This window comes from Triturus cristatus, chromosome 2_2 (assembly GCF_964204655.1).
Source record: "Triturus cristatus chromosome 2_2, aTriCri1.1, whole genome shotgun sequence".
NCBI lineage: Eukaryota > Metazoa > Chordata > Amphibia > Caudata > Salamandridae > Triturus > Triturus cristatus.
The window spans coordinates 458,970,493-459,258,850 of record NC_140582.1 but is presented as its reverse complement, the minus strand read 5'-3'; the positions used below and the strand labels follow the sequence as shown (position 1 = coordinate 459,258,850).

Here is a 288,358-nt window from a genome sequence, read left to right as displayed (position 1 = left end):
CTTCAGGGACCATTTTCATTTGGGGAACACGCCTGGTAGGTGTAGCAGTGTGCGACCAATCTGGTTTAACTTTATATTCAGGCTCCCTTGAGCCGGTGGAGTCGACGGACTCATGGTTACGCACCTGCGCGCTACGAGAGGTACTAGACCTGATAACGATTTTAGCAGCTTACACAGCAACCCCACACATTTTCCTACTCCCTGCTGACGAGAGGCAACTACCTCGAAACACGTGTCCAGGGATGGCACACGCCACGCATACTTGCATTCACACTCGAGCATAGGTGTATCCGCCGACGCTGACCTTCAGGGACCATTTTCATTGGGGGAACACGCCTGGTAGGTGTAGCAGTGTGCGACCAATCTGGTTTAACTTTATATTCAGGCTCCCTTGAGCCGGTGGAGTCGACGGACTCATGGTTACGCACCTGCGCGCTACGAGAGGTACTAGACCTGATAACGATTTTAGCAGCTTACACAGCAACCCCACACATTTTCCTACTCCCTGCTGACGAGAGGCAACTACCTTGAAACACGTGTCCAGGGATGGCACACGCCACGCATACTTGCATTCACACTCAAGCATAGGTGTATCCGCCGACGCTGACCTTCAGGGACCATTTTCATTGGGGGAACACGCCTGGTAGGTGTAGCAGTGTGCGACCAATCTGGTTTAACTTTATATTCAGGCTCCCTTGAGCCGGTGGAGTCGACGGACTCATGGTTACGCACCTGCGCGCTACGAGAGGTACTAGACCTCATAACGATTTTAGCAGCTTACACAGCAACCCCACACATTTTCCTACTCCCTGCTGACGAGAGGCAACTACCTCGAAACACGTGTCCAGGGATGGCACACGCCACGCATACTTGCATTCACACTCGAGCATAGGTGTATCCGCCGACGCTGACCTTCAGGGACCATTTTCATTGGGGGAACACGCCTGGTAGGTGTAGCAGTGTGCGACCAATCTGGTTTAACTTTATATTCAGGCTCCCTTGAGCCGGTGGAGTCGACGGACTCATGGTTACGCACCTGCGCGCTACGAGAGGTACTAGACCTGATAACGATTTTAGCAGCTTACACAGCAACCCCACACATTTTCCTACTCCCTGCTGACGAGAGGCAACTACCTCGAAACACGTGTCCAGGGATGGCACACGCCACGCATACTTGCATTCACACTCGAGCATAGGTGTATCCGCCGACGCTGACCTTCAGGGACCATTTTCATTGGGGGAACACGCCTGGTAGGTGTAGCAGTGTGCGACCAATCTGGTTTAACTTTATATTCAGGCTCCCTTTAGCCGGTGGAGTCGTCAGACTCATGGTTACGCACCTGCGCGCTACGAGAGGTACTAGACCTGATAACGATTTTAGCAGCTTACACAGCAACCCCACACATTTTCCTACTCCCTGCTGACGAGAGGCAACTACCTCGAAACACGTGTCCAGGGATGGCACACGCCACGCATACTTGCATTCACACTCGAGCATAGGTGTATCCGCCGACGCTGACCTTCAGGGACCATTTTCATTGGGGGAACACGCCTGGTAGGTGTAGCAGTGTGCGACCAATCTGGTTTAACTTTATATTCAGGCTCCCTTGAGCCGGTGGAGTCGACGGACTCATGGTTACGCACCTGCGCGCTACGAGAGGTACTAGACCTGATAACGATTTTAGCAGCTTACACAGCAACCCCACACATTTTCCTACTCCCTGCTGACGAGAGGCAACTACCTCGAAACACGTGTCCAGGGATGGCACACGCCACGCATACTTGCATTCACACTCGAGCATAGGTGTATCCGCCGACGCTGACCTTCAGGGACCATTTTCATTGGGGGAACACGCCTGGTAGGTGTAGCAGTGTGCGACCAATCTGGTTTAACTTTATATTCAGGCTCCCTTGAGCCGGTGGAGTCGACGGACTCATGGTTACGCACCTGCGCGCTACGAGAGGTACTAGACCTGATAACGATTTTAGCAGCTTACACAGCAACCCCACACATTTTCCTACTCCCTGCTGACGAGAGGCAACTACCTCGAAACACGTGTCCAGGGATGGCACACGCCACGCATACTTGCATTCACACTCGAGCATAGGTGTATCCGCCGACGCTGACCTTCAGGGACCATTTTCATTGGGGGAACACGCCTGGTAGGTGTAGCAGTGTGCGACCAATCTGGTTTAATGTTGGGGTTGTGTGTTGGGGGGGCCTAACCGCTACAGCAGTGGCCAGGGAGGGCCCAGGATTGAAGCGTGGTGACCCAGGGTGCTCGGCTAGTAAGTATGCTGAGCGCTCCCGGGGTGGTGGGAGTCATAAGGCATGGCTGTGGCATGTTAACAAGGGAGTAGCATGTGGGGGTGTGAGCCTAACTGGTAATGCATGGACAGGGGGAGGCATACATTTAAAGGCATGACAAACCAGGGCGCACAGCCGGTGAGTAGGCCGAGTACCTCGAGGGGGGTTATAATACAGGGCCTGGGGATAACAAATGAAAGACGCAAGGGGCACTAGGATAGTGAGTATTTCCGGTGCCCCATTGAACTGGTGTAAAGGAGAAAGGATGGGGACCGCGAAGTAAGTCGCAAGGCCCGGCAAGGAGGTGAGGAAAAAGGGGCATGGTCCAGGTGGTAATTCTGTTTTGCTTTCCCTAGTGAATTGGCGTAGAGGAGACCTTATTTGCGTGCAATAGTGATCAGGATGCCACCAAAATGGGCACGGTGCGGCAAGGAGGCCCCAGCGACACTATCGGCACTGTGGGAGGTCGCCAAGAAAGGCGGCATTGGTTGGGCCTTACGGACTCTAACTCAAGGGGCTGGAGGGAGCCCACAGCAGGAGGCCTCATTGCCCAAACACACAAGGCTGACGCCAGAGCGTTACAAGAGTGCGCATCAGAAGACGCGCGAACGGGGCGCGGAAGCAAGCACCACAGGTGAGGCGGTGGCGGCGGGCCAGCCCCTGTTGAACACAGTCAATAGTCAGGCTTCTGGCGCTGCAGCGCAGAAGGGTCAGACAAATGGGGAGCCCCTCCTAGTTGGGGGGCACCCATAGAACACTGCGCCCCCTATAATAGCACCACCAATAGTAACAAGTACACCTCAAGCCGCGTCAGCGCAGGGGGGGGGGGGCTGCGGCAACGCTACCTATCACGCAGGCTCCAACACCGCTAGTAGCGCTTCAAGGCAGCGGGTAGCACAGGTATGGGTCCAGGCGGACGGGAGGTGGCACAATCGCCTGTGGTAGTCACCGCTACATCACAAGGACCAATCAACAATAAGGGGGTATCAGGGTTGGGGACACCCCCTACAATGCCACCAGTGCCCCCGGCGGCGGTGGTACCGGTGCAGAACCCTCTGTCACAGACCCTCTTGCTTTATGGGTCTACTTCGCCTGCAGTAGCCCCATTGGCAGGTATTACATGGCATGTACCAGCAGAAACCAGAGAGAAGATTTTCAGGGGGGAATTCGTCGATGTATTCAACCTCATCAATGCGGGAGTGGTCCCAGGGAAGAACAGGGCAGGCAAGCAGGGCGAATTCAAGCAGAAGAAAGTTTGAGTGGAATGGTCCATCAAGAATTGGGTTACTGGGTTTGCTATCTACGCGGCAATCATGGTAGAGAAGTTCCCAGCAGTGGCGGCCCAGCTGATAAGTTACATGTGGATGATTCACAGGACGGCATCAGAATTCCAGGGCATGGTATGGCTGCAGTACGACAACAAATTTAGACAAATGAAGGCAGTAAGGCCGAAGTGGCATGGGATCAGAGGGAGATCAACATATGGCATGCCGAATATTCTACTCAGCTGTGCCAGTTCACAAGCCCGTGCAGCCCGGTCACTCCTTTCGGGGGGATAAAGGGGCATGGGACAGGAAACAAGCTTGCTGGCCTATTAATAAAAACGAATGCAGTAGGGGATCTGCATGCAAGTTCAGGCATATATGTTCCTTCTGTGGAACCCAAGGGCACCCGGAGAACAAGTGCTTCAAGAAAGTGGGAAAATCTAAAGAGCAGCATACCCAGGCCCACGGACAGAACAGGGGCCGCAATGCCCAGTCATCATAAGAAAATGCCCACTCCCATACACCTGCATGTCTTGGCCCACCTCCTCAGTAGATATGAGCGGAGGCAAGAGGCTCATCTGCTATACCAAGGTTTCAAATTTGGCTTTCATATTCCATCTAGCGCCCCGCCTTCCACAGTTATCCCACGCAATCAGCTCTCAGTCTTGCGCAACCCGTAGGTGGCTAGGGAAAAAATCAAGAAGGAGGTACCGCTGGAGAAAGTGGTGGGTCCTTTTCAGCAGACACCAAGGCAAGACTTTGTGTGTTCGCCGGTGGGCCTGGTACCAAAAAGGAGCTGGGAAAATACTGACTGATTTATAACCTATCATGTCAATGACAGGCTGGATCCAGAGCTATGTGAAGTGCGTTACACCACATTTTACACAGCAATTCATAAACGACAGTCTAGATGAGGGCGCTCAAATAGCCAAATCTGACATAGAAGCCGCCTTTCGCCTCCTGCCGGTGCACCTGGAAGACACTAGGTTGCTAGGTTTTATGTTTGAGGGGAATTTCTTTATGGACCTATGTATGCCAATGGGTGTTCCATCGCATGTGCGGTGTTTGAAACATTCAGCCATTTTTTGGAATGGGCGGTTCAAGATCTATTGGCATCACGAGATATTGTGCATTACCTAGATGATTTCTTATTTCTGGGGGCGCCTGGCTCGCCAGCTTGTGGGAAGGCCCTGCTGGGCTTCCAACGGTTGGCAGAGGCATTGGGGGTACCCCTGGCGGAGGAAAAAACTGAAGGCCCAGCGACTTGCCTAACCTTCTTAGGCATTGAAATAGACACCATAGCCAGAGCCTGCAGACTCCCTCAGTTGAAAGTAAGAGTCTTCAAAGCCTCCATAGATGAATGTAGAGCGGCACGCAAGGTTACCTTGCACCAGCTGCAGGTTCTGGTGGGGCAACTGAATTTTGCGCGCCAGGTGATACCCATGGGCAGGGCCTTTTCTAGGAGCATTGCCAGGGCGATGTCCGGCTTAAGAGCAAAACATCACCGCACTAGGCTCTCCGCGGAGGTGAAAGATGACCTGGGTACGTGGAAGGAGTTTTTGGTGGAGTTTAATGGATCAGTGCTTTGGAAGCAACCAGCGCAGGCAAATGCAGAGTTAGAGCTTTACACGGACGCAGCTGGCAGTATAGGTTTTGGGGCAGTGCTAGGCTCAAGGTGGTGCATGAAACACTGGCCGACGGAGTGGGTCGAGACAGGGTTGACACGCAACATAACATTCCTGGAGCTATTTTCTATCATTGTGGCAATATATCTGTGGGGCACCTTACTAGAAAATAAGAGCATAGTGTTCTGGTCTGACAATGTCTGAAGTAATGACAGTGAACAATCAGAGGGCAAAATGTCCATGGGTACTTCGCTTACTTAAGGAACTGATTCGGGGGTGCCTCAAGCGCAATGTGTACTTTATTGGCAAACATGTGCCAGGGGTGGACAATGCAGTAGCTGATGCCCTTTCTTGTTCTAAGTTAACAGAATTCAGAGCTCGATGCCCGCAGGCGGACAATCAGATGGCAAATTTCCCAGAGGAACTATGGAAGCTTGGTCCCCCATTGCCCCCGACCTGATAGCGGCTTCTCTTGCTGAATGAGAATTCATGGCAGTTATACTTAGCAGTCATAAAAAGAGCAGGGAGAACAGAGAAATTTACACCACAGGGGGTGCTGCTATTTATAGTCCATCAGAAAGAGAATGGGAAATCAGTTTCCCTGGTTAGGAGACAGCTGTCAGCGATTGCCTTCTTTGCCCGGTTGGAAGGGATGGCAGACCCGACTAAGGATGCCAGGATCCGACCGGCGATGAAGGGTTGGGAACGCTTGGCCCCAGCGTTGAAAGACGGCAGGAGACCTATAGACGCCAGGAGACTCTCAAGTACTCTGGAGGTTTTACCTCAAGTTTGCTTAGCCCCTTATGAGGCGCAGCTGCTGAAATTAGCGTATTCCTTGGCATTCTTCAGGGCCTTCCGAATATCCGAACTTATAACGGCATCAAGGGTGGATAAGGAGGGAGGAATTAGCATGGTAGATGCTATAATATCAGAAAGCATGTTGCAAGTCAGGGTGAGGAGATCAAAGACAGACCCATTAGGGAAAGGAGTATGGGTCCAGATAAGGGCAGTTTATGGGGTTGTCTACTGTCCTGTGACCTTGATGCAGACCTTCATACAGATGCGGCCTGGGGGGGAGATGCTAGGCTGTTGGTGCATGCAGATGGAACTCCCCTGATCAGATTTCAGTTCACGCGGATATGCAAATGCTCCCTGACATTGCTGGGGGAAGAGACGACCCATTTCACGTCCCATTCATTTTGCATTGGGGCGGCCACAACAGCAGCCGCGTTGGGCCTCCCATCAGAAACCATCAAAGAAGTAGGCAGATATAAGTCATCATGTTTTGAGCGGTATGTGAGGCCGCAATTAGCGTAGACGGCTTGTGGGTCATGGCGGCGTGTGCGGTGTCCCTTGCCTAATTTTCTCTTTCTACCCTCTTTTAACTTCCATGCAGTGGTCAAGAGGCAGCGGACGCAGGTATGCTGGTGTGGCCATTCTTTTATATGCAGAGCAGGGCAGTTTTTGGGCAATTCCTGAGTGGAGAGATCGCAGAGAGAAAAGGGAATCGACCACCACTGGATAGGGATGGGAGGGCAGCGGTTGAAGGATCTCTCGTCCCACTTACAGGGTGCATTGGATAAGGGCATGCCCACCCCAGACGTGCTGGTGATTCATTCAGGGGGCACTGACATGATCCCGGCGGGCCTGAGGGGGGTTAAAGAGGCACTCTTCTCTATGCTCTCATGGGTGAGGAGGGCCCTGCCGGACACCACTATATTCTGGTCGGAAATGAGTCCACGTCAGGTGTGGGCTGATAATGCGCCAACACTTGCGGTGAACAGGTCGGTGAGGAAGTTGAATCAGGCAGTGGCAAAACTATTGGCAGGGTCACCCATACATCCCATCAGGCACAACCTGATACAGGTCTCAAAGGCAGACTTGTATTTGGCTGATGGAGTGCATCTGTCCAACACAGGGCGGGAATTGTTCATCCAGAACATTTTAGGGGCCATTGCTCTAGAACAAGATGGTTGAGCGTTGGTTCTGGGAGGGCGAGAGCATCAGTAAGCTCCTCGTCCTGTGGCGTGGTCCCAGGCTAGAGAAATGGCGGGGACTCCTTTTTGCGGGGACTGGCTGTTCCCGGAACAGGGCGGGCAGTCAATTGGGGCTCCGGGCTGGAGGGAGCGGGGGCTGACCTGCTGGTGGTCTTGGACTCTCAAGGCCCTACCAGAGATGCCGGCGCATGTAGTAAGCAATGTTTGAGAGGGTAGCTGGTGCGCAGGAACCCCCGTAGGGGGCAAGGCGTTAAGCAGTGCCCTTGGGGAAGTGTCTTTTGGATAGACGACTGGTAGTTCCCACAGATGGGAGCAGTACAAAATTGGTTGTGGCCTACTGGCACAACACGCATCAAAGTGTGGAGCTGGAAATCTGGAAATGTAAATATAATCTCAACCTGTGGCTCAAGTGTATACTTCACAAGCCTACTTCCTTTATAACAATGTGTGTTGGTTTTGGTTTTTCATAAAAGTTGGTCAAGTGTTGACAGTTAATCAACAACTAAAGATTGCAGTATCTGAAGATTTAATAAAGGCTACGCAGTGAAGACCAACTACTTGCCTGGTGTGTCCTTGGGGGGGGGGACAAAAGGAGAAGTGGGTGTGTCTGTTTGTCTACTCTGGCTGGGGGCGAATCGCACGTGGTATGCCCACTATGGGAAGCACCACCCACACCTAGGGGCGTGGTGCCATTAGTGGCATCTCGTTCAGGAGCCCAGTTACCTTCCGGTCAGGAAAGAGGGAGGGGACGTCACCGGAAGCGCGAAAGGACTGCTGAGCGCGTCCCTAAGGTGCGTATAAAGGTCAAGGTCTGTCGCCTTCCCCTTAATTTAAAGTGTGCCTATGTCTTGGGTTTTCTCCATCATTTTTGGCATGCAACCATCTGATTTATCTTTTAGCTTGTTACTTTACAATTTTTTGTAACAAAATCGAATTCCTAGGATTTCTCCCAGTTCCCCCTTCCTGGGGTTCTTATACTAATTTCTCCTCAGAGTCCTTTAGCTTGTGGTGAATGTTGTCCTTCGCCTGCTTCGGCTGTCGCTTTCATCTCATTGTTTCCTAATCTTCTGTCTTCTTGTTCTGTGTCTTTTTCCCGCTGTGCAAGGGCATTCTCTGTTGTCATTGTAAGGGACTTCTTCGTACCTTATCGTGCCATAGCTCTCCTTTCTGCAGCTCAGCTCGGAGGTGGCCGCCACAGCTTCTCTCTTCCGCTGGCTCCCACCTGCGTTTCTCCTTTATCCTGCTTAGGACGCAATAGAAGCTCCAAGCTATTTTGTTTCTGTAGCATGTCTCCTTTGTGACGTGCAAAGGATTTGGGGTTATTTTCTTGCTGCATGCTGGTTTCTAGCAAGCCGCATTTAGGAAGAATTAAACAACTGTGGTGTTCAATATAATGCCAAAATATGTCATTATGATTACTTATACCTTGTTAAGATTCCCTGTATTCTGTGGGTTTCCTTTTGTTTCATTAGTGTTTATTTTTCATATTATTCTGTACTGATTCACAATCCAAACTGGCCAAACCACTTTTCTGATTATATTACGTCCTGGTCTGTACTATAAAAGAAGGGAACATCTTGAATCCAATTGCCTCACATTTGTTCCTACGTGATTGCTCTCTCACTGCACTCGGTGGATTCTATGTGTCTTCTCCAGTTTCTGTTTGTTCTATTATTGCTCTTGCCTTGTTGCTTGGCCTGGACAGCTGGATGTTTTTTCTGGTCTCCACTTTTTTCCCTCTTATTGGAAATTATTTCTAGAGCAATAAACATTTCCAGTTACGACTTGGCACCTGGTATTGTTTCTGGAGGTAGCAAGCCATTCCTAAGCACAAAGAATATTCTCCAAAAATCCCATAAAAGACCTGTCCTTGACAGTCATTGCCATGGGTTGCGTGTTTTGGTCGTTGACAGGCTTGTTTGGGTCTCCAGGTTTTCCTTCCTCCATTTCTCCTTGTCCGTTTTGGTCGGGCACTTCTCATTGGTTTCTCTATGTTCTTCCTTTCTGCTACCCAGTACCACATTTATTCTGGTTTTCCAATAATATGTTTTTAGAGTTGTAAATGACTGAGTCTTGCTGAGAGCAGCACCTTGTAATTGATCTGTATAACTATCATTCTATTCACCTCTTCAAAAGACCTTCTTTATTTTTAGATGAATGTGATATAGTCTGGGAAGTACATGTTTCTCTCAGAGTCGTATTTAATTTCTTCTTTGTCGTGAGCTATTTTAATAACAATGTCCCGATCCCTACAGCTGCACAATCTAGCAATGATAAGCCGTGGGGCATAGAGGGGCTTCTGAGTTAATACTCTTTCAGTTCTTTCTATTAAGAAAAAATGATAAGATTGCCCATTTTTGCCAATGTCCATTGCCATTCCTCTATGAATGTCTCCAGCAGTCTTTCTGGCAACCACACTATTCGAAAATGGTTTCTATGTGCCCTATGTTTCACATCCTCAGCTCTCTCCTCCAGTGCCTGGGCCATCACACTTGTCAGTTGGATTGTAGTCTAGAATGTCTTGGTGGTGTACTCCAACCCAGAGATGTGGGTTTTGTTTTGCCTCTATTACCCGGAGCACAATATTGCAAAGGTCTTGCCTTAGTAATTCTACATCTACTCTAACTTCCCCATTGCTCACCTTTAGAGAAGTTGTGGTGTCTTTTATTTCTTGCACTATAACCACCCCATATGAAGTTGCAGGGATTCTGTTTCCTGGGTCTTGTTCTGCCAGCAGTGTCTCTCGATTCATTTAGCTGCTTCCTCCACAAGCATTTATTTTCACATATTTGTCAAATTTACTTCTGATAGGGATTGTTCCAAGCTTATGTCTTTCACCATTATGTATCTGATGTATTTTGAGCCCTTGCAGCATGGGTGATTGTGGACTTCTTATGTACCCTTGCTGCCATATTCAGTTTTCACTTCTCCCCTTCCTTATTTGAGGTTCTACCCAGTGCTGTTATTCTCTCCCATATGTCTTTGTATACACTTTGCATGCCTTCTGATCAGCTGTGCCCCCCTTTCCTATCTCTTGCTGTAGGTAGCATATGATGGGAGCATCTCGGGCGGGGGTCCCGTATGCTTCCTAACTTCTCCTTCCACAGTCCTTCTTCCACCTCTCACAGCGGAGAATCCATAGGGGTTGTCCAATTTGCCATACCACTCTCACCTGTCTCATGGGTCTTCTTCTTGATATGGAGTTGTTAGTCAATTTTGTTCCCTCTGTGATGCTTTCCTAGATGTTCTTCTTACTTGAGTGGGTACACCAACCATCTACCACAGGTTTTTTGAACTCCTGCCTTATTCTGTTTCCTGCCCAGCTGGCCCTCAAAATAGTCCTTTCGTTTCTGCACGCCCACTGTGGCCTGTTCGCTTTTTTCTGTGATGATAGGTCAGAACCATTCACTTTCTCCCCTCCTAGTTGGATGTGTCAGCTCCAGAGGCTCCAGGGCAGAGTAGCATTCTCCTCCACCATCCATTCTCAAGTATCCCACAGCTGATCTCCCCCCCCCCCTCCACATTCCCAGGTGCCAGGCAGTCCTTACTTGCTTTGGCCACCTCCACGGACCCCTTTAAATATGTCACTCGCCATGCTGCAGTCTGCCAGATTCATCAGTGTTGCTTGTCATTCTCTCATTTCAGACCTCCCCACCTGGGTCTTGGCCCTCCTCTCTGTTGTCTCCTTGGGAGTGGGGGAAAGGCGTGGCACAGAGTGCGTATCTCACTGCCTTTGGACCCCTGCATCAGGTTTTTCTCTTCGGCTTGCACTGGGTCCTGTGAGCTCCATACAAAGTCTCTGTCAGCTGTCATATTTTCCAGCCTCCATGCATCCTCAACACCATTCTTGACTCTCATTACCTTACGCTACACCTATCCTTCGGTGGGGGGCTTATTCCAGGTTAGGTCATTATTTCTTTGTCAGCTGTGCACTGCAGGAGATTGGATGGCTGCATATAGTGTGGATTATGCCAGATTAGCTGCGGGATTTGGTGCCAGCTCTATTACGCCAAGCATGTTGACTGATCAGCCACACCCCCTTGATGTCCTGAAGGTTAATCATGATACTTGGGTTTCCCAGATAATAAAGTGCACATAGAAGCAACTGAAGGGAATCTAATGGGCTCTGATCAGAAGAAGGTGTTAGAGAGGAAAGGAGACAAAAAACAAAATAGATGAACCGGAAAAAAGGTAACTGATCTGAAATCCCAAGAAGCTGGTGCCTCCTGCAAATGATCTGCTGTAAAGACCAGAAGACGTGGATGTCAGTTTATGCAAAAATTCTCTCAGGATTGTGAGAACGCCAGAAAAGACATAGCAACACAACATGTATTAGTAGCTGCAGCCGTTCAGAAAGATTGTGAGGGATATGTCCATGGTTCAGTGGCGGGAGGGGGTAGGTGCACACTATTTGGTGACCCTTTTCCAGGAGATAGTTTCCTGCATTTGAGGATACGCAGCTCTGCTTCGGGCGGGAGCATGGTAATTCCTACAGTATGCACGCCTGACAAGAACAATAAGAGATATTTGGCCGGGGTTTCCCACACTACCCCCTACTTCTGAGATTCTCACTGGAATCCTGGAGCCGGGTCATACTGCCCATATAGTATCTTGACTTTATAAAACACTTAAGGCTGATAAAGAGATGTTGATATTGCCAGTCCGACAAATGAGAGATGAGAAATTATCAACACCGTTGCTAAACTGTATGTGAAAACAAACATGTGCGTATGTACAGTTCATTTCTAGAAATGCCCTATTTCAGGATGCGCACTTCCTCCTCGTACCTACCTCACCCCTCTATGGTTGGCTAGAACTACCTAACCAGTTTGTTAGAATTTCCCAGATCTGGAGAGGGTTGTGCTGATTTTTAGGTCTCGCCTGAGCCAGTGCATGCGCTGCACTGGCGAGACATTTAGTAAGTGGGCTTTTAAAAGTCCGACCACACGCTTTTGCTGGCCTCAAGCTTGCGGTTACGCGCGCGAGCACACGCACAGCCGCCAATTGGCTTTCCTTGTGGCACCCTTACAGCGCGCCTCGCTCCGCCCCTCCCCCACCACAGAGCGCATCCCCGCGATCGCGATCACTTTCGCTTTAACGGCCGCGCGGCCGCTTTACTTTTACGGCTGCACAGCCAATGCTTGTTTATTTTTGGCACGTTTATATCTTCCGTTCAGTTTCTTGAGCATGTTACACTCTCTACATGATTGGTACTGGCCTTAGAAAACTGTTTGCACATTGTTATACGAGTACTTTTCTCTTATTTTCGGCACACTTAAACCTTCCGTTTACTTTCACGCTCACGCTTCACTTTCTACACAGTCGGCACTGGACTCAGATAATGAGACGCTTTTACTCTGACCACGACGATATCTCTCAGTTATTAGGTATTTACCGCATGGATACTTCAGCGCGTAAGGCAATTTATTTAAATTTACGATACAGAATGATTTCTTGCGTTTCTTTGCACGCCTTGGTTTAACGCCGTTCATGTCTTTTTCTTCCTCTCCACACCATTGAGTCACAGTGGACACAGACGTGATATATATATATATATATATATATATATATATATATATATATAGCTGGCTTTTCGAGTATTGGATTGATTAGAGATATTTGTTCTCTTTAGAAAACAACCCCTGACGAAGGGCATGGGCCCGAAATGCATTTGGGTACCTGTGAGCATGAATGTTTAATTGCCTCAGACAGGAACGCAATTGTTGAAACGTGTGAAAATAACATGTTACAGATGAAGTTACAAAAGAAGAAATAGTAATACAAACATTAATAAATTGATCTGAAATTATTGCATCGAACTGAAGTACTTTGAATTTATTTTATCAAGGAGTCCTGGGTGGGTTTGTTCCTTCCTCGAAGGAGAACGCTCTATAAACTGGAAAGTGACACACATCTTATCACTTCAGTCAGTAGAGACACAGCTCAGCTTGGGCAGGCCTCAGATATTAGACCCACCCCTGAGGCTGAAAGAGCAAAGTCATCCACAGGGCCACTCCAAGCTCACAAACTCCTGCCTTGGAGGCCAGTAGTGATAATGTCAGAAACAGCTTCGTTAATATCGATGACGAAATGACGTCACAAGCATCATGGCCCCAGGGTGAAATATCCTCTGTGGCCGAGTTAGGACAGGTTAATAATAACATTAAAGTGTGGCAAAACTCAAGCACAGCATTAACTTATTGAAAAAGCAATAATTCTGCCTCCAAACATCAGCTGAACATGTTCTGAAAACATACCTATTTTGGTTGTCATTTTTTGAAGACATACTCTGTTGCTCTCCAAGTATCAGCTACTTTATTAGTATTTCCACAGTATTACCTTTCAAATGCCAACTGGTCAGTTTCATCAAGTCATTGAATTTACAACTGCCCCACATGGACAGAATAGCCTGAAATGTGTGTGCATCACAATCACTCGCCAAGAAGGCTCATAGGCTACTGGAAGCAATAACATGTCAAGGAGGCCTACTGCATATCAGGGTGCCCATCAAAATCCCTAAATGACTACTATATGCCAATGGTACTTTCACACTAGAGCGGCCACACCGAATTAAATGGCAAGATTACGCCAGGGCTGACCACATTATGCCTCTCTGGTGAAGGTTGGCCACCAAATGCCTGGTAGTGGCCAGTAGACACATGTATACACATACATATATACAAACACATTCACAGGCTTACACACATTAGCAGTCACATATACACACTTGTGCGCACAGGCACACTGACACACACACAGCGCATCCTCATCCTCGTGATGCTCTGTCCTACTACTCCACTCCCAGCTACTTAGCCAATGACTTCCGTTTCCAAATGCCCTCCTCAGCGTTAGTGGAGGCCCACTATCCAGGGCTAGTGCAGGGAGGGGACCAGCCACACCCCCTACTCCATGGCAGGCCAATGTCTCATGTACGTCAGGGTGTCTGACAACAGAGGGCCTGTAATTCATGGTCACACATCATGGGATTTACAGAAAGCTGCACAGTGATTGGCCAAGGACTGCATGTCCTGCTCTGTCGTCACACTGACCTTTAAAGAGTGCAAAGCTGTCCAGGCTGACAAAGAGGCATCAGTGGCAGAGGATATGAGGGTTTACAGCAATCTTCTCTAGGGTTGAGAGCCGCAGTACCACCCACAGCCGCAGTACCACCCACAGATATTTGATAGAGAAGTTAGCGCTCTTGCCTTCCAAAAAGCCTAATTCACACATCTCTAATGTTGAGTTCATCTAACTGCACCTGAAATGGTTACTTTAATTCATTTATTTATTTGTTGTTTTTATAAACCATCAGCAACTACCCAGTGGGGTTCTTAGGGCACTGCTGCAAGCACCGTTGGCAATTACCTCTCATTTACAAGCAGTGGCTCTGTCTGCTGCCCCCTCTTGGAGTGTAAACAATATGGCACCTCAGAGCTCTATTCCCCCTGCGTAACATCTCATAGCCACTGATGAAGCTTGGTCTCATGCCGTCTTCTCGCATTGCAGGTCTCCGTGGCGGTGACCGCTGCCACTCATTTACAGAAAGTGGATCTGTCTAGTGCCACCTCTTGTCCCACACACAATACGGTACATCCCATTTTCTTTCCCTCTGTGCAACATGCTATAACTTCTGAGGGAGCTTGGCCACTGCATTTCCTTCCCGCGTTGCAGGTCTCTGTGGAGATCAAGTAGCAGTGATTCTGCACTGGTCACAGTATATAGTCAACCTGGTTTCAATGATCTGTGGATACTAAATGGCACATATTCTGCACTCTTCATAGTTGCTAAGAGAGGCCTTCAGGTCTCCTATTCCCACAAACTTATGCCTCTCATATTCCCAGAGCACATGACTAAACTCTCACAGATTGCACCCAAATCGTGAGAAAAAAGCTCTTAGCAGGGATTAAACTTATTTGCAGCCTGAGTGGAAAGAAACAGCAATTGCACAATGGATTAGCGTTAATATCCACAGCGCATGTGTTTTTTTCTTCAGCTATGGCTATGTGGTGGACAGATAAAAATGATGACCACAGATGTGTGGAATCAGAATTTATTCATGCGTTGACCATACACTGTTACTCTCTAAAACCTCCTTCAAATGAGCTCTAGGCCACCATTTTGGTGTATCCCCATTCCTATTATCTCTAGGAATGGACCAGCAATTCCCATTGTAGATATAAACATGGACTGAATTTCGACACATCTACAATGCACTAAGACCTGCACATTGTTTGCTATATCTGTACCTCTGAACTGGGAATGCCCAGTGACGCCCATTGTGGTATAAATCAAGCAAGCATTGGCATAGCCAATAGGTCTCGCGTTTGAGACCTTATAAGTGTTTAGTTATGCAGCACAATATCCTCGGTGCAACAACATCAACTGTTGCATGGCTAAACACTTATAAGGTCCCAAAGGAGAGAACTATTGGCTGTGCCAATGCTTGTTTACATATGGTGTGGAGTTGTAATCACATACAGATGTATTGGCACGCTGTAGTTAGTAGATTGTGTGAAATTACTGGTTTATCTATTGAAATGTCTATCAGACATTGGATTCTGAATGCTATACCTCAGCCCAAGAGCACAAGGATTAGATATACGTCTCTAAGTGTGAGTTTGGTAGTACAACTAGCTGAGTGTTGGCTACCACTATATCATCAGGTTAGAGCTGTATAGCTAAGTATAGGTTTACTATTCTTAACTCCACATCTAGGTACCTTGGAGATACCTGATACCTTCAAGGTACATTGACCATATAGTACTAGTAGATATTCTGGAGCCGAGGTTTCTACAGGATAAAATAACAAATTTGACAATGTGGTAGACAACCACAAAAACTAAGGCCACAACAGGCCTTGACTTTGGAGCCATTTTTTGACTATAGGAGTTAAGGCTACAATATTGAGCCTTTTTTATGTCCTATTTGTCATTTCTAGTAAAGCAAAGTCATTAACCAGGGACTCCCTGAAAGTCCAGAGTGATCACTAAATACATGCTCATGCCTTTATCCAAGGAAGAGTAAGTAGATGCTGAGGCATATCTAATTGCCACAAAATCCTGTGAAGTAACAAGAGCTTTTGCTATCCTAGATCTGTCTTCACCCTGACCTAATTTCTTCTTTTTCTTCTTGTGAGGATCATCTTATCTACCCTGATGTCTCTTGATACCATCTCTAATGTCCTTTGAAAACTCAGGTGGAGGCAGAAGAGGAGGTTACAGAAGATGCAAAGTAACCCCCTTTAACTGGAAGACCGGGTATATATGCATGTGAAAAAGCTCCTGCTGCCACCAGGGTAGAATCTTCTGAACCTGCAGAGAGGTGATCTTCTTTTATTGGTACGGGTGGCATCTCTTCGGTAGGCGGGTTCCTGCTCCTTTGAAGTGGTAACATTCAGGACTTGCTTCCAATTTCTCACTTTTCCATTAGACACTGGTGCAACTTCTCAAAAGCACCAAGACAGACTCCATCTGAGGCAGAAAAGCTTTCAATGTCACAAAGGACCTTGATGGTAAAGAGTACGTTGACTTTGAGTGAGAGCTCTTTGAATCCTCAACAGTGAGAACATAGAAGTGGAATGCATCAATGATTAACCTCTCTAGGTCCCGCAGCAGCGCTTGTGACATGAGGGAAGTTCTTGGGTCCCTGAGGGAGGGGGTCTGAACTGGGAATAGCCAGCGGAAATGAAAAGGGTGACTGGTCTCTCACCTTGCTGCAGCCGTGGAGCACAAGGACACTCATCTTATTTGCCCTTGATAAGCCCTCTGGTGCATTCTCTCCTTGTAAGGCAATAATGAGAGTCCCGAAGGCACTTAGTTCAGATGTTATACTGATCAGTCCAGACCTTCTTCCACCACAAGAGCATCTCTCAAAAACCATCATGATGACTAAAGTTCTGGGTTGCGGAGAGTTAACATCGAGGTCAAAAGCAATGAAAATATCAATTACTTGAAAGAGAAAGGTGCTCTCAGGTGAAGGGAAACACACCACTTAAAGTGGAGTTTATAGCTAAAACAAATAGCTTTGAAGAAGGCAGCTGAGTTCAGGAATCTTCAGTAAGCCGAAAAAAACCTGCCGATTGACCCTCTACTACATGAATGGGAAGGTGGACAGCTCTGGAATTCTTAAAAGGTACATTGTCAGATAGGGAGTGTGTCAGACACTATGCACCATCTATTGAAAGGCTACATTTTCGATCAGTTTGTAATTTAAAAGTTCAGTCAATTGTATTATTTGATTGAGTTACCTCTTTCGATCCACTCTGTACAATGAAAAAAAAAGTTGGAAATTATCACATATGGCCAGGTTCCCTTGTATTTATTGCTTTTGTCTTACGGGAAGTATATTTTAAAAGTGTTTCCGGAATCTCTCATGTGGGCAGAGATAGTCTATTGTTTATGGATATCAAATCAAATTCCACAACAAAGAAATGGTAGCTGTCCATAATGTGCGTCCTCGGGAGACTCAAAGGCAATCCTTCTAGGCTCTTCTTTTTAATGGCAATCCTATTCTTCTAGTTCCTTCCACAAACAAGGAATTAAAATGTTCGTCAAAAGCTGGGATTTATATGACACTGACAGAGATCATGCATGGAAGTCTCCTCTTGAAAACCTTCAAAGCAGGTCACTCAGTTGAGGCTACCTATGGACTAGTGGTCCTTAACCTACGGTCTGAAGACACCTGGGAGTCTGTGAAGCCTACTCAACGGGTCCACGACCCAGATTAATATAGTGCCTATAACTAAAGAAACAAAATGGAAAATTGAAAATATTAAACTGTTCTGTAAATGTGAGGGTATTTATTTGAAATTGAAGGTTAAATATTAAGTTAGTATCCTCACATTGATTTGTGGGAGCAGTGTAAGTGTCTCAAAAGTTTGAAAAGCACCAACCTTCCCATTAAATTTAAAGTACTATGTTTTTTAAATTGTTTGTGAAATAAATACAATATTTTATCGTTTTATGCTTGTTTCTGTATATTTTGTGTACTGTTTTGCGATTCAGATCATTGAAAATGTTTATGCTGGGGTCCCCTGCTTCCATTAATAACTCAGTGGGGGGTCCAATGATTTCAATAATAATTTAATTAGGGTCCCCGAGTTCCAGCAATGATTAGGTTGGGGTCCACAGAAGTCAAAATATTAAGAACCTCTGTGACAGACTATTGTTAAGGTCTAGACACTTTTTAGTTAGCAGAATGTTTTTTTAATCATTAGCGATACACTATGAAAATGGCAGAGAGGCAACATGAACCCCTACACAATATAAACAGATGCCACTAAATGATCTATGGAATTCTTTATAATCTGCTCAAACTGTTTCTTGAAGACATCTGTTGGCATATGCGTTTTTCTCAAGTGCCTCCTCCTCTAATTGCTGTTGATATGGTGGTAATGCATGCCTTCCATGTGTCTCTTTTGTTGTAGCTTCTGAAACTATTTTTGCAATAATATAAAACAGCTCAGAGTCCACGGATGAAATCCTGTAACTCCCTTGGATTGGCAAGCTTCCTCACCAAATGCTCCTTTGTTCAGGTAATTAAAGGTGCAGCTTTAACCATGTGGCTGGGGTGTTCATTGCATTGATAATGCTGATGATGGGGAAAGTTTTTTCTTGATTAGGCCAGTGTAGTATCCAGTTAGTAGGCTAAGTGGCAATCTTCTCATTGACTTCAACAACTTTCGTTATATGTTTCTATCGGTTATCCAGTACTTAGTCAACAGCTAAAACGACAGACAGGGACAGACCATTAATAGGTTCACATTAGGATTACTGTGAAAACACCCCAAATGAAGAACGAAGGATACGGTTACCAGCTGCAGCACCCTCACTGATAGGATACATGGACATGAGTGGTGACATAAAAAGTTCCATTGGAAGATAGATCTCACAGCGTTGTTTCTGGTGGAGTCGCGGGTATAGTTTAAAAGATGGTGACTCATACCTCCTCACATTTGGTACAATATCTGAGGCACATGTAGGACATGGAGAGCAGAATCTATGAGGAAAGAGAAAGAGTGCATCACTCTCATTAGAAGACAAGAAAGAGTGAAACCAAGTAAAACAGGTCTCACATATAAACTCTGGTAGGTTTCAGACATCTTGTTTCCTCTTATATCCAATTTGGTCCCTATAACCGAATTATAGGAATACTTCAACTTTGAGGACAGTAAAGAAAATTTGCCAAAAGCAAATTGTCACATGATGGCAGGTGTCACCTAAAATTCCAACATCTAATGGTTTGAACAATGATGAATATCATATTTCCAGTATGGCCAATGGAGATGACCCAGTCCTCCTACCAACCATATCTGTTGTATTGCAAAAATTGCTCATTAACGTGGATTAATATAACAATTTGAATAATCTTCAAATAATCTCCTAGAAACAAAAAATATGATGTTTTAAATGTAACAGGTTACATGGAATTTAAATGAATCTAAAATTGACCAGGAACAGCAATACAATTGTCTAGGCTTGCAGCTTGATCATAGAGTAAAGGGGGGAATTCACGTCAAAGCTTTGTCCTCTAGATGCCAGAGTGTCACATGAAGGCATAGCTGTTTTCACTTTTTACACTATCGAAGTGCTATCTCAGACGAACTGTCTTTTCAACCATAATTGATTCAGTTGTATCCTATGACATGACCGTATTTGCCAGTTATTCAAATACCAGCTTAGGTACACTTCATATGAATTGTGTGGAAAAATTATTAAGTCTTCGACAATCCACCTACCACCACAGAAAATAATTTGAATTAAAACTCACAGTCATATTTGTTACATTTATAAGAGTTTTAAAATAATTTTAGTTTGGGTCTGGTGGCTCAGTGGACTAATGCCTCCACTGCATGGGTAACAAGAAACATCTGTTATTCAGTGCCAAGATGCCTCTGGGTGAATGTGTGCATTACAAATAAACATGCTTTGTTAGGGCATGCACCAGATCTGCTCCTGACCCAATTAGAACACAGCAGTTTGGCTGCTGGTCAGACTGGCATCAATTTTTTTTTTTAACACCATGAAGCTCAAACAGACCTATTGAAACAGTCTGGGAGGCGCATGGGATCTGCTGTTGAAGTTGTGTTATGTTGAATGGAAAGGAGAACCACAAGGCTTAAGTCTGATTAATCAAAGTCGTTGCAGAACCTTGGGTCAAAATGTATGATATCTAGTTACATTGCGAGTTGTTGCCTAATCTAACATCTTCTCTTAACACAAATGCTAAACACGGCTTTCTCAGCTGACGCCTTTTACGCATTACCATTTTGAGAATTTGAAAGCTCATGGAGTGGGATTAACAAGCAAAATCTTTTTGCCACCTTTGTGCCCTTGGTGTAGAAATAGTTTACCAGTTAACTTGAATTTGTTATGCATTGCTAGATTTGCACAAAAATATCTGTCGTTAATATTTAATGAAGATTCTTGCAGGACCAAAAAGCTTGCTGCTGCACTATTTTTATTTATAAAAGTAAACAAATTATTAGACACATACCAAAGATCTGGAGGGTCGCAACAGAGAGACTTGGCAAAGTATGCTAATTGCTGAGAGAATGAGAAATTACAGTGAGTGATCCAGAAAAGAAGTCAATAAACCGTGCCATCTGTATTTAGAATTTAGGTTCACAACAATTTTAACAGTATGAGATTAATCTGTCTGAGAGCCTAGTTGCTGAGTTTTACGTTTGGGATATTTTTTTTTTTTTTTTTTTAAATCCTTTATTTCTTCAAGAGTCTGGACACAGCTATTCAGCCGACAACCCGGAGGTTCGGCAGCTTCGTTAGAGAAGGACAAAGAAGCGTCCACATTGCATTAAAGGAGCAGTGAAAAGATTCCATTTTTAAGTAAACACGAACAAACAACAAACCCCAGCAAGGCAAAAACACTGAATGCCCATGGTGAAAGCCCCCCAGGGGAGGCCGGACCCCAATCATCTAACAGTCACAGTACTGTGATAAGAGGAAGAAGGGGGACAGCAGAGGCCCAAGAAGTCAATTAATCATCACATCTTATATACTGAGCTGGAAAGAATGTCAAGAAGAAAGCTGTTCCTCGGGGGGATCCAAATCAGGGGCAAGACATATTCCCCCCCTGTATTGATTCCACCGCCCCCAGATGGCGTGCCACTTCCGAGGGCGGCCTCTAGCGCAATATACTGTCTTCTCCCTGAGCATACTCCAATCCATATTTTCTTTCCACGCTGTCAATGTGGGGGGCCCCGCGGAGCCCCACAATCGCGCGATATCTCTCTTAGCGACCATGTTACCCAGAGTCACCCATTGGGTCTGTGCCGCGTCGTGATCAGTGGGCCCCCAGACATTCAGGAGACAACACCGCGCTTCCGGCTGCATAGCAATGCCCGTCACCTCCCCCATCACTGCATGGACTCTCCTCCAGAATTCCGCGATGACACCACATTCCCAGATGATATGCAGGAAAGTACCCACCATACCACATCCCCTCCTACATAGGCCTTCCTCAGAGAACCCCATATGAACCAGCCTTGGCCCCGTCACATACACTCGATGCAGTATTTTGAGCTGCACCAGCCTCAGACGCGACGGGATCGCAACCTCCTTGGGAGAGGAAACAGCAGACTGCCAATCCTCGTCATCCAACTCGAGTCCATCCCTAGTCCACTGGTCCCGCAGCCCCAGAAGCGCATCCGCCCGGACGTTTATCAATTTCTTGTAGATGAGCGAGATCGTGCTCTCAGGCATATGGCCATCAAGGATCCGGTCCTCCAAAGGAGAAGACTCAGGCACCTTCTCACCCTCCACGAGGACTGACCGGAGGGCATGACGCACCTGAACATAGCGGAAAAACTCGGAAGTCCCCAACTCATACTCCTTCTGCAACTCTTCAAAGGACTTCACCCTCCCCTTAATCAGCACATCTCCGACCCTGGAGATGCCGATCAGGTCCCATTTATCAAAACCTTTTGTATGCCAAAGCCTACCCAATCTTTCAGATTCAAACAGCGGGGTAGCGAGGGTGAGCCTATCCTTCCAGCCCAGCGAGTCAGTTGCCATCTTCCACACACGCACCGCCACCCCAGTGGGCCCCGTGAGGGACGAGTCCAGGGACCGCGAGTACAACGCCCTGTGATAGTTACCACCACGCAGCAACCACCTATCCATGGCATAACCAGGGCTGAGGGGAGGGCCATAGAGACCATGATTAATCGCGCTCAGCTGGGTGGCCCAATAGTAGCGTCGGATGTCTGGAAGCGCAATACCCCCATCATACCATGGAAGCGTCAACTTAGCAATTGCTATTCGCGGCCGCCCGTCCCACAGCAACGTTCGTTGGAGGCTTTCGATCTCCCGAAAGTATTTGGCCGGTACCCAATCTAGAGTATTCTGCAATGCGTAGAGGAACCGGGGAAGAGACATCATTTTGAACAAGGCAGCGCGCCCAACGAGGGAGAGCGGCAGCCTCCGCCAGCCCTCTACATCCCGCCGCAGGCGCGCCAGGGGGGGGAGCAGGTTCCTCTCATACCGCAAAGCGGAGTCCGTGGAGATAAAGATCCCCAGATACACGAAGCCCTGCTGAGCGATCTGGATCGAACAAGTTCGCGGGATCGGTGGAACCTCGCCACTCAGAACATATAAATACGATTTACTCCAGTTGATGACGAGACCCGAATTCCTACCGAAAGATGTAAGAACGTCACAGACCACTATCAGTGATTTCTTGGGCGAGGCAAGATACAACAGGATGTCATCAGCATATAGCCAAATGCGGTCCTCGTGTTCGGGCGACCATCTAAGTCCCCGTATATCCGGGCTCCAGCGTATCCACGCCGCCAGTGGCTCAAGGGCGAGGGCGAACAACAATGGCGACAGGGGGCAACCTTGCCGAGTGCCCCTCCCAAGCTGAAACGGAGTCGACGCCCGGCCATTTACCACCACACTCGCAAGGGGTCCCTCATACAGCAACCTCACCCAGCTCACAAAGCCATGGCCAAAGCCGAACTTGGCCAGCACAGCCCACAAATATGCCCATTCCACCGTATCAAAGGCCATCGTGGCATCGAGAGACGCCACAACGGCTGGTTCACGCAGCGTGCCCGCCCTGGCGATTACGCCATGAAGGCGCCGAAGGTTTAACGCGGTGTTACGATGCGGAATAAAACCGGATTGATCCGGGTGGATCAGGTCTCCAAGTACCCTGATCAATCGGGCCGCAAGGACTTTAGCCAGAATCTTCGGCTCGGCGTTAAGAAGTGAGATAGGCCTATATGAGGCACACTTATCTCGGGGTTTACCATCTTTGTGTATAACAACAATTGCCGCCAGTCGCTGATCCAACGGGAGGGTCCCACTCCCCCGCGCCTCCACGAACATGGCGCACAGGTGAGGGGCAACCCTATCCGGAAACAGCTTATACAGGTCAATTGGCAAACCATTCGGGCCGGAGGCCTTGCCCGAGTTCAGCGCGCGGATAGCTCCCGCCACCTCATCGACCGTTATGTCTCCATCCAAATCGTCCCTATCTACGTCGGAAAGACAGGGCAAAGCGATATCACGCAAGAGGTCACGCGAGTCCTCGGGCGGCCTATCCGACACTGAGGCATAAACCATACGGAAAGAGTCCGTGAAGCACTGTACAATCCTCTCAGGTTCCACAATCACCTCTCCCCCCTCTCCCGTCAACTCCGGCACTACTCTATTAACCCGTTCTTTTTTGTCCAGCCAAGCTAGGAGTTTCCCGGCCTTGTCACCAACATCATACAAGCGGCCCTGCTGTTCCCTACTGAGGATCTTAGCAGCATTCGTCACCAGGTCCTTATACTCGGCTTGCTTCAAGCTCAGCTCATGCAGTGAGGCCTCTGTAACCTCCTCCTCTAGCGCTCCCTCCAAAGCCACGATCTCCTCCTCAACCTGCATAACCTCGCCATCTCTCCGCCGCTTGGCCGCCACTACAAGGGAGAGGGCCTCCCCTCGCAGCACGGTCTTAAATGCTTCCCACAGCGACACTGCCGAGTCTACGGATCCCTGATTATCCTTGAAAAAATTATCCACTGTCTTCACCAGTGCGCTGCGCATCTTGGGGTCTCGGAAGTACCAAGGGTTAATAGGAGCCACTCTTCCCCCTCCCTCACGGCCAACATCCAGCCTGACCCACACTGGCGAATGGTCCGATATACCACGCGCCATGTGCCTGGCCTCGGACAACATTGAGGCATGCGCAGCCAGAGTGAGCAGGTAATCAATCCTGGAGAGGCTACCATGCGCTCCGGAGTGGAAGGTGTATTGGCTCTGTGTGGGGTGCCGGAGCCTCCAGCAGTCTATCAGGCCAAGAGTGTCAAGAAAGTCTGGAAGCCACTTCTGAGCCCCCCCTGTGTCTCTGGGCGGGTATCTATCCAGCAGCCCAGAGCCTACAGCATTGAAGTCACCCCCCACCACAAGCATACCCCCCGGGAGATCCAGCAAGGCCCTACCCAGATCCGTAAACGTGGAGGCCTGCAGGGCCGGCGGGACATAAACCGAAACTAAAACCAAAGTTCTTCCTTCCCACCGCCCCGCCACCGCCACAAACCTCCCCCTATCGTCAACAATGGTGGAGTCCACCTCAAATGGTAGGGAGGCTCTGACTAGGATGCCCACACCCCTGGACCCAGAGGAAAATCCCGAATGTGCTATGAATTTATAACCCTTCCTATTAAGAGCATAGCACGTGTTACCTATAAGGTGCGTCTCCTGCAGTAGGGCGACATCCGGCAATGACCGTTTCAGGAATTGCAAAACAATCCCGCGCTTAATGCGATCCCCCAAACCATTAACATTCCAGCTAATAACACTTAAACCCCTACCCCCCATCCCCAAACGTAAGGAGGCCCACCCCACACCCGAAGAGCCACCATGGAACAGTCCTGAAAATAATCAATACGCCTTGCAGAAACAAACCCCCCAACAACAAACCCAAAATCCCAACTATCCCCCCCACCCTGCACCCCTGCTGCAGCTTACAAAGCCCCCCCAACTTGCAGTGTGCCTGTCGCCCTACCAAACCCAAAATCTACAAAAAGTACCCTAAGGGAGGAAAGAGCTCCCCTCGTCCTCCCACAACCCTCCGTATTTACTGCATTCTGTTCAAGTCATTAACTAGAGTCAAATCGAGTCAGTCCGGTTCCGAAGACATCAACCTTGTTCATCCCGGCCACTGTCCCCGTCTGCGGCAGTGTCCTCTCCCGTCCGTCGTCGGGGCAGAGCGTCCAGCCATTCATCGGCCATGACAGGCGACTCAAAAAAGAATGTTCGGTCTTCGTACACCACCCGTAGTCTGGCAGGGAAGAGCATGGCATATTTCAGTTCCCTCTCCCGAAGCCGCCTCTTCACCCCCAGGAAGCCCTGCCTCTGCCTCTGCACCTGCTGGGTGAAGTCAGGATAGAAATTCACCGAAGCGTTCTGGAAGGGGACCGGGCCCGTCACCCTCGATGCTTGCAGGATAGCGTCCCGATCTCGAAAATGAAAGAGCCGGGCGACAATCGGCCTCGGTGGGGCTCCCACCTTGGGCCTACCACCCGGCACTCTATGGGCCCTCTCAACTGCGAAAAACTTTCCAAGACCCTTAGGCTGCAGATGATTAAGCACCAAGTCCTCCACTAGCAGGTCTACAGAAGTCTCGTCCGAGGACTCCGGGACCCCGATAACGCGCACGTTGTTGCGCCTGGCCCGGCTCTCAAAGTCCTCCAGCCGACGGGCGGCGAGATCACTCTCGGTCCGCAACTTACGGACCTCGGTCTGTAGTTCCGAGACATCATCAGCGAGGCCCGTGGTCTTGAGGTCCAGGGTTTTAACTCGTTCGTTCGTTTTGCCCAAATCCGAGCGGATCAGATTAACGTCCACCAAGATGGCATCCACTTTGTGCGCCAGGGCATCAAACTGTCTCCCAATCGAAGTCTGCAGCCCTTCGAGCGCGCCCATGACATCCTGGAGCGAGAGCTCCGGGGCCAGGGGTGAGGCAGTCTTCTGTGCATCCGGCGACTGGGTCGGTCCACCCGGTGACCCCTTCTGCTGGGCGTAGCGGTCCATATTATTGGCCTGAGTATAGGCTCCCCGCCTGGTGGCCTTAGGCTTCAGCCGATCCACCTCTGCTTTGCCCGACATGGTTGGCTCAAGCAGGTCGGTTCAAACAGGACGACCCTCTTCCAGCGAAATAAGGCAGGAGTGCGCAGTCCTGCGATGGGCCGCCAGAGTAGCGTGCAGAGCGTCCAAATGATAATAAAGCAGCTGAGAGCACTCCCTGGGCAGGGCCAACAAAGGGCGAGAAAGTGAAAGTGAAAGGATGGGGACCTCCGTCCGGTAGTTCACACCTCGCCTGGCCGCTGTTGTTCAATTAGAGGTCGGGCATCCTGCCAACTCTAGCCCCTGGCATCCCTCGGAGATAGGCCTCAATCTTCCGCCATGCATAACTCCGGTTCCCGGTGGGCGATCCGACCGCGGGTAGCATCAATCGCCTCCCTGACCAGTCATCTGCACAATGCCATGCATGCAAACAGGATTAGAGACAGGATAGTCGACGGAGGGCACGAGGGTCTCGGGAGCTCAAAGCTCACGCGGCCATCTTGGTCAAGCGCTAGGCTCCTCCCCCACGTTTGGGATATTTAACACATTGATTTTATTAAGTTACTTGTTTATTTTTGAAGATGATTTTAATCAAACACAATAACATTTATGGCTGAATGACAACCCGACCAACCCCTCTCTTATGTCACTATATTGAAGTAAATATCACAGAGATAAAAGACTATTGGGCTGAGCTTTTAACTATTAAAATGTACAGTGGTGCTAGGAGAACATTTAAAATATAACTACATTTTGGGATTCCAGCAGTGTTGCATGGTCAAGATGCTTCAACAAGAATGTATACACCTGGTACTAAGAAGAGTTCAGAGTTCCCTCACATATGAAAATATCATAGAAGCAGAACAAATAAAGGTTGTCAGTAACTACCTTCATTCTGCCAGTAAAAGCAGGTCACACCGTTAGGAAAGTTTTGAGATGGCATACTCTAAATACAAAGTCTTAGCAACTTAAGTCAGTTCTGGACTGACTCTTCGGCACCCATCCTCACACTTTGATAACCTTCTTGGGCCCAACACAAAAATGCACTGCTGACAAGGAAGCAGACTTCCTTAACTCTTCTAAAAGAATGAAGGGACTTTTATTTACAAGCCTCTTGCACTGCTCATGCGTCACATTTAAGATTGGTAAAAGTGACCCAACGGTGGCGCAAGAGTCTTGTGAGTAAGCCCCTAAATGTCTTTTGATATAGAATGTAATGTATCCTATGCACATGGGAATTTGACACTCTGCCCATCTATACATTTGTTTGAACAACAACAAATAAAAAAGAACAATTTGGAAATATAATCTTCAGCTCTTAATTTCATGGTAAGCATTACCAGAAGAGAATGACCTACCTAATCTAATATGACATGTCAGAATACCTTTAACCATAAAGAAATACTGATTACCTCAAAAATAACCTTCCAAATTGGGTATTTTACCTAGATTCATAACCTTCAATCATTTCCTCACCTACACATTAAACTTCAGAAATATCTATTGTTTTACTCAAATAAACACATTGAAATGCTTTTTTCTAATACATTTTTTCAACCAAAAAGAAAAAGAATAAACGTTTCAAACGGTCAATTTGAAGTTGGGTCTTTCACTTAACATTTTTTAGCCAGCCAGCCTTAGAAGCCCCCAGAAGGCACCTATTAGGGAAAACATCTTCACTTAAGTTTTCTGCTCACAATAGAGATAAGGGAGGGGAGGACAAAAGAGTTTGTTACGAACGCATGAAGAGTGCCCTCGGTGAAACAAAAATGTTAGCAGTAAATAAGTTTGTCTTCTCCAGCAAACAATCCTAAACAGATTCATAGCCTTAGAAAAGATTGCAAAGAGATACCATCCGAAAGAGGAACGGGATATATGGGGAAAAATTATATAATAATAGATGAAAAACACTAAACTACAGAAACTTTAGGTGTGTGTCAAAATCTAAACAATGGTGGCTAAAAAATAAAGAGGATGGTGTAGTGTCCGGCGTACGCGAGGCGTTCTAGCCTTCCGCGCTACCGGGACGCGCTAGCGCTGACGCGTGACGTCAGACGCATTAGCCGGAGCCGCGTGTGTGCTAACTACAAGTCGGCTCCCGTGTCTTATTAAGCGCCTATGCGCTGCCATGCTAATTAGGCCTCTTAAGACTTCACACTGGCGACGAGGGTCTATTGAGCCCTGATGTGCTGTTTATGCCCCACAATATCCATTCTGGCCACCCAGGTGTCCTGAGCCTGTGTGTGCAGGCCCCCTCCTGGTGACCCGGCGGAGCCTGCTATGAGGCCTGGTGAGGATCACTGCAAGTGCCCTGGAGGCCCACCAAGCCATCGACGGCGACGCTGTGTGCGCCCTGGTGCCCCAATCCACAGCCGGTGAGGGGTATGTCTCGCCCAGGTGGTGCCGCACCTGCCCCACGAGGTGTCTGACGATGACCGCGCCCTCCTACGGTTCGGGCCTATGCCGGGTGTGCTCGCCCCCACCCAGAGCGCCTAAGGGGTCCCGCGGATGACGTCTGGAGGTAGGCGCGCCCACCGTTTGGTGGAGAAGCGAGAGGGGAGTCTACGCGCCACGGCCGTAGGGGGTGCATGCCTGGTGGCGTCGACGCAGAGGAGAGGAAGCCAGCTTCCACCGCGTGCTGCGCACGTGCCAAGATGGCGTCAATTCCCGCCATTGAGCCGTTTGCCGTTGACGGTGCCCCGTCATCCCTTGCCCCGCGCAGGAGGGATTGGACAGACCGTCTACAAATTTACTTCGAAGGGGCTGGCATCGCGAGGGAATGGCGCAGAGCGTTGCTGCTCCACCTAGGAGGCAAAGACATCCACCGCATCTACAAAACTCTTGTGGAAGCCACGCCGAAAACATACCACACACTGCTGAACGCGCTCAACGCCCACTTCGAGCCCATGGCGAACAGAGACTACGAACGGTTCATCTTCCGTCAGGCCAAACAAGAGGCGGACGAGTCCCTGGATGCGTTCCATGGCAGGCTGAAGGAGTTAGCCAGCACGTGTGGGTTCCGCGACGAACAGGAGGAGATCCGAGGGCAGATTATACAGGGTTGTTACTCGTCTAAGCTTCGTGTCACAGTCCTCCAGGAAGAAGGAAAGCCCCTGGCGGACATCCTCACCCTCGGACGGTCGAAGGAGCTATCGCAAGCGAGAGCCTCGCATATGGAGGTGGCCCTACATCGCCCTGTCAAGACGGAGCAAGTGCAGGTGGCGGAAGTGGTGAACGTAGTGCGGCCAAAAGGAAGGCAAGCCGGAGGGAAACGGCAGCCGGAGGCAAAGAAGAAAGACTGTGGGTACTGTGGCGGCCAACCCCACCGCATGCAAGACTGCCCGGCCAGAGGGAAAAAGTGCAGCGCCTGCGGGTGGATGAACCACTTTGCGGCGGTGTGCCGGTCCACCAGAGTCAAGAAAGAGGCGGCCCATGCGGTACGAGAAGAAGCAGACAGTGAGGACATGGACGATGACACCGAAGAGTACCCAGTCCATTATGTGTTTGCAATCCATCAACCACAGAAGAAGAAGCGCAGACTTCCGAAATGTCGCATCCTAGTACAACGTCAAGAGGTAAAGGCGACAATTGACACTGGGGCCTCCATTGAGCTGATGGCCGCCAATGTCTACCACCAACTGCGGGTCAAACCCCCGCTGAGAGAGGCGAAGATTCAGGTGTTCGCATACGGCCAGAAGACGCCCATTCCCCTCATCGGGTGCTTCAAAACAGAGCTACAACATGGTGAGAGGAGGATCAACACCACCGTCTATGTCACGGAAGAGGGCAGCGGGATGCTGCTGAGCGGGCAGTCGGCCGAAGAATTGAGACTGATCTCGTTCGCCATGGCAGTCCTGGAGGAAGAACTGGATACAATCATGGAAGAATTTGGAGAAGTCTTTAACGGCATCGGGTGCCTGAAAGGAAAGGAAGTATCCTTACACATCGACCCATCGGTCCAACCAGTGGCGTTGAGGCACCGGAGAATTGCTTTCCACCTGCGGCAGAAGGTCGAGGAGGAGCTGGAGGCCCTGGAGAGACAAGGCATCATCGAGAATGTCAGTGGGCCAACCCCGTGGGTATCCCCGATCGTCATCGCCAGGAAGCCGAAGCAGCCAGGACAAGTCCGCATCTGTGTGGACATGCGCCTCCCCAACACCACTGTCAAAAGAGAGCGACACCTGACCATTGATGACATCCTGGGGGAGCTGAACGGGGCCAGGTGGTTTTTGAAGATGGACCTACGGTCAGGCTACCACCAGTTACCACTTCATCCGGACTCGAGGTACATCACCACATTTTCCACCCATGTGGGCCTCAGACGGTATCGGCGCCTGAACTTCGGCATCTCGAGTGCCGCCGAGGTATTCCAAAATACCATCAGAGAAGTGCTCAGTGGGCTCCCCGGCGTGCTCAATGTGAGCGACGACCTGCTCCTATACGCGTCAACCATAGAGGAACACCACCAGCGGTTGAGAGGGGTCCTCAAGAGGATCCAGGAGTCAGGTTTGACCCTGCACCGGGAGAAGTGTCAGTTCCTGCAGAACAAGATCAGCTTCTTTGGGTACACCTTCTCGGACCAAGGGGTGGCCCCAGACCCGGACAAGGTGAAGGATGTCCAAGATGCCCCAGCTCCAACGAACATCTCGGAGGCCCGGAGTTTCCTGGGCATGGTCAACTTCTACGGCCGCTTCATTCCGGACCTCTCCAACCTCACCAAACCCCTCAGGGAGTTGACCAAATCGTCCACCACGTGGCAGTGGGGCCAGGAACAGGAACAGGCGTTCCAAGCAACGAAGGCGGCCCTGTCCGCGGACACTACCCTCTCATACTTCGACCCGGCGAAGCCCACCAACGTGGCGGTCGACGCGAGCCTGTTTGGGCTGGGAGCGGTCCTGACACAACTCCAGGACAACGAGGAGTGGGCACCCATCGCCTATGCCAGCCGGTCCCTGACCGAAACAGAGCAGCAGTACTCGCAAATCGAGCGAGAAGCCATCGACATCCACTGGGCATGCCGGCATTTTCACGTGTACGTGTATGGACATCATTTCACGGTAACAACCGATCACAAGCCACTCATTCCTCTGTTCCAAGGGTCGTCCTCAAAGCCGCCACCCCGGATTGAAAAGTGGATACTCCAACTACAAGGGTACGACTACCGAGTGGAGTACAAACCAGGGGCCACGAACCCGGCGGACTACCTGTCACGGCACCCGCGGAAAGCCACAACAGAAGAGAAGGAGGAGGCCGAGGATACAGAGGAGTACGTCCGGTATGTGACAGAGCGGTCACGACCCCTCCCAATGAGCCTGGCCGCAATCATAGAAGCCTCAGAAGGGGATGAATGCGTGAGAGCAGCGGCAGAGGCTGTCAGGTCGGGAGATTGGAGGGCAATCCAAGCCTCGCTCAACAGAAAGACGCCCCAAGCCAAGCTGACACTGGAGTCATTCCTGAAAGTGCAGAGTGAGCTGCCCGTTGACGCCCAAGGATGTCTTCTGCGGGGCCCGAGACTAGTAATGCCGGCCAGCCTCGCTCAACAGGCGGTGGACCTCGCCCACAGGGGACATCAAGGAATGGTAGAGACAAAGGGCAGGCTCCGAGCCAAAGTATGGTTCCCAGGCATGGATGCGATGGTTGAGCAGACGGTGAGAACCTGCACGTGGTGCCAAGCCGCAGGACAGCCGGAACGCCCTCACCCTGTGGCGACCGAAGATAACCCCCTGAGACCGTGGCAGTGTGTGAGTGCCGACTTCGGACACCTCCCCGATGGACGGTATGCATTGGTCATCATCGATGATTTCACCAAATACCCAGAGGTTGAAATTGTGGGGAGCCAGACAGCCACGGAAGTAATAGCGAAATTCGAGAAAACCATCGCCACTCATGGCATATTCGGGGTGGTCAAGACCGACAATGGACCGCCTTTCCAGGGGCAGGAGTTTGCTGAGTACCTCAAGAGCTGGGGGATCCATCACCTCAAAATAACACCAAGGTGGCCCCAAGCCAATGGAGAGGTGGAGAGGTTTATGAGGACACTCAACAAAACCATTTGCATCGCCATGGCTGATGGATCTCCACTGGAGAGAGCGATCTACAGTTTCCTGCGGGAATACCGGATGACCCCCCATGTCACAACCGAGGCAGCACCAGGAACAGCCACCATGGGAAGAATCGTAAGCGACACGATCCCACACCACCCTACTTGAGTTCCGGCACAAGCCTCAAATGAAAAGACCCTAGCCAATCGGATGCGCTCGAATGACCACGCCAGCCAGCGAAGGGGTGCTAAAGAGTCCACGATACAACGGCAGGACCGAGTGTATGTAAAGGACCGCTACCCAGGCAGCAAGTTCAGACTTCCTTTTGAACCACAACCATGGGTTGTCACCCGCCAGACAGGCACGATGGTGACCGCTCAAAGAGGAGCTGAAACGGTCACGCGAGATGTGTCGTTCTTCAAAAAGGTCCACCCAGGAACACCTTCACGTCCCGGGGCCGAGCCAGAGGGGCCGGACCCCGACCAGCCGAGCGGAGATCAGGAGGGGGAGGACGGTAGGAGTGAGGATGGTGGTTCCCAGTCCATCCCAGCCACCCCGGGGGGTAATCTGCCTGGCGGTTCCCCAGCCCGGGCGGAGCCTAACACCCCAAGGCGCAGAACCCCCGATGTGGCCCTTTCCAGAGGCGGTCCGTCCCGCTACAACCTGAGAAAGAACCCGGCACCGTCATCCCAGCTGGCGGACTATATGGTGTAACCTGTAAGGACTGGCAGACTGGTTACAGACTCATCGTTGATTTTTCTGGTCCTATGTTTTGCTTAATGTTTATAAAGGTTGGAAGGAGTGTAGTGTCCGGCGTGCGCGAGGCGTTCTAGCCTTCCGCGCTGCCGGGACGCGCTAGCGCTGACGCGTGACGTCAGACGCTAGCGAGGTTAGATAAAGGGGCGTGGCCTCGACGCATTAGTCGGAGCCGCGTGTGTGCTAACTACAAGTCGGCTCCCGTGTCTTATTAAGCGCCTATGCGCTGCCATGCTAATTAGGCCTCTTAAGACTTCACAGATGGTACATGATAGCAAAATATTCAAAGCACTAATGCAAACGTCTTTACCCGAGTGGAGACTAAAAAAATTAGTCAGTTTTGGTAACCTTAATTTAAAGCAGCCAGAAGCCATCAAAGAGGTCTCGTTCAACTCCTGTTTATAGCTATGGGTCAAAAATGTATATTCATGAAAGAGCTCAGTGTCTGTGATCTATAAATATGGGACCCTAACACCCTTCACCTTCAGACAACTGTGTCATTTGGGAACATGCACTGTTATCCAGGAATCTCAAAAAATCAAAACAGTATTTATGGTAACAGGGTCTATCCAAATGTAATACCGTTAGGAAAAACCCTAATTTATTTAACATTGAATTATTTTATGATAACTGAACTTTATCTTTTTGAAACTCATTTTGCTACTTAAGACAGAATTCAAACATAACTCTGACCTCAGGCATGACATTTCATTGAATAACACACACCATTAAACTGGGACATTTTCATTATATTTTTTGCCTGATATGAAAGACAATCAGATGTTTTAGTATAACAGAATTCTGTTTCTGAAATCTTCATTGACTAGCCCTTTCAAGAAAAAGAAAGCTGCACAGTACTGTAGCAGATGCTCGTGGTAGCCTAAATATACCTCAACGTAAATGTCCAAGCATGGAGTATGCTTAGCAGAAAATAATTTCCAGCGGGATTTCTAGAGTTGGCGTTACCAAACAGTTTAGTAAATAGGAAGAATATTCCTGAGCTTGAAACTAAAAAAGCATTGTGAGCGATATGTGATGTGTACCATATCTAAAGAAAATACTTCCTATACATCAAAAGGAACAAAATAGCTATTTCCTCATTAAATAGCTTAATTGCTGACTGAGCTACTCATCATGAGATAATAATTCATCAATAATTCATGGGCTTGCAGACCCCACCATCCAAACAACTATACGCTTAAAGAAGCATTCCTGGTCAAGCACTACTTCCATATAATGCTGGATTGCGGAGAAAACAAACATTGCTGTTATCATTTGGATAGGATGAAGCCTAGGTGAGGAAAGTGAAATCCAAAAGTAAGATAGTCATGGTCAAAGAAGAGTACTTTCCACCACATTTCAGGATGAATCTTTATCCCGCAAGACAGAAAACCTGAAAATCCCAAAGGCCTCAAACATTGTTGGTTCAAATGAGCAAAGAAACAATCCACTCTCATATAGCTTAATGTTTGTGATATATTAAAGGCTAAATAAAACAGCGAAATGCTAACTTTAATGTGGGAGAGAAACCTCTTCATACTTTTGATTTTACTCCAATGCTTTTGCAATACTTCTGCCCATTCATTTTTGTTGGCAAAAGATTGCCATATAAACACATGAAAGAGGTAAACAGTCCTGCAGAGAATGTACTACTCTTGGCTTCTTTGCTAAGAGTAGTATATGAACCCTCCTCTACACTAAAAATAATGTAATCCCCATTTATAGAGCACTCTGATACCCAACAGAAGTCCTGGTGCCAAACTGCAAGAAGAAAACAGTAAGCATCTGAGTTCAACTAACCAGTTTAAAGCTGTTAGGGTGTGTACAGTCAGGATTTTAGTGCCTTATGGAAGATCAATATCTTAGTTTCAGATCTTAAATGGATGTGTTCCATGTCTTAGCTCCCATAACCAAGGAAGCACACCCACTGACTTAGTTCGCTTAACTCAGGGCAAGGGGACCCTGGTTCTAATGACCGATTTTAACATATGAGTGGGACAATATTGTTAAAAATTATGCTGGCGATAGAATAGTTCCAGGTGGTGAAAAGCTCAAAGAACCAGGGCACATAGATCACTGACAGAATATATATATATATATATATATATATATATATATATATATATAAACAAGTTACATATATGTGGAGTTACATATATTAAAACTTTCCTTACCAATATTTTGTCCACACAATATTTTTTCACTGGTATTTTGTCTAAGCACCCAGGCACAGGGCCATGAAAAGATTCCTCTTTTCGACTGGTAACCAGTGTAGATCATTCAATGCATCAGTGGTAGAGACGATTCAACGTCTTTGTAGTTCAAGCTTAGCTGCAATATTCTGTATTCTTTGCAATCACCTAATCATCTTCGGTAAACCCCCAAGTAAACCAAATTGCAGTAATTGAGGTGTCTCAATATAGTCGCCTGAACCACCAAAGGATGTATTTTTGCTCGTAAATGTATTAGAATGAAAAATTTCCTAGCTTTCGTAATGGAAAGTTTCAATTCTGTTAAGGACACGGAGGCGACGATTATGCATTTCTTTCTTCTTTACTTTCACACAGCAGCCATGTTAATCAACAACAAAACAACATCTGGCTTCATTTGCTATGTTCCCAGGGAAACCATGAAGTTCCTAAGACAACAAGTTCATCTAATCAGGTGCCTCCAGCCTTTTTAACTGTTGTTGTCCCTTGTCGATCCTCCTCTTTCTTTGTGCGACAAAGCCAAATGGAAGATTCTCACTTCTGTTTGGAAGACTCAGTTCCTGTAGGTCAGAGAGCACCAATGAACACAAGGAAGTAACTCACTGGCAATCAGCACTATATAAGCATAACGATGCAACGTGCCACTACACAGACAAGGAAAACCATTTACTTACACCAAGACGTAGATCCAATAACCCGGACGGGTTATGATTCCTCAGTGGGCGGGCTTATCCTCGTATCAAACATAGAAATCCTAGGGTCTGCACAAATACCAGAAGTGCCAGTAAACAAAAATACAAAAAAGCAAAAAAGCACTACCTCCAAGTTGTGACCTAAACCGGTGCGGTAGTGGTGACCTATTTGGTAAGAATTGATAATCACAGTGTTTCTAAGGGCAGATCCCTTTCAGGACGTAATCCCTCACTCACCAATGGTGACATGCTTCATCATAGGGACTCTCCTCCCAAAGGAAAACCCTGGTTCCTTTGGGGGCTACAACCCCCTCACTGAGAGGGAGGAGCTCAGGGATGTTTTGTTTTTGGTTTTTGAGGATCAACTAAATCCACATATGATGAGCAAAAATGTATGAGTAAGGATGCAGCGCAAATAATAAAGAAATGGTGAATGTGTGAGAAGAAGTGATAATTAAAACTGGCTAGGAGGCATCAAAACCATACTTTAATCAAGAGATGCCTACTGTCAGGGTTAAAAAAGCAGTGCACCTGCGGTATGGATTTAAACCACTATGGGGTAGGTTTAGGTGGTCAACATGTTTCAGTCCTAGAAGACCCAAACTGGATCAGGCTTTCGTCAGGACCTTACAGAAAAGTTACTGCCAATAATGAAGTGAAAAAGAAACTGAAAAGGATATGGGGCCAGAGCACTTTCATTGGCCTCTATCAACAACTGCTGATACCTGTAATGGAAAGGAGATGACACACATCAGGTATACACAAATATGTATCAGCAATGTGAATACGCACTGAAAATTATCTGCATAACCAATAATTAGAAGAAGTCAACACCTTACCCGCCAAGGCTGGGTACAGGACCTCACCTCTACCTGGCAACCGCTCAGGAAGGCAGCACCGCTCTACAAAAAATGTATTTGAAATTTGTAGAGTGCGAATATGGATAGGTAAAAACTCAAAAGAACTTGATCGTCTAGTAGTAAAAGTAACTGCTTGCATCGATCATTAAAAATTAACTTTATGTGTAGAGCTGTTAATTTGTAATAAAAAGGAGGGGTTCACCCATAGAAATATCAGTGTTCAATATTCATCACAATGAATTTGGTACGGAGAAACAGAGATCATAAGACTGCTACTCAAGCAGCCCTTTACCCCAATCATAAGTGAAAGGAGCAAAAACACCATAATAACTATACTAATAATGGTTGACAAACACATAGTTCAATATTCACCTTGAAATATGGACTAGTACTAAACTCAGTGTTATATCATGATTGCAAAACAAAATGGAACAGTATTACTAGTGCCTAGAGGTTTAACACATTAAATCAAACAAAGTCCCCAAACCAACGCGATTTTTCTTAGGACCTAAAGCAGAAGGGCACCAACACACTCACCTATCCGTCGGTACTACTAGACCTGGAGAGCCTGCTGCCGGAGGTGAGTGCTGGCCGAAAAACACGCTCTTAAATACCCCTCTCAATCAATCCTTAATCGGCATCCGGTGGTGCTCAAGGTTCTTGGTTGCGCATGCTCAATGATGTTGACGTTAATGCGCATGTGCGGAGCGAGAATACTACATTCAGCGCATCCGTCTCATTGGCAAACACGCAATTCGCTAAACCGGAGGTACTGCGCATGTGCGCATATGAAATATGCGTTTAAAGTGAAAGACGCATGCTATCGCAAGCCCGGCAGGGTGGTGTTAGCAAAGTATCTCTACGGAGAAATCTCTACGGATAAAAGGGGGCTTGTCTCATAAAGGTGTCCACGTTGTTATGAATGGTCTTTAGAGGGGCAAAAGTACAACTAAAGACTGTTCCTATAAAAAATACGTGAAAATACAAATGGATGGTATCGTGTGACAAGGCGCTCCATCGCGCTAGCTCAATGATATAGATGTTGATACGTCTGCGTGAAGTGAGAGTATTACATTCAGCATATGCTTCACAAAGGCAAAACAGAAATGCTGTGCAAATGCGCATAAATAGTATACAGTTGAATTGAAAGGCGCATACTAATACAAGCCCAGCAGGGTAGTGTTCGCAAAATATCTCTGTGATCAAAAACGCCTTGTCTCATAACTAGAGGGCCCCACGTGGAAATGAATGGCCCTAAGAGGGACTGAAGTACAAAAACAGGCTGTAGCGAAATAACCTTCCATTAGAAGTCACAATGACTGCAGGGCAGCATCTGGACATGGTTCCGTACAGAATTAGAGTTCTATAAGGAGACCCAGGGAATATCATCGTTAAGACCAGACTGGTGAGTGTCTAGTTTATAAACCCAACGCTGTTCCTTCTTGAACAGAAAAGAAGAAATATCTGTCAAACGTGTGGGAATGAAAGGATGTTCTAACACAGTCCATTTTAGATCTTGAGGAGTGTGGCATGCCGTCACAAAGTGTTGAGTCAGTTTGGTAGAGACTTTCTTGCAACTGACAGTACTCTTATGTTCTAGAATGCGTGTCTTAACTCTCCGTGTCGTCATCCCAACATACAGGAGTGAACAGGGACAAGTGATGAGATAGATTAAATTACTGCTGTTACAGTTTGTATGATCAGTCAAAATCCACGGTCTCGATGTACCAATGTCAATCTCAGTAGTGTGTGCAGTATGTGCACATGCAGCACAGCTCCCGCAAGGGAAATGACCACGTACAGCTGGTAGATCCCACAGTGTATCTTGATGGTGCTTGGTGGTCTCACGTGGGCGAGTATGTATGAGTCTATCTCTGATGTTGGTGCTACGTTTAAAAGCAAAAAGGGGACGTGGGAGAGGTGTTGTTCCGATGTTTAATATCTTCCAGTTTGTCAAAATGCATTTCTTGATCTGATTGGAGAAACTGCAAAAAGTGTTGACACAGGTTAGCCTGTTCGTCGCCTCCTTGGGGCTGTTAAGTTCAAGCAACGCAGCCCTGTTGTTGTTCGCTGCACGTTTTAAAGATTGTTTCACCAATTTCTTGGGATAGTGTCTGGTAACAAGCTGATTCGATAATACTTTAGCGTGTTCATAGTATTTGTCCATCGTTGAACAGTTCCTCCTGATGCGTAAAAATTGCCCAACGGGCAAATTTTGACGCAATGCTTTAGGATGGAAACTGTCACATAACAAAAGTGAGTTTTTTGCATGGGTTTCTTATAAAGTTTGGTGCTGAGGCCTCCATCAGCCGGAAAGATCAAGACATCAAGGAAAGGCAAACCTACTTTGCTAAACCACTTGTGAACCTCAGGTAGGCATTACGGGTGTTCAACCAACCCTGGAAATCGTTGATGGAAGACATTGACCCTGTCCATATGACAAAGACGTCATCAATATAACGTCTCCAACAACGTATGTGATGTCTATATGGATTAAGAATGCCCAGAATATGTTCCTGTTCAAAGCTATGAACATAGAGGTTCGCCAGACTTGGGGCAAACACACTGCCCATAGAAGTCCCGGACACTTGTAAAAACAGCTGTTCCTCAAACCTGAAGAAATTCTCTTTCATAGCAATCCGAGCACAATTCATAATGAAAGATACTGGAGTGATAGAGTCAGGAACCTTCTCCAAGAGCAGAACCTCAATCTTGGATAGGGTCTCATCCTGAGGAATGCAAGTATACAGCGATTCCACGTCAAAAGAGACGAGGAAATCGCTATCCACATCGAATTCAACAGTTTCGATCAGATTCAAAACATCTTTGGTATCTTTCAGGTAGGTCGGCATATCCAAAACAAGAGGATGTAAAAAATGATCCACAAAAGTAGACAAGGGTTCAAGCAGAGACCCCAAACCGGAGATGATGGGGCGTCCCGGAGGGGGTCTCTGTACCTTGTGCACCTTGGGTAGTGCATAAAAATAAGGGATGACTGGGTGACTTTGAATGAGAAACCCAGCTTCTTGTCCCGTAATCCAACCATTAGATACCGCCACCTCCACCATGGTTTTGATCTCTAATTCCAGTCTTTTGGTGGGATCTTCCCATAGAGGTTTGTAAAACTTAGTATTACCCAACTGTCTGAGACATTCAGACCGATACGCAGAAGAGTCCATTACCACAGTAGCTCCGCCCTTATCGGCCGGCTTGATTGTAATAGTATCATCTGTGGCCAGGGACTGCATGGCGCACCGTTCTTTCTTGTTCAGATTCTGGTACTGTCTGACATCTTTGGTACAGAATTTAGAGACTTTACTTATCACAGCTTTTTCAAAAGTAAGAACCTGAGGTGGAACCTGGTTGGGGAGGGGATTGAACGTTGATTTGTTCCTCAAACCTGTGTTGGTTTCAATCCCATCAATATGTTCCAGAGGTTTGTCCCTGAAAAAGAAGTCAAGACGGATCTTATGGAAAAACTGCGCCAGTTCCTGTCTGATCTGAAAAGTATCACCATGAAAGGTTGGGACAAATCCCAAACCTTTGTTGAGAACATCCTTTCATTCCCACACATTTGACAGACATTTCTTCTTTTCTGTTCAAGAAGGAACAGCGTTGGGTTTATAAACTAGACACTCACCAGTCTGGTCTGAACGATGATATTCCCTGGGTCTCCTTATAGAACTCTAATTCTGTACGGAACCATGTCCAGATGCTACCCTGCAGTCATTGTGACTTCTAATGGAAGGTTATTTCGCTACAGCCTGTTTTTGTACTTCAGTCCCTCTTAGGGCCATTCATTTCCACGTGGGGCCCTCTAGTTATGAGACAAGGCGTTTTTGATCACAGAGATATTTTGCTAACACTACCCTGCTGGGCTTGTATTAGTATGCGCCTTTCAATTCAATTGTATACTATTTATGCGCATATGCACAGCAATTCTGTTTTGCCTTTGTGGAGCATACGCTGAATGTAATACTCTCACTTCGCGCAGGCTTATCAGCATCTATATCATTGAGCTAGCGCGATGGAGCGCCTTGACACACGATACCATCCATTCATATTTTCACGTATTTTTTATAGGAACAGTCTTTAGTTGTACATTTGCCCCTCTAAAGACCATTCATTACCACGTGGGCACCTTTATGAGACAAGCCCCCTTTTATCCGTAGAGATTTCTCCCTAGAGATACTTTGCTAACACCACCCTGCCGGGCTTGCGATAGCATGCGCCTTTCACTTTAAACGCATACTTCATATGCGCACATGCGCAGTACCTCCGGTTTAGCGAATTGCGTGTTTGCCAATGAGACGCATGCGCTGAATGTAGTATTCTCGCTCCGCGCATGCGCATTAACGTCAACATCATTGAGCATGTGCAACCAAGAACCTTGAGCACCACCGGATGCCGATTAAAGATTGATTGAGAGGGGTATTTAAGAGCGTGTTTTTCGGCCAGCACTCACCTCCGGCAGCAGGCTCTCCAGGTCTAGTAGTACCGACGGATAGGTGAGTGTGTTGGTGTCCTTCTGCTTTAGGTCCTAAGAAAAATCGCGTTGGTTTGGGGACTTTGTTTGATTTAATGTGTTAAACCGCTAGGCACTAGTAATACTGTTCCATTTTGTTTTGCAATCATGATATAACACTGAGTTTAGTACTAGTCCATATTTCAAGATGAATATTGAACTATGTGTTTGTCAACCATTATTAGTATAGTTATTATGGTGTTTTTGCTCCTTTCACTTATGATTGGGGTAAAGGGCTGCTTGAGTAGCAGTCTTATGATCTCTGTTTCTTCGTACCAAATTCATTGTGATGAATATTGAACACTGATATTTCTATGGGTGAACCCCTCCTTTTTATTACAAATTAACAGCTCTACACACAAAGTTAATTTTTAATGATCGATGCAAGCAGTTACTTTTACTACTAGACGATCAAGTTCTTTTGAGTTTTTACCTATCCATATTCGCACTCTACAAATTTCAAATACATTTTTTGTAGAGCGGTGCTGCCTTCCTGAGCGGTTGCCAGGTAGAGGTGAGGTCCTGTACCCAGCCTTGGCGGGTAAGGTGTTGACTTCTTCTAATTATTGGTTATGCAGATAATTTTCAGTGCGTATTCACATTGCTGATACATATTTGTGTATACCTGATGTGTGTCATCTCCTTTCCATTACAGGTATCAGCAGTTGTTGATAGAGGCCAATGACAGTGCTCTGGCCCCATATCCTTTTCAGTTTCTTTTTCACTTCATTATTGGCAGTAGCTTTTTTGTAAGGTCCTGACGAAAGCCTGATCCAGTTTGGGTCTTCTAGGGCTGAACCATGTTGACCACCTAAACCTACACCATAGCGGTTTAAATCCATACCGCAGGTGCACTGCTTTTTTAACCCTGACAGTAGGCATCTCTTGATTAAAGTATGGTTTTGATGCCTCCTAGCCTGTTTTAATTATCACTTCTTCTCACACATTCACCATTTCTTTATTATTTGCGCTGCATCCTTACTCATACATTTTTGCTCATCATATGTGGATTTAGTCGATCCTCAAAAACCAAAAACAAAACATCCCTGAGCTCCTCCCTCTCAGTGAGAGGGTTGTAGCCCCCAAAGGAACCAGGGTTTTCCTTTGGGAGGAGAGTCCCTATGATGAAGCATGTCACCATTGGTGAGTGAGGGATTACGTCCTGAAAGGGATCTGCCCTTAGAAACACTTTGATTATCAATTCTTACCAAATAGGTCGACCACTACCGCACCGGTTTAGGTCACAACTTGGAGGTAGTGCTTTTTTGCTTTTTTGTATTTTTGTTTACTGGCACTTCTGGTATTTGTGCAGACCCCAGGATTTCTATGTTTGATAATAGTTGTTTGGGGATATAATCCTTAGTGGTCTTTAAATTTATTCCCTTGGACTCTCTCCTTCGAACTGTCTTGTTTGTCAGTATATTGAGCAGCTGTGGCTGCGAGTCCGTTTATCTTTGACATTGACTTTACCGTTTTTTCTTGAGCTGTATTTGATATAGGGAGGTGGTTCTTCACATATTTGTCAGTTTATTACACCACATACTAACTCTTTACCATGGCTGAACGTCCAGGTTTAGCATTTGATGACACAGTAGCCCAATCCATCTTGACCACACCTAGTATTATAGATACCTTCTAAGGGGGCACTCTGACACAGGGGGATGACAGGACCAAACTACTGACACTTAAGAAATCTCACTCCCGATTATTAATTAACAAATTTAAGAAAGATTTAGCGCGGTTCTCAATGGAAAAAGAATATCCATACACCAGCAATGAGTACGTACCTCCCCAGTTCAATCGACAAGGTAGGAGGTATGGCTCCAACTATTCCTCTTCAGGTAGTGATGAGTGGTCAAGCGACTCAGATGTTCCAATCCAGGGTCCACTACCAAGAAAAGGCCCTGTTCGTTCTAATAGAGGACAATGGAGGAACCAGCGAGGAGGTCCACCACCTTTTCCGTTACAACCTCATTGGTGGACTCCGGGACCTTATGGCTTTCCTCCTGTACCTCCTCATGGCCCCATGTTTCCATTCCAACCACAACCCCAGTTGTATCCCAATCAGCCTTTTTTAGGCTTTGGCCGAAACAGGTCAAGAGGAAAACGTTGGAACCATGTACACTGGGAAGACAATCCACCCGCACACTCCACCAGGAGCATGACGGAAGCACAAGCAGGCCCGAGTTACGAAACGACGTAGTGATCAATCTCAGCAGCCGCATCCTTAATGAAGATGAACAGGCTCTCCTCAACAAAGGTTTGGGATTTGTCCCCACCTTTCATGGTGATACTTTTCAGATCAGACAGGAACTGGCGCAGTTTTTCCGTAAGATCCGTCTTGACTTCTTTTTCAGGGACAAACCTCTGGAACATATTGATGGGATTGAAACCAACACAGGTTTGAGGAACAAATCAACATTCAATCCCCTCCCCAACCAGGTTCCACCTCAGGTTCTTACTTTTGAAAAAGCTGTGATAAGTAAAGTCTCTAAATTCTGTACCAAAGATGTCAGACAGTACCAGAATCTGAACAAGAAAGAACGGTGCGCCATGCAGTCCCTGGCCACAGATGATACTATTACAATCAAGTCGGCTGATAAGGGCGGAGCTATTGTGGTAATGGACTCTTCTGCGTATCGGTCTGAATGTCTCAGACAGTTGGGTAATACTAAGTTTTACAAACCTCTACGGGAAGATCCCACCAAAAGACTGGAATTAGAGATCAAAACCATGGTGGAGGAGGCGGTATCTAATTGTTGGATTACAGGACAAGAAGCTGGGTTTCTCATACAAAGTCACCCAGTCATCCCTTATTTTATGCACTACCCAAGGTGCACAAGGCACAGAGACCCCCTCCGGGACGCCCCATCATCTCCGGTTTGGGGTCTCTGCTTGAACCCTTGTCTACTTTTGTGGATCATTTTTTACATCCTCTTGTTTTGGATATGCCGACCTACCTGAAAGATACCAAAGATGTTTTGAATCTGATCGAAACTGTTGAATTCGATGTGGATAGCGATTTCCTCGTCTCTTTTAATGTGGAATCGCTGTATACTTGCATTCCTCAGGATGAGACCCTATCCACGATTGAGGCTCTGCTCTTGGAGAAGGTTCCTGACTCTATCACTCCAGTATCTTTCATTATGAATTGTGCTTGGATTGCTATGAAAGAGAATTTCTTCAGGTTTGAGGAACAGCTGTTTTTACAAGTGTCCGGGACTTCTATGGGCAGTGTGTTCGCCCCAAGTCTGGCGAACCTCTATGTTCATAGCTTTGAACAGGAACATTTTCTGGGCATTCTTAATCCATATAGACATCACATACGTTGTTAAAGACGTTATATTGATGACGTCTTTGTCATATGGACAGGGTCAATGTCTTCCATCAACGATTTCCAGGGTTGGTTGAACACCCGTAATGCCTACCTGAGGTTCACATGTGAGTTTAGCAAGGTAGGTTTGCCTTTCCTTGATGTCTTGATCTTTCCGGCTAATGGAGGCCTCAGCACCGAACTTTATAAGAAACCCATGGCAAAAAACTCACTTTTGTTATTTGACAGTTTCCATCCTAAAGCTTTGCGTCAAAATTTGCCCTTTGGGCAATTTTTACGCATCAGGAGGAACTGTTCAACGATGGACAAATACTATGAACACGCTAAACTATTATCGAATCAGCTTGTTACCAGACACTATCCCAAGAAATTGGTGAAACAATCTTTAAAACGTGCAGCGAACAACAACAGGGCTGCGTTGCTTGAACTTAACAGCCCCAAGGAGGCGACGAACAGGCTAACCTGTGTCAACACTTTTTGCAGTTTCTCCAATCAGATCAAGAAATGCATTTTGACAAACTGGAAGATATTAAACATCGGAACAACACTTCTCCCACGTCCCCTTTTTGCTTTTAAACGTAGCACCAACATCAGAGATAGACTCATACATACTCGCCCACGTGAGACCACCAAGCACCATCAAGATACACTGTGGGATCTACCAGCTGTACGTGGTCATTTCCCTTGCGGGAGCTGTGCTGCATGTGCACATACTGCACACACTACTGAGATTGACATTGGTACATCGAGACCGTGGATTTTGACTGATCATACAAACTGTAACAGCAGTAATTTAATCTATCTCATCACTTGTCCCTGTTCACTCCGGTATGTTGGGATGACGACACGGAGAGTTAAGACACGCATTCTAGAACATAAGAGTACTGTCCGTTGCAAGAAAGTCTCTACCAAACTGACTCAACACTTTGTGACGGCATGCCACACTCCTCAAGATCTAAAATGGACTGTGTTAGAACATCCTTTCATTCCCACACATTTGACAGACATTTCTTCTTTTCTGTTCAAGAAGGAACAGCGTTGGGTTTATAAACTAGACACTCACCAGTCTGGTCTTAACAATGATATTCCCTGGGTCTCCTTATAGAACTCTAATTCTGTACGGAACCATGTCCAGATGCTACCCTGCAGTCATTGTGACTTCTAATGGAAGGTTATTTCGCTACAGCCTGTTTTTGTACTTCAGTCCCTCTTAGGGCCATTCATTTCCACGAGGGGCCCTCTAGTTATGAGACAAGGCGTTTTTGATCACAGAGATATTTTGCTAACACTACCCTGCTGGGCTTGTATTAGTATGCGCCTTTCAATTCAATTGTATACTTTTTATGTGCATATGCACAGCATTTCTGTTTTGCCTTTGTGGAACATACGCTGAATGTAATACTCTCACTTCGCACAGGCGTATCAACATCTATATCATTGAGCTAGCGCGATGGAGCACCTTGACACACGATACCATCCATTCGTATTTTCACTTATTTTTTATAGGAACAGTCTTTAGTTGTACTTTTGCCCCTCTAAAGACCATTCATTACCACGTGGGCACCTTTATGAGACAAGCCCCCTTTTATCCGTAGAGATTTCTCCGTAGAGATACTTTGCTAACACCACTCTGCCGGGCTTGCGATAGCTTGCGCCTTTCACTTTAAACGCATACTTCATATGCGCACATGCGCAGTACCTCCGGTTTAGCGAATTGCGTGTTTGCCAATGAGACGCATGCGCTGAATGTAGTATTCTCGCTCCGCGCATGCGCATGAACGTCAACATCATTGAGCATGCGCAACCAAGAACCTTGAGCACCACCGGATGCCGATTAAGGATTGATTGAGAGGGGTATTTAAGAGCGTGTTTTTCGGCCAGCACTCACCTCCGGCAGCAGGCTCTCCAGGTCTAGTAGTACCGACGGATAGGTGAGTGTGTTGGTGCCCTTCTGCTTTAGGTCCTAAGAAAAATGGCGTTGGTTTGGGGACTTTGTTTGATTTAATGTGTTAAACCGCTAGGCACTAGTAATACGGTTCCATTTTGTTTTGCAATCATGATATAACACTGAGTTTAGTACTAGTCCATATTTCAAGATGAATATTGAACTATGTGTTTGTCAACCATTATTAGTATAGTTATTATGGTGTTTTTGCTCCTTTCACCTATGATTGGGGTAAAGGGCTGCTTGAGTAGCAGTCTTATGATATCTGTTTCTTCGTACCAAATTGATTGTGATGAATATTGAACACTGATATTTCTATGGGTGAACCCCTCCTTTTTATTACAAATTAACAGCTCTACACACGAAGTTAATTTTTAATGATCGATGCAAGCAGTTACTTTTACTACTAGACGATCAAGTTCTTTAGAGTTTTTACCTATCCATATTCGCACTCTACAAATTTCAAATACATTTTTTGTAGAGCGGTGCTGCCTTCCTGAGCGGTTGCCAGGTAGAGTTGAGGTCCTGTACCCAGCCTTGGCGGGTAAGGTGTTGACTTCTTCTAATTATTGGTTATGCAGATCATTTTCAGTGCGTATTCACATTGCTGATACATATTTGTGTATACCTGATGTGTGTCATCTCCTTTCCATTACAGGTATCAGCAGTTGTTGTTAGAGGCCAATGACAGTGCTCTGGCCCCATATCCTTTTCAGTTTCTTTTTCACTTCATTATTGGCAGTAGCTTTTCTGTAAGGTCCTGACGAAAGTCTGATCCAGTTTGGGTCTTCTAGGGCTGAAACATGTTGACCACCTAAACCTACACCATAGCGGTTTAAATCCATACCGCAGGTGCACTGCTTTTTTAACCCTGACAGTAGGCATCTCTTGATTAAAGTATGGTTTTGATGCCTCCTAGCCAGTTTTAATTATCACTTCTTCTCACACATTCACCATTTCTTTATTATTTGCGCTGCATCCTTACTCATACACTTTTGCTCATCATATGTGTATTTAGTCGATCCTCAAAAACCAAAAACAAAATATCCCTGAGCTCCTCCCTCTCAGTGAGGGGGTTGTAGCCCCCAAAGGGACCACGGTTTTCCTTTGGGAGGAGAGTCCCTATGATGAAGCATGTCACCATTGGTGAGTGAGGGATTACGTCCTGAAAGGGATCTGCCCTTAGAAACACTTTGATTATCAATTCTTACCAAATATGTCGACCACTACCGCACCGGTTTAGGTCACAACTTGGAGGTAGTGCTTTTTTGCTTTTTTGTATTTTTGTTTACTGGCACTTCTGGTATTTGTGCAGACCCTAGGATTTCTATGTTTGATAATAGTTGTTTGGGGATATAATCCTTAGTGGTCTTTAAATTTATTCCCTTGGACTCTCTCCTTCGAACTGTCTTGTTTGTCTGGGCTTATCCTCGTCTCTGTGTCCTTGATAGACTTGAAACTTTACGGTACGAAAGCTAGGACATTTTTAATTCTATGTCAGGACACGGAGGTGAGTATTAGGCTAGTTCAAAGCTTGTACACCACCGTTAGAACCGCGATGGAGGAAACTGACTTGAAATAGAACCTCTTGAAGGTTGAATCTGATGACTAGTCTGCTGCATTCAAGATATCCTCCAAGCAAACTCCTAACGCAAAGGCTTTTGAGACCATTGCTCTCCAAGCAGACTGAGCACCAAATGTTTTAGTGTCAATGCCAGCCTTTTACATGATTATGGTCAGGTATGAGACTGCCGTAAAGGGCTTCCACAAAGCAATCAGCAGCTGCTTCTCCTCATGAGGCCGCAGCTCTGCTGTCATGGATTCAAAGACCTTAAAGCACCTCACCACGCACAACCTGGGCGCTTCCGGAAAAGCCGGGTAAGAAATCACCCGAGACTGACACTCAGTGCAATGAGTCACGTGGAAGGTGACCCCCATCTGGAGTGAAGGACCGTCCCATAACATCCATGGCTCTGACATCCGACACTCTCCTGCAAGACATTAGACACAAAAAAATGGCCAACTTGGCCGATAGATGCTTACGAGAGAGGTGCTTGTTGCTAGGCTATCCCGAAAACAAGTTAAAAACAATATTAGCGTTCCCTACGGATGGAGTACCTGGGTTCCTGCAGGAGGGATAACCAAAGCCCTTGGAGCAATATCCTGACCAAAGGGTGTTCTCCAACGGGAAGGCCCGCCGCTGCCACTTGGCCTGCTGAGATCACCAACCAGAAGTTATTGACTGAGCAATAAGCCATTCCCTCTGACGTGAGGAAGGCTTGGAAGTTGAGGGCGTGCGCAACGTCTGCTCCCAAGGGATCTAAACTACGTCGCAGAGACCAACCCATCCATCGAGACCAGGCTGCATGGTATCTCTTAATCGTGCCATCTGCCCAAGCTCGAGAGGGTAGGTCCTCTGTGCTTCTCGAAAGGCCTGAGACTGGCCATCGAGGCTGGTAATCCTCCATGCCATAAGCGGGAGATTGCCATTCGTCACCAGGCGATGAGGGTTGCCGGCTGTATCACTCAGTAGATGAGGCAATGGGTATAGGCAGATTCGAGAAGCCCAGGAAAGTTCCATCAGAACTGGAAACCACACTTGCGACTTCCATACCGGAGTGATCACCACCAAATCTGTCTTCTGTCGGCGCACCTCAGTCATCAGCCTCATGATCACGGCAAATGGGGTAAAGGCATAAACCTGCTCCATCGCCCAATCCTGGAGGAAGGCAGTGGTTACTACTGCCCCAAGATTCAGCCTCCAACTGTAGTACCAAGGAAGGTGATCGAGGCGTGACATGAACAAGTCAATCGTGAAGGGGCCCTATAGGGAGAGAAGGGACTGGAACATTGGAGGGAACATTCGCCAGAGACTCGAGTACCGAAGATGACAGGATTGTCAATCTGCTACCTGGTTGGCCGAACCCGGAAGATGTTCTGCCGTCACTGAAACCTGATGCTCCTTGCAGTACTCCCAGAAGTTCTTGGCTAGATCTGCAAGGGCCTTGGACTGCGAGCCCAGCTTGAGCAGGACCCAAGATTGCACCCGGTCCTTGGTCCAACACCAGACTGCAAAGTAGCCCGTTATCAACTCTAGGCAGTTGATATGGAGCGACTGTTCCGCGGTGGACCCTCTGCCACCGGTGGTGAAGTCTTTACAAAGGACCCCTTAGCCGGAACCACTGGCATCTGACTCGATTACAAGATCAGGTTAAGATGCAAAAATGACTCGCCCGTTCCACGCCACCATATGGGAGAGCCACCAGTTGAGCCCTTTCCTGGCATCGTCGGACAAGGGTACCTGCTGGCCGTCCGTCAGTCCGTGATGCAGGTGGGATGCCTTGAGACTTTTCAGAGCCTGAAAATGGAGGGCAACTGGGAAAATGTCTTGGGTAGAGGACGATAAGAGACCTACCACCATTGCAATGTTGCGCAGGGAGGTCTGTAGCTTTGCTAGCATCTGTTGTACCTCGTGCTGGATCTTAGCTATCTTCCGGAAGGGCAGACACAACGTGGCATCTACTGAATTGAGCACAAAATCTAGAAAGGTGATCGAACGGGAGGGCAAGAGACTGGACTTTGCTTGGTTGATAAAGAACACCAGCGACTGAAGCGGCTCCACTGCTGTCATAGCTGAGAGAGAGAGGGGGTCCGATGACACTGGTCCATGAACAACATGTCATCCAGGTACACAATCATCTGCATGCCCACTGCTCTTAGGCGTTCCACCACTGGCGCAGAACCTTGGTGAAACAGCAAGGGTGACGACAACAGGCTGAAAGGAAGAGAGGTGAATTTGAAAGTTTGGTTCTGCCATTGGAATTAGGGAAACATGTGATGCGGTGGGAAAATCGGGACCGTGAGGAAAGCGTCCTTGTGGCCCAGCTGGACCATCCAATCGCTAGGCCGAAGGAGGTCGCAGAGCAGATGGATCCCCTCAATGTTGATGTGTCAGTATACCAACCATTCACTAAACCCCTGGAGATTGATCGGGTGCAGACCCTCATCCGGCTTCTGCACCAAGAACAGGTTACTTAAAAATCCAGGGGAATGTGGAGTGAAAGGACCAATCGCCCCCTTGAACAATAGCTCCTGTACCTCCCGCTGGATGAGAGCGGCTTCTCGGCCAGAGAAGAGGAGTGGTCGATGAGGGGACAGTTGGAAGGGAGACCCATAGAACTCCACCTGAAACTCTTGCACCATCTGAAGCACCCAGCGTCAACTGTAACAGCCCACTAGTTGTCTATGAACTGCGCTAGCCGACCCCCTAAGCGATAGCATGAGACAATTAACTGCCAGTCAGCACCCCCGCCACAGCTGGCCCCAAAGAAAACACATGCATTAAAAATGCATTTACACTCAATTTGGCCTTATCCAGGGAATTGAATGTGGACACAAACTTGCTAAGCTCCTTGACCAATGAATCGCCAAAGAGCCTGCCCTGAGCCACATGACATGCCTCAGACATGGCTAATTCCCCCAACTTAGGATCCAATTTGATGAGCAATGACCTGTGCCTTTTCATTGAAATGGCACAGTTGGCATTGCAGAAAAATATAATTGCTCCAAAGAAGGCAGGGGCATTCTTCCCTAAGTTGGAAGTGAACCTCCTTGGTTTACGCAGCCTACCGGCCACATACTTGGCCACTTTGTCACATGGGACCCACGACGAGGAGCAGGGTGATCTAACTGGGCATTCCGTGGGACATCCGTAGCAGGGCGCGAGTCAGAGGGTATCTTTGGGGAAGGACACCAGGACCAGTTGTGGTCCAACTCCTGTCTGACCCCGCAGGGGAATCATTGAAAGGTGGGGGCGGAGGCATCAACCTCGACTCGTCCGCAGGCAGATAGTCAGCCAGGACCTCTAGCGGTGGGGTGGGGGTGATTGGCCCCAGAAACACCTTCTTAAGCCTGTCAAAGGCATCCAGCTCCACCCTTCAGTGTGTGAGCATTTATGCAGGTTCTCGTCGGGGGTACAGTGGTCTGCCCTGGAGGTTTAGGGGCCGACGGCCTAGGAAGGTCTTTCCTCGGTGCGAGGGGTTGTAGGCATTGTTGTGCCAAATCCATCAGTCTCTACTCCAGAGGGGCCATTGCATCTGAGACCGCCCTGACAATGGAGGCGTCCACCAAGTCACAGAAGTCATCTGTGACCAGGAAATACTGCACGTCCTCCTCTTCTTCATAATAGCCACCAAATTGCTCCATGAGGTAAGTATCACAGCACGCTAGCGGGCTGTATGAGTTAGGAATGGGAAAGGGTAGCCACCCACCAGGTAAGAGTGAGTAATATGACTGGGAAAGACCCAGAAGGAAACTGCACAACCACAGACCCTTTGGGGACTTCAGTACACAGGAAATTACAGCCCTTATGAGGGTAAAGACAATCTCAGGCTCTCAGCCGCAGGGGTGAAGAGGCACTAGAAGGCCCTGTACAGTCACAGCAGAGCTATGCTGCAGCGAGGACCAAGGCAGACCAGTCGCCCTCAGAGTAACAGGGACAGGAAGGAACTTAGGCAGCCTGAGCACATCTGTCAAAGTGCAGGTTTAATCACCCTGCCGACCTTAACCTGAAGCGTGTCACACCCCACGCTGACAGGCACCCACACACTCACAAAGACCATAAATGCAGTTGGAGGTGCTCAGCTCAAACTGTAACTGACACGGCCTCCACTCCACACCGAGTCAAGCATGTCTAGAAACTGACGCGGGAGGCATGCCATTTAGCGGCCAGTGGACCACTGAGCACTCTGGCCCCGGAATCCCTGACAGGGGAGATAATTAAAAGAGCGTCCGCGAAGGAATGACAGAGCATTCCTGCTGCCACAGAAGCGGAGTGGAGACTTCGCTTAACCACAACCTGCAACCAATAAACATTAGGCATCACAACAAGTAGAGAAGAAAAAGAAAAGGGGCCCAGCGCCACCCCACTCATATGAACATGGCTGCAGAAGCGAAAAAAGAGGAGGATCGAAGAGGGACAACACCAGTTACAGAGGCTGGAGGCACTGATTGGATGAAGTTGTTATCTCTGGAACTTCATGGTTTCCCATGAGAAATGAAATCCGATGTTGTGTTGTTGGTGGTTAACATGGCTGCTGCGTGAAAATAAAGAAGAAATACCTAATCCTCACCTCCGTGTCCTGGCATAGAATCTTACATAACAGTCTCAAGAAAAGGCAGCAGGCAGCTGACAGTTGGCCTACTTGGCTTGTCAAAGATAATTCTGCATCAAAATTAAATCCAAGATTATGGACTGAGTCAGAAGATACTGGAAATTCTCAGTATTCAATTGGCCATAAGATGTGGTAATCAAGAATAGATTTATATCTGGATACTATCAAAACCTCTGTATTGTCTGAATAGAAGATTGTAAGCAAGCCAGCTCGTCATCGTAATACGGCACTGTTGGAAATTATTGGCAGCTTCCATGGCAGTTGTTGAATTGCGATCCAATAAAATTAGTATTTGGGTGTCGTCTGCATAGTTCATGAATCTCAGTCCGAATTACCGTATCAAATGGGTCAGAGGTCTAATAAAGAGATTTTAAAGTATCGGACTGTGATTCGAAGCCTGTGGGATCCCTTGTGGCGGGCGCTTGCACTCACATCTGAAAATTACACTGCTTGCTTTATATGTGATAAATATTATGACAGCTAGTTTAACTCCTTGCCCCGGGTGCCAGCCTCATCCAGACCAAGCATTAGAAGATCTAGTGAGACAGCACTGAAAGCAGTCGACACATCTAGCAGAACCAGGGCAGATGACTGGCCCTGGTCTGTCAGCATTCGAAACAAAACCATGACCGAAGTGTGCATCACTGAAGTGTCCCATTCCTCAAAGCTTAGTGGGAATCTCTGTAGTATATCTTGGTAGGCCACACATCAGCTGCCTTGGAAAATGTGAAGTGGCTACACAACAGGTAGCAGAACTGTAATGGTTACCGTTAGACCACACTGACTTAATTCAAAGAACTTTGTTGTTCAGTGCTTCATGACTGCAAGCCAGGGCTGTGTGATTTGTATAAGCATAGCAGAAAGACCAAAGGCCTTGGGAATATTTGTGCAACCAACCGAAACACACTTTTCTTTGGTATGCTGTTTACCACTCCTTGGCTCTATGGTAGAACCAAGCAAAATAATCTGCCAGTATGTCTGAATCTAACAAACTAAGCTGAAACCAGTTCTGTAAAATTCAGCCTAACCTAGAGCAGAAGCACACAGAAAATTCAATGTCAGAATCAAAGTGATCTTAGGAGAGCTATAACAAAACTAAGGCTCCACTTCGACCAATATTGTTAACTGTGCATGGAGGCCTCCCTGGGATTATTTGTTATCCCAAAAAGCTGGTTATGCTGAAACAAGAATAGAATTTGAAAATGGCAATCACAAACAAAAGTGCTAGTTAATAAATGTTGCCTCTAAAATGTACACTAAAATTTTAGCTAACTAGATTAACGGTGGCACTTGCAACAAGTCATTTCGATCTTCAAGGCTTTTAACTAATAGTTTCTTCAAGGTGCAGATATATATCCTGCACGCTCCTACGGGTGTCTCCAAGCTCAAATGGAACAAATTTCACAATATTGGTAATTAGTGGTGCAACATGTCAAGTTCAGTTTTCATTTTAAACATGGTAGTCTCAAAGTATAGCTTCCTGCCGTTATCTTCCTGTCCTGTACTCCACAGTGTGCAGTGTATGGTGTTACACTTCAAGAAACAATTATAAATTCCAAATGGGCGTTGGGAAGATATCTGACTACAACAAAAATAAAAACAAAATTTGAATAAATATGATGGAATGTACACCATTAAAATCCTGTTCTTTTTAACACTACATATTGGTAATGAGGTATTTCATCAATACACAAATAGTCTAATCTACTTGTAGAAAATGCCCACAAGCCTTTGATTGATCTAAAATTACTTGTAGATTTGGACATAAATAGCATTAACTAGACAGAGTTAGCATTATTAAAATGTGGAGAGTTTCTGGGTTTTTTTCTTCTATGAGTAGATGATTATTTTTGCGCTGCAATTTTTTAAGATCAAGGTGTAATTTCCTCGTTTACAGGAAAACTCCACATACAAATTATAAGAAGGGGGGCTCTGTAAAAATAACCTTGAAGGTATAGGTCGTTCTTCAAATTCAAATCTGGAAAGCACTATGGGAAAAGCTTTTTAATTTATATATGTCTCAAGTTCCAGACTCTGATCGTACTCTCTCCTACAGTTTCTATCCCAAATAGACCTCCTTTCACAATTTTGGCAATTAAAGCTCAAAACACTTGATGGGTGTGTCTGAAATACATTACCCCCTTCCACTCTAATACAAACTTTGGGTGGAAATTGTCTAGGTGTAATACAAGTCTCGTATGTAAACCTAAGAGCAGCGTCCTCCGATTCTGTGGCTCTACATTTTTGCTATGCTCATTTTAAAATAGACCTTCAGTAGCAGTCAGGATAGCAGACTTTTCGGTGTTCGTGAAATGATCAGAGCATTCCTATAAACACTGGCTGGGTGATCTCTTCATTTAAATATAAACAGCTCAAGGAAATAGCTAAGCATATTATCACACCAAGAGGAATTACCCACAATTGTGATTCTTCCTAGTGCATCTCCAAAATGCACCGCTTTATTGAAGAACATGCTAGTAAATGTTGGTGAACTTGCATTAACCTTCTCAAGAGTAGCACGACTATAAAGAAACTGAGAAACATACTGCACACAGACTAGCCGACTCACCCCACCTCACTGCGCACGAATACCCAAGATCATGGTGCATGCAAACCAGCACCCCGTTTCATGCCAAAGGTTGCATGCTTGAGTGTCGTATCAGACTGCCAAATGTCTTAAGATATTGTCTTCCTGTTTTCCCATTGTATATCAATAAGCTTCAATAAAGACCAATTGGGGAAAGAAATCTTTTAAAGAGTAACCAAACACACTATTTTAAGTATGTGCATTCCAAACCAAGCAGGAAAGAAACCACTGAGCACAGGAACAAAAACGTGTGGCTAATGTAAATCAGTACAAAATAATTGTATATATAAGAACAGGGCTCCTGTCAGTCAGGCAAAACCAAAAACCAAAGGAAATGATGGACAGAGTGTTGAACATTGCAAGCACTCACCCCCAGTCAACTGATCTGGGTTTAATCCATCACCGTTCTTTAGCCCACTCTGCCACCCCAGTTCAGACATGGCCATATGCAAATAAGTCTGACCCTGTGCCTCATGGGAACAGTCCAGCCCGAACTGCCAAGCCATGTCTTCCCTGGACCGGAAACAAGCTTCCTAGGACCGGTTTCTGGCATTTCAGCCGTCAGGCAAAACCACCTTACCAGAATGAAAGTGAAGAGCGGGAGCAATGTGGGACTAATAGTTACTACTCTGAGATGGGTAGACAAGTACTTATCCAGCAATTTCATGGGCACTGTATTCTGGTAAAGATAATCGTGGTAACCTAAAAGGGAGAATGCCTTAGAAGTCAAGTATTGATACTACCTACATGGGCATCAGTACTCCAAGAGGTGATGAGAACTCTTACCAATCTGCTGTGTTTCAGCGGAGAGATTAACTACTGGGACCCATCTCTGATGCTAGCACAATAATAGGAACTATAATGGGCATTTACTAGAGAGGCAGAAAATGTGTGCATTTGATAGTGCCTGATCACACTGCAATAACATCTCAGGGTAATACATCCCAACTTGCAAATAAACCTCAACCCCCCGCCAACCCTATTGTGCACAATAGTGTATCCACCTTGACATATCAGTTCAAACCCTACTTTCCAGAAAGGTTCACTGTACCTGTTCTTATCTGCTTCTTCACTGGCACCCCTCAGGTATCCGACTTATCAGCATTCTGAATTCTATATCTTTCGCTTACACTTAGTATGCTGTCTTTATGCAACATTACTTTACAGAACGTAGTGGCACTTGGGCAGGAGTTGAGCATGATTCTAAGAAATAAGTATAGAACCCAGATTCCACAGCAAATGTAAAATAGTCCCTAATACGATAACTGAGGAAGGATGGTCATTCCATAAACAGGGACAAGGGACAACACCAACACGAGGGAGCGCGGGTTACATATTAGTTGATCCAGCCCAGGAGCAAAACTTTGTAAAAAATATTAACATTAAAATGCAGTATTTTCGGAGATAAAGTGAAATTTCATGAGGAATTGAGACATGGTGGGGATTCAAAACGAGTTAAGAGCGCCTGAACTGTCATTAATAGAACAAGTGCATCTGTTCCTGGATCCCAAAATGGAGGAACAGATGCTTTTGGGTTGGATAGGGCAAGGGCCTATATCGCGGAGTTGTGCAACAGGGGTAGGGCAGGTACTGCACTTGGTGCCATCACGATGAACTCTTCGCTTGGCATTCGTGAAGGAACCAGAAGACTGGGTATTATTTAAGGGTGGTTGACAAAGCTTATCCTCTGATTGAGTAGGTTCAACATTCTCTGAGGAACGAGTGATGGGTGTGTTATTTGTGGAAGAAGGCAAACTATCGCTCTCTAGGGTTGAGGAAGACGAAGATGAAGGATAGGGGCCACTATCTTCTTTAGAGAGCCTGTGGCTCTTTAGGGTTGAAGAAGACGAATGCGTAGGACTGGGGCAACTATCTTCTTTAGAGGGCCTTTTGCTCTCTAGGGTTGAGGAACATGAATGCGAAGGACTGTGGCCACTGTGTTCTTTAGAGGGCCTGTTGCTCTTTAGGGTTGAGGAACACGAATATGACGGCCTGGGACAACTATCTTCTTTCGAGGGCCTTTTGCTCTCTAGGGTTGAGGAACACGAATGCGAAGGATAGGGGCCACTATCTTCTTCAGAGGGCTTGTTCCCTAGAGAGGCAGTAGAGGAATGGCACTTGTCTGGAATAGGACCATGAGTGTCATTTTTTGGGGGCTTTTTTTGGGGGGGGTGTACGTTGGGGTCAGCAGTTTCTTCAGCAGAAGCACAGGTATCATCATTTTCTGGGAAGGGACATGGGCCAGGGCATTTCATGCGATAGGAGGTTTTATTCAAGAAGGAGCATGCTGGATCTCTGTCTTTCAGGTCGGAATCAGAAGCTCTTTCCTCTGGACAAGAACAGATGGTGACGTGGCAGGTACACCTTGGGGAGGCTGAAGATAGGTCAGAATTCTCCTGAGAGGAAGCAGATGAGATAGATTTTTCTTGGGCTTCACTGTTGGGTTGGTGCTTAGAATGTGGTATACAGTCGATAACCTCCTCTGACGGAGCTCTTTTGGGCCCATCCTTGATTGAAGCTTTTTCTTGGGCTTTACTGTTGGGTTGGTGCTTAGAATGTGGTATACAGTCGATAACCTCCTCTGACGGAGCTCTTTTGGGCCCATCCTTGATTGAAGCTTTTTCTTGGGCTTTACTGTTGGGTTGGTGCTTGGAATTGTTTGAAGAGTCGGTGTCTTTCTCTGCCGGAGCTCTCTCAGTCTCATCTCTGTTTGAACATTTTTCTTTAGCACTACCATCTTGTTGGTTATTCAAATTCGGTGTAGAGTGGTGGGTGTCTTTCTCGGGCAGAGCTCTCTCGGGCTCATCTCTGATTGAAGACGATACAGAGCGGTGCCGTCTAAACTTTCCTTTGGGGGTGGAGCTGCCAGGCTCTTCACCTGGGTTCTTCTTGCCCATGTTTGATTGGTTGAGGGAAGGTAGAGAAGAGAGCAAGTAGTGAATCAGAAGGTGCCCATTTAGTAAGGGGAGGGAAAACGAAAAAAAGAAGGGGATGGGCGGGAAGGAAAAACACGCTCGCCTAGCAAGACATCTTAGTAATTGGGAGCGAAAGGACGTTTTTAAACTGTCCCCTTAAGACCGAGGACGTAACGTCGCACGGGCGGCATTGTCTCCCATTGTGAGGATTCAGTGACCGTGATGCAGGCGAGGTTAATTATTTATCTCACAAACGCCCGCAATTTGGCCGCGCAAACAATCCACCGAAAAATAGTTACAAGCGACTGCTTCAGACGAAGCTCACTGCTAGATAATGAGGGAGAGGGTGTGGCGTAACGACCAGCTCTACGACTTAGAAACTTGGGGACAAGGGTCCAGTCTCAGCGTGGGCTGAACATCCTGTAGTTTTGGGCAAATCACTAAATCCCACCGTTCGTAAAAAAACAACACAAGGTCAAAATGAGTGTGCTCTGTAATGCAGCTGGTGCTCATGTAAAGCGGTCCAATACATTGGGGTCAAGTTCGCCCTGTATAAAACTGCATAAAATAAGATAAACACCTCGACTGGTAGTTCCGTTAATAATACAGAATAAATACAATGTAAACAACAAATATGCACCGTTTATCCACGCCACGGACTGCTATCACGGTTACTGTAATTAATGACTATCATAATACTCTGGATGCAAATTTCACTGAACAGGTACTGCAATCCTGAAGGTGTGGCTGCACTCTGGTGCGCGTGCTCGCCTTGCTTGGGTGCGGTCTGCTCTTGGGAAAGCCATGTACTGTGTTGGTGCACCTCTTTCTGTCTCCTCCTTCCTTCAATCTGTGTTACCAGCCGAACCCAGGGGGAGTATCAGAGTGCACCTAGGAAACAACATCCAAGTCAGGCACAACTGGGAACAGTACATCTCCTCACAACATATATATGGAAACACATTTTATTCTAGGACAGTGATGGCCATTCAGAAGGCCTTGTAATGTCTGTCTCTTGTGTCAGCCATATATTGTGATGTTACGCATTCCATTTTGGGGCTTTAGAGTGTGAAGATTCTTAGAAGGCATTTGGCAGTAAGGATTGGACGTTAGGGCTTTGGGGAGATCAAAGGGAGGTCTGTCCCTCGGGGGTATTGGGGGAAACAGGCGCAGTCTAGACGACTGTGCTGGTTTGGGTTACATCCGGTAAAGGATGTAGCCCAAGGTATTTATATTGCGCCACTTTGGGGCTGCCACCCACCATTTTTTGTGGCCAGGCTTCAGCTTTTTTGGCAGCCTTGCTAGAGTGGAGAGATGGGGAAGAGACAGGATTTGAGTTGGGGCTTGCTCCTCAAAAAAGTCCACAAAGTTTATGCCAGGCAGGCTAAAGAGTGTCAAATAGGGGGTGTAGCGATAGGGTAGACCAGGGTTTGGGGGAGAGCAGGGTCTGTGATCAGCCAGCAAGTGTTTCAAGGCGTTGCACACCGGGCCTACTTTCTTTGTTGCAGGTGTCCAGGTTTCAGTGAGTACCAGACGTGGGAGAGTACAGTGCTGCTCGCATGCCTCAGGAAGAAGAGAAGTGTAGTAAATAAATCAGGAACTCTTGATATATATATTCTGTAGTTTAATGGTAACCTCGAACAGCAATGGTAAGAAGGTGTGAGCACATCCGCTGCTACACCGCATCTGTCTAACCAACATTCTTAAGCATCATACAGAACAAAGAATACACTAACCACTCGATACTCTAAATTCTACCACAAACCCATTACTACACATCCCTCTTCTTTAATTGAAACATACCCATACCTCCCCCACCCCCATGAACACACAAAAAAAATGAATAAACAAGGGAGAGGTAGGAGATAGACAATGGATATACTTAAGTGTTTCAAACATAGTCTCCAAGTCTCTTTGGTTTAACAATGTTTCTACCAAAACTGCTGATTTTTCCTTTTTCAGGAGAAGTCTGTTTAACAGGACAATTGACAAAATTACTATCATTGCAATGATTTAAACTTTGATCTGAAACATTGCTGGTAGTAGGAAGGACATCTTGATCGCTCGTGGGGTCAATGATAATCCACCAATACTTGTCCGACCCAACACAAACATTAATATCTTGTTTTTTTTTTTACATGTAACGGGGTTTCTAACAATTGCTAATTTGCTCATGTGATAAATAGACCCATCTTCAAGCTGCATTGTGTTCTTATTCACTTTGACTACTTTTTTAGGCGAGCTAAACCTGTTTTTACCTTTTACAATTTTTCTACTGGTCTTAATTCGTACCATTTGTCCTTATGAACATTAACATCTTTAACTCCATATTTTTTCTTAAAGTACATTTTGTTCTTTCGCTGAGAGTTCAACAAACAATTCTTTATGTCTTTAACCTGCCATTCAACTTCATTTCCTTTGTTCATGCAACCAGGATTAACCTTTGAAAGGGGCACTCTACCCCTCACAATGCCAAAAGAACTATTGCCAATATAATCGTGAATGGTGACTCTGTAACTCCACACCATTTTCATTAATTCCACATCCAATTTTTTTTTGTTTTGCATGGCTGACTGCAAGGTTCCTTTAATAACTCTGTTTATTCTTTCTACAACAGCATTTCCCCAAGGATGATAAAGTGCTGCAAATTTGTGATTAATACCAGCGTGTTCCATGAAGTTATTCATTTCTTAGGACTTAAACTGAACACCATTATCAGTAAGTAAGGATTTGGGGAAACCCTTTCAAAGAAATATGTTCTCTAGAAATTTGATAACAAAACGGGTATTTAATTTCACTACCACCTCCAAGTCAAGCCATTTAGAAAACATATCCATTAAGACAATGATGTATTTCTGTGAACCATCATTCCATGACACGGGTCCCATTATATCTAAGGCAACCTCTTCCCATGGCAAATTAGGGCAAGTTAAAGAACCCAAAGGAGGATTTAAGGTTTTCTGTGATTTGTCTGCGGATTCACATTCTAAACACGATCTGACAAAACGTTCAGTTTCAATATCAATCTTAGGCCACCAATACAACGATTTAATATTGCGTTTCGTTCGTGCAATACCAGGATGTCCCTCATGGCAGAGTGAAATTATCTTATTTCTTAAATTAGATGGTGGAATAATTTTTTCTCCTCTCACCAAAAACATACCTTCGATTCCTAGTTCGTTTCTTACTTCACAAAATGCTTTTAGTTCACCAAGAAGTTCCATTTTGATACATCCTTCCCAACCATTCCCAATTTTGTTTTTGGCATTTTCTAAAACTAGATCATTCGACTGTGCATCCTTCCATTCTTTTTCTTGTAACCCCTTACAGTCTTCGCTGACAAAAAAACCCAGCCACGCACACATCATTCCATGGGCTAACATCAATTTCTCTTAAGGGCAAGGACATTCTGCTCAAAAAATCTGCGGTAATGTTAATTTTCCCAGGCACATATTGCACCTTGTAAATGAAATCTTGCAACCGCATGGATAATCTGGCAATTCTGGCAGATGCTCTTGATAAGCCCTCTGTGGTTAGCACTTTTGTCAACGGTTTATGGTCTGTTCTCACCACAAATTATCTTCCCCACACAAATTTTCTGAAGTGCTCGAGGGCCCACACTCAAGCCAATGTCTCTCTTTCTATAACCGAATACCTCTCTTCGGTCGGTGACAATGATCTGGAAGCGAATGCTAAAACATTTACACCCCCATTCTCATTACTTTGAGTGAGGACCCCCCCAAGCCTTTTCCACTAGCATCAGTGGTTATAAAGGTTGATGCAGAAGGATTGAATCCTTTCAAGGTGTGAGACTTATCAATGGTAGACTTGATGGCTAAAAATGAAGCTTGACACTGGCTTGACCAATCAATTCTACTCTTGTTTTTTAGCAAAGCACGCATTTCGTGAGTTTTTTCTGAGAACTTCTCGACAAAGTTGGAATAATATTCCGCTAAGCCTAAAAATGAACAGAGTTCATCTTTGTTTTGTGGTGGAGGAGCTTTAACAATAGCTTCAACAAGTTTTTCCTTTGGTTTGATACCATCACAACTAATGTTCATGTCCAATGTATTTTACATTTGTTTCTGCAAATTTGCATTTGTTAATTTCACCTTTTTTGTCAAGTACTTATAAAACTTTTCTCAAGATGTCATCATGGTGTTTCTTTGTCTTACCCATGATTAATATGTCATCTTGGAAAAATACCACATCTTGGATGTCACCAAGAAGTTGTGCCATGAGTCTTTGAAAGACAACTGCCGCCGATGCCAATCCCAAAGGCATACGGCGGAACTGGAAACATCCAAAAGGTGTACAAAAGGCAGTTAAGTGTTTACAATCAGAATCCAACACAATTTAATGATACGCTGAGGATAAATCTAATGTGGAAAACCACTTTGCATCTTTAGTCATTGACAACATTTCGTCTATGCGAGGCAACGGAAATTGGTCAATTATAATGTTGTTGTTTAACCCCCTCAAATCGATACATAAACAAACCTTGCCATTGGAACGTCTATCGACGACCAATGGAGAGATCCATTCAGATGATTCTACTGGTTCTATTATGTGTGCACTTAACAATTTATCTAATTCTAATTTTTCCTCATCCTTCACAATAAATGGGATATTCCGTGTCTTGTGAATTTTAGGGATTGTGTTTTGTTTCAACTTGATGGAATGAGAAAATCCCTTTAATTTACCAATCTTACTGTTGAATACATTTGGACATTCTTCTAATACCCATTCCTTTGTATCTTCAGCCTCACATGCTACCAATACCTATTCTGGACTATTAGGATCTAAAATTATATTCAGTTTACGATGATCTTTCCATCCAAGAATAGATGGTCCATCCTTAGCTACGTATAATTTACACAAGGCATGTCTACTCTTGAACCTGAAAACAAGTTGTCAAAATCCAATGATATCTATTTTTTCACCTGTGTAACTTTCAGGATAAATGTCGGATTTTTCTAGTTGACTCCCTATAGCAGTACTAAAATGATGCAACCATACATTTTCTGCAATGACAGTATAAGGCGAACCTGAATCAGCTGCCACTTGCAAAGATACACCTATAAAGGAAACCCAACTCAAAGGTTTACTGTCTCCCTCACCAGAGATTTTTAGAACTACTTTCTTCTTTGTGTCGCACTTAACGATATTATCATCATCACAATCTTCAGAAAAAGATTAATCAATTTCACTCTCTCTCACACAAGCAACTTTGTTCTTTTTCCTATAATCTTTGCATCTCCACGCTTTGGCAAAATGCCCAATCAATCCGCATTCCAAACATTTGGCGGTTCTATTAGGACACTTACTATGCTGAGCAGAGTGCAAACTACTGCCACACCGATAGCAAGCATAATTGGGCTGTTTGTGTTTTGTAAAACGTTCACCTTTTTTTATATCATACTTTTCATTTTTTTTGTAAACTCTGAGGAGGCTTACCTTGACTTTCTGAAATTTTGTTCACTGTATCACTACATTCCTTCTTATCAAAAGCTAAAGTGACTTTGGCACAACGTTCTGATAAGTCAGCTTTCTTAACAATAGCTATAATATCTTTCAAATTGGATTCACCCTCCACCCACAATCTATCTTGAATAGCCTTATTTTTTGCATACTTGACTATTTGGTCTCTTATACGGTCATCGTGAAGATTACCAAATCTACAGGTTATAGAAAGTTTTCTTAAGGCTGACACATAATCTTCGATGGATTAATGTTTTTCCTGCTTCCTATGAAAGGAGACGGACTATCGAGAGAAATTGGAGAAAGACCTAATCACAGCAAGTGGACCTCCTGGTCCATGCAAATCAGTTGATACGATATTCTCGAGCAACTCTAAACTTAGAAGGTGACAATCCTCCGCTCACCATTCAGGCGAGCCTGAGGGCCTCTTTCTTTCTTCTCACACCCAGAGCCAAGGGTGTTTCATGGTGCCCCTTTTCTCTAGTCCTGAGGAAGACCCCACCGTAAGGAATCTAACAGCCTACTCCCAATTGGGGTCGAAACGTCGACTGTGTTGTCGTTCTATGCCAACAATTACCAACAGTAATTTGTAACTGTGATTCTTTGTTATGGCAATGTTAAACAATTTTTACTCCTTGTGGCTTACACATGCCACTGTTTATTGCAATTAATTTCGTAATGATGATGATGTCACCATCTTTTTCTTTCACCCTTATGACCCTCACTTGATGCACTTTTCCTCCCCTTTTCCTTTCTCCCACTGCCGTGGGGCACTTGTGCAAAGTATTTGGAACTACATATTGATTGATCAGCATTTATCATTGTTCAATGTGATTAAATAACATTGAGCCAATTTCTTTCCCAAGCACCAGTGTGATTTTGTTTTAATTGTTCTTCATGAGTACATGTACTTCACTGGGACTGCCCATTATTGTACTGTCCTATGAAAGAAAGCATGACGCATAACACCAACACAGACTGTGGGTGAAAAGTGTTCATCTAAGTCTAGTAAGGCTGCTTTAAATACATCAATATCACCAGGTCTATCACGCTGTTGAAATTGCCCAAAATCACAAAGTCCATTAGGACCAAGACAGTACATCAAGATCCTCTTCTTTCTTTCAGGAAAGTAAGATCCACTACAGTCTTCAAGATTCGCAATGTAATTTAAAAAATATTCCTTACATTCGATCCTTTGAATTATAGGCTCTCCTGGAGAAGATAAAAATTCCCTTGGAGTGTTTAGATGGAACACAGAGTCACCTCGTGGAGGTGCTTCACCTCGAGGAGCTGCTTCTGTTGTGGACATTGTAGGAGTCATAGGCTGAGCAAGAAGATTCAGTAGTGCTGTTTCAAAATAGATATAAATACACTCTTTTGTAAATAGGAAATGTACTTACTAATTCTATGGCAGGACCGGAGGCTTCGGATTATGCTTTGTCTCTCTTCGCTTTATTACACATAAACTTGTACAGCAGCCAGAGAGATTTTGAAAAATTTCCCAAAAAGTCCATAATAATACAAAACTACAACTCCCCACAAAAAGGGAGGAACACAAATACATAGTCCTTCTTCCGTTTCCATCGCGTTAGGTACATAGTGTCCTGTTTATCCTGTCACTTCCTCTTTCCTCGCTGCTCCCGCAGCCAGATAAGTTGTTTTCCTTCCTTGTTCTATTTTTGGGGTTAATGTGAGCACTGTGTTTTCTTTTAAGACTGTACACGCTAATTGATACGTGCGTTCCATTGTGTTCCCGTTTTCAGAGTCCTAAGCCGGCTGCGGGAACGTTTTTCCGCTCCTATGCGGCCGGCACTCCCCCTGCTGTTGCGGCACCTTCTCGGGCCGCTACAGGGACTCGCTCGTCTCGTTGCTCTCGAGACGCGGCTCCTCAGATGAGGAGCCGTGCCGCGAGAGTAACGGATCGGAGCCTTGCCCCCTTTGCTGCCTCACCTTAGACGTCCATATTAACGGACTGTATTTACCGCAATTCTTGCTTGAATGCCCCGGCGGGGGTCCGTATAGCGGGATTACCCGCGTTGAACGCGCAAAGTCGTGCTGGTTGTTTCTTGTGCACATTGTGGGCCCTAATTGAACAGTACACGCGTTATACGTGTCCATAACCTATTTTCAGCAACTACTTTGCACTAATTTTAAATAGTAACGCGCAGGTAGGCAGTTAGCCCTGTCAGGGTTTCTGAGGGCAGTAGCGCGTTTTGGGTTGGTGCAAGCCCATTGTGACCCTCGGGGTCACCCAAAATCTACGCAGTCTTCGGCCTGCTCCCCCTATTTGGTAGTTCTCCTACCTTTAACCACCTCTCTGTGCGGTGCACCTATCAAGTGTGTATTCAATTGTTACTTACCTTTTATTGCATTATGGATTGCCAGTCAGGTTATTACGAGGAGGAAGTCCAGGAGTATATGCCCTGGGATGAGGAATTTTTTGACGCTATGGACTCTTCCATTTATCGGGTGGTCCATGGGGCTGTTGGTCCTATGGAGCAGCGCCTTTCTGACAGAATTGTGCAGGAATGCAATAGGTTGGCCGCGGCGCGCTCTGACCCTCCGGTGCCTTCCGGCAGGCAACCTGCAGAGGGTCCTCCGCCGTCCAAAAAACAGCATCCGGAGAGGGTGGACGTGGATGCTTTTGCGCGTCTAAAGACTGCGTTTTTTGCTAAAACATCGTTGGTCGTCCCAGAGACTCCATCAACGGACGCCCCTGAGGATACTCTGGATCCTCCTTCCCCCGGGTCAGGTCATGATGATACACAAGGGGACACGGACGAGGAGGCGGGATCTTCTCGTCCGTGGCGGCCGTCTTCTAATCCTTCTACTTCCGCGCTGCCAGAGGAGCACGCGGACATGCTTAATCCTGATGAGATTATGCCCCCCCGGTCTGCGGCCTGGGTTCCGGGAGACAAGGTAGTAAGATTTGTTTCGGGTCGTCTCCGCAAACACCTTGAGCAGGAGGCCAGGGGTTGTTTACGAGCAGAGTGTCCGAGGCCTTCCCTGCCCGACAAGATAGCTTCTACGCCGGAGTTGGATCCAAAAATGGCCACATTTCTGGCTAAGTATGTGAAGGACCCTATGAAGGGTATAGATAGATCCTGGAGGTCCTGTCAGGACAAGCTCCTCGACGCTATCGGACAGATGACGAAGATATTAGACATGGCGGAGGAGGCAAAGGTGTCAGGGTCCCCCATTTCCCCAGAAGTTCTCTCCAATTGGGCCCAGCGGGCTATTATCTTTATGAGCAACGCTAATTGCGCCCTTTCAACCGAGCGTCATCGCTCGTTGTTGATTAAGCTTGATCCAAAGCTGGGGGACCTAGCCTCCTCAGCAGCTGGAGCAGTGGCCCAGGGTGGCCTGTTCGGGGAGCCTTTCATTAAGGAATTAGGCAAATTTGTTTCCACATTCACTTAGCTGGACAAGTCTCAATCCAGCATCAAGAGAGTCTTTAATCAGAGGCAGGGGTCGCTCGTCCGGCCGATGTTTCCAGCAAAATTCCTCAAGGGGACAAGGCTGTGGTCGCGGACAATATAATTCGACTGCGAATTACACAAACTTCTACCCGACGCGTGGACAGCGTTTCAGAGGCCGTGGAGGATTCAAGTCCACTTCCGGCGGAGCCAACTCCAGTGGTAAGTGTTATACCAGCAGCGCAAGTTCGCATCGGCGGTCGACTAGCGACTTTTCAAAATGCATGGGCAGCTATAACCTCAGATGCATGGGTTCTTCAGACCATTCAGGGCTTCCATATAGAATTTTACGGAAACCCACGACAGGAGGCACGGCCTCGACTGCTGACATTTACTTTCTCAGACGCACAGTTGATCGACGAGGAGGTCTCCGAGTTGCTCCGCAAAGAAGCCATTCGCCGATCAACTTTGCACCCTCGGGGCTTTCTCAGCAATATTTTTCTGGTAGACAAAGCCGACGGGGGCAGCCGACCGGTTATCAGCCTCAAAGAATTCAACGGTTGGTTGATGTATCTTCATTTCAAAATGGAGTGGATCCATCTTCTTCACGACGTCCTGTTGCCAGCAGACTGGATGGTACACTTAGACTTGAAGGATGCTTACTTGGTGATTCCCATCCATCCCCCCCATTGACGGCTCCTTCAATTTTGTTGGAGAGATCTGGTATACGAATTCACCGCTCTTCCATTCGGTCTTTCCTCGGCCCCTTGGTGCTTCACCAAGGTGCTTCATCCCGCGGTGGAATTCCTCCAAGCTCAGGGCATTAGCATGATCGTATACTTGGCCGACCTTCTTCTTATGGCACAATGTCCTCGGATACTATCGCGACAGCTCAATCAGACTGTGTCTCTTTTACAGAGCCTAGGTTTTATCATCAACGAGGCCAAGTCGGTTCTCGCACCTTCACAATCAGTAAAATTTCTCGGGTTCGTAGTGGACTCCGTCCACGCGACCTTAAGCCTTCCCTCAAGGAAGACGGCAAAAATTCGCCACAAATTGCGGCAAACGATTTCCAAGCCTTACACCTCTTTGCGGCCCTTGGCACGTCTGGTGGGTCTCCTTTCGTCCTCGATTCAGGCGATCTTTCCGGGGCCCCTGCATTATCGAGCCCTCCAGCGGCTCAAGGAGTACCATTTGAGGAAGGGCCGGTCGTACGATCACTCGGTTCCCCTCTCAGCAGACGCAAAAGAAGAGATTGCATGGTGGCTGTCTCATATGGAGGTATGGAACGGACGCGCAATTTTCGGCTCGGTTCCAGACCTTGTCATAGAGTCTGATGCCAGCAGGTCATTGCGGGGATTTCTCCACCGGAGGGGTTTGGTCCTCGGACGAGCAAACTCTTCATATCAACTGCTTAGAACTTCTAGCAGGTTCATTTGCGGTATGATGTTGGACTAAGGACAGGATTCGATCCTACATCCTTTTGAAGATGGACAACATCTCCGCCGTGCGATATGTCAATCACTTGGGAGGCACCCGATCCCGGGCATTGGCGAATTTGGCGAAATACTTTTGGGGGTTTTGCCTGGACCACCATATCTCTGTCACGGCGGAATACCTTCCGGGCCACAGCAATCGGGTGGTGGACTGGCATTCGAGGCATCTTTATGACTCCAGCCTTTGGAAACTAGACCCTCAAATTTTTCAGTGGTTGAACACTCTTTGGGGCCCCTTCTCGGTGGACCTCTTTGCTTCTCGGCTGGACCATCAGGTTCCCCAGTTCTTCAGTTGGAGACCGGACCACTGGCCCTGACCATGGACAACTTCATTCAGGATTGGAGCGTGGAACGGGGCTATGCGTTTCCACCTTTTTCCATGATAACGAGGACGGCGGCGCAGATCCGCCGGCAGAAGGCGGAGGTAACCCTGGTGACACCGTTTTGGAGGTCTCAAGTTTGGTTTCCGGTTCTTCTGGAACTTTCCTGGGATTTTCCAATCCTACTCCTCCGGTGTCCTCACCTGCTTCTGAACCCGGATGGAGTTCCGCATCAGCTAGTCACACAGGGGACGCTCCACCTTATGGTGTGGCGACTTTCTGGCACCGGAGGGCGCTGCCGGGCCTTTCGGGACACGCTGAGACCCTCTTGTCAAAGGCTTGGGCAGACAGTACCACAAAACGTTACCGATCCGCCTCGTCGAGATGGGTTCATTGTTGTCTTCGAAGGAATCTGGATCCCGTGGTCACGGACGTCGTTCCCATCTTGAATTTCTTGGCAAGCTTGGCGTCAGATGGGTTGGCGTATCGTTTGATCAATGCGATCAGGTCAGCAATTTCGGTGGGTCATGCTCCGCTAGATGGATCTCCAGTGGGAGAGCATCCATTAGTCTGCAGACTTTTGCGGGGTATCCGGTTGTCACTGCCACCGGAACCTCGGTATTCCGTTTTATGGGATGTCAATCTTGTGTTGAATTTGTTTCTTTCTTGGCAACTCAATAAGTAACTTTCTTTGAAGCAGTTGTCTTCTAAGCTCGCTATGCTGCTGTGCTTGGTCTCCTGTAGGAGAGTTTCAGATGTCCGGGCTTTGGATATCTCGGCACGAACTTTTTCTCCAGAAGGGGTCGTTTTCACGATCGGCCGGCGCACTAAGTTTCATTCACGGTCAGTTTCCTATCCGGCTTTTAGAGATAACCAGAATGGTCAGCCAGACTGCGTTGTGGGTCCCATCCGTATGTGGCACAAGAAGGTCCTGGGAGGCCTGCTATGGTAGAGTGGACCATCTACCTCGGGGGAGCAATATGGGTCACAAAGACCCGCATCAGTGGAATGCCTGAGAGGGTATGGTACGGCCCCTCAGGAGATAGCACCAGGTAGCCCTGGGGTAAGGCAGCACTAGCCACGAGGTGTAGCGGTGACAGGAAGTGGCCCTGCAGGGCTCACATGGCATGACAAGATTCTGGATTATAGGGGGCGACATTCTTGAAGGGAGACATTGTGGACATAGAGGTACAGGACCTCTCTGTCCTGCCGAAGGGGCACCAGAGAACTGCGTAGGAGAGGTGTTCTTCATAACCCACCTCTAGTGCTGTTTTTCACGTTTCAATCAGGGAGTGAGGATGGTCAGCGGATGTACAAGGGGCACGACAGCGAACCACACTGGCAAGGTGGCAAGCTTCGGAGCCAACACCGACCTTACGACCAGGTAAGGGTACAACACGGTCATGGTGTCAATGGGATAGATGCAGGGTACATGTGGGAACAAGAAGCAAGACTGCATAAGGGTAGGTATGTTAAAGACACAGTGATAGGTACGGAAGACACGAATACAGAGGCTCCCAAAAAGATGTTGACAAAGAGGGTGGACAGAAGGATAAAGGGATGTCTGCAAACGTTGCAAAGGTTAGGGATATGGCTCTAAGCATAGGGAAGGAAGACAAACCAGGGTATAAGAGGAAGGCCGATGAGACAGAAGGGAATGAGAGTAAAGAGCTCAAGATAAGGAAACTACCATACATGGGAGTTACTAAGCCTCTGGGAGTCCAATTAATGATTTAATGATGTCTATTAAAGGAATAATTTGGAAAGGTGAGTATGTGGAGATGTTCAAACTCCTGCATAGAGAACTTAGGCCAAAAGAAGGCTCAAAAGAGGAGGAGTATGAACTGGCAAAATGCCTGAGGGTACCCATGATCATTGAGAATTGCACAGCAATGTTTACTGTGAGAAATACCCGGAGAGGAGTGTAGCTTTATTTAAGTATATGGATGGTATACGTACGGAAGAGATTTCCTTCGGAGTAATGCCTAGGCCCAATAAGCCAAGGAGTTTAGAGCATGTATGGCATTGGATCCTGACGCAAAATGGGGGGAGTTAAATATGGACTTATGGCAGCAAACAATGGGCTTAGCCAAATTTGGAAAGACCAAATATACAGCGAGTAGTTTGCCCATAGTATATCGGCGCTTTTAGTCCCATCCTACCCGGGGAGGGGAATTCCAATAAGAGCCAGGGATGCACAAAAGGTGCTTGTTGGGATTTCAACACATTGATATGCACGAGGGAGTATTGTAGATTCTGTCACGAATGCTCCAAGTGCTCAAGGAGGCATCCGCTTTTCAATTGCTATGGAAACACAGGGGGGATGTCAGGGGCTCAGCAAGGATGTCAACACCCACAATGACAACAGAGTTCAGGGGGAGCAGGAGCAGCTAACACAGGAGGTAACCACGGGGTGTGAATACAAGGACCTCAAGTGAAAAAGCTCTTAAGCCAGTTAAGTTAGGCTTGAATACTGGCTGAGGACGCACATGTTTAACAGGAAGATTTTACATGGGGTTTCAGGCTGGGGTACGCAGGCCTAAGTGTAAGTTGTTGGGCGGAAAATTTGAGGTCAGTTCATAAACACCTACAAGTGGTGCTGAACAAGTTACGCAAAAAGGTGCAGGAAGGAGGATGGTATGGACTTTTGACAGGTGGCCACTGCAGAAATGTATAGTTTCCCCGATAGGGGTGGTGCCCAAGAAAGAGGCAGGGCAGTTCGGGCTCAGGCAACATCTGTCATAGCCAGAAGACTAATCGGTCAATGACTTCATTGGAGAAAACCTAGCATTGATGTCTTATTCCTCTGTGGACGTGTCCGTGGCCATGGTGGAGCAGGCAGAGCCGGGAACCTATATCGCAAAGTGTTACATAAAGTCTGCATTTCGGGGTACTCTCGGTGCATCCGGATGATTTTCAGTTGCTGGGCATGGTATGTGGACAAAGCACTGCCTATGGAATACTCAATTTCATGCACGCTTTTTCAACACTTCAGCACTTTTCTACAGTGGCTCTTCATGCAGGCAAAGGATCACGAGAAGGTGACACACTATCTCGATTACTTTTTCTTTGTCATGGACTCCAGTTAAGCGGACTGCCAGCTTATGCTGGTAAGTTTCCAAGAGCTCATGGAGGACATGGGGGTTCAATTGGCCTGGGAGAAAACAGTGGGTCAGGTGACCACCATTTAATTTCTAGGAATTGTGTTTGATTCGGTAGCTATGATAGCACGCCTTCCAGCTGGGAAGAAGTTGAGGATGCAGGTATTGTTGGACATGATGTTGGCGAGAAAAGAAATTCACATTGTGAAAAGTACAGGTGCTTGTAGGGTTGTGAGAGCAGGCAGGATTTTTTGTCGGAGGTTTGGATTGGTGCTCTCGGAGTGTTCCTTATAACACCATCATGTGAGGCTATCCATGGAGATGAAGGCCGATCTGCAAATGTGGCACCATCTCCTGGACACCTTCAATGGTATTCCAATGACTGCACAACAGAATTATGACTAGGATGTTCAGATTCAATCAGAGCATCAGGTGGCATAGGATTTGGACTGTATTGGCAAGGACTCTGGTGTGTGGAGGAATGGCCAGACGGTTCAAAGAAAGAGGGATGCAGCATAGCCGTTCTTGAATTCTTTCCACTCATGGTAGCGGTCACACTGTGGGGAGCATGGTTGTAAACACAAGAAGGTGCTCTTTAGAATAGACAACATGGCTTTGGTTCAAGTGGTTAACAGACGATTAGCATGAGACACAGAGGTCCTCAAGTTGCAGAGGGTTTTCGTACTTGAATATTTGTGACATGACATTATTTCGAGCCAGGCATTTACCAGGTGTGGACAATGACATTGCGTATACTTTGCCTCATTCGCAGTGGGAAAGGTTCCATGGGCTGGACATGGGGGTGGACAGAGACAGAACTCAGATGCCACCGGACTTATGGACAGTAGGCAACAGAGGATGTGTCAGCTGGTAGTTGGGTCCCTAGTGGCATCCACGTGGAAGGCTTATAACCAGGGTTGGGGTGAGTTTCTGAGTTCAGAACTTCGTCGCTGCTCAGATGAATGGGTCAGACTTGAGGACGTGGTGCAGTTCATTTTGCGGCAGACCGAAGGGGGTCTTTCCAGAGTAACGATTTCAGGAAAGTTGGCAGGAATTGATTTAATGGGAACATTTTTGTAGGGTTACGCTCCACCAGTGGGGGAACTGGGTAGGAGAATGCTAGAGGGTTGGGCTAGGGAACAGGGAAAGGGGGTCAAAAGAGGAGGCCTCTTTCTTAGCAGGTTTATTTGCAGGGTGATTATTATTTAACCAAATGAATGTTTTTCCAAGGTTGAAATTGGTCTGTTTTCCACATTAATGACGTGTTTTTTTGGGGAGGGGGCATTCAGTGTCTCAAAACTGTTGTGAGGTCAGGTTGAACAAGGTTTGAAATGGGAGGACGTTAACTTTAGGCAGAATAGTATTGAGATCCATTTGCTTAAGTAAAAGACTGACCAATGGTCTAAGCGAACAACAGCAGGCGGATAGCTGCTGACAGGTACTTCGGGGTGCCTGCTTCTGAACCCGGATGGAGTTCCGCATCAGCTAGTCACACAGGGGACGCTCCACCTTATGGTGTGGCGACTTTCTGGCACCGGAGGGCGCTGCCGGGCCTTTCGGGACACGCTGAGACCCTCTTGTCAAAGGCTTGGGCAGACAGTACCACAAAACGTTACCGATCCGCCTCGTCGAGATGGGTTCATTGGTGTCTTCGAAGGAATCTGGATCCCGTGGTCACGGACGTCGTTCCCATCTTGAATTTCTTGGCAAGCTTGGCGTCAGATGGGTTGGCGTATCGTTTGATCAATGCGATCAGGTCAGCAATTTCGGTGGGTCATGCTCCGCTAGATGGATCTCCAGTGGGAGAGCATCCATTAGTCTGCAGACTTTTGCGGGGTATCCGGTTGTCACTGCCACCGGAACCTCGGTATTCCGTTTTATGGGATGTCAATCTTGTGTTGAATTTGTTTCTTTCTTGGCAACTCAATAAGTAACTTTCTTTGAAGCAGTTGTCTTCTAAGCTCGCTATGCTGCTGTGCTTGGTCTCCTGTAGGAGTGTTTCAGATGTCCGGGCTTTGGATATCTCGGCACAAACTTTTTCTCCAGAAGGGGTCGTTTTCACGATCGGCCGGCGCACTAAGTTTCATTCACGGTCAGTTTCCTATCCGGCTTTTAGAGATAACCAGAATGGTCAGCCAGACTGCGTTGTGGGTCCCATCCGTATGTGGCACAAGAAGGTCCTGGGAGGCCTGCTATGGTAGAGTGGACCATCTACCTCGGGGGAGCAATATGGGTCACAAAGACCCGCATCAGTGGAATGCCTGAGAGGGTATGGTACGGCCCCTCAGGAGATAGCACCAGGTAGCCCTGGGGTAAGGCAGCACTAGCCACGAGGTGTAGCGGTGACAGGAAGTGGCCCTGCAGGGCTCACATGGCATGACAAGATTCTGGATTATAGGGGGCGACATTCTTGAAGGGAGACATTGTGGACATAGAGGTACAGGACCTCTCTGTCCTGCCGAAGGGGCACCAGAGAACTGCGTAGGAGAGGTGTTCTTCATAACCCACCTCTAGTGCTGTTTTTCACGTTTCAATCAGGGAGTGAGGATGGTCAGCGGATGTACAAGGGGCACGACAGCGAACCACACTGGCAAGGTGGCAAGCTTCGGAGCCAACACCGACCTTACGACCAGGTAAGGGTACAACACGGTCATGGTGTCAATGGGATAGATGCAGGGTACATGTGGGAACAAGAAGCAAGACTGCATAAGGGTAGGTATGTTAAAGACACAGTGATAGGTACGGAAGACACGAATACAGAGGCTCCCAAAAAGATGGGTGTTGACAAAGAGGGTGGACAGAAGGATAAAGGGATGTCTGCAAACGTTGCAAAGGTTAGGGATATGGCTCTAAGCATAGGGAAGGAAGACAAACCAGGGTATAAGAGGAAGGCCGAGGAGACAGAAGGGAATGAGAGTAAAGAGCTCAAGATAAGGAAACTACCATACATGGGAGTTACTAAGCCTCTGGGAGTCCAATTAATGATTTAATGATGTCTATTAAAGGAATAATTTGGAAAGGTGAGTATGTGGAGATGTTCAAACTCCTGCATAGAGAACTTAGGCCAAAAGAAGGCTCAAAAGAGGAGGAGTATGAACTGGCAAAATGCCTGAGGGTACCCATGATCATTGAGAATTGCACAGCAATGTTTACTGTGAGAAATACCCGGAGAGGAGTGTAGCTTTATTTAAGTATATGGATGGTATACGTACGGAAGAGATTTCCTTCGGAGTAATGCCTAGGCCCAATAAGCCAAGGAGTTTAGAGCATGTATGGCATTGGATCCTGACGCAAAATGGGGGGAGTTAAATATGGACTTATGGCAGCAAACAATGGGCTTAGCCAAATTTGGAAAGACCAAATATACAGCGAGTAGTTTGCCCATAGTATATCGGCGCTTTTAGTCCCATCCTACCCGGGGAGGGGAATTCCAATAAGAGCCAGGGATGCACAAAAGGTGCTTGTTGGGATTTCAACACATTGATATGCACGAGGGAGTATTGTAGATTCTGTCACGAATGCTCCAAGTGCTCAAGGAGGCATCCGCTTTTCAATTGCTATGGAAACACAGGGGGGATGTCAGGGGCTCAGCAAGGATGTCAACACCCACAATGACAACAGAGTTCAGGGGGAGCAGGAGCAGCTAACACAGGAGGTAACCACGGGGTGTGAATACAAGGACCTCAAGTGAAAAAGCTCTTAAGCCAGTTAAGTTAGGCTTGAATACTGGCTGAGGACGCACATGTTTAACAGGAAGATTTTACATGGGGTTTCAGGCTGGGGTACGCAGGCCTAAGTGTAAGTTGTTGGGCGGAAAATTTGAGGTCAGTTCATAAACACCTACAAGTGGTGCTGAACAAGTTACGCAAAAAGGTGCAGGAAGGAGGATGGTATGGACTTTTGACAGGTGGCCACTGCAGAAATGTATAGTTTCCCCGATAGGGGTGGTGCCCAAGAAAGAGGCAGGGCAGTTCGGGCTCAGGCAACATCTGTCATAGCCAGAAGACTAATCGGTCAATGACTTCATTGGAGAAAACCTAGCGTTGATGTCTTATTCCTCTGTGGACGTGTCCGTGGCCATGGTGGAGCAGGCAGAGCCGGGAACCTATATCGCAAAGTGTTACATAAAGTCTGCATTTCGGGGTACTCTCGGTGCATCCGGATGATTTTCAGTTGCTGGGCATGGTATGTGGACAAAGCACTGCCTATGGAATACTCAATTTCATGCACGCTTTTTCAACACTTCAGCACTTTTCTACAGTGGCTCTTCATGCAGGCAAAGGATCACGAGAAGGTGACACACTATCTCGATGACTTTTTCTTTGTCATGGACTCCAGTTAAGCGGACTGCCAGCTTATGCTGGTAAGTTTCCAAGAGCTCATGGAGGACATGGGGGTTCAATTGGCCTGGGAGAAAACAGTGGGTCAGGTGACCACCATTTAATTTCTAGGAATTGTGTTTGATTCGGTAGCTATGATAGCACGCCTTCCAGCTGGGAAGAAGTTGAGGATGCAGGTATTGTTGGACATGATGTTGGCGAGAAAAGAAATTCACATTGTGAAAAGTACAGGTGCTTGTAGGGTTGTGAGAGCAGGCAGGATTTTTTGTCGGAGGTTTGGATTGGTGCTCTCGGAGTGTTCCTTATAACACCATCATGTGAGGCTATCCATGGAGATGAAGGCCGATCTGCAAATGTGGCACCATCTCCTGGACACCTTCAATGGTATTCCAATGACTGCACAACAGAATTATGACTAGGATGTTCAGATTCAATCAGAGCATCAGGTGGCATAGGATTTGGACTGTATTGGCAAGGACTCTGGTGTGTGGAGGAATGGCCAGACGGTTCAAAGAAAGAGGGATGCAGCATAGCCGTTCTTGAATTCTTTCCACTCATGGTAGCGGTCACACTGTGGGGAGCATGGTTGTAAACACAAGAAGGTGCTCTTTAGAATAGACAACATGGCTTTGGTTCAAGTGGTTAACAGACGATTAGCATGAGACACAGAGGTCCTCAAGTTGCAGAGGGTTTTCGTACTTGAATATTTGTGACATGACATTATTTCGAGCCAGGCATTTACCAGGTGTGGACAATGACATTGCGTATACTTTGCCTCATTCGCAGTGGGAAAGGTTCCATGGGCTGGACATGGGGGTGGACAGAGACAGAACTCAGATGCCACCGGACTTATGGACAGTAGGCAACAGAGGATGTGTCAGCTGGTAGTTGGGTCCCTAGTGGCATCCACGTGGAAGGCTTATAACCAGGGTTGGGGTGAGTTTCTGAGTTCAGAACTTCGTCGCTGCTCAGATGAATGGGTCAGACTTGAGGACGTGGTGCAGTTCATTTTGCGGCAGACCGAAGGGGGTCTTTCCAGAGTAACGATTTCAGGAAAGTTGGCAGGAATTGATTTAATGGGAACATTTTTGTAGGGTTACGCTCCACCAGTGGGGGAACTGGGTAGGAGAATGCTAGAGGGTTGGGCTAGGGAACAGGGAAAGGGGGTCAAAAGAGGAGGCCTCTTTCTTAGCAGGTTTATTTGCAGGGTGATTATTATTTAACCAAATGAATGTTTTTCCAAGGTTGAAATTGGTCTGTTTTCCACATTAATGACGTGTTTTTTTGGGGAGGGGGCATTCAGTGTCTCAAAACTGTTGTGAGGTCAGGTTGAACAAGGTTTGAAATGGGAGGACGTTAACTTTAGGCAGAATAGTATTGAGATCCATTTGCTTAAGTAAAAGACTGACCAATGGTCTAAGCGAACAACAGCAGGCGGATAGCTGCTGACAGGTACTTCGGGGTGCCTGCTTCGTTTTTAACGCTCGGTTCTTTTTTAACTCTTTTGGCACAGATTACAGTTCTTTTCTTTTATATATGAAATATTGCTACATAGATAAATTGATGAACCTTAAGCACTGATAGCTGAAACTCAATCACTGTTACCACGCTTAACGTCCACAGTCTGCTGCATGTTTTAATTTCTCTGAACTCTTACCTGAGGCCTTAACGCTGCTACACCTCCTGTTAATACACCTCCTGTTAATACCTCCCCCGTCCACCGCAGCAATGTGCTGTTTGTGTGGAGGGAGGTCGGGTGCTTAGTTTCCCCACTTCCGTAGAGCCATTTGACGGCAGACATCTTGGAAGGGAGAAGGTCTAGTCCTCTCCCTGAGCCCTCAGCCTCACTGTATTTAACAGGAGGATGGTGCTGACGCGCAGTGGACGTGCGCAGCCAGTGAGCCAAAGGCAAGCCCGTCTGCGCCCGTCCACGTCTGGAATGCGTCCAGCGCCAGAAATGCGGCTACTTTTTTACGAGAAATACGGTTTACAAGAGACTTTCTTCTGTCCCTCAATAACAACCCTCCCAACTGTAAGAACTCTCTTAATGCTGCAAACTGAAAGGGTCCAATTTGCTGTAGAAGCTGCAAAACAATCCTTAAGCCCACACAGGACACACAAACCAGCAACAGCCTCAACTCGACCCGCCTACGAGGTGGTCTTATTAATGCCAACATGCTCAAAACTTTTATGACCTAATCCTAAACGATAACTTAGATTGCCTCTTTGTGACAGAAACCTGGCTTAAAGCCTGGTGTAATCCAGATATCATCTGTGCCCTCCCCCCTGGCTACCGTATTCACCGATTAGATCGACCAGAGAAACGAGGAGGAGGCCTGGCGATTATTTACCGCAGCTCACAGAAATGCTCGGTATTGGAATTAACAGACCTCAAAGGGACAGAGGGTATCGGTTTCTGTTTCCAGCTAGAGGACTCATTCACCTTTGTGGTAGCCTTGCTCTACCGTCCACCAGGCCCCTCTAAAACCTTCCTGGATAGCATTGGAGATATTGTTAGTTCACATACTCTCAGATTCTCCAACTTCACCCTGCTAGGAGATTTTAACATCCACCTAGACGATCTAAACAAACCAGGTGCAATAAATGTCCGTAAAATCATGGATACACTTGGCCTGGAGCAGCAGGTACTCACTCCCACCCATAAAGCAGGCCACACGCTGGATAGTATCTGCTCCAATTTTAGGACCCTTACAGCCAAAGCCCCAGTTAGCCTAACCTGGTCCGATCATAAGCTGATACCCTTGGAAGTCAGATATCAGCACCTGAAAAGCTCTAAGGGATGCATCCCCACCACTCACAACACGAAGCCCAGATGGAGGGATATGGCAGCCCTTCCTGAGCTTAATTGAGAAGCTTTAGCTTGTAGACCTAAGTTGTCAGGGGATCCAGTTTTAGACAACTGAAGCTTTATGCAGTGGATGTCCTCTTTGAGGGACCGCTTTGTGTCCCCTACCTCACAAAACAACCAACCGCCTAAGAAACCCTCTGCTCCATGGTACACCCAAAATCTGAAAGAAATGCACAGTCACTGTAGGAACCTGGAACATAGATGGCGACACAAGTATGAACAGACTGAACTAACCAATTTCAAATTAGCCTTTAAAAACTACCACCATCTAATTAGAGCAGCCAAAAAATCTTATTTTACCGAAATGCTCAAAAGGGCAAACTCAAATCAAATAAGTATCTTTAAGATAGTCAACTCCTTCACTAATCCCCTATCCCTTAAACAAAAGAACCCCCCGACACAGTCACTCTGTGACCGCATAGCGGATCTCTGTGAACAGACAGTCTAGTCACTTCAACATAATTTCCCAGCACCCGCGGCCCCCTCAGTCAACAATAAGGTTGACTTAGGTAACAACAGATCTGCCCTTCAATCTTTTGAGCCTCTCAGCCTAGACCAAACTCGCCAGGTGACTCTTGCTGTCAAATCCGGTGCTCCTTTCGACCCTTGCCCCCCCTCAATTCTACATGCGATGATTGATACTGTCAACCCTGTCATAAACAAGATAATGTCATTATCCAAAGTTCCCAATGAATGGAAGCTTGCTGCAGTTAAACCGCTCCAAAAGAAATCACTAGCCGCCCCCCCACACTTAATAATCTCCAACCCATCTCTCTCCTCGCATGTCTAAGCAAGATCACCAAAAAACTTGTCAACTCTCAACTTATGACTTATCTGGAAGAAGCAAATATCTTACATCCCAATCGATCAGGCTTTAGGCCTCAGCACTCTACAGAATCAGCCCTCCTGTACACTGCTGAATCCCTTAAAGCCGCTCTTGATCAAGGAAAGAACACTGTACTGGTCCTATTGGACCAATCACCCGCTTTTGATATGGTATCACGTGTTATCCTTTTAGACCATCTTGAATCCTACGGCATTTCTCATCTTGCCATGGCCTGGCTAAAATCATTCTTTCAAAATCGTAGACAAGTCATTTCTCTGGGGCAAAATCAGTCAGCAGAAAACCCCCTGCTCTCTGGGGTTCAATAAGGGTCTATCCCCAGCCCAGTGCTCTTTAATACCTATATGACTCCATTGATTAGTCTGACATCGTCCTTGAACATCAAGACCATCTCATATGCGGACGATACGCAGCTAATCCTGGTTTTAGAGAAAAACACCACACTGGCTGAAGAAAATCTTTGTAACTGCCTGACAGCGGTTTTACACTGGATGGAAACCAATCATCTAAAATGCAACTCAGAAAAGACCGAAATTATGCCTTTGGGACAAGGGAACACTTTCTCCCCCAATCTATGGTGGCCCTCGCACATTGCCCCCCTCCCAATACAGTAAAGGTAGCCAGAAATCTGGGGGTCAAATTTGACTCAACACTATCCTTTCACCAGCAATCATTAGCAGTAGCTGGGACCTGCTTCCATATGATAAAATCACATAAAAAGTTATTTGACTTTCTCCCCAACACAGCGAGCCAAGCAGTTGCAGTGGCCCTAATTACGTCTAGACTGGACTACTGCAACAGCCTCTATGCGGGTGCCAAAAAGTCAGTTTTACACCACCTACAGATGGTACAAAACGTGGCAGCCCGCTAAAATGGCCCAGGAAGTCCTCTGCATCGGCTGTACTTGAAGCACCACATTGGCTACTAATCCATAAAAGAATCTTGTTTAAGATCCTTATAATCACCTTTAGAATCTTCCACTCCTCAGGCCCTCACTACCTTCGGCACAGGTATACGCGCTATGTTCCATCTCGCACTCTTAGATCATCCAATGCCAATTTACGAAAACTTCAAGTGTTCAGATGTGTCTCAAAAGGGGGAAAATCAATTGCAGTGATCGGCAGTAAAGCCTGGAACCAACTCCCCAATCACCTTCGCCTTATCCAATCAGAATCCTTGTTCAAGAAGGCCCTGAAGACTTGGATTTTTAAGGCACCTGACACACTATGTATAGCACTCATCGAATCCAATTTTCACCCTCAGTTACCCTGTCTACCAAGTGATCCACTTAGCGCCATGATGATCCCAAGAGTGGCAGCTACGCTCTATAAATGTCTGTTAACATAACATAACAGTGCTTTTGAAGTTTCAGGAGAAAAGGGTTTGCCCGGTGGCATGGGGCATGAAGCTCAGGTAGTACACAGAGAGAGTGGACGGGGTTGTTTTTAAACACCATCAAGGGGATCGGGTCACTTCTTTTCAACTTTTAGCAGTATTGAGGAAGGCAGTTACAAGGCTGGGGTTGGTGGCAAGCACATTTGGCATTGTTTGTTTTGTATTGGGGCAGTAACAAAGGCAGGTAAGAGAGGGTGGTCTAGGGAGCAGATAAAGGGCAAGTCAGGTGGTCATCAGATTGTTTCCAGAGGTATGTTAGGCATGGCGAAAGGGAGAGGGGTGACTGTTAGCAAGTTGATCTGTTTACACTGTTTTCTTAACCAGGTTTGGTTCCAGGTCCGTTGACTGCTGGTTTGTTGGTGAGGATTGTCAGACATTCCTTCATAAAGTGGGCAGATCGGGCTGCAGAGAGGAGTGCATGGGGTAGGAATTTGGGTTTTAACAACAGCTCATTAACCGTTGAGATAGAGAGAGTTGGTGCCTAAGCTCAACAGGATTGTCTAAGAATATTTGCCCAAGTATTTTGATGATTGGTTTAGGAGAGAACTACATGGTGGTGGAGAAAGCTTTGGCGCTACTACGATCCATGACTTGGGGGAGATAAGATTGTAATGGTCAGGGTGTTTCATAGTGTGGGCAGTTTATACCTAGGAATGTTGGAGAGACACGGCCAAGCCATCAGCCACAGATAAAGACAGAATGAAGGTGAATATGGAAATGCGTGGTTCTGTAGGGATGAAGTATTAGGCCGAACACAGCACATGGACTTGCATTATGAAGAGGTGGAGTTTTTCAGGGATGATGAAGTGCATCTTTCAGAGTACGGGATGTGATTGTACTTGTTGGAGTTAAAGGAGTTTCTGGTTAGGATCTTGAAGAGCAAGTTTGCAGGCCTTCAATATTGGTTATTTTGGTTAATGTAAGCTTAGCAGGCAGAAAGGGAGGGTCACAACAAGCCCACACCGGAATGCCTGGAGTTAAAATGTTACATGATAGCAATAGCAAGTTAAGCACGGGTTAATTAGTTCACTGCCAAGCAGAAGGGGAAGTTTAAAGTGAGTTAATTTGAGAAGTACAATAGGTTAGGATGTCAATGTTTAAAGGGTATGTATAAGGAGGGGCTGGATTAGGGGGAGGGGGGCAAGGAAGGTAGGTTGTTTATTGTATAGAGAGGTTTTAGTTCTGTAAGGCCTTAGGCCGAGTATGTGTATGTGATACACACCTGTTTCAATAAAGCGGCTTTTTCCACACATACAAGGAGTTAGTGGTCTGTAATGTGCCGCATTTAAACAAACACAGTTGCTTGCTGGAGTTGCTTTTTTACGATCGCTGTGACCAGCTGTGACCAGCCGTTACCTCCAAGTGAACTGACTGCAGAGGTTGTGCTCCTCTAGCATTACAATTTACAAGATCTATACTGCATAACAGGAGTTTAGGGATTGATGCAGTGTGGGATCACAACACAGATTTTGCAGCATGGTCTTTATATAGTGGCCATTTGAGAGAGGCAATGAACATGATGCACCCCTTAATTCACAGATCATCTTACAGTTTAGGTTCCATCAATTTTTAAGTGTTTTGAAACCACCACTCTGTATTCAACTTCAGCATGGGATACAGAAGGTATTCTTTACACATCTGTTGTATCACTACTGTTCAAATCAATCAGTCAATCAGGGGAATTGTAAGCGCACTATTCACCCGTGAGGGTCTCAAGGCGCTGGGGAGGGTGGGTCTGCAGCTCCGTTCAGTCGAAGCGCTAGGTCTTGAGTGCCTTCCTGAAGATGTTCTGGGAGGGGGTGCGTCTGAATCCGATCGGGGGCTCGTTCCAGGTCTTGGCCTCGATGTAGGAGAAGGCCCAACCGCCCGTTCTGGCTTTGCTGATTCGTGGGGTTTTGGCGAGAGCGAGGTCGGCGGAACTGAGGTTTCTCTTGGGTACGTGGAAGGAGAGTCTCTCGTTGAGGTATTGGGGTCCGGTGTTGTGGAGGCATTTGAAGGCGTGGGTGAGTATTTTGAAAGTAACTCTCTTCTCCACGAGGAGCCAGTGGAGGTTGCGCAGGTGTTGGGTGATGTGTTCGTGTTAGGGGATGTCGAGTCTGGCTGCGGTGTTTTGTATGGTCTGGAGTTTGTGGAGCAGCAACTTGTTGATCCCGGCGTAGAGGGCGTTTCCGTAGTCCAGTCTGCTGGTGATGAGTGCGTGGGTGACGGTTTTCCTTGATTCAGGGGGGGGATCCATTTGAAAGTCTTCCGGAGGATGCGGAGGGTGTTGAAGTAGCTGGAGGCAATGGCGTTGACCTGTCGGGTCATGGAGAGGGAGGAGTCGAGTATGATGCTGAGGTTCCCGGCGTGGTCCGTGAGGGTAGGAGGGCTGCCGGGGGCGGTGGGCCACCAGGTGTTGTCCCATGCGGAGGGGGAGGGTCCGAGGACGAGCATCTCTGTCTCCTCCGAGTTGAGCTTCAAGCAGCTGCTGCTCATCCAGAATGTGACGTCCTTCATTCCTTCCTGGAAGTTGAGTCTGGTGGTGACGGGGTACTTGGTGAGGGAGAGGATGAGCTGGGTGTCTGACGATGGCGGCGAGGAGAGCCATGTAGATGTTGAAGAGCGTGGGGTTGAGTGACGATCCATGGGGTACTCCGCAGTTGATTTGCGTGGGTTCGGAGAGGAAGGGTGGCAGTCTGATTCTTTGGGTTCTGCCGGTGAGGAAGGAGCAGATCCCGTTGAGGGCAGTTCCCTGTATGCCGGTGTCGTGGAGTCCTGTGTGCAGTGGGAGACTGTTGAATGCTGTGGAGAGGTCAAGCAGGATCAGGGCCGTGATGTGTCCTTGGTCGAGGAGGGTGCGGATATCGTCTATGGCGGCGAGTAGAGCGGTCTCGGGGCTGCAGGTTGCTGTGGAAGCCATATTGGGAGGGGTCGCGGATGGAGTTTCTTCGATGAGCTTTGTTAGCTGGGCATTGACCATCTTCTCTGTGACTTTGGCCGTGAAAGGAAGGAGGGAGATGGGTTGGTAGTTCTTGAGGTCCGTGGGGTCTGCTGTGGGCTTCTTGAGCAAAGATCTGACTTCTGTGCGTTTCCAGTCATTGGGGAAGGTGCCTATCTTGAAAGTGGTGTTGATGGTGCATCGTAATTCTGGAGCTATGGCAGTGATGGCTCTGTGGTAGATGTGCAGTGGGCAGGGGTCCGTGGGGGGCCCCCGAGTGAATGCCTTTTATGGTTGAGGTGGTGTCTTTGGTGGTGACTGGGGTCCAGGAGGAGATGGTAGGCTGGCTGGTGTGAGAGGGAGGTGGTTCCGGTGTGGGGTGTCCAGTAGTCGATGGCACTCAACTCTAAGATACTCCACTCTACGACACTTTATGGCACTTCACGACACTCAACTCTATGCAATAAACGTTTAGCCTTGCTGAACAGCAACAGCGCTGGTGAGGAGCATTGCTAAAACACATTGGCAAAGCCAATAGCTCCTGCATAGGCAATACCTATTGCCTTTGTCAATGCTTGTTTATTCCTGCTCTTACAACAAGATGAGTACCTCTCTGGGACGTTGTAATTTATGTGCCTCCATCACCCTCTCATCCTTGTTATTATCCCTTGGTTTGTTCCTCAGCAGCGCCTCTATTAATTTACCCACCCTGATTCTCCCCTGTGGAGGTACAGCCGAGGGGTATTTGCTGTATGTTGGGAGGCCGCACCCTACAGTCCGGTCCTCCAACCGCCTGGGAGTACAGAAGAGCGGGTTTTGACTGGTGGAGATCACAGGCATAGAGTTGCTTCGCCCAATGCGGAGTGGCCACCTAGGCCGCATTGTATGTGGCAACTCTATGCCTGTGAAATTCTATTTTGGGAAATAAACCTGTTTGGGCTAATTAATACTACATGCTGCCACACCGCTTTCCTATCTTGTTGTTGGGGCTAACATTTGTCAGTAACAGGCCTCTAATCTCCGCATTTCAGCAGGCTTGCCCCAGAAAAAGGCAGCTATAGGGCAAGTTCTCTACTCATTCTTATAGGAAGCGTGGTAGTGCTGTGTCAGGCCTTTACTCTTTCAGTGTAAAACTCTTACCTGGCAATAGCTCTCTGTGAAGGTCACTGCTGTACCAGGTTATTCTGAAGTGTTCATTTAAGGCCACAGTGCCCTTCTTAAGTCCTCTGAGCACAATTGCAGAGCTTTTTGTTGAGACCCTCTATAATGAGGTTGTGCTGCATCCCTACTTCCTGAGTGGCTTGCTCCCGGAAGCCATTGATTCCTCTGTTAAGAGGGCAGTGTGAAAAGCCTTGCAGCCCATAGGAAGAGAATTGCTGCTTCTTGCAGCTGCCCATCCTGAGCCCCTCCATAGGTGGGAAGATCCTCAGGCTCTCTCGAACCCTGCACTCCAGGGGGCTGACGTTCTGTCATTAGGCTCTAAGAAGGGGAGGGCGAAGTCCAGTCCAGCCACAATGGACTCCATGATGCCTTTGAGCGTCTGCGAGATGCCTTTCCCAAAAGTTCTCACCCACTGGGTACCGTACCGTGTACCAGAGTCCATTGGGGCTCTGAGCCCTTGATTGAAAATAACATTGGGGATGACACAGGATCAGAAGGTGGGCCCTCTTATGAGGAACTTGGCCCATTCTGAGAATGTTGATGAATAGCAAAATGTCAGAAAAGTACCTTAAGGCAGAAGTGGGGTCTCCACCTGTAAATCACAACTTTTTGGGTGAATAGGGCCCTCTGTATAGATTTTAGTTAGGTGAGAATGGATATTTGTGATATCTAGAACTTAAGTGATTCGTTTTGTTTTTGATTTTCAGACCCTATTATTCATTTTCATGAGACGTGCAATAATACAAATTAACCCTAAAATGGAACTGTGACGCTAAAATTCTGTAACTGAATTTAAGATTTTCAACACTGCCCTCGATGAAAAGCATGCTTTCTAACTTTGCACACTTTGACCTTCATTAAAAGTTTGACCTTCATTAAAAGCAAAAATTCTGGCTTCCTTTCTTTAATTGGGTTGAATATCTGACTGATGAAGTCCAATGATTAAGCCTGCATACCTCTTCTGCAATCTGTCCTCCTGTCTTTTCTTACCCCCCTCTCTTCAAGGTGGGGGAGAAGCGGAGTGATATGAAGGGAACTTTGTAGAGGACGTAGTTTCAATCGAACGAGGGAGGTAAAGGGTGGAAATTTCCATCCTCTCTTCTTTCTCTTGGCTTCCAGGACACAAGGGCATAGCACCCCGTTTAATGGTGCAAATGGAATGGTGGTTTCTTTAGAGGCAAATAAGGACAAAAAATGTTTAGCAAAAAAAAAAAAATTGCCGGAGTTTGGTGCACAGATACTGGGCATTGATTCTGGGCAAATCACTTAATCCCCCTTTGCCTACCAACAAAATGAATGTGTCCTTGTGTAACATAACTGGTGCTCATGTAAAGCACTCCAATACCTTCGGGTCGAGTTCGCGCAAAAAAAATCTGCAAAAAAATATATATATTTTAAGGAATGGGCAAATTGGACCCTGGCCCAGGGCCCCCTCCTTTCAGGGGGCCCCTTGATACAGCCAGCTCTGTTCTGCACAGAGTCTTGTCCTGATGGCCTTGAATAATTCTTAAACATATTGTTTTAAATACCGTAATGCGGGTGATGTGTGAGAGTCTATTACAAAAATTTAGCAGGGAAATGTTCTGGTCATGATTCATGCAACATACATAAAAAAGTTTCTTTTAGATCTAACCAAGACTTCACATATGAAAAATGGGAGGGTGCCACAGGAATTATTTGCTGTAACAGTAGTGAGCTGCTGCTGTGTTACAGTATTGAAAACACATATCACTATCCCTGAATATTAGATGTAAACATATTTAGAATTTAGACCAGTGCGCCTGTGCACTTTCAGTGACTTGGCCAAAGTGCACATGAACGAGCTGAAACTTGATCATAAATTCAAAGCTTGTCTAAAGAGGGTCCCCCAAAATAAGTTTGGCCCAGGGCCCCCAAACACCTGAAGATGTCCCTGATCCTCGGAGTGGAATTAAAATTACTGGCTGGTATCTCCACACAAAAGATTGGCCATTAAGATGTTTACCCCAAATGGTGAAGAACTGCTCGAACCCAGAGTTACTAGATGCTGTACTGGACAGCTTTTCACCATTTTGGCAACTAAAAAACCCTGATATTTTTCACCATCTCTGAGTAGATGGAAAGTGTCACTGGAAGTGATGATGGGGGTTGGGGGGACATGGAGTTCACGGCTAGATTGTGCTTGACCACGGGGAGCAAGTTCTGCTCACACTCACCCGTCCACAGGCACACCGTCGAACTCTGGGACCTGCTCGACTCATCCTCCCCGGATGTCGCTTTCCTGACGGAGACCTGGATGAACACCTCATCGGCACCAGACGTTGCCATAGCCATCCTGGATGGCTACAAGATCACCCACAGGGACCGCACCAACAGACCGAGAGGAGGAATCGCCATCGTCCACAGAAATACCCTCAGAATCTCGACCAACACCGAAGACACCCTCAGCACTGCCAAACACCTGCACTTCCAGATCCATATCGATCCCAACACCACCCTCAGAGGAATCCTCATGTACACACCCCCCGGACCCCGGCCACAGTTCAGTGACTCCATCACAGACGTCATCAGCTCGCCCGACTTGGCCTCCACAGACTACATCCTCCTCGGAGACCTAAACTTCCACCTCGAGAACGCCGACGACAGCAACTCCACCACACTGCTTTACAACCTCGCCAACCTCGGTCTCAAACAGCTTGTCAAGACACCCACCCACTCCGCCGGACTCACGCTCGACCCCATCTTCTCTGCCAGCAGCCACGTCACCTTCAGCCACATCACCGAACTCCATTGGACCGACCACTGCGGCATCCACTATTCCTTCGAAAAAAACACCGCACACAACTACCAGCAAAGTATCCCCCACCGCAGCTGGAACAAGGTCACCGAAGACCAGCTAATCACCACCCTCGCCCAAGACCCACCAACCGACCACACCGACACTGACACAGCCGTCCGCAACCTCAGGCAATGGATCGACGACTGCGCCAACACTCTCGCCCCGATCAAGAAACCCTCAAACAGACGCACCGACAGAAGGGCCATCTGGTTCAGCGCCGACCTCCAGGCATCCAAGCAGACCTGCCGAAGACTAGAGAAGAAATGGCGCCACGAGCAAACGCTGGACAACCAGGCAGCCCTCAAGAACGCCAGCCGCAGGCACCACCAACTCATTTGAACCGCCAAAAGGACCTCCTTCAAGGAATGCATCGACAACAACGCACACAACAGCAAACAGCTCTTCAACATTGTGAAGGAACTCGTCAACCCCAGCTCCAGCTCCAACGACATCCCGCCATCACAAGAACTCTGCGACTCTCTAACCACCTTCTTCGACTGCAAGATCATAGACATCCACGACAGCTTCAACCTCCAGACCCCCCTGACAGCCGCCGACACCTTAGACTCATCACCCCCCAGTCACACCGGCCTCTTGATCTCCTGGAACCACGTCAACGACGAAGACACCATCAAAACCATGAACACCATCCACTCCGGATCACCATCAGACCCCTGCCCTCACCACATCTTCAACAAAGCAAGCTCCATCATCGCATCCCAACTCCGAAAGATCTTCAACAGCTCATTTGAGACTGCCACCTTCCCGGACAAGCTGGAAACACGCAGATATCAACGCCCTACTCAAGAAACCCAAGGTAGACCCAAAGGACCTCAAGAACTTCCGGCCCATCTCCCTGCCCCTGTTCCTGGCGAACGTCAGTGAGAAGATCATGGACAGACAACTGACCCGCTTCCTCGAAGAGAACAACACCTTGGACTCGTCCGATACGGATTCCGCAGCAACCACAGCACCGAAACCCCCCTCATCGCCGCCACCGACGACATCAGGACCCTGCTGGACAATGGTGAAACTGTGGCCCTCATCCTCCTAGACCTCTCGGCCGCCTTCGACACCATCTGCCACCACTCCCTACGCACACACCTCTACAACGCAGGGATCCGCGACAAAGCCCTGGACTGGATCACCTCCTTCCTCACCGACAGAACCCAGAGATTCCGCCTCCCCATTCTGATACGAAGCCACCACGATCACCTGCGGCGTACCCAAAGGATCATCCCTCAGCCCGACCCTCTTCAACATCTACATGACACTGCTCGCCAACATCGTCCGATCGCACAACCTCAACATCATCTCATATGCCTATGACACCCAGCTGATCCTCTCCCTCACCAAAGACCCCGCCACCGCCAAAACCAACTTCCACGAAGGAATGAAGGCCGTCACCGAATGGATGAAGAGCAGTCGCCTGAAACTGAACTCAGACAAGACGGAGGTCCTCATCCTCAGCTCCACACCCTCCGCCTGGGACGACTCCTGGTGGCCCGCCTCGCTTGGAGCTGCGCCGACACCCACCAACCACGCACGCAACCTGGGGTTCATCCTGGACTCATCTCTGTCAATGACCCAGCAAGTCAATGCCGTCTCCTCCTCCTGCTTCCGCACCCTCCGCATGCTTCGCAAAATCTACAGATGGATCCCCATCGGAACCAGAAGGACGTTCACCCAGGCCCTCGTCACCAGCAGGCTGGATTACGGCAACGCCCTCTACGCGGGAACCACGGCTAAACTCCAGAAGAGACTTCAACGCATACAGAACGCCTCTGCACGCCTCATCCTCGACATCCCCCGCCACAGCCACATCACCGCCCACCTGAGGGATCTGCACTGGCTCTCCGTCAACAAGAGGATCACCTTCAAGCTCCTCACCCATGCTCACAAAGCACTCCACGACGCTGGACCAGCGTACCTCAACAACCGACTCACCTTCTACACTCCCAACCGCCAGCTGCGCTCCCCTGACCCCACCCTCGCCACATCCACCGAACGACCTCTGGCGGCAGATCCTTCTCTCACCTCCAAGACATGGAACACCCTCCTCATCCACCTGCAACAGACCCAGTACCTGCTGACCTTCAGGTGACTCCTCAAGACCTGGTTGTTCGAATAGTAGCAGCCCCCCCACACACAGCACCTTGAGACCCTCACGGGCGTGGTCTACAAATGATTGATTGATTGATTGATTGACCCTGGACTGCTGGAGGGCGCAGGAAGGTGCCAGGGCATACAGTATTACTCACAGGCCTGGTGTCTCTGGGTCCAGAATTATAGGGTCTGGAGTTCATGGGCCCGATAATTTTAAGCCAGTAACACACTTTTAATGCCAATTTGGGGGTTATTTCCCCCAGAAATATCACTCTGGGTTAAATTCCCCGCCATGAGGATGATGAGGTCATAAATTGCTATTTTGCGGGTTAAAAGGACAGCCACTGGAAATAGGTCTCCCTTTCTTAGTCTTCACTTAGCCTTCTCTGCACCTTTCATTAGCTTCCATGAATGAGATGCAATGGGTGTGAACAAAAACATTTTAATTTAAAGCATTTAACTTTCATTCCTTGGGATCATTGAAGGTTAAAGTCTTGCTTACTCTATGGGTTTTATGGAGAGGGGCGATTAACAGCTCAATCTGTGGAAGTCAATATTCTATTTGTGGCGGAGACAAAACCGCCTTGTTTATAACAAGCTATTATTAGCTGTTGCTTTATAATATCCAAGTTGTTTTCGCATCTTCAGCTGGGCAAATAAAAGAGAACGGGAGAGGTGAATGGGGCCCTCCGAATAAAGTTATGCACAAATTACACCTTCATTCCAAGCACTGGGCATCATCGCTTTAAAGTGAAAACAGAGACAAACGCAAAGGGCCACATTTGGTCATGTTTTATTTTTAGGTAGAATAGGGATCGTCACTGCAGTGATGAAGGAATGTGTGTCCTGGACTCAGGCGGCTCCACCCGTGTGAAGGGATGTGTGTTCTGGACTCAGGTGGTTCCTTCCGGGTGAAGGGGTGTGTGTTCTGGACTCCGGCGGCTCCTTCCGGGTTAAGGGATGTCTGTTCTGGACTCTGGCGGTTCCTCTCGTGTGTTTTTGGAGCTTTCGAGCTCTGTTGTTTTCCGTATAAGCCACAGGTTTTCGAATGTGAGCGAGCCAATCACCAATCGACCTGAAAGACAAAACATCCATCCACCGATTCAAAATGATTTATGGTAGTATATTGCAGCAACAACATAAAGTCACGGAAGTGATAACGCAAAGGCATGCATTCATGAGAGGGGAGATGTTTCACTGCCCTGAGAGTACCGCATGTTAAAGGTCACGGTGCACGGAGCTGAGGGATATCTCACAGTTTGCCTTAGTGCACTAGGCTTGCTAACTCTCTCATCTTACAGGGGCTTCTTTCAGTGGGCTATAATATATAAATGGCGTGAGCAAGACTATTTTAAGTAAATACAATGAATTTTATTTTAATTATTACCCCTTCACCTACAAAATTATTGCTTTACCCTTCTTTAGTTTTATAAAAGTTTGCAGATGAAGGAAAAAACACAGACCTGAGCCATTAATGTGAATTGCATCTTGCTGAAAAATGCTATATTTACAGCAGGAAAATATACTTGCCAGTTTAAAACATGCCAAGGTAATGACCCATACATGGTAAGCCTTTTTATTTTTGCTGTGTTTACATGCACCTCCCCAAATATACCTTGGCTCCACTAAGGGCATCACTGAACGCTGCGGCTAGACTGGTTACAGGTACCAAAAGAAATGCGCACATATCCCCAGTCCTAAAATCCCTTAAATGGTTGCCCTATGAAGCTCGAATTCAGCTAAAGATTGCTTGTCTGGCGCACAAAGCCCTCCATTTAAAAACTCCCAGTTACCTAGCGCAAAAGCTTGAATTATCCGGTGGTGGTAGACCCTCAAGAAGTTCTAACACTTTCCTCTTGAAACCACACATCTTTAACAAAAAGAGAACCTGCCACCGAGCGTCCTCCGGCGCAGCCCCGAAGATCTGGAACTCTCTTCCACCGGAATTACGCAGATTCTCCTCTAAACGGTGGCTTTCAAATTGGAAGCCAAAAGATTCCTAATGAACAAGTTCTTACCGTAAATGGGTTAGGATCGCTGCCCTAAGTCACTGATCCTACAACCGTTAGACCTTCATTGGATGCTACTCATCTCTACCTCATCGTTTGCCCCCTCTTCGCCCGCTATGTGCCGGTTATTGTATTACTCTCCTTTGACCCCTTTGTCCTGTAATTATTCATGTATGTTATTCTTGTTGATGTCGATATTGCATTTATTACCTTCCTTCCATCCTTTTGTAAAGCGCTCTGATATCCTTCGGGATCTTGTTCGCACTATATAATACTTTATGAATAAATAAATAAATACAATAAATAAATACACACATTCAAACTTCAATCATATTTTTTTTAAGATACCTAGACACAATTGCCACCCTTGTGTTGTGTTAAGATGGTAATAATGATGACATCTGGCTGCCTAAAATTTTTTGGAGGTCCTGTGGAAGTCAGTGGTTTTGTGGAAGCATCCCTGGTGGGTACTAATGTTCGGATCTTAGGAACTATAGTACTCAAAAATGAAAGCAAGGGGGCGTGGCCAGCCAAGATGGGCAAGTGGACTTAATCTTTGGAGGTTCTGCTACTGTTATGAGCAAAGTAATGGCAAAGCATCTGCTAACAGAGCACTTTGGACCATAGAGGCAACATAAACATGCAGAGACACAGAGGACAACCCACTGAGTAATGGTGGCCCCAGCAGTGAGGCGGATGAGCACGGATTCGGAGAATGAGGCCGGTGACACGATGGCGGCAGACTCGTGTAACAGCGGCACCCGTGACTGAATGGTGGAGAGAACTGGGGCCGATTTGACTTTACCCTGGCCCAAGTGGCAGCGGGGCAGAGTACTACACTAGAGGCGCAAAGGGGCTACTAAAGACTGAACAGAATAGGGCGCTGTAAGTGACGTCCCCGCACCTGGGCCTGCCGCAGCTCAGCCCCACATTACAGAGCCACCCCACTGAACTGAACAACCCTGAATAGCTACTGATGTGACCTGTGGGAGGGAGTGCACAGGTAGCTCAACGAGACCTCCACACCGAGGCAAGTAGCTTTGAGCACCAGGGGCTGCGGGACCGGCTTTGCTTATTTTTAGATGACAGTACTTCTGCACGCACAGGAATAAAGGTGCCCAACAAGCTGCCCCTGACACCCCCCCCCCCCATAGCTCTCTCACCATTACCCGCTGGTTCTGGCAGCTTTTTTAGGGCCTCAGCACCAGTGTTCTGGATAAGGCGGTCCACATCATCAGGGGGATGACCGACCGACTGCCTGATCCCGAATTGCAGATTGAATGAGGTCCTCCCAAGACTGGCAAAGTTTCCCTTCAGGCTTCCCCACAGCTAGTGCATGAATGTAAAGCCATTTTTATTTAAGGAAACAAGCGCCTAGGACAAGCCTCAGAGACCCCTCAATCTGAATTGAGCACCGCTATGCAATTCATATATCCTGCGACTGCACAGAGACTTTGGAAGGGGCCGTGGAGGAGCACAGATCCTGCTTAGAGTATTGACCAATTGACCAGACCCAGCTCTCATGGGGCTTTCAGGAGTGGTCAATGGCTACCAAAGAATACAGGTAGCACGAAACAGTGAGTGGAGCCTTGTTTTGGCCTCTTTGGAGCACGTCTCACCCATAAACACCGACTACCCCTGCAGCATGGAGCGATCATGCGGGTGGGGTCTTTAGGGACAGGAATGGGCACCCCCTTCAGGTCTGCCATTCACCTCTCTGAAAGACCTAAGCTAGACAGAGTGGGGCCTCACCTAAGAATAGTACTCAATACCGGACTCTGTAACTAACAGCATTGTCATTCTTTATGCCTGTGAAAAGGCAACAGCTCAACAGGGTGTCCAGCTATTTCACCCCAGCAGAATCTTGAGACAGTTTATCAAGAGCAGCTGCAGGAGACACTATGTCCCTCACGAAAGAAGAACTCTCTTCCTTGCAAGAGTTTAAAATGGGAAACAACCTTTACAACGCAGTCATTACATCGCACTACCTTTACATAGCAGTCATTACATCGCAACATCCTTTACATCGCATGTCATTACAGCGCAGCCATTACATTGCATGTCATTACAACGCATGTCACTACAACGCATGTCAATACAACGCAGGAATTACATCGCAAGTCATTACAATGCATACCATTACAACGCATAGTACCATTACACTATTCAACACTTACTCTACTGTTGCACTCACTGAAGTTACAATAGTAATTTTTACCCCTACACTATCCAACACTTACTCTACTGTTGCACTCACTGGAGTTAGAAAAGTAATTTTTACCCCTACACTATCCAATTCTTACCCTACTGTTACACTCACTGGAGTTAGAATAGTAATTATTACCCCTATACTATCCAACACTTACCTTAAATGCGATGTAATGGTATGCATTGTAATGGTATGCGTTGTAAAGGTATAATGCGATGTAATGGAATGCGTTGTAAAGGTAGTTTCTGAAAATGCAATGTATTGGCATGCGATATAAAAGAATGCGTTGTAAAGGATGTTGCAATGTAAATACTGCGTTGTAAAGCCATGCATTGTAAATGTATGCGTTGTAACGTCATACATTCGTTTAAAATGGAACTTCGGGGGGCGTGGCCAAGATGGCGGGGTGAGCGGACGCTTCCTCCCGTAGCTCCTCCGGCCCGGCCAAGCTAAAGCCCTTTTCTTATGCTTCTCTCCCCCCGCTGAGGCTCAGCGCGGGAGAGGAGCGTGGCGGAACATCAGGGGCATACACCGGTGCTGTTTTGGTTCGGATCGCCCCGGGGGAACCCCCCCAAAAGTTCGCCCGAGATCACAGGACGACGGCGGCGAGCCCGAGGGGCGGAGCGTATTGGAGAGCTGTCCGGACGCCTCGGTTGGGCCTGGTGCTGAAAGTTGCGGTCTGGAGGGGATCTGCCCGCCGCTCGACGGTGACTGAAGGAGCCTGGCGGGAAGGGGCCCGACGGTGTGGAAGGCTTGGGACGGGTGCCCCGGCACTCGGACTGGTGATGGCGACACCTTGCATTGCGGAAGCCCTGACCCCTAGCCGAGGTACGGCGGACTCTCTGATGGGGTCGGATCATCTGGCCCCCTGTGCGTGACAATCGGGGGCCGGTGGTGGCACTTATTTTACTGCGGGGTGCCTCGGAGGCCCCGGAGGTGTCGCCGGGCCTAGTCGTTTTGGCTTGCTCCGCCCGGCCGCCATTTTGTCCCCGAAGGAGCGGTGGTGGCGGCCTCCGCTGGAGTCCTGGCTGCTGGCTGCGGGCGACCTCCCGCTATTGCTGGGTGGACTACCGGAGGGATGAGCTGTTGGGACCCCTCCGCTGCGGCCCCCTTGGTTGTCTCACGCTAGCTCCTGCGGCTGACGGTGACCGGACTAGGCCGCCATTTTGTCACCTGTGACGCAGCGACCTCACTTGTGGGGGATACCCGGGCCGAGTGCTTGCCGGCGGCTGAGCATCCCTGGGGCGCCTGGATCGGTGCCCGACTGCGGCGCTGGCGATGTCTGGAAAAGGAGGCCCGAAGAAAGGGGACCGTACTCTGCCGGACATGCTTGGCAGGGCCCAACACCTGCGGGACAGGACACAACCCTCACCGGGGCCCTCCCGGGCTCCGGCAGATGTGACTGGAGGGGAGCCACCTGTCACGAGGGCCTTTATGGAGGAACTGTTTAGCTCCCTCAGGGAGGACTTCCAGACACTGAAGCGGGAGGTGGCCAGCGAGGTCCGAGAAGTGCGCAGAGAAGTGGAGGGCCTAGGTGAGCGTGTGGAAGCGGCGGAGACGGAGGGCCACCAGCGAGCGGAGGAGATAGTCCATCTCCAGCAGGACGTTCTTCGCCTCCGGGAACAGTGTGTGGAGCTCCAGGCCCACTCTGAGGACCTTGAGAACAGATCTCGGAGGAACAACATCCGAGTGCGTGGCGTGCCGACTGCGGATGAGGGGTCCGATCTGGGGGACTACTTGCGGGCCCTGTTCCGAGAGATCCTGGGGGAGGCCGCGGACTTTCCCATCAGCATCGACAGGGCGCATAGGGTTGGCCGTCAGCGCCAGCCATCGGCACCCCCACCGGACATTCTGGCCTTCCTGCCCGACTTTCCATTAAAGGAGCGTATCATGGCTGAAGCCCGCAGGAAACAGCCCCTGACCTTTCGGGATCGGCCGGTGGCGCTTTACCAGGACCTCTCCGCCATCACTCTGCAGAAACGCAGGTCCTTTAGGATTGCCACTGACTTTCTGCGCGAGCATGAGACGCCGTACTCTTGGGGTCACCCCTTCCGCTTGATTTTTCGGTGGAACGGAGTATTACACCAGCTACGCTCCTTGCAAGACATTTGTGGTGTCCTGGGGCTCACGGCAGCGGAGGAGGAGGGAGCTACGCCGTCGTGGAGGTCCTCGGAGGGACGGAATCGGCGGAGGTCAACGAGGCGGCGCTCAGCGACCGGCGCGGGGCGCCCGGACTCCCCTACCATTAGGGCGGACAGGGCTGACGCCCTGAGGGCGGCGGCCGGGGACTCGACCGGCTCCTCTAGCGTGGCCTTGACGGCCTAACACACACTCCGGGGGGAGATGTCTTTAGCTTCTTAACATGCTTGGCACGGGGCGGGGGGGTTGGGGGGAGCGGGGGGAGGTGAGTGGCTGGACGTCCACTTTGCTCTTTTCTACGGACTTGCCCGTTTTGGGGCTTGACTGAGACTATGGGGTGTTTGAGTTTGGGGATGGCTAGTTGCCGAGGTTGGGTTTTGGGTGGGGGAGGGGGTTATTTTGGGGTTGGGAAGGTCCCGTCCGATGTTGTCTACGCCCGCTTTGTTTTGGCTTGTCCCGCGCTGCGGCCCCGCGCGCCCCACCCGCTGATTCCCTATCCATTGCATGGCGCTCCCGATCCCTGCGAGGAATGCCGGGCCTAAAGGTAGTGACCCTTAATGTTCAGGGTCTGAATAACCCGGTGAAGCGCAGAGCGATCCTGTCGTTGCTGGAGGGGACGCAGGCGGACATCTGCCTTTTGCAGGAGACACACTTATTGCCCCGAGACTGCCATAGGATGCGCTCTGCTAAGTTCCCCACCCAGTTCTTTTCCTCGGCAGCGAACAAGACGGCGGGGGTGGCCATTCTCCTAGCGAGCTCCTTTCGGGGGGAGGTGTTGCATAAGTGTGCTGAACAGAAGGGGAGGCTCCTTGCGTATCGCATGCGCCTGGGAGGCATAGCATTTACGGTTGGCTCCGTTTATAGCCCAAACGAGCATCAAGAGCGCTTCCTAGATTCCGCGCTGGTGGATGTCACTGCTTCCCCAGACCGACACGTTATCTTGGGCGGAGACCTCAACATTGTCTTTGACTCTGGGATGGACAGATCGGCGCAACGCTTTCCGCAGACGGGGGAACTGTCCCAGGCTGGGAAGGCCCGGATTGCGGAAATGGACTTGCACGATCTCTGGCGCTCCCTGCACCCCACGGATAGGGACTACTCTTTCTTCTCGCACGCACACCGCACCTACTCACGGCTGGACTACCTCCTGGTGAGTGGACCGATGCGTGCCGCTGCCACGGCAGCGGACATCGGGGTCCTGACCCTGTCTGACCACTCTCCAGTCACCGGCGTTTTCCGGTGGCCGGCGGCCTCCCCCTCTCGGGGGGCGTGGCGCCTCCGGGACACACTTCTACACAAAAAATCGGTGGTACAGCGCGTCGGGGAGGTCATACAGGACTATCTCACTCACAACAGCAACACTGACACTTCGCAGGCGACACAGTGGGCGGCACTGAAGGCCGTCCTACGGGGGGAATTCATCTCTATCTCTGCAGCCGAGAATAAGGAGCGGCAACTGAAGAGGGATGAGTTGACAGCTCAAGTCCGGGAGCTTGAGCAGGTCCACCGCCGTACGGGAGCGCCGAGAGTATGGAGGCAGTTGAAGGCAGCGAGGAAGCTCCTCTCCGCTCTGGATCTTGATAGGGCGGAGTACGCCGCCTTACGCTTGAAACATGCCTACTACACTGGGGGGGACAGATGTGGCAAGCTCCTAGCACACCGGCTTCGGGTCACGCAACAGCGCAGCGTGGTGAAAGAACTGGTGGGTGCGGATGGGGGGGTTGTCTCCGGGGACGCGGAGGTAGCGGAGACTTTCCGCGGCTTCTACGAGGCGCTGTATGCTGAGGAGCCCTCCTCGCCACGGGATGCCGATAGCTATTTGGAGTCGGTGACCCTCCCGGTGCTGGACCCGGCTCAGGCTGACCACCTGGAGCGGGACATCCATGTGGAGGAAGTGGTTTCGGCTATCGCGCGGCTGAAACATGGCAAGGCCCCGGGCCCGGACGGGTACACGTCGCTATTCTACAAGACTTTTTGCACGACCGTGGCCCCTGTTCTTACGCGGCTGTTTAACTCTTTCTCCGAACCGGGAGCCATCCCTCCGGATCTCCTGAGGGCGACGGTCGCGGTAATCCCGAAGCCTGGGAAGGACCGGGCCCTCTGCGGCTCGTACCGGCCCATCTCGCTCCTAAATGTCGACCTCAAGTTGTACACGGGGATTCTCGCATCCAGGCTGGGTCCACACCTCCCCGACCTGGTGGAGGCGGACCAGGCTGGTTTTGTGCCCGGTAGACAGACGGTTGACAACACCAAGAGGGTGACGCATGTTCTGGAGAAGGCCTCAAGGATCTCGGGGGAGCGGATGTTGTTGTCCGTTGATGCGGAGAAGGCCTTCGACAGAGTTCACTGGCCGTATCTTGAGCGGGTCCTCAAAAAACTGGGAATCGGCGATAAGTTCCGCACCATGGTATTTAATTGCTATAAGCATCCTTCAGCGTCGGTGCGGGTAAACGGGTGTAGCTCTGGTGGCTTCGCCATCGAGCGCGGCACGCGGCAGGGCTGCCCTCTCTCGCCGCTCCTGTTTGCCCTCTACATGGAGCCGTTTGCTCAGAGGATCCGTAATAATCCGGATGCTGTCGGGGTCCGGATGGGCCAGTACGTCCACACCGTCAGTCTCTACGCGGATGACGTCCTGCTGACTTTGGACGACCCTAGGAGGTCGCTGCCTGCTTGCCTCCGAGAGTTGGACGCCTTTGCGGGGGTGGCCGGCTTCAAAATGAATATGAGCAAGTCGATGGCATTAGACGTATCCCTGGCTGCGGAAACCAGGAGGGATCTTCAACGGCTCTTCCCCATGCAGTGGTCCTCGTCCACGGTGCCGTATCTGGGGATTCTGCTGGCGCCTACATTATCGGAGATGGTTACGGCCAATTATGCCTCCCTCAGCAGGAAGATCAAGGACGAGCTTGGCCGATGGAACAAAGGCTTGCTGTCCTGGCTGGGGCGAATCGCGGCGGTCAAAATGACGGTGCTGCCCCAGATACTATATCTTTTCCGAGCCCTTCCGCTCCAACCCCCGGTGGGCTGGATCCGACAAATGCAGGTTGACATCTCCCACTTTGTCTGGCAGGGCCGCAGGCCACGCATGAAGAGGGTCCTCTCCACGCTTGCTCCGGAAGCGGGGGGTCTCGGCATTCCGGACCTCCGTAAGTACTTTCAGGCGGCACAGCTTCGCTATCTGGTGGAGTGGAGCAGGTGGGAGTCCGACAAACATTGGCTCTTCCAAGACCAGGCAGTGGCGGGCCGCACCTTACAAGAGGTTCCATTCTTGCGCCGCACGCATCGCCCCCCTAATCTTTACGCTTCCTTTGTTACGCGGGTCCCCCTGCGTGTGTGGGACGCGGTCTGCGAGACCCGGGGCCTCACCACCTTCCCTTCGCCGCTTACGCCCATTATGGGCAACCCGGACTTCTCCCCAGGGATGGAGCCGGGGGTTTTCTCCCACTGGGTACGGGCGGGCTGCAGGGCACTCTTCCAGATCTATGGCCCGGAAGGCGTGGTTCCTTTTCAGCAACTCCGCCAGGAGTTCGGCCTGACGGAGCTGGACAGATTGCGCTACATGCAAGTTCGGCATTGGGCCCTCCAGCCTCAGGTGCGTGCCACCGCTGCCCGTCCAATTACACCGTACGAGCGGTGGTTGGCTACTCGGACCTCCGACGCTAAACTGATCACTGATCTGTACAAACACCTACAACCCCCGCCGTTTCACTACTACAACCCGGGGAGGGAGCGCTGGCACAGGGAATTGGGTAGGACACTCAGCCACAGGGAATGGGACAAAATTGCGTATCGGGCTCGGCACTCTGCATATCACACGGGCCTTACGGAGACATTCACTAAGGTGTCCACATACTGGTACTACACCCCGGAGAGACTGTATGAAATGCATAAACACACTGACAAGGGGTGCTGGCGGAGCTGCGGGCAGGAAGGTACCCTTACACACATCCTATGGGATTGCCCAGTGCTGACCGCCTACTGGAAAGAAGTCTTGGACGAGGTGGATGAGCATTTTGGGATAGAGCTGCCGCGACTCCCGGCGTATGTCCTGCTGGGCCTCCCCAATGACCTAATGTACCCACTGAAGTCCCGCAGGGGTAGGCAGATTGCAATAGCGCTGGGGTCTGCGGTTCAGAACATTCTGATCCACTGGCGCACATCCACCGTCCCCTCCATCACCGGTTGGCTGCATAGGCTCTGGCATGTGCTGGGGATGGAGAAGCTGTCGCTTGCGGTTGCGGGGGAGATAGACCAATTTGAAGAGCTATGGCAACCCTTTCTAGCGCTGCTGTCCACTGAATTCCGGGAGCTCACCTGCCCGAGGTACCTTAGGCTTCTCAGGCTGAGGCCGCCGGTGACCCCGGCGGACTAGCTTACATGTGAGATGGGGACCCCCGGGGAGGGGGGGGGGAGCGGGGCTTCCTGGTTAGGGCTACTTTGATGCGGGACCATAGGACGGGGGGGAGGGGGGAGTGTTGTTGTTTTGTTACTGGGAGGAGGGGGGATGGGAGGGGGGGGATTGTGTTCTGTTAAGGTGTTGATGGGGGGGATGCTCTTGCTCAGCTTTGGGGTGTCGGATACGCGCGTGGGACTCCACAGCTTGTAATTCTAGCGTTCAGTTACTGTGTTCTTCCCTGAGCCACCGCGCCACCTATTGCCAACCCTCTGGAGATGCATCCCTTCTTCTTTGACTGTATTCCATGTATCCTGCCTCCTATCCCCCTCCCCCATGGTTTGTTTTGTCTCAATAAAAAACGTTTTAAACTTAAAATGGAACTTCGGGAGGAACTTAAAATAGACTTGGCCTCTTCTTTGGAAGATCTTCAGGCTGACTTGAACAGTAAACTCACCTCCCTCCAACATGACGTGGACTCCGTTGGTACCCGGGTGCTGGACCTGGAATCCAAGTCTCTCGACCTGGAACAACACACCGGCTGCATAGAGGACCTTACACAATCCCTCCACTCACAAATGCAGGCCTCTCTCTTGAAAAATGAGGACCTCGAAAATAGATCGAGATGCGATAATATAAGGATTCGAGATATAAATGAGAGGGTGGAGGATCCAGATTTGGAAACCTTTGTCATAGTCCTGTTCTCAGAGCTTCTCTGTGGTACCTCGAGGAAGGTTAAATTGAAGAACGTCCACCAAGTGGGCAACCTGACAACAGGAGAGAGGAAGCGGATGCGAGATATGCTGGCAAAACTCCACTCTATTAAGGTGAAAGAGGCTATTCTGCAGGCAGTCTGAAAAATGGAAAAGATTGCATTTCAGGAAGCCAACTGCTCACTCTATCAAGCCATCGCGCCGGCAACCCTAGCCCGATGCCAGCAGTTAAGACCAGTGACAGGCAAGCTGCGACGTAACCATGTCAAATATCTCTGGCTTTTAAACGTGCCTTTGAACTACACAACAAAGTCCTTCAAATCACGGACTTGGCGTAAGCCATGACGCTCTTGGAGATACCAAGTTCCGAAATGCAACAATCTGAGGATGGCCCGGGAAGATCGAGGAGCGGCACCAATGGATCTCAAGACAGGGGCTCTCCCAGAGACGTCAACTGCAAAAGAGAAAGCGGTGAACAACACTAATATTCAGGTCTATGCTTTTAGACACGATAATGCATGCTCTTCACTGAGGACTACCCGGTTTCTCACAGAGACAATGAGCGAAGGAGACTAATTTAGGGTGGATCTTCTCTCGGAGAGAGTATAGGGGGTGAATGGAGGAGTATTTCTAAGGCCTGCTTGAACCAAACTCAACTAGTACCACCCGGGCCAACTCTACATGTTGTGACATGCCTAACTAATAATGCTACTCTAATCCCCTGGTAGCGGTTTCCGACCGATACGCCTAGCAAGCTGCATTTTCCTGTACCTGATGTAAATATCTTGGGACCAGCATTCCCGGTAGTTTCAAGGATGGGGTTTCAATTGTTATACTTGTTGACACATGAATGGTATTTTTTTCAGGGGTAGACAAGAGAACTGGATGCAGCGCTGGGGGACAGGACCTGGAGACGAGAGAGGCAAGAGGGTCAAGGGGAAGACTCTAAAGAGAGGATGAGCTGCGGTAATTGAGTGGAATGAAGGCTTTGGACAGACAAACAGGGGGCATCAGCCACTATGGTGATCCCTACCATCTCCTGGAATATTAGGGGCCTAAACTCACCCAAACAAGCACCACAAATTGTGGAAATACCTGCTTGATCAACATTATGATGTGGTGGCCTTGCGGGAGACACAACTCAAACGCAATGAGGACCATAGATTGAGACACAACGCTTACCCCTTGATGTATAAGTCCTCAGCACCTACTAAACATAACAGGTTTAGCACTACTATTCCACAGCCTCTCTAAGATTTCAACCGAGCATAAGGAGGGTAGGATTGTCCTTGTGAATGGAAGCCTCAAGAGGAGAATGGTAACTTTTGCTACAGTCTATGCACCAAACTCTAACCAGGTTCCCTTTTTGCACTCACTCATGACCATTATAGGCAGATTTGCAGCAGGTGAGATTATCTTGATCGGGGAATTTAACCTCATGTGTCCCTCTGGTATGGACAGCACCCATTCCTACACATCGCCCACTGGTAGCTTCCCCAGAATGTGATAACCGGCTATACAGGATCTAGGGCTCATAGATGCCTGGAGAACACTTTATCCCAACACTAAGGATTATGCCTTCTTCTCACACACACAGTACACATTTTCAATTGGATTGTGTATTGCTCAGGCAGGCTCTGATCCAAGACTCGAAGACAATGACAATCCACCCAATCACGATATCTGGCCATGCTCCGATGGTGGTGTCACTAGAGTGGGTACCCCACCACCGAAATATCACTGCTGTTTCACTGGTAAGAGATCCTCTGCTTAGAGACGATCTGCGGAAAACCATTAGAGAATTCTTTCAAATAAACCGCCTCAAAGACACTACTCCTTCCAACAATTGGGACACATTCAAGGTAGTATTGAGGGGCAAATGTATAGGGCTTGTCTCCGCACTCAACCGAGAACGAAGGACTGACTGACACTTGAAGGGGAACTGCACGAGCTCCAACAGGCACACAAGGCCACTCCGACTCTATTTCTTCAGTAGAAAATTACGACACTAAGGGGGAACCTTAATGCTATCTATGCAGATATGCCTGAACTTGCACTCTTGCACATAAAACACACGTCTTATGAGCAAAGCAACCAGATGGGTTTACACTTGGTGAGATAGCTCAGGGTCAAACGGGAAAAGGAGTATATCAGGCATATCTTCAACGAGACACAGACACAGGAGAATTCAGATGTAGAAAGGGCCTGTATCTTTCTCGCATTCTATGAAAAATTATGCGCTGCTGACGAGAGCAATGCCAGTTCCCAACTCGACTACCTCAACACTGTGGACCTCCTGCAGGCAACCCCTGCTAAGAATGACAGGCTGGGAGTCCCAATCAGTGACAAAGAGGTTCAGAGAAAGACCCCCATCCTTGGGGTTCGTACAGAACTCTTGCATTGCTCAATCTAGATGCCAAACTTTATTAAAAAATATTGCCCTCTAGGCTAGAAGAGATGATGCTGGATTTCATCCACCGGAATCAAACGGGCTACATCAAGGACAGACAGACACATTATATAATTTAAAGTGGGCGATCCACCTGATTGAGAATGCTACTAAAAAGCAGATACCTACTGAGCTGCTAAGCCTGGATGCAGAGAAAGCGTTTGATCGGGTGGACTGGCCCTTCCTGTTCCACACGTTGAAGCGCTTCGGCTTCTGCAATTCATTTCTCACTATGATCCAAGTCAACTATGCACCTGCGCGGTAAAGAGTTGTATTTAATGTGGTGAGCTCAGAGTTTTTTCATCTGAGGAGGGGGACAAAGCAGGGGTGCCCCCTCTCTCCTCTCCTATTTGCCTTAAGTATTGAGCCACTGGCTACCAAAATCTGATCCACCCCCTCCATAAAAAACATTATGTTTGGGTCCGTGGAACACAAAACTTCCCTGATGTATTAATGATGCTTACCCCTCGGCTCTCCCTTCAGACTCTGCAGGAGTTGCGCTATTTTGAAAATATGGCAGTCTTTCATATCAGTCTGAGTCTTTTCTACTTAACCTGACACTGACTGAGGCAGACATGGAGACGTTGCTGGCCTCTACCCCCTTTCAATGGGCAAAAAAAGATATCACATACCTGGGTATTGAACTTACCACTTTTGAGATGTCATCAGTGATGTCATTGGCCATGAGTAATGTAATATGTGAGGTCATAAACAGTGCATTGTGGGGGCACTAGGTATAGTTAGCTCAGCTAACTATAACTGCTGAATTAATCTAGTATTGTTTGAGTGAAATGTCAGCCTAACTATAACGTCCCTGTAACCTTAGGTTTTTTTCAGTGGATTTCTAAGATTTAAAAAAGATTTATTTCCTAACTACAACGTCTCTGTAACCTTCGTTTTTTTCAGTTAATTTTAAAGTTTTTTTTAACTAGTCACTGTGTTTGCACTGTGGTGGAGAAAGGGGCTGGGCCTCTGACCAGTTCTCAGGAATCCCACTTTGTAGGACTTACAGGAGGTACCAAGAGGGCTTCTTGGCACCCAAAGTCCCTCAGGAGTAAAGTTGACTTCATGCCCGAACTAGTATACCACAAGCCGCATTTGCAGAGTGGTGGAGAAAGGGGGCATGGTCCGAAGACCTCTTAGCAATCCTGCTGTGTTAGACTTACTGGAGATAACAGGAGGGGTAGTTGGCCCCCAAGGACGTTCTTGGGGCCAATCAACCCTCCTGTTACCTCAAGTAAGTCTCACTCAGCAGGATAGCTCAGACCTGGTAGAATGCCACGGCCCTTTTCTCCACCACTCTGCAAAGGTGCCTCCTGTCGCACTACTAGTCAGGGAATGACGTCCCCTTGACTATTGAGGGCCAATTACTCCTCCTGTTACCTCCACAAAGTCCCACACAGTGGGTTTGCTAAGAGGTTTTCAGTGGCCACACACCATTTCTCCACTGTTAGATTTGGGGTTCTCTAGTTGGCAGAGGTACTTACCTTTGACCAAATAGGGACCCTTGCGTCTAGTCAGGGTAAGGGGCTACACTCCTAAAATAACCTCTGCTCACCCCCTTGGTAGCTTGGCACGAGCAGGCAGGCTTATCTCAGAGGCAGTGAATTTGTGAACACATACAGCAATACAGTGACAACACTACAGATGGACACCACACAGGTTGTATTATAAAAATAAGTATTTATATATATAGACTTATCACAAGACCAACAACAAAAAAATCCACAATACTGTACTCAAAAATAGACTTTAAAATGGTAGGAAATAGCTCAGTTCTCTTAAGGTTGTAAATGCAACACTTTACTCTCAAAATACCTTGGATGCGTAACGCAAAGCAAACAAAAGGGTTGCAGGGAAGGTGATGCGTCGGTTCCTTACACTCAGGGGAGTGGATGCGTCGGTTCCTTACTGCTGCGCAGGGGAGTTGATGCTCGCTTCCTTACTGTGTGGAGAGGTGATGCGTCGGTTTCTTACTGCTCTCCGGTACGATGCGACAAGATGGTGCCTCGATGCGATACTTTTCTCTGTTGCGATAAAATGGCATCTTGGTTACGATGCAACAACGTTGATGCGATACGTGCATGACCGACTGCCGTGCGGCGACTCAATGATCTTCTGAGCCGCGACAGGCCCTGCAACACGCTTCTCCGGTGATGCGATGGCACGGTTCTCCGGTGATGCAACGCGCTTCGGTGAAGCGATGGCGATAGCGACAGCAGCGGCACGCTTTCTTGGCGATGCGTCGGCAACTGCTGTAGCGGCATGCTTCTCGCCGTTGAGTCGCGCTTCCAGCTCCCAGCGACACGCAGTCTCTCAGAAGGTCCAGCACAACAGCAGGCACTTCAATTCCCAGCAGGGGAATTCAGGGGGAGCTGGTTGGTGAAGTCTTGTATCCCTGAGACTTCAGGCAGGAGGCAAGCTCAAGTTCAAGCCCTTGGTGATCTTCTGCAAGTTGATGAAAAGCACACTCAGTCCACTTCTCCTTTCTTTGGCAGTGAAGCAACCACTGCAGGCTAATGCCCAAACACACAGCACAGGGGTAGTCTCCTCTTTTAGCTTCTTGGTTCTTCTCCTCAGCAAAGGTTTGTCTTGATTCCCAGAAGTGATCTAAAGTTTTGGGGTCTGGGTCCCCCCTTTTTACACCAAAATCTTTTGTCTCTGAAGGCAGAGAGTGTCTGTACCTAGTCCAAACCAGTTCTGTGCAGTCCTGGAGCACTTTGTTTACAGGACTCCTTCTTACCTGTGACAGTGTGGGCCAGGGTCATCAGACGCACCACAGGAGGTCGAGCCAGCATTTTGGAAGGCAGGCACAGCCCTATTTAGGCCCAGGTGCTACTCCTCCCACCACTCCTCATGCAGATAGGTCTATTCAGCTCTGTGCTGACTCACCCTGTCTCCAGGAGCCCCCCAGCCCCTGTGACTCAGAAACCAGACATGGAATACACAACCTAGCAGAGGCAGGCTTGGATAGTTAGGCAAGAAAATATCTACTTTCTAAAAGTGGTATTTTCAAACACAGAATGTTAAAACCAACTTTACTAAAAGATGTATTTTATCATTCTGAGTTCAGGCATACTAAATTCGTTTTTCTACCATGTTCCCTGGGTCAGTTATGACTATAAGGTGTTATAATCAAACTGCCCATTCTGGCCTATGGGAACAGGTAGCCCTGCAATAGTGAAAAATGAAAATGGCTGTAATTCACTATTAGGACATGCCACACACATCAGGGCATGTCCTACCTTTTACCTACAATGCACCCTGCCCTTGGGCCTACCTTAGGGGTGTCTGATATGTTGAAAAGGGAAGGTTTGGGTTGCCAAGTCAATATGGCAGTACCAGACTGCACACATGCTCTGCAACGGCAGGCCCGAGATACACTTTACAAGCTGCTCCGGTGGGTGGCACAATCAGTGCTGCAAGCCCACCAGCAGCATTTGATTTACACACCCTGGGCACACGCAGTGCACTTGACTAGGGTCTGACAGGTAAACCAAATAAGCCAATCATGGAGTCACCAATCCATTACAACAATTTACAATAGAGAGCATATGCACTTTAGCACTGATAAGCAGTGGTAAAGTGCCCAGAGTCATAACACCACCAACAGGTCAGAAAAAATACAGGAGGAAGGCAAAAGGTTCAGGGATGACCCTGCAAAAAGGGCCAAGTCCAACATCCACCACTCTCCAAAAGTGCCTTTTGGCATTCTACCAGTTGGTGATTGAAGTCTCCTTGACTCTTGATGGTCCTTGGGGGCCAAATAGCCCTCCTATTACCTCCAGTGTCATCCATGCAGCTGGATTGCTAAGAGGTCATCAGAGACCATGCTCCCCTTTTCCATCACTCTGCAAAAGCATGTCCTGGTACACTACTGGTTGGGGTAAGAAGTCCACTTCAGTTCTGAGGCCCTCAAGGAGGAAGGGAACCTAATCCCCCCACCAGCAGTGCATAGAGAGGCACATTTGCAGGGTGGTGTCGAAAGAGGGCGTTGCCTTTGCCCACCTCTCAGCAATCCTGCTGTGTGGAGCTTGCCATTGGTAACAAAGTCTTGTTCGCCCATAAGGGCCCTCAGCTGGCAAGGGGATTTAAGTCTCCAACCAGCAGCGCGCTAAGAGGCATGTTTGTAAAGTTGTGGAGAAAGGGGAGCAGGACCCCCGGCGAGTTCGTGTTTTAAAAAATATTTTGGAGTGTGGCCCCCCCCCTTCCATGGACCATTTTGGCCCCAGGGTCCACATCCCCGGGGCCAGGCCTTTACTTTTTTTTTTTAATTTAAAGTAAGGAGGGCCAATGGCCCCCCTCCCCGGGCCACTTCCGGTCCCAGGGACGCAATCACCAGGTTCGTCCCCTATTGTTTTTTTTTAAAGGGAGGGAACCTCCTAAGCACCTGCCTAAGGATGACTTCAGCACCGGGAACCCTATCCCCAAGGGCCAGGCCTTTATTTATTTTTTTAAAAGGGAAGGAGAGTCGTGTGGACCCCCTCCCCAAGCTGATTTTGGCCCCGGGGACCTCGTCTCCCGAGGCCAGGCCTTTTCTATTTTATTTTATTTAAAGGAAGGAGGGCCGAATGGCCCCCCTCCTGGGCCCCGGGGAACCTATCCTCCGGGAGCAGGCCACTTTGCTGGGGACCGTGTGGGGGGAGCCTCAAGCCCCCTGCGGTCACTGCCAGCTCTCCACGTACTGGCATTGCTTTTAGGCAGAGGGAGCTGCTCACATGCAGCTCCCTTTGTCCAAAAGCAATTGCGCTCTGCTTCTAGTTAGTGAGAGCATTTTTTGCTCTTGCTTATTACAAGCGGAGCAGGTTTGCTATGGTATGGAGGGAGCTGTACTCCTGCCATGCCATAGCAAACTGCACTGTGCTGTGAGTGAGCACCCCGGGACATTGCTTGAGCCGGACCTGAGGGCTGGGGAGTCTCCAGGGCCATATACGGCTCCAGGAGGAAGACCGCACGCCCATCTCCTTTGTGAATTAAACCCAGGGGAGGTGGTGGTCACTGGGGTTGCTGGGGCCTTGCAGCCCCGTATACAATTTTAATGAATTAACCCGGGGAGGTGGAGGTCCCTGGGGCTGCATGGGGGGGAGTGCCCCCTTACACATTAATAGTTAATTTAGCCCTGGGAAAGTGTTTGTCCTCAAGGCCAGGGGTCCACAAGGGATTCCTGTTATTAATGTTTTTGAGTCCCTGGGAAGTGGGGGTCCCTGGGACTGCATGGGGGGCAATCGCCCTCCTACATTTCACTATTTTATTATAGCCCCAGGAAGTTGGTAGTCCCCAGGGCTGCGGTGGGGGGCCGCATGCCCTCACCCATATTTCTCAAAGATGTAGCCCCGGGGAGGCGGCTATAAGTTGTCTCCTGCTTTGTAAAATACATTTTTTGTTGATGCCCCGGGACCGGACTCACCTGGGGATGATTGTAAATAAAGCGCAGGACCTCACACTTCTGTTTTTTTTTTTTGCAGGAGTCGGGGACCCAACGCGACTGTTAGCGAAAAGATTAATATATAGTTATTTAATGATCAACGTATAATAGTTTTCAATTGAAATTTTTTACAACTTTATACCTGCACTGGGTGCGTGGAATCTGTCATTTTAGAGATAGATATATAAGGTTACGTTTCCATTCTTAATTACAAATGGGCATTCATAAGTAATACAATAATAATGCATCAAGCAGCAAAATGATATTTTTTGTTAATGTTAGTCTTAATAGTATTTTAAGGAACCGCGATACAACTGTGCACCTCTATGTTACGTATCTCCGGGTTTGCGCTGGGGTCGTGGTTCCTATGAGTCTGAAAAAAAAGTTCTAAATCAGTATATAGACGTTCTAAATTTCAATAAATCATGAAGAGGTTTATTAATAATGCTAAAAGAAGTTATGTTTTCAATAATTTGTCCAATAGATCATGATTTAGTATATTTCACGGAATCGCACTCCCAGCATAGTGGGTTTGCACTGGAGTCAAGCACCCCATGTGACTAGCAAAAAAAATTATTTGATTGGTGTAACACCTTTCAATCATAGGAACTTCAAACTTCCACCTGTTTCTAGAAATAGGAGGGTGTGGTTCTCATGCTGATTTCTACTTACTAGGAAGCAGGTTGATTTTTTTGGTGTGCTTATTTTGTTTGAGAAAAACTATGGCTGGGTCTTCCAGGCAACAGGAGGAGGAAGAATTGAGAATGTTTGAGGAAGGAGAGGAATAAGACCCACCCAGGAAGAAGAAAGAGAGTGTTGTGTGGCAGTTTTTCACCATGCCATAGGTGAAAAGAAGGTCAACGCCTGAAAAGTTACTTGTACCAATTGCAAAAAATTATTTCCTGTGGTAGTGAGAAAAAGTAAAGCTACGGCACCTCCAGCATGTACAAGCATCTCAGAACTATTCACCCGACTCACCTCGCATGGGCTGAGATGTAGAGACTTAGAGATTAAGAAGCTGTGGCTGGAGGAAGTGCTGTTGGAATATCTGCAGGAACTGTACTGTCCAGTAATCCTGTCACCATCCCTGAATTTGGGAAAATCGGAATATAAAATCCCAAATGCAGTACTTCTTTTGAGGTGGGCGAACAAGTCATTTTCAATCCTGATTCAAACCATCAATGCACATAAGTGCAAATATTTTTTTTGCATTATTTTTGAAGCACAGATGGTTTTTATTGTGATTTATCAAACTTTGTTTTCTTAAAAACCAAAATAAATCCAAACAATATGTTAGAAATGTAAAAATAAAACCTGTTAAAAGAAAATGATTCTCTTCAGAACCATCTATTCTTGTTAAAAGAAAGATTCATTATTTGTTAAATGTATCCTGCGTCCTTATTTCCCGGATTGTGGGCACGGAGTTTTGTGATATGCGCGTTGACCATAACGCCTTCTCAAATATATTGAACTACACTCACCGCCTTTTGGTAACTATCGGATGACCTTCGTTCTGGCTATTACCAGTAAAAAATGTATTGAAATCGATACTGTACTATGCCCTGATGAAGTTCCATTAAAAGGAACGAAACGCGTTGGCTGCTGTCCTGTGTGTTTCCGTATTTTAGAAGAAGAAGAAATTAAAAGCACTATTTGTGAATAAGCTTACGTCTGTTGGTTTGTGACTTTTTTCCTGGTGCTGCCTCCATTTTTCTTTAAAAGTTGGTCTTTGGGTTTCCAAGTGAGATCTTTCCGCAGCAGGTCTTGGAGACATTTGGCACAGGAACACCAAACTTATGGGACTTTGATACAGATGTGCATGACATTAGTCGGCTGTGGGATCTTTTGTTTCTCAAGAATTTGTTAAATGTATGTCTGTATGTGTGAGTCTGTCACTGAGGGGTCATTTATAAAGGTCCTGGTGGCACTTTTGCACCACCACAGTGTCATGTTTTGGTGCTTGGAGGTGTAAATGTGCGGCAGCATATTTACAAGGCTAGGTAAAGCCACTTTACACTGCTTTTCCACTCTTTGTAAATATGTGCCCCTTTGATACACAACACTGCTGGAAAGGAGTATTTCATGGTTGTTGCTGTGGGTGTCCCTACACAACATTCATGAAATCTGAACCATTCCCAGATTTACAAAAATAGTAAATTTGGGAATGTATCAGAATCTAACACCACCCCATTGGTAACGTAAGAAAGGCACAACAAGAAGAAATGTTTTTATTTCTCTTTGTTATTTCCTTTTTCTATGTGTGCTGTACTGTGCACTATGATTTTGTACAGGAAGGTGTCCCTTCCAGCACAAAATGAATATAGCATAGCAGGCTCTACTGGCCATTAAAGGCCATCATTACCATTAAAGGCTCGAACCAAAGATGAAGGTCTTTAACAAGGAAGTGGGCTTTTAATGACTGGTAGAGCCCTCTTCATAGGGCTCTAAGGTTATTAGAACATTCTTCGCGTAGTGGGCAGAATGTTAAAATTCCTAAAAACAAAGAACTCTTGGAGCCCAAGGAGGTTTGAATCCCCACGGAGTCCAAGAGGCCTTTGTTTACAGCAACACTTGTAAAAGGAAAAAAACATAGTTATGTTGCTGCTTCGGGCTTCTACCATCCAGTACATATGGCAACATGTTATAAAGCTCACTTTTCTTTACCTGTTTCATTAGAGAGTCAGAGCTCGCAATGCCAGACCTAAGCCACTCTTGTGAGTCTCAGCATCTTTCTAAAGACCTCAATGAGTGTGTCAGTGCCTTTTAGGGGAGACATGACAAGTATAAAATAGCCTTTAAGTACAAGTATATCTCTATTTCACAGCACATGGTCTCCAAATCTGTGTAGTAGAAGCTGCATTGAACAGAGGGCAGTCAGGTATGAAGCTGCGTGTTCAAGTACTTCTGTGAAACCAGCTTAACAGATCAGAGCTTTTGGTACTGAATGCTGACGTAGCTCTGACAATATTTGTCCAGGGGAATGATAGACGTATTGTTTTTAAGATAGGGTCATCAGCTGCAGCACATGTGTCAGACTACACATACAAGTAGAGGCATACCCAAGACATGGTAGCATCCAGATATTCAAACTTGACAGAGTACAATTATAGTGTAAAGCACACATCTCTCTATATTCAGCCTTCTTGCAGAGACTTATATGGACTTGGATAGAGGTTAATACATCTGGCAACATGTTTTAAAACTCATTTTTCTCTACCAGTTTCATTAGAGAGGCATAGCTCGCAATGCCATGCCTAAGCCAAAATGAATGACTGACTCCCATCATACCAGTCTTCTGAGTGTCAGCATCTTTCTAGAGACCTGAATTAGTGCTTCAGTGCCTTTTCGGGGACAAGATGAACCATGTAAAGAAGCCTTTAGGTAGTAGACTACATTTGTTTCACACTGCATGCTCTTCAAATGTGTGTAGTAGAAGCTGCATGCATCACTTGCTGTTCTTTATACAGGTCAACATCGCATAAAGCAGTGTGTTCAAATGCTTCCGTGACTCCTGCCTAGCTAAGAGATCTGTGGTTGTGGGACTAAAGTCTGAAGTAACGCCGACAAAATTTGTGCAGGGGTATGATCGACTGTATACTTTTTAAGTTATGGACATCAGCTGCACCACACGAATTAGACTACACATAGAAGTGCAGACATATCTGAGGCATGGCCGCAGTCAGACATTCAAATTTAAGACAGTATGCTTTCAATTTAAAGCACACCATTCACTACCTATAGCGTGCTTGCAGTGTACCTTTGCAGAGACTCATGTGGACTAGGATACAGGTTGAACTCGAGGAAGCAGAGAAAAAAACAAATTAAAAACTGCAGCACCCATGAAAAAAAGAGTGAAACCGTTTACATTTTTGCTTCTCGTGTCAGTGGAACCTACTTGAGTTCCAGGATAGCTTACAAAAGTCTATAGTACCTCAGTCTGTTTTTTAAACAAATCAGAAATTCCCCAGCCACTATTAAGTGAAGAGCTGGAAAGTCTGTTATGAATCTGGAAAGAATACCCTCGCTGAATAACTATTGTTCATATATTTTATTATTTTACTAATAAGTAATTTGTGGTTTAAAATAACATTTACATTCATTAAAATAATTCTAAAACTAATATACCAGTTCACAATAATCTGTAATCTAGTAGCAACATCCTGTATTCAAACTCTCTATGAAGAGTATTTTTATATGTAGTTCTAGTCGTACAGACTAAACTACAAACAATGACTCAACAGCCCCATTACACAATCTGCAGTTCCTGTCCTTAAATAGAATTTTTTACCAAGCTGCAAAACAAAATGATGTGATAGGCTCCAAAGTGATAGGAGCCTACATTGTAAGTAATTTAATAATGACAGACTGTTTTAGTTTTGCTCTGCTTCCGAGAGAACTTTTGTCCAGTGACGTTCACTGAAATATTTAACCATTGGATATTCCTACAAGGGCTTTGTACAATAAAGTAAGGTTTAACTCGTTAAGCTTTAATTTAAAGTGTTAGTTTGTATATTTTTCTATACTATCAAATTGAGTTTCTACTGAAGTCCACTTCAGAGGTTAAACAGTGATCTACTGCTTATAAAATACCACGATAATGCATGTCCAACTTGATGGAGATTCAACTCAAGGCTAATGAGGTAACCAGGCTGGTAGAATATGATAAGGGGAGACTCAGACTTTTACCAGTGTTAACTTCATTCAAAGCATTAGTGAAAAAAACAACTAAAGATAGCTTTGCTGCCAATAAAGGTCAAACAAGTTTCATAAATATCTTTATTCATCTACTTTATGGAAATGTAGGCTGTACATGCTCTGACAAAGTCCTCTTCTCAAACGAGCACCCTGCCCTCGAACTAATGCTCTCTCAGGCACTAACATCCCAGGATAAATTATGCTGTCCTTTCTCTCGCCCTTTCATTTATGCAACCCAGTATTAACGTACCTTCCCTATGTTGATTGGTGATATCTCACCATAGCAAGTGATGAAGCACAATTAAAAAAATCATAATACATAACCCATTTACTGATTAAAGACACAAAAAGCTGAAAATGCACTTTGCACAAGTTAGACACTGTGACACAAGAAAATAATGAGACAAGTGTAGTAGAAGCTGTTAGACCTGTCAGCCCTTTGGGTGGTCCCTCCTCATCATTATTTATTTTGTCCCACTTTTGCCTTAAACCCTGTTTGAATTTTTCCTTTTTGGGAACCACCAGACTTTTTCGTGTTGCTGCAGATTCAGGGAGCCATTTTAGCTACCCCTGAAACTTCTGTCTGAGGGCCTGGAGCACAAAATGGTGGCCACCTGTGACATCACCAGCATCCACTGGAACCTACCAGCACCTTCCAGAACATTCCAGAACCCTGTGACCGTTGGAGGCGGTTTAGAATGTTGGGAAGCTAAGACAGAGAGTTGGCAGTTGGAGCTGGCAGTTGGCACCTGACTGGTGAAGAGTGAGCAGCAGAAACCTGAAGGAGGAAGGAGTGAGGCAGCAGGGGTGGAAACTTGTGCCTGGAGTGGGGTCCATAAACCCACCCGTGATACTAGTCCCTACTGACTGAGCCCAGCCTGGAGCCCTGTGTGGGAAGAAGCAAGAAAAACCATCTTAAGGACCTGGACAGCAGGAACAGGCCTTAGAAGTCAAGAAAGCAAGATCCTGACCTGGATACTGGTTTCCCTGGAGCCGGACGTCGAGTAGCCTGGAGACCTGGAGCCTGAGGTGGAGAAGCGGCGCTGACTGGAGAAGCAGACGTCGTGCCCAGAGCCGCCAGAGATCGTGAGAGGGCGCCGACGGAGGACGTGAGGTGTACCAGAGGTCGAGGAGGAAGTTAACCAAGGTCGAGTGAGCGGTGTCGACGGGGGAGTGAAGTCCGCACTCCGGAGTCGCCGGAACCTGAGAGAATCGTGCCGGAGGTCGGGAGTGGAGGTCGCACTCCGGAGTCGCCGGAAACCTGAGGAGAGGAGCACCGGAGGTCGGGAGTGAGAATCGCACTCCGGAGTCGCCGGAAGTCGACATCGAGCCAAGGCCGGCCGACGTCATCGAAGCTGAGGTCGCCATCGGACCGGAGCCGCCCGAGGTCGACATCGAGTAAAGACTGCCCGACGCCATCGAATCGGAGGTCGAGATCGAGCCGAGGCCGCCGACATCGAACCGGAGCTGCCTACCGGCGTCGTCAGGAACTGACATTGTGCCGAGGCCGCCGACGTCGAACCGGATCCGCCTCACGGCGTCGACACGACTCCAGCGGCGTCGGAACATCAGAAAAAGGGCAGTAAGTGGAATAGAGGGCGCCAAAGGCCCTGTGGAATCCTAAGAGACTACTCTAGGGGTTAGAGAGGTGCTGGAACCAGCTGGACTGTGCCAGGGGTGAGCTGAGACTAATTTAGAGGGGTTGTGTAGAGTGAGAGAGCCAGGTCTCTGGTATTCCCCCCTTGATCTACCTCAGTTTAGGCCTCAGCCTTGTCCAAGCCAGGGAGTAGACACCCTCAAGCCTTCCACATCCCCACAAGCTGTGCCTGGGCCAAATCAGCCCTTAGGAATTCAAATGTGATCTGATTCTATGAGTGTCACTGTCAGCTTTTAATTATTTATTAGGGGCACTGTATTTATTGTATTTAACCTATTTATTGTTTCACTGTATTTATTGGTCCACAGTATTTATTGATGCACAATATTTATTGGTTTACAGTATTTATTGCCTCAGAATATTTAATTGCCTGTATGTATTGCACTTATATTTATGCCTTCCTTATTTATGATCACCACTATTTATTGAATCATTACGCCAGTATTTATTTGACCTGCACTATTTAAAAAGTTTGTATATTGTGATTGTTATTTATTTATCTAATCAGCAACTAAGAGAAAAAGAAGATAAAGAAAGATATTTTCATAATTTTTACGGTGTAGAGTCGTTTTTGGAACGGATGCACGCATGGTTATTGTATGGGTATGTCGTATGCTTAGCACGGAGCCTGATTCCTGACCACTCGAGCCAAGCTACCACAGTGTATGTCTGGGAGAACACCACCACCCTTCCCGTGTGGGAGTGTTTTTCTAACATAATTGGTGTTCAGTGGTGGGATTGAGCTGTGCCTACGTATACTCAACAATAACTGTGGGTAGTCCATAGGCCTACACCGGGAGTTTTCTCAAAGCGGCCTTCCTAATTGTGGGTTTTTGTTTTTTCCAAATTTACTCTGGTGGTGGGAGGAGGTATTATTAAAGGTACCCCCTTGCATTGTTACTGCAAATAACTGTCCTCTGACCTGAGTGGGCAAGATGGAGTTTGTACTAGAAAATTTAGAAACGTACACTGTGGCCCAACTCAGGGAGTTCTGTCAGCGGGAGGGGGTGTATTGTCCCCCAGGAGCAAAGAAGGGTGCACTCCAAACCAGCTTAAGGGCTTGGGGGGAGGCACGCCGAGAAAGCAAGGCTGAGGAGGAGGACAGGGATAGAGAGCCCGACAGTGAGGGAGCTGGTTTGTACCAACCTGAGGTGGGGAACCTGTCAGCGGGGCCCAGGACACTTTCCAGGAAGGGCAGCAGTGCCTCTAGTGGTGGCTTGTCTGAAGTGGAGTTAACAGACCGGAGGGAGAAAAGACAGCTCACATGGGACTTAGCAAGGCTGGAGAAGGAGAAGGAGGAACAGAGGATGGCTCATGAGATAAGGCTGAAAGAAATAGATCTTCAGATCCTGAGAATCGGGGCACACCCTGTACCTAACGGTGGCAGCGAAGAACGAGAGTACACCAGGGAACCCAAACCCTACCTGCCAAAGGACATAGTAGCTAGCTATGGGGTGGGTGATGATATTGCCAAGTGGCTAGCGGCCTATGAGGTCTCGTTAAGGGCCCATGGGGTTCCAGAGAAGTACTGGGGAGGGGGATTGTACAAGTACATGCCTCCAGCTGGTAGGGATGCTTTATTGGCCCTCGAAGAGGATGAGCAGACCCACTACCCCACCATGAAACTGGCGCTCATGAGAAAGTTTGGACTAACACCCGAAAAGTACAGACAGAAGTTCAGGGGTAGTCACAAACTGGGCACACAGAATTGGGTGGACTTCCTGGGCTATGCAAAGAAGGCACTAGAGGGTTGGATTCAGGGCAGTGAAGTGAGGAACTACGAGGGGTTGTTTGACCTAGTACTGAAGGAACACCTGCTCGAGAAATGTTTCCCTGAACTGCGGCAACACCTGGTGGATAGCAAGCTGACCAGTCCCCGGAAGCTTGCTGAGGAGGCGGACATTTGGGCTAGTACCCGGGTGTCCACAAGGGGGACTGGAGGGGATACTCAAAAGGCCGGACAGGGCGCCCCCCAGAAGAAAGAGGGAGGGGAAAAGAAAAAGGAGTTCTCCAAAGGCCCCCAAAATAACTTCCAAGGAAAGGGAACAGGATTCACCCCTAGGGCTAACCCACCCAGAAACCCTAATCCTGGCCAGAGTCAGCAGCCAAGGGTTGTCCATTGCTACGAGTGCGGTGGCGTTGGACACTATAAAGGAGATCCGAAGTGCCTGAAACGACCACCCCCTCCCATTGGAGGAAAGACCCCCGGAGTAGCTAGTGTAGTGCTCGGGGAGGAGATGCCCTTAACTAAGGGAAGGGAGTGGGCAGGTGTCACTTTAGTGTCCCTGGGAGAACGGGAGATGGTTCCCAAGATCCAGGTGCCCGCAAATACCGCAAAGTATGGGCAGTGGGTCACCATCAACGGCCAAAGAGGGGAGGCTCTGAGAGACACAGGAGCCAGTATGACTATGGTGCGTAGCCAACTGGTGTCTCCAGAGCAGGTAATTCCCGATGTACTCCACCCAGCCGCGATGGCTGACGGCAGAACAGGCCACTATCCAGTGGCCGAGGTTCCCTTTGAATGGGGGGGGGTTGCAGGTTCACTTCGAGTTGCCGTAAGCCCTGCCGTGCCAGTCGATTGTCTGCTGGGGAATGACATGGAGCACAACGCTTGGAAGGAGGTGGAATACCGGACTCACACTGAGATGCTGGGTACACCTGACTGGGCCTGTGTTAGCACAAGGTCCGCGACTACCCGAAGAGGGAGTTCATTTCGGCTGGAGCCTGGAACAAAGGCCCAGCCAGCTGCCAGTCAAGGGAAGAACCGAGGACAGGAGGAGCCTGCCTCGGCGTCCCCACCCCGTAGGACGGATAGGCCACCGGAGGTGGTGGACCAGGAGTCTGCGGTGGGGGACGTTACCAAACTGGAGGACCTACCCATCCCGGCCGAGTGGCACGTGGAGGGAGGCCCGTCCAGGGAGGAATTCTGCCAGGGCCAGAGGGAGTGCCCTACCCTTGAGGGGCTGAGGCGACAGGCCGAAGCCCAGGCAGCAGGGAGCGTTGAAGGGAACTACAGTGTTTACTGGGAGGATGGCCTCCTCTACAGTGAACCCAAGGCACCCCTACATGGATCGTCACGAGCCTTGGTAGTCCCTCAACGTTATCGAGCCTTCCTTATGGAGTTGGCTCACGAGATACCATTGGCAGGACACTTGGGGCAAGACAAGACCTTCGCCCGTCTTGTCCCACACTTTTATTGGCCTCAGATGAAAGTGTCGTCCGATACCTACTGCCGGACATGTGTGTCTTGCCAAGCCAGTGGGAAAACAGGGGTGAAGCTGAAAGCTCCCCTGGAACCACTTCCTGTCGTTAGCACCCCCTTTGAAAGGGTGGGCATCGACATTGTGGGTCCGTTAGATCCACCGACTACAGCTGGTCACAGGTTTATCCTGGTTCTGGTGGATCATGCCACACGGTACCCAGAGGCAATACCTCTGAGGACCATAACAGCACCTGTTGTGGCTAGGGCCCTGATGGGAATCTTTACCCGAGTGGGTTTTCCCAAGGAAGTTGTGTCCGACAGGGGGACCAACTTCATGTCAGCGTACATGCGGGCAATGTGGAAGGAGTGTGGAGTGACATACCGGTTCACCACTCCTTACCACCCCCAGACCAATGGTCTGGTGGAGAGGTTTAACAAAACCTTGAAAGGCATGATCAGAAGTCTGCCTGAAAGCCTGCGGAGGAAATGGGACGTCCTCCTACCCTGTTTACTTTTTTCCTACAGGGAAGTGCCACAGAAGGGAGTGGGCTTCAGCCCCTTCGAGCTTCTGTATGGGCACCCTGTACGTGGACCTCTCAACCTGGTGAGAGACGGATGGGAAAGAACTCCCAGAAAGCTTCCCCAGGATGTGGTGAGCTACATGCTGGCCTTCCGGAGCCAAATGGCTAAGTTGTGGAAGCAAGCTTCTGACAACTTGGAAGCCAGCCAAGCAGTGATGAAGGCGTGGTATGACCACAATGCTCACCCGGTGGAGTTGGAGCCTGGCCAGAAGGTGTGGGTGATCGAACCAGGAGAGCTTAGTGCCCTCCAGGATCGCTGGTCAGGACCCTTTGAGGTGTTGGAGAAGAAGGGTAAGGCTACCTACTTGGTGGACCTGAAGACCCCTCGTCAGCCCCTGCGGGTGCTGCATGCCAACCGCCTCAAACCCCACCACGAGAGGCCCGAAGTCATCTTGATGATGGTGACTGACGGAGGAGAGGACGTGGAAAGCGAGCCTCTCCCTGATTTGTTTGCGTCTCAAGAGAAGGATGGGTCGGTGGAGGGAGTGAATCTCTCCCCATCTCTAACTCCTGAACAGCAGGAGGACTGTCGCCAGGTCCTGGGGCAGTACTCTTCGTTGTTCTCCCTTGTCCCGGGTAGGACTCACCTGTGCGTCCATGACGTGGACACAGGAGACAGCCCACCTGTGAAGTCCAAGATCTACCGGATGTCAGACAAGGTGAAGGCCAGCATTCATAGTGAAGTCACTAAGATGCTGGAGCTAGGAGTGATCGAACCTTCTAGCAGCCCCTGGTCCAGTCCGGTGGTGTTAGTACCAAAAGCTGCACCACCGGGTGCCCAACCAGAACTGAGGTTCTGTGTGGACTATCGGGGACTGAATTCAGTGACCAAAACTGATGCTCATCCGATCCCTAGGGCGGATGAATTGATTGACCGGCTGGGAGCTGCCCAATATCTAAGTACCTTTGACCTTACTTCAGGGTACTGGCAGATCTCTTTGACTGATGGAGCAAGGGAAAGGTCAGCCTTCTCCACGCCCAATGGCCACTACCAGTTCTGTGTGATGCCCTTTGGGCTCAAGAACGCACCTGCCACGTTTCAGCGCCTGGTAAACCAGATCCTCACCGGAATGGAGAGTTTCTCTGCTGCTTATCTGGATGACATAGCCGTCTTCAGTAACAGCTGGGAGGATCACTTGCGTCACCTGCAAGCTGTTCTCCAGGCCCTGAGACAAGCTGGATTGACGATCAAGGCCAGCAAGTGCCAGATCGGGCAGGGGTCGGTAGTGTACCTTGGACACTTGGTGGGTAGGGGAGCGGTGCAACCCCTCCAGGCGAAGATCGAGGCCATCATGGCCTGGGAACCCCCCAAGACACAGACTGAGGTCCGAGCATTTTTGGGCCTCACGGGATACTACCGCCGCTTCGTGAAGGGGTACGGTACCATCGTAGCCCCCCTCACGGAGCTCACGTCCAAGAAACAACCTCGACGGGTAGTCTGGACGGAGGCTTGTCAGCAAGCCTTTGAGAGATTGAAGAAAGCCATGTGCGAGGCCCCGGTCTTAAGGGCCCCAGACTTTTCCAAGGAGTTCATTGTCCAGACAGATGCATCAGAACATGGCATTGGGGCAGTGTTATCGCAACTCAACGAAGAGGGTCTGGATCAACCCGTGGTCTTCCTATCCCGGAGACTACTTCCCAGGGAACAGAAGTGGAGTGCAATAGAGCGTGAAGCCTTTGCAGTGGTATGGGCTCTGAAGAAGTTGCGGCCATACCTGTTTGGCTCGCACTTCCTGGTTCAGACCGACCACAGACCCCTTCGTTGGCTGATGCAAATGAAGGGGGAGAATCCCAAGTTGTTGAGGTGGTCTATTTCCCTACAGGGAATGGACTTTCAGGTGGAACACCGGCCTGGAGTGGACCACGCCAATGCAGACGGTCTCTCAAGGTATTTCCGCCTTAGTGATGAGAACTCCCAAGGGGTTGGGTGGCTCTCCCCACTTTCAGCTGGGGGGGACGCGTGTTAGACCTGTCAGCCCTTTGGGTGGTCCCTCCTCATCATTATTTATTTTGTCCCACTTTTGCCTCAAACCCTGTTTGAATTTTTCCTTTTTGGGAACCACCAGACTTTTTCGTGTTGCTGCAGATTCAGGGAGCCATTTTAGCTACCCCTGAAACTTCTGTCTGAGGGCCTGGAGCACAAAATGGTGGCCACCTGTGACATCACCAGCATCCACTGGAACCTACCAGCACCTTCCAGAACATTCCAGAACCCTGTGACCGTTGGAGGCGGTTTAGAATGTTGGGAAGCTAAGACAGAGAGTTGTCAGTTGGAGCTGGCAGTTGGCACCTGACTGGTGAAGAGTGAGCAGCAGAAACCTGAAGGAGGAAGGAGTGAGGCAGCAGGGGTGGAAACTTGTGCCTGGAGTGGGGTCCATAAACCCACCCGTGATACTAGTCCCTACTGACTGACCCCAGCCTGGAGCCCTGTGTGGGAAGAAGCAAGAAAAACCATCTTAAGGACCTGGACAGCAGGAACAGGCCTTAGAAGTCAAGAAAGCAAGATCCTGACCTGGATACTGGTTTCCCTGGAGCCGGACGTCGAGTAGCCTGGAGACCTGGAGCCTGAGGTGGAGAAGCGGCGCTGACTGGAGAAGCAGACGTCGTGCCCAGAGCCGCCAGAGATCGTGAGAGGGCGCCGACGGAGGACGTGAGGTGTACCAGAGGTCGAGGAGGAAGTTAACCAAGGTCGAGTGAGCGGTGTCGACGGGGGAGTGAAGTCCGCCCTCCGGAGTCGCCGGAGACCGAGGTGAAGTGTACCGGAGGTCGGGAGTGAGGATCGCACTCCGGAGTCGCCGGTACCTGAGAGAATCGTGCCGGAGGTCGGGAGTGGAGGTCGCACTCCGGAGTCGCCGGAAACCTGAGGAGAGGAGCACCGGAGGTCGGGAGTGAGAATCGCACTCCGGAGTCGCCGGAAGTCGACATCGAGCCAAGGCCGGCCGACGTCATCGAAGCTGAGGTCGCCATCGGACCGGAGCCGCCCGAGGTCGACATCGAGTAAAGACTGCCCGACGCCATCGAATCGGAGGTCGAGATCGAGCCAAGGCCGCCGACATCGAACCGGAGCCGCCTACCGGCGTCGTCAGGAACTGACATTGTGCCGAGGCCGCCGACGTCGAACCGGATCCGCCTCACGGCGTCGACACGACTCCAGCGGCGTCGGAACATCAGAAAAAGGGCAGTAAGTGGAATAGAGGGCGCCAAAGGCCCAGTGGAATCCTAAGAGACTACTCTAGGGGTTAGAGAGGTGCTGGAACCAGCTGGACTGTGCCAGGGGTGAGCTGAGACTAATTTAGAGGGGTTGTGTAGAGTGAGAGAGCCAGGTCTCTGGTATTCCCCCCTTGATCTACCTCAGTTTAGGCCTCAGCCTTGTCCAAGCCAGGGAGTAGACACCCTCAAGCCTTCCACATCCCCACAAGCTGTGCCTGGGCCAAATCAGCCCTTAGGAATTCAAATGTGATCTGATTCTATGAGTGTCACTGTCAGCGTTTAATTATTTATTAGGGGCACTGTATTTATTGTATTTAACCTATTTATTGTTTCACTGTATTTATTGGTCCACAGTATTTATTGATGCACAATATTTATTGGTTTACAGTATTTATTGCCTCAGAATATTTAATTGCCTGTATGTATTGCACTTATATTTATGCCTTCCTTATTTATGATCACCCCTATTTATTGAATCATTAAGCCAGTATTTATTTGACCTGCACTATTTAAAAAGTTTGTATATTGTGATTGTTATTTATTTATCTAATCAGCAACTAAGAGAAAAAGAAGATAAAGAAAGATATTTTCATAATCTTTACGGTGTAGAGTCGTTTTTGGAACGGATGCACGCATGGTTATTGTATGGGTATGTCGTATGCTTAGCACGGAGCCTGATTCCTGACCACTCGAGCCAAGCTACCACAGTGTATGTCTGGGAGAACACCACCACCCTTCCCGTGTGGGAGTGTTTTTCTAACAGAAGCACTGTAAAAGTGTGCTTCGAAATGCAAGATAAAGAAAACATATGTACTAAAGCGATACTAATACATATAAACAAGTTGCACTAATAAGAGTTTCTAATGAATATGCTGCTTATTAACATTTACTGATGAAATTAAAGTGGCCTAGTATTTTTTATGCTTTCTGTTAGAAAGCAGCAATTAGAAAAGTTGGTGCAAAAATGTGTAGAAACCAGGTACGATCTTGAAATTTCGCATAGTAATATTAGAGAATCTATAGTTTATGAAGAGTGCAAAACTAATTTTGTAGTATGAACATAGAAAAATATACACTTATATGATTGTTGAGAAAATTGTGGTAGTAGAGTATTTCTAATGCTAGCTATTTCCAAATAATAATCTTTGGTGAAAATTCTACATATTCTCTATATGAATTGTTTTTATCACACTATATTTGATAATGATTTAGAGTTTATTTAATTTAAAATGTGTGATGCTAACTTAAAGGCTTTTTCGAAAATGCTTTTTCTCTAATGCTGACCTTTACCATGACCAAATACGATTGGACCATTTAAAAATAGTGATATGTTCCTTTATTGGTTCTGTACATGTATTTATCTCAACATTCCTTAATGTTTTTTCAACGTTCACAGTGAAATATTCCTGTGGGAACAGGATTTCAGCTGTTTCTCTAGATGGATACTTTGTTTTTCTTTTTCACTGATATTAGGCCTATGTGGACTCTCACATATTTTGTTTCTCGTGACCAGCATGGGAAAGCATCTCACTGTTGAAGTGGTGTAGGTGACATTATGTGAATTTGAGCATACCACAGCCTGCTGTGATATTCTTAACTGAAATTCTAAAAAGACTGCTAATGGCTATAAATTCTGGATCTTTAATACAGTAACCTAATTAATCGAATACCTGTCTGAATCTATTATTGAGTCTTATCAGTTCTTCCATTTAAATTGTGCTTTTTTACAAATGTTTAAAGGTGTTGTAGGGGGAATCAGTGACTTCTTTTGTTCTGTGTTGCTGTTGCAGACCTTCAGGTCGGCATAATTCTAAGCAGGAGGTTGGGTCTTCCCATTGCTATTCTTTATTTATACAGCATGGTTTCAAGAATGGTGTACCTAAAATTTGTGAGTTGACTGTCAATTAATGGTCGTGACTAGACGGCTAACGTGGTGTTTTGGCCGCCCTAATTTCCACCCCTTCTATTGGCAGAGAAAGATTCATCAGGGGATTATTTCCTCTACTGTAAATGGAAATGCTGCAGATTGTCTAATCGTAAAGGGCCCAGTACGGTTAGAGTAGTAAGGAGAGTAAGCAAATAACACAAAGGTTACCACGCTTGCATGCTAGCCACACATGAATGCACCTGCTTTGTTCTCTTAATAGGAACCACCTCCCATGATATTTCTGTACTTCACCTTTCAGGCCCCCCTTGAGGTTTTCTTTTAGTTCTTTAACTGTACTAATTGTTTTTGATAGGATAGTGTTGTATTTTGTACAGATTTATTGCCTATCAAAGTTTAACCATTGATATTTTGTTCAGCAAGTTGTAATCAACAAATCTATGATTTCGAAAAGTGTGGCAATAAGTGACAATATGCTTAATATAAAATAATAAATTAGTTTAAAAACAATTTATGCTGTACATGCTCAGAAGGTATCCTCTAAAAAATGAGAATCTAAGTCTAATTATAATTGATTTTCAATTATCTTTGTGTATAATGCCTCACCAAAAGATGGAGATATATCAGAGTACTAAAGGCATTGTTTCAGCGTAATAAAGTCCCCACAGCTTATTTATACCAAGTGTAGAATGTTTCTAGCATGGGTTCAAAATACCTTACTAAACGGGGGATCTCAGCAGAAGTCGTACAAATTGTAGTACCAATTTATATAAAAAAATTTAAATACATTTCACTTAGTATGCAAACGATGGGGAAAGATAAATCCACAGATTATTCCAGAGCAGGCTTCGCTCTACACAACCCGATTCTTTGGAAGCCACCAAACACACAATTGCAAAGGCAAAGTGTTTATTTCCAAATTTGTAATAGCCATGGGCTCAAGTACCATCACAATGTGTGTCATTGCAATTTCTTTCTAAAATCATGTATGTGCCAGGGCTAGAATTCCTATATCATTGTTTTAAATTACATTTCAAACAAACTATTAAAATAACATATTGAGGGAAAATGACCGGCAGGAGACCATTAAGAGTTAGGCTTGATCCTATAATGCTAAGAATGGCATGAAATAAGCTCAATTCTAGGTTTTTGGTATCCTTCCTCTTCAAACAACATAAAAAGTGAAGCTAAATAAAAAATAAGTATATTTTCTTTCTCCAACAAAGGGCCCTCCCCAGATCCATAATATTAAGCTGCCTTTAATACTAGTATATTTCAATCCACTGGCAGGTCGGTATTGGAGGTTTCTACCTATGTACGCTTCTGAAGAGTATATAACACTTTTGAGTATTAGAACTTTGGAATGTTGGGAGCTCCATTACAAACAATGGAGTGCTCCAGGTTACAAATAGCCGGTAGAGGCTGGAGCTCCAACATTCCTATGTTTGTTAAAGGCCTGACGGAGCCCGAGCCATTTTCAAACCCTCTGGCTCCCTGAGGCCTTTGTTTTACAAATTAGAACATTCTGCCCTCTAGGGGTGGAATATTCTAATAGCCTTAGAGGCCTCCGTAGTGGGCTCTACCTGACATTAAAGGCTCGCTCCCTTGTTAACGCTGGAGCTGGCCTTTAATGGCCAGTAGAGCACGTTACAGCAGGCTCTCAGACTATATTAGAACATTTGAATGTTGAGCACTCTATTCAAGACAATAGAGTAGCTCCAGGCTTCTAATGGCTGGTAAAAGTCAGGAGCTCCAACATTCTAATGTTTTTCTTTCACAACAACAGCTGTGAACAAAGGCCCCACAGAGCCTGAGGAGATTTTAACCCCCTCAGGTTCCATGAGCCCTTTGTTTCACTAATTAGAACATTCTGCACTGATGGAGCGTAATGTTCTAATAGCCATATTGCCTGCTGTAGCTGGGCTAAACCGGCCATTAAAGGCCTGCTTTGTTGTTGAAGGCCCTTGCCGAAACACTGAAGCGGGTCTTTAACGACCCATATAGCCCACTACAGCGGGCTATAAGGCTATATTAGTCCCAACATCAGAACCCCACAAATAATGGGCTCAGGAGGCATGAACGAACCTACAAGACATGGCTATATATATATTAGACAAAGTTATGATGTAGAAATAATGCTGTAAAAATTGAGACGTTATATGGTAGTTTTCTCTGTAGTTGACAGGCTGCTTAGGACTTCCGGAAACCGTTTTCTGCTCTCTGCAAATACAGTTTTATGCACTCAATATCCATTTGACAGTTTGGTTTGTCATCGGTTACAGAATGCTATCTTGGTCAGAACTGACCATCATATGATTAAATCACTTCATATCATATCCTCTCTGTTAGACCTGTCAGCCCTTTGGGTGGTCCCTCCTCATCATTATTTATTTTGTCCCACTTTTGCCTCAAACCCTGTTAGTATTTTTCCTTTTTGGGAACCACCAGACTTTTTAGTGTTGATGCAGGGTCAGGGAGCCATTTTCCCTACCCCTGGAACTTCTGTCTGAGGGCCTGAAACACAAAATGGTGGCCACCCATTGTCACCTGTGACATCACTGGAACCTACTAGTACATTCCAGAACATTCTAGAACCCTGTGACAGTGTGAGGCAGGTTTAGAATGTTGGGAAGCCAAGTCAGAGTTGACAGTTGGATTTGGCAGTTGGCACCTGACTGGTGAAGAGAGAGGAGCAGAAAACTGAAGGAGGAAGGAGTGAGGCAGCAGGGGTGGAAACTTGTGCCTGGAGTGGGGTCCATAAACCCACCCTTGATACTAGTCCCTACTGACTGAGCCCAGCCTGGAGCCCTGTGTGGGAGAAAGCAAGAAAAACCATCTTAAGGACCTGGACAGCAGGAACAGGCCTTAAAAGTAAAGAGCAGCAAGTTCCTGACCTGGTTACTGGTAACTTCTTGAAGTCCGACGTCGAGAAGCCTGGAGACCTGGAGCCCGAGGTGGAGAAGCGGCGCCGACGGAGGTCGTGGAGAGTACCAGAGGTCGAGGAGGAAGTCACCCGAGGTCGAGTGTGCGGCATCGACGGGGGAGTGAAGTCCGCCCTCCGGAGTCGCCGGAACCTGAAGAGAATCGTGCCGGAGGTCGGGAGTGGAGGTCGCACTCCGGAGTCGCCGGAACCTGAAGAAAGGAGCACCGGAGGTCGGGAGTGGAGATCGCACTCCGGAGCCGCCGGAAGTCGACATCGAGCCAAGGCCGCCCGACGTCATCGAACCGGAGCCGCCCGAAGTCGACATCGAGCCAAGACTGCCCAACGTCATTGAACCGGAGCCGACATCGAACCGAGGCCGCCGACATCGAACCGGAACCGCCTACCGGCGTCGACAAGAACTGTCATTGAGCCGAGGCCGCCGACATCGAACCGGAACTGCCTCACGGCGTCGACACGACTCCAGCGGCGTCGTAACTTCATAAAAAGGGCAGTAAGTGGAATAGAGGGCGCCTAAGGCCCTGTGAAGCCCTAAGAGACCATCCTAGAGGCTAAAGAGGTGCTGGAACCAGCTTGATTGTGCCAGGGGTGAGCTGAGACTAATACAGAGGGGTTGTGTAGTGTGGGAGAGCCAGATCTCTAGATTCCCCCTTGATCTACCTCAGTTTAGGCCTCAGCCTTGTCCAAGCCAGGGAGTATACCCCTCAGGCCATCCACCTAACCACAAGCTGTGACTGGGCCAAATCAGCCCATAGTATTTTAAATGTGATCTGATTTTACAAATGTCATTGTTGGCTGATATTATTTATTGAGGGTACTGTATTTATTGTATTTATCTAAGTTATTCCTGTGATGTATTTATTGTCCTGAGCTAACTTATTCCTGCACAGTATTTATTGCCTCACAGTATTTATTTGACCTGATCCTATTTATTGCACCTGTAAAGTGTTATTATTTATTTGACCTGCACTTTTTAAGGAAAAGCCTTGTGTACTGTGATTGTATTATTATTTATTTAATCAGCAACTAAGAGAAAAGAAGATAAAGAGATATTTTCAGTATAATTTTTAAGGTGTAGTGTCGTTTTTGGAACGGATGCACGCATGGTTTTTGTGTGGGTATGACGTATGCTTAGCACGGTGCCTGATCCCTGACCACTCGAGCCAAGCTACCACAGTGCATGTCGGGAGAACCCACCACCACCCTTCCGGTGTGGGAGTGGGGTTTTCTAACATAATTGGTGGCAGCGGTGGGATAGAGCTGTGCCTACGTATACTCGACAATAACTGTGGGTAGTCCATAGGCCTACACCGGGAGTTTTCTCCAAGCGGCCTTCCTAATTGTGAGATTTTGTTTTTTCCAAATTTACTCTGGTGGTGGGAGGAGGTATTATAAAAGGTACCCCCCTGCATAGCTACTGCAAATAACTGTCTTCTGACCTGAGTGGGCAAAATGGAGTTTGTGCTAGAAGACCTGGAAACCTATACTGTGGCCCAACTCAGGGAGTTTTGTCAGCGGGAGGGGGTGTATTGTCCCCCAGGAGCAAAGAAGGGTGCACTCCAAACCAGCTTAAGGGCTTGGGGGGAGGCACGACGAGAAAGCAAGGCTGAGGAGGAGGACAGGGATAGAGAGCCCGACAGTGAGGGAGCTGGTTTGTACCAACCTGAGGTGGGGAACCTGTTAGCGGGGCCCAGGACACTTTCTAGGAAGGGCAGCAGTGCCTCTAGCGGTGGCTTGTCTGAAGTGGAGTTAACAGACCGGAGGGAGAAAAGACAGCTCACATGGGACTTAGCAAGGCTGGAGAAAGAGAAGGAGGAACAGAGGATGGCTCATGAGCTAAGGCTGAAAGAGATAGATCTTCAGATCCTAAGAGTCGGGGCACACACTGTTCCTAATGGTGGCAGCAAAGACCAAGAAATCACCAGGGAACCCAAACCCTACCTGCCAAAGGACATAGTGGCTAGCTATGGGGTGGGCGACGATATTGCCAAGTGGCTAGCGGCCTATGAGGTCTCGTTAAGGGCCCATGGGGTTCCAGAGAAGTACTGGGGAGGGGGATTGTACAGGTACATGCCTCCAGCTGGTAGGGACGCATTATTGGCCCTAGAGCAGGATGAGCAGACCCACTACCCCACCATGAAAGTGGCGCTCATACGAAAGTTTGGACTAACACCCGAGAAATACAGACAGAAGTTCCGGGGTAGCCACAAACTGGGCACACAGAATTGGGTGGACTTCCTGGATTATGCAAAGAAGGCATTAGAGGGTTGGATTCAGGGCAGTGAAGTGAGGAACTACGAGGGGTTGTTTGATTTGGTACTGAAGGAACACCTGCTCGAAAAATGTTTCCCTGAACTGCGTCAACACCTGGTGGATAGCAAGCTGACCAATCCCCGGAAGCTTGCTGAGGAGGCGGACATTTGGGCTAGTACCCGGGTGTCCACAAGGGGGACTGGAGGGGATACTCAAAAGGCCGGACAGGGCGCCCCCCAGAAGAAAGAGGGAGGGGAAAAGAAAAAGGAGTTCTCCAAAGGCCCCCAAAATAATTTCCAAGGTAAGGGAACAGGATTCACCCCTAGGGCTAACCCACCCAGAAACCCTAATCCTGGCCAGAGTCAGCAGCCAAGGGTTGTCCATTGCTTTGAGTGCGGTGGCGTTGGACACTATAAGGGAGATGCGAAGTGCCCAAAACGACCACCCCCTCCCATTGGAGGAAAGGCCCCCGGAGTAGCTAGTGTAGTGCTCGGGGAGGAGATGCCTTTAATTAAGGGAAGGGAGTGGGCAGGTGTCACTTTAGTGTCCCTGGGAGAACGGGAGATGGTTCCTAAGATCCAGGTGCCCGCAAATACCGTAAAGTATGGGCAGTGGGTCACCATCAACGGCCAAAGAGGGGGGGCTCTGAGAGACACAGGAGCCAGTATGACTATGGTACGTAGCCAACTGGTGTCTCCAGAGCAGGTAATTCCCGATGTACTCCACCCAGCCGCGATGGCTGACGGCAGAACAGGCCACTATCCGGTGGCCGAGGTTCCCTTTGAATGGGGGGGGGTTGCAGGTTCACTTCGAGTTGCCGTAAGCCCTGCCGTGCCCGTCGATTGTCTGCTGGGGAATGACATGGAGCACAACGCTTGGAAGGAGGTGGAATACCGGACTCATGCCGAGATGCTGGGTACACCTGACTGGGCCTGTGTGAGCACAAGGTCCGCGACTACCCGGAGAGGGAGTTCGTTTCGGCTGGAGCCTGGAACAAAGGCCCAGCCAGCTGCCAGTCAAGGGAAGAACCGAGGACAGGAGGAGCCTGCCTCGGCGTCCGCACCCCGTAGGACGGATAGGCCACCGGAGGTGGTGGACCAGGAGTCTGCGGTGGGGGATGTTACCAAACTGGAGGACCTACCCATCCCGGCCGAGTGGCACGTGGAGGGAGGCCCGTCCAGGGAGGAATTCTGCCAGGGCCAGAGGGAGTGCCCTACCCTTGAGGGGCTGAGGCGACAGGCCGAAGCCCAGGCAGCAGGGAACGTTGAAGGGAACTACAGTGTTTACTGGGAGGATGGCCTCCTCTACAGTGAACCCAAGGCACCCCTACATGGATCGTCACGAGCCTTGGTAGTCCCTCAACGTTATCGAGCCTTCCTTCTGGAGTTGGCTCACGAGATCCCCTTGGCAGGACACTTGGGGCAAGACAAGACCTTCGCCCGTCTTGTCCCACACTTTTATTGGCCTCAAATGAAAGTGTCGTCCGATACCTACTGCCGGACATGTGTGTCTTGCCAAGCCAGTGGGAAAACAGGGGTGAAGCTGAAAGCTCCCCTGGAACCACTTCCTGTCGTTAGCACCCCCTTTGAAAGGGTGGGCATCGACATTGTGGGTCCGTTAGATCCGCCAACGACAGCTGGTCACAGGTTTATCCTGGTTCTGGTGGATCATGCCACACGGTACCCAGAGGCAATACCTCTGAGGACCATAACAGCACCTGTTGTGGCTAGGGCCCTGATGGGAATCTTTACCCGAGTGGGTTTTCCCAAGGAAGTTGTGTCCGACAGGGGGACCAACTTCATGTCAGCGTACATGCGGGCCATGTGGAAGGAGTGTGGAGTGACCTATCGGTTCACCACTCCTTACCACCCCCAGACCAATGGTCTGGTGGAGAGGTTTAACAAAACCTTGAAAGGCATGATCAGAAGTCTGCCTGAAAGCCTGCGGAGGAAATGGGACGTCCTCCTACCCTGTCTACTCTTTTCCTACAGGGAAGTGCCACAGAAGGGAGTGGGCTTCAGCCCCTTCGAGCTTTTGTACGGGCACCCTGTACGTGGACCTCTCAACCTGGTGAGAGACGGATGGGAAAGAACTCCCAGAAAGCTTCCCCAGGACGTGGTGAGCTACATGCTGGCCTTCCGAAGCCAAATGGCTAAGTTGTGGAAGCAAGCTTCTGACAACTTGGAGGCCAGCCAAGCAGTAATGAAGGCGTGGTATGACCACAACGCTCACCCGGTGGAGTTGGAGCCTGGCCAGAAGGTGTGGGTGATCGAACCAGGAGAGCTTAGCGCCCTCCAGGATCGCTGGTCAGGACCCTTTGAGGTATTGGAGAAGAAGGGTAAGGCTACCTACTTGGTGGATCTTAAAACCCCTCGTCAGCCCCTACGGGTGCTGCATGCCAACCGCCTCAAACCCCACCACGAGAGGCCCGAAGTCATCTTGATGATGGTGACTGACGGAGCAGAGGACGCGGAAAGCGAGCCTCTCCCAGATTTGTTTGCGTCTCAAGAGAAGGATGGGTCGGTGGAGGGAGTGATTCTCTCCCCATCTCTAACTCCTGAACAGCAGGAGGACTGCCGCCAGGTCCTGGGGCAGTACTCTTCGTTGTTCTCCCTTGTTCCGGGTAGGACTCACCTGTGCGTCCATGACGTGGACACAGGGGACAGCCCACCTGTGAAGTCCAAGATCTACCGGATGTCAGACAAGGTGAAGGCCAGCATTAACAGTGAAGTCACTAAGATGCTGGAGCTAGGAGTGATCGAACCTTCTAGCAGCCCCTGGTCCAGTCCGGTGGTGTTAGTACCAAAAGCCGCACCACCGGGTGGCCAACCGGAACTGAGGTTCTGTGTGGACTACCGGGGACTGAATTCAGTAACCAAAACTGATGCTCATCCGATCCCTAGGGCGGATGAATTGATTGACCGGCTGGGAGCTGCCCAATATCTAAGTACCTTTGACCTTACTTCTGGGTACTGGCAGATCTCTTTGACTGATGGAGCAAGGGAAAGGTCAGCCTTCTCCACGCCCAATGGGGAGAGTTTCTCTGCTGCTTATCTGGATGACATAGCCGTCTTCAGTAACAGCTGGGAGGATCACTTGCGTCACCTGCAAGCTGTTCTCCAGGCCCTGAGACAAGCTGGATTGACGATCAAGACCAGCAAGTGCCAGATCGGGCAGGGGTCGGTAGTGTACCTTGGACACTTGTTGGGTAGGGGAGCGGTGCAACCCCTCCAGGCGAAGATCGAGGCCATCATGGCCTGGGAACCCCCCAAGACACAGACTGAGGTCCGAGCTTTTCTGGGCCTCACGGGATACTACCGCCGCTTCGTGAAGGGGTACGGTACCATCGTAGCCCCCCTCACGGAGCTCACGTCCAAGAAACAACCTCGACGGGTAGTCTGGACGGAGGCTTGTCAGCAGGCCTTCGTGAAGCTGAAGCAAGCCATGTGCGAGGCCCCGGTCCTACGGGCCCTAGACTTTTCCAAGGAGTTCATTGTCCAGACGGATGCATCAGAACATGGCATTGGGGCAGTGTTATCGCAACTCAATGAAGAGGGTCTGGATCAACCCGTGGTCTTCCTATCCCGGAGACTACTTCCCAGGGAACAGAAGTGGAGTGCAATAGAGCGTGAAGCCTTTGCAGTGGTATGGGCTCTGAAGAAGCTGCGGCCATACCTGTTTGGCTCGCACTTCCTAGTTCAGACCGACCACAGACCCCTTCGTTGGCTGATGCAGATGAAGGGGGAGAATCCCAAGTTGCTAAGGTGGTCTATCTCCCTACAGGGAATGGACTTTCAGGTGGAACATCGGCCTGGAGTGGACCACGCCAATGCAGACGGTCTCTCAAGGTATTTCCGCCTTAGTGATGAGAACTCCCAAGGGGTTGGGTAGCTCTCCCCACTTTCAGCTGGGGGGGACGCGTGTTAGACCTGTCAGCCCTTTGGGTGGTCCCTCCTCATCATTATTTATTTTGTCCCACTTTTGCCTCAAACCCTGTTAGTATTTTTCCTTTTTGGGAACCACCAGACTTTTTAGTGTTGATGCAGGGTCAGGGAGCCATTTTCCCTACCCCTGGAACTTCTGTCTGAGGGCCTGAAACACAAAATGGTGGCCACCCATTGTCACCTGTGACATCACTGGAACCTACTAGTACCTTCCAGAACATTCTAGAACCCTGTGACAGTGTGAGGCAGGTTTAGAATGTTGGGAAGCCAAGTCAGAGTTGACAGTTGGAGTTGGCAGTTGGCACCTGACTGGTGAAGAGAGAGGAGCAGAAAACTGAAGGAGGAAGGAGTGAGGCAGCAGGGGTGGAAACTTGTGCCTGGAGTGGGGTCCATAAACCCACCCTTGATACTAGTCCCTACTGACTGAGCCCAGCCTGGAGCCCTGTGTGGGAGAAAGCAAGAAAAACCATCTTAAGGACCTGGACAGCAGGAACAGGCCTTAAAAGTAAAGAGCAGCAAGTTCCTGACCTGGTTACTGGTAACTTCTTGAAGTCCGACGTCGAGAAGCCTGGAGACCTGGAGCCCGAGGTGGAGAAGCGGCGCCGACGGAGGTCGTGGAGAGTACCAGAGGTCGAGGAGGAAGTCACCCGAGGTCGAGTGTGCGGCATCGACGGGGGAGTGAAGTCCGCCCTCCGGAGTCGCCGGAACCTGAAGAGAATCGTGCCGGAGGTCGGGAGTGGAGGTCGCACTCCGGAGTCGCCGGAACCTGAAGAAAGGAGCACCGGAGGTCGGGAGTGGAGATCGCACTCCGGAGCCGCCGGAAGTCGACATCGAGCCAAGGCCGCCCGACGTCATCGAACCGGAGCCGCCCGAAGTCGACATCGAGCCAAGACTGCCCAACGTCATTGAACCGGAGCCGACATCGAACCGAGGCCGCCGACATCGAACCGGAACCGCCTACCGGCGTCGACAAGAACTGTCATTGAGCCGAGGCCGCCGACATCGAACCGGAACTGCCTCACGGCGTCGACACGACTCCAGCGGCGTCGTAACTTCATAAAAAGGGCAGTAAGTGGAATAGAGGGCGCCTAAGGCCCTGTGAAGCCCTAAGAGACCATCCTAGAGGCTAAAGAGGTGCTGGAACCAGCTTGATTGTGCCAGGGGTGAGCTGAGACTAATACAGAGGGGTTGTGTAGTGTGGGAGAGCCAGATCTCTAGATTCCCCCTTGATCTACCTCAGTTTAGGCCTCAGCCTTGTCCAAGCCAGGGAGTATACCCCTCAGGCCATCCACCTAACCACAAGCTGTGACTGGGCCAAATCAGCCCATAGTATTTTAAATGTGATCTGATTTTACAAATGTCATTGTTGGCTGATATTATTTATTGAGGGTACTGTATTTATTGTATTTATCTAAGTTATTCCTGTGATGTATTTATTGTCCTGAGCTAACTTATTCCTGCACAGTATTTATTGCCTCACAGTATTTATTTGACCTGATCCTATTTATTGCACCTGTAAAGTGTTATTATTTATTTGACCTGCACTTTTTAAGGAAAAGCCTTGTGTACTGTGATTGTATTATTTATTTAATCAGCAACTAAGAGAAAAGAAGATAAAGAGATATTTTCAGTATAATTTTTAAGGTGTAGTGTCGTTTTTGGAACGGATGCACGCATGGTTATTGTGTGGGTATGACATATGCTTAGCGCGGTGCCTGATCCCTGACCACTCGAGCCAAGCTACCACAGTGCATGTCGGGAGAACCCACCACCACCCTTCCGGTGTGGGAGTGGGGTTTTCTAACACTCTCCTAATCTATCTTCTGGTCTATCACTGCTTCATGTAATCATGTTATATGTTCTTCTCATTATCATCTCTGAGCTCTTGGCAAATCCAAGAAAAGAATTAATGAAATTGAGACCTTGCTCCACCAACAAAGGCGTATTCTAGAATAAACAATTTTAATGTACTCATTCACCTGATACTTCAAAATCACTTAGGGTAAGAAACAGAGGGAAGCCCAACTTAATACATTGTCATCCTGATAGGAGAATGGCACTTTGCATATCATTTATCCAAGATCACTTTCATGCTATAGATTAAAAGGTACATTCCGTTAGCATAGAGAAAACTATATTAAGACTGTACAAAGGAGCTAGGATTTCAACTAATTTAAAGTTCCTTCAAGGGTCACTAGAGGATCATAAACAACCAGGAATGTAAAGATGGATCTGTGATAGGGATATGTTTTGAATAGCTTTCCTGACAGCAGTAGAGCTCCAATAGTACGGTAAAGACAGCCCAATGTATTGACAGGTCACAGTATAAGGTTCTGCAACCTGCTTCTTGTAACATATAAGAGCACAGTCTCTTCCATATAAAAGAGGTAATAGATCTTGGAGGAAACAAATCTAATGTCTCTCAAGATTTATGTGCAATCATCAGGAAAACTAAAAAGCCTATACTGAAATGTCTTAGCAATACATTTGTTTAAAGAGATCAATTTGTAATGAAGAATCCCTCATGTACTGCTTGAATGAAGGAATAGACTGGAGGAAGACTGAAGGAGGGGAAAAAGACATGAAAAATCCATCCATGTAAGGCAGTTATCTCACCCATATAGACTGCTGAGCATTATTTTATTTGTTGCATTTGTAAAGAGTATCTCACAACTGGGAGCCACCTTCGAGTGCCTTGTGTGGGATGACCTGGGGAATGCAGTTACAAAGGATAGTTTTTGAGCATAATACAGGAAAAATTCCCTCCTCTCATATTACTTCAATAATCAAAGCGACTATTGTGGTTAAGATGGAAAACTATACTAAAGATCAAGAAAGATTTGCACCAGCATAGGATTGGCTTCACAGTAGGTTATGACATAAGCATATCACCAGATTGTTGTGTGGAGGTAATCTTAAAAAGTCAGAGACAGAGATGAAGCTCTACTTGCAAGTTGAAAAGAAAAGGTAGGTATTCACACTTCACAAAAAAGTCTGGAATTGTTCTTGAAGTCTTAGGTGTGGAGGCAAATTGTTACCCAATGAGGCTCTTTGCACATCAGGGTTATAACATTCTTTGTGCCCTCTTGCAGCAGCAATTAAAATTAAGTCAAGATAAAACTGCTTAACTTCTTTACTCCTCCTAACTAACAAGCAACTTACTTTTCAAATAACATAGTTCCTCTGAACTTTACAATGTCTGAAGGCCTAGGGCCTTTTGAGAGCATTGATGTGACTGGGTTCAGACCTATTTGGTGAGTGTTTTTCTTTTCTGTGTGCCAATAAGGTACTGAAATAATGGAAATAAAATTCTCAAACTGCCAGGACCATCCTAGAATGACAAGCTTTCAGGATTTCAGGTAGGTGGACCATTTAGATGCTGATCCCTGGGGCACCTTACATTCACCGGAAGTGATTTCAGATATAAAGGAACCTAATTTACCTTGCTGGTTACATATGCTCAAGAAGTAAGCAAGCCAGGTAAAAGCAGTCCCGCTGACACATGTATTTATAGTCCACCAACTGAGCAGCCCATTGTGGTTTATGGTGTTGAAAACGGCCAAGAGAGCCAAGATCAGAAGATCAGAAGATGCAAGAAGCCCGAGTCTCAAACAATTAGGAGATTCTCTCTCAACTATCTTCATGAGGGTTTTTTTTGTTCCCCAGAATGGAGCCCTGCCGTTAGGTTGCCTAGCAGGTTGTTGATCTTCAGGTGCGAGATGAGCTATGGTGTCACCACTGATTCCAACACTCTTGCTGACCAACGGCAGGTCCTGGACAGAATATGCAGGTCAATTTGTTTCAGAAGTGACATGGTACTATCCTGTTTCAATTTGTGAGGGGTTTCACCTGTGGGCAGTGAGGTATAGAGAAGGGTTTGGATGATAGGATCAAGAGCAGGGAGGCAGGAAATTGTGGTTTTAGAGTCTTAGTGATATCAGGTTCTTGAATAAAGGTGAAGTCACTGTTAAGAGGGAGGAGACTAGCAAGGTCCCACTACTGTATTGAGGAGTCCATGAGGAGTGTGGGTAGTTGCCTCTTAAGGTGGTGATTTTGTTGGTAAAGAAGGAATTGAGGCTATTTCATGTGTTTAGAGAACGAGAATGGCGTCGAACGCACAGTTTTTTTAAAGCCCAGTTTGGTATGGATTCTAAAAAGTTATTTTGGCAAATGCAAGTTTGAAACTGTGCTCTTATAGCTCTGGTACAAACAGCCTTATGAACTGTGGAGTGAATATGTCACATAATATGGTCAGCAAAAGACTGTGATTTGATCCACACTCCTATGTTTTTAAATGGTGTAGGTAAGAGGTCTACTAGTGGTTTTCCATCCTACTGCTAGAGTGGTTTATGGGAAGCAGCACTGGAGAAACCAATTACTCAAGACCCAGGTGAGTGTGTGGCTTTACACCCCAAATGAGTTAGAATTTTTGAGGTGGTAGACACAGGTAGGTCCCTTTATAGCTTTGAGGGTTTGTGCGATTAAAGTTCCTGTGTGGATGATCTTACAATTTCTATAAATAAGGTTCGGAGCCCTGGTAGGTGTCTGCTTGAGTTTAGTGCAGAATTCACCTTTGATGCTGAAGTTTACTAATACATAGTCTGCCAAAGAGATGGGTAAATACTTAGGGCTCGATTACGAGTCTGTCGGTCTATGGACTGCCATACTCATGGGGCGCGCTGGTTGCGGTCTTCCGACCACCCTATTACAATTAGGGGGTCAACCGCCATTTCTCCTGCCGCAACCACAAGGGAACCACCATTCCCTGGTGGAGTTGTGGTGGTCTTGAGGCCACAATATGCTTGGCGGGACCGCTGCAGACCCACCAAGCATATTATGAGTTTCCTCTCTGCCATGGTTTTCATTGCGGTTCCTACTCTATGAAAACCGTGGCAGAGAGGAAACAAAGGGGGACCAACAAGACCCGCTTGTGCCTCAGGGCCATGGGGTGCATGCGGGGGTACAACATTTGCCCCCCTGAGTGAATGCACCCCAGTTCCTGCGCGGCATGGACTTTATAGTCCATGCATTGCTTTAAAGAGGTAAACTGCTAATCTCGTGGCCAAGTGGGTAAAGAGTGGTCAGTTGGCAAGTTTTCGGCACTATGTTGCACATACAGATGGGAAAACGTTTAGTCAGCAGGGTACAGTTTTGTCTTGAAAGATGAGTTAGGATGTCACAGTGTGCTCCCATCGGGCCAGAAAATGCTTTAATCCAAGATTTAAGATTAACTGTCCTTCCTGAGATGCCAGGCTTTTGGTCTCCTTTACTGTTGCTACAGACCAGTGGGATCTTCATATAGAATGACAATCAGGTCGTACCTAAAACTAATCCTTGCGGTTCTTTTGCGAATCTTTTAGGCAATTCATAGACTTACTTATCCCCCCCCACCCTCCCCGGTGTGCTTTGAAGCTAAAACTTCATCCAACCAGTTGAATGAGGCGTCCAGTCGTATCTACTAAAGTAGAGCTCTTCAGAGCAGAGTGTGTGGAATTTGTGTCTTTGGGTGAGCTATGGGATGTAGCACAGGTTAAGTTCGGGTGAGTGTACTTAGTATTACCATGCTGATGTCATTTGTTTGCAGTGTTTGTCAGACGCTACCTTATCAGCTCATGTATTTTGGTAGAAGAAGTGCTTTCTGTACTGCAGGCCCTCAAACTAGAGACCAAGTAACCCCTTTTAGCTCTGGTTCTCAGTGAAACTAGGCATAGCAGTTAAGGGCCGACCCTTGAAGGTGCTCTGGGCAAAAAAATGAAATCTCAGCAACACACAAAATAACATTCAATAAATCATAGTCTAACCAGTGCTTTTTTGTAAAAAAGGATAAGTAATTTAATTCACGCACAATTAAATACACACAAATTATGAATATTAAAAATATTGCTGGTGAAATTAAAAATTTAACCCCATCCTTAAGCGTCCTGCAGAATAACCAGGGTGTAAGTCACATACCCTGAAGTCAATAGGAGCAATTTACCACAGAAATCTAGTACATTTATTTTATCTGCCAGATACTGGGACGGTAGGCCCTAACCCAAACAACCATTGGCATGGCCAATAGGTCTCGCCTTTGGGATTTTATAAGTGTTTGGTTATCCAGCACAATATCATTGGTGCAGCAACATGAGACCTATTGGCTATGACAATGCTTGTTTATAACTTCTATGACAGCCTTCTGTTGCTGCACCTTGCCCACATACTTTTTTGGGGACCCTTTGTCTGTTAAAACGCTATCTGCTACTGTAGTCTCCCTTGCTCCCTGCCACAATGCCCCTGGATTGGTTGAGTATATTCTGCTACGTGACCTAGGCATGCTTCCGCAGTTACTGAGTTGCGCTGATCTGCTTTTCCATTCTCCAATTTGGCCACATAATCCCAGAATTGCTTCGGTTTGTCATTTTTGCTCTGCTCAGACATCTTAATCCAATCCTCATCCATATGCCTTTGTTTCAATATTCAGCTGAGGTGTTTAATGTCTCAGTTGGCTATAGATCAGTATTTTGCATATAACCTAAATATCAGGCAAAAGTACTGATATAAGGATCACTGCAAAGCCAGGGTCTACATTTTTAAATGAAGATAAAAGAAAAATCCTGGAAGGTACCTTGATTTGTGGTTTACTAACCCATTGCAGGTCCCAACACTAACATAAAAGTGTAGCGGTGTGTTTGGAAGGATGGAAGATTCCCTTTTCGCCTTCATAACAGCAGCTGCAATATGTAAGTGGTAGCAATGATTCTGTATTTTTCAGGTTTCAAAAGAGTCCAGGCTAAAGAAAAGTGGAATTAATGGGACATGTACTTGTATGAAGTCTTTTTAATTGAAAACTGAATGTATGGGATGAAACTATGAAGACAGGTTTTAAGTTAGTAGAAGGTGAGTGTACCTGACCCACAAGGCAGGGCATCTTCGGACAGGCAGAAACATTTTTGGTTAAAAAACACAAAAACTGAGAAACAAACACGTCCTGTTGATTATGCTATTCGGGGCATGATTGCGGGGTATGAAATATTAAGAAATATATTCAGGATCTTAAATCGGCAACTAGCTTACCTGAATAAATAGGGACAATAGATTGATTTAATTATGGCAATGGAATTAAAGCCAACTTCCTTCAGCTGAAAAGCACCACAGAAAGCACAATTGTGATACAATCAGAAGGTTCTGACCGTGCTGCTGCGCGTTGGAGGAAGTAAAATAAGCAACACGATCCTTCTGAGTCTAATAATACACAGGTATCAAAAAGTAAATGTGATATCCCTTTTACAAGTCGATTTACAAGGAGAAATGATGCTTCCAGTTGTCAAAAGTCAGAACCGAAATGTTTCTTTTGTGAAAAAGGTCTATGAGATGCAGAAATAGACACTGCCCCATGCTTCACCTTGTAAAGGGGATAACCTTTTAATGTGCAAGGTGAGGAACTAATTGGCAAGCTACGCAAGGGGGGTATGAATGTTGGGGATGCAGTATACCCGAGTAGTGTACCTCGCAAGCTTGTATTGTAAAAATAGCAAACTACAAGCCAGGATGACTCACAGCATTTGATATTCAGGGGAGCATTTGCAGAGCTTGTGGCTCTCATTAAATCTACTCTAGAATGGGAAGAAAATAGACCGGTTTTTCAACTGTTTGACTTTAAATAGATCTACTGTAGAAATATTATGCAGCTTGGAGGAAATTCATCCAGTGTAATTTCCACAATGCTAAAACAAAAAATTCTAACATGTTTCCCTTAGGTTGAGGAGTAAATAGAGGGCAAGTGTAAGGAATTGAATTATTATTTGGGGTGAGTGACTACCCTCTATTAACATGAGCACAACCACTTGATAGCTATGGCAGAGCAGAGAGGCCTAAAGGGCAACGTATACATTATTTAGACAGTCCAAAAACAGTGATAAAGTCAAAATGCAAATCAATAAAAATCTCAAACCGAATTAGTAAAATAGAGTAAACTTTAAGGCACCAAAATGGCAAAACTTCAATAAGTGGAACTAGAGATATGAATTTTTAAAGTTTTAGGTAGACATAGCACCAAAAAGCACAACGTGCCAATGATAGTGAATGGTCGCCGTAGACCAGGACTTAGGGGCAATTTGAGACTGGCTGCGATGAAGCACGGGTTGGATACAAAACCAGGTTTCTCCTAGTCAAAGTTTTAGCTTCTGACTTAGTTCATTAAGTCTAAATCCACCACAGGAGTACAGTTCCAAAGCCCCTAATTTCCACAGGGAAGGCACTTAGAGACTCACAGGGTGTTAGGCAGAGGCCACAAGCAGGGCCCCGTCCAGGTCCAGTTGCCAATCGTTAGCTGGGTACTTCCAGAAAAAGGCCTCTTGTAGCTTTTTGAATCCCTGTAGTTGGAACAGAAGGTCAGCCTTATGACCCCTAGAATCAATTTCTTTGTCCTGTGTACAAAAAAGAGCACGCCCAGTCCATCAAGTCTCCTTTTAGGTCGCAGACAGCTGGACCTATCCTTGATTTTCTGCAGGTACAGAAAGTGTTCTGAAGTGGGTGGCTGGAGGTGCCAAATTTATGCCTAGCACTAGCTAGTGAGTGGGAATGACTCCTGCGCTCTCCACAACCAATGAGGTAAATGTTCCTGGGGTCAACTCTACCCATGATGGACATTTTCAAGATGGTGAAAGTCTTCAGCCATACTAAACATGGGCTATCAGGGCTGGGGTTATTTGTGGGGAGTGTAGCATGAAAATCCCAGTGCTTCCCACATTTAACACTAAAATCCATATTGAGACAGCAACTGTACGTCTGGTAGGAATAAGGCAGAGACCTTCGCCAGCCAGATAGTATATCCACAAGAACTGTCTTGATATTGGCGATGTAGCTCCTCTGAACTTACAAACTGGTATCTTTACAATTTCTGCTGTTGATACCATCAATCACAGCTCCTTTGCAACAACAGTAGAGGGGTCATTCCAGGGAACCAACATTTCTATTTTCCAACATCCTGACATGAAAACCAGTGGTGCAAGTGAAATCCTCAAAATTAGCAGACATTTTTGCATGGTGATCAAACTGCCTGCAAATTATTTATTAGTACCTCTAGTTACTCTTACCAAGCTAAAAATCTTTCTCCAAAATCCCATGATCTTGAATCTTCTCCATAAAAACTAAAAAATGAAACTTTTGATGAGATGAGCATACTGAGTGCAGGCATGTTTTTGAGCTGGTTGAAAAGACAGATAGTGCTGACAAGACAAAAAGTAATGCAAGTTGGTCTGCTAGCCACTTTATATATTGAGAAACCACATATATACATCATGAAAACTGCTCTACTCCCCTTATTTCAAGATGAAGCCAAATCAGTTTCTATGCTATGTCATTTCACAGAGGTTATCGGAAATGCAATGGAGTTAGCCTGATACTTGTTGGTGGGTTCCATATCCAAGAGGCACGGTTGAAGTACACAATAGACTTCTTAGGAACAAACTCTCTCCTCATCAGAGCAGGTGGCACCCGGTGCGACAATGTTTGTTGGCGTCCCCCTAGTGACCACCTCCACCATGGATTCCCTCACCATCACCCTTTAACAATGCCCAAATCTCCATAACCAGTCTCTCTCAGATGCATATTTAGCACTCTCTCTCGGATGCATATACAGCGCCACTCATACCAGTATAGGGTATCAGAGCACTTTACATCACACACACATTACAGAGAGACAATCAATCATATGTTTGTAAATTAGTATATAGGAAATGTTACATAAGCCAGAGGACTGCAAGGCAGTATAGTTTAATAGTGCTTGGTCTAGAGAAGCACCTATTCAGAATTTAAAAAGGAACATCATAGTTTGGGGTTCTCTTTAATAATGAGAATAGATTTCTACCCACATTAATCCTTTTTGTAACATTAATCTTTGCTCAAATCCATACTTTGCAGCGTCCATGCAGTTCTTTGATAAACGTTAACAGCTCTGTATTAGGATTTTAACTTATAAATTGCAAGTAACAAATTGATTTCTCTTTTAAATGCAGTAACCCACTGACCTATTTACTTCCAATGCACTTTGTAATCTGCACTGTACTTGTGTTTTGCAACAGGTGTATGAACCCTCTGCACTACTATAGTGAGTCAAAACCCCATTAAAGAAAACTCCGATCTCTCTTCAGGAAGAACATTAATCAAAGGAGTTATTCTGACCTATTTTTCGATTGCCTGGAAATCGCTGGATGAAACGTATGCGGCAGCAAGTGCTGTAAAATAGTAAACTTGCAAACACAGCGCTCCCTGGAAGTCAGCACCCTGTGCGGTGGCACCGGTCGCACCGCTCCTCATGGCGTCGAGCAGGAAGCTTACCAGGAGTACTACAATAAGAGTGCAGACCACATGGGCATCCTTTTGAGGACGACGGGTGAAAGTTTCAAGAGGAAAAGGAGCCTCAGTTTCAGGTTTGAAACCTTATATGCGCCACAGAACTGGAACTATTCAATTGTCATAGAGCTGTACATGAGGGAAGTTTTGATCGGTACATACACTTTTTTTAATGATCTTTTTATTGCAAGTAAACAGCATTACACATTGTAGTACCAAGATACAGGCATATAAATTCAATCCCCCATCAGCCTCTATAAACCCCCAGTCTCCCCATCCACCACCCCTGCCCATCCACTACCCCTCCCTCCCCCAAGCTCCGCCACCCACCACCAATTTACAGGGCAGCATCGGGGTCCGGGCGCTACAGGCACAAAGCATAAAGACCAGTACTTTCAATAGGGGCACATAGTCCACCCCTATGATCACTCCCTTTCCCCCATAGTTTTGCCCATTTTTTGGACAGCCTCTGCTTTCATAGTCCCCTCTATCCGCCAGCATGCACCAATCTATGCCGTGCTTCCAACCATTCAGTTGTGGTGAGATTTCCGCCCTCCACACAAATGCCTATGATATTGTGTTTGGGTTCCTTCTTGCAAATTACCTGCTTGGCAACTCGTCCCCTCTTGTCTGTGAGGACCCGTGGATCCTGTTGGTTGTTCCTGTTGCCCTGCTTCCTGAAGCGGTCCTGGTCTCCCGCCGCCGCGTTACCAACTATCGCGGCCGCGGTGGGGAGACAGGACTACATGCCCCAGCAGCTCTAGCGGGCACACACCACCTGAGCTACAGTTGCGCGCCAGGTGGCGCTTAAATCACCGCCGCCGCTCCCGCGACGCGGGATCGCGCGCGGGTAGCGCCGGGAGAAGCACGGGACAAGGGCGGGACCGTCTGTGGCCGTCCGGGGCCGGATAAGGCCGGGCAGGGCCGCCTCCCTTACACCGGTGATTGTAACACGTCCCATGGTGTGATGTTTGCCTTCGAGTATTGAGGTACTGTTTCTGCTTACTTTTGGGATATTGACATTCGTTTCAAGAAGTGACTTCCGGATATTGTCTTGTGTGTATTATGGCAAAACATAACAGTAAGGGCTTGGCTATTGGAGGACCTGGGACATTAGATGCCTATTTAAAAATAGCCGAAAACGCCATCTCGAGGGAAATACAAATGGTGGAAAGGAGGTTGTCCTTAGAACCCTTTACCCAGCTTTCTGTGGAATTACAACCCGGCGATCATACTTTAAGTACAGGTGCTGGGCAAACTCTTCATCTTCCCTCACCGGGCCGTGCCCCTCAACCCAGCCCTGTCGGCCTTCCCCTTCCCTCTATTGTATCTACTCCTGCATTTTCCCCCCCAGTTGCACGTACCAGGCAGTCAAAAATTCCCCCGGTAATTAATACTATATCTTCCAAAGGAAAAAGAAAAGCAAACAATGCACCTAAAGGAAGCCGTCAACAAGCCAAGTCAGCGAGACTTAAAGAGCCTGTATCTGGGTTGGACTGTCAGGGAAATAACGTTGTGGGAAAGCATATACTGAATAATGGGAATGGATGTCATGAGTTTTTTGATCAAGGCCAAGCTGTTACAAAGGGGGTAAAGCCTGTCGACTTGATTAAACTTATGGAAGAGCAATTGAGAGCGTTAATTTTACCAGTTATGGATAGTCTTAATAAGATAAATGACAGACTTGTATTGATTGAACGTCACTTAGCGGACCAGAATGTACTCTCACTTAGGAAAAATACACCCGACTTGCACTCTTTGAACGCAGCTACTTCTAGAGTTTCGGAGTTAGTTGAGTCTATTACGGCCCCGGTTGTCGGTAACTTAAATCCATTACCACCGGTTTTGGGATCTAATCGTGGTATTAATGCAGGGTCAAGGGGGCAGATTGAAAATGCTAGGGTTCGGCTGGAGTGCAGACAGAAGGATTATCCTTTGCATTTGCCCCCGGAAGCCTGCCCATATACTGTTATTTTAGCGAACGTCCCGAAAACATCTGATGGCAGGGCAGAGCATTGGTCCTCATTAAAAAATAAAGCTCTTCATTTTTTGGCGGGTAAAACTGTTTTGGGTAGCCGTCTTTTTGACTTTTAAAATGGTCAGAAGGGTTTCTTGGGTGGGGAAGTCTAACAAATCGTTAAATGGTGACTGTGTTGTAGTGAATTTTAGTTCCCCAGACATAGTAGACCTTATTTTAAGGCAGGCAGGGATGAATAGATTACACCACGACCATATTAATGTTCTCCCATTGGGCTTCTTCTACCCTCCTCATACCCAAGGACCCGCTAGTTCTGGCGATTGTTTTACTCAGTTTATCCCTGCCAGTAAATCATTGTCTTTACGAAATAGGTTTGAGGCCCTTAGGGGCCTATGCATCAACAATGCCATTTGCGATTCCTTATTAGCGAAAAATAAGGAATCGCTAATAAGGAATAGCAAAAGGCTATGCATGTAGGAATCGCTATTCAAATAGCGATTCCTTAATATTCCTTATTACCGAATCGGTAATACCGATTCGGTAATAAGGAATACCTACCCATTCAATCCTATGGGCTTGGAGGCCCATAGGAATGAATGTAAAGCCAGTCTGTATTAGCGATTCGGTATTACCGAATCGCTAATAGCGGGAGCACTTTCAAGGGTGCCAGGGTGTCAAAAGGACACCCTGTTGCACCCCTGAAAATGATATGTGCACATATGTTGCACACACACATGCTCTAAGGGCATGTGTGTGCGCAACATGAAACTTTGAAAAATGCACAAAAGTGCATTTTTAAAAGTTTTTGCAAATTACCATGCAGTTCATCTTCATGGTAATTTGCTCCCCCTATTAGCGAAATCGCTAATTTTTTAACTTTGATGCATTGCATTTAAGGAATCTCACTTTGGGATTCCTTAAATGCAATCGCTATTTAAGGAATCGGTATTTAAGGAATCCCTATTTAAAGAATCGCTATTTAAGGATTCCTTAAATAGCGATTTCTGCTTTTGGGTTGATGCATTGGGATTGGGTATTTTTTACTTAATACCGGGAGCTATTACCGAATCGGTATTTTACCGACTGGATTTTGGGTTGATGCATGAGGCTGTTAGTTCCTTAGACGTTAATGACTGACTTACCCCGGTTAGTATTCACACTTCTAACTATGTAACTTGTGTTGTTTCAGCTAATCACCCTGCCCCTTTACTCTTGAGAGAGCCTCTTTTTGACTATAGGGTCAATTGTAGTGATGCGATGGATATAACTCTTCAGGCAGTTAATGAGTTAGGAATTACTCAAGAGAACCCTGGCGTTGCTCCGTTGGTTGGGAGCTTTACTATTCCTAACACTATAACGGGGAAAATGAGCAACGCAGTACCCGGGCATAGTGTGGAGGATACACTTTATTCTTGTCCTCCTAATGTAGAAAATAACCATACACAAGAGCCAGGTTGTGTGGGGGGTACTCCAATTATGAACAAAATTATTACACTCTCATGGAACATAGCGGGACTACGTACCAAAAGAGAGGACAAAAGCTGGAGGGATTACCTTTCCATCCACCACATTATCGCACTTCAAGAAACTTGGGAGGCGAACGAGCCGTATTACCTGGATGGATTTCAGTCTTTTATTAAATATGCCGTCCCTTCTGCCATGGGGAGAGCCCGAGGAGGTCTCTTGTTATTAATTAGTTTGAAGTTATCCTATAACACTGAATTGCTAGTGACCAATTCTCTACACTTTTTGGCAGTGAAACTTGAAGGTCCTAATCTGCCATCGCTTTTAGTTGTAAATTTCTACAATTCATTTGCTAGGTCCGATGAATTGGAACACTTGAAAGCACTGTTCACATTCCTGGACGATTATGATGCTAAGAATGGCACCCCTTATTTTCTTTTACTTTTTGGCGATTTTAACATTCACGTATGTCATCTTAATTGTTATGGTTCTGATAATTATGGTTTCTGCGAGAAAGAGGATTTACATTTCGAACACTCTAAGGGCGGGAAATATCTGGAGAGCATTGTTTCTGCACTTCATTTATATTCCCCAGTTCAAAATTCTTTGTGTTGTGTCCCCACGTTCACTGGTTAAGGTCATAATAGTACTATTGATTATATTTTTATATCCTGTCCTTTGAGGGACTTAATAGGTTCGTTTAGTGTTACCCAAAATCCTCTAAGCGATCATAACCCGCTTATGATGGAAATTAAAATGAATGCCTTAGCAAACGATTCCGCATTGCCTGTGATCTCTAATACAAATTTAGTCTCTACTAATCAGGGCAGACGCCTACGATGGGATGTCATTACTCCAGCTGATTTTTTGGAGAACTTATATAAAAATAATAATGTGGATTTTAGCTTATGTTTGTCGTCAGAGGCGCTTCCTATGGAAGTTCTCAGCGCCTTTGACAGGATTACTAAACAAGTTTCGGGCATTCTTACAACTCATGGGAGACCAAGGCCCAAGAGATTTAAAAGCTGGTTTGATAATGCTTGTTCAAGTGCTCACTCTGTTCTTATGTTGGCACTAAAAGAAAGAGACAAAGATCCAAATAAGATTGCAGAGGCAAGAAGGGCGTACAAAAAAGCAACTAAGGACAGGAAAATTCAGCTGAGAAATCTGGCTTGGGATGAATTGTCAGATGTTAGCGTTTTGACAAATAGTACCCAGTTCTGGAGGGTAATTAACAGTCCACTTTTTAATGAGCTGGAGAACACTAATAGTGAGTGTTTTATCCCTCCAGAGAGATGGGTGGGCCATTTCAGTGGTCTTTATTCTGAAATTTATGACCCTAATCCAGTGAACTATGCGGATAGCAACTTAGCCTCAAAAATTCTCTTTAATGAGGAAGAAGTTTTAAAAGCCATCAATACAATGGCAAAAGGCAAAGCTCCTGGGCCGGATAGTGTTCCTGCGGACCTTTATAAGGCTGACCCAGGGCTTTGGGCAAAACTTTTAACAGCCGTTTTTAATGCTGCCTCCAAGGCTGGCGCCCCTAAATCTTGGGGCAAAGCTGTTATCGTCCCTTTATTTAAAAAAGGGTCTAGAGAAGATCCGGCTTGCTACCGGCCCATTTCTCTTTTGGATTCTGCCATGAAAGTAATGGGTAAAGTTGTTTTAACGCGATTAACAACTTGGTTGGAAAATAAATCCATAATCTGTGACCTACAATATGGGTTCAGACAGGGAAAGGGCACAGTGGGTCAATGCCTAAACTTGCATCTCATTATCGGGAAGTACACGGTCGCGAAGCGGGGGGACCTTCACTTAGCATTTATGGATCTGTCCACCGCTTTCGACCCTGTTAACCGCCAAAAATTATGGGCTTCATTAGTTGCTCTTGGGCTTGACCCAGTATTGATATCCTTCCTGGCCATTATTCATGAGGATACTACTGCAGTCGTCCGCTATAGTGAAGACGGGAGTTTATCTGATCCTTGGCAGGTAAAGCGTGGGGTAAGACAGGGTTGCATCTTAGCCCCCCTGCTTTTCTCGCTTTACATCAACAACCTGGGAGAGGTTTTAAGTTCGATCTCTAATGATCTCCCCAGAGCCGGCTCAAAATTGATTCCCGCTTTACTATATGCCGACGACACTGTGTTATTGGCAAGAACCGCAAGAGGTTTGCAAGCACTTTTAAACGGTTTTAATGATTTTATGACTTCCTTAGATTTATTAATAAATTTTAAAAAATCACATTCCATGTCAATAGGGGCTGGGAGAGCGAAACGGGTCAAATTCTACTGTAATGAACAGGAACTCACAAAAGTACAGTCCTTCCCATATTTGGGGGTTTTATTTGATGACAGACGTTCTTGGGTTATGCAACGTGCCCAGAAAACGAACATACTGGCCAGAGCCACAGGAGCTCTGTTAGGTTTTGCAAAACGTCTGTTGAGTAAACCTCTACCTGCACTTATGAAAATTTATAGAGCTAAATGCATACCTATGGCTCTTTATGGCAGTGAGGTTTGGGGTTATAAGGACTCGTTAGAAATCCAAACGGTGGAAAATACCTTTTTTTACAAATTGCTGTCTCTTCCCCCATCCGCTCCAACTTTTAACATGCATGAAGATCTGGGGGCAGGTTACCTTATTGACGAAATTACTGTGGCGCCTCTATTGGGCTGGCTTAGACTGTGGGCTCAGCAACCTCCGAACCTGAGCCAGTTTATTGCATAGGACTGCTTGTCTCTTGACGAAGCTTTGTCTATCCCATGGCTTCGTTATATTAAAAATAACTTGAAGTCACTTGGCTGTTCTGAAATGTTTGATAGACCTTGTGCTCTAAGTAAAACAAAAATAAAGGCCTTTAAAAATCAATTTTTGAGTAAAGCCATGTCACTGAGGGAAGAAGTAGAATTGAATAAACCGGCAGTCAGGAGGTTTGTCATGTTAAGCACAGGCAGCGGGATTCAGTTTTACCTGACCCTTATAAACAAACCATTTCATTTGTTTTTGTTGATAAGGTTTAAACACGGCATGCTGCCCTGGCTTCTGGCTTACCCCAAGGGATTCTTCAAAGAGGGAACCCTGGGGCCATGCCCATGCGATAACACTTCCGAACAAGATATGTTGCACATGGTTTTCTTTTGTAAATTTTATTCTTTTCTTCGGAGAAAATATATTGTGCCTATTGTCAAGCCGCATAATTTTGTGCAAGTGAGGCCTGCACTGGTCTACCTGCAAATGCTTGAGACGCCATTGGTATGCTTTGGGGTGGCAAGTTTCATCACTGGGGCTATTAGGCGTAGAAATAAGGTTTAATATTATCATTAGCAATCCCCCAGTCATTATGTATTTAATCTTTTAAGCAGTGAAGCATGGAAATGTTGAAATAGTAATGGTTTTATGGATGAGTAATTGATCAGCACTTTTATACTGACATACTTCTATTGTGTTTATATACCAATGTATTGTATTATACTTTTTGTGAATTCTTTGTATCTACCCGTACCATGAATTATTGGATTGTGCTTTGATGGTTTTAAATTTTAACCGAATAAAGCAAATTTTTGACTTTGACTTTGACTTTGTGTTTGGCCACCATCAACACCAATTTCATCCAGATCTGGTCCATACGGGTAAGTTAAGTTGTTTCCCAGACATTCAAGAGGAGCCACTTCGCAGAGGCCTCCATGTTGCTCTCACAAATATTGTTTAGACAAGCAACCCCTGACTCCCAATAGTACTGAATTAACGGGCAGCTCCATATAATGCGGCTTAACATGCCCACTTGGCTGCAGTTCCTAAGACAAAGTGCAGACATTGCCCTGCCCATCTTCACCACAGTAGTGCATGGATAGTAGCATCTGTGTAGAATTTTTTGCTGCACTAGTTGGAACCCAGACCATATAGCCACATGTACGGGAATACGAAGGCATCAGACCACTCATCATCCTCCAGGCCTTCAAGGTCTCGCTCCCAATATTGGCGTAGTCCAGCTAGTGGGTTCAGTTGAGCTATTAATCAGTTTACGATAAGTAAGGGAGATAGCCTTTTGGAGCATTTAATCATCTAATAATCTATCCTCGAACAGTGTCGATTCGGGGGGCTCCTCTCCCTTTGGCAGCACCATCTGCAGTGCATAACATATTTGGAGGTATCTGTAGTTTTCAGTGGGTGCCAGTTGTTACTCGCTTTGAAGGTCTGCAAACAGGATCACTCCTCCCTGCATCTACAGTCTCCCACCATAGACAGGCCAATAAGGTCCCAGTTGTCAAAGCCCCTCTGTGTACCCAGTGTAATCTTGCCTCATTAGCCCAAAGCATTCAGTGTTGTGTCCCAGTGAGTAAGTGTGACTGCTGCTGGGTTCGGGAAGGACGTGGTACACGCTCCTCCATAGAGCCCTGAGGTAGCCCCCACAGTTGCATGACCTTCCTATCCATTCGATAAGCTGGTTCCTATCCAGGGAGATGGACCCAGTGGTTGATGGTGATGAGTTGTGCGACCCAATAACATTTTTGTATGTCGGGCAAGGCAATCCCGTCATCGTACCAGCTCCTCATCAGTTTTTTTTAATGGCTATCGGTGTGGGGCCCCCATCCCAGAGTACTCTGCAGGTTTCATTTTCAATCGTCTTTAAAAAAGATGTCAGGACTGGGTAAGGTGTGTTCTGAAGTGCTTATAGAAAACGGGATAGTGCCATCATTTTAAATAAGGTGGCTTTCCCAATAAATGACAGAGGCAGGGTTTGCCAATATGAGACATCTCTCCGCAGACACAGGTGTGGTGACTCCAGTGTACATGCATGCTTTGAATACATTTCAATTGACTGTTTATTCCTTTTATCACCTTAACTAGGCACAGTGTATTTCTATTCACTTGAGGGACAGGGTAGGCCTACACAAAATACACCAGGATGTCTTTGAAAAGTATATTAATTGAAAATGTAGTTATTAAAGTTCAGTTATTAAATTAGATTATTGATTTTCCAACATGTCTCTCAGTAAAGAACATGAGCATAATAATGCCAAAGCAAAGGGCACTGGAGTGGGGGGGATGTCCATCTGCCTGAGATGGCGGATGCATGACTCCACAACTCATGGCCTATAATACCTTGGAATCCGATGGGCCAGACTGTCATCGACATCCCCAACTGTGTCCACGACACCTGCGGACTGACTCAGTGTTCTGCATTGTGAGCTGGGGGACCCGCACGCTAAGTACACGATGGAGGCATGGTTGCCCTGGGATATTGTGGCCTGTGAGTAAGCGTGCCCTGCAGGATTGCGAAGCTCGACCACTTACAGTGATCACCGCTGTGTACCCTGGGGAGCGGCTTGAGGGCTGTCGTACCCCAGGACAGTCTGAGCAGGCCTCATGGCCTCTGGCAATGTATGCGGCTGTTTTTCCGTATCGGGCTAACAGCAGCTCTCTGTGACCTATAGAGCTGCTGGTGGCTGCCCGTGGCTGATGCTTGTGGGCCCTTGTGCCCCTCCCGGAGGTCTCCTGGATCTTTGGAGAGTGGTACCTTGACCCAGCTAGTGGCTGCGATTGGTGTGGCCTTCTGTCTCTGCGGCTGGCTGGCGGGCCCGTGTGCCCCCTCAGAATCCTGCTGCTTGCCTGTATAGTTGCCGAGTATTGTAGCCTTGCCCTGACCGGAAGCCACGATTGACGTGCCTTCCCCCCACGCCGACTGGTCTACCACTCCAAATATAAGGACTTACCTCTTCAGTTACTACTCTGTCAATCAAGAAATAAATCACGTGTTTGTTAAGCGCTACTACTCACCCGTGAGGGTCTCAAGGCGCTGGGGACGGGGGATTCCCAGGTTCCAGTCTATCAAGGAGGGGGTCTGTCGAAGAGCCAGGTTTTGAGGTTTCTTGTGAAGAGGGGAGAGATGTTGTCTGTCTGAGGTGGAGAAGGAGGGCGTTCCAGGCTCTGGCCGCGAGGAAGGAGAAGGAGCGACCGCCTGATCTGGTCTTTCTGGTGCGGGGGACCACGGCGTAGGAGAGCTGGGCTGATCGTAGGGTCCTTTGGGGTGCGTGGAATTTGAGTCGGCTGTTCAGGTATGCTGGTCGAGTGTCGTGGAGGGCCTTGTGAGCGTGGGTGAGCATCTTGAAGGTGATTCTAGCTTCGATGGGGAGCCAGTGGAGTGTGCGCAGGTGCTGGGAGATGTGGCAGTCTTGGCAGGTTGAGGACCAGTCTTACGGCGGTGTTCTGAATGTTCTGTAGCTTGCGTGTGAGGTTTTTGTTTATTCCCGCGTAGAATGCATTGCCGTAGTCGAGTCTGCTGGTGACCAGGGCGTGAGTGACAGTCTTTTTGTGTTCGGGGGGATCCATTTGAAGGTATTGCGTAGAAGGCGGAAGGTGTGGAAGCAGGAGGACGAGACGGCGTTGATCTGGCTGTCCATTTTGAGTTCGGAGTCCAGGATGATTCCCAGGTTGCGTGCGTGGTCTGTGGGGGTGGGCGGACTTCTGAGGGTGGGGGACCACCAGGTGTTGTTCCAGGCATTGGGGTGTGGGCCCTTGATGAGTACTTCCGTTTTAGTTGAAGGCAGCTGTTTTTCATCCATTTGGCGACGGCTTCTATGCCTTCTTGAAAATTGTGTCTGGCGGTTTTGGGTTCGTTGGATAGGGAGAGGATGAGTTGGGTGTCGTCTGCTTATGACACAATGTTGAGTCTGTAGGTTCTAATGATGGGGGCTGGCGGAGCCATGTAGACGTTGAAGAGCGTGGGGTTGAGGAATGACCCCAGGGGGACTCCGCAGGTGCAGGGTCCGAGACGAAAGGGGGGAGTCTGACCCGCTGCGTTCTGCCAGAGAGTAAGGAGCGGATCCAGTCGAGGGCCTTGTCTTGAATCCCTGCGTCGTGGAGTCTGCGTATTAGGGTGCGGTGAGAGACTGTGTCGAACACCGCTGAGAGGTCGAGGAGGATGAAGGCTGCAGTTTCTCCTTTGTCCAGTAGGGTGCGGATGTCGTCTGTTGCGGCTAGGAGGACAGTTTCCGTGCTGTGGTTTTTTCTGAAGCCAAATTGGGAGGAGTCGAGGATGTTGTGCTCCTTGATGAATGTGGCGAGTACGCTGTTGATGGCTTTCTCAATGACTTTCGCTGGGAAGGGGAGCAGGGAGATGGGTCTGTAGTTTTTGAGGTCGGTGGGGTCTGCCGATGGTTTGTTGAGGAGGGGGTTGATCTCGGCGTGTTTCCATTCGTCGGGGAACGATGCGGTTGCCAGGGAGCGGTTAATGGTGTGGCGGAGTATGGGTGCGATGGTCTCGGCGGCTCTGTTGAAAATGTGGTGGGGGCAAGGGTCCGTGGGGGCCCCAGAGTAGATTGAGTTTATCGTCTTCAGTGTGTCTTCGGTGGTGAATGCTGTCTAGCTGTCGATCGTTGGCTTCATGGTGTCGGGGGTGTTTGGTGAGGGTTCAGTGTGTTGGTTCTCTTCGTCGAAGTTGTCGTAGATGCTCTTGATTTTGTAGTGGAAAAAGGTGCTGGGTTTGTCGCAGAGGTCTTGTGAGGGTGGGATGTCGGTGGACTCGCTGGTAGGTTGGGCGAACTCCTTGATGAGTTCTTTGCTGTTGTGTGCGTGGGTGGAGATTCTGTCTTTGATCGCTTTTTTTCTAATTTTTCTGATGAGTTGGTGGTGGACTCTGGTGGCGGCTCTGAAGTTGTTGTGGGCTTCTGTGGATTTGGTGTTCCTCCAGTCCTTTTCGAGGTGGCGGCAGGTGCGTCTGGACTCTCGAAGTTCGGTGGTGAACCATCTAGCTTTCGTGGTGTGGGTGTTGTTGTTTTCCTTGAGGGGGGCTAAGGTGTTGGCGTTGTTGGTGATCCATCTGTGCAGGGTTCGGGCTGCGGCGTTGGGGTCGTTGTTTTCCGTGATGGTAGGGGTGGAGTTGCTAAGTGCTGAGGTTAGCTGGTCGTCGGTGATTCTGGTCCAATTTCTACGTGGGAGCAGGTGCTGGTGTCTGTGGATGGTGGGTGTTCTGAAGGTGAAGTGGAGGCATTGATGGTCGGTCCATGGGAGTTCGGTGGTGTAGCTGAAGGTGATGGAGTTTCCTATTGTGAAGAGGGGGGCGAGGGTGTGTCCTGCTGAGTGCCTGGATTCGGTCATGATCTGGCGGAGTCCAATGTTGTGGAGGTTGTCCAGGAGGGATGTGGTGCTGGGGTCCATTTAGTTGTCGAGGTGGAAGTTGAGGTCTCCCAGCAGGCTGTAGTTGGTGGATGCGGTGGCCTGGGGGGAGATGTTGTCCGTGATGGATTCGGCAAAAGGTCTGCGGGTTCCAGGGGGTCAGTACATGAGGGTTCCTCGGAGGGTGGTGGTGGGGCTGGCCAGTATCTTGAAGTGAAGGTGTTCCATCAGGTCTGTGGGCTCGTCAGGGAGTGTGCTCAGGCGGAGGGTGGATTTGTGGACGATGGCGAGTCCTCCTCCCGGACGGTTGGAGCGGTCCTTCCTGGAGATCTTGTATCCTTGGGGGATGGCGATGGCGATGTCCGGTCCCGAGGAGGTGTTGGTCCATGTTTCGGTGAGGAACGCTACATCAGGGGTGGTGCTGTCAAGGAGGTCCCAGATTTCAGTGGCTTGTTTGTGGAGGGATCGGATGTTGAGGAGGATGCATTGTAGGGTCTCCGGTTCTGGTGTGTTCTTGCGGGTGGTTTGCGCTGGGTCCGTGGTCTTGGCAGTGCTGCAGGTGTGCGGGCAGCGGTTACAGCTGAAGGGTCCGTGGGTGTCGGCCGGTGACGCTCACCTGCAGTTGTTATTTCTGCCTGGGTTGAGGGCGTGGAGTGCCGCCGGGCCGTAGCTTTGGCGGTGCGGAGATTCAGGGTTCCTTGCGCTGGTCGCAGTCAGGTCGTGGACGAGCGCAGACGGGCTTGCCTTTGGCACGCCTTAGAAGCGCCAGCATTGCGGCCGCCATTAAGTAGGGGTCGGGGAGGGCTGGACAGCTGGGAGGTGGGGAGGGGAGCAGGAGATCAGAGGTCCACTGGACCACCAGCGAGGCTAAGGGAAATAAGGAAAAGTGGAAAAATTAGAAAAGACAGAAAGAGTGCAGACCAGAAAAGACAGAGGGAGAAGCAAAGAAACGAGTGAAAAGAAAAACGGAGAGGAGAGTGGAGCGAGGCAGAGGAGAACAGCGGTCCACTGGACCACCGGGGATGAGGCACAGGTGATCCTGCAGGCAGAGGAGGGCCTCGAACACCAGCACACGAGAGTGCAAGTGCAGGGGCAGGCTTCACTTAATGGTGGAGCTGTGAGGGAGGGGGAGCAATTTCACTGACAATGAGTCAGTGGTCTAGCTCTGTCTGCAAGGGACGTTGGCGCTAGTCAAAATGGTTCTTCCTCGACTAATAAATTACTTTGTGAACTTACCGATCTTGGTTCCATCCAGAGTGTTTGCCACATTAAACTCCATGTTAAAAGACCTGATTTGGGGCAAGGGCCATCACATACTTAGCCTGGCGAAGCTGCAGTTACCACAGGATAGGGGTGGCATTGGTGCCCCGGACCTAAAGTCCTACTGTATAGCAGGACAATTGCAATGGCTGGTATACTAGCTGGCAGCCATAATCTGGTGGAAATTAGTTATAATACCTGCATGCTTAGTAGTGGGCAATTACATAAGCTACCCTGCCCGGGTTCCACTTCACCCACCAGAGGCCCCCTTTTGCTACATATAGCTTTCTCCTATTGGAGACTAGCCATGAGATACACTCATTCACTGGTACCATATGCCCCTAATATACCGTTGTGTGGCCTCACCACTCCTTTGGGCACCCTGACAGCTGGGATGTTGCATCCCTGGGATCAGGGGGAAGTATTGATTGTAGTTTCTCTATTCGTGGGTGGTTCATTAATACCTCACCACAAGTTCATGCAGGTTCATGGGTTACAGGAAACATTGTTCCTAACACACAATAGCCTTGTCAGATATATCCACAGATGTTGGTCTCCGGACAGTACCGAACCTAGGACGCACGAGTTGTTGCAAGCACTACACTCTATGGGTCACAGAAGACACCTGGTTAGATGGCTAAACCATGGACTCTGTGCTCATGTTGGGTTACCCGTGGATTTACTCAGGTGCAGGTGGGAAACAGATGCCAACAGGGTGATCACAGATAAAGAATAGTCTTTCCTATAACAATACCCTAAAAAGGTCTTGCGTAATACATGTTTCAAATTCATACCATTTTCTATATTCCACAGGGCCTACCTTACCCCCCACAAAATAAACATGTTGTTACCCCCTGCCTCAGCGGCTTGACCCAGGTGTCATACACCGGATTTAGACTGTTACATATGTTATGGGCCTGTCTCTTACTGGTGGCTTACTGAACAGAAGTGGGATCATTTTTGTCAACTCCTACGGGGAACGACCATTGGCACACACTAGAGCAGTGTATCCTAGGATTCTTTCCCAAACCTAGGTCAGCAAGAGTAGCTTCCCGTTTTACAGGCTTGACTTTAATATCAGAAAATCGTTTGCTGACAAGACATTGGAAATCCCATTGGGACCCCTCGGTTGCTGATGGAGGGAGGAGGTTGCCCAGCCACACCCATGCAGGTAACAGCGGTGGGGCCTGGTTAGGGGGATTTCGAAGGACGATGCCGAGGAAATTAATTATTTAATTTTCCCTCAGCATCATCCCTAGAAATCCCACCTAACCTGAGCCCACCGCCCCACCGCTGTTACCTGCATGGACTGCGGCTGAGGTTGCGCAGTGGGGACTGGCAGAAAGCGCTGCAATTTGTTGGGAAGAATATAGAGGACTACAGAAGAAGCCGACATCTCTGGAGTGAGACACTCTATTAGAAGCATTTAAGGTACAAGACAGTGAGGGGGACAGTACACAATAGACCATAACACTATCACTCCTTCTCCCCAATAGCTCCACACTGAGTGTTGCCCCTTCCTCACAGGGTACCCTGATACATCTTGCCTTGTTATCAGCTCATTTTGTTTTCGCCCACGTCCCGGGTGGGTGTAATTACCTGGGGCCCGATTCACAGAACTAACTTAAGACAAAATCCTAAACTTACTACCATGTTGGTATTCGCAGAAGGCACTTACTCATTTGGTATTCACAGAAGGCACTTACTCATTTCGGTATTCACAGAAGTTAGGAGTCCTAACTTCAGGACTCTTAAATGCCTTCTGTGAATACCTAAAGTCTTAAAGTTAGGATTTTTCTCAGTTTAGGAGTAGTAAAGGTAGGACTCCTAACTTTAGGACTCCTAAATGCCTTCTGTGAATAACGAAAGTCTTAAAGTTAGGATTTTTCTCAGTTTAGGCGTCCTAAAGTTAGGAGTCCTAACTTTACTACTCCTTAACTGAGAAAAATCCTAACTTTAAGACTTTCGGTATTCACAGAAGGCATTTAAGACCTTCTGTTCAACCCTAAATCACAAATATAAAAATATGGTCCATCTTAAATAGAAGTTAAATTGGTAAAACAAGACAGAATTGTGTTCTTCAAACTGGGTGCAGCTTGTCAAATTCAGATGACCTTTTTTGTCAAGAAAACAATATGAATCCAATATTTTTGTCAGACAATGTCTCATTGAATTGTAAAGAGAAGTATAACCGCAGAAGTGTATTGAGAACTTGGTTCTAGAATTAAGGGTGATGCACATCATGAACCGATGTTGATATTCTTGATTGACCTGCCATATGTCAGTATGATTCCAGGCAAGACCAATACCTTTCTATATTACTCCACAAAAGGCATTGTCTACATACAAAATCAGTTTTGTAAGCCCAACCTGCACCATATAAAAATGATCTTTGAGGATGACCCATTGTTTGGGACTGCAGTTCGTGGTGTAACAGGCAAGGGGATGTCCACAGTATCATCCTAAAATTTAGCCGAAGTGGGCAGAATACAGTGGAATTGTATTAGAGCCTGGTCGCTCCTCAAGATCGTATATTGATTCGAAAATTCTAATTATGAGGGCGGGGGCAAGAGAGTAGACAAGTGCCCAATGGCTAAGTTGATGCCAGTGTTATGCTTCGCCATGTAGCGCTCAGTGGGGCAGGCAGGTGGGGTCAGATGTGCAGGTTCTTCTTAATGTTCATGGGTATGTTGTTACTATCATCCTGTGTTTGTTCATCGGCTTACAAGGCCAAGGATCATTTTTAAAACCCAATAACATTTGTTGTGAAAAAAATCATCTTTGAATCCCGAAATACTTTGTACGATATAAACGAAGTAAAGGACTTTGTAGGCAGGATGACAAAAACAGTGTCAAACAAGAGGTAGGAAGTCATAGGAGATGATCAAACCAAACATTTTTTTTATCTTTTGGCTACCTAAATAGCAGAAACACATATCATAATAAAGTTGTTCTTACGGTGCAGAAAAGTGTAAAATGTTCATACTTAGGTGCTATGAATACAAGAGGGCGATTGGAACCCTGTACACAAAAGGAAGTTCACACAAAAATGTTTCTTTATGATACTGAGAGTGTTGAAGGCAGGAAGGGCATTCTCAGGCATACTGTAGAGAAAGATGATGTGTCTTGGGTTTACACTTTGTAACGAACCTCCACTGTGACAAGTGTTGGTTGGATTTGGTGCAGGCACATCTTTTCATATTCTTTAAATTAGGGAGATGGGACCATGGGTCTAGCGATAGTCATCTGAAATGAAGGCAGCAGCGCCTACGACGCCGCATCCAGCGACCAGATCCATTGGTGGTCAAGAAAGAGCAACAGGCTTTGCCAGAAGCCTTAGCCAAGACATCGACTACGTGAATGAGTCTGGCTAACATGGTGTATCCTTCTATTGATGTTTGGGGGGTCAGAGGGAGGGGGCCGAGGCTCCCAGCGGCCACACGACAACCCCATAGACCCTCTCTCTGTTCATCCTTGGATGACAGACTAATAATCGAACTTAAGACTTTTTTGGGCGCTTGTTGTGCCCTGTTATTTCTGTTCCACTTTTTGCGGGTTCCTGCTCTATTCTCCTTTCTACTCACCTTCTCTAGCTGTCCCTTTTTCCTGGGGGGGTCGGTCCATGGGGTGCTATTGCTTACTTGCTCTTGTGCTGGCGTTGAGGGTTGCCCCTTATAGGCTTCTAACAGGTTTTTGCTTTCCCGATGCTCATGCTTGGCGTCACACCCATCTCTAGGTACTAGATGCCACCTTCTTCAGTTAAGATTCTCACTCTTAATATGAGAGGGCTCAACAATCCCATCAAACGTAGGGCGCTTATTTCCTATCTAGAGAGTACACAGGCGGACATTTGCCTCCTTCAAGAGACACACTTGCTCCCTAAGGATTGCCACCGGCTTAGGTCCCATGTTTTCTTCTCCTCCATACCCTCCAAGACCGCAGGGGTGGCTATTTTGGTTTCAAGGGCTTTTCAAGGGAAGGCGGTGCAGAAGGGGTTTGAGATAAAGGGCAGACTTCTCACTTACCAATTCACTATAGGGGGCCACACTCTAATTGTAGGGTCTATCTATGCCCTAATGAGGGATAGGAATGATTCTTGCATGAAGCTCTCACTGAAGGTACGGCAACTCAGGAGCGTCTCATACTGATAGGGGAGATCTCAACTTGGTGTTCAACAATGACTCGGCACAACGCACGAGCCAGGTTGGCACCCTCTCGCCCACAGGGCTCGCTAGACTACATGACCTAGGTCTTACAGACTTATGGGGACAACACGACCCTCGATCATGAGAATTCTCAAATTATTCTAACGTGCACAAAACATATGCCAGATTAGACTATTTTCTGGGCTCGAAGGCTCTCCGCGAGGTCACGGTCTCGGCCGACATACTGCGGCGGCTCTGTCTGATCACGTCCCAATGGAGGTCACTCTGGCTCTTCCACGGATTCAGCGTCTGACCAGACATTGGTGCTTCGGCGACACCCTATTCCACAGGCCAGACACAGTTGCCCAGATACAGCGTGCACTAGAGGATTATTTAGTACATAATGACAGTCCGGATACCGCTCTTTCTACCCGATGGAAGGCCCTTAAGGCAGTCATCAGGGGAGAAGTCATTGCCATCTCTTCCGCAGACAATGCGGACCATAAAGCAAAGAGGGAGTAGCTGACACAGAAGGTGCGGGAGCTGGAGCAGATGCATCAGCGTACGGGGCCCCCCGCATATGGTGACAGTTAACAGCAGCTCGGGCACAGCTGGCTGCTATTGACCGGGACACGGCGGATTACGCAGCAATGCGGCTGCAGCACTTTTTTTATACCGGCGGGGATAAATGTGGGCGACAACTCGCGCATAGGCTCCGGGAGGCTCGACAATGCGAGGGAGATTAGGGACAATGCCGGGGTGTTATACTCGGACGATGCGGCTATTGCCAAGATCTTCCGCAACTTCTACGCCCAACTGTATGATGAACAGTCTTTGGAGAGAGCAGACATAGATGCATACTTAGCCCAGGCTCATCTTCCCGCCCTGACACCAGATCAGGCAGCCCATATAGAGAGGGAGATCAGACCGGAGGAAGTCATTGCAGCTATTGCTCGTTTGAAGCTGGGCAAATCGCCTGGCCCCGATGGCTACACCGCGGCTTTCTTATAAGCAGTGTTGCTCAACTCTCGCTCCCTTGCTCACCCGGCTCTTCAATTCCTTTGCAGCGCCTGGGGCGATCCCCTCCTCCATGTTAGAAGCAGCGATAGCCGTCATCCCTAAGCCAAGGAAGGACAAGTCAGACTGTGGGTCATACCGGCCTATCTCGCTTTTGAACATTGATCTAAAGCTCTATTCTGGAATATCGGCCAACTGGCTTGCCCCCTATCTGCAGGGGCTAGTGGACCCTGATCAGGCTGGATTTTTACCGCAGCGACAGATGAGTGACAACACTAAACATTGTCACACACCTCATAGAAAAGGCCTCCCGTATCCCTGGGGACTATATGCTCCTCACCATAGACGAGGAGAAGGCCTTCGATCGAGTCCATTGGCCCTATCTCGAGCAGACAATGGTCCGCATTGGACTGGGGGAAAAGATGTGGACGCACATTTTTAACTGCTACCGATCTCCCACTGCCACAGTACGGTGTCCAATTGGCCCCAACCTTGCAGGACATGAGGACAGCCAACTACTCCCAACCCCACACACACATCCGCACCGAGCTGCGGATTAGGAAACATTACCAGATCTCATAGCTGGGGCGAGTCGCAGATATTAAGATGACGATCCTTCCCAAAATTCTCTATCTTTTTCAGACGCTCCCCTTGCTGCCCCCGACTGGTTGGCTACACAGGGTGCAGTCTGAACACTCTCTCTTGATCTGGCAAGGGCGCAAACCAAGACTGAAACGGCAAGTTAGCTTCCTCCCACCTCACGAAGGGGGACTTGGGATTCCAGATCTCACGCTCTATTAAACGCTGCGCAGCTTCGACACCTGGTTGAATGGAGCCGGGCTGAATCGGAGAAATACTGGCTCTGGGTGCGTCTCTCATGAAAATTCCCTTTCTCCCGAAATCCCACTCCCCCCCCCCAACTTATATGCTTCGCAGGTGACATGCACAACCCTCACAGTCTGGGATCGGACCAACACACGCCATGCTCTAACAACTTTCCCTTCTCCACTTACATCACTTAAGTGATCCTGACTTTAGCCCCGGGATGGGCCCGCAGTCTTTTCGGTTGTGAAGAGAGGCCGGATGTCGAGCTTTAGGCCTCTTATTTGCTAAAGGTGACATTATCCCCTTCTCGCAGCTTCGGGTCGATTACGGCCTCCCAGAATCCAAACGCATGCACTACTTATAGGTGCGACATTGGGCTATGCACCCTGGCAATCGACCGCTGGCGACTAGACTTCTCACTCCCTATGAACGGTGGCTCATTACACGGTCTTCGGACAAGAAACTGATCTCAGATCTGTATAAGATGCTCCTGTCTAAATATACCCACACTTATCATGCGGGGCGTGCGCGTTGGGAGAGGGAGCTTGGATGTACCCTTAGCCCCAAGAAATGGGAGGGTGCATGCTACAGAGTGCGCCACACGGCAACACATAGGTCTTCCTGAAACACTCACCAAGCTTGTCTATCACTGGTAGTACACCCCAGAGAGACCACCAAGCTGACGCGACACAGAGTCCTGACTGTTGGAGAGGGTGTGGGAAGAGGGACATACTGGTTCACCTTCTCTGGGATTGCGAACACCTCCAGACTTACTGGACGCACATTCTGGAAGATGTTGACAAACACCTTGACACCGAAATCCCTAGACTTCTGGAATATGTCCTACTGGGGGTGCCAAATCCGCTTACCTACCCCTTGAAATCCAGGCGAGGGAAACAGATAGCCATCGTACTGGGCACAGCCATCCAGAACATATCAATTAATTGGAGAACCCCCCGCATCCCTACACACACAAGGTGGTATCAGCGATTGTGGCATGTACTGGGCATGGAAAAGATCTCTCTTACCCTGGCCGGGAAAGGCTCCTCCTTTAGCAATCCTTGGCAGCCATTCCTCACCCTACTTGCACAAGAATTCCGGGATCTGTCGTGCCCGAGATACTTACGCCTCTTACGCCTAACTGCACCGGATCCCTCTACATAGGCTGACTGGCCTTTAGGAATGACACTCCACTTTGCACAGCGCCGCACAGACGGAATGGACCGGGGGAGGGTGGGGGGTGGTTCTTCCTGTGTCTTCTTCCTGTTCTTCTTCTTCCATTTCTTGGGGTGGTGGGTGGGATTGTACCAGTTAATTGTTGATTTTTGTAATATCAATGCACTTACTAGTATTGATGGTGGGTCTTGTGTGGCCCGTTTAATGCGAGCTTGCTTCCTGCATTGTTCAATAAAAAGAATTAAACCATAAATTAGGGTGATGGCTGAGGCCTGTAGAACTGGCTGATGCAAAACCTACCAGAAAGAAGCAAAAAAACTTGTTGGACAACTTGGAATAATTATCTAGAAGTGGCACCGGCCCATTGTACCCTTTCTAGCTCACGTACATTAGCAGAGTGTAGCTGTTACGGCTGCCAATGAAAGTTTTGCTACCATTCTGTCCAATCACTTCAGCCAAGAAACGAGTGAGAACAAGACCAGGCTTGTGTTATTTGCTCAGATAAAAAGGTATTTAGATCATAACCCTCCACCTTTGGGTTCCCTTCTACAGCATCTGCTCAGAGTATCCTACCAGGCAGGACATATTTGGGGCCAAAACCATCAGAAATCACCTCAGCTCACAGACTTTAGTTGGATCAGAGACAGTCTTCTCTGAGGCAACCAGAATGGGTCACTCAATCACCTGCAGGTGCCTAGTCGCAAGCATTTATCAGGTGCAAGTGGGTGTGCTGTTGGGCTAATGCTACTTTACCTGCAGTGCTTTTTGTTTATGTGGTGGCAGTGAGCATAACGATTTTTCATTTAATGAAAAAAACATATTTGTTTTAAAGAAAAAAAAACCTTTAAGATAGTACAAAGTTTTAAAAGTTTTAAACCTAATCAATTTCATTGCCTCATGCAAAATAAACTGCCCACAACAAAAAGCTAAGAAAGGGAAGGGACATACTCATTTGACATAGTTAGCTTTACTCTTGTTTTGTGAAATGATTACAAAATGTAACTTACTTTGATAGAGTGCTAACGATAAGAAAATTCCTTAAAAGTTGATGTTTTCGTTAAAATCCTACTTCTGTGATTTCACTTTGTAACATAATGCAATAATGGGCTTATTGTGTGAAATATCCATCAATGGTATTAAGAATGAATTTAAGAGATAAATATTGTTCCTGCAAAAATGTTCTTCTTGTGTTGAAAATGTACTGCTCTGAACTACAGGCAGATTGGTTGCCTTCACATATATGTTTATACATACAGTACATATGTCTACAATTATTTTTCCTGAAAGTAGTATTATACCATAATAACCATCCTGCCCAGTCTACTGCTTGGTAGTGGCGTTATTTGCTTTACCGGCTGTAGTACTAACACTTCTTACCTTGATGTTCTTTTTAGGATAACTGTGACAGCAGGTAAACCAATAATGGAAAAGCTCCTCTCCACCACATATGTACTTTTTCACATTTAATCCTTCATAAGTGTATGAGTTTGCTTTGTACAGAAGCATGCACATCTGATGTTGAGGTCAGCACTCTAAAATAGAGAATGATTTATAATGAACATAACAACATGAATTCAATGCAAAGGGCATCACCACATCTGGTAAATTACTGCCACCCAAAATAAAGAACATGCAGAGTCTCTGTGTTAATTGGAGGAAGGGGGAATGGAACTCGACTATTCCTGAAATTCCTTTTTGCATCAGCCTCCCAAACGGATAAAAGGAGCCACACCTGGCCATCATACAAACATTTCTGCATGTGAGCATACATGTAAATAAAATTACATTCAACAAAGATTTGTAGCATGCAAGTGAAAATAAAAATGGCTCAATAAAATGTTACCGGACACAACTGTAAAATAAAAGCACATCCCAAATTTTACTACTAGAGTAATAAGGTAAAATGTCAGGTTTTTGTTTTTTTATATTGAAATCCATAAAAAAGAAATTTATTATCCATACATACATCCATATAATTCATTAAACATGTTGAATAATACAAAATCATTAAATAACACCAATAGCCCTGAAGACAGTAAATCCTAAAATCACTAAAAGAAAGACAATATATGCATTTAAGCCAGCATTCGACAGATGAAACACTTAATATTTTGGAACATCATCCACTGCCAATATTAACACAAACTAAACAATTGATTGAACCTTAGGTACCTTAAAACATATGCATAGAAATCAGCAAGTGTATCCAGAATAATATTTCATCCTATATATATCAATCCAGCTATATAGCAATAAAATCTAAAGTGTCCTATAGTAAAAAAAAAAATGCTAGTATTACTATACATAGGATTCGAACATGCTGAAAATACCTCCTGAGATATAGTCTCAATTTTAAGATCTTAATCGAAATAGGCTGCCCAAACCATCTCAAACTTCTTAATCCCCCCAATTCGCAGTGCATAAGCTCGTTCACTTTTTTTAACCTGCTTCATTTTCCGGACCCATTCATTTTTAGTTGGTAATGGTATAAGATCTGATCGCCATCTCTGAAGCAAAAGTGATCTAGCGACTGCCATTGCAATATATAATAATTTGATCACCTTGTCAGGAAGATGAAGATCTGGGTCATAGCCAAACACCATCAGCCGAATATTCAAATCTATTGTGATTAGGCATTCAGCTTCAAGATAGCAAAATATGTTCATTCCAGAACCTCTGGATCAGAGGGCATTGTGATATGATATGTGTCCAATTGGCTGAAGGATGGTTTAGGCAACAAAAGCACTGCCCGTATTGGTTGGAGTAAACTTTAGATAATAAAAGTGGGGTTCTATAAAGTAGCCATTTGCTAAAAAATAACATTCTAAGCCAATTCTCTCCCCTTAGCATGCAAAAGTTGAGCTTATTGACTAGTGACCACATACTCGCTGTGATTTCCATCTTCTCATGTTTTCCCCATTTAGTTATTGCTTTCTCCACAAGATCCATACCCTTGATAGAGACTGAACGCTTTTTCCATTCCCCGGGTTTCTTTACTTTCAGCTCATCTAGTAATTCATATACTAAGCATTCCCATTCGATTATCTGAACCAAATCAAGTTTACTCAAAAGTTTACAAAAAATGGTATAAGACCCAAGGAGAAGGAAATCATTTGGAAATAAATGAGACATTTCAACTATGTAAAGCCATCTATTATTCCTTAGGAAATCAGAGATTTACCCAAAGACAGCCTTGGCCCACTTTTGTGTAATTGCCGACGAATCTCTGATCCCAGATAGTGAAGTGAGGCCTGATAACGGAGTTGAGAAGTTAATTACAGGGATTGAATATCTTCTATAAAAAGCCTGACGTTTATAGAAAAACCACTGCATACTCTTATAACGTACTAGTTTAGGAGATTTTACGATTGTTAGTGGACAGTGAATTTGATTCTCTTTACGAATTAAGTTCATAAAATAATGAATAAATAAACCAGTTTGTAATTCTACCTTAAACCTTGACATATATTGTGCAAAATATGCAGAATAATAATCCCTGAAGTTAGCGAGAGCTAATCCACCATTTTCCAGCTCCTCATATAAAGTGCTAAGTGCAATTCGGGGGACCTTCTTGTCCCAGAGAAAAGATGTAAACCTAGATTCTAATTCAGCAAAGAAAGAGGCCGTTAAGACACAGGGAATCGCGGAAAATAAGCAATTAAATAGCAGAAGAACAATCATTTTAATTCATTCAACCCTGCCCAATATGGTTAATGGAAGAGAATTCCATTGACAGAATAAGTCCTGAACTTTACGCAGAAGTGGGGCAAAATTTAAATCATATAATTCAGAAATTCGAGCCGTAAAATAAACACCCAGATATCTTTTCGGTTTTGTATTTAAATAAGGAAGAATATCGCGATGTAAATCTGTAGGCTCACAGTTACACTGTATTATTTCTTTTTTTCTAAATTGATTTTATAACCGCCAAGCAACTCAAATTGTTAAAAAATCTCAAAGGCTTTTGCTTGCACCTCCTTCTCAGGCTTTATTATGAGCATGATATCATCGGCGTATAATTTCAATTTTCCCATAGTTGGCAGAGGAGGACAGATATCCAAACCATTCCGAATGGCTATCGCCAAAGGTTCGATAAAAAAGGCGAATAACACCGGAGAAAGTGGACAGACTTGTCTAGTCCCCCGTTTAACACTGACTTGGCTAACCCCCGAGGCATTGATGATAATGTTGGCTTCTGCATTCAAGAACAGTTTCTGAATCAGCCCAGTGATTTTGGGAGGTATGCCGAAATTTGACAAGATAGAAAATAAGGTCTCCCAAACAACTAGGTCAAAAGCCTTCTCGGCATCTAATAAGAGGACCAGAGCTGGTATCTTGCGAGTCTCAAAATAATCCAGTGCTTCAACGAGGTAGTGTGTATTGGTCCTGAGCTGCCTCCCTGTGATAAAACCATTTTGGTCAGGATGGATCAAGTGTGAGGCAATTCCATTAAATCGATTAGCTAACAATTTAGTGATAATTTTATAGTCAGAGTTTAAAAGTGTGATGGGACGATAAGTATTTGGGCTTCACAATCCTTTCCTTTTTTCAAAAAGGTGATTATATTCCCTTTTCTAAAAGAGAATGGTATTAAACCACCCTCTAAAATTGAGTTAGCAATCAACAAAAGATATTCGAAAATGGTGCTTGAAAAGGTTTTAAAAAATTCAGCCAGGAGGCCGTCCGCGATTTTCAGCATCCGCCTAATCGAACAGACCAAAATGCAACTCACAAGCCTATTTTAGAAGCAATGATAACTTGATGGTGCATCTCTGATTCTTCCAGGGAGAGTTTCATTGCTTCACTTGTCTGGGGCATTTCATTTTGCCACAAGCCAGATAGTCCAGTTATAAGGATTTTCATTTGTAAAAGTGGTTTCAAAATTGGTATGAAATGGACAACTGAATTATTACTTTTCCAGGCTTGATGCACATCCAGTGCTTCTAAAACAGAAGGGACAGAACTTAACCATGGATTATTCAAGGAACTTTTCAATTCCTACCCATTTAGAGCCTTTAATGTACCCACGAATGACCTACACTGGCGCCAAAAGCAAAGAAAGTTTACCAGAGACTGTCTCAATGGACAGAGTTCCAGCACGAGTTAACCTGATACTTGGAGACAACGGAAGATCAAAAGGCACCGAGAGCTCCTTGATTTTTTTTTTTTTTTTTTAATTATTTTTATTGCAGGAATCAGTAAATCGTTACATGATCGGCCAACATTATATCTCAAACTAAAGCATTGAAACACAGCCCCCATCCCCCTCCAGGTGTTGCTTACACAGCCATTCAGCCCACAACCCTGGGGTCGGGCGGCGAAATTCAATGGGGGCTCCGGAGGATGTCGAGGTTGGCCCGGAAGATCCATTGTCCTTCATCTGCTTTTCTAAACAAGCCTATAACTCCAAAAGAACCCCCCACCCTCCAAACACCCCAATCCCAGGAAAACCCCTCCCCCCCCGCCATCAGCGCGCGGTATCAACCGCAACCGGATCTTCTAGAGGACCCATAGGGAAAACCAATAAAGCTGAGAAGTGCAACCATCTAATGGGACTCGGGACGCGCCGCTTCCTCACGTTCGGCGTTGCCGGGGGTGCAATAATCCCTAAGGGCCTGCACTAGCATCTCCCACTCCAGCGCTGTCTCCTCGGCCTTCTCGTTACGCTGCCTCCAAGCTAGCTGGTATCTAAGCGTGCTCTCCCCTGCTGCCCACTTCAAAAATTCGCTGTGCCACCGGCTCCCCGTCGGGCCGGCCCGTGCCTTCCAGTTCCTGGTCACCTCCCGTTTAGCAAGGAGCAGCCCCAAATCAATGAATTTACTAGATATTTTATTCTTGGGGGTATGAGGGAACCAGTGCAGGAGACCCACCGCCGCATCCAACGAAAGGGATCGCCCCGTCGTCTCCTCCAGGGTCTTCCCCACTTCCTCCCAATAGGCCGACAGTCCCGGGCAGGCCCACAGCATGTGGAGAAGGTCCGCCTCCTGGGCCGGGCACCTGGGGCACTCCGCCGATGCCGTAGCAAAATATCGCCTGATTTTCACCGGGGTCAAATATGCTCTATGGAGCACATAATAATGGACTAATTGAAAGCGGGTGTGGCGTGTGCCCTTCCAGGCTCGCCGCACCAACTGAGCCCAAGTCGTCTCTGGGATCTCCCTGCCAATGTCCTCCTCCCATCGGTTTCTCAGGGTGGTGAGGGGAGCCAGCCCCTCGTTGAGCAGTCTACCGTAAAGGCAAGTGACCGCCCTTACCGTGCCCGCGGACATCATCACGTATTGGCACACCTGGGATAAAGGGGGTTCCGCCTGCCCGGACCGCCAGTGCGCCTGGATTGCTCGAACAAGGGCCGAGTGCAGCAAAAAGTCGCCGCGGGGAATCCCGAAGCGATCAATGAGCTCCTGGAATGGCAGGATCGTCCCGTCCTCATATAGATCACCGATGAGCTGCAGACCTGCGTCCTCCCAGGTCGCCAAGCGCGACCAATCACCCCCATGGGGCAAAGCCGTTAGCATCCCCAGTGGTATTTCGGGTGCATACGGTGTCCGCTGGTGTCCCCGGGCGTGAGCTCGGTTCCAGCACAGGCGAACGGTCCGCTCCTCCATTGACAAGTCCTGCAAGGTCAATCGTTGCCTCATCACTATGAAGGAGAGAACATGCCTGGCCATACCCGTACCCCTCCTATCCTCGGGGCCCCGGAACTCCCGAGCGATCTCCTGGGTGAAGGTCTGGAGCTGCGCCGCTAAGTAATACTTTTCGAAGTCCGGCACCGCGAGCCCACCCTCCTCCTTCGGCCTCATCAGGGTCTTGAGGGCCACCCGCCGGCGGCCCGAGCCCCAAAGGAATCCGACTATCAGTGACCGTAATAGTCGAAACGTGGTCGGTGGGATCCAGATCGGTAGTGTCCGGAAATAATATAACATCCGGGGGAGCGCCACCATTTTAAGCAGAGCAATCCGCCCTGCCACCGAGAGCGGCAGCGTGGCCCAAAAGCCCATACTGCCTCGAAGTGCCCGGATGCCCCGGGCAATGTTCCCATCGAGGAGGCCAGAGGGTTCATGATAAACATACACCCCTAGATATTTGAAGCAGTCGGGTTCCCATCTAATCTCCCTACTTAAAGCAGGTGGAGGGGTGCCCCTGCGAATCGGGAAAAGACAAGTCTTAGTCCAATTCACTCGGAGGCCCGAGACCTCCCCAAACTCCGTGAGTGCCGTCGCAGCTCCCTGTAGAGCAGCAAGCGGGTCTTCTAGGAAGAGCAACAGGTCGTCTGCGTATAGTGAGACGTAGTGCGGGCCCGACAGGGTCCATAGGCCCGCGTAATGGGCCCCCGACCGGAGATGCAACGCAAGAGGCTCCACCGCCAGCGCAAAGAGCAGTGGGGACAGCGAGCAGCCCTGCCTCGTGCCCCGTTCCACCGGGTATCGTGAGGAAATCAGCGGTCCCGCCCGGACCCTGGCCGACGCCGAGGCGTACAGCACCCTGGTCCATCTGACGAAACCCTACCCGAGGCCGAACCTCCGCAACACAGTGCAAAGGTAGTCCCATTCCAGGCTATCAAAAGCCTTCTCTAAGTCCACTGATAGGACAACCGGGCACGGGGCGTCTACAAGCGGTTCCCCAAGCAGGCGGCACAACCTGCGAATGTTCATGGTCGTGTTACGCCTGGGGATAAAGCCAGCCTGGTCCTCATGCACCAAGGAACTCATGTGCCCAAGCAGCCTCGTGGCTAAGATGCTGCTCAGTATTTTATAATCCACCGTCAGCATCGATAAGGGACGGTAGGACCCCGGATCGGATGACGCCCCAACCTCCTCGCCTCTTTATATACCACCAACAGCCTAGGGGCTAGGAGGTCGGCATAGGCCGCGTAGAACTCTACAGGAAGCCCGTCCGGGCCCGGGGTCTTATTTCTCGCCATCTTTTTAATGGCGCTACGGATCTCTCCCAGTTCTATGTCGGCCCCCAAGGTTTTCGCCACCTCCTGCTCCATTGGTCGAATCTCTAGGGGCCGTAAATAATTATCTAGCAGGTCAGGGTCTCGGCCAGAGCGACTACGGTATAAGCACTCATAGTATTGCCGGTAGCAGCTCAGAATCGCAGGCTGAGTATACACCAGGGTTCCGTCCGCCCTACGCATGGACGTTGTCATTGAAGTCTGCCGCGTAGGGTTGGCCAGCCAAGCCAACAGCGCGCTCGACCTATCCCCCTCTGCGATGGACCGAACCGTATAGGCTTTATAGTCAAAACAGCGGAGCCGTTCGACCTCCGCCGCCACCGCCTCTCTCGCCTCCGCCGTGCGTACCTGTAAGTCTGGGCGCCCTGGGCGGCGTAATTCCAACTCGCGGAGTTTCCGATCCGCTGTCTCCAGGTCTGCGAGGATAACTCGCCGCACCCCGACCTGTTTAGAAATGCAGTACCCCCTCACCACCACCTTAAAAGCGTCCCACTCTGACGCTCTTGTGCTCGCGGTGCCACCGTTGGACGCGAAGTACTCCGAGATCGTGTCACCCAGACCCGCCTTGAAGACACTGTCCTCAAGGGTCTCGGGACGCAATTTCCAGGTGGGCACCGCTGGTACCCCGGGAAACCAGCGAAGGTCCAACAAGAGGGGGTTATGATCAGAAATGGTTCTGGTCAAATATTCAGACCGGACCGCCGCCGAAACCAATTCGGGCGAGCCAAGAAATCCGTCCAGTCGAACGTGCAATTCATGGAGGCTCGAGAAGTAGGAGTAGTCCCTAGTTGTGGGGTGTTGCGCCCTCCAAATGTCCGTTAGACCCCAGTGAGTCTGCCAGTCCCGACGGTCCCTAGCCAAACGACGAACCGGAGAGTCAGGGAGGGGTGGGTGCGAGCGGTCATTGTCTACATCCACTACAGAATTGAAGTCTCCACCCAGCAGGATGGGCCCGGAGAGGCAGTGGGCCAGCGAGCCCGATAACCTGGAAAGGAAGGCAGTCTGGTCGACATTAGGAGCATACACACAGCAAACGTTTAGGTCTCTCCCTCCCAAAGTCCCCGAAATGGCCACATAGCGCCCCTCTGGATCTATCACTGTGTTCGTGACTTGGAAGGGGACCCCAGCCCTAACCCAAATCAGCGCCCCTCTGGCATACGCGGAGTACGAGGTGCAAAAGACCTGCCCTCTCCATCTACGCTGTAGCGCCGCCCCTTCCGCCTTGTTCAGATGGGTTTCCTGTAGCAGCGCCATTTGTATCCCCCTACGCACTAAGTAAGCGTGGACCTTGTGACGCCTGGACATTGTATGAAGCCCCCGTACGTTCCAAGTAACACATTTCAGATTGGCAACCTCAGCCATTGTCCCATATCAGTCTCACAAAGTCTCCCCAGCTGGGTCCCAACCATGCAAGGACATCTATCCTCACAGCACTGATGGCGGCCATTTTCCCCAACCAAAACAATTAATCAACTCCCCATCCACCCTCCCCAGAACAGGACCCAAATAGCACCATCTAGTTCCCATCCAAACCATACCCGCTAACAACCCACTACACCCTACTAATCCTGCAGTCGCCACCACAGGAAGGCCTTAAGGGCCAGGTGCGGGCTGGACGGAGGCAATGGGCCCTCGTCGCCCAGGCCACCAGGACTAGAGCAAGCCCAAAACAATATCACGAAAAGAACCCCCCAGGGGGCCAGTCCAGGGCACCCCACCCATCCTACCCCGATAGACAGCAACTCTTACCGTCCCCCGCCATCCCCCCGCCGGGCCCCCACCCAAACTGAAGAAGCACACCCTGCTACCCCTGTCCATCTAGTATGTCCTCCACCGTTTGTGGTGTGATCTCCGGCATATGACCACTGTCCGGCACAGATCCCTCGGAGTCCGTTGAACCCCCCTCGTCACCCGGGACCCCTTCCTCCACAGCGGCATCGTCCCGCGACCCAGACAGCGCCGTCAGCACCTCCAGCACTCCCCTCCGCTCCGTCGATGTCTCCACAGTTGAGGGACCCCCCCGATCGGCCCCCACGACCTCGAGGCCTCTTGGATCTCCGCCTCTGTCCCTGCTCTGCCATCCGTCGAGGCGAGGAGCCGGGTCCACCTTTCCCCGCTCTATATAGTTCGAGCCAGTGACAAACGTCCTCTGGGGTGTCGAAGAACTGGGTCTTGTCATCGACAATTACGCGGAGCCTCGCCGGGTAGAAGAGCGAGTACTGGATGCCCTCGTTCCGGAGCTCGCGCTTGACCGACAGGAAGGAGAACCGTCTGCGTTGAGTCTCATAGGTGTAATCCGGGAAGATGTTCACCTGGCTGTTCGCCACTTTGAATGGCCCGTTGTGTCTGGCGGCATTGAGGATCAGGTCCCTATCCCTGAAGTGCAACAACCGCGCCACCACCGGCCGCGGGGCACGGCCCTGCTGCGGCGGCCTTGCCGGGACTCTATGGGCACGCTCCAGGGTGTAGAAGGAGGACAGACCCTCCGGGGCCAACGTGTCGCGGAGCCAGGCCTCCAGATACGCCACCATGTCGCCATCCTCGATCTTTTCCGGTAGGCCTACCACACGAATGTTGTTCCTCCTGTTACGGCCTTCCGCATCCTCCGCTCTCTGCTCGAGGACCGTGATCCGGGATAAGGCCTCTTTCACTTCCGCGGCCAGGGTGCGCTGTGCCGGCTCCAAGGTTTTCACCGAGCCCTCCACTTCCTTGACCCGGTCCGACAGTTTGCCGTGGTCCGCTCTAAGGAGACCCAGGCTCGTCGCCACCTGGGCAATGTCCTGCTGGAGGGCCGAGCGCGTGGTCGCTATTGCCTCCAAAACGCGGTCGAATTGCTGCTGCAGGTGTGCACCGCCGGCCTCCTCTGGGCCCCCGCGTTCCTCCTTGTCCTGGGTCTCCAGGTCTGAGACGACCGGGGCAGTCCCCTTGGCGCCTCTAGGTTTCCCCATGTCGTCGGCCGCTCTCCGTCCGGGCCCCGGAGCAGGCATCACCGAATGTCGGCACCGGCTACGGCTCTCTCGGGTGCTAGGCCTCAGGTCGAGTGCCGGAGATCCCCGTCTCCAGGGCCCGTTGGATCGTCCCAGCCGCGGCCCGTGCCACCACCGTGTCGTCCGGGGGCACCGCGGAGGAGGCGGGGACAATCGTCGCCGGGCCGGGCAGGCCCACACGGCCGACCGAGTCCCGGAGCGAGTGTCACCAGCTCTATCAGATAACTCGCGGCTCCAAAGGGTTGCGCCTCCCATGGGAGTGGGTCAGCCAGGAGAAAGTAGCCAAGTGCGATGCGGGGAGTGGGGCCACCGTCGGGACCCCCAGTTATCCCCGCGTGGGATCCGCTATGGCGAGGGCATCCGTTCATCCGAGTGTAATCCCCAGGGAAAGAGACCACTCTGACCGATGTCCAGCTTCAATCCCCACCGGGAGATTGCCGAGCAGGGGGCGCCCCGCCGTCAGCGACGGTCCTCCAGTCTATTGGATCCGGCCAAGGGGACAAAGAAGTCCGGGCGCCATGTTGGGTCACACTCCGCTGTTCCCCTAACTGCGATTTTCACCGGGTCACCGCTCTTGCCGATCGCGCCGGGGGCCCCGGCAGGCCTCCGTCGGGCTGGTCACCAAAATGCGGGGGTCGGGGTGCCCCGCAGCCGCCGATTTACAGGATAATCACGGGCTCAGTCCCGGAGCCGAGCTCTCAGGCGACCATCGCCATCGGCGCCCAAGCCACGCCCCCCCGAGAGCTCCTTGATCTGCCACTGAATCAAAGAAACGTGAAATTCCCTCAAAACAGAGAAAGAGCTCTGCTGCAGACTCAGAATGCGGGGGCAGATTACTAAGAAATCAGATGAGAAAACCACGACAAATCGAAGGGGGAACATTTTTCCAGGGAAAGTTTAACCATAAATACACGCACAACAAATTGTTCAGCCCTGCCAAAGCGCAAGAAAAAATGCTGTCTGAAAAGAAAAAAAAGACATTGCTAGAAAACACAAGATGGTGTTCCTGTCTATAAAAACAAGAAAAAAGAATATAGGTAAAATGACATCTTGTGTACTTACCTCTCTGAGACAAACTCCACCAAAAGTAGAAAAACATTTTTCAAGAGCATTCACCTTTTCCAGGTCCAGAAATGTCAATCTTCTTTGTAAAAAACACAAAGTTGACTCTAGATCATCTCTTTCCAGCCATTGCTTTGAGACAGTGTAAATTGTGTCTTTGATCAGTCAAGAGGTCTGTCTCACCATCATGCTATAGGTTATCGGGTGTATGACTGCTTCCTAGGGAGTGATTCCATTGCAATGAATGAGTTGCTTTTTTCAGAATATGCTAGGGTCTACTTAAAGAACACAGAAGCCATCTTCAAAAGAAGACTTTTCTTTCTAAAAGCAATACATTCTGTCTTCTATGAAAATGCTTATTTGAAGTTAAATGTAAATAAGTATGTGAATCCTCTATATTTGTCAGGTACCGTTCATAAAAGTGAAATCTTTTTTTGGGTGCTAAAAATCACTTTAAAAAACATAAACAACATTCTTTAAACATATTACCCGACAAATATTATAGAGCATTTACATAATTTCATTGTTGTAGTTGTCCTTTATTTCTTTTTTTTTTAACAATATATTTTATTGATTTTACATGGTATAGCCCGGGACATGTCCCAGAGGATACATTGTGATGGATGTACCTAACGCCATGTACATCTGTTTGTGTTTGTTGTAAAACTCCCAAGCGTAACAATAACAACATTGCGCAGTTCTTTTCAAACCCTACCAAATTATAATCGAATAGCTGAATATTCGGTCGGAAGTGAACAAATAGAACTTTCAGTTGCATGGAGACCAATCGCATCCAGGGGACATAGTCATTCAAGGGTCTGGCTTGAGGAGTTGGGGTAAGTCTATGTCCCTGTAGTCCGCCCACCGCAGCCATATTTTCTTATGTGTTTGGGGACATCCCCGAGCCTGAAACACAGCAATCTCTGCATTCATGCATTGATCTATGGCATTTTTCCATCTGCTGATCTTAGGAGAAAATGCCCTTTTCCACTGTTGGGCTGTATCTCTTTTAGCAATGGTGACGGCTAAAAACAATAAGTGCTGTTTGTATCGGTTCCCCCCAATTTTCTTTCTAATTTTAATGGAGTTCCTTTATTGCTTGTATCCATTCACAAACCTTAAAGTGGCATTATTTACTGCCAGAGTGCATGATATTTCAGAGCCTTTCTTTAACTAAATTCTTTGTTGTAAGCATTCCATGGTGCGGAAAGGGCTTTGAAAGAGCGACAGTCATTTGGTTATACCCGAAGGCAGGAACAATACTGTGAAGAGGAGGCAAACGTTTGTGAACATAGGGGCATATTTACAAGCCCCCTATTGCCACCACAACGTCACTTTTCAGGAAGCTGTAGTCACAATAGGCGCTACACCCTATTCACAAGGTAGAGTTAAGCCACTTAACATAGCTTAACGCCGCCTTGTGTTCCACCTCAACACCCATTGATTTTGACGCTGCCCCATATTTACAAGGGCATCGTAAATATGGGGCAGGGTCAAAATTAAGACCAGGCCAAACCTAGTCTTCAACAGGCACAACAAGGAGAAATGTTTCATTTCTCCTCGTTTTTGTCACTTTTATGTGTGCTGCATTGTGCAGCACACATGAAAACAGCAAAAGGCCACTGATTGTTTATGTGCAGGAAGGTTAACCTTCCTGCACATAAACAATCAGTAGAAAAAAATACTTTTTGCAACTTCTATGTGTGCTACATTAAGCAGCACACATAGAAGTTACAAACGGCCATTTAAAGATTGTTTATGTGCAGGAAGGAAGACCTTCCTGCACATAAAAAATCTTCCCCTCAATGCAGACACCCTTGCACTATGGTGCAAGAGTGTTTGCATTGGCGCTAGGCTGCTAAATTTAGCACCGCCGCAGGAGGAAACCCAGGGCTGCACCATATTGTTGTAAATATGGTGCAGCCCTGCATCTCAGAAGTGGCGGAGCACAGCGTTATGCCAAGGAGGGTAACGCTGCGCTTCGCCACTTCATAGTAAATATGCCCCATAGTGCCTATAGATCATATATTACATGCACCCTACTCTGGTTGGTACACTGAACCACTTGCGGCCTTTGGACACTGTTCTGCCAAGGATGAAGGAACCAAACCCCCGCCTCATGGCCTGGTTGTGTGGCCAGGAACCCCCGTGTCTTCTTCATGGCTGTGAGTGATCTGAGTGTGGCTAGGGTTCCCAACCCTTGCATCCACTGGAGGGGACATGTGTTGCAAACTAGAACCCATCACTGCTGATGTGAGAAGCACGACTGGCCTTCTAACTCCCTTTGCATCAAAGGAGAAGAGGGCTGCTGTGCGCGAGGCCTGTTATGTAGGTCATGAACAGTCTCCAGTTGAGAAGACTGAAAAGTAGTGATGGTAGAGAAAGGGCCAAAATAAATATCTTCCCTACTGTTGTACTCCTTATCTTCCACCTATCTTTCCGTGCCTCACTCTATCTTCTTTCCTTTTCTTCCCTCCTTCTGACCTATCACATTCTTTCCCTTCTGTGACTTTGATACACCGTATAAATATGACGCATTGGAATGTTCACCATTTCACCCCTGACTCTTGATTGAACCTGTTCCACCTGCGTGTGGGCCTTATTCTTAACTTATACTTTAATAAATTACCTTTTGCCAACTTCTGTTGGCTCTTTGACTCAACAATTTGGCGACGAGGAATTTACTTAGGCCCAGAACGCATTTCATTGAGGAACATTCTCTCCTGAATATATTCTCCAAATAACTTTCATGAAAATTATTTCTACCACAACGGAGATTAACTATCGGACTTCAAACATCATTAAAAGGTATTTCTCTTCGAGCGCGTCTATTTCTATCATTCCGTGCTTCAAATTACCTTGTATTTGCATGCAGATTTATCTTCTAGTCAGTCTGTATTTGATTTGGATGTTTATTTTCACCGTTGGTCTCTTGAGCGCGAGCGCGGCCGTGTTCTGCCTCGAGCTGCTCATTGTGACGTAACACCCTTCGTGTTACCAGCTGATTTAATTCTGAACGCTGTCAGCCTCCGTATTGACGCTTCGCGTTGCTCGTACAGCGTGCGGCCATTATGAATTTCGTGAAACTGACATAGAAGTGATTTTCTACACGGAAGGTTCTACTAAACTGCCGGTAAGAAAAGGAATAATAAACAGCTATCGATTCAAACATATTTTAAGCAAATAATTATCTCCATGAGTGACACGGAAGTAAAAACTGAAGGTGCAGAAAATTGTGTAATTAAGACAGTTATGGCTCAAAGTAAAGCAATCTGCACACCAGCATTTTTTCTGAATGAAGCAGGAAAACCACCAATGAGATGGAAAAACAGCGATTGAGCATTTGAAAACTATTTGGTGGCTATTGATGGAAAAGAATATAGCGCAGAAAGAAAGAAAGCCATAATGTATGGTTTACTAGGCAATGCTGGACAGGAAATATTTGACAGTATACCGGAGTTTGAGCAACCAGCGGGGCAATTAGATGCCATGGATGAATATTATGAAGCAGTTAAACGCATGGAAAAGCAATTTTCGGAAGAGCCGATAAATATGGTTGGCAGACATAAATTTGCTATGCGCAAGCAATTGGAAGGTGAATCAGTTGAGGAGTACATTGCTGCGTTGAGAGTTCTTGCAACAAAATGTGAATTTAATGAGATGGTATATGTTTATATAAGGGACCAGTTCGTCTTCCAATGCTACGCAAAGAAAATTCAGGAACGTTTACTGGCCTGTAGAAATCCTACCTTACAGGAAGTTATTGATATTGCTAAAGGGATTGAACGCTCTTTAATATCTACTATTGAATTGTCTAGAGAAAATTCAAAAACTACCAATGTTTTTGCTTTACAGGAGACAAAGAAGTATGAACAAAAATATGAAAACACGAACAAAAGTTACAATAGTAGAGAGGGTAAAATTTACAGTTGTTACAGATGTGGATCAAAAGAACACTTAGCTAACTTTCTAAATTGTCCAGGACTTGGGAAAAGATGTGGAAAATGTAAAAAAGTAGGTCATTTTACTACATTGTGTAAAAATGTCAAAAGTATCCTTAAAAACAAAGTGAAAGTTAATGCATTAGAAGAATTTGATGAGGAAATGTGTTCCAATATAGTTCTGTCAATTGATGCACAAGAGGGTAGAATTAGAGCACCATTAGTAAGTGTACACATCGGTGCGGCGGAGTTACAGATAATGGCTGACTCTGGTTCACCAATAACCATAATTTCAGACAAAACTTTTGATGAGCTCTGGGAAGATTGTAATCTAAAAGAAACTGACGTAAACCCTAAAGCCTTTGGGGAATTTGATATTGAAATGGTTGGGTATTTTGAAGATTTCTTAAATTTTAAAGGTAGAGTAATTTTTTACTCAAATTTATGTAGCCAAGAAAGGACGCAACATCGTAGGATGGAAAGACTTGGTGTAATTTTGAAGCCTGGATCAGATGAACCAATAGTGTTGGATGATAATTTCTGTAACAGTATAAGCGTAAAAGATAAATCCCTAACACTTGAAGCAGTCCTAGAACAAAACAAATACGTTTATGAGGACCACATTGGTTGCGTAAAAAGTTTTGAGCATAAAATAAAATTTAAAAAAGACTCAATACCTGTTTCACACAAAGTTAGGCAAGTGCCCCTATCAGTTAGGAAGGAACTTAAGATGTTACTTCAAAAACTTTGTGATGAGGGTGTAATAGAAGAAACTGAATCATCCGAATGGGTTTCCGCCATTATCGTCACAAAAAAATAAAAGGGCAATTTGAGATTGTGTGCTGACTTGAGGTCTGTAACGCCCTGAACGTCTCAGGATCGTTTAACAGACACGATAATGAGAACGCAACCACTTGTGAAGGTTTAGTTATTTTAATGAAGGCAAAAATAATACAAGGAATAAACAAAGGTTATAGTCACTGGAATCCTCCAGGCTAAGTACGTTACCAGCCCACAGCACGGATGGTCCTAACCGTCCTCTGCATATACGCCGATCCCGGCGTATGCCAACAGAGGGCAGAAATGAAATGGCCGACAATGCCAATCGGTAGGCTGTGAGGGGCACGAAGAGTGTTGGGGAGAATCGAGGAGTCAGGGAAACACCCAGCCGGGGTCTCTACCTGAAGGGAGCAGCCGCTCAACCTCTTCCTCAGACTGCACCGGGACGCGGAGTCACCTCCTGGTGATGCGTCACCGATACCCCAATCACAAGCAAAGAAGACTGAACCGAGAGCAGCCGCTCGATCGATCCTGTGGACTTCAGAGTCTGTAACGCGGCAAACACCTCCTGGTGTGCGTTACAGCTGGCAGTCCCTGTATCTCTGGTCGGGCTGGGAGTCACGACTCCAACCAGCAAAAGCGCCACTGCGCTTTGACTCAGCCGAGTCAAAAAGCGAAGCTCAATGGTTATCCGGTAGAGCTTCCGGGTCCTTCACAGGTGACGATGGGGCAAGACACGGCCCAGGGAGTAACGACTCGACCTACCTCCGTTCTTGCCTTACTGGAGCACCACTCCGGAACACTGCTCTTCACTAAGCAGGTACGTCGGTGTAAACACAATATCCGACAGCGTTGTACCTCCCGGTTCCTCCCTTTATAGGGCGTGTTTTCCTTGAGTTATGTAACAGCTCTCCTGTTTACATAAGGGCGTGTTTTCCTTGAGTTATGTAACAGCTCTCCTGTTTACATAAGGGCGTGTTTTCCTTGAGTTATGTAACAGCTCTCCTGTTTACATAAGGGCGTGTTTTCCTTGAGTTATGTAACAGCTCTCCTGTTTACATAAGGGCGTGTTTTCCTTGAGTTATGTAACAGCTCTCCTGTTTACATAACCTCTCAACCGCTAAGCATTCTGGGAGATGTAGTCCGTTTTCGCTGGTACCGTTTTCCTCCCCTCGCATGACAGGAATTCTTGACAGTACATCCTCCCTCTCAGCGGCTCCCCACGGGTCCAGCGCTGGCAGGAAAACGCCGATGGAACAAGACCAAGCGCGGAGCATGAACCACTTCAGCCGGTTCCCATGACTGCTCCTCCGGGCCATAGCCTTTCCACGCAACCAGGTACCACAGCTTCCCCCTGCGCCATTTGGACGCCCGTATGCCCGACACTTCATACTCCACCTCCGACTCCACGCATACCGGCCTAGGTGTCCCAGACGGCTTGGAGGGTGCTGGTTTGAGCAATGATACATGAAAGACAGGGTGTATCCGCAATGACTGGGGCAAGCACACCTTCACGTTCACGGGACCCATACACTTGGTAATTCGATAGGGGCCCATGTACTTGGGATGGAACACACTGTTCTTTCGAAACCCCATGTTTCTTGTGGATATCCAGACGTAGTCTCCAGTGCGGTTCAGTGGCCCGGGCCTTCTCTTCCTGTCTGCCGCAGCCTAGTATCTTCTCTTGGCCTCTATTAGGACAGCCCTTGAGCGCATCAACGTGTCTTTTATGTGTGCCACCCTGTCCGCTGTGGCGGGAATCCTGTCCTCTCTGAACGGATGTAGAAATGGCAAGAACCTGGGATGTTGGCCATAGTTGCTATAGAACGGAGATGACTGTGTGGAGCTGTGAGTGGCGTTGTTATAGGCTATCTCTGCAACCCATAGCAAGTCGACCCATTCTTCACTGCCCTGGTCCACAAAACATCGCAGATACTGTTTGAGCGTTTGGTTCAGGCGCTCGGTTTGGCCGTCCGTTTGAGGGTGGTAGCTGGTGGACAGGGCGGTCTTAACATGCAGCGCAGTGCACCAAGTCTTCCAGAATTGCGCAGTAAACTGCGACCCCCGGTCCGACACGATCACCCCAGGTAATCCATGCAGTCGTACCACATTCTTGAGGAGTAGTGACGCCAATTCCCCGGCCGTAGGGACTCTCTTGCAGGGGATGAAGTGCCCCATTTTCGTCAAGTAATCCACCACCACCAGTATTGCCGTCATCCCCTGGTCTACCGGTAGGCCCACCACGAAGTCCAGTGATATGCTATCCCATGGTCTATCCGGGGTCGGAAGTGGATGTAAGAGCCCTTGGGTTCGGCCATGGTCGGCCTTCATGGTAGCACACGTAGGACACTCCTGTCCCCACCTCCTGACATCCACTCTCATGGTTGGCCACCAGAAATGCCGTCCCATGCTAGCCACCGTTTTTTCAAAGCCCAAATGACCTGCGCATGGAGAGTCATGGCACCAGATGAATGCTTGTTTCCTTAGCCTAGGCGTGGGTATCAATAGGCACCTGCCCTTCAGGGGTATCCCGTCCTCCAGCTGCCATTCTCTGTGACTGAGGAGCCACCTCCGCCATGCGAATGACCTGATCCCGCTCTTTATTCCCTCAGGAAAGTATCCAGTTGGATAACCCCCAATACCATCCTCGGGGAAATGATGGAATGCTCGGTCGCAGGCAATGGTTCCTTAACTGCAGATTGACGGGACAGGGCGTCCGCCTTCCGGTTTTCCGTCCCCGGCCGATATGTGATGCGGAAGTTGAACCCCGCAAAGAAGATCATCCACCGCAGCTGTCTGGGAGAAAGGTGTCTTGTGGCCGTCATGAACTGTAGGTTCCGATGGTCCGTGTACACCGATACCACATGTCTTGCCCCCATCAACCAATGCCTCCATTCGGTGAAGGCGTCCTTGATTGCGAGAAGCTCCTTCTCCGCAATATGGTAGTTGCGTTCGGCGTCGTTGAGTTTGCGGGACATGTACGCAACGGGATGAAGCACCCCTGTGTCGTGGTTGCGTTGGGACAAGATAGCCCCCAGCGCCACATCCGATGCGTCCGCTTCCACCACGTAGGGGAGATCCGGATCGGGGTGAGCCAACACCGGCGCCTTACCAAAGGCGCTTTTCAGGGCCTCAAAGGCTTTGTTCGCTTCAGGGGACCAGACAAACTCCTTGGACTTCCTCAGTAGCTGTGTGATTGGGGCCACCAATCCTGAAAATCCATCTATAAACCGCCTGTAAAAGTTGGCGAAGCCAATGAAACTTTGGACGTCCTTCACGCTTTGGGGCACCGGCCATTCTTTCACCGCCTTGATCTTTCGTTCTGCCATCTCCTGTCCCTCTGGACTCAGCATCACTCCGAGGAATTCCACGGATGTGACGTGGAAGTCACACTTGCTGAGTTTACAAAACAGCATGTTTTCCCTCAGCTTTTGGAGCACAGCTTTGACGTGGCGTACGTGCTCCTCCACACTGGACGAATAGATGAGGATGTCGTCGATATATACGACCACGTAGATATCCAACTCCTCTCTGAATACCTCATTCAAAAAGTACTGAAAGGCTGCCGGGGCGTTGCACAGACCGAACGGCATGACGAGGTACTCAAAAAGGCCGAACCTGGTCTTAAAGGCGGTCTTCCACTCGTCTCCGTCCCTCATGCGCACCAGATGGTATGCCCCTTTCAAATCCAACTTGGTGTAGATACGAGCTTTCTTGACCTGTTCCAGAAGTACACTGATGAGAGGCAAGGGGTACCGATTCTTTACGGTTATCGCATTCAATGCCCTAAAGTCCACACAGCCTCTCAGCTCCCCATTAGCCTTCGGGATGAAGAAGAGTGGCGAGGCGGCCGGAGACTTGGACGGGCGGATGAATCCTAGCTTGAGGAGTTTATCCAGGTACCCCGGAGATGCACGTTTTCAGGCTCCGTCAGGGCATACAGCCTGCCGCTGGGAACGCTGGCCCCTGGCACCAGGTCGATCTGGCAGTCAAACTGTCTATGTGGTGGTAGCACTTCCGCCTTCACCTCATCAAATACATCCTCAAAACTGTGATAAGCCTGGGGGAGAGCCACATCTTTTTCTGCCGCTGTAGCCACCGTCTGACTCCCGCTCTCATCTGCGTCAAGGGATTCCGTTCTTATTCCACAATGCAGGATGCAATACGGTGACGTCAGTTCGATGCGTTGGCCAATCCACAGAGGGGTTGTGTTTCTGTAGCCACGGCAATCCCAATATGACGCCATATTGGGGTGCTCGGATGATGTTAAAATCGATTTGTTCCAAATGGTTCCTCCCACATCTCATCGGAAGGACCCCCGTGTGCTGCCCGATGGGCCCCGTCACCAATCGCCTTCCGTCTACAGCATAGACGTCTTCGGGTACAGCTTTGGGAAGAAGCACTAGCCCTAGCCTGCATGCCTCGTTGTGGTCCATAAACATGCCAGTGGCCCTGAATCCACCATGGCCACAACAGGTATCCACTGGTCATGCACTCCCACGTGCACCGTGAGAAACAGGTGTCGTTGTCCCTTAGTGACCGAGTTGGAAAGTGAAGGGATGGATGAGTGACTCCGAGATGCCCCTTCTTTGGTCTGGGAGTCCTCTAGTTTTCCGCCGGTACGTCCACCACGGCTGTTACCGACCGGTTGGCCCGATAACGTGACGTCTTCGGTTTGGCAGGGCATTCACGTACGTAGTGGCCTTTTTTGCCACAATATAGGCACAATCCTTGTTTACAGCGTGACTCTTTCTCCGTGGCTGTGAGGCTCGCTCGTATTGCGCCGATGTCCATGGGTTCTCCCTTGGATGCGGTGGAAGTTTCAGGACTTCCCACTGTCACATAGGATGGAAGGGATTTTCCTTTTCTCCCATGATCCCCCTTTCTTTCACTTAGCCTATGTTCCAGCCGTAATACCAGGTTGATAAGGCCCTCACATGTCTTGGGTTGTGGGTCAATATGAGCCACGGCGTCCTTGAGCTCATCGCACAGCCCGTGATGGAAGAGCGCCGTCTGTTTAGCAACAGGCCACTTGGTTTCCGCAACCAGCCTTCGGAACGCGTTGAGATACTGCACCAGGTCGTTGGATCCCTGTCTCAACTCAAGCATTTCACGGTCCGCCGTGTACGAGTCAGCCCTTCTGTCGAAGACCTTCAGGAATTCCTCGCGAAAAGCACCCCAATCACATAAGATGGGGTCGTCCCTGCTCACCAGAGGTACGGCCCATTGTGCCGCGTTTCCAGCCAAATAGGATATAAGGAAAGCCACACGAGCCTGACTCGTGGGGAACGCCCTTGGTTTGCACGATAAATGTAGCGCCACTTGTGTGAGGAATACCTGCACTGTGTTAGGATCCCCACTGTACCTCTCTGGTGTTGCCAAGGGGACGGCTACCGGCATTTCCACTACTACCGCAGGGGTCTGGTTCGTGAGGGAGGTGCTGGGCGTGAGCGGGTCCAATTGGATAGCATCCAGTCTGGCTTTTACATCGGCTGTTTCTTGCCTGGAGGCAGCCAATTCAATTTGCACGGTCGCTAAAGCAGCCAGCACATCATCAAGTGTTGCCATGTCTGTTATCGACCGGGAGACAGTTAGTGTTATTAAGGTCGGATATTTTGTAACGCCCTGAACGTCTCAGGATCGTTTGACAGACACGATAATGAGAACGCAACCACTTGTGAAGGTTTAGTTATTTTAATGAAGGCAAAAATAATACAAGGAATAAACAAAGGTTATAGTCACTGGAATCCTCCAGGCTAAGTACGTTACCAGCCCACAGCACGGATGGTCCTAACCGTCCTCTGCATATACGCCGATCCCGGCGTATGCCAACAGAGGGCAGAAATGAAATGGCCGACAATGCCAATCGGTAGGCTGTGAGGGGCACGAAGAGTGTTGGGGAGAATCGAGGAGTCAGGGAAACACCCAGCCGGGGTCTCTACCTGAAGGGAGCAGCCGCTCAACCTCTTCCTCAGACTGCACCGGGACGCGGAGTCACCTCCTGGTGATGCGTCACCGATACCCCAATCACAAGCAAAGAAGACTGAACCGAGAGCAGCCGCTCGATCGATCCTGTGGACTTCAGAGTCTGTAACGCGGCAAACACCTCCTGGTGTGCGTTACAGCTGGCAGTCCCTGTATCTCTGGTCGGGCTGGGAGTTACGACTCCAACCAGCAAAAGCGCCACTGCGCTTTGACTCAGCCGAGTCAAAAAGCGAAGCTCAATGGTTATCCGGTAGAGCTTCCGGGTCCTTCACAGGTGACGATGGGGCAAGACACGGCCCAGGGAGTAACGACTCGACCTACCTCCGTTCTTGCCTTACTGGAGCACCACTCCGGAACACTGCTCTTCACTAAGCAGGTACGTCGGTGTAAACACAATATCCGACAGCGTTGTACCTCCCGGTTCCTCCCTTTATAGGGCGTGTTTTCCTTGAGTTATGTAACAGCTCTCCTGTTTACATAAGGGCGTGTTTTCCTTGAGTTATGTAACAGCTCTCCTGTTTACATAAGGGCGTGTTTTCCTTGAGTTATGTAACAGCTCTCCTGTTTACATAAGGGCGTGTTTTCCTTGAGTTATGTAACAGCTCTCCTGTTTACATAACCTCTCAACCGCTAAGCATCCTGGGAGATGTAGTCCGTTTTCGCTGGTACCGTTTTCCTCCCCTCGCATGACAGGAATTCTTGACAAGGTCCCACAATAAAAATATTGTTGTGGATTGCCAGCCTTTGCCAAAAATACAGGAGATTTTGGCATCCACAAGTGGCTCCAAAGTTTTCTCTTTGATCGATCCTAGGTCAGCATACCATCAAATAAAATTGGCTGAGGAGTCTAAGGATCTAACAACATTTGTGACTCCATTTGGAGCATACAGATATGTGAGACTACCTTTTGGACTTGCTTTAGCCACAAGCGTTTTTTCAAAAAATTATGGATATAATCTTTAAGGATGTTAAAGGAGTCGAAAAGTTTCAGGACGACATTTTAGTACATGCCCCAACCATGGACGAGCATAATAAAATATTATGTGAGGTACTTAAAAAACTAAAAGAGAAAGGTATGACAGTAACTAAAAATAAATGTAAATTTGCACAGGATAAGATTGATTATCTCGGGCATCAGCTTACTTCTGAAGGAATAAAACCTAAAGATGACTTGGTGCAAGCTATAAAAGAAGCACCATGCCCTAATGATAAAGACACATTAAAATCCTTTATGGGTCTTTGTTAGTACTACTCAAGGTTTATTGAAGGGTATGCAGAAAAAGTTGAGCCTTTAAGGAAACTATTGCGAAAAGGAGAAAAATGTGTATGGGAGGAAGATCAAATTTACGCATTTAATGATGTAAAAAAATCTATACTATGTGCACCTACATTGTTTCCTGCAAGTGCTGTAGGCATTGGGGCTGTATTTAGTCAAAAAATGAAGAGTGAAGAATCTACTGTTGGTTTCATTTCGAGACGTCTTAGACAAGCTGAATTAGCATATAGTACCATCGAGAGGGAGACTCTTGCATGTTTATGGGCAGTGGAAAAACTTAAAACATATTTGTGGGGTAAGGAATTCGAGATTGTTACAGACCACAAACCTCTTATATATATGTTGGAAGGTTCAAGAAGAGGTAATAATAAGGCTTCATCTAGACTTGTAAGACTGATTGCAAAACTACAAGAATATAATTTTAAAGTAAAGATACATTCCTGGAAAAATGTATTCTAGGGCAGACTTCCTCTCAAGAATGCCTATAGCCAACTGTGAAGAGGATGACAAAGAGGAAGTAGAATGTGTGGTTGCCCAAATTGATGCAACAATACTAAGTATTGGTGATATAACAGAAACAGAATGGATTGAAAATCTTAAAAAAGACAAAACATTACAAAAAGTAATGACATTTATTGTAACCAAATGGCCTCCTTTGCGGAATTTGAATAATGACTTAAATTGTTATCACCAATTATCAGATTAATTAACTGTGGTTAATGGACTACTCATGAGGCATGACTTATTCATACCACCAAATAATCTTTGAAAAAGACTCCTTTGCATCGCACATAAACGGCATCCAGGATCAACAGCCGAAAAACATTCTCAAAGAATATTATTGGTGGCCTGGTCTTGATTCAGATGTCAACAACCACATTGATTTTTGTGAGGAATGTTTGAGAGCGGATAAACATTGGAAAGTAAGCAAAAACGATTTGCAATTAGTTGACATACCAAGAGGCCCTTGGTCAAAAATTGCTATTGACTTTTCTGGACCATTTGTATGTATGGAACACAACTGTAAATACCTTGTGGTATTGTCAGATTATTACCCAAAGTGGATTCACTACAAGTTTTTGTCTAAAATTTCAACTGATATTGTAATTGAGTGTTTGCAAGAAATGTTCGCCATTGAAGGTCAACCTAAAATTTTAGTTTCAGATAATGGTACACAATTAGTCTTGTCAAAAATGTGCAATTTCTTAAAGAATTTAGGCATTAAACAAGAAAAAACTCCTTTGTACAGCCCGTCTTCAAATGGACAAGTTGAACGGGTTAGTAGATTTCTAAAATAGGGTGTCCAACTAGCCATTGCATCAAAGCTACCAGTAGAAAAATATATTAAAGAAAAAGTTAGTAGTTACAACAACACAGTGAACAAAATCCCTGGTCAATCTCCATTCTTTCTCATGAGAGGGAGAAAAAGCAATACCATGTTGACACCAACATTTTCACATTGGTATCAAGATAACACTGAAAGTACCAAAATTGATGATTCAAAATTGAATGTACATCAGAAAATAGTTGAAAAACAAGTCTTGACTAAAGCTTATCATGATGTTGTAAACAAAACTAAAAATAAGATTTTTAAAATAGGTGACTTTGTCATTATCAAAAAACCTATTAAAGTACAAAAGGGTGAATCGACCTTTACCAGACCATACAAAGTTGAGAAAGTTTTAAAAGGTTCAGTCTACCTAGGTGCAAAAGGTTGGTGGAGTAAAAGTGACGTTGTAGGTCTCAAACCTGGTCAAGAAAGAATCCTTCTTAAGAATTTGGAGAACGTTGAATCTGATTCTAATTCTGATTTCTTTGACAGTTTTAATAGAGATGTTAATTCAACCTCATCTCATTCTAACACATTTTCTAAAAGGTTTGACAATTGTGTTCATGTTGGCGAACACAATGATGATTTTGGGTTTCAAAGTTCATCACCAGTTGGCATTTCTTTAGATGAACAAAAGCCTGATGCTATTAGTGAATGTGATTTACCTTGTACTTCACGTGATGGTAATATGATAAGTAGAAGAATGATAAAACAACCAAAACACCTTGATGATTTCGTATTGTACTAGATTTGTTATTTTCTTTTATAAGTGGTCAGATGTTGTGCTCCTTATCTTCCACCTATCTTTCCGTGCCTCACTCTATCTTCTTTTAAAAAAAAAAAAAAGTATTATCATTTTGTAAAAGCATACAGGGTTAACAGGTAATTAACATACAGGCCGTGGCACCACAACATCCTTCGTCCAGTATCTATAGCTTAACAATGGTACCGTAAATCACACAATCATGGTGCAGCTGTTAATCATAGTCATTCAACTTGGTACATGTGTAAGTATTGAGTCAAATATTTCCAATAGTCTCTAGGCTTAGAACCCATGGGTAGCTCCTCCTCATATGTTTGCAAGGTGTCTCTGCAATATGTCAGGTTGTGGATCCACTGTTCAATCTTTGGAGCCCTAGTACTGCCCCAGCATAGCGATATTCTCCTTTTAGCTAGAAGCAACGCAATTACACCGCTTATTTGCACGCATCTCAGGTAATAGTCCCAGCAGACATGTACGAACAGTGCATTCAATGTTAGCGCCCACCATAGTACCCAACATCTGCGTTACCTTTAACCAGTAGTCTGCCACTGCATCACACTGCCATGTCATATGTATGAAATCTGCTTGTTCTGCATTACAGCGACAACAGTTGGAGTCTGCCCGCAGACCATACCGATGAAGCCAAGCCGGAGTGTAATAAGTCTGATGGAGATATTTATAGTGTAACATACACAAATTTCCTTTGGGTGACAACAAACCAGTAAGAGAACAAGCCTTAGTCCATTCCTCTATCGTCAGCGGATCATTTAGGCTACTGTTCCATTTCTCCATTGTTTTATGTGTAGTGTCTGCGATGTCCTCCTGCAGTTTAGCATATAGTTTAGATATCAGTCGTTTAGCAGTAGGGGTTGTGATCAGTAACTGTAAAGTAAACAGTTGCGGTGGCTCCGCAGGGTGAGTCGAGTATAATTTCTTCAATGCGCTTTGGAGCCTATGATATGTAAATCTGAATAATAACGTTTGATTACTTATAAATGACAGCTCAGCAAGCTGTTTAAAGGACCCATCACTGTATGAATCCCCCATGTTATTAAAGCCCACTTGTCTGAGCAGGCCCATGCCCACTTCTTCTTGTGTAACAGATAGCTCAGGGTGATAATGTATCGGCAGTGCCGGGGTGTACAACGGCAATTTATGCGCCTTCCTACCCATTTCTCGCCAGGCACTATTTGTCACATCTATAGTATTTATATCACGATTATGAAGTGGAGGCCTATGATGGGTTATGATAGCGCTTAATGGAATCGGATACGCATCTCCCTCCTCGATTGCTGCATGCGTGAGGTAGGGGATTGGGTGATACCAAAAATGTGCATATTGCGCTTGCGCACATAGATAATACAGTAAAAAATCCGGGACCTTAAATCCCCCCTGCGAATAAGGCAGTGTGAGTGTGCGCAGTTCAATGCGAGCATGCTTACCCGCCCAAATTAATCGAAGGACCATAGTGGAGATCCTACGAAAAACTTCCTGTGGCGGCTGGATCGAGATATTATTAAAAAGATATAATAGTTTGGGCAGGATGACCATCTTTACAATGGCTAGTCGATCAGCCAATGATAGTGGCAAGTGACTCCATCGCCCTATTGTTTCTTCTAGCTGCCCAATTGCTCTACCATAATTAGTTCGAATTACAATTTCTGGGTCACGATGATACCAGACGCCCAGATATCGTACCGGCTCTGACTGCCACTCTAGTGGATAGTCCATAGAACACGGGTGGGTAGTGTCTGTTAATGGTATAATCAGCGATTTGGACCAATTGATTTTGAGGCCTGACTGCTGCCCAAACTTAATATATTCTCTCAGCAGAGGGTTCAGATGTTTCTCAGGGTCACGTACATATAGCATCATATCGTCCGCATACAACGATATATGTAAGGGACGTTGCGGAAATTGAAGCGCTGAGTAATGGTGTTTCTGTCTAATTTTACAAGCCAACGGCTCTAGCGCTATCGCAAACAGCAAGGGGGACAGCGGGCATCCTTGCCTTGTCCCTCTCGCGATACTGATGTACTCAGATATGTACTTGTTGACCCTTATACGCGCCATTGGTGCTTTGTACAACAGTTGCACCCATTGGATAGGGGGGAAGCCCATTCGTTGTAAAATCGTATTGAGATATGGCCATTCAATAGAATCAAATGCTTTAGCCGCATCTAAGAGTACAGCAGCAGCTTTAGTAGTGGGGAGCAAATAATGCAACGCAAATAGTGTCCTAGTATTATGGGCTGTTAATCTGGAAGGGATAAAACCCGATTGGTCTGGCAGTATCAAATTAGTCATTAGAGGTTGCAACCGAGTTGCAAGGAGTTTGGCCAATATCTTGTTATCTATGTTAATTAGTGACAGTGGCCGATACGAGTCGCAGGATTCAGGATCTTTGTTTGGTTTTAAAAGAGCAATCAGCATGGCTTCTCTCAGTGTTGGCGGCAATATCTGTTTTTCATGGGCATTGCCATACATCTGGACCAGGTGAGGCGCCAGTTGATCGACAAAAGCCTTGTAAAATTCACATGTGAACCCGTCCGGGCCAGGTGCTTTCCCATTCGGTAGGGATTTAATAACTGCTGTTACCTCTTCCTCTGTAACAGGCCGGGACAGGTAGTCTCTTTGTGCATCTGAGAGCCGCACTATTGAAATATCCGCTAGGTAATCCATTATCGTCTCTGGCGAGGCAGTAGGCTGCGATGCATATAATGCCTCATATGCGCCCATGAATTCTCTCAGTATACCCTGCGCATCATATTTCAGCTCCCCTGTAGCATCCCTGATTGCCCGGACTGTCTGTGGCGCCTGGCCGGAGCATATTTTAGCAGCTAAACTTTTACCGGGTCTGCCACTCTCACCGTAAGTTCTCGCTATCTGACGCTTCGCTATGTATTTGAGTTCATCTTCCACATACGTTTGATATTCTGTCAGTACTGTCCTAATGTCACCCAGTAATTTTGTATTCTGCGTGCGCTCATATTCACTTTCTAGGGTGTGCAGTTTGGCCTCTCGCATATTAAGTTGCCGTCTTATATCTTTGAGGATGCCAGCATGTGTACTAAGGCAGATACCCCGAATGGTAGCCTTAAAGGCTTCCCATAACAGGCCAGGGTCGTCCGTAGTAGGTGCATTAAGGTCAAAGTACTCCTTAATAGCTTTATTAATAGTGTCTTTGTATACAGTATCCAGTAAAGCTTTGGCATTAAACCTCCAGCTATAAGGAGGTGGCGTATAATGCGGAAGAATTAGTGATAGTAGGACCGGATTATGATCAGACAGTGTTCTAGGGAGGTGACTTAAAGACTTCGTCCATAGTAATATTTCGTCAGACCCCAACCAATAATCTATACAAGACCAACTATTATGCGGAGCTGATACATGTGTGACCTCCATGCTCCCAGGGTTACGAGTTCTCCAAATATCTGCAAGTCGCCTGTCGTTCATAATATCTTGTAATTTACTCAAGGCCCTTTTATGAGGTTCAACTGAGGTACCCGATCTGTCCAGTGTGTCATTCAGCGCTATATTAAAATCGCCCCCCCCAAATCAAAGGGATATCTGGCAAATCATTAATCGTGCTCCATAGCTTGTGGTAGAAGTCAGAGTCATCAATATTTTGACCATATGTATTAAGTAAAGTGAGCCTCTGACCCCGCAGCGTTCCTGTTATAAGAACAGAATGCCCAGCGTCATCCGTGACGGTAGTATCTATATCAAATTGCAAACCCTTTTTAATCAGGATAATGACGCCTCTGGAATATGAGGAATATGATGAGTAACATGTTGCCTCAGCCCATCTATGCCCTATATGAATGTTAGAGGTAGGTGCAAGGTGCGTTTCCTGTTGGAGGGCAATATCAATTTGTAATCTGTCTAGGTATGCAAGAATCTGCCTAATTTTTTTAGAGTTATTAAGCCCTCTGACATTCGAAGATAACAAGTTTAGGTGTTGAGGTTGTAACTTTACAGCAGTCATCTCTAACATGCTATATCCACAATATCACTAAATTGGCAGCCTGCACAACTGCTCTGGTTTATGAACAGCATAACGACATAAAAGATCCACATATGATTCTGGAGTTCAGCCATGTCTCTCAAGTACCGTAGCCTGCGTAACAGTTCCCAACACCAGCCCACCCACCCGCCACCCACTTCAGCATCTCAACCATGCCAAAGACATTTCCCACATCAAGACAAAAACATAACCTAACTTAGTTTGGGGAGCACCCGCGTGGGGGGTCCACCAAGAGCTCACAACTCCATCCAACATAGTGGATGTGGTCAGGTATACGTGAATGAGGCGAACGTCTTCTGACTTGCAACCTAAGTGTTACCATAGTGACCTCCATTCAGCACCACCTGCCCAGCCTAATACACCATAGGTCCACCCTGATTCAACACCTTTCAGATCAGTTGTATCAGCGTCCATGTTAGGGGGTCAGATCTAAGGGCACAGTGCAACCCCAATGTCACAATCCGCTTAGGGCTCCTTCAACCCCGCGGTCACAAGCGTCAAACTGTCCGCCATGCAGAACCCAGCAGGACCAACTGGGCGGTCCAGTCACACATGCCATTATTATCCCCTCTTACTGGTTAAATCCGAGCAAGAATATGGCGCATAAAGATGACCGTCTGTTACCAGACTCTCCTCCCCACATGATTCTTCCCATAGGAGAAGAGTATTTATCGCACCATCAGGTCTGGATTCAGGGGCAGCACAGGCTTGACAAAGGATAAGCCCATTCTCTACTGTTCACTACAATAGTTTGCCTGTGTCGACCTTACAACCGCAGGGCTGCCTGGGGTATCAACAGGGCAGCCACGCTGGGCAAAACATTCACAAGTCTTACCATGTCGCACTGCCAGAAGTTCAAAGACAGCCTTACCCCTCGGCGGCACTCAGTTCGAGTCTTGATGTTGCTCCGCTTGCCTCAGCTCCTTACGTTTGCTGTTGATTTTCTTGAGAAAGTCCTGCGCCGCTTTTGGTGTCGGAAGAAGCGCAGGGCGGCCTTCATAGGACACCCTCAGATGCGCCGGATAAAGCATAGCGTATTCGATTCCTAGTTCGCGCAATTTCTTTTTTGCTGGATTAAATTCTTTTTGCGCCAGTTGAACGGACATAATAAAGTCCGGATAGAATTTCATTGCATTTCCCTGGTAGCTAATCTGCCGCTTCTCACGAGCCAGCCTCAGAATGGTATCACGGTCTCTGTAATTAAGGACCCGGGCAATAATAGGACGAGGGGGTGCACCAGGCTTTGGCCGCGGCGCAAGGGATCTATGTGAGCGTTCAACCACGAAAAGTGCTGAGAGGCATTACGCACCAAACACATTACGAATCATTTCCTCAATATATGTTTCCATTTGGCCTGTATTTGTGGATTCTGGAATTCCCGCGATTCTGATGTTATTGCGCCGGGAGCGCGCCTCCAAATCATCCGCTTTATTTTTGATGATTTCCAGCAGTTTCTCCATTTCCGTGCATTTTTGGGTCATGCCATGCGATTCATCCTCTACCGCAGTGATGCGATTTTCAGCTTCCACAAGACGTTCACCGTGTCTGTCCAGTTTGGCCGCCATATTGTCAACCAGTATAGTGATAGTGTCCAATTTGCCATTGATCTCCTGTAAACTACGTTGTATGGTTTGCAAAGCACCTTCCATACTAGTGGATGCCTCGTTTTCAGGCTCAGTGTCCGAAGGCGCTGTCGCACCCTTAGTGTGTTTTTTCGTCTCAAAGGGGAGTTTGGACTGTGTCTTGTCCGGCTTCCCCATATTGGCGCCGCATAACACCACTAGTCGGAGATATAATAGATCAATAACCACACAGGGCTCACTGCTTCAATATAGACATCCTACCCAGAGCGGACACACCTCTGCTGTTGAGCTGCCGTCCTGTCACCCGATAATGCACAGGCGCCTAGTAGGTGAAATAGCACGCGACAGGTTACGGTGCGCCTCTTCAGGGTCAGATCCAGTCGAGGTGAGAGCCAATACATGCAGTCGCTCCACAACCGGGCCGGTCACCAAGCAGTCATCGTGCAGGAGTAGCCATGAATGATACTCCCAGCAAGCACAGCCCACAGGTCGCGGGAAACAGGAGAGCAGCAGGGTAACCTAACAATTGCAGTTACAAACCACTTTGCACATTTCACCCAAACTAGTTATCCGAATCCCCGTTGAAACACACAAACTCGAATAAGGTGGCGTATAATTTCCAGTGGTTCCGTGAGTTACCTCTAGAAGTCCGGTCTCCACATGGTGCGCAGCGCCATATTTTTTTCCCCCAGCATGAGCGTCGACTGCAGATCGCCAGGTATAACTCTCAGCATCAGAAGCAAATAATTTCAATCTTGTCAGCAGGAATCTCACACATTGCAGTAGTATAGTTTATCAGGGCAGGTGTCGAAGTGCAGCCCAGCCCAGCCCAGGTCCGCCATTTACCACGCTACATCTCGCTGTCCACAAGAGAAGCGGCCGCCAACAGGACTGCCCGCCATTTTGGGCCGATGTAGAGGACGGCACTCCGCTTTGAGCTCCCACGTCCTGGGAAAGGGCACCAGCACACATCAGTAGCGCGGCGCGACCATTTGTCTCCCAAGCATAACCTGAGCAGGGCGCCGCTCCACACGGATGCACCTCACCGCCTTAGTCCGCTCCAGGCCATTAGGTCTTCAGGGTGCCGCCATCTTGGTTTTCACCAGATCGCAACTTTCCTCCGGCCATCTAATACGATTTATTAGCAGTGGAGACATCCTGGCCGCCCCACACTCCACTCATCGTGTGGCCAGTGTATTCCGATTGCAAAGTTTGCCAGTTGCAGTCAAGTGCGAGTCTGCAGCACGCCTTTATTTGCGCATCGTGGACCTGACCGGCGGAGCTGTCTTAGAAGGCAGCCATACCACCGCCCTCTAGCGCCCCCCCCCTGCCTCACTCTATCTTCTTTCCTTTTCTTCCCTCCTTCTGTCCTATCACATTCTTTCCCTTCTGTGACTTTGATACACAGTATAAATATGACACATTGGAATGTTCACCATTTCACCCCTGACTCTTGATTGAACCTGTTCCACCTGCGTGTGGGCCTTATTCTTAACTTATACTTTAATAAATTACCTTTTACCAACTTCTGTTGGCTCTTTGACTCAACACCCACACGCTGAGAGACCTGCTCCTGCGTTGCCCTAGGGTATCTTCAGAGGCTGAACATGGGTGCCAACAAACCTATTCTTGAGACCATCAGCGAGTGGAAATGGGGTGGGGAGAAGGGTACACTCTGTCTGTGTCAGTGATACCTGGAGCTACGCAGTAAGGGGTTGGGCGGGCGGGGGTATTTCACACTGTATCACCCCATCTGATGAACTAAAAGCCCTCCTCCTGGTGCCACCCCGTCATCCTCTGCAAGCCCAGGGGAGTGCAAAACTTGCCTTCTTTCGACAGTGGAGGCTCCGTTAATCGACCTGACATCTGCGAGCCTCAACCTATGTAGGACTGGAGGGGGCATCCAACAGCCGTTGTGGCTAGAGCGCCTTTCCTTGTGGTCTGTGACCCTCGTTCGTCTCCTCTCCGACTGCTGACATCTAGGATTGCCGTTGTTCCCTCAGTGCCCCTGCAGGCGCAAGCATTGTTAAGGACAAGGAAGGGCAATTCATCAGTCTCAAGCAAAGATTGAAAAATAGGCAAAAAACTCAAGGAAGAAGGGTGGTGTGGGTGGGAAGGTTCATCTGGTTAGGGGTACAGGCGAATTTGTCACCTCTGAAGAAATAATCCTACAAACAATACTAGACACCTGAACATCTTTAGAGGGGAAAAATGGAAGAGGTTAGAGCAGATGTCTAACTCTTAGGGCAATATTAATGCAAGACAAGTAAAATGCTCACGGAAGCTGAAAACCAAATATCAACATTGCCAGATAGAACGCAGACCATGCTTACATCACTTTTATAATTAATGGAGGTGCTGAGGCACCTGGAACAGAGAGTGGAAGAGGTAGGAGGAAGAGCCTGGAGAAAGTGAGGATACTGGTCACTAACGACTGTCACCCCAGAGGTTAGGCGTGAGAGGGAGAGAGGGGAGAAGAGCCAGTATAAGCGGCTAGTCCTGGAAGGCACGGGCTGGCAGAGTGGGCCAGACGACAGGAAGAGACTACATATATATATATATTCACTGAAAAAACCATAGGTTTCACACACGTTATAGTTAGGAATTAGCATTTAAAAAACCTTGCAAATTCACTGAAAAAACCATAGGTTTCAGACATGTTATAGTTAGCGGAAATTTTACTGATAAAAAACCAATGAAATTCCCCCGTTATAGTTAGTGCAGGCAACTATAACTCACGCGACCGCCAGTAGGTAATATGGACAGAAGCCAGACATGATGCCCACAGAACTAAAGAGCTGCTAATGCACAGGGTGCTGACCTCTGTTTTGTACTCAATTAAGACTGGAGGCCGGGGAGTAGCCACCCTAGCCTAACGCAGCCACATATTGCATCACTCCAACTGTCTGGGGGGAGGGGAGTTTCAGATGGAGGGGGGCAATTGCATGGTGAGGTTAGTTGTTGTTTATATAAAAAATGTTATGTTGAAATGGCAATAAAAAGTTTTACCAAAAAAAAGAAAACACCTAAAGAAGCAAAATCCGTGTAGTGGGCATTCTTAAAGTCATAGAGGGCACGTTGATGGAATGTGTTCTTACGACCTGGCTGCACACTCGAATTCCTGATGATAAGTTCCCATCCATGCTTCATTATTGAGTGGACGTACAGAGCCTTAGCACCCATGTTGTTCATTAGGAGCCCCACCAAGACCTATAATCACCTGCTTCCTTAATTACATGGACAGAGATGTCATTGTGAGAGAGGCAAGTGCCAGAGATGTGGTGCTGTTCGACGACTAGAAAATATTGATGTTCTCTTTTACACACCTTTGATACAGCAGAAGAGATGTTCCTTGCTGGCATTTAAGCAAAAACCCAAACCGCTTTAGCTAGAATATGTACTGATGTTCCCTGTAAAACTCTGAGTTATTGTTGAGGCAAGACCCATTTCTTCGAAACACCTAAAGATGTCTGGGACTGTAAAAAGGAGCACAAGATACTGAAAGGGCCTATAAATCACTCTGGACCTTCTTCTTTGGTGACTGGAAAAAGATCACAATTTAGGAACTACTGCACACATCAAGGGTAGGAGAGACAACAGGGGATCATTCCCCTACAACAACGGTGAGGAGAGGAGTGTCTCGGGTCAGCAGGATCCTGTAGAGTCCATTGCCCCGAACTCCATAGAACCCTCTGCTTCATGACCAAAGCGCTGTGAATCTGAGATCAAGCTGGCCCTTGTTCTGGGTTACTGACTCCTGCACAATGGCCACTTCTCCTTACTAGCTCTTAAAACACTCTTTTGACTGGACTGGGTAGGGAGGTCTTATCTCGGTCTGTGCCCATAAGTAAGGTGCAGGATCGAAGGATCAAAGCATAGACTCTTATTAATTTCATCCCTAAACACACCTGCCATTAGACTTAATAGGGTTAGAGGTATGTTAAGATGTGTTTGTTTGGTGGTTTGTTTGGTTCTTTGGCATCACTGAAGGCATGTGTGGGTTAGATAATGGTGTACTAGCAGGTGTACTTCAATACAGTCGGAATATGGGGGTAGATGGGAGGTAATGGAAGGATCTCGATGCAGGACCTCTTCAAAATACAATTGCAGGGGGATTCTTGCAGTTGGCATCTTTTATAGGTCAGTCAAACTCAGTATGACCTTTTAGGTGTTAGGTTGTCCAAAGTCACTCATGGACCATAGTGCTTTATCTATTGGAAAGTAACAATGTAAAATGATAAGCTCAAGTATGAAGTAGCAATGCAGTGTGTTAAAAAAACACATGCACACACACTCCAGACTTCCTTCTTCTACAGAAGACTCACTCTTCTAGCACCAAATGTGAGTTTTTGGGAAGCTGCAGGTACATGAGGGTTTATCACATTGAGTTCACACAGGGATCCGAGGGGTGGTAGTCCTGCTCAGGAAAATTCCTGTTCATGGTGACTGTGACACAGACAGACACCCTGCATAGGGTCCTGAGAGGGAGCAGTATGCTGAATAGGCAAGTGAGGACCCTGATTAGTGGACATGTCCCTACCAATCTAGCTGATGACACCCGTGTCTTGAATTTGAGAATGTTGATAAACTTCCCCTCTGATATGACAATTATTGGAGAGGACTTCAACTTGTTCATGTACCCTCAATGGCCTCCTCCAGTAGACTAAGGAATCTCCCCAAGCGGGTGGCTTTACTGGGCCTGGTTGATACTTTGCATAGGTGGAACGGTGAAGCAAGGACTAAGACCAGAGTGAACTGGATGCATAAACATCCACAGAGTGTACATTGATGTTAGTTGATGGGATCACCTAGTGCGGACTTCCTTGATGCATAGGTTGGGTTGGCTTGTTGACTTATATGCCCTACTGTTTATTTTGTCCTTCTTATCGTTTTCAGGGAGGCTAAACATGGTACATACCGACCGCACATGAGGATATGCATTGAATGTTACGTTTACTGTTCTGAAAAATTCAAAAATAAAGGTCTAAAAAAACCTTTAAAAAATTACCATGAAAATATAAAAGGTGGGTATATTATGGGATGTCGTGAAAGGTGTGGTGAAGGGGGCGCTGACATAGGGAACACCATGTCCAAAGAGTGAGCCCAACTCAAACTCCTGAATACAGACAGGGGCCTGTTACAGACCCCGCATAAATACTATAGCTAGAGTAACAGAGAAGGCAGACAATTGGCTTGTAAACTCAGGGCGAGGTTACCCAAAAAAAGAATTCACTCCCTCAAGATGCACAGTGACCCCGAGACAAGAGATGATCTAAAAACAGCCCAAACATTCCAAGAATTCTATAATAAATTATACTCTGCAGAAGCAATGTAGAAATTAATGAATATCGTAGGTCCATTGTCATCCCTGTGCTGGCTAACAAGTATTAGAAACTTTAGAGAAAACTATCACCATACAGAATGGAGTCTCAGCTATTGCTAGCCTCCAACAAAATAAGGCCCCTCTCTCGTGAATACTGAGATAGTTCTCATTAAGTCTGTTTACGTTCTTTGCCTGCAGTTAGATTCCCTTCATCTTTTTAGTTCAAAATCTTTTTCTTTGGAGTTTTTACAAAATAATCATAAAGGAGGATATAAACATAGGAAGATAAAGAGAGTACATTGTCATACATATTAGCATTTTATTCAGATAAATATTTATAAATGAATAAAAATAGAATTTCTAGAGCGCGACTATCACACGGGGTAATTTTGGCACTAAGTTAGCTGAGAAAGAAACAGCATACAGTAAAGCCAGAAAGATAGTACTACAAATTGAATAACCAAGTTTCCAGACCTTTCCGAAATTCCAAGAGATTTGATTTATTCCCAGGTTCTAAGGGGAGTGAATTCCACAGGTTTGCTGTGCAGGCTACAAAGCTTTTGCCACCCATGTAGATTTTTTTATTTTAGGGATAATTAAATTTCCACTAGAAGAAGAGCGACGAGATCTTATAGTGGTGTATCATTGAAAATGTTGTTCCAGATACGCTGGACCAAGGTCATGTAGGGATTTAAAGTCTATGAAAAGGACCTTAAACTGGATACGTTTATCAATGGTTAGCCAGAGTAACTGACCCAGCGCTTGGAACAGAATTGTGTCTGGGAATGCCCAGCAATAAACATGCTGCCACATTTTGAAGCGTGTGAAGCTTATTCAAAAATCGTATTTGAATGTTAGTAAACAGTCTGTTACAATAATCCAGTTTGGATGTGACAAAGGCTGCGACGACAGTGTTTTGTAAAGTCCATGGAATATAAGGCAGAACCTTTCTAAGAAGTTAAAAAATGTAGAAGGTTGATGATGTGATGTGGCTTATCTGACCTTCTAAAGATAGTTTGGTATCGAAAACCACCTTTTGGTTTTTCACCTTAACACTTGGGGTGGGAAGAGTTCCAAGCTTCTGAGACCACCAATTAGGAGAACAAAAGGAGGGCTTATTTCTAAATAACAGGACCTCAGTTTTTGAGGAATTTAATGTGAGACAATTATCCCCCATCCATTTGCCTATATCCAACATGCAGTCATGAAATTTAACTGCAGTGGCATCTAGATTGCCAGCTAATGATCTGATATTCGTCGGCATAGGAAATCAAGGCAAAGCCATGGGATTTAATCAATCCCGCTAGTGGAGTGATGTATAGATTAAAAGGGGTGGGGCTCCAAGAAGACCCTGTGACATCTCATATGACAAAGAGATAGATGGTGACAACAAATATCCTAGGTTCACTGCTTGGACTCGATCTGTTAGAAACGATGTAAAAAAATCCAAGGATTTATCCGTGATTCCTACATAGACAAACCGATCAACAAGGATGGTGTGGTTGACCGTGTCAAACGCTGCCAAAAGATCCAGGAGGATAAGGGCCACGTTTCCCCCACCGTCTATGGTCTGTATGATTTCTTCAGTGGCTGTGAGTAATGCAAGATCTGTGCTGTGATGGAATTGGAATCCAAACTGCGTGGAATCCAGCATCTGGTTAGCATTTATAAAGTTAGTCAGCTCCTGTTTGACTGCCTTTTCCACAACCTTGGCTGGAAATGGCAATCGGGAGATCGGCCTATAGTTGTTGGGAATGTTTGCATCTAGATTGGGGTTTTTCAGATGTGGAAGGACCAAGGCTGTCTTCCACTCTCTTGTGAAATTCCTGTGCTGATTGAGTTGTTGAAGATGCATGTGAGGTTGGGAGCTATGACCTAGAGTGCCATATGAATAATTCTGGGGGACATACATCCCAAGGAGACCCTGATCTAATTTTTGTTAGGAGCTTTCCCGTCTGATCTACTGACAAGGCAGAGGAGTGAGATAAGGGGTTACCATTTATATAATGGGGAGAACTCGCCAATGAGCAGCAGTGATTTACTGCTGCTGCCTCAGTATAAGGTTTCATACCAGATGTATTCATCATAGAGCTTGTACCCAAAGGAGGACCTGTCATTTCTTGACTTGTTGTCGGGCAATCAGATTGACTTGCTGCTAGGAAGAAGTAATATACAGATTTTACTTTTTCTTGAAAAAAAGATGCCATTTTGTTATAGAACTGTCGGTTGACCAAGAGATTTTTTGCTTCCAGGAGCTTAGAAAGTTTTTTAACTTTTGCAAACAGTCCCTTTGATGTTTCTTTTGCAGCTTCAAATTTGGCAGTAAAATTGCGAACTTTTTTTAGCTTGGATTAGCTTTTTTTATGTTTGTATACCAGCTTTATCGATTTCTTTATCATTAATCTTGTAATCTAATCTCAATTTTCATTCTTTTTTTCAAAATATATATTTATTGTGTTTTACATCAAATACAAAAATGCATCTCAACTGTTTCCCCCCCCCCCCCACTCCTTTACCCACTCTACCCAAGAAGGAGCGAGCTACAATATCCCTCTGTAAATGTCCAACAAATTCCAGCAATATTACAGTAAAAACAAATGTCAGGGATCATCAAGCATGTAGGCGGCATTGCAGATAAGTTAACAATAGTGCCATTTTATGGTTCAACCTCTATGATATTTGGTTTCGTTGTTGTATCATCTATGCTTTGCTGCAATTGTATCTCCGACAATTCACATATCATCCTACCATCCCGACCTTGCCCAGTAAAGAACATCGTATGTACTCCTGTAACCAGTGCTTACTGTTGGGTAGCCTGGGTGTAATCCAATGTCTCGCTATACTTCTCTTTGCAACCACTAGCCCCAATTCAGCGATTCTTTTCTGCATGTTTGGAAAATTTAGTGCGAGTTGCCAAGCCTAGGAAACATATTTCAATAGAGCATTGCAGTGGTAATGCAGTCAAAGCTTTCAGGGCCCGATTCACAGAACTAACTTAAGACAAAATCCTAAACTTACTACCATTTTGGTATTCACAGAAGGCACTTACTCATTTTGGTATTCACAGAAGGCACTTACTCATTTCGGTATTCACAGAAGTTAGGAGTCCTAACTTTAGGACTCCTAAATGCCTTCTGTGAATACCGAAAGTCTTAAAATTAGGATTTTTCGCAGTTCAGTAGTAGTATAGTTAGGACTCCTAACTTTAGGACTCCTAAATGCCTTCTGTGAATACCGAAAGTCTTAAAATTAGGATTTTTCTCAATTTAGTAGTCCTAAGTTTAGACTTAGGACTACTAAATTGAGAAAAATCCTAATTTTAAGACTTTCGGTATTCACAGAAGGCATTTAGGAGTCCTAAAGTTAGGAGTCCTAACTATACTACTACTAAACTGAGAAAAATCCTAATTTTAAGGCTTTCGGTAGTCACAGAAGGCATTTAGGAGTCCTAAAGTTAGGAGTCCTAAACTTAGGACTACTAAATTGAGAAAAATCCTAATTTTAAGAATTTCGGTATTCACAGAAGGCATTTAGGAGTCCTAAAGTTAGGAGTCCTAACTATACTACTACTAAACTGAGAAAAATCCTAATTTTAAGGCTTTCGGTAGTCACAGAAGGCATTTAGGAGTCCTAAAGTTAGGAGTCCTAAATTTAGGACTACTAAATTGAGAAAAATCCTAATTTTAAGAATTTCGGTATTCACAGAAGGCATTTAGGAGTCCTAAAGTTAGGAGTCCTAACTATACTACTACTAAACTGAGAAAAATCCTAATTTTAAGACTTTCGGTATTCACAGAAGGCATTTAGGAGTCCTAAAGTTAGGACTCCTAACTTCTGTGAATACCGAAATGAGTAAGTGCCTTCTGTGAATACCAAAATGAGTAAGTGCCTTCTGTGAATACCAAAATGGTAGTAAGTTTAGGATTTTGTCTTAAGTTAGTTCTGTGAATCGGGCCCTATGTGTCTTTATAACTCCCTCTCAAAAATCTTGTATACCTGGGCATTCCCACCACATATGTATATACATCCCTGTACCTTGCTTACATTTGGGACATCTATCTAGTTTAGAGGAGTCTACTCTATGCAACCAACTTGGAGTCTTTAGCCTGAAAACCTTCCCTACCTGAAGTCTGTGGAGACATTCTCTACTTAACAGACACATCATCTAATAAAAGTCAATTAAATACACAAGCTTTAAGATTTAATTTCTTACCAAACTTCTCAGACAGAGATTGTATTTTGCTATGACACAATGTGTAAATAATAGTCATTATTAGACGTTGCCTACGTTAATTTCATAATACATAAAATAAAATTGACAAAGGATACTTAAAATTCTATGATACATGCAAATTACATAAATGATAATAGGACATATTTGAACCAGTTTTACAGTGATGTTTATATGACCAGACGTATTGCACCAAGCGGCCGTTAAGCAAGGTCTTGAATACCTAGGGCTTCCTACTAAACTATAACATTCAATGCTTATCACCAAATAAAATCCCTCATTAATGATGAGAACATTATTAAAATAGAAAAATATCAAATGATGCATAGCAATGTTATTAATAATTTGTGGTTGCCAATTCTGCCTGTTATGCCTGCATCTCTACTGTAAAGTCCCTTTTCTATGGTCCTACACATAGTTTGATGAATTTGATTTTCATGCCCTATGCCTATCCTAAATATTGCAGTGTGGATGTGCTTAGATCATTGAACATTTTGCAGACTCACTGGTCATATAATTGCAAAGAACTGATTTTCATCGGTACATTCTCAAAGACTTGCAAAGTGGAGAAAGAAAAATGAAATAGTATTTTTTTTAGTTACAATAAATACAGACCAGACAGTCATCTATTTTGGGAAACAGGTAGAAGCGACAACACCATTAGGTAAGAATCCCAGACTAATCTTAATGTGCATGGTTTTATTAGACAAAATTGGTCACATAATATCCAAATATTCCTCAGTCAGCTAGCATTTTTGCTCCTCATGGAACAAGCTGCGGATTTTGTCAATCTCTCTTTAAACATAATTAAGTATTCTAACCACTGGAATTGGGCATAAAGCCACACCTTCACAGAAGAATTAAATTTAAAACCAATCCAGATATGCATCTTAAAGGCTAGATGCTTAAAACATAAATGTGAAAAAAAATGTTGGCTCGAATCCAGTAAGAGAGGGACAACATGGGTGCTTGTAGGAAGGTTTAGCAGTTTTCTTTTGAAGGTATTCTCTGTTAAAGCAAGTGTGCTGCAGCTCAAGTTCCCATACAATGTGGCCCACACAGAGGGCGAGCATTCATGTAGGCTATGCATTTCTACCCTCCCTAAAAGGATACCAAAAACAGTTAAGAATAGGTGCACAGATTGCCATCCTGCTCTTCATACACGTCACCTTTGCGTGTATTCGTAAGTAGCAAACTAGACCAATTCTACACTGATGAGTCTCACCAAGATGGAACACAGGGCTATCATTCTGCTGTTGGGCATCATGGAGGTGTCTTAATTTGTCTTATGACTTTGCCAGTTTGATTTTCACAAATGAGGAACAGAATGAATGCCCAGCCCTTGACCATCACCAAACAGAACTGCAGATTGCTTACCTTGGGTATTGATTTCATCTTTTGAGAAGGGATGTGAGACATTACAGCAACCTCGAGGAAGGAATCCTGCTGTGATGTACACGTAGAAAGGCAGGAAACAACGGTAACCCTAAACAAGTCACCCATGGTCAAACAATCAATGAGATAACGGAAGGGCGCCTGTCAAATCACATGGGTTCAATGAAAGGCAGTCTGCGATTAGACAGCACAGGGGTTGTAACACCATCAGCCGATGAAAAGAACGTGGATATTTGAGTGGTGATATCACTGGGGGCAAACATTTTAGAGACTCGTGGAGCACATGGAACGAGTGGTGGATGGGGGGCAAACATTATAGCTACCAAGCAAAAAGGGCAGTCGCATGCACAGCCTACGGCGAAATAACACGTTATAGGTTTTAAAAGGCATGAAAAAACAGAGCAGCAACACCAATGGGTGAGATCACGGAGTACGATAAGAATTGGCAATACCGGGAAGGAAAAGGAGCGCAGGAACACCCCAGAAAAAGGGACAGACAGACAGGTAGGAACTAAATGCTGGTAAACGCCCGGTTGCATGAAGAGCCTGTGAAGGATAGATGCCAGCAGATAGGGGCAAAGGGCAGATTATCGTAGTGTCACGCGTTGCCGATACTACATGTATCAGTAGGGCAAGCAGCAGGGCCAGATGAGGCCGAGTCACAGGAGCCAGGGTTACCCGTGGGACAGCTATCTTTAGGAGCATTAGAAGTGGGGCAGGTATCCCCAGGAGAAGACTCCGTGGGGCAGGTGTCGGACCCAGATCTGACAGGACAGGTAGACATGGTTTAAGTTAGATTAAAAAAAAAAAAACAGAACGGGTACTAGCAATGGAAAGGAGGTGCTCGAGACAGATAAAGAGCAGGGCAGCTCTTGCAGGCTAAGGGTGGGAAGGGGACTGAAGTGAGGGACGTTGAACCGATGCTACTAGCGCCCAGTGACGGTGTCAAATGACGTAATAGTTACATCCTTTGTCCTCTACTGTGAGGAAAAAAAGACGCGCGGGTGGACGATACCAAAAGCCACTTCTGAGTTGAAGTTGTATGGAAACAGACACTTAAGTAAAAAATGTAGGGCTTTAGCTTTAAAAATGCCCCCCCCCCCCCCCCCCCCGTCCCCCTGCTGAAAACACAGGCTGGTACTTCATATGCCGTCCGTCTCACATTCCTTATCTGCACCCAGGAAGTGAAGTGAGAGTAGTAGCTTCTGAAGAAGGTGGCACCATGGGTTAGGTTACTTCAGACTCAACAATGATGTTCTAACTAGAAACGCATTTAAACATGAGTCAGGTGCCCGCATCCAACATGCAGAGACGTTTTAAGTCAGGGGCAAAGTGGGCTCTGGCCCAGGGCCCCAGACCTTCAGGGGGCCCCCTGACAGACCCAGCTCTGTTCTGCAGTCTTGCCCTGATGACCTTGAATAACTCTTACACAGATTATTTCAAATACCGTTTTCCTTTGCTTTATTTTCCATGTGATTGATATGTGAGTGTCTATTATAGACATTTTGTAGAGAAAAGTTGTGTTTATGTGACATGCAACAGCCATAAACAAGTTATAAAATCAAATCAGAACCACACATATGAGAAATGGGAGAGTGTCACAGAGATTATTTGCAGTAATATTAGTGAGCAGCTGCTACGTTACAATATTGAAAACACACATCACCAGGGGCGTAGGAGACACTAAAATTCTAGGGGGGACAGGGACAACCTTGTGCACTTTCCAGTGACCCTATACAAATCACCGCCCGTTAAACAAATATAATCGCATACTTTCGGAGTGAAATATTAAGAAAAGCGGGCATGTAGTCACAGTTTGCATGTATGCTTTATTGTTATTTACATTCATATAGTAATGAGACCAAATGTTTAAAAAAAACATATATATGAATCTTGCATCTTAATGCACAAAGCAAACAAAGGCCGCTGACTTAGGGTGGGGGCGTCGTGTTTGCAAGTGCATTAGGGTTTGAAAAGTACCTGCTGCTGCATTCCTGGTCTCCAGCAATTTTCAGGCAACAATAAAAATGTGAAGATAATTTTGGTGATTAATGTTCTTTTTTTTTTAGAGAGATCGAAGGCTTGTCTAGTGAAAGTTTTAATTCAATAGGTCAGTGAGTTACTGCTTTTGTCTGAGATATTCTTTTGGTATTTGAAGTTTATAAGTTAAAATCCTAACATTGAACAGTGAGCTATTAACCATCATCAAAGAGCTGCATAAAAACTTCACTGTATAGATTAGAACGTTGTGATTTTTCCCCAGTCTTTCCCTATCCTAATGTTGGAAAATGGGTTCATTAGGATAGAAATCAATTCTGATTATTGAAGAGAAACCCCCAACCATGGTGTTATGTTTACATTCTGAGTTTGTGTTTCTCTAGTGTTGCAAAGCCGCCTTGGGCACTCCCCAACTTTTTGCTGACTGGTACTGGTGGTACCTGACTGACTGACCCTGGCCTCTGCCTAAACAGCCAGTGCTATTCTGAAAGAGGCACTTAAACATACAGTGAAAACACCTACACACACTAGGGTGCACTATGGGTTAGGGTACCCCTATGATTGGCATGACCTCTCCTATAAGGCCCTAGTACATAATAGGGCAGGGGGATTAGAACTACTTTTAAGTCCCTAGAATATAATAGGGCATGGCAGTTTAGAGGCCAGCAGCCCTTTCTGCGCTTGCATGTGTGCACTGCTGAAGCCTGAGGTCAGTTTAAAAGTAGCCCTGTGTTATAGGGCTGCTTTTAAAATGCAAATTGTGCCCAAACTCGACTTTTGGGTTTGGGGAACTTACAAATTGATCAACTACAATGTTGGGGCAAAATTAAGTGGAAAAATGTTTTCCACTTAACTATGGCTGTATCATATTTGCCACATAATACATCATCTGCTGCATAATCTAACGATTTCCTCCAAAACAATTTTGTAGCTCAAACAGATCCCAAATTACTAAAATAAATGTGACTTGTGTTGCTGTGAAGTTTAGGGCCCTTTGCAAAGGTTAGTAAAGAAAACAATTCCTAAGAAAACAATTGGTCCCAGACACTCCTGACACTCAAATTAATACCTGTAGGAGAGTGTAGTATGCAATCAATTCATACAACCAAAAATGTATAATGTAAAGGCACATTCAACAGGGAAATCTCATAGATAAGAGGCCAACCAAAGTCAATTAAATTGCAAACATCAATTTATTTCCCGCAGAATCATATTCATAAAATGCAAACTTAGGGGCTGACTACGATGGCAGGCGGACTTCAGTACCACCGCCATCGAATCGGGGAATGGGACCGCTGGCCTTCCAGATGGGGGCCCCACGATAGGCATTACAATGTGACTGCCACTACGGTGTTCGCAGTGCCTATCTTTTACATTGCAGCAGGTGCTGCTGGCTGCATCATCCGCCGCAAAGTAAAAAAAAAAGGAACATGTTAAATATATCGGTGCCTGCCACATGGTGCAGTGATATGTTGTGGGTCATCATAGATGCCCCCCAGGACCCATGTCTGAGGGCCGGGGGTAAAGGGGCCTGCTACGGGCCCCCAATGTCCCTTTCGCCAGCATTTCCATGGCAGGTGAACCGCCATTGATAAGCTGGCGGGTAAGGGACATCGTAATCCCTGCTGCGGTGCATGGTAGGCACCACCAGCATTGTAGGAACCACAAGCCCCTCCACCACACCGGCGGGCTCAAGAAGCCCGTCGGGTGCGTGGTGGTTGGTCTTTCCGACCGCCAGGTAACCACCCGCCATTGTAATATTGCGGGCTGTGATGCAGTCACCAATGGCCGTGGGACCGCCACCGACGGGGTGACGTGGCGGTCCACTGCCATTATAATCACCCCCTAAGTTTGGTGTGCATGCAAATCCTACATTGCCAACCCCTGGCAAGTTGCACTGCTAGTGCTGGAAAAAGGCCAATGAAGGTACCGATGGGTGAGGTGGACTGGCCTCAAGGGTCTTGTGACCTCAGTGACAGATTCACTGTCGATCTAGGATGTGCTTCTTCATATGCCTGCCCGTAAGACTGGAAGTGAACTGCAGTATGGATTGTGGTGGACAGGTCCACCTGCGGGTGCTAAGACACCTGGGCTTCTAAGGTCTATCGGGCCTTCTAAGGTGTAGCATCAGAATAAGCTCTGTCAGGAGTGTGGTATGGTGAACTGGTCATGAAGGTCTGAACATGGTTCTCCAGTTCCAAATTCAGCAGCTCTGGCCAGAGTGCCACATTCTCTCCCACACTGAACAACATACTGCCCCACTGAGAGAAACTCGCACTGCCTTCAGCACAACTCAATTGTGCTGCGACTAAATTCAAATTATGCACTAGACAACAGTAAAATGCTGCCTGAAAAAAAATGAATAACACCCTGGAAAAAGCAAACACTCATAGGGAATGCAAGAATAAGCAAAGCATGTGAACTGTAATCAGAAAAAAACATGGTTACCTTAACGGTTTTAAACTCATTATTCAGAAATCAGTAAGTGATTTTGCCTGAAAAGTTCAAGACATGGCTACAGGACCAGGAAGGGACCCCTTTCAATGTCCATTGCTTATATCCTTTCAAAATTTATGCAGTTTGGTTTAAAAAAGACCACATCCCCAAACACAGAGCCGCATTTTATAAGCTAAAATAATTTAAAAGTTGAAAACGATCATATTAAACGTTTCCACTCTACCCATCAACCAGGTATTGCAGTCCCTTTAGGAATGGCGCACTTACCCACCCTGGGAAAACAATGTTGTTCAAGGAAAGAAGATAAAAAGAAAGTAGCGCTTTCACTGGCAAACTCTGTAAAGTGGCGCTAATGTGTGTGGGTGTAAATAACAGTCTGGCCTGTCTGCTGTCCACTCTGTATTGCTTTATTTAGGTATTTAACTATTTTTTCTCTCCATTCCGAGGTGTTTCTTTTCAATAGAAAACGGTCAGAAAATGAGGACATTTACAGCCAAAGTGTTCAGCCTTTTTTGAATCAATTTCACAGGGGAACAAATAAAGAAAAGGAGAGGCAAGAGAGGGTACCTTGAGAGCTGCCTCTTGAAATCAGCGCGTAAGCAGGAGCGAGACAGAGACAGAAAGAGATGGAGGAATAAAGAGAGGAGGGCAGCCGCCAGAGGCAGATCAGGAGTAGTGGACACGGTCCTTGCCATGAAGGAAAAGAGACAGCGTTTATTTTATCTCCGTTCTCTGCCCTTCCCAGAACGGCTGAGCCTTCCTGCAGCATAACAAAAGGCAGAGGGCGGGTGGCCTCTGACTCCAGGCAGGTCAAGTGCAGGGCCATTAGGTAGCGCTTTCGCGTGCTAATGGCCCTGTGATAACAGAAGGGAGAGGGGAAATTCCTTTGTCCCCTCGTCCCCGACACCCTTGTCCCCCCGTGTCCCCCCCACTCCAAAATCTGGGGGGGATATATCCCCGCGTCCCCCACACTTCCTACGCCCATGCACATAACTATCCCTGAATATTACATGTAAATATCATTAGAATTTGGACGAGTGCGCATGTGCATTTTCAATTACCCAGCCAAAGAGGGCATGAAAAAGCTGAAATTGGATCATGAATTCAAAACTGTTCCTAACAGGGGCCCCCAAAATATGCTTGGCCCAGGGCCCCCAAAATCCTTAAAATGTCCCTGCCAACATGAATGCTTGCCTGCGGTCCAACACTGGGGAACGCCACACTGAGTTTAACTGTATGAGCATGCTGATAAGTTAGTTTCTCCTTTCTTACATGGCCTATTTTTTTTACATGGGCTGTACAGCTTGTGGGGAAGCAAGCGTCTGCCATCGAACATGTACAACGAGGTCTACCGTCGAACCTGTGGCGTCACTTGGACCTAACCTGCCATGGACAAAACCTGCCTGTTTAGACATGAGCAAGTCCATGGGTCACACGTGTGTGTATGTGTTAAGAACATTGAAGAAATTAAATGAGTGTATCTGGTGGTTTTAATTGGTATTTTATTTACTTGACGAAGCGTTTATCAAGTATACAATATGTGCAAATATTATGAAAAATTGTTTTTGAAATTGTTTAGTTTTAATGATGCATAGAGTCGCAACTGATGATAAGGTTGTAGCTGAAACGAAATACTTAGGTCATATAGAAGAAGTATAGCTAATGCTATTAATAGTTATGTCACATTTTCATATTATACACCATTTTTTTAATGGATGCTGTTTCTTCTGTTTTATTTCACTTGCTCCTGCTCATTTCCCCCTCCCTATCAGTGTACCTCTGCAAAGCCTGGAGGATCAAGCAGATGATGTAAATAAATTAGCATTTTATAGTATCTTGTTAGAAAGTGTGTTTTGTGAATGAGGCTTCCATGATGTACCAAAAGTATCATTTTTGAAGGACGTTCGCTGGAAGTTCTGCTGAAGACGTGTGAGTTCTATGAACTATTCTTCAAGAAATGTTTAATTTTTGCCTATGCGCTTTTCGTGGGCTCCATTTTCTTTGACGGGGAAACTTTGCCATTTTCCTTGAATGTGTCCTGTTAGGTTGTCAGTACTCTTTATGAGTTTGACATTTGAAAATTCTTGCTTAGAATATGTCTGACTAGGTTTATGATTTGGCATTTTTCTTGTACCTCTGCTCTGGCCTTATGCCAATTTATGCTTAATCTTCTTTGCACAGCTTTTTGATTATTATGTAATAAAAATCCTGTTTGCCTGTTTTTGATCTAGAATTCAGTGCTTTATTCGTCGGAATTTTTTATTCCGTTCAACTCTGCTAAAATTTTATTTCTCTGATGAGGTGTAGTAAAGGCGAGGAGACGGCAGATGGTCAAATACTTTAATGTAAAAGTAGCATATAAAGGGGAACAAGCAAGTTCCAGGCAGCACGGCTTATCGTCAAGGCAGTCAGTACAAAATGAAGCTTAGATCTAGAACATTAATGACATACTCCTAAGTTCTATGTCTCGCGCAAGCCCATGTCATTTAAAGGGAAACGCAGGTAGGATACATAACTAAGGGATACACAACACATCCCCCTCTCTTCAAAAACACAAAAATAAACAGGGTAAGGTAAGAAGGAAAAATGAATAAGGGAACAGGAATGAACCTTGAAACAAGAAAGAGGGTACAGGAATGTGATCACATAACATACTCATTCAACCAAGCAGGAAGAACTCTCCTCCTCTTACATAATTATGCAACTCATAAATGGGTTCAAAGGTAGCAGAAGACTCTTCCCCTCCTGTTAAGTAGAAGCAGAAACCCCAGGGGTGTCATTACTGGTGGAGCATTTAGGCTCCAGATTCTATTCTCCAGGAGTGACTTGTACAGGAATGTAACCATCTGAACCCAAATGAGATTGTAAGGTACTTTTATTAAAATAGTCCTCCTCCCAATTAAAATTGGATGAACATGCAGATTGCTGAGTACATTGTTCAGCTTAATGATTAACATCCAGAGCAACATTCTTAAGATTCCACACCCTACCATCATCAATTCTAATGGAATTGCGTAGGATCGCAATAACTTGCTGCGGTGTGTCAAATTTACTTTCACCTTTGGAGACTTTAATAGGTTTTCTGATGCGAACCCACTTTGATAGGAACATGTTTAGTGCCATGATGAGTATCGTAATATACCTTGCTTTTCATATGAATAGACTCTAAATCCTTTTTAACTTCAACAGGAGACCACTGTTGCACCTTCCCTTCAAAAATCCAACTAGGATTAAATTTACACCTAGGCGTCCTCCCTCTCATCATAATGAAAGTAGATAACCTGGTTGTGGGTTGAGTGGTAACCCTATAAGCCAAAATAGCTTTCTGTGTCTCTAACTTCCAATCCAACTGTTTGCTCCTGGCCGCTTGAATCACTCCCTTAATTACTCTATTAAAGCGCTCTACGGTGCCATTACCACTCGGATTGTACAGTGATGTAGTTTTGTGTTTCCCCCCACACCTGTCGAAATAATCCTTGGCCAACTTCGACATAAACTGTACACCATTGTCACTAAGCACACAAACAGGCAGTCCTTCCAAAACAAAAATACTATCCCAAAATTCTAAAACAACTTGGGTGTCGACTCTATCCACAATCTTAACTATAAGCCATTTAGAGAAAAGGTCAATTATCACCAACCCATACTCTTTCAAATCACCAACAGGTCCAAAGATGTCAATGGCAACAGTCTACCAAGGAAGACTGGAAATTAAACCCTCACTCATTGGAGGTCTCAAGGTTTTTAAAGATTTGTCAGCAGAGCAGCAAATAGAACACCCTTTGACAAAGTTTTCAACATCTTTATCAACTCCAGGCCACCAAAAGACGCCTTTAACAATCAACTTTGTTCTGACAATTCCAAAATGGCCTTCATGGCATAATTGTAAAACTTTTTTTTTTTTTAAATTTGTTTATTCAGGTCAGCAAGTAAATGACAATACAGTTAAAGGTGCTTCAAGCGTCCGCTGCTGCGGGCTAAGTCCGAACAGATCAAGCACTGTAAATCAATGTGAATGCAATATTCAGTTTTCATATAACACCCAAATACACTTTTACAGAACCAAAACGAACACGAACTCCGGTACAGATGGAAATCAGCAGCGCACAAACAGTATACACGTGGCAGTTCAGGAGTGAAGTCTACAGAGGGGGCACCCCATATCAAGTGGCACACAGCAGTGACGAACCTTAGTATGCATCGGACCCAGGTATGACGCGACCCACGTGGTCCCGGCCATATCCCCACTGGCCCATTGTCCGGCCCGGCAGGGCGAAACTCCCTGCCCTTCCCACCGCCCCATCTCAGAGCATGCACCCCTAGTCAACCACCGGCAGCTGTAAAGTAGGCTAGAGCCCAGCATGCTAGGCCAACCCCACCCGCCCCCCAGCCCTCTCAACCCATGTCGTCTGAAACTGCCCCCGCCAGGGAACGTGGAGAGTCGGGGGAACCCGCCCCCTCCCGGGTCCACTGCAGAAAGGGCTCCCAGATGTCCCTCGGACGGGAAGCGGTCGGCATCGTCTCCCAGTAATATTCTAGCTGTGCATTGCCATACGTAACATCTCTCACCCATTCTGTAAATTTAGGCACGGATTTACGGCCCCAGCGCACCGCCACTTGCCTTTTAGCATAAAGGAGCAGTAGCGCGTGTAGTTTCCTGGTCTTTGGTGGGGTAGCCTGGACACATCCCAACAGCCCCAGAAGTGGCGTCGGCGCGTCAGTTCTGTGAAGGATTTGATTTATGGCCGTGAAGACCTTCACCCAGTATTCCTCCAGGCGCGGGCAGCTCCATGCCACATGCAGGAAAGAGGCCCGCTCGGCCCCACACTTCCAGCAGTTGTCATCCTCCCACAGGCCCATACGGTGCAGCGATCGCGGTGTGCGATAGTACCTGTGTAAGAACTTGAAATGCACCAGGCGCAACCTGTAGTTAGGGGATAGTTCCTTCAATTGCCCACAACAAAAGGCCCATTGCTCTTCAGACAAAGGGGTCTCTAGATCCTCGTTCCACATAGTGAGCGAGGTAGGTACCACCACCGGGGCCTGCTCCTGCATACAGTTGTAGAGCCGGGACACCAGTTTTTTGGGGGAAGCTCTCGAGAGTAAGTTTTGTAATGCCTGAAGTTGTGGGGGTTCCTCCGGGAATAGAGGCCACAGCGTTTTGCAGGATTCTCGTAGCTGGTGTAGGGTAAAGAGATCACTAAAGGTCTCCTGCGAGTCAGACTCTCCTACCGTTGGAACCCCGAAGGTGCCCTCCGGGTAAATATCAGCAAAAGTGCGCAGCGTTTGTCCTCTGACCACCACAGGCCCCCCTCTGTCAAGCAGGCAGGGAAGCAAAGGGTTGCCCCTCAGGGGGGCGGCCGGTGCATACAGGAGGGGAAGTCGCGCCCGCCGTCTCAGCTCCCGCCATGTCCAGCGAAGCAGGGCTACCGTGTCCACATCCCCGGAGGGGCGGGACGGCTTTCCGTATACTGCCACACTCAGGGGTAAAGGAGCAGCGGCCGCCGTCTCCACTGCAATATGCGGTTGGTAAGGTGTGGGGAACACCCAGAAGTGTAGAAACTGCGCCTGCGCGCAGAGCGCATATAATGCCATGTCTGGGGCCCCCAGTCCGCCTTGTCGCAACGGGAGAGTAAGCAGCGCCCAGGAGGATCGAGCCTGGCCCCCAGCCCAAACCAACGTCAACAGAAGTGACCGCACCCGTGTGTGGAAATGCGTCGTCAGGGGCAAGGGTACATTCACGAATAGGTATAAAAACTTAGGGAGGACCACCATTTTTACGAGGGCAATCCGCGCAACCAGAGACAGGGGGAGCTTATTCCAGAGTTCAACTTTCCCTTCCAGCCAGTCTACTGCCCTGCCGAAATTCAGCAGCCACAAGTCGTTCAAGCTACGGCTAATCCAGACCCCCAAGTATTTAACCGAGTCAGTTTCCCAGCATAGGGGATAATCTGAAGTTACCTCCAGTGTGGCATCCGTCAGGGGGAACACGACCGACTTGGACCAGTTAATCGCCACACCGGCCAGTCCCTCGAACCGCACGAATTCCCTCAGAAGCGGGCTCAGGTTCTCGGCTGGATTGGTGACATATAACGTCACATCGTCTGCGTACAGGGAGATCAGCAGGCTACGAGAGCTGAAGCCTATACCCCGGGCGGTATGATGTTGGCGGACCCGAGCCGCTAAAGGCTCCATGGCAATGGCAAAAAGTAGAGGGGATAACGGGCACCCCTGTCTGGTCCCGCGTGTTATGCCAAAAGGCTGTGAGATCAGCCCATTCACCCGCACCCGTGCTCTTGGAGCGGCATATAGGGGCCGTATCAGGTTTATGAAGAGGGGACTAAATCCCATTCTCCCAAGAATCCTAAAAAGGTAGGGCCACTCTAGCGAGTCAAACGCTTTTGTTGCGTCTAGGAAAACGACCGCCGCCTGTACAGAGGGGTGTAGGTGATGTAGGACGGAGAATATCGTTCTCAAATTGTGGGACGTGGCGCGGCCGGGGATAAACCCCGATTGATCGGGCAGCGCCACCATCGGTAACAGGGGTTGCAGCCTGTCTGCTATCAGTTTAGCGTAGATTTTGACGTCCACGTTAATAAGGGAGAGCGGACGGTACGAGTCCAGCAGTTGGCTATCCTTGTCTGGTTTCAGCAGCGTGATTATGAGTGCCTCTCGCATCGAGTCCGGCAGGGAGCCAGTCTCCTGGGCCTCCGCAAATACCGAAAGGAGCCTGGGGGCAAGTACATCAACGTATGTTTTATAGAAGGTGGTGGTCAGGCCGTCCGGGCCAGGGGATTTATGCGCGGGCATGCTCTATAATTGTAAAACTTTAATATGCAAAGTTCTTGGAGGAATGATACGGTCACCTCTCATTAATAAATTCTTGTCACAACTCCATACGTACATCCAAAAAGGATTTCAAATCAGCAGAAATGTTGTCTTTCCTAGGCCACCCTTTACAGATGTAATCAGAAACAACCCTTAAATCATTCATTATCCTTGTGTAGCTCTTCCACCCATTCTGTTTTGGCCATGGCCGGTGTACCAGAATCTTGAATAAGGGCTATGCTGTAATTACCCCAAGGGTCATCAACACACTCTTCCAATGGAGCCGGTTGTCTAGATAAACAGTCAGCGACCACATTGTCTCTGCCAGGTATATAAATGATCTTATAAATATACTTTTTCATCCACATTGAAATTCTGGCTAACCTAGCAGAGGCTCCCACATATCCTTCAGTGGTTAAAATCCGTACCAAAGGTCGATGATCCGTGCGAATGATTACAGGTTTCCCCCAAACAAAAGCACAGAAATGTTCTAAACCCCATGCGCAGGCTAAAGCTTCTCTTTCGATGATGGGTACTTGCTCTCCGCAGGAGACAAAGCTCTAGAAGCAAACAAAATGATATTCTCCCTACCATCACGCCCTCTCTGTGAAAGAACTGCTCCCAATCCTTTATTGCTCGCACCAGTGGTTAGCAAACACTCAAGATTGGGGTCAAAACTACCCAAGGCATTGACACGTTGTAAATCCTCTTTGATCAAAGAAAATTCCCTCTCACACTCAGCAGACCACTCAAATTTGACATTCTTTTTCAAAAGAGCATGAATATTGTAGACCTTAGATGCAAAATTTGGTATAAATTTAGCACAATATTCTGCCATACCCAGAAAAGACCTTATTTCTTCTTTAGAAGTGGGAGCGGGTGCTACAACAATTGAGTTTATAAGCGAAGGCTTCGGATTCACCCCCTCCTCACTAATGATGTGCCCCAAATATGAAACACTTCATTGTGAAAATTTACACTTTGAAAGTTCAACAGTCAAACCAGCAACCTGTAATGTGCGTAGAACCTCATTCAAAATAGAGTCATGTTCATCCTTTCCCTTAGCAGCAATTAAGATATCGTCTTGAAAGAAAGCAACCCCTTTCAATCTTGCAAAAAGTCTGTGCATCAGTCGCTGAAAGACAGCAGCGGCTGATGCAAGACCAAAAGGCATGTGTCTAAACTGGTAGCACCCGAAGGGGGTGATAAAGGCAGTAAGCTGTCTTGAGTGAGGTTCCAGCACGACCTGATGGTAAGCTGTGGAAAGGTCTACGGTAGAAAACCAGGTCGCCCCCTTCAATGAAGACACCATCTCATTGATTTTTGGAAGTGGAAATCTCTCAACAACAATATTGTTGTTGAGATGGCGTAAATCAATGCACAGACAGATGTTTCCATTCGATTTTCGTGCAACGACAACTGGAGAAATCCATTCTGAGGTGTTTCTATTTCTTCAATGACCCCTCTTGACAATAAAACTTGTAATTCCTTGTTAACTTCATCTCTTATTAACATAGGAATAGGTCTCACCTTAAGCACCTTAGGTTCCGGTGATACGGCGTTCAAATCCTTTAAGTGCCCCCAACTCCTGACTGAATACATCTGAAATTTTTTTATGAAGAATTTCACCTAATTTGCTAGTTTCATCCATTACAAGCACTTTCTCTTCACTATTAGGATCTAATATGATATGTAGATTCTTCTGATCGTGCCAGCCTAAAACAGAAGGTCTAACCTTGGCAACATACAATTTACCTCTGGCTGACCTTCCCTTAAAAAGGAAGGTAAGCCATCTGTAACCCAGCATGTCTATCTTCTCTCCCGTGAAACTTACCGGGTTGGCATCTGAAACATTGAGATGATGACCAATCTTCCCCACAAACTTTGTTCTCCACACTTCTTCATTTACAATAGTATAAGGTGAGCTTGAGTCAGCGTAGACATTTACTGTAACCCCGCCTAAGGATAATTCACAAATTGGTTTACCTTTCAATGAATCTTCCCCAACATTCAGAATAAAATTCCCCTGCAAATTCTTAATGCAATTTTCCTCTACCTCAATATCTCCTTCAGTATTTTCCTTTTCATTGGATACATACTTCACATTACTACGCCTGCGACACATTTTGCTAAAATGACCTATTAAACCACAAACACCACATTTTTTTTTTAAAGCAGGGCAATTTTTGCTAAACGCCAAATGTTCTCTGCTGTCACAGCGGTAGCACCTTCTCTCTTCCATCCTCCTGTCACCTCTTAAGTCTTTTTGCAACTGGTTTGGCCAACTTCCAAAAGTTTGTTGAGTTTGATTTTTAGCATGAACCTGTAATTTGAAAACACCTGCGGAGTCCTTCGCTAAGTCTTTCTCAGACTTTTTTTAAAAACATTAGCACATCTCCCTGACATCTCTGATTTCCTCATAATGTCCAAAACGTCCTCTAGAGGAGCATCTCCATTCACCCATAAGCGATCCTGTATAGGCGAATTGTTGTTATGCACAACCAATTGGTCACAAATAAAGTCGTCATGGAGGTCCCCAAACTTGCAGTCTATCGCCAATTTCTTTAAATCATCAAGCCATTCATCTACAAGTTCCTCCTTGTTTTGCTTCCTCTGAAAGAACTTGGGTCTTATCACACCAATGCACACCTTTGGAGCAAAATATTTATCCATGTCTTTAAGTGCGCACTCAAAAACATCCAATGTCGCATCATTAACTTTTTATTTATTTTATTATTATTTTTTTTTGGAAAACCTTTATTTAAAAATCAGGACACAGCTATTCAGCCGACAGCCCGGAGGTTCGGCAGCATCGATGATTAGAAACAGTGATGCGTCCCCAGTAAAGTACAAAGAGAAGTGCAAAGGTTCAATTTTAAACAAACATAAAAAACACAGCAAACCCCAGCAAGGCAAGAACACTAAAAAACCCATGGTGAGAGCCCCGAGGGGAGGCCAGACCCCACTCATCTACCAGTTACAAGATAGTGTAAGGAGGAAGAGGGGGGACAGCAGAGGCCCAAATAATTCACAAATCAGTCTGTGCTGGAAAGAAGGTCAGGGGTAAAGCTGTTCCTCGGGCGGTTCCAGATCAGGGGCAAGACATATTCCCCCCCTGTATTGATTCCACCGCCCCCAGATGGCGTGCCACTTCCGGGGGCGGCCTCTAGAGCAGTAGACTGTCTTCTCCCTAAACATGCTCCAGTCCATGTTCTCTTTCCACGCAGTCAGTGTGGGGGGCCCCGAGGAGCCCCACAATCGCGCGATATCCCTCTTAGCGACCATGTTACCCAGTGTCACCCATTGGGTCCGCGCTTCATCAAGGTCAGTGGGCCCCCAGATATTCAGGAGACAGCACCGCGCCTCCGGTTGCAGAGCAATGCCTGTCACCTCCCCCATTACTGCATGGACTCCCCTCCAGAATTCCACAATGACACCGCACTCCCAAATGATGTGCAGGAAAGTACCCACCATACCACACCCCCTCCTGCACAGGCCGTCCTCCGAGAACCCCATGTGGACCAGCCTTGGCCCCGTCACATACACTCGGTGCAGTATTTTAAGCTGCACCAGCCTCAGGCGCGACGGGATCGCGACCTCCTTAGGGGAAGAAACAGCTGACTGCCAATCCTCATCATCTAACTCGAGGCCATCACTAGTCCACTGGTCCCTCAGCCCCAGAAGCATGTCCGCCCGGACGTTTATAAGTTTCTTATATATGAGCGAGATCGTGCTTTCGGGCATGTGGCCATCAAGGACCCGGTCCTCCAAGGGAGAGGACTCAGGCACCTTCTCACCCTCCACGAGGACTGATCGGAGGGCGTGGCGCATCTGAATGTATCTGAAATACTCAGAGGGCCCCAGCTCATACTCAGTCTGCAACTCCTCAAAGGACTTCACCCTCCCCTTATGCAGCACATCACCCACCCTGGAGATGCCAATCAGGTCCCACTTATCAAAACCTTTTGAATGCCAAAGCCTTCCCAATCTCTCCGATTCAAACAACGGGGTAGCGAGGGTGAGCTTATCCTTCCAGCCCAGCGAGTCAGTTGCCATCTTCCACACCCGCACTGCCACAGCGGTGGGCCCCGTGAGGGACGAGTCTAGGGATCGCGAGTACAACGCCCTGTAATAGTTACCACCACGCAGCAACCACCTGTCCATGGCATACCCAGGGCTGAGAGCAGGGCCATAAAGCCCATGATTGATCGCGCTCAGCTGTGTGGCCCAATAGTACCGACGGATATCTGGGAGCGCAATGCCCCCGTCGTACCATGGAAGCGTCAGCTTTGCAATAGCAATTCGCGGCCGCCCATCCCACAGCAACGTCCGTTGGAGGCCTTCGACCTCCCGAAAGTATTTGGCCGGCACCCAATCCAAGGTATTCTGTAAGGCGTAGAGAAAGCGGGGGAGAGACATCATTTTGAACAGGGCCGCACGCCCAACGAGGGAGAGCGGCAGCCTCCGCCAACCTTCAACATCGCGCCTCAGGCGCGCCAGGGGGGGGAGCAGATTCTTCTCATAGCGCACAGCCGAGTCCATGGAGATAAAGATCCCCAAGTACACGAAACCCTGCTGGGCGATCTGTATCGAACATGTTCTAGGGATCGGTGGAACCTCGCCACTAAGAACATACAAGTACGATTTGCTCCAATTGATGACGAGACCCGAGTTCCTACCAAAAGATGTGAGTACGTCACAGACCACTATAAGTGACTTCTTGGGTGAGGCAAGATACAACAGGATATCATCGGCATAGAGCGAAATACGGTCCTCGTGTTCAGGCGACCACCGAAGGCCCCGTATATCCGGGTGCCAACGTATCCACGCAGCCAGCGGCTCAAGGGCGAGGGCGAACAACAGAGGCGACAGGGGGCAACCCTGTCGAGTACCCCTTCCAAGCTGAAACGGAGTCGACGCCCGACCATTCACCACAACACTAGCTAGCGGCCCCTCGTACAGCAACCTCACCCAGCTCACAAAACCGCTGCCAAAACCGAACTTGGCCAGCACGGCCCACAAGTATGCCCACTCCACCGTGTCAAAGGCCATCGTGGCATCAAGAGACGCCACAATAGCCGGTTCACGCAACGTGCCCGCCCTGGCGATTACGCCATGAAGACGCCTAAGATCCAGCGCTGTGTTTCGGTGCGGGATGAAGCCGGATTGATCCGGGTGGACTAAGTCGCCAAGTACCCTAATCAAACGGGTCGCCAGGAGTTTAGCCAGAATTTTCGGCTCCGCGTTAAGAAGTGAAATAGGCCGATATGAGGCGCACTTATCGCGGGGTTTACCCTCTTTGTGTATGACCACAATCGACGCCAGTCGCTGATCCAACGGGAGGGCCCCACCCCCCCGCGTCTCCAAAAACATGGCGCGCAGGTGAGGGGCGACCCTATCCGGGAACAGCTTGTACAGGTCGATCGGCAAGCCGTTCGGTCCCGAAGCCTTACCCGAGTTTAACGCGCAGATAGCCCCCGCCACCTCGTCGACCGTTATGTGACCATCCAGATCGTCCCTATCTATAGCAGAGAGGCAGGGCAACTCGATATCACGGAGGAGGTCACACGAGTCCTCGGTTGGCCTATCCGACGCAGAGGCATAAACCTTACAGAAATAGTCCGAGAAGCTCTTTACAATCCCCTCAGGTTCCACAATCGCCTCTCCCCTCTCTCCCGTCAACTCTGGCACCACTCTATTGACCCGTTCTTTTTTGTCCAGCCACGCCAGGAGTTTCCCTGCCTTATCACCAACATCATACAGTCGGCCCTGCTGTTCCCTACTGAGGGTCTTAGCGGCGTTCGTCACCAGGTCTTTATACTCAGTTTGCTTCAAACAAAGCTCATGCAGTGAGGACTCTGTAACCTCCTCCTCCATCGCTCCCTCCAGAGCCGCGATCTCCTCCTCCACCTGCAGAATCTCACCATCTCTACGCCTCTTTGCAGCCACTACTAGGGAGAGGGCCTCCCCCCGCAGCACGGTCTTAAAAGCTTCCCACAGCGACACTGCCGAGTCAACGGTTCCCTGATTGTCCTTGAAAAAATGTTCTACCTTCTTTACCAGGGCGCTGCGCATCTTGGGGTCTCGGAAATACCAAGGGTTGATAGGGGCCACCCTTCCTCCTCCCTCCCGACCTAGATCCAGCCGGATCCACACTGGCGAGTGGTCAGATATACCGCGCGCCATGTGCCTCGCCTCGGATACCAACGAGGCATGCGCGGCCAGAGTGAGCAAGTAATCAATCCTGGAGAGGCTACCATGTGCCCCGGAGTGGAACGTGTACTGGCTCTGTGTGGGGTGCCGGAGCCGCCAGCAGTCTATCAGACCAAGCGTGTCTAGGAAGTCTGGAAGCCATTTCTGAGCCCCCCCTGTGTCTCTGGGCGGGTGTCTATCCAGCAGGCCGGAGCAAACAGCGTTGAAATCCCCTCCCACCACAAGCATTCCCCCCGGGAGATCCAGCAGGGCCCTACCCAGATCTGCAAAAGTGGAGGCCTGCAGGGCAGGCGGGACATAAACCGAAACTAAAACCACAATCCGTCCTTCCCACCGCCCCGCCACCGCCACAAACCTCCCCCTATCATCAACAATGGTGGAGTCCACCTCAAATGGCAACGAAGCTCTAACTAGGATGCCCACACCCCTGGACCCAGATGAGAATCCTGAATGTGCAATGAATTTATACCCCTTCCTATTCAGGGCATAGCACGTATTTCCTATAAGATGCGTCTCCTGCAGCAGGGCAACATCCGGCATTGATCGTTTCAAAAATTGCAAAACAATCCCCCGCTTAATGCGATCCCCCAACCCATTAACATTCCAGCTTATAACACTTAAGCCCCTACCCCCCATCCTCAAACGAAAAGAGGCCCACCCCACACCCGAGGAGCCACCATGGAACAGCCCTGGATATAAGCATCATGCCTTGCAGAAATAAACCCCCCAACAACAACCCCAAAATCCCTAAAACTCCCCCCACCCTGCACCCCTGCTGCAGCTTACAAAGCCCCCCCAACTTGCAGTGTGCCTGTCGCCCTACAAAAACAAAAAGTCTACAAAAAGTACCCTAAGGGAGGAAAAGAGCAACCCTCGTCCTCCCGCAACCCTCCACAGTTACTGCACTCTATGCAAGTCTTCAAGTATAGTCAAATCAAGTCAGACCGGCCCCGAGATGTCAGCCCTGCCCATCCCGGCCACTGTCTCCATCCTCGGCTGTGTCGTCCCCCGTCCGTCGCCGGGGCAAAGCGTCCAGCCATTCGTCGGCCATAACAGGAGAGTCAAAAAAGAATGTCCGATCGTCGTGCACCACCCGCAGTCTGGCAGGGAAGAGCATGGCATACTTCAGGTCTCTTTCCCGGAGCCGCCGCTTCACCCCCAGAAAGCCCTGTCTCTGCCTCTGCACCTGCTGGGTGAAGTCCGGATAGAAATTCACCGACGCGTTCTGGAAGGGGACCGGGCCCGTCACCCTCGATGCTTGCAGAATAGCGTCCCGATCTCGAAAGTGAAAGAGCCGGGCCACGATCGGCCTCGGCGGGGCACCCGCCTTAGGCCTCCCGCCCGGCACTCTATGGGCCCTTTCCACCGCAAAGAACTTCCCAAGGCCCTTGGGCTTCAGATGGTTGAGGACCAGGTCTTCAACAAGCAGGTCAACCGAAGCCTCATCCGAGGACTCCGGGACCCCGATAACGCGCACATTGTTGCGCCTGGCCCGGCTCTCAAAGTCCTCCAGCCGGCGGGCGACGAGATCACTCTCGGACCTCAGCTTACGAACCTCGGTCTGCAGTTCCGTAACATCATCAGTGAGGCCCGTGGTCTTGAGGTCCAAGTTCTTAACCCGTTCATTCGTTTTGCCCAAGTCCGCACGGATCAGGTTGACATCCACCAAAATGGCATCCACCTTATGCGCCAGGGCCTCAAACTGCCTCCCAATCGAAGTCTGCATCCCCTCGAGCGCGCCCATGACATCCTGCAGGGAGAGCTCCGGGGCCACAGGCGAGTCCTCCTTCTGGGCATCCGGCACCTGGCTCGATCCACTCGGTGATCCCTTTTGCAGAGCATATCGGTCCATGCTGTTGACTTGGGTGTAGGTTCCCCGCCTGGTAGACTTAGGCTTCTGCCGATCCCTTCTGCTTTGCCCGACATGGTTGACTCCAAGCAGGTCGGTTCAGTTAAGACGGGTCCCTCTCAAGGAGAGGAATGAGGAGTGATCAGTTCTACCGTGGACCGCCAGAGTAGCCTACAGAGCGTCCCCGGGGTAATAAAGCCATCCAGAGCTCTCCAGTAGCAGGGCTGACAAAGGGAGCGAAATCGAAAGTGAAAGTGCGGGGACCTCCGTCCGGCAGTTCACACCTCGCCTGGCCGTTGTTGTTCAACTAGGAGTCGGGCATCCAGCCAACTCTAGCCCCTGGCTTCCCCGGGAGATAGGCCGCCGTCTTCCGCCAGGTGTAAGTCCGGTTCCCGGTGGACGATCCGACCGCGGGTAGCATCAATCGGCTCCCTGACCAATCATCTACACGATGCCATGCATGCAGACAGGATTAGAGACAGGATAGTCGACGGAGGGCGCGAGGGTCTCGGGAGCCCTAAGCTCACGCGGCCATCTTGGTCAAGCGCTAGGCTCCTCCCCCGCATCATTAACTTTTGACATGCAAGAATACTTTTTTAATCCCACGGGGCCTAAAGAGTGAAGAAGTATTCTTTTCTTTTGTTCAGGTTTCATTTTACCAGCCTCGTCAATGGCACATACATAGTTCACAAAGTATTCCTTCCACTCTAACCACTTAATACTAGGCTGAGAACCGGTAGCCCAAAATGGGTGGGGAGGACTGATGGTAAAATTCTGTTGTGCCATGGTTTGTTCCTCTACAGTAACAGCTTGATCTCCTTGTTCCATACAATAGTATGTTATCAATGTATGAATTAAATATAGTAATAATGCGGATTAAAATACCAATGGTACACTAAGGCACCGGTAATGTCACAAGGATACACTTTTTTGAAAAACCGAACAAAATAAAAACAAATAAATAATAATCCTGTTGTGCCCCGACAATCTCACCTGTTCCCCTGTCCGTTTCACAACTGCGCCAAATAAAGGAATCCTCGTTGCAGGAGTCAACTCCGAGCTATATTGTCCTGCTCATCGGAGTGAACTCCTGATTATTCTGCATAAAGCGTTTCTCCTCCCAAAATGGCCGTCACGCAAGGCCACGTAACGTGCCCTTTCGTGATGACCTCATCACGTGTGCGTTTGGCCCCGCGGTCTCAGCTACACATCATTTCGCGAGCCGCGTTCGAGATTGGAACCACGCCGCTGCTCGAAAGATGCAGCCGATGGCGGTTCCCAACGGTCTCCAAGTCTCGTCAAAAAGGTAATCTTACCTTTTGAATATTTACTAAGAGTCACGAATGTAGAAATGTCCAACTAGTGCGAAGAGTGCGGTGATCCTCAACACCCTCTTCTGTACTAACGGACAATGATTATCTCCAGCGCGGTGATCCAATTCTTCCCATAATTTTCCAGAAGCAAGTATATAGATGGTGGTTCTGTTTCCGATCGTACAACATGAGGAGTGTAGTTTCTAACTGCTAGATCAATTGAAGATTCCAGAGCTGATTATTTTGGTAAATATTGGAATGATCAGAATATTGGGGTTCAGATGATAATTGAGGTTTGGACCCCAAAAAGTTGGTAGCAGAGGATGGTTAGCATTAAAGCACCTCCTATTTAAGGGCCCCCAAAAGAATTTTGGAGTATTATTGGTGTTTAATGCCCAAATCGAAGGAGAAAGGAGTTGTGGATGTGTGCCATTTTTTTTCCTTTGCGGGGTGCTCCGGTGGGGTGATAAGCTGTATTGCTGTTAATAGAGTGTAATTCTTCTTTTTGCAAGTGAAATGCAGTCATTAATTAAGTACAATTTAAAGCGTTAAAATCCGTGCACATTTCCCATATAATTTGTTATAGGTAACAACATTTAACTATTACAAGCAAACACTTGAGTTAACATGTCGTAGTTTAATATTAATGCCATCTTGAAAGTCAACTTTAAATGTTTAAGGCTAAGAGGCTTTCTCATTTATTTTCATGGTTGTTTTGCACACAACATTTTTCTTTTTCTTCCCACTGCAGAGGTTGTATTTTTCCAGACGCCTTCTATTGGCTAGTGAATAGGCATTTATTATGTATTATACAACTGATGGTGAGATCCTCACTGGGAGGAGAGGAAAATTCCACAGCGTGGCAATAGCTGTCTGTGCTACAGATTCTGTCCACTATAACAATACAAGGATGTAGTCATGTTTGCACCATTGTCAAAATCTGAGAATTATGGGAGTTTACCTGCTCCCAGAGCTTGGAGGAAAATTATTAGTTCACAAGAATGGGAACATGCTAAAATGTTGCAATTAGTCATTTTGATGAATTATAATATCATGAGTACCTTAGGCTGGATTGAGCGCACATAGACTCCTTTACAGAGATGTTTGCCGACTTTGAGTTGGGAAGACCCTTATTTCCTCTGCTAATCTCCACAGCCTGAGTGCTAAGACTTCATTACTAAGCATTCCAATTCTCTCTTCAGAAACCTTCATTTTGTTTTCTGAAGCTGACACAGTAGCTCATTTCCCTAAACCAAACGCCTTTCTTAACCTATCCTTCTTTAAGTGAGATTAGGGTTTTTCCTTTATGGGATACACTTATTGCATATTTTGTATTCAATTTGAAATTCTTGTTAATGTTCTGTTTTAGCTTATTTTGAAAATCTACTTCTAGACCATTTAAACCTGTAATACTGATGTCAAAATTTGAATACTTAATGAACTAATGATCTGGATTAAACTAATTTACAAATAAATCCCTTTTAAACTCACTTCAGTTCTCTTTGTCATTTCCCGTGAAGTCCCAAATGGTTTTCAATGTCTATGGAAATTAATGTAAATGATTACTCCTAGTACACTCTCGAACAAAGATTCATACGACGAGTGTAGGGGTTTGTATGATGATTATACCGGACGTTTGAGATTCAAGAATCCTCACTCCCACACTGTGCAGTCCTGAATGAGTTTGGTGAGTAAGTATAAATAGGGAACGTGGATGTATGAGTGTGAGTGATCTGTAGTGATGGATTTTTGTTTCTGTGGTGAGTTGTTTGGTTATGCAATGATGATTGTGGCTTTAGTTGGTGGGTTGGTTACTGTTTTAATGTATTAATCTTATTTGTGAACAGATTTAATGTTATTTTGGAAAGATTAAGTTGGTTATCAGATTTGGAAGAAAATCCATGATCTAGAGATATTCTTACCTTGCTTCTATCGTGGTTTGTAGAGTGAGGCGCCACTTATACATTAGTAGGAACCTGTTTTAATAAATTTATTTTCCAGTTTGAGAGATTAATTTTGGGTTACTGTGCTTACGCTAAGTCCACGGGATGTAGTACATTAACTCAGGAGGTAGAATTTTGCTAGTTAGAAGTTTACTTAGCTAGAGATTTCGACTATTTGAGATTCAATCCTATTTCGTAATATTGGATTTATTTTGCTTGCTCAGAGCTGAGTTTCCTTTTGTTTTTGGTAGAGAGTACTTTGTACTATGAAATACTGATCTAAATTTCATTCTAAGGTTAAACAGACAAGGAGATTATTGATTTTTAAGGTTTATTGTGGTTCTGAAGTTGTTTTCCGGTTCATGAAGAAACCGTGCTGTGATTTTTGCTGTTTAGCCAGAGAGCCATGCTATGATTAGTGAAGCGTCAAAAATAGTTATGCTCTGATTGGTTGATGGTTGGCCAAGTTGCGCCAAGATAGGTTAACCTTTGACAGAGGTGCGCTGTTATTGGTTGTTGTTCTCAGTTTTGTTTTAGTATTAGTTTGACATGTTGGATGGATTTTAGCGTGAATAAGTGTAAACATTGGTGAAGTATTTACTAAAATTTAACCTAAGAACAAGGAAAAGCTTAAGGAGGACCAAAAAATGCTAAAAGAGAGCACACCAGCATTTGAAATAGTGGAAATGGTTGGATATTATATGATGTTAGATTCCTTAATGGAATAAATTTGCAGCATATGTTCAGAAACTGCAGTTTCTAATGGAGGGTACTTTCAACTTTTGAAAAGCTAGAACACTTGAAACAGACTATGAATGACATGAATCCAGTGCGAAAACTACACAGTTTAAAGCGCTTTATAAATGGGATTGTTTGTCAGCTGAAAGAGAAAGAGAGAGAAGAAAGACAGATCAATTGAGAAATCTAAGAGCTGGGTCATTTATACAAGACAAACTCTATTTTCTGCTTTTATATGTTCATTTATTTTTCACACATCTATAGACAGTCATCCCAACTAATATTATTTTCTTCTTTCTTTCTTTCTTCTTTCCAGGTGACAGGGAGTTCGGGACCACCGGATCTTTCTTCGGCCCTCAGAACAGAATATAAAGTCCACTGGTAAGTGTTCAAATCTTGTGTATTCAATTATTTGGGTTTTCAATGGAAGATTTTGATAGTGTGGAGAGTCTCCTAGAAAGAAAATATACTTCCTATCCCTTCACCACCACCTCGTGATAAGGTTTTTTTCAAAAGTAGAAACACTGACAGAGGGAAAAAAAAACAGGCATATGGAAACTCAGAATAGCTTCTCGGTACAGTTGTTAACCCTTTAATTAAATCACTCATTGGGTTCACGACAGTATCTCTTAAAAAGAATAAAGACATGAGCACTGTCTTAGTACCTTCACCATGGTGATGAGAGAGAGAAGTTTCATCCCTGGAGCCGGGTTGTGTTCAATACCCGCCAGGTGAAGCTCCTTCTTTAATTTTAGCCAACTTTTAACTCGTTTTTACTGCTGCTGTTAATGTGATTTTTAAACTTGCCATATTTCGCTGCTAACATTGGTTCAACACCGCTTAGGCTGCTAGTATAGGCTTTTTTTGCACAAACTTACCGGGTTGCTGGGGTGCGAGCTGCTCATTCTCCCGAAGTACCCGGTGACGCCGAGTGAGAGGCGGCTCATTGGTTGCAACAGGGAGGTGGGAACGGGGCTCTGATTGGGCGCTGAGCGGGCTGGAGACTTATACTCCCTGTATGCCGCGACCGCGCAGTCGACGCGCGCAGCGGGCGCGCCGCCGGCGCTCCGATGGCGCGCCAAAGGCAAGCCCGTCTGCGCCTGTCCGCGCTCGGTTCGGGCTCAGGGCGCGTCACCCTGGTTCAGGTTCAGCAGAGGTTTACAGTTACTCATCCGACCAGCTCAGAGGTTTGAATCCTGAAGGTGGGAAGTCTGGTTGTCCTAGGCTCCATCCTGAGATGACTTTTAAAGACTCTTTTACCGACTGTGGGTGCTGTCAGTACCCACTGCGAGATATTTTTGCATGCCAGGGTAGTTCAGGGAGTAGAGAGAGGAAGGGCCCGCATTTTCGAGAGAATAGAGCCCAACCATGGAAATGCTTGCTAGTGAACGCTAGGTGTCTGGTCAAGCATAGTCTGGAATGCAGTCTGTTCATGGAACAGCACCAGATTAAACTTGCTTTTATCACTGAGGCTTGGACAAACAATTCCTCAGGCCCCGATATTGTGAAGGCCCTCCCTGCAAATTTTCTCTGCTTCACATTGGACCGACCGTCAGGAAGGGGGGGTGGGCTTGCAGTGATCTATCACAACAGCCTGGAGCCTTTGTTTTCCACTGCCTCCAACCATGCGTGTGAGGCCCTATCTATCAATGTTCGTCTTTCTCCCCATAATACGTTTAAAGCGCTTTTGATCTATCGGCCCCCGGGGCCCAGAAGCACGTTTTTGGAGGCACTCGGCACTTTGATAGAGGATGGATTTTTTGCCCGCTCGTTCACCGTTATGGGTGATTTTAATTTCTATCTGGATGATCAATCAGACCCAGACAGTATGCAACTCACAGAATTTATGGCTGCAGGTGGGTTGGTTCAAAGGGTGGTTGGTCCTTCGCATACTGCAGGGCACACCCTGGATGGCATTTTTACTAACAATCCTGATCTTGATATTGTAGATATTCTGCCTCTCCCTTGGTCCGACCATGCTGCTATAATTTTTACACTTTCCTCAGGGACCCAGACACAGCCAAGGTCCAAGCCAAGGGATAAGATTGTGAGCCGGGCTTGGAAAAATATAGATAGGGTAGAAATGGTGAAGTACCTAAGGTCTAATGCCCCCTGTATCCCGTCGGACGTAAACATAGCGGTTGACTTGTACTCCAAGTGGGTCGAGAGGGCCTGCGATATTTTTGCGCCAGTAAAATCTTTTACGCCCAGAAAGGCGATGCCCTCGGCGCCGTGGTTCTCAGACTCTCTGCAGACCGCCAAAACGGAGTGTAAGAAATTGGAGAGAAATTGGCGGAACGGGTACAGTCCAACTAAGAAAGAAATATATAAAAGGAGCCTCTCTATTTATAAAAATCTAATAAATGAAGCAAAAAAAACTTATTTCACGGAACAAATAGAGATGGCAAGTTCATCCTCCAGAGAGTTATTTAAAACCATAACCAAACTCACGATTCCAGCTGAACCTATCTCAGCGACTAGTGCTGATATGTGTGAGACCTTAGCCACCTTTTTTCAGAATAAAGTGGCGGGGATTTTCTCCTCCTTTGCCGAAGTTTATGGAGAGGTGGGAGTTGCAGCACGAAGGGCAGATGCCGGGTCAGTTTGGTCGCAGGATAGATTAAGGGGCTTTAGCCCGCTACAATCGGAGGAGGTCACTGGTCTTTTGTTGGCTGCCCGTTCGGGAGCCCCTAGTGACCCGTGCCCGGTGGCGGTCCTTAAAAATTGTCCAGAAGTGATTGCCACCACGCGTACCCCTCTGTTTAACTCTATTATTGAGTCAGGCATTTATCCTAGGAGGTGGAAAGTTGCTTCTATCCTACCTTTAATTAAAAAACCCACTCTAGAAAAAAGTGACCCAACCAGCTCTAGACCAATTTCGCGGCTCCCTCTGCTGGCGAAATTATTCGAGAAGGCCATAAACAGGCAACTTAGCTTTTTCTTGGAGAGAACTAAGGCCCTTGATTCTACGCAATTCGGGTTTCGTGCAGGACATAGCACGGAACTGGCCCTGATTAAGGCGACGGAGGAGGTTAGCGAGGTGGTGGATCAGGGGGGTGAGGCGGTCCTGATTCTGTTGGACCTGTCGGCGGCGTTCGACACGGTGCATCATGGAGTGATGATGGACCGGTTGGCAAAGACAAGGGTGGAAGGCACGGCCTGGAGCCTCCTGAAGTCTTTTCTGGCCGATAGAACCCAGACCGTGGAGTTGGGTGCCGAGGTGTCCAAACCCTTTGCCCTCCCGTGCGGGGTTCCGCAAGGGTCCTCCCTGAGCCCCACTCTTTTTAACGTTTATGTGAGTCCGTTGGGAGCCTTGATTAGATCTTATGGCCTCCAACTTACTTCGTACGCAGATGACACGCAAATCGTGTTATCGATACAACGAGAGTCCAAAGTGGATATGATAACTAGGTGTCATGATTGTCTTAAAAATATTGCAAGCTGGATGGCCGCAAATTGCCTCAAACTAAATGCCGGTAAGACTGAGGTCATGATATTTGGAAATAATCCAAATACCTGGTCGCCAGCTATGTGGCACGAGGCCCTAGGGAAGCAGCCAGTGCCTACCCCAAAAGCTAGGAACCTGGGTGTCATGATGGACCAGAAACTGGACTTTGGAGGACAGGTCAGTGGAGTGGTGTCTTCGTGTTTTCACATCATCAGGATACGATACTGAGGAAAGTAAAAACATTCCTGCCCTCGGATGGCTTTCGGCTAGCAGTCTCAGCTTTGATCCTGTCGCGCTTAGACTACTGTAATAGTCTGTACCTCAATCTGAAAAAAAACCATCTGTACAGATTACAGATGGTACAAAACGCGGCAGCGAGACTGCTGACAGGCTCTCCTAAGTATGTTTCAGTCCGAGAAGAAATAAGGAAACTCCACTGGCTCCCGATTCACAGACGCTCTCAATTTAAGGCCTTCTGCACGGTTTTCAAGGCATTGAAAGGCATTGGCCCAGAGTTTCTGAGGGACTGTTTCAGGCAGTATGTGCCAGAGAGGGCACTGCGCTCTGCGGAGAACAACCTAGTGGTTGTTCCCAGGATAAAAAAAGACCAGCTGGGGTGGAAAGATGTTTTCCTATGGCGCGGCCACCGCATGGAACTGCCTTCCAGTACATCTTAGGAAAGCGGAGGAACTTCTGTCTTTTAGGAGGGGGCTGAAGACCTGGTTGTTCAGGGATTAGACCCTCGTTTTTCAGGGATGCTCAGCATGACAGCGCCAGGACACCCTTGGGTATTAGTGTGCTTTATAAGCTCCTAAATAAATAAATAAATAAATAAATAAATAAATAAGAAGAGATTAATTACACAGCACCACGTGAAATCCCGCACAGCACCACGTGAAGGCAAATGGAGGGAGGAAGTTCTCCGATGGGCCGAAGCGGAGAGGAAAGCGCTGCAACGGGAAGAGTATAGGGGATTGAGAAAATGACCAATGTCCCTGGACTGGGCACAACTGATAGAGCTGTTTAAGGCAGAAACGGAAGAGATGTCAGAGAGTCCTCAGAGTGCATGGGAAGACTGTGGTGGAGGATATTTGATTTCTACTCCTGCAGTGTGTTGGATCATTGAGGTGTCTCCGCTCCCCCCCCTCCGTTTCCTCGCTCCTCTTCCTTCCTCTCTCTTTCCCCTTGTCCTTCCCTATGTTATCGGACATGACTATCACAAGGTACTATGCACCTGACAAGGTGTAATTCAATCACAGTGGCAACAGTTTTCTTTGTTGAGGGGTTTGTTTATGGGGTGGGTATAGGGTGGGAGGGGGGTTTTGGGTACTAATAAATATGACACTTAGCACAATGCTACAGTTTATTACCCTAAAATTGGACCATGCTCATATTGTTAACATGTATGCAAAAATGTAAATGTTTGGAAATGTAAAACTTACAGCAAGTGTATGAAATCAGATACGGAAGTAAACACTATGTCATAGGAAAAGTCCTAAAATATATAATCGAATATCTGCTTACACTTGATATATCCGTAATACTCAATAAAGTCTGTTATGCCTCCCCAGGAATCGCGACCGTACCTGGTTGAGCCACGCTCCTGGAGCACGGCTGGGCACAATGTATTTCCGGTGGCATCCTGACTCTTCTGTAGCGTTTCCCCCTCGTCAGTCTTCAACCGGGTCAGCCTTCTCGCAGGCCTGGTAATTTGGCGTCGTTCTCTCAAGCACGACTTGTGGACTGGTCATTTAAATCCAAGTAAAATGATGTGCGTATCGTCGTAAAATTAAATTGACGACATGCTTATGAACTTGAAATTGACGTGCGTGTTGTCAAGCAATGTATTTGACAGTACGCGTATGTGCTTGAAATCGACGTGCGTATCGTCGGAGAGTGAAACTGACAACACGCGTTTATTTTCAAATGCGAGGATTAAACTGCATAGTCAATAGCGTTGCACGTAAATGGGCCCAATCCAAGATGGTGCAGCTTACCGCAACGTGATGACGTCAGCGGCTCGGAGGAAGTCTTAAGTAATGCGAAGCGCGAGCTTCATGTTGCCGACCACGGATTCAAATCAGGAGCTCCAATGACATATTTGAAAACACGTACCTTATTATCGAGGACCTATGTGCGGACCTGAAGACGCAGCCTTCTCAGTATAAATTAATGAAGGTAGGTGAAAGTTCGGTACAGGCGTGGGTATGCGGGTGGAAGATTCCCGGTCTTTGCCAGATGAAATAGGTGTAGAAATCATCAGCAGGACGCGTCTTGTGCAGAAAAGGAGTTTATTTGCATATTCTTCCACCCGACACACGGAGCGTCCAGTCGGCCAGCCGTCCGGATAGTAACTGACTCCACTACCCAAACTCTACACCGAACAACGCTCCATGTTAGAGCTTGGAACAACATTTAAAAGAACACATAGAAGATAACATGGTAAAACATGTATCGTGCGCTGGCCGCGCGGAAGACACCACCAGCGTGCGATGTACATTAACACTGTCAATTACAGCAGTCAAACTATCACACCTCGGTAGCATACTCGCCGTCTTGTAACAATTTCTCTTCCTCTCCTTCTCTTGTTTCTCTTACGGCTGTCTCCCTGTCAGCGTCTGACGTTTGCCTTGAAGTTGATGGGGATTTAAAGGGGCCGCATCCCGTTTCCTCTATTGGAGTTACTTTCTAAATCCAGGCTGTAGTACCAATGGTGGCGTTTCCTGATGTCTCCATTTTTTCTGCCTGACCTTTTACGGCGGTCTGCGGATGAGAAACAAAGGATTTAGGGGCATATCAGCAACAACTGGCGATAATTATCGCTAAGCGCGCTTAGCGCTAGGATAATTATCGCCGGCTAGCGTGGATTTTTATCGCTGAGATAGCTTGCTATTAGCAACGCTTATCTCAAAAGCGATAAAAATCCTCACGCTAACTGCCTAACGCGAGATTATCGCTGGAAACCCAGCGATAATCTCACGCAATGTGGCGTTAGCTTGATGATAGGGACTCACAAACTTAGCCATGATTTCCACCTTCCATAGGATATCATGGCTAAGTCAGTCCTGAACCAGGCGTAAGGAAAGTAGTGATAACAGAGCTTATCACTACTTTTCTTGCCGCTATGCTTCATAGCGTGGGGCTTGATGATAGGAGAAATGTCGCTTAGCGACATTTCTCCTGTCATGTCAGGTCAGGAACGCCCACTTTACATCTCATTAGAGATGCAAAGCTGGGCGTTAGGAATTCCTACGCTAACGCAAGTTTTCACGCGTTAGCGTGAGCTTGCTAATTAGGCGATAAAATTATCGCCGCTGTTCGGCCGAAAACGGCCGCAAAAGCGACGATAATTCTATCGCCTCGCCTTGCTGATATGCCCCTTGGAGTCTGATACGGTTCCACCAGTCCTGTGCCATGGTGGGTAATCCTCCAACTCTTCAGGGGAATTCACATATACCTTACCTTACCTGCTATAGTTATGGAAATAGAGCACGGTAAAACAGATAAGTTAAAGAGAAGAAAGATGGAGAGGAGTTGGATGATGATGACAAGTTTTTTGGTGAAATGCTGATTTCAAGACCTCCTCTCTATACAAATCAACACATAGCACCTACCCAGACTACTGCTGGGGTTGATGGAGGGGGAGATACGGTGGCAGTGCAAGCTCTTACTGGAGTTGTATTGAGTAGCCCATCAGCCACTTCACTTATCGAGCCGGTGCTTAGCACAAGTGGCATAGAACAAATTACAAAGACAGCAGTGATAGAACTTCCACCTAAATAAGTCTGCACTGCATTCTGAAGATAGAATTTGGAGAGATGCTTCAGGGTAATGTAGACTTGAACAGACTACAGGCATATAATGCTGATGAAATGAGATATTTGATCAGAGAAGCAGCTAGATGTGGCAATAAAGAACATGATAAATTGGAAGAAATGGCAGATGAATTAGATGTTAATGTAAGTAGAATGAAAAATATGGGCGGCGTGGCCAAGAGGTCCAACATGGTGGACGCGCTGTTGAAGAGCTCCCGTAGCCCCGTCATAATCCGTTACTTATCCTGCCGACATGGGCCCTGAAACGCTGCCCCCGCTGCCCCTGGGTGATGCCCTTGCCAGCCGGTATTCCAGGTTCTGCCTGTGTCACCCCCCTGGGCCAGTGAGACGATGCAGCAAGGCATCGCAGCAGAGGCCTGATAATCCTCGACCTTACGTGTGAGCCGGTGCCAGAGCGTGCGGCCCATGACTGCTGGCTAGAGCGGACTTGGTGGCTCCTGCCAAAGGATCGACCTGCGGTGGCCAGGACAGTGGGGCGGTGAGTGGTTGAGACGCGGGAGGCGCTGCGGGTGGCTGCCGGGGGCTCGGCGACCATATCGGACCGCGTTGGCCTGGTTTGGAGTGCTGGGGGGCTTCGGACGGCGGTGCCTATTCAGAAGCTTCTTCCCCCTGCTGTCCCAACCAGTGAAACACCTCCCTGCTGAGGGTGCTGTGGCACCATAGGAGATACTCATGTGCGTCAGACTATTGTCGGGTCGCAGACTGCGTAGCGGACCAACGTGGGGCGGCCTGCTCCGGGTCCGTGTGCAGCGGTCCTGAGGTGGATGCCGGCTTGCCTTTGGGCCCCCGCTGCTTGAGACCTGCTTGGAGCTGTGTTGAGCAGTCTGTTGTCCACTTTCAGCCGGTGGGTCTGATCATCAACTCCCCCGCGCTGTGATTCACGGGAGGAGCATTTGGTGTCGTGGCCCCTCCCCCATACATGAGTGCCACAGACCTTGGGGCTGCAATCGTTGGTGTTTTCACTCAGAGCGCAGAGATGTCCTAACTCCTGGCCAGGTCATTGTTACTGTGCATAGTACCCCCAGGGGCACCCCGCTCACCCCCCTCCCCCAAATTAGGTTACCCAAAGAAGACACAAGAAACAGTTGTAAATGGGTAACAAATGCTGCAGGATTTATTACATAATCCAGGATATGTAATAGGTGGGTTATCTTACGGGCGATCCAAGGGCAGGCGGCCATCTACTTCACCTGCCCCGCCTGATGAGCCGGGCAGCACGGGAACGACCCGCAAGTGCTGCCCCCCAAGTGATTCTTTTTTCGATCACGTGCCGTTGAAATTCTACTCACACCCCCCCTCTCGGGGCGGAGCGTCGCATAGCAAGCCCCCGGTTGTTCAGGCCCACAACCGCCCGCAGGCCTAGCGGGGCGCCGACCGGCTTCCGGGACCTCTCTGGAGGCTCCTCGTTTTGGCTCAGGCACCACGTGGTGCCGCGCAGAGGTACCCTTTGTACCGGCCTGCTTCCAGATCGCCCTGTAACTCCGCCTGCAACGAAAAGAAAAACATTAAAACGTTCAGCCAAAAACCCCACCCCACCACACCACGCCGGGTAAGCGGTAGGGAGGGTAAAAAGGCGAGGTGGGCGACAAAGAGGTCGCCAGTGAGGGTGGGGGAAGGCTAAATAGCCTTCCCCTCACACCTGGGCCCGGAAGTGACGCGCCTTTCGCGTCACTTCCGGCCCCCGACACGGAGGGGGGCACAATCAGGATCCCTGCCCCCGCCCCCCCCGAAGGAGGGAGTGGGGAGGGGTGACCGGGGCCCCGGGGCCACTAAGGCGCCGACCGCCGAGTGGCCCCCTGCGGGGGCCGCGGTCAGCGGCATAGTACCCCCAGGGGCACCCCGCTCACCCCCCTCCCCCAAATTAGGTTACCCAAAGAAGACACAAGAAACAGTTGTAAATGGGTAACAAATGCTGCAGGATTTATTACATAATCCAGGATATGTAATAGGTGGGTTATCTTACGGGCGATCCAAGGGCAGGCGGCCATCTACTTCACCTGCCCCGCCTGATGAGCCGGGCAGCACGGGAACGACCCGCAAGTGCTGCCCCCCAAGTGATTCTTTTTTCGATCACGTGCCGTTGAAATTCTACTCACACCCCCCCTCTCGGGGCGGAGCGTCGCATAGCAAGCCCCCGGTTGTTCAGGCCCACAACCGCCCGCAGGCCTAGCGGGGCGCCGACCGGCTTCCGGGACCTCTCTGGAGGCTCCTCGTTTTGGCTCAGGCACCACGTGGTGCCGCGCAGAGGTACCCTTTGTACCGGCCTGCTTCCAGATCGCCCTGTAACTCCGCCACAGCCCTGGAGGCGGCTAACCGTCGCAGCCAGGGCCCCCCACCAACCTAGCTCTTTACCTGCACCCTCTATTCACCAATGCTTCGCTTAAATCCAATAAAAACAGGTCCATGCCTATTTGGGAGAGGTGTACTCCATCCAAGTCGAAGTACCCCTTCACATTCCCCCGAATCATCTCATGGCGAATAAAGCCCAAACCCCTTTGGGCTGTGAACTTACGCATTGCTCCATTAATGCGCCTCCTGGAGTGCTCCACCGCTTCCAAGGATTTAGCTCCCCGCCAAGACCTGCGGGGGATGATCTCAGACCACACGATCTCACACTCGCCCAGACGTTTGCAGATTTCCCCTAAGTCTCTTTTCATGGCTAATAACAGCAATCGTCTCCCTAGGGTAACAAGGTCGTTACCGCCCAGGTGTATCACCAACAGGTGGGGCAAGGTGGACCCGTGTGCTCTTAGTCTCTGCTCGATCTTATTCCTGAGTTCGAACCATCTCATCCCCGGCACCCCCATCCATTCCACTTCGGTCTGCGGGAAGTGTCGCATCCAATTACGGTGCAATGCCCATTGGGCCGCCCGGGCGACAAATGAATGCCCGATCACCCACACCACTCGTCCTAATAAAGAGGAGACATGGTGTACACACAAGTTATTTAATCAGAAAGGGTGATTTCCACGATACACACCATAAATCACAAACATATTACTGACCGCTGCCTCACGGGCGAACGTATATCTTATAGCAATCAGATTCCCAACGCCCCAGTTTCTTCACCTGAGCAGCCTCTAATCCCGCCAGGTGAGCGGCGGTGGCAGCGCCAATGCGGAAGGAGTGGCTGGAATACCTTCTGTCCGGCCGGGCGAGCCCCGCCCTGGCTAAACTGGCCCTGATTACCTGCTCGAACTGGTATCTAGTTACAGGGGTACCATTTGAATGCAACAGGAGATAACCAGGGCCAGGCGGTCTGTGTTCCAAAAACGCCTTTACCCATTGTACTGGGCAGAACCTGGGGTCACCTAGGGGCTGGAGAACCACCCTGATCCCCCGCCCCGCCTGATCAGTCTTGGACTTGCGTAAAAGAATGGTCAGTGACCCGGAAATGGACACGTCTGAAATTGCCAGCGCATCCCCTGAACAGTCGACCTTGGACCTAGCCACTAACTCACTGACTCTGAAAGCCCCGAAGAATGCTAAGCAGAATGTGGCTGAAAACAGCGTGGCCTCGTAATGAGAGTAGGTGACTAACTCGAGAGCCCCTAGCATGCCTTTCAGGATTTCGAAATCAATGGGCGCTCGATTATCAGGGGCCCTGGGCTCCTCCCTAGCCCAACCCTTCAAGGCGGCCCGGATGGGATAGGAGTTAGTGGGATCCGCCCCGCCAGACAACCTAGTGTCGTGGCTTACGGCTGCCAAGTGACTGCCCACCCATGAGCGGCTCTTCCCTTGTCCCCTAGCCCACACCAGGAATGCTCGGACCTGGGACACCAACGCAGCACCTGAAGTACCCAGTGCCACAGAAGTTGCTCTGAATGTTGCCATGTGGGCGCTGTAACGCTTTCTGGTACCTGGGGCCAGAGCTCTTTCTCCCATCGCTTTCAGGCTCAGTCCCACTGCAGGATCCTCCATAGATGGTCCGGGAATGGGGTCATCTGCGCTCTCGCCCGCGGCCAGGCCTCCCTGAATCGGAGCCACTGAAAACGAGAAAGAGCGTCAGCTGCCACATTTTGAATCCCCTCAATGTGCCTGGCTTTAAACTCCACATTGATGCGCAGGCAAGCCCGGACCAACTCCCTTAGTAAGCACAGCACCAGCCGGCACCTGGCGGACTGGTTGTTAATTGCCTGAACGACCGCCATGTTGTCAGACCAGAAAACCACCTTTCTGTCTGACAATGCCGCCGGCCATAGGTGTAATGCAACAACAATCGGGAAGAGCTCCAACACAGTAACATTTTTGGTGATCCTACGCCTGCGCCAAACATTGGGCCATCCCTGCGCGCACCATTCTTCGCCCAGGATAGCCCCAAAACCTTCCCTGCCTGAGGCATCTGTGAAAAGACAGAGTTCCTGACTATCAATCCAGGGCTGCTTCCAAATAACCGTCCCGTTAAAGCAGGCGAGGAATTCGCTCCATACCGCCAGATCCTGCTTCAGCCCTGTCCCCAACTTGACCCAGTGATGTTTCTTCTTTATACCAGCAGTCGCCCTAGCTAGCCTGCGTGCAAAGACCCTCCCCATGGGTATGACCTTTAGCGCAAAATTCAGGGTCCCTAGCAGGCATTGGATTTCACCTAGAGTAGCCTTGTCCCTACCCAGTAGATCGCAGATCTCCTGACGCAGGGCCTGTACCTTATCCGCAGGGAGTCGGGACACGCCCTTTACCGTGTCCAACTCGATGCCCAAGAATACCAAAACCTGCGCCGGACCCTCGGTCTTACCAGGAGCTAAAGGTACGCCCAAGTGTCCTGCCAATTCCTTGAAACATTGCAGCGCCCGTGCACAATCTTGCGAGTCAGCTCCCCCGATAAAAAGGAAATCATCCAGGTAGTGGGTCACTCCCTCAATGCCATACCTGTTTGTTAAGGCCCACTGTAGGAAGGAGCTGAACGCCTCAAAGTACGCACAAGACACCGAGCATCCCATGGGCATACACCTATCATAAAAGACCTGGTCCCCCCACTTGAAGCCCAGAAGGTGCTGGCTGTCCGGGTGTACTGGCAGGAGCCGGAAGGCCGATTCGATATCAGACTTGGCCAACCAGGCTCCCTTCCCTGCCCTCCTGATCATGTCGACTGCCAGGTCTAGGGAGCAGTAAGACACTGAGCATTTACCTTCGTCCAGCCAGGAATTCACGGAGTCCCCTTCTGGGTGTGATAGGTTGTGGATAAGTCGGAAAGCCCCTGGCTCCTTTTTTGGTACCACCCCCAGGGGAGAAATCACAAAGTGGGGCATAGGGGGTGATGAAAATGGGCCCGCCACCCTGCCCAAAGACACCTCCTTCGCTATTTTATCCCGCACTACCTCCGGGTGTTCCCTAGCTGACTTCTGATTCTCCGCATCCCTGCTCACTAAGGGGCCTTGATAAGGAATGCGGAAACCGTCTAAGAAACCCTCAGAAATGAGGGACCCTTCCTTGCCAGTGTAACCGCGGAGTGCGCTGAGGAGGTTCTTTACGCAGATGGGAGAGGGCCCTTTCACATGATCGTGTGGGGCTAGGTCATGCGCGCTGGCAGCTGTGTACGCAGGGGGCCAAAGCGCAGGAGGGGGGGAAACCCCCGGGCTACTTGCTGGATGAAGGCTTGTCGGGGGTGTCGCGCTTGGAGCATGCGGTGGCGGCATGGGGGGCCCCGCACACGCTGCAGTTGTGGGAGAAACGGCATGATTTGTCCCAGGAGCAGAACCCTGCATTGAAGAGCCTGCAAGTTCCAGAAGACCGTGCCCGAAAGCCAGGCCTGCGACCCCCCCCACGCCCGCCCCGAAAGGACTTCCTGCTCTCCCATTTCCTCTCCTTTTTATCCTCTTTCTCTTTGCTCTTTACACCGCTCTCTGTACCTGACTTCGTCGTAGACCCCTCAGTATGCTTGCCCATGTGTTTTACCCATAAACGGACCTCCAACTGGTCCCATTCAAGATCTGGGCAGATTGCTCTCTGTCTGCGGAAGTCACAGTCGTAGTGGTACCATCCCATGCCCCCACCCTTAGCAGCCTCTTCAGTAATCACGCTTGCATAGTGGAAGAGACCAGGCCCTTCATCTGGGAATTTCTCCACTATCACTGCCGCAAAAATGGCAAAGGCCTGACCCCAAGTCACAATATTTTTGGTGGGATATACATGATACCGCACCCGCTTGTCCTCTTCCTTGTTGCCCATCCTCCTGGTATCTACCCCCTCCGCCCCATGCATGAGAAGGGTGAAGATATCAATAAATTCCCTGCGCCAAATCCCTTCTTTGGCCACTAGAGGGACCATCCAAGCGAGTGAACAGCGGCCTGATACTAGCGGGGCCGTGGTAACTAGAGGCTTAGGTGCTACGGCTAGCGTTGGTGCCGGCGTCGGTACCACTGGGGGAACCACTACTGCAGTATCAACCGCACTTGCCGCGCTCTCGGCCACAGCAGCAGCTGGGGGTGTGGGCCGCGGAGGAGGTTCCAACGCAGCCGGCGGCTGACACCACACCTGCGTGAAGCCCCCCGGCGCCGGGAGGACAGTCGGCGGCGGTGGGGCGGCCGGACCAACCCCTAGGGGTGACCTGGCAAGCAGCAGACCGGATCTGACCTCAGCCATGAAGTCTTTTAAAGTGTCTGCAAGCTTACCCAAATCCTCTGCTGAGGCAAATGTCGCCTGGGGCGGGCCAGGCAGTCCGTTGTGCGCCCCCGTCCCCAAGCTAACCGCCGCCTGGGGGGGCACTGGGGGCCTGTGAGGAGGGGCCGCTCTATTCCGAGCCGGTGGCTGTTCTACCGGAAAGTCTTTGCTCGTCGGGCGGCGGATTCTTTTCGACCGTGACGGGCCCGCAACCTCCTCTACATCCTTATCCGTAGCCGGACCGTCCATCGCTATCCCAGAGTCTGGGGGGGTACTGGCTTTCAATAGTTCCGTCGCCCAAGCTAAACCCTTGGCCCTCGTCAGCTCCAGGAAAGCGGCAATCCGTGCTTCCTCCGAAGTGTCCGGCACAGACTCCTCAACCTGTGTCCCTGGTGTGAAAAGGGGGGGGGATAATCCTTGGCTCTCCATCACTTAGCGGTTGTTCTCTCTTATCTGCAATTGGGAAAGAGAGAAAGTTAACCGCCTGTTCACCCCCTTTGAGGTTAGTTCTTCGCTCCTGAGTGCCACATGCTACTCCGAGAGGTACCCCCATCCCCCAACTGCCCGTACTTACTCCCGTCTGAGCCCCGAATATGGATGGTGTTTGTCTCGCGTCTCTCTGTCGCCAATTAATAATCCTCCAGTCAGTGAAAGCGGACGAATGTACTGCAAAAGAAACCAGCATAAGCGCAAGAAATATGCATACACGAAAAGGCGTGGCTGTACCGCAAGAAAAAAGGGGGGGGGGGAGAGTGGGGGGGGGGGGGGAGAGGACACAGGTGCTCATACATCACGTTAACCATGCACACCCTGTTCGCGTCTGCCCTCATCCCCACCCTGAACCTGGCAAGCGGCATGGTGCTCGCTTGCGCCCTCCCCCCATACTACCTTCCTGGCGCCGATTTGCCCCAAAATCACAGTCTCGCGTGAACGAACACGACCAAATCTGCGTTCATTGCCTTTATCGTAGCGTGCCTACACAATTATAGGCACACTTTACATTACATATTGCATACACACGGGGAATAAATGCTTTGTCCAGGACTGCGACGCGACCCGCGGCTCGCAGCCCTCCCCTTGGGGGGGGGGGGATCTGGAGCACAGAGCGAGAGCCCAACGGGTGGTCATATACATATCACTTCTTACAATGCCCACCTCGCTCGCCTCGACCCCCACCCCAACCACGGCAACTGGTGCGCACCTGCGCCACACCACTGAAGTTTAGGTTGCCCATTTAGCCATCGCCCCACCGGCCAGATGCAGCAGTGCCCACCTCTATCATGCTGCCCCCGCCGCAAGGCACCTCCTATGTAGCGTCGAGATAACCCCAAGGTAATGGGAGTGCTAGACGCAAGCGGTGGTTTAAGCATCGTTGTAATTTAGAAAGATGATTTCGAAATTTCTATGACATTTTGAACGCGTTCCCGGGACTCGAACCCCTGTCCTGTGAGACCATTTACGACCGTAGGCACCAGACTTAACATTGAGCTATGAAATGACCCGTCTCCGCATGCATTATGCCTGTTGTATTTACATAGCGCACGCTCGACCCGAAGTTATGAGCGCGCTTGGAAATGACCCGACTAAGCATCCCGCTTATTACATTTATTTACATAGCGCGCGCTCGACCTGAAGGTTATATTTACCTAGCGCGCACTGGACCCGAAGTTATTTGAACGCTTTAAATGCGGCCACGGGCCCAAGCGAGACCGTGGAAAGCCCTCCGCACTGAGGGGCGCGGGGACAATCGCCTTCCTCCTAGATTTTTCGTAACTCAAGCCTCTGGAAGCCCCCGGGGCAGGTTGTTCGATTATTTGTGCTTCCATGTACTCGCCCCTAAGGTTATTGGGACCCATCTCACCCTGTATGTAAACCCATACAGGCACGGGAGATTAAGTGATTTGCCCAGGGCCCGAGATGTGGCACGACCCCAAAAGCTCGGTTAAATATAAACAAAACGGGTATAAACCCGCGACCCTGGATAATTTACATATACACGTATTTAAATGAGCGAGCGCGAACTCGCCGCAATGGTGACGCCGCCGGGTCAACACCAACAAAGCCCCCCCCCCCATACTTCGGAGCTCGCGGGGGAGGGGGTGTTATAAATCGGCAGCGAAAAGCTCTTTGCCCCGCCCACCTGAATCAAAAGAGCGTTGGAAAGCTGTGAGTAAAATCCCTAAGTTGTACACATGCCACGGAAACCGTGCGCCTGTTCTAGACCCATAGAGTTAGCGCAGGACGTTGAATACCTGCCGCAATGGACTGGGTACCCGCATACCGCGACAAAACCAAATCCTTCCGGAGCCCAGCTCGATACACGGGGCTGCTGGGTGTACTCGTTAACCGGGATCGCCAGCGACAGAAAGATAAGCGCGACCCCCAAAGGCATGGACGCCGAAAGCGGGGGGGGGGGGGGGGGGAGCGAAGTAAGTGGCAGTGCCTTAACCGTATATGCGTTGTCAAGGCCACTGGGACCTCTACCATCCTTGTTAAGGGGGGGGTGCTAACCTCCTCTCCTTTAGTACAACACAATATTCCCAAGCCTTATCCATAACCACCGTAACGCTCGGCACCAACGTGCCCTACACGCTTAAACTTCTGACGGCACCCGACAATAATGCTCTCACTCCCCCACGAGCGCCCGCAGGCGCTTAAACGTACTGCTCATTGCCGCACAAATCCACGCCGCACTACATACAAATTCGACTCCCGCTTTGATCTTGTGCCCCCTCCGCCCGTGGTCATCCAAGCCACAGGGGCCCCGTCGACCTGGTACTGCCCAGGGACGGGGCCGGGGCGGAGCGGAAGCAACAAGACTCACCGTCAAAGTTGGGCAGCGACGATTACCGATGCGGCGTGGAACCCGGAAATTAGCGACGAGCAGCCAGCGACCGTCAAAAGGCGAGGTGGGCGACAAAGAGGTCGCCAGTGAGGGTGGGGGAAGGCTAAATAGCCTTCCCCTCACACCTGGGCCCGGAAGTGACGCGCCTTTCGCGTCACTTCCGGCCCCCGACACGGAGGGGGGCACAATCAGGATCCCTGCCCCCGCCCCCCCCGAAGGAGGGAGTGGGGAGGGGTGACCGGGGCCCCGGGGCCACTAAGGCGCCGACCGCCGAGTGGCCCCCTGCGGGGGCCGCGGTCAGCGGCATTGCAGACGCTCTGCATGCGCTGCCCTAGCCGCGAGGATGTGCGTAGCAGCTGCGGCCTCTTAAGATACTCCGCTCACCTGCTGCAGTGGCCCCCTGGGGATCTGGGCCATAATCCCTACACCTATACCTACCATTCAGAACTGTGCAGTTACCCTGCTTTGGTCGAATCGCTCCGTTTGGCACAATTAAGGGGACAGCTCCCTAAATTGAACTCCTCAAATCATGACTAAGGACAAGCCCTCAAGTGCGGCCGCACGCCAAAGCACGATGGATAAATATACCAGCACTGCGGCCCAGGTGTCAAACCCGGGAGACCGACGTCATCCATGCCAGATAATGCTGCCATACCAGCCCCCATAATACAGTCTAGAGACACGCTGGAGGCCAAGATTGGAGCAGTTGGCTCTGATGTCATGCTCTTACGTCAAGATCTCTGCAACGCAGTCCAACAAATAACTGAAGTGGAAACTAGGATAGCGACAACGGAGGACATGGTATCTATCCTCCAGAAGAAAGTATCCTCCCTGGAAACGATTACGAAGGGGCCGGCGCTGCACGCAGAAGATGCAAAGGGGCTCGCTTGCAGAAATAACCTCCGCTTCGTGGGGTTTCCTGAGGGCTTGTGAGGGCAATGACATGGAGGGCCTCCTGGTTAAATGGTTAACGGAATGGCTGCCACCTGGCGTTCTGTCCCCTTGCCTCATAATTTAGCGTGCACACCGGGCCTTGCAGCAGAGGCCGCCACCTGGCACCCGTCCTAGGCCCATCAATGCCAGATTTTTTAATTATAAAGACCGGGACACTATACTGCAGCAAGCCAGGCATCAGGGTACCCTTCACTATGCATCACACCCCATTATGATATTCCCTGATTACACGAGGCTTGTCCAGCAGCGCCGACAGTCCTTCACAGAGGCCAAAGCTAAACTGCGGTCCCTTAAGATTCAATATTCTCTTTTGTTCTCGACCAGACTGCGAGTATCCTATAAGTCGTGCACACACTTCTTTGAATCACCAGAAGAGGTCTTTAATTGGACAGATGCAATCGTCAAGCTCAAGCCCCACACACCGCCCAGATTGGACTCAGATTCCTTGTTGGGGGGCCCAGGTCATAAGATCTCCCAGCTTCAAGACAAGCAGCGCCGCAGATCGCGCTCAGAGAGGCGTTCCAAGACCCGCAGCAAATCCCACATCCGCTCTTCAGAGGCCACCGCGGGATTGACAGCATCCTAGTTTCACCCTGCTATACAAACACCTTTTGCTATGCCGATGGCACGCCACTTGGGGCTACTTTTATTAGCGCTTCCCTTGACTTTGAAGACACTTGTATGTACAAGGGACGCTCCTGTGGATCCATTGGCAGAAGGTAGTCCCCGGCTCCCGTTGGGGTCGGGACGCTTTCATGCCGCGACAGACACTTCAACGTTTTATGAGGTATTGGGGTGGGGGGTAATAGGGTTGGGGTTTGGGAAAGTTGTTTGTGTTGCAATTAGTGTCTTGTTTCCACAATGCATGTGTACGAACACCATCACAATTGCCACTCATGCAATACTTTCCATCCATTTGCACCCCCAATTACCACATCACTGGATATGTCCAGAACACACAATAGGCTTCTTCGTATTATACGTTGTAACGTCTGAGACCTGCTTGACAAGGTTCAACGGGGGGCCGTGCTGCGCCAGGCAAAGCGTCACAAAGCTGATATCCTGTTCTCGCAGGAAATGCACTTACTGGGTAATAAGAGATTATGTCTGTCACGTTTCGGATATGTGCAGACATTGCACTCTGGATTCACCCAGGGCTTTCGGGGGGGTGGCCAAATTTATCCATCGCAGAATCCCCTTGCATCACGAGAAAACATGGCCAGATCCCCAAGGTAGATTTATCATCATTACAGGCACATTATATGGTGATCCGCTCACCCTGGGAAGTGTTTATGCTCCCCTGCCATTAGCCTGGAATCTGACAGAACGCTTGATGAGACTATGGGCGGAAATTTCCCAATTCCTGACAATAGTTGGGGCTGACTGGAACGACATTATATGCCCCCAGATCGACAGGTGGTGCACTGCATACAGACTGGTAGAGCCCCAAGAATCAAAACTGCGACTCCTGGTGCAGGGGATGGACTGGGTAGACACCTGGTGACGGCTTCACCCAACTGACACAGGCTATACATATTTTTCCAGATCCCATGGGCCCTTTTCCCGCATCGATTATTTTTTCCTATCCGCCGCTCATGTACACAGATTAAATGCAACAGCCATACTGCCCAGAGATCTCTCCGACCACTCCCCCACACAGCTAGACTTGCGATTGGGGTCCGCGCGCCCCACCCCCCTCCGCTGGCGACTATCTCCATGGCCCCTCCACTATGAACAGTATAGGGAGCATTTACATACTGCCATCTCTGAGTATTATTCACAGAACACTAGGTCGGTTGAGTCCTCCGAGATGCTCTGGGAAGCTATGAAGCCGACGCTGAGGGGGGTGGACTTTGCATATTGTACGGCACAACGTAGGCAGCATTGCGAGAAACTGACACAAATGGAAGCCCAACTCATTGACCTAGAGCTTAGGAGTAGAAGCGGGGATGGGAGCATTGCACGTCAACAATTAGTTCACACACAACTATATGCCAGTGAATTGATGGATGAGGCTAGAATGGCGTGGCACACTACGTGTAGCAGAATCTACCAGTGGGAAGATAAATCTAGCGGGCTTTTACATCGCCTCTGTCAGAGGATGCTCTGCCCCATGACCATTCCGAGTGTCTGTGGATCTGCCGGGGCGGTGCTCACTGATCCCTTCCAAATTGCAGCAAGCTTTGCCAGCTATTATGAGAATCTACATGCCCCTAGTGAGACTATCTCACCACAACTAGTCCATACATTTATAGACAACCTGCCTCCAGGGGCTCTGGCGGACTCAGGGAGGGAGGAATTAGATGTCCCAATCACAGCGGAGGAACTCCAGAAGGCATTGTCCGAGATGCGACCGGGTAAAGCACCTGGCTCGAACGGTTTCCCATGTGAATTTTATAAGAAATATCAAACCCTTCTAATATGCCCCTATTTGGCAGCACTAAATGCGGCCTTTCAACATGGGTGCCTTCCCGCGGATTGGCGCCATGCAGAAATTGTTGTATTTTTAAAACCCGGTCGACCTCCAGAACAACACGCCTCATATCGCCCAATATCACTTCTTAATGTCGAAGCCAAACTCCTGGCCAAAGTCCTAGCTAATCGCATAGTACCGCATATTACGGATTTAGTTCACCCTGACCAAGCAGGTTTCTTGCCGGCACATGCTACATGGCACAACATTCAGCGTGCACAAAACGCCATTGCATCCGTGGACCGCCAGCTACACTCTTGCTGGCCGACAATGACAGGACATTTGGTTCCCTTAGTTGGACTTATTTATTGCCCTCCTGAGTCCAATAAATTTCGGCCCTAGTCTCCTTAAATACATCCAACTCTTATGTACTGACATCACCGCCTCAGTCCGGGTGGCAGACTCTACATCACAAACCTTTCCTATTAGACGGGGAACCCGTCAAGGCTGCCCCTTTCTCCATACCTCTTCGCATTGGCCATGAAGCCCCTCATGACCTGGGTGCGGATTAACACACAGATCCGTGACTTTGAGTGGTTCAGAGAAGTTTTCAACCGCATTGCACTCTACGCGGATGATGTATTATTTTTCCTTACGCAACCAGATAGGTCGGGACCCAGACTACTCTGGATCATGCACATCTTTGGAGAGACATCCGGTCTCTATATGAATCCCCGCAAATCATATCTGTGGCATCTGCGGGGCGGGGTGCACTTGGGCGAGTGGGCATGTGTGGTGACAATAATGCAAGAGGGATTTGAATATCTTGGCGTCTTCCTGTCGTCCTCCCAACTTGTGTCCTGGGAAAGGAACCTGGCCCCGTTGTGGACACAGATCAAGGAGCAGACCCGTTCTTGGTCCCATCTACCGCTCTCCCTAATTGGCAGATCCACCATTTTTAAAGGTGGTCTCACTGCCCTGTCTACTATACCAGCTTCAGAATCACCCGCACCTGATTTCACCGGTCTGAATTTGACAACTGAACTCAATTCTCCGGCATTTTTTTTAGGGTGGCGGTGCAGCCCGGGTGTTTCTGAAAACATGCTTCCAGTCCATTTACTGTGGAGGCATGGCAACACCAGACATCCGGGCATACTACGCGGTCTCACACCTTTTTTATCCTGAACGACTGGTGGTATAGTGCCAGAAGAGATCCCGCCTATCAACTTGAGCATCTGCAGATGGGTGCTGTGTCACTCCACACGAGTCTATATACGGGCTCCGCCCTGAAAGTGCTGCCTCCGGCTACCGCCATGGTATTTAAGATTTGGAAGAGATCACTGCAACAAATGGGATGGTGGGGCAGATTAACAAAAGAGACGCCTCTTTGGCATAATGGTCTCCTCCCTCCCCAGGGTGAGTTATCTGGTTTCTCCGTCTGGGAGGCTATAGGCATTTCTAGGGTCGGTGATGTTCTCCATGGTCAGACCCTGATGTCTTTTCAGGAAATACAACAAGAATATGCAATGCATAGGTCGCAATTCCATAAATACCTTCAGTTCTGTCATGCCTTCTCCCCCTGTCTCGCACGCCAAGGAACTGTGCTGGACTTCAGTCCCATTTAAGTTAAAGTATTTATGGGGGACCTTGGGGAACTTAAAATCACCAAGATATATTGAACACTAGCAACAAATAGCCCCACTACACTTGATAAAACGCAAGAGGCGTGGCAGCAAAATCTTGGCCCCCTAGACGCGAAGATTGGGCAGAGGCACTGGAATCCCCACGAGCTGCGGCTATTGCAGCACAATTACAATATATTCAATTTAAATACCTTCATAGAGTTTATTACACCAGATATAAGCTCTGGCGTGCCGGGCTGTTTGAATCCCCGCTCTACCTGCGCTGCCAAATGACTGATGGTACCCTTATACACACTGTGTGGCAGTGCACAACACTGTCTAAGTTCTGGCGGGGGGTCATCACATGCCTTTCAGAGGTTCTCGGCTGGGATTTCCCATGCTCACCACACCTGGCCCTGCTCCACATCACCGATGACATCGGGAGCAACACCTATAAACGCCATTTATTACTCTTAGGCCTTACACTGGCAAAGCGCGACAATGCAAAGGCATGGAAAGACGCTTCTCCGCCATTGGTTGGGGTGTAGAATTGCCAATCTTTAAAGCGAGAGGATGCCCCTAGAAACACCCTAAGATTTGGAAGAGGTGGGCTGTTTCTGGAACCCATTTCTGCAGCCTCCTTGGATTAATATTTGACAATGAGAGTGGTGATGCGTGATGGACATGGTTGTAAATGTATGAATAACAGATCAACGTGGCTAGGCCCGGCATGTGATGTGCTATGTAACGGTAACGTGACACAACAGCTCCATGTTGGAGCATTATGCTGTATTGCTGTTGTTTTTCAATTGTTTAATAGATACCAAAAAGTCAGCATCTAACTCACAAACATATATTTTGTATTGTTTGGTTACCTGGCGTTGCCAGGCCCATTGTAGCTGCTGACAATGAAAACTTGTTCTGAATAAAAAAGAATGAGAAATGCGAAACTAAATGATAAAATGGATTTAACGCATGATGAGATCTAGGAGATGGGACTCATTACGTTAAAGATTTGGTTGAGAAAATACTGGATTGGAGTGATTTGCAGAAATATCAAGATTAATTGAAAAAAGTGAACAGTAAATAAGATAAAGATGGAGAACAGTGGGGCGGAAAAAGGGAAAGTCATAGCAAGTGATTCAGAAGTAGCAACAAGTACAATGGCCGAGTTTCCTTTAAGAGAAGTGCACGGGCGAAATCTGATGCTTGTTCCTTGGATAAGGGGGGATTTGTTTGCCTTTGCGCACAATTTCCCAAAGTTAAGAGAAGACCCGGGAAACTAGTATAAGGAGGTGCATAAATGACCGCGACTCTCTACGATGTTGCGAACTGACATGAATTTGTTGTTTGAAATTGTTGTTCCAAGGAAATTGTGGTTGGAATGTGAGGTGGTAAGAGGGTGGCTGACACAAGAAGCATCTAGATTAGGTTCTAATAATGCGCCATCACCAGATGTAGCTGAGAAGTATAAGGCAGTAATTGAGTATTTGAAGAAATAAATTACAGAAAGGGACATCAATTGGGAAAAGATTTCGAGAATGACACAGGAGCTTAAAGGGTCAATGCATTCCTATTATGAGAGCTCATGCAGATATTCAAGAAACTTAGCAAAAAGATCCATAGAAAGATGCTGCCGGGGGATATGTTTCTGCATTCGTGAACAGGTTAAAGTCAGAGATTAATAATCATATTCAGCAAAGTGAATTATGTTGGTCTATGAAGAGCATTGCTGAGATTTTGAAACTGTCAAAGCACAGTAGTGGTTATTTGGAAAAGAAGCAGAAGAAGTTGAAGGAAATCAAATGATTGCCGAAACGTAGCGGTTTGAAAGGGCACAGATGGGTCCAAATACGAATTTTGTGAGAAATGGTAAAGAGAGGAATAGAATTACTTTCATGATTCACCTGGTGCAGAATGGTAAAGGAAATGGTATAATTGGGTATGTTGAGGTGATGAAGACCACAGCTTGTCATCTGTGTGGGCGGATTGGGCATTAAACAGTTAATGAAGACAGAATTTAGACAGAATCCAAGACATACGACAGGTGTTGCAGGGAAATAATCCAATGCAATGTCAGACATGCAGAATTTGGGACAGAATATGCACAATCAGAAAATGTTCCGAATGCCAGTACCACAGCCCCAATAATACTGCTGAGCGGCCACAAAGATTGGTTACAAAAAACGAGCAACAATCCTCTTGGAGTTGGTTACCGCAGGCGTTGTCTCGAGCCGGGAGTGGCCAAGACTGATGTGAGGGAAGTCCACCAAAAATAATTCCAAGCGGCCTGGAAGTGTGCTCTTGGAACATTAACGGCTTACAGACAAAACTTTCAGACCCAGGTTTCACAGGTTTCCTGCGAACCTTTGATATCCTAATGTTCCAGGAAACTTGGGCGCAGATGTCTATCCTTCTCATTGGCTACAAGGAATACACAAAATTAGCTGAAAGAAAGAGTGCCTATGGGAGCGCAAAAGGGGGTCTGGCAATTTATATAAATACAAATATAATTTTTGAAACGGTGGAAGTGTATGTGGACGGCCCAAATATGCAGGTAATAAATCTGGAAGGTCGGAATAGTAACAATAAAGATTCAATTATCATCGTAAATCTGTACATCAATCCAAAGCAGAAAGTCACATCTTCCAAGCAAATAGCAGCTCATCCATCCCAGTTAAAAGATAGCCACAACAAGGCACAATGGCTTGTTTCTGGCGACTTTGACCTCAACCTTTTTCATTTTCCTTCGGAAGAACATAGCGACGCAGTGGGCCCCCTCCCAGAGCAAGCAATGCCATCAATCTTACGGAGGGACAACTCAGGTGAGGAACTCATTAAAGCCTGTGAACTATTGGGTCTGCTGGTATTAAATGGCTGAAAACCATCTGATATTCCACCTGGCTGGTCAAGGGTTTGTGGCGACACGGTCTCACTCATAGACTATACTCTCGTTTCAATGCCCCTTTACCATCAGGTCTGTGATTATAGGATATGCCATCGTGTGGAAAGCAACCACAACCCTCAGGTAATAAAGGTGAACACATCCCTGGTCAAACTTGAGGCTTTTTGTACATTGTTGGGAGAAACACACTCAGAAAATCTGAAAGGCCTAAAGTGGAGCCCAGGCTCCATCAAGTCATTAGCGCAGGATGGGGTCACAAGTCTACAGGACCTAGTCCAATGTGAGCTCAATCCAATAGCGACTTGGGAGACCTTCGCTAATAATATGACTAAAATCCAAAGTCAGAGGAGTCACAATAAGGGAACTCGACTTGATCATGGCAAATTGATAATTCTGCCTGTTCAAATTTGGAACATGAGAAAGGAAACAGGCAGACTCTTTCGGTAAATACGCCAACATCCAGGAGATCCTTACCTACTACAACAGCTCCGCAATGAAAGACGGCAGCTAAAAAAAGAGATCTGGAAGTACAAACAAGCAAAACAGGAAACACTATGGGCCCAGTTACAACACGCCTCTAAAACGCATGACTCGAAAAGATTTTGGTATATAATAAATCGGGAACGAGAAAGCCTCTGCAGCTGCAAATAATGCCAATATCAGTGAGACAGACTGGGTAAATTATTTAGAGTCACATTTCAAGAGCGATTTGATTCATCCAGCTAGTGCATTGTGCCCAAATAAAACCACTGTGATACAGCGGAAAGTTACAGCACCTGAAGTAGAGATGGTCATCAAAAAGTCCCGGGCCGACTGTGCCGCTGGTCCAAATGGGTTACCACAGGCTTTATTCAAACATTTTTCCAAAAAATGGGCTGTCTTCCTAGCATCAATGTTCAATTTCATTTTGGAAAACAACGTCATTCCCGATAGCTGGAGGGGCTCCATCCTTCATCCCATTTTCAAAAAAGGCCTGGTTTGTTCACCTAACAACTATAGGCTAATAGCACTGATGGATGTTGAGTTAAAATATTTTTAACGAACAGATTGCCCATGCTCTGTCTGTAGGAGGCAAATAATTGTCACATATCCTCTATGCAGATGACCTGGTGTTGTTCAGCAACACGCGAATAGGACTCCAAAGGCTGCTCAACACTCTGGGAGCTTACACTGAAAAAAACGTCCTGGAAATAAATTTTTCAAAAACAAGTGTGATGGTGTGCAATCGTCCCGTCAAGACAAATCGAAAATGGGTTATTAACGGAAACAAAATTAAGGAGGTCAAACTCTACGTATACCTAGGAGTAAAAATAGACGCAAATTCCTCCTTTGTTTCCCAGAAGAAGGCGATTAGAGCGAAAGCACAGGCCCTTAGTTACGGCTTCTCATCCCTGGCCAGATCTATTAGAGGTCACGATTTAAAGCCTATGGGATCAGTTCTGAAAGCCAAACTGTTGCCAACCCTTGCATATGGAATGGAGATTATGTTGGGGGATGATGCTCTTTTGTTAGAAAAACTGATGATAAGAGCCTGTAAACTAATTTTTAGGCTCCCCAAGTCGGCTTCTCCGGCGCAAATCCAGCTAGAATTTCTGCTTACAAAACAGACACTCGCTAGGCCAGTGGCGTTTGTAAAGCTATGTTATAACTTGCGAGCGGCAGCAGAAAATACTCTCGAAAATCTAGTCTGGACTGAAATTAACTTGCAAAGGGGCAACTGTGCTTACAAGACTTTTTTAGAAAACAGCATTACGACGCTTGATCTGGGTGACCTTTGGAACTCTAATATCTCTGAGCAAATCTTTAAGAAGCTTGTAAATAAATCTACAAAACTGCAAAGTTGGATGGCAGACAAAGATACCCTGTCAAAACGTCGCCACGGGTGGCTGGTGTTGAAATCGTATTCCACTCTAAGAGAGTCAGCCTTGCTAGCTGCACCTTACCACCGGAAGATCAAACAGTCATTTTTGGCCCTAAGATTTGGAGAAATACCCATGCTAGACCTCATGACAAAATGGAGGATGTCCGGCCAAAGCGAAGACCAGTCCAGCCGTCTATAAAAAACAGAGATGAACGCTATCCAGTGGCCATACATATACACGAATGTCACCCTTTGAAAACAGATATATGGTTTCATGCATTGGAACATATAAAAATACCAGAGAGAGGTGGTAATAGAGAAATGATCCTAAGAAAAGCGGAGGCTGGTTGGATATGCCGCTTAAGATCAGTAGTTTTGGGTCTAAACACAAATGATGAACTTTATCATTTTTTGTGAATTTGCATGCTCTAGGATGACCACAGATGGATAGTTCCATCCTTTGATTTTTACGTGATGACTGATAAATAAATAAGGGGTATGTTATGAATAAAAGCTGGCCCCCTAGAACCTTAATGATTTCCCCAAAACAGATTGCTAAGAACTACCTGGGGTATAGCGCTACTCCTGGGAGAGGATTGGAATAAAACAACTACAGTCTCTCTCCACGTGGCGTGTAATGTAAATAAAAGCATCATTTAGGTAATACCCTGAACGCCTTTCCTGAACGCCTTACACAATATGCAGATTGGATGTTATTAACAACATAACATCGATAGGTGCATAGACTTATTGTATGGTGTCGTGATAATATAATACCATATGGTACTGTGATAATTAGACTACTATATATAATGAAACCATTTATGAAGTTGACATAAACGATTTAGAAAAATTACTAATCACAGATGGCAGAAATGAAAATATAATGAGACGCGGGACTCTAAATTAAAGATCGATCACAAACACTAAATCTCCCTCAAAGAGATAAAGTACATATTATACTATCAAATAAAATGAGAAAGGGAGAACTAAATAATAGTCATAAGGGAGCATATTGCACATATTGTACCAATACATGTGCTTTTCGAAAAACGTTAAAATCCGAAATAAATTAAACCCTCTTATTCAAAAATAGCGGTGTCTACTCTATATATGATAAGATTCGAAACCAAACTAATAGAACTCTCCCATTATCAGAAAAAGTTGTAGAACTCAATAATGTAAAAAATGAATATATAGCACTTATGCATGTGCATTCACAAAATGAGAAGATTTTATATATATTAAAACCTTCCCATTTCAAAATGGCGGCAAGTCTTCTATATAAACAAAAATCTTCCACTATAAAATGACGATGTGGAATTATTAAATGGAGGTTCCCCGTATAAAAGTTCTGCAAATTAAACGATTAGGATATACTATATAGCTTACCGTGGTAAACTAAAAGCGCCGATAATATGCGTAATAATAATATATAGCACCGATGCATGTGCATTTACAAAACGAGAAGATTTTACACATATTAAAACCTTCCCATCCCAAAATGGCGGGACGCCTTCTATATAGCATATTAGGATATACTATATAACTTGGTAAACTAAAAGCGCCGATAATATGCGTAATAATGTGAACAAATGAAAATATAGCGTTTATGTATGTGCATTTACGAAACGAGACGATCTTACACACACTAAAACCTCCCCCATTCCAAGATGGCGGCACGCCTTAAATATAAACAAAAATCTTCTACTATGAAAAGACGATGTGGAATTGTTAAATGAAGGTTCCTTGTGTAAAAGTTCAGCAAATGAGACGATTATGATATATTATATAGCTTACCGTGGTAAACTAAAAGCGCTGATAATATGCGTAATTGGAATATAACATTAGAGTCCGTAACATGAACAAATAAAACAATTATATAAATACAATCGAGCAAAATGTTAGACCTTTTATGCAATTAATAGATGTAAAGGTTATGATATTCATGATGAACCAACCATTCAAAGATGGCGGCCAAGATTAGGAATAAAAATGGGCGAGACGCTTCAATTCGCACAGGTGTTTCGAATCTTAATAGTATCAGCGGGGTATTTAAACTTGGCGAGCAAGCTGCAATTCGCTACACTGACGCCACGCGATTATGCCGGCAAACAGAAACTGACAAGTAAGTCTATGGATTCACAGATGGAATAGTTTGAGATTAGTGGGGGGCGAATAAGACAGCAGGTAGACTGCCCAATCTAGTAGCCCCAATATATGTGTGATATAAAATAGAGGACAAATGCTTATTTAATAATGAGGGTTTGTATTTGTGCCAGATTTTGTAGGTACTAGATTGAACCTATTAATAAGATGGAGGGACACCGTATAATCTGATAGCGTTATTTTAAGCTGGTAGCCTTATTATGAGTGTGCTTAAGTTATACTCATATAAAGATATGGGATTGGAACCTGAACTTATCTCGCTGTAGATAAATAATTAATTTTATCTCTTTGAGGAATTGATATACAGGTTGAGTGTATTAGATAAGAAAAAACCTCTCTAACCGCTACGTTATTCAATATAGCAAAGAGACATATGTGTACTAGTCTGTGATGTCTATGGACATGGGTAGGCCACACTCAATGTTGTTTGTTTCAATAGATAGATACCTACTGATTGAGGGATGGCTGATATTGATTAACTTAACGAACTGGGAAAACAAAGAAAACGAAGCATCTAATCACCATATCACTCCCTCAGGTATGGATAGTGAACCTTACCTAAATTTCCATTGCAAAAAAGCGTAAATCTTTTTAATATTAATCTTGGACAATATGTCTCTCAAACCTTATATGTGTTTTGCTCTACAAAAAATAATATGATTTCTTTGATAGATACCGTAAGAGTACACAAAAAAAAGATCATAAAGAAAGAATTCTGCAATTTTAAACGGTAGAGCACAGACCACAGAAAAACAAAGTCACTAATTAATGGTAAGCGATATGGAATTGATACTATTGTATTATTGGCTAAAGGTTTTGTGATGCTCCAGTATGACTAAAAATATTCATGCAAAGTATATACAGAAATGTAAATAAACGATATGCCTTAGGAATATAGTATAAAACTGTTCCTTTTTAACATTGAAATCAGCAGAGTGATTATGATCCTATATAAGATGAATAGAAATGGGTAATAAGAAGGAACTAAATTAGAGGCCTCTTGCCTTATTTTTACATGTTAAAAGAATTGTTGAATTACTGTTTTGCTAGAAAGAATTAAGAAACTTGAAACAACATGGTTTACTTATTTTATAAAACAAGCTGTAATGATTGTCTATATTGTATAAAGTGTATTATAAAAAGAAAATCTTTTTGTAAATAATGTATATTAATTTTATGAATATATATGTATTGTTTATAGCCCTGAAGAAGTCCGCGAGGATGAAACGCGTTGGCTATGGTCTGTTTTAACATGTTTGAAAGAAAATTTCTGAATAAAGGATCAAAAGAAAAAACCAACTCTGCTGAAAGTCCATGTCTTTTTATGGAAGATAATCTATTGACAATTACTTATGTCATAACAAATGTTTAATACTTGTTGTATTTTGGGTGCTGGACCATTGGATTGTGTTATAGTCCAGCCGTCTATGCCACCAGGGGCCTGAATCTCTGCTTCACAGAGTCTGTGTTTGTCCTGCTTTGATGGTTCAACGAAGAGCTCTATTAAGGCGGGAATTCCTTGAACGGGGAAATAGGTCCTTCATTCACGCACTGGTGGAGTCCATGGACCCAATCAACACCATGCTGAACATTAGACTGACTCAGTTATTGTCATGTTTTAAGAAAATGATCAGCTAATAGGATATGCGATGTGTAATCTGGAGGTGGTCCCTGAATGTAATTCTAAGTTGTAATAACTTGGAAACTTTTAATGTTAACCGAGCACGCTCAGTAAATGTGAAGGGCGGGCTGCTAGGGACTGAAACTAGTAGGTCCCTATGTTATGTTATGGTATGTTATTTATGCTTATAGAGCGCTCGATTACCCTAGGGTGTCCTGGCGCTAAGCACTGATTACCTGAGGAGCGTAAGGCCTAAAAGTGAGAAAAGAACCATGTCTTCAAACCTTTCCGAAAAGAGATAAGATCTGGAGCATTTCTCAGTTGGAAAGGCAGTTCATTCCAGGCCTTAGAGGCACAATGAACAAAACTTCTGCCTCCCCAATTTGTTTTCTTAAAAGGGGGAGTTATTACTCGTTTGGACCCAGTAGACCTTAGTGTTCTGTTTGGGATATACCATGAGAACTTGGATTTAAGGAACTCAGGACCTGTTCCATTCACAGCTTTAAAGACAATACAAAGCGCTTTAAAGCGAGATCTTAATAAAACTGGAAGCCAATGCATTTTCTTAAGTTTTCCCTTAACTGAGACAAACCTGGATGTTCCGGTCAGCAATCTTGCTGCCGCGTTCTGGACCACTTGCAACCTGTTCAGATGTTGTTTTTGAACATTAAGATATAAACTGTTGCAGTAGTCAAGACATGACATTATGAGTGCCGTCACCGCAGTCCTCAGGCTCCTCTCAGATAGGAAGAACCTAATTTTCTTGATTATTCTGTGGACCATGAAGCATGCAGAAGTCACCATGCTCACTTGGTCCCCCTATCCCGTCAGACTCAGATAACTATTTTAGCTATTTCTGTATTCTTAATGATGTGAATATTTGTATAATTGTTTTTAATAGTGGGTTTCACAGTCCATCTGGCACCGTATTCATACTTTTCTTAGTCCTGCTTATAGGCATTTTAATTATATTTATTCATTTAATTAAGGGACATTTTAGTTATCTGTGCAGAAAGCCTGCTTTTTTAAATGTCAGGGTAACAAATGATTCATGTTTAGTCACTTTTTATCTAACATAGATTAGTGTTGGTATCCTGACTAAAAGGAAGAAAAGTTGAAGAAAGCAAAGGGTATGTAGCGTGAAGAATCGAGGTTGTACTAGGTATATGACATACCCGTTTTTCATTCATTTTACTTTTTATTCATGATGTACTTTTTAACCCCTTGTGTGCCCATGACGAGCTGGACTCGTCATGGAGCACAGTCGCGCTGTGCCCATGACGAGTCCAGCTCGTCATGAGGCATTCCCTGGGGAATCCCTCTGGTGCGGGCACCAGAGGGATTCCCTTTTACTGCAAATAGCCTCGGGAGCTGGGGAAGAGCTTCCCCAGCTCCCGAGCCCCCCCCCCTTTCACTGTAATGACGATCGGCGCGCACGTCGCGCCGATGTCATTACAGTGAAAGTGAAACTGAAATGAGCCAAGAGGCTCATTTCAGTTTCACTTTCTACGTGCTCAGGGGGCTATCTCAGCCCCCTGAGCACGTAGAAAGACGGGAGAGGTATCGTTGGAAAGGGGAGAATCTCCCCTTTCCAATGGTACCCCTCCCCAGTGAATCCCTCCTTGGAGATCGCCACAGGAGGGCGATCCCCAAGTAGGGATCCACCCACTTGACACCAGGGAGGGGGGAGCGGCCCCTTGGGCAAGGGCCTTTGCGCCCCCCTGGTTATTTTTCCGCATTTTAGTCTTTTTGCCCCCCCTGGGGGGCAGATGGGGGCATTAGCCCCCAATCTGCCGCTCCGGGGGGGCGAAAAGCCCACTAGACACCAGGGAATTTAAAAAAAACATAGAAATAGGGGTGGGGGCTGCCCATGCCCCCACCCCACCCCCCAATAACTACAGTCTTTCTGCCCCCCCGGGGGGCAGATGGGGCATTGGCCCCTAATCTGCCCCTTCGGGGGGGGGGCAGAAAGCCCACTAAATACCAGGGATTCGTTTTTAGTTTTTTTTTAGGGTGGGGGCTGCCGAAACAGGCACGCCAATGCCCCCATCCACCCGCCACCGTTGCAGCCTTTCTGACCCCCCTTGGGGGCAGTTGGGGCATCGGCAAAAAGCTCACTAGACACCAGGGAATTAAAAAAAACAAAAAAACAATAGAGGTGGGGGCTGCCCAAAACGGGCAGGCCCATGCCCCCCCAATTATTAAAGTCTTTCTGCCCCCCCGTGGGGCAGATGGGGCATTGGCCCCTAATTTTCCCCATTCGGTGGTGCAGAAAGCCCACTAAACACCAGGGATTGATTTTTAGAGTTTTTTTAGGGAGGGGGTTGCCCGAAACGGGCACGCCAATGCCCCCACTCACCCGCCACCATGGGGCATTGGCCCCTAATCTGCCCCTTCGGGGGGGCGGAAAGCCCACTTGACGCCAAGGATTTTTTTCGCGCAATTTTCTTTAGGGTGATGGATTTTATTTAGGGTGGAGGCTGCCCGAAACGGGCACGCCAATGCCCCCACCCCCCGCCACCATTACAGCCTTTCTGCCCCCCCCGGGGGGCAGATGGGGCAGTAGCCCCCAATCTCCCCCCCCCAAGGGGCAGAAAGGCCACTATCCACCAGGGATTTTTTTGCGCAATTGTTTTTAGGGTGTGGGCTGCCCGAAACGGGCACGCCAATGCCCCCACCCTCCCCCCCACAAAAATGACAGTCTTTCTGCCCCCCAGGAGGCAGATGGGAGCTGTAGCCCCCAATCTGTGCCCCCCTGGGGGGCGCAGAAAGCCCACTAGAAACCATGGATTTTTTTGTTTTATTAGTGTAGGGGTAGGGGCTCCCCAAAATGGGCATGACAATACCCCCACCCCACCCCCAGAGAATCTCCAGTCTTTCCGCCCCCCTGGGAGGGTAGTTGGCGGCAGCGGCCCCTGATCTGCCCCCTGAGGGGGCAGAAAGCCCACTAGGCGCCAGCGAGTACGCAGGCTTTTTTATGCTTGGGGGTGGGGGCTGCCCAAAATGGTCATACCAATGCCCCCACCCCCACAAAAAATAGCCACAGTCTTTCTGCCCCTTTAGGGGCATATCGGGATGAAACCCCCTTCCCCGATTCCCCCCCAGGGCGGCAGAAAGCCCACTGGGCGCCGCCTTTTTTTTAGCAATGTGCATAACTGTGGATTTTGGGCCCAAGCGCAGTTGGCACGTAGGGAAACCTAGCAAACCTGTACATTTTTTAAAACTAGACACCGAGGAGAATCCAGGATGGGGTGACTTGATTGGCTCTCACCAGGTTCTGTTACCCAGAATCCATTGCAAACCTAAAAATGTGTCCAAAATACCAAATTTTCCTTACATTTCTGTGGTGGAAAGTTCTGGAATCTGCGTGGGTCCACAAAATTCCACCCACCCCGCGTTCCCCAAAGTCTTCCGAGAAAAATGGTACCTCACTTGCGTGGGTAGGCCTAGTGCCCACGTCAGGCAAGGGCCCAAAACCAATTGAAGAGACATCAAAATTACCTATCACAAAACAACCTGGTTTTGCAAAGGGGGTCCCATGAGTTTTTGGCCCCGGGCTTGGCGGCTAGCTAGGGAAACCTACCAAACCCACACATTTCTGAAAACTAGACACCCGGGGGATTCCAGGGAGGTATGGCTTGCGTGGATCCCCCAACGTTTCCTTACCCAGAATGCCCTACAAACCTCAAATGTAGCTGAAAAAATCACCTTTTTCACAAATTTTTGTGTGGGAAAGTTGTGGCATCACCGGGCTGACACAAATTTCCTACCACCCAGCATTCCCCCGGGTCTCCTGATAAAAATGGTGCCTCACTCGTGTGGGAGGCCCAAGTACCCGCGACAGGCAAGGGCCCACAACGTAGTGAGGCGACATGAAAATTGCCTATCTCAAAACGACCTGGTTTTGCAAGGGGGGTCACTTGGGTTTTTGGCCCGGTGCTCGGCGGCCACCTAGGGAAACCTACCAAACCCACACATTTCTGAAAACTAGACACGTGGGGGATTCCAGGGAGGTATTGCTTGCGTGGATCCCCCAACGTTTCCTTACCCAGAATGCCTTGCAAATCTCAAATTTAGCTGAAAAAATCACCTTTTTCACACATTTTTGTGTGGGAAAGTTGTTGCATCACCGGGCTGACACAAATTTCCTACCACCCAGCGTTCCCCCGGGTCTCCCGATAAAAACGGTGCCTCACTTGTGTGGGAGGCCCAAGTACCCGCGACAGGCAAGGGCCCACAACGTAGTGAGGCGACATGAAAATTGCCTATCTCAAAACAACCTGGTTTTGCAAGGGGGGTCACTTGGGTTTTTGGCCCGGTGCTCGGCGGCCACCTAGGGAAACCTACCAAATCCACACATTTCTGAAAACTAGACACCTGGGGGATTCCAGGGAGGTATGGCTTGCGTGGATCCCCCAACGTTTCCTTACCCAGAATGCCTTGCAAACCTCAAATTTAGCTGAAAAAATCACCTTTTTCACACATTTTTGTGTGGGAAAGTTGTGGCATCACCAGGCTGGCACAAATTTCCTACCACCCAGCGTTCCCCCGGGTCTCCCGATAAAAACGGTGCCTCACTCGTGTGGGAGGCCTAAGGACCCGCCACGGGCAAGGGCCCAAAACGTATTGAGGCAACATGAAAATTGCCTACCTCAAAACGACCTGGTTTTGCAAGGGGGATCACTTGGGTTTTTGGCCCGGTGCTCGGCGGCCACCTAGGGAAACCTACCAAACCCACACATTTCTGAAAACTAGACACCCGGGGGATTCCAGGGAGGTATGGCTTGCGTGGATCCCCCAACGTTTCATTACCCAGAATGCCCTGCAAACCTCAAATTTAGCTGAAAAAATCACCTTTTTCACACATTTTTGTGTGGGAAAGTTGTGGCATCACCGGGCTGACACAAATTTCCTACCATCCAGCGTTCCCCCGGGTCTCCCGATAAAAACAGTGCCTCACTCGTGTGGGAGGCCCAAGTACCCGCGACAGGCAAGGGCCCAAAACGTAGTGAGGCGACATGAAAATTGGTTATCTCAAAACGACCTGGTTTTGCAAGGGGGGTCACTTGGGTTTTTGGCCCGGTGCTCGGCGGCCACCTAGGGAAACCTACCAAACCCACACATTTCTGAAAACTAGACACCCGGGGGATTTCAGGGAGGTATGGCTTGCATGGATCCCCCAACGTTTCCTTACCCAGAATGCCCTGCAAACCTCAAATTTAGCTGAAAAAATCACCTTTTTCACACATTTTTGTGTGGGAAAGTTGTGGCATCACCGGGCTGACACAAATTTCCTACCACCCAGCGTTCCCCCGGGTCTCCCGATAAAAACGGTGCCTCACTCGTGTGGGAGGCCCAAGTACCCGTGACAGGCAAGGGCCCAAAACGTAGTGAGGCGATATGAAAATTGCCTATCTCAAAACGACCTGCCTCCCCTCCCTTACATAAATTCATTACATAATGAGGCATCAGTGTCAATCACCGCTCACCAATTACAATAAAAAGGGCTTTTGTTCACCCTGTTTCAGATATGATCCGATGGCCTCGTCCAAGCACCTGTGTGCTGGGCTGAGGATACTCTGAGAAGTTTTTAAAGGAGAGGTGGGATGGCTTGGAACAGGTAGCCCCTACTCTTACTCACTGCCTGTCATGCCAACTAGCATGTAGGGCAGATACGAAGGACCTCCACCTCTGTTTGTTTTGGGGAAGCTTCTGTTCAGGGTTTTCTTTTCTGTTTCCACAGTTAGCCTCCAGGTGTTTTTTGGCCTTCCTCTCTTCCATTTGCCTTCTGGGATACAGTGGAAAGCTGTTCTTGTGATGAAGCATTGTTCTCTTCTGGGGGTGTGTCCTATCCAATTCCATGTTTTTCTCCTAATGATGGTGTCAATGCTTTCTTGCTTGCATCTGGTGAGCATTTCCTGGTTGGAGATGGTTTGCGGCTAGAAAATGCTCACGATTCTTCTCAGGTTATTTGTGTGGGAGGCTGACAGTTTCGTGACGTCGTTTTTGGTCATCCATTAGCATTTTGATACATACAAAAAGAGTGTGAACAGAACTCAGCTCCGGTAAAGCCTTAGCCTGGTATTAAGGTAGTACTGAGATGACGACACATTGTCCATCATTCAGAAGGCATTCCTGACCTTATTCAGTGTGGTCTTGACGTCACCACCTGCCCTTCATCATGTCTGATAGTACTGCCTAGGTAGGTGAACTCTTCTGTCATTTCTAGGTCCTTCCTATCCACCTTGACTGGTGAAGGGTTTGGGATGTTGAGTGGCATGACTTCTGATTTTTGGCATGTAGGTCATTGAGGAATGCCAGGATGGGGTCCGGCTGACCTGAAGACTTTGGGGCTTGCCTTCCAAGTAAGGACAATCAGACGTGTCAGAGCAGCAGCTTTGACGCGTAGGTTGTAGCAGAGCTCTTCCAGAGTTTCTCGAACCCCACAGAAAACGAGTATGTTGCAATGTAGAAGATATTTTTAGCAATTATGATAATTTCCCATATTTATTTTCTATTGGTGGCAGCAGATTGAAAGCACTGATTGAGTCTTAAGGAGGTGTGAATCCCATCACAGCTATGGAAGAAACGAGAGTTGCCAAAAGGAGGCATATCTCTTCAGGCTTTTATTTTGAGGAGGAGCCCATACCAGCTAAGAGAACTAGAACTGGGGCGGGGGGTCTCCAGCTTTACCCCCTTGTGGTTTACTATTTATGCCAGAGCAGATGTGTAGGAAATGGTAGAAGCTGCAGTCTTTAAAACACTAGCTGCTAAATAAAAGGATACAACCAAGTAGAAAGGCACTAAGACTAGCACTACAGCTTCTCACAGTGGCTCCTCTCACTTGGACTCTGAGGGCCCGAATAGTTCCTCATCAAGTAAGTAGATTTGATGAGAGGAGATGCCAGAGTTGTTGGAGCACATTAGGGTCAATTTAGGTTTCCATCTGTTTTCAGCTCCCGAGTTTGAGGGGAGTTAGTTCCCGCAATATGATATACCTCTCAAGCTGAAAATGCCTTTCAACAAAAAGATCAGAGACTTAGGGGCAGATTTACAAGCCCCTTGCGCCACTTTTGCGTCACTTTTAACATGGGAAAAGCAACGCAAAAGTGGCGCAAGGGGCTTGTAAATCTGCCCCTTAAACTTTTACAAATGGAAGTCGTGAGTGAATGCCCCAGGTTTCTTCAGAAATTATATTGTTTATGAGAATTGGAAGAAGTGCTCCCTCAAAGTCATGAATGTGGTCTCTGTTCTGTCGACAGTGAATGGGTGGACCACAAATAATCCAGACGACTGTTATCTAACAGATGCAGTAGATATAAAGGAACATAATGCTTTAAAGAAACCCTTCGCCGCTGTTAATATGTGCCTTAAAGTAGGCACTTATTCAGCTAATGCTGACCAGTCCTTAGTTAAATATTTTGAAGTCTGTCTTTGGCGATACAGGAGAGCATTGACTGTTCAGAACTGTTGGTGCAAATGGAACAGGTTACTTTTTTTTTATAATTCTTTTTATTAACAAACATCGGCAAATCATACATTACAGAGGATCGGGCTAGTCAGCTAGCACATTTCACATATTCGAAGGGTCAAGCAATAATTCCAATATCAAAGAACGTTATGGGGAGTCAGGGTCTTCCTGATCATCATTACAGGGTGGTATACAAATCTCCCCTCTGTAGTCATTCTACTGGCCCCAGACTCGCGACCACTTCTTGGGACATCCCCTTGCCAAATACACCGTTTTTTCTCTAAACATGCACCAGTCAAGATTTTTTTCCCAGTCCTCTAGGGTGGGAGGGCGTGCTGCTCCCCATAGCTTAGCAATGTTACGTTTAGCTAACATAAATCCCAGAGTGGCCCACTGAGTCTGCGAGGTATTCAAATCTGTAGGCTCCCATATATTTAGAAGGCATCTCCGTGCCTCCGGTCGGAGAGTGACGTGTAATACATTACTGATTATGTCGTGTATCTGAAGCCAATATGAGCTAATATATGAACATTCCCAGATAGTGTTCATATAGGTGCCGGTAAGTCCACATTGTCTCCTGCATTCTCCCGTGTCAGCCCACCCCATGCTTACCAAACGGGGCCCCAATATATATATTCTGTGAAGGATTTTCAATTGAACTAGCCTTAATCTCACTGGAATCGCCACTACTTTGGGAGAGGATATCGCCGATTGCCAGTCCTCATCCTCCATTTCTATCCCATCCTGCACCCACTTTTCTCTCAGTGATTGAAGAGGATCCGCCATATGATTGATCTGTATATCAGAGAAATCATTCTCTCGGGGAGGAGACCATCCAGAACCCCTTCCTCTAGCGGGGAGGCCTCCGGGGGGACTACCTCCTTAGGTAACGCGGATTAGAGCCAATGATGAACCTGCATATAGCTAAACTTTTCCGCGTCTGCCAGCTCGTATTCAGTTTGAAGTTCCCGGAAGGTCTTGATCTCACCCTTCCCCCACATATCTTTGATAGCAGAAATTCCAATAAGATCCCACTTGTCAAACCCCTTCATCTTCCTGAGATTGCCCAGCTTCTCTGAGACCCACAGAGGGGTGGCTAAAGTTACCTTGTTTCTCCATCCCAGGGAGTTTGTGGCATCATGCCAGATTTGAACTGACTGTTTTGTGGGGCCTGATAGTTGAAATCTCTTGGGACGGGAATAAAGAGCTCTATTGTAGTTCCCACCCGGTAGGATCCATTTATCCATGGCGTACCCCGGATCATCTATGCGGCTGAACATGCCATGATCAATAGCTGCCAATTGGGAGGCCCAGTAGTACTTCCTAATATCCGGGAGACTAATGCCCCCGTCATACCAGCTTAACATTAGCTTGTTTAGTGCGATTCGAGGTCTTCCGTCCCACAGTAGGTCTCTTTGCAGGCCCTCGATTTCCCTGAAATAGGCTGCTGGAACGGCATCTAGTGTATTTTGCAGGGCGTATAGGAATCTGGGCAGGGGCATCATTTTGAAAAGGACGGCCCTACCCAGGAGCGAGATGGGGAGCTTCCTCCAATTGGCAATGTCACTCTTGAGTTTTTGAAGAGGGGGGAGCAGGTTGCGAGCATATCGAACTGAAGTGTTGAGGGAAACAAAGATCCCCAAATATTTAAACCCACTGTCATTAATTTGTATCTGACAACCTCGGGGAGGAACACGAGGTGTCCCACTAAGCGCAAATAGCAGGGATTTCCCCCAATTAATGGAGAGTCCCGAGAACCTCCCAAAGACCGCCAGAATATCAAGAACCACACTTAGGGATTTCTGCGGAGAGGCCAAATAGAGCAAGATGTCATCAGCGTATAATGATATACGGTCTTCCCACCCGGGGGACCACCTCAGTCCTCATATCATTGGATCCCAACGAATCCACACTGCGAGGGGTTCAAGGGCCAGAGCAAAAAGACGGGGGGACAGCGGGCAGCCCTGACGCGTCCTACGACTAAGCGGGAATGAGGCCAACACCTTCCTGTTTACCACCACTTGTGCTAGAGGTGCGGAGTGCAGCAGGCGTACCCACTGGATAAATTCCGGACCAAACCCAAACTTAGCCAGAACTGCCCATAGGTAGGGCCACTCCACCCTGTCAAACGCCATAGCCGCGTCCAATGATACAATCACTGCTGGTTTTTGATGGGTGCGGGCTCTATCTATTACCCCGTGTACTCTACACAAGTTAAGGGCGGTGTTTCTACGGAGCATAAAGCCAGACTGATCAGGGTGTATTAGGGTTGTGATCACCTTTGTCAATCGATTAGCTAAAAGTTTAGCCAAAATTTTGAGCTCTGCATTCAAAAGTGATATGGGCCTATATGAGGCACAATCCGTCGCGAACTTTCCCTCCTTGTGGATGGTGACAATGGTAGCCAGCCACTGTTCCCGGGGCAACACCCCTGCCTCCCTTGACTCCTCAAACATTGACTTTAAGTGGGGGGCCAATTTATCTGGCCAAAGTTTATTAAGTTCAATTGGGAGCCCATTTGGGCCCAGTGCTTTCCCAGAGTTTAAGGAGCGAATTGCCTGGGCGATCTCATCCTTTGTTAGGGGACTATCCATATATTTACGGTTGTCAGGGGAGAGACAAGGGAGCCTGATATCCCGAAGCAGCTCATGTGAGTCCACCTCCGAGTGGGGGGAAGTAGTAGTGTATACCGTTTGAAAGTGTTCTGCAAATCATGCGGTTCCGTGAGTAAGACATCTCCCTCTAATCTGAGTACCGGCACCAGGCGGCTTGACGATTCCTTCCTGTCTAGCCAGGCAATTAATTTCCCGGCTTTATCTCCCAAATCATAAAGCCTGCCCTGCTGCTCTCTTCTAAGAGCCTTGGCCCTATCCGTGACCAGCATTTTGTAATCATGTTGCTTTAAGCTTAGTAGATGAAGCTTGTCCGGTGTCACCCCCGATTCCAGTTCGCCCTCAAGACCATACATTTCTGTCTCAAGTTCAACAATGTCTTTTTGTTTATCTTTCTTGGAGCCAGATATAAGCGATAAAGCCTGCCCACGGATTACCGTTTTAAACGCTTCCCATAAAGACTGGGCGGAATTCACTGAACCCACATTATTGGTGAAGTATTCGTCTATAGTCTTGAGAAGGCCTTTACAGATCTTAGGGTTCCGCAGGTACCAGGGGTTAATTGGGGCCAGTCTACCCGACGATCCCGGGCTCAGATGGAGTTGGATCCAAAGTGGGGAGTGATCAGAAATGCCTCTGGCTAAGTGGCTGATAGTATGCATGTAGGTGGCTTGTGCGGCGGGTACTAGACAGTAGTCTAGCCTAGAGAGGCTGTGGTGAGCTCCAGAATGAAAAGTGTATTGCAGCTGATCTGGGTGGCGAAGTCTCCAGCTATCCACTAGACCCATGGCCTCAAGGAAGTCAGGCAGCCAGCGGGTAGCCCGCCCCATTTCCCGGGGAGGAAACCTATCCAACTCCCCAGAGACGACTGCGTTAAAGTCGCCCCCAGCATCAGAAGTCCATCAGGCACCGTGAGTAGGGCCGTACCCAAATCGGTAAACGTGGTACTCTGAAGACCCGGTGGAACATAGATTGACATAAAAGTGATCAAGCGGCCTTCCCACAACCCGGTGACACCCACATATCTGCCACAATCATCTGTTCATGTGGAATTCACTGCTAGAGGGAAAGTGTTTTTCATCATTATACCCACACCCCTAGAACCTGACGTAAATCCCGCGTGAGCAATCATTTTGTATCCTCCTCTGTGCATTGCTTTGCAGGTATTGCCAACCAAGTGCGTTTCCTGCAGTAGGACCACATCCGGGGAATGTTTCTTAATATGTTGGAGTACTATACTTCGCTTACTTTTAACCCCTAACCCGTTCACATTCCAACTTAGAACTTTAACCTCTCTATCCCCCATCATCGTAGAGATACTCAATATGTTGGATCACAACATTCCGATTGCTATTGTCCCCTGACCCACTAACGCTCCAGTTTCGGATCCCTACACCCCTATCCCCCATTATCTCTGACATGACCATGGACCCGCCAACAATCTCCTGCAGCCATCTTTGCATTAGGACTTTTGCCGAAGTACTCATATACTGTGCCGATCATAAACAAAAAACACCAAACCCTCCAACTCAAAACCCCATCCCAACATCCCCCCTCCCTGCTGCCCTGCACTCTGGGCTCTGAACTGCCCATTAAAAACTTGCAGAGTGCCTGTCGCCCTAACTAAATTAAAAGAAAGAAAAAACAAGGGGGAAAAGAGCGGCCTCCGTACCCCCGCCCCAGACAAACAATTCGTTACGCTCTTGAATGCCATCATGACTTGAAGACAATAGAAATTTACCAGTCTCTTTGAGTGAAGCGTAGTTGCCATACCCCTCCCTCCCAAATCACCCCACTGTATCATTGCATTCTATAGAAAGTTGCCTGCATGGAGAGGCCCTCCTCAGGGCGGCCGCGCACCTGTCGTGTCCCTGTCTCCATGATCTGTTGGGCTCCCTGCACCCCTATACTCCATCCACTCCGCCACAAAAAACACACTTTCCGTCGGCCTCCAACTGGATGCGTGCAGGAAAAAGCATCGAGTATTTTAGGCCTCTATCTCTCAGGTCTCGCTTCACCGATAGGAATGTCCTCCTTTGCCTCTGCACCCTTTGAGTAAAGTCCGGGAAGAAGATGTCGGCATTTTCATAGCGGAGAGGGGCGCCGGCCCTGGAATTTTGGAGGATAACGCCTCTATCTCGGAAGTTTAAGACCCAAGCCAACATGGGCCGCGAGGGAGCGCCCGGCTTGGGTCGGCCGCCCGGGACCCTGTGGGCTCGCTCGATCACAAAGAATTTACTGAGGCCTTTGGGTTTCAAATAGTTGAGAATGAGTTCCTCAACAAAGAGGTCTGGGGTTTGCCCTTCCGACTTCTCGGGAACTCCCAGGATGCGGAGGTTGTTTCGACGAAGGAGGCCTTCATAGTCATCCAGCTTAAGGTCCGTAGAAGTGCGAGAGTCCCTAAGGTCTCTGACCTCCTTTTGTAGCTGTGCAACATCTCCCACCAGGCTGGCAGCTGTTATTTCCACCTGTTTGACTTTTTCATTTAATTTCCCCATATCTGCCCTGATAAGGTTTATGTCAATGGCCATAGTGTCCATTTTATGCTCCAAGGAGGTCTTAACACCAGAGATGGCTTCCATGACGTCTTTGAGGGAAAGTTCCTGTTCCTTGCCCCCTGGGCTACCACCTGCGGTGTCGTCTGACAATTGGCCCCGCTGTGTCTCTTTAAAGATCGTGTATCGGTCCAGCTTGTTGGATTGAACTGGTTTTGGCCCCCGGGACCTGGCTCCCTTCACGTGATCCATTGTTGCGTTCTAGGCGAATATTGGGCCGGCCCGAGGCGTGGGACGGGGGGGGGGGGGAGCCACCCCAACGACACACCACCCCCGGCCCCAACCCAACTCCGACGCGCGAGCCACCACCGATCCGTAACTCCGGGCCGTGTCCTGCAGGTGTAGGGGTCACTTCCAAATTTCACCCCCCTGGGGCTGCAGTAGAAGAACAAGCTGGAAAGCTATTGCCACGTATGGCGAGGCACACTCTCACTCCAGATCGCCGAAGCCGGTCACCCCGGCTCCAGGACCCCAACCGGCAAGACTCCGCAGGGGGTACGAGGCATTCAGTGCAAGGGGACTCCCAGATCCCCAAGGCAACCGCTCCGCACAGATGGTGTGGCCACCCACTGCTGATCTTTGGTGCTGGGGTGCAGGCCACTGCAAGGCACCACTGGATGGCGAAACACTTGTGCAGGGTAGCAGGATTCTTATAGCTATTTGGTGCCCGTTCTGCCCACGAACTCAGGTCTCCCACAACTGTCGGGTGATTGCAGGATTCCAGCCGATGGGAGACCCCCACCCCCGAGGCCACGCCGTCGCTCACCTTTGATTCGCGGCCAGCGCGCCTGCCGCTGTGCAGTGCGTGGTAGTCAGCTCACCAGACCGACGTACCTCCGATCGGGAGCGCAGCTGTCCCGTGGTCACTGGGCAATGTTTAGACAGATTGGGAAATACTGCCATCATGTTGATGCAGCAATCAGCAGGGCCAAATTTAACGCTGAAGACGCGCCGCCACCATTTTAGTACCACGCGGCCGGCGCGTGAATCGCCCTCGTGGTTGCTGCAGAGGGGACGGGAGGTCTCCGGTATGCCGGCGAGGCACCCAAGCCGCCACTGCTGCCAGTCTCAGACGTTCACCGGGCTCTCCGGCCTCAAAGATGCTGCCGCCACTCCCCGGTTCGCAGCACCACCCCAGGGCAGCCAAGGTGCCTCCACGGCTGGACCATCGACTGTGGGTCCCGGCTTTAGGCTCCGCCCCAGGCCGCAACTTTCCGAGGCGTCAGTCCTCCGGCTGCAGACACAATCACGGAGCCGGGGCAAGCGGGATGGGCTCCGCTTCTGCTCCGATGCCGAGAAATGGCAACCAGTGTACCGGATGGTCCCTCAGGATAGACAGGGGCTAAGAAGGGTGACGGAGCTCACTCACTACGCGCTTGGCCACGCCCCCAGGTTACTTTGTTGACTAATGTATCTTATAATGTGTTAAGATCACCTTCTGTGGCTGAAGCAACCGCCACTATCTAAGCCAGAAGAACCTCTGGATCTGTGAATGGAAAGCAGATGGTACAGAGTGGTCCTCCCTCTTGGAAATTCCCTTTGATGAAAAGATGTTGTTTGGTGATCAGATGTATGCCATGATTACAAAGGCATTTAAGGAAAGATAGCATGCTGTACCATACAAAGGAAAAGTGTCCATTTCTTATAAGACTTGGGGTTGATATACTTAGGACCCTTCTAGAAAGGATACCAGATCTACTTATTCCCATAAGAAGAAAGTACAGCTGAGAAATGCGAGAGGAAAAGACGACTCAGGCAACCAAACAGGGTGTTCATCCTGACAATGATCCTCTATTTCCACCAGCGGCAGTAGGTGAAAGCATTCAGATTTGTTTCTGGATTTGGCAAAAGAACAATCCAACAGATGGGTTTAAACATTATCAGGAGAGGTTGTCACAGACTTCTCAGAATATCCTCCAGAGTCGTAGCCTATCCGTACTTCCCTTCCCAGGGTCTCTGTCAAACACAAAGCACTGTAGGAAGGGGTTTGAACAATTTATTTAAAAAGTGCTATCATTCCAGTCCCGCAGAAAGAGATTGAACAAGGGGTACATTATATCCTATTTTTGGTTCAAAAGTATTTGGGATCTTGCAGGCCTGAACTGGACTTGAAAAGGCTGAATTTCTCAGTAGAGACAAATCATTTCAAGACGCTAAACGTTAAAAAGCATCATTCTTGTGATTCACAGCAAAAGACTATCTTATCATCATAGTCATTCAAGATGCATACTTGCACATTCCGATTCACAACAAGCATCAAAGGTTCTTGTGATTTGTATTGGGCTACCTTCAGTTCTGAATCTTGCCTTATGGAGTGAAATTGGTGCCAAGAGTTTTCACAAAAGTGTTAGCAACAATGGTGACACTGTTTTACCATGAGGGAATATTCCTCCACCCCTGTATGGACAACTGGCTATTTCACTCTTACACAAGAGTTCAATTACAACATCTGATGGAGAGGATTTTAGTTCTAAGGAGCCATGACTAATTAATAAATCTGGAGAAGTCAGAGCTGATGTTATCCCAGGACAGGCGCTTCATGGGTGCAAGGTTTTGCGCAGAACAGGGTTTGGTAACTATCAGTAGAGCGAGTGTTCGACATTCAATCTCATGGATTGAATCTTCTCTCTCATGGAAAGCCAACAACTGGCTTGTAGTTGGAGGTTCAAAGAGATCTGGCAGCATTTTTCTTTATTTTTGGTTCAGTGGGCCAGATTTCATCTTTACATGATCATGAAACAAATTCTAAGCTGTTAGAATCATAGATGAAAAGATGTGTCGCTTCAGATCTTGTTCCATTTGGTTCATCGGATCAAGAGGATGTGAATTAGGGGCTGGACACTCAGAATCTATTAAGAGGACTTTTCTTTGTCCTCTTTCTCTGGTAATCATTACAACGGATAGCAGTCTGACAGGTTTGGTGTCCTGGATGGAATATCTTCAGGTGGAGGGCCTTTGGCCTCTGTTTCAGAGCCTCATATATTCCAACAGGAGGGAATTGTAGTCCATTCGTCAAGCCCTCTTAGGCTTTTGTCATTTTCTGAAGAGGAGGGTGGTCTTTATCAGGATGGACAGTTTGACGGCAAAGTTCTATATAAACAAACAGGGTGGGATGAAATCTCTTTCCAAAATATCAGACCAGATTTGCTCAGGGATAGAGCAGAATGCAATCTGTCTCAGCAGTCCACATTCAGCGGATCTGCAATATGATTGCAAACAGTTTGAGCAGGGCCGTTCTGACATTCCAAGAGTTTTGTTTGCATTCCCAAGCGTTTGTCCAGATTTGCAAAAGGTGGGGTCAGGAGATAATAGATATTTTGCCTACCCTCTCAATGCTCAAGTAAAGACCTTTTGTTTGAGTGGGAAAGATGAGGCAACTGTCACGACTACTACGGCTCCTCGGTGTGCGCAGTGATGCAGCCATGGCCATTAGCTGGTTCCTTTGCATGGGGGTGATCTAGCCTTGTGTGTCGGACACACTGCCCTACCCAGAAGCCTGTGCACCTCAAAATTGGGGTTTTGGGACACTGCCAAGAATAAATACTATATCCGGAAGCCCAGCAGTGGACTGATATTTATGAAAGGTAATGATTTCAGTACTTATCATGCTGAAGTCTTCTTTAACTCAATTCCTCTTCTGCAACTCCTCTTCCTGGTCATGCCTAGAGACCTGATGCCTGCTATTTTCAGCTGCTGTCTGTCTTCCAGCCTCCAGTACCACTCCTCAGGAGACCGCTGTGGCCCTGTTAGATAAAGCAAAATTCCTTCAGAATAGAGGACTGTTGCTACTAGGTGGTAAAGTGAAAAATATAAATCTTGTTTGGAGAATTACTTACCGTAATGGATACCTGTTTCTGTGTGTCACTTTATCCAAGTTCCTGAAAATTGGAAGACATTACATGTGATTAGGAAAAGTGCATGGTTTCACGATTATTGTTTAAAAACTACTTTCTGGATATTTTGAGACTCTTGATTTGCATTTCCTCTGATCCAGCCTCATCTAATTGTCAGCTCTAATAGTTGGAGGTCTTTAGTGAATGAGTAAACGATTCTCAAGTCCTTGGCATGGTGAAAGGTCCTCCCTGAGGGACACAATAGGTATTAAGAAGGTTCCAAACCAGGGTAAGTATTTTTGCTAAAACATTGCCCCCTCAGTGTCAAACTTGATTGATTTGTTTGTTTTTCTCTGTGTTGTTTTCCCTACACCAAAGCTTTAGGTGGGAAAGAGTAAGCTGGGCTTTCGATGGGTGGAGTTATCTACCAAGAAGCATTCCCTATAGTTAATACAATTTTCTTCTTGTTTTGTTAGATATATTTAGGCACATTGCACTAGCAACCTTAAAGGGACCCAGTGTTAAGTACCTACGCTAAGTGGGACCAGGCTGAAGAGAGGATGTTTTGCTTCTGTTTTTCAATCCACATTCTCTTTCCTCTGAGGACTGGTGCAGTTTGAACCTTTTGGCAGGATTCTGGTGGTGTCTCAGTGTTTCAGTGGCATTGGGAACTAGCTTCTGTGAACATATCTTGCTCCCACAAGATCGCACAACCTAAGAAAAGAAAAACACGTTAGTGGCCAAGTGTTCAAGGAGCCTGAGAGGAGTGGATCCTCTATTCTGCCGCTGGCCTCAGAGGCTCCTTTATGCCTATTCTCCTGTGCCTCTAATCCTAAGGTTTCTAACTAGAGTAAGGAGGAAGAGGGTGTTGGTGATTTTGATTTTACTTGCATAGCCCTGCTCCCCTTGTTTTCCTATCTGCCACCAATGGATTTTCCATTATTACACCAAGAGATTCTAATAAGACTCCGATTAATGGCCTAGAGGTTGAAAGTCTAAGATAGAAATCTAAGGGTTTTTCAGATTTGGTAGCTATTACACTTCAGGCTTCTAGAAGACCATCCACCTTAAAATCTTATGTTAAGCACTGGGGGTCTATTCATAAATGGTGTGTGGTGAATCAGTGTGATCTACACATGGATGAGTAGATTCACATCCTTTCTTTTCTTCATGATGGTTTCCACATTGGTCTGATGATCTCCCCTTTAAAGATTCAGTGGGGGCCATCAGGGCTTTCAGCAATTCCTGGGGAAACATTTTAGATAAGAAAGGTGTGGTTCAGCAACTTTTTAAGGGGTTTGATAACATCAGTTGCACCTCCTACATTTCCTACCTAGGATCTTTCTTTAGTTTTGGAATTGTTAAAAGATATACCTTTTGAGTATTTACACTCAGGTGACATTGAGAGTTTATCACTAAAAATATATTTTTTTCTAGTGGCAGTTGCATCAGCTTGATTATAACAGCTAGACTTCCTGTCTTGCAGACACCCTTTTTGTAAGATTTGTGACAATAGAATTGTTCTGAGGCCAGGTCCAGTAATTTTGCCAGTTTTTTCCCCTTTCCTGAACTAGAGGAGTGAGTCAGCAACTCACTTCTGAGTTGCTGACTTTCTGTTTTTTAACTTTGGGCTGGCAAAAAGGGCAAGAAAGGACAAGGATAGTGGGTCAGCTAAGGTTGGAGGCAGAAATTAGAAGGAGGAGGATCACAAACAAAGAATAGATGGAAATATCTGCGAGATCCCGGTTAAGTGCTTCTCGCACGTCAGTGAGGGAGACACACATGAAGATTATGACCTATTGGACTCATAGACTAAACAGGTGGACTCTCAACAAGAATTTCCTTTTTTTGGAGGAAGTGTGCCAATTTTGGTCCCTTCTCCAATCACTATGGCATTGCCTCAAACTCCAGAGATACTGGAAGAAAGGTATGGATGAGACTGATCGTGTTTTTTTAAATATCTTTTTAGTACGTTTGAGAATTGAAATATGTAATTATTTCCATTCTGCTGCTCTGTTGTTCATTTGTTAATTTAGCCAGTCAGGCCTGTCTTATCACAGCATTGCCTAAATTTAAGATTGTGGTTATGTTAAATTCAATATATTTAATATTCATTGGTAGCATAATTTTTCACTATATGTAGTTAATCAATATTCTTTGCAGAAGTTTGGAGATTGTAACTTTGAAACAATAGAAATCGTTAACTATTCCTACTCAGGTGATGTCCTGCCATCTCGATAGCCCAAGATCCTCCAGCGTGTCTCATTCGGTCTTGACCCACCTAATTTTTCAGTCTTTTTTCAACGGTCTATGCCTTGTGCTGATTTTGTATTGCTGGCCTGTGTGGTGTTTGACACAGGAGATTGTGTTGCAGCTGACTCTCCCTCTCGTCTAGTAAATTTAGCAATAAGGATTGCCCTGTCAGCTGCAATAGGTTTACGTCTTAGGTTTAGGTTTACTGATTTGTAGAGCGCATGGCTACCCTTAGGCATCCCAGTGCTATTTATGAAGCAAGGGGAGTTTCAGCGGATATTTAGGAAATCATCCATGTGTTTAGTCTCTTTAAAGGTCGTTTCGTTCACCATCATTCGTAGCTCTGGGTGCATACTGTTCCACAGCTTGGGGACCAGATGTTTGAATGACCTTCCACCCCATCTGGATCTCTTGATTCTTGAGGTGTTCATCAAGAACTTTGATCCTGACCTGAGATGCCGACGTGGTGAGTACTGCGACATCAGGTCTCGTACCAGCGTGGGACCTTTCCCGTACATAGCTCTGTGGACCAGACAGAGGGACTTAAATTTGATCCTGGCACTGACCGGAAGCCAGTGTAGCTCTCTGAGGGAGGCCCTTACTGACTGGTATTTGGGTATCTTCAGGAGCAGTTGTGCTGCCGCATTCTGTACTGTTTGCAGTCTGTCTGTAACGTATTTGGGGGAACCCAGATATAATGAGTTCCTGTAGTCAAGCCTTGACACCACTAAGGCTTGAACCACTGTCATTCTTGATTTTTCTGGGAGCAAGCTCAATATTTCTCTAATCATTTGGAGCATACCAAAGCAGGTGCTCGCCAGTTTTTTTGCTTGGATCTCCATCGTTAGGTTCTGGTCCAGCCACATTCCTAAGTTTTTTATGAAGGTTTTGGGTGGGGGGGGACCCCATTTTGATGGTCAGGGGATCTCCGAGTGTGGACTAAAGTTACTGCCCAGGATCATGAGCTCGGTTTTATCCCCATTTAGCTTAAGGCTGCAATTGGCCTTCCAAGACCCGATTTTTTCCAGGCAAGGCGCAAGTTGCCTGTGGTCCGAGTTGATGGATTCTGAAATTGATACCACTAGTTGTGTGTCATCGGCGTATGACACGATGGACAGGCCGAACTCTTGTACTATATGAGCCAATGGGCTCAGGTATATGTTAAAGAGGGTTGGGCTCAGGGATGATCCCTGAGGAACCCCCCATGGGGCTGAAAAAGCGTCTGAGATGTTTCCGGCCTCCATGCTTTGGAAGGATCTACCGTTCAGGAAGCATGCTAGCCATTTGTTGGCTGTGCCTTTGATTTCAATATCCTTGAGTCTATTTACCAGTACCTTGTGGTCAACGATGTCGAAGGCCGCACTAAGATCCAGGAGCACAATTGGTACGGCTCTTCACTGATCTAGAATGCTTTTTAGTTTCTCGGTGACAACAAGCAGGGCCGATTCTGTGCTGTGATTTGTCGAAATCCCATCTGTGTTTGGTGTATAATTACATTGTCTTCCAGGAATTGTGAGACAATCTTATTCACGTGTTTCTCCTCGATCTTGCCCAGGATGGGTAGCAGTGAGATCGGACGGTAGTTTGCCAGTGAGGCAGGGTCGAGTTGGGTTTTTTCAGTAGGGGTTTCACAATGGCATGTTTTCACTCTTTGGGTACTGTGCCACTAACAAGGGATAAGGAGATGAGGTGGGAGGTTTGAGTTAGAACACCATTCCCCTCTTGTACTAGAATGTGCGGGGGTGCTGGGTCTAAGGGTGACCACGATTTTATTTTTAGTAACAGGGAGCCAACCTGTATCTCTCTCAGTTTGGGGAAAGAAAGTAGTTCAGGGAGGGGAGAGGGCGGTGACAGTTCTGTGATCTTGTGAGATTCTAGGGAGGTAGTGGGGGCTTCGGTGGATTTTGCAGTCAGGCTTGTGTTGGTATGTGGTGAGTTGTAGATGTTTTTCCACCTTACTCTTGAAGAATGAGGCTAGCTCATTGCATCTCTCTGTTGAGCCTTGGGACATGTTAGTACATGGGCCGATTGCGGAGAGGGACATTACAATTTTAAACAGCTCCTTTGAAGAGTTGGAGAAGTTCTCAATTTGTTTCTCGAAGAAGGCCGCTTGCGCATTCCTGATTTTCTTGTGGTATTGCTGGATGGCTGATTTGTAGGCAATTCTGAGCTCGGGGTCATATGTTTTTCTCCAACTTCGTTCAAGCTTTTTACAAGTTTTCTTTTAGGTGACCAGCTCAGGACTGAACCAGCATGATCTGTTGGTGTTTTTTTAGTTTTCTTGGGCCATGGCGTCCTGAAGTTCCGGTCTATGGATCCATTTATCCACGATAACCAATTTTTAAGGGCTTCTTCTAACTCTATGGATTCTGGTGGAGCTGATGACTCAAGGTCTGTGACCCATGCTGCGGGGGCCTGCCTTGGCCATTTACGGCCCAGGACTGAGCTAACATTTTTTGGTTCTGTGAAATTGGGTTTTAGGAACCATATGGGTACGAGAGAGTGGTCTGTCCATGGCACCCGGATGGGGTCAAGTGCTTCCAGTCTGGGGTCGTTTGAAAAAATAGGGTCCAGAATATGGCCTTTTTCGTAAGTGGGCAGATGTACCAGCTGAGTAAGCTGTAGTGAATCTAGGTCGGCTAGGCATCTCATTGTTGAGGGGTTAGTGTGATTGTTCAAGTGGATGTTGAAGTCACCTAATACGGTAAATGTGCTTTTCTCTATTATCAGGCTAGCTAAAATGTCTGGGGTGGCTTCTGGGAACGTTGTACATGTCCCTGGTGGCCTATAGATAAGGCATCCTGAGAAGGAGGATTCAGGGGTGAGGGACAGTCTGAAAGCAAACGCCTCACACTTAGCTATGTTTAAGGGGGTAATGACACAGGCAAGGTGAGATTTGCAAATTATAGCGATGCCACCTCCTATCGCACCCTCTCTGTCGAGGCGATAGATTTCAAAGCCCTGGGGAAGGGCGTTTACAATGTCTGGACTAAAGCTGTAGCGGAGCCAGGTTTCCGTCAAAAATAGGGCCTCCAGCTCTTCCTCCTCTATTAGAAGCTTAATCTCGATTGCTTGTTTTGGGAGGGATCTGCAGTTGATTTGTCCCATCTTCCAATGGTTGGTGAAGTCTAACTTTTCCCCTGTAACCATTCTCTGTGGAGGCTTGGTATTGCTTGTGATTCCACAGATAGGACAGGTCCGGTGCTCGTTGGCTCTTATAGAGTGCAGGCAGGTGGGATGAACTCCTGTGTTCAGTGCCTGAAGCTCTGTATTTGTGTATGTATAACATTTTGGAGGATCCTGGCTGAATTGGGCAGGGTTCCTGTCCCCTGGTCCCGTGCGGGCGCGGACGGGCGCAGATGGGCTTGCCTTAGGCGCGCCTTTGGCGTGCGTCAGCTGCGCGCGTCCGCTGTGCGTCGGCGCCATCCCGCTCTTAAATGCAGTCCCGGGAAGTGCCTTTGCGCTAAACTAGACCGCCAACTCGGAAAATGGCATTCGTCTATTGGCCTCCTGGAAGTGAGTATTTTCGGCGTGATGTTCTCCCTCCACTCAATCAGCTACCAAAGCTGCGGTGGACCGGTGAGAGTCTGGTGAGCAAGTCTGGAGGTATTTGTTAAAATACTTTAGCAGCAAGTTTATGTGCAACAGTTAAAAACGATTAGTGTGCTACTTATAAAACATTTGAGAACAGTTAAAAAGGTGCCTTCTTGAGTCAAAGTGCAGAGTGCGCTCGTGGCGATGTTGGGCATCAATTGAAGGTTTAAAAAGCGGTTTCCGTGCTGCGCGGTGAATCTAACCACTTCAGCGCGCTTATCTGCAGAAAATGCCTATCTTGCTCGTTGTTCTTCCATTTGCAATGCGTACTCCTTGGCTGTCTCCAACTTTATAACTCCTCCTTCTGTCTATTGTGTGGTGGGCCATCTGGTGACCGCCAGTGCATTGCGATTGCTCGCCTGACCAACACTAGTCCCCAGTCAATTAATTTAGACTCCACACTATTGGCCAGGGTTCTGGGGTACAAGCCCAACGAGCAGCTTTCTAGTGTTTTGAGTCTTGGGCGGTGCTTGACCTGTGCCAATTCTTGTGTCAATCTGCACCAGTAAGCCAAGATAGTAGGGCAGTCCCACACAATGTGTATGAATCCTGCACTGACCATGGAGCTTTGGGGCCATGACTTGTTGGTGGTGCCCATTATAACATTTAGTCTATGTGGTGCGAGGTAGGTGGTGTGGAGGTAATTAAGCTGGGTGTATTTATATCTGGTATTTGTAGAAACTTGGTGTATGCTGCAGTGCCATTTTGCACTCCCTGGATGACAGTTTTCATCCCAATGTGCCCTCCCGGTATGTTTTGACCATGTTAATGTGCCATTGCAAGGATAGTCTTGTAGAGCCAGGGCACTAGGGTTCTGCCATTCCTGAATGTGAGAGATGTCTGGAGGGTAGCATGTGATTGGGGTCTGTATTGTGCCTATGAGAGTCCCATATGTCAGGAACTGAGATCTCAGTAGGCCCTCCTTGATCATTAGGTTTACGAAGCTTCGCAGTGTGTTGTTCGTGTAACAGTCCACAATAGTGAGTATTGCAGCATCCGTCCACTCGGCCAACGGACAGGTAGTGAGATATCCCCCCTGACCGTCAAAGCTCCTACCAGCAGAAGTGCAAGGTTGTATAGGGGTCTTCCCCCGGTTTTTCACATTGCCCTCCTCCAATACCTCATTCCAACCGCAAGCATCTTCATCTGATCTGGTGCATTAGTGTTCCTACCCATCATTAGGGCCTTTAGAGCATCCTCATTCTGGGGATCTTCCAAGGTGCCCAGCTCATCTCCCAGCCACCGGACCAGCCGCCACTGCAGTAGCGCTTCAGCGTAGTAAGTCTCTAGTTCAGCTATCAACCTGTCCTCCCTCCCTAGATGGTTGCTGCAGGAGGCGTAGTGGTATACTCTGTCGCCCCCCCATCCCATATCCTGCAGGAGAGACAATATTGACCATATGTATGTTCAGCTGCTAAGATTTTCAGCGCACTGCCTTTCCTAGCCCCTGAAATCCCGCAAAGGCCACCAGATCTCTCTTCTGTCAGGTGCTGCTAAACAAGCGACTTTGAGGTATTGGGGCAAAGAGGATGTGCCTAGGGATAGAACCCGGTTATACCAATTCTGAGAAATACTTGGGGTAAAAAAAGAGCTCTCTGGGGTTAGCTGTCAGATGGGACAGCTTTGAGTCACTTTGGACTGCCTGCTTGAACATGCCCCAACAGCATTAATGGAGGTTACATGCTCCAAATATATACTAGTTCTACATATCACACTGATGTCACACAAGAGCCCTCACAGGCAGGATAAGTGCTGTCCTATATTGTGACCCAATAATGGGATCTGATCGATGTGCATCTTGTAATTTAGCACTTACTGGGGAGGGAAGGGGAGATCTCCAGGATTGTGATTGGAGAGGTGGGTGGTGTGGGAGGTTGTGTAAGCTTTGTTCGTCAGTTATCTTTCTTTTTAGCACCTCGCTCTATGTAATGATTCTGAGCAATGCTATGGGTGACTCACCTATGCATAATGCTATTTAACACACAGCTACTTGCAATCGGCAGCCCCCACCAGCTTTGAGATGTAGGCAGGTGTATATGTATTACATTTACAATCGAAACAGTTAATCCTAAAAAAGGCAGGAAGTCACGGAGAGCCTGCCTCCCTTAGTAGGTTGTTTCGGTGTCTTTTGGTGTTCAGGGTAGATCCACAGGAGACATGTCAACTTCTCTGGCTGAAGCACAGAGGGCTTTCATCATGGAAATGTGCAAGGCAGCCACCTGGTCTACTCTTTGTACATTTGTTCATCATTAGAGGATTATGGGTGAGTTGGATTTAAAAGATATTTTTGCTTCCAAGTTTCTATCCTCTATGGAGTAATAGAGGGGGAAAGGTTTTGCTGTGTTTTTTAAAATAAAGTGTTTTCAGCATGCAGCCTTGGTTGTCCTGGACTTTGATTAAGTATCTCTCATAATGTAATGAATTTAAATGAAGGGGTGACAAGGCTCTATTACTTAGTCATACTGTCTTGGGTTGATTCATTACTTCCCCGCGTCCCACCCACTCCATCCCAGGCCATCTGGTTAAGGTTGCATCTTTGAGCTTAAGACCAACAGGACGAGGGAGGATCGGTTTTATTGGAAACGGTGAGTGGTTGTTGGTGCCTTGGGGCAGGCCCGCCACACAATGTAATGAATTGAAGCTAGGGAGTATGATGGAGAGTCGTGGAATTAAAGTAGAAGTGGTTTAGAAATTAAACACACATTTAATTCTATATGTAGAATAAACTATATAAATAGAAGGGATCGTACGCTAGATATGATGGCAGATTAGACCCATTATGGTACCACTAATCTTAAACTAATGGCTGTTAGTTATACATATATATATATATTTTTTTTTTATTATTTAAGCTGGTGAGAAACATTTGGCTTCGGTGAGCTAGAGTTAATCATTCTGGTTGTATTTTTTATATACATATCTAATTTATTTAAATCATGTTCGGTTCTAAACTGTTGACATAATATTATGTTTTTATATAGCATGCACTGGGCCCTGAAGCATCAGAGCGCTTTACATAACACCGCAGCAAAAAAAGAAGTATGCACAGGACGGTCGATGGTAGGGCATGTATCATAGGCAATGTGGTGCATAGCACAGCAACAAAATAAAGAAAAATCTGAACAAGACAGTCAAAGGGGAGGCATGTAACACGAGCAGTAAATTACATAACCTAGCAGCAATATAACATGTGTACAGGACAGTGGAAGGTAGAGCACAAATCAAAGGCAGCGTAGTGTGTAATTAAAGCACATGTTCACATGCAGGGGAGTCCCAAGAACTGTGTATAAATCGCAATATAATATGTAGTGGGAAGAATGCAGTTAAGCCAACTATATACAAATCTATCAAGGCCTATGTTCTAGGGGAGTCAAAGAAGGACGGAGGGCATTTGCCTCTTCATTGTTCTTGGGAGTGGCCAAGCTCACGCAGTCTTAGGGAGTGTTTTTGTTGCATATTTATATAGCGCGAACTCGACCCGAAGGTATTGGAGTGCTTTACATGAGCACCGTATTTACATTACACATTCAGGTACGGGGAGATTAAGTGATTTGCCCCGAATCACAGGATGTGGACGCGACCTCGAGGCTCGAACCCTGGTTTCCTGCACCAAAGTCGGCAGTTTAAGCCGACGGGGATGTTACAGTTAGCACTCTAGCCTCCGGCTAGAGCGCGATCGGCATTGCGCGACTTGCGCTCACGTCGACGGACGTGAGCGCGTATTTATAAATAAAGAGGCGGGCGAACTCTCGGCAGATCGCACCCAACCGCAATACCGCGTCTGTCTATTATTTAGGCACTGCGCGTGCGGGGCCCCGATAACACAACTCGGCCCTCCCCCGCCCCCTTAATGTCGAGCAGAGGTGTGCAACGGAACACTGGCGACGAGGATGGGCCCCTGCCCTCCTTTCAAGCAGGGAAATAGCTGATCGGCACGTCCCCTGGCTGCGGAGCCAAGAAGACACACAATACCTTCGTGGGGACCCACACTACGGGCCACAGAGGATCCAGGGAGACGGATGGGCGGTGAAAAGGTCCCTCCTCCTACACTACGCAGGAGAAGAAGTATATCTCCTATTCAAACACCTGCCGAACACGGGGAACCCCGACGACTACACGGCGGCGGTGGCGGCCCTGAACGCGCACTTTGACCCCCAGGTCAATCCAGACTACGAGAATTTTAAACTCCGCCAAGCAAAGCAGCGCGAAGGTGAGTCTGTGGATGCTTTCCACACGAGGCTAAGAGCCCTTGCAGACACCCACCTCGTAGGAGACAGGGCCAAGGAAGAAATCAGGGCACAGCTGATACTGGGAATTTGTAGCAAGACGCTACGAGGATTAATACTCCGTCAACCTAACATCCCGATGAATGATATCCTCGTCCTAGCCAGGACACATGACCTATCAGCGGCGAGAGCTGAAGAAATGGACCAGACCTTGGTAAAAGGGACAGACAAGAGCATTGAGGTGAAAACCGAGAAGACGGATGCGGTGCGAGCGAAGGAAAGGCCACAGAGACCCCGTGACCGGCGACCCCCAGCACAAGCCAGGCAGTGTGGCTACTGCGGGTATGAGGATCACCCAATCAAAGCATGCCCAGCGAGAGGAAAGACATGCACGAACTGTAGCATTGACAACCATTTTGCGTCTGTCTGTCGGAGGAAGACGCAGAAAAGCGGGAATAGACGGGACAGACCGCTGAGGAAGATGGTGAGGCAACTGTCGCACACGTCGCTGTCATCACAGCCAAAGTCAAGAAGTGAGAAGACCAGAGACTACCAAGACTCTGACACAGACTCTGACGATGATGGGGAAACATACCTAATATCGTTCACCAAAGCCCTAAAGAGCACTAGGCGACCGCAACTATGATGTGACATACTCGTAGATGGGTCAGAAGTAAACGCAGTGATTGACACGGGCGCGTCTGTAACGGTGATGGGCGTACAGCAATACAACCGTCTCAGTCCAAGACCGTAACTCCGACACTCCAAGGCCAAAATCTACGCCTATGGGAGCGACACGCCGCTACCTCTGAAAGGCAAGATGACAGTAGCAGTGCGCTCAGAAAAGTCGGAAATTGTCATTGACATCCACGTCATAGACAAAGAAGTAGACACACTACTCAGCGGACACGCGGCGGAGGATCTAGGACTAATTGCGTTCCTCAGGAAGGTCCAGGACAAACAAGTCGAAGACC

The 288,358-nt window shown here is 47.5% G+C and overlaps 1 protein-coding gene, 1 long non-coding RNA gene and 1 pseudogene across 3 annotated transcripts; all 3 read right to left on the bottom strand.

Annotated features, from left to right (window-relative positions):
* Positions 1 to 18,657: 18,657 nt before the first annotated feature.
* On the bottom strand, positions 18,658 to 58,414 carry LOC146862358 (uncharacterized). 2 transcript variants are annotated; one of them, XM_085643260.1, is made up of 2 exons: positions 56,443 to 58,414; positions 18,658 to 19,192 (listed from the first exon to the last, which is right to left on the bottom strand). In XM_085643260.1, the coding sequence occupies exon 1, from the start codon at positions 58,286 to 58,288 to the stop codon at positions 56,837 to 56,839; it is 1,452 nt and encodes a 483-aa protein (XP_085499386.1). In that variant the 5' UTR covers positions 58,289 to 58,414; the 3' UTR covers positions 18,658 to 19,192; positions 56,443 to 56,836. The 2 variants fall into 2 exon arrangements, with proteins under 2 accessions (XP_085499386.1, XP_085499385.1); XM_085643259.1 differs by lacking the exon at positions 18,658 to 19,192 and adding an exon at positions 35,611 to 35,835.
* Positions 58,415 to 91,347: 32,933 nt separating this feature from the next.
* Positions 91,348 to 208,112, bottom strand: LOC146862357 (uncharacterized). Its single transcript, XR_014978429.1, has 3 exons — positions 207,213 to 208,112; positions 165,968 to 166,122; positions 91,348 to 91,645 (listed from the first exon to the last, which is right to left on the bottom strand). It is a non-coding gene; the product is annotated as an uncharacterized LOC146862357 (long non-coding RNA).
* Positions 208,113 to 246,875: 38,763 nt separating this feature from the next.
* On the bottom strand, positions 246,876 to 246,983 carry LOC146862356 (U6atac minor spliceosomal RNA; annotated as a pseudogene).
* Between the last annotated feature and the right edge of the window lie 41,375 nt (positions 246,984 to 288,358).

Excerpts from the sequence above, each read along its gene's own strand:
- LOC146862358 (XM_085643260.1), bottom strand. The coding sequence starts at position 58,288 with ATGGGCAAGAAGAACCCAGGTGAAGAGCCTGGCAGCTCCACCCCCAAA.